This window comes from Biomphalaria glabrata, chromosome 13, assembly GCF_947242115.1.
Source record: "Biomphalaria glabrata chromosome 13, xgBioGlab47.1, whole genome shotgun sequence".
NCBI lineage: Eukaryota > Metazoa > Mollusca > Gastropoda > Planorbidae > Biomphalaria > Biomphalaria glabrata.
Genome location: NC_074723.1, coordinates 10705843 through 10974989, shown reverse-complemented (window position 1 = coordinate 10974989; position 269147 = coordinate 10705843). Strand labels below are relative to the sequence as shown.

General features: G+C 33.1%; 12 protein-coding genes and 1 long non-coding RNA gene across 27 annotated transcripts; 6 read left to right on the top strand and 7 right to left on the bottom strand.

The window, feature by feature from the left end:
• Positions 1–1559: 1559 nt before the first annotated feature.
• On the bottom strand, positions 1560–7550 carry LOC106067589 (uncharacterized). The gene is made up of 4 exons (XM_013226783.2): positions 7183–7550; positions 4788–4905; positions 4301–4375; positions 1560–3972 (listed from the first exon to the last, which is right to left on the bottom strand). Exons 1-4 carry the CDS (start codon positions 7299–7301, stop codon positions 3907–3909), a joined length of 378 nt encoding a protein of 125 aa, XP_013082237.1. The 5' UTR covers positions 7302–7550; the 3' UTR covers positions 1560–3906.
• A 135-nt stretch (positions 7551–7685) lies between these two features.
• Positions 7686–12261, top strand: LOC106067591 (uncharacterized). The gene is made up of 6 exons (XR_001217748.2): positions 7686–8430; positions 8529–8591; positions 8701–8760; positions 8867–9101; positions 9198–9338; positions 9714–12261. It is a non-coding gene; the product is annotated as an uncharacterized LOC106067591 (long non-coding RNA).
• A 3496-nt stretch (positions 12262–15757) lies between these two features.
• Positions 15758–34079, top strand: LOC106067588 (protein odd-skipped-like). The gene is made up of 9 exons (XM_056008748.1): positions 15758–15875; positions 19744–20003; positions 20090–20217; positions 23170–23253; positions 23691–23813; positions 24383–24579; positions 25229–25361; positions 25699–26361; positions 26603–34079. The coding sequence occupies exons 2-9, from the start codon at positions 19769–19771 to the stop codon at positions 26885–26887; spliced, it is 1848 nt and encodes a 615-aa protein (XP_055864723.1). The 5' UTR covers positions 15758–15875; positions 19744–19768; the 3' UTR covers positions 26888–34079.
• Positions 34080–44221: 10142 nt separating this feature from the next.
• LOC106067592 (7SK snRNA methylphosphate capping enzyme-like) lies at positions 44222–52950 on the bottom strand. Its single transcript, XM_013226785.2, has 4 exons — positions 51394–52950; positions 51061–51279; positions 50313–50433; positions 44222–49242 (listed from the first exon to the last, which is right to left on the bottom strand). Exons 1-4 carry the CDS (start codon positions 52948–52950, stop codon positions 48182–48184), a joined length of 2958 nt encoding a protein of 985 aa, XP_013082239.2. The 3' UTR covers positions 44222–48181.
• Positions 52951–53354: 404 nt separating this feature from the next.
• On the top strand, positions 53355–83355 carry LOC106067594 (putative autophagy-related protein 11). 5 transcript variants are annotated; one of them, XM_056009228.1, is made up of 17 exons: positions 53355–53503; positions 55318–55429; positions 58566–58651; positions 59026–59128; positions 59455–59601; positions 70154–70304; positions 70682–70824; positions 73303–73386; positions 73570–73707; positions 74906–75013; positions 75137–75251; positions 75361–75436; positions 75973–76071; positions 76374–76448; positions 79355–79418; positions 80853–80999; positions 81103–83355. In XM_056009228.1, exons 2-17 carry the CDS (start codon positions 55378–55380, stop codon positions 82452–82454), a joined length of 2940 nt encoding a protein of 979 aa, XP_055865203.1. In that variant the 5' UTR covers positions 53355–53503; positions 55318–55377; the 3' UTR covers positions 82455–83355. The 5 variants fall into 5 exon arrangements, with proteins under 5 accessions (XP_055865203.1, XP_055865201.1, XP_055865206.1 ...); XM_056009226.1 differs by having other exon boundaries at positions 59026–59143; XM_056009227.1 differs by lacking the exon at positions 53355–53503 and adding an exon at positions 53517–53661 and having other exon boundaries at positions 59026–59143.
• Positions 83356–84251: 896 nt separating this feature from the next.
• On the bottom strand, positions 84252–94457 carry LOC106067595 (peroxisomal membrane protein PEX14-like). 2 transcript variants are annotated; one of them, XM_013226792.2, is made up of 9 exons: positions 94374–94457; positions 92527–92643; positions 92309–92393; positions 91335–91472; positions 88068–88162; positions 87307–87471; positions 86708–86790; positions 85601–85796; positions 84252–84522 (listed from the first exon to the last, which is right to left on the bottom strand). In XM_013226792.2, the coding sequence occupies exons 2-9, from the start codon at positions 92611–92613 to the stop codon at positions 84436–84438; spliced, it is 936 nt and encodes a 311-aa protein (XP_013082246.2). In that variant the 5' UTR covers positions 92614–92643; positions 94374–94457; the 3' UTR covers positions 84252–84435. The 2 variants fall into 2 exon arrangements, with proteins under 2 accessions (XP_013082246.2, XP_055865207.1); XM_056009232.1 differs by lacking the exon at positions 94374–94457 and adding an exon at positions 94203–94357 and having other exon boundaries at positions 92527–92646.
• Positions 94458–94495: 38 nt separating this feature from the next.
• On the top strand, positions 94496–146751 carry LOC106067596 (uncharacterized). Its single transcript, XM_013226794.2, has 61 exons — positions 94496–94646; positions 96714–96799; positions 97564–97669; positions 97883–97965; positions 98315–98671; positions 99318–99516; positions 100509–100724; positions 101246–101450; positions 102389–102570; positions 104963–105088; positions 105351–105484; positions 105676–105793; positions 105890–106126; positions 106673–106882; positions 108221–108319; positions 108617–108818; positions 109358–109540; positions 110615–110715; positions 112566–112771; positions 112925–113143; positions 113635–113716; positions 113901–113985; positions 114663–114767; positions 116582–116653; positions 117677–117756; positions 117958–118084; positions 118252–118387; positions 118718–118785; positions 120804–120985; positions 121212–121289; positions 121383–121568; positions 122248–122371; positions 122629–122732; positions 123283–123594; positions 123743–123872; positions 124025–124207; positions 125199–125364; positions 126559–126757; positions 127357–127503; positions 127623–127712; positions 127850–127956; positions 128040–128121; positions 128365–128511; positions 128708–128872; positions 129147–129245; positions 129352–129446; positions 131120–131267; positions 131580–131691; positions 133011–133212; positions 134107–134173; positions 135184–135345; positions 136253–136342; positions 138862–139038; positions 139127–139198; positions 139303–139413; positions 139836–140015; positions 140289–140774; positions 141062–141162; positions 141285–141436; positions 142370–142468; positions 143315–146751. Exons 2-61 carry the CDS (start codon positions 96747–96749, stop codon positions 143461–143463), a joined length of 8895 nt encoding a protein of 2964 aa, XP_013082248.2. The 5' UTR covers positions 94496–94646; positions 96714–96746; the 3' UTR covers positions 143464–146751.
• A 2290-nt stretch (positions 146752–149041) lies between these two features.
• Positions 149042–171177, bottom strand: LOC106067603 (procollagen-lysine,2-oxoglutarate 5-dioxygenase 1-like). 5 transcript variants are annotated; one of them, XM_056008495.1, is made up of 21 exons: positions 171157–171177; positions 158251–158361; positions 158038–158126; positions 157765–157898; positions 157329–157443; positions 156877–156928; positions 156601–156713; positions 156060–156123; positions 155828–155925; positions 155623–155724; positions 155385–155516; positions 154525–154646; positions 153877–153978; positions 153586–153711; positions 153122–153257; positions 152715–152828; positions 152544–152612; positions 152184–152288; positions 151411–151557; positions 151106–151234; positions 149042–150675 (listed from the first exon to the last, which is right to left on the bottom strand). In XM_056008495.1, exons 2-21 carry the CDS (start codon positions 158336–158338, stop codon positions 150520–150522), a joined length of 2193 nt encoding a protein of 730 aa, XP_055864470.1. In that variant the 5' UTR covers positions 158339–158361; positions 171157–171177; the 3' UTR covers positions 149042–150519. The 5 variants fall into 5 exon arrangements, with proteins under 5 accessions (XP_055864470.1, XP_055864466.1, XP_055864467.1 ...); XM_056008491.1 differs by lacking the exon at positions 171157–171177 and adding an exon at positions 160351–160501; XM_056008492.1 differs by lacking the exon at positions 171157–171177 and adding an exon at positions 159701–159805.
• Positions 171178–183536: 12359 nt separating this feature from the next.
• LOC106067597 (phosphatidylinositol 4,5-bisphosphate 3-kinase catalytic subunit alpha isoform-like) lies at positions 183537–204800 on the bottom strand. Of its 3 annotated transcripts, none has more exons than XM_013226795.2 (23): positions 204647–204800; positions 202849–203035; positions 202327–202525; positions 201924–202006; positions 201567–201687; positions 200811–201085; positions 199925–200042; positions 198676–198794; positions 197839–198024; positions 197452–197587; positions 197025–197161; positions 196830–196936; positions 196158–196239; positions 195096–195260; positions 194552–194655; positions 193994–194153; positions 193518–193627; positions 191707–191828; positions 190916–190994; positions 189223–189390; positions 188394–188511; positions 187253–187404; positions 183537–186900 (listed from the first exon to the last, which is right to left on the bottom strand). In XM_013226795.2, the coding sequence occupies exons 2-23, from the start codon at positions 202993–202995 to the stop codon at positions 186633–186635; spliced, it is 3156 nt and encodes a 1051-aa protein (XP_013082249.1). In that variant the 5' UTR covers positions 202996–203035; positions 204647–204800; the 3' UTR covers positions 183537–186632. The 3 variants fall into 3 exon arrangements, with proteins under 3 accessions (XP_013082249.1, XP_013082251.1, XP_013082250.1); XM_013226797.2 differs by having other exon boundaries at positions 200811–201061; XM_013226796.2 differs by having other exon boundaries at positions 202849–203031; positions 204647–204786.
• A 1059-nt stretch (positions 204801–205859) lies between these two features.
• LOC106067598 (CTD nuclear envelope phosphatase 1-like) lies at positions 205860–215978 on the top strand. Its single transcript, XM_013226798.2, has 7 exons — positions 205860–206059; positions 208309–208375; positions 209227–209342; positions 209511–209582; positions 210863–210979; positions 212395–212506; positions 213298–215978. The coding sequence occupies exons 1-7, from the start codon at positions 205961–205963 to the stop codon at positions 213441–213443; spliced, it is 729 nt and encodes a 242-aa protein (XP_013082252.1). The 5' UTR covers positions 205860–205960; the 3' UTR covers positions 213444–215978.
• Positions 215979–218482: 2504 nt separating this feature from the next.
• On the bottom strand, positions 218483–235635 carry LOC106067604 (uncharacterized). The gene is made up of 5 exons (XM_056009268.1): positions 235314–235635; positions 227097–227339; positions 226510–226764; positions 221002–221226; positions 218483–220267 (listed from the first exon to the last, which is right to left on the bottom strand). The coding sequence occupies exons 1-5, from the start codon at positions 235384–235386 to the stop codon at positions 220146–220148; spliced, it is 918 nt and encodes a 305-aa protein (XP_055865243.1). The 5' UTR covers positions 235387–235635; the 3' UTR covers positions 218483–220145.
• Positions 235636–239717: 4082 nt separating this feature from the next.
• LOC129922585 (uncharacterized) lies at positions 239718–247432 on the bottom strand. Its single transcript, XM_056009269.1, has 5 exons — positions 247298–247432; positions 244935–245171; positions 243540–243800; positions 242282–242422; positions 239718–241183 (listed from the first exon to the last, which is right to left on the bottom strand). Exons 1-5 carry the CDS (start codon positions 247380–247382, stop codon positions 241089–241091), a joined length of 819 nt encoding a protein of 272 aa, XP_055865244.1. The 5' UTR covers positions 247383–247432; the 3' UTR covers positions 239718–241088.
• Positions 247433–247460: 28 nt separating this feature from the next.
• On the top strand, positions 247461–265596 carry LOC106066837 (fumarate hydratase class I, aerobic-like). Of its 4 annotated transcripts, none has more exons than XM_056009264.1 (14): positions 247461–247601; positions 255507–255693; positions 255862–255989; positions 256168–256306; positions 257257–257357; positions 257560–257671; positions 259172–259266; positions 259757–259883; positions 261436–261626; positions 261996–262106; positions 262888–263094; positions 263838–263957; positions 264122–264239; positions 264941–265596. In XM_056009264.1, the coding sequence occupies exons 1-14, from the start codon at positions 247536–247538 to the stop codon at positions 265039–265041; spliced, it is 1803 nt and encodes a 600-aa protein (XP_055865239.1). In that variant the 5' UTR covers positions 247461–247535; the 3' UTR covers positions 265042–265596. The 4 variants fall into 4 exon arrangements, with proteins under 4 accessions (XP_055865239.1, XP_055865240.1, XP_055865242.1 ...); XM_056009265.1 differs by lacking the exon at positions 247461–247601 and adding an exon at positions 253024–253133; XM_056009267.1 differs by lacking the exon at positions 247461–247601 and adding an exon at positions 253245–253266.
• The last annotated feature ends 3551 nt before the right edge of the window (positions 265597–269147 follow it).

The window sequence follows — 269147 nt, the reverse complement described above, 5'->3', positions numbered from 1 at the left end:
TCTTTCCTAATGGGTGCCAACATGGTAGAGTTGTCAATTTTTTAATGGCCCAAACTGAGAACCAAGGGCCCATTTTAAGGCATTGGTTTATATATATATATATATATATATATATATATACATATATATATATACATATATATATATATATATATATATATATATATACAGATGTAATAAAACGTGACCTCAAATCAGTGAACATCAACACTGATAATTGGGAAGACATAGCTCTAGACCGCAACAGATGGAGAGAGACAGTGACCAAGAAAGCCATGGACAGTGAAAGTACATGGGTCTCAGCTCAGGAAGAAAAACGCACAATCCGAAAAATGGCCAGCTCCTCTACCACCAAAGCAAAAGCCACCTTAACCTGCGCTATCTGTGGACGGGAGTGTCTCTCCAAAATAGGGCTCCACAGCCACATGAGGAAGTGTGCTCTGAGATGAACCATAGTCGTTCTACGACTGAAGGAGGCCAATGATATATATATCAGGGCCGGTCCTACAGATTGTGGGGCCCTGTCTGGGTAGGGATAAGGATAATAAGTGAAAAAATAAGATTTTGTAATAGAATAAGTACAAAATCACTGTCAAATTTACTTAACGAGCCAATTACAATAGATGGTAGTTTTCCAACAAAAAGCTGATGCCTTTTAGATTTAGACTATCGCCTAGCAAAATCAAGATAGATTGAGATCTATATTTACATGTCAGTGACTTATAAAGGATATTAAGTATTTGAACTTCTTGTTTTGGTTAAAATTCACCTTATTATTACTGTTTTATTAAATGAAAGATGATAATGTCAATTTTTTTTAATTCACAAGTAGGATTGGCGCTTCCATATTGAATAACACCCCAAAAAGACAATTGTGTCTTTTTTTTTTCAGGAGATTTGCATGAGTTTTCAGAAGATTTAAATAATTTTTCAGATTTTCATGATTTTTTCGTAGAATTTGCAATCTCAGGAGAATTTCAGGAACCCTTTAATAATAAGTTAAAATGGTTTAATTTAATAATTTACACCTAGAATTGGCAGGGCCTATGATTATATATATTATAATCCAATAAATTGCTTGATGTCAAGTATGGTAATCTTCAGAATCGAAGACATTGGCAATATTATTTTGCCACACATCCAATGCAGACAAAATTAATCTGCAGGAGGACAATTTAAGTTATATTTTTGCCATATACTCCTATCTTCACTTCAAAAGTGGCTATTTAAATCAATTCTTAAGGGCACCTCTGTTATGCTTGCAAAAAAGAGGCCTTTGGCATAAGGTCATGCTCTGTAAGTATCCTGACCAGCACAGCTGTTGAACAGTAATTAGTGCCTCTTTACTACACCAGCATTCACCAGAAAATCCCTCTTAGCCTAGCCATTTTATGCCTCTGATCAAGTACATGTTCCTTAGGTGAAAGCATTATTGTTCTCCCCTTATATCTTCCACAACCCTAACAATTGAAACTTACTATTTGCTGGAAACTGGAAATATAGCCAACTCTAATTAAAAGTAATTGACTAATAATGATTATAAAAAAATATAGGCATAAAATGGTGTGTATACAATTTTTATTTTCCATAAAATGATTTTAAAAATAAAAATTAACAACCAAGCCATACAATTTGTCTGGTTGTTAACATTGCAGATTCCAAATATAGCTGTTAATGGAGAGGCTGTTAATTGAGAAAATTCCATTAAAAAAAATATTAAAAAAGTAATTATATTACTTAATAAAATGAAATATGTATCACAAATAATAATGTTCTAGCCAATGAAGCAGAACATTAATCATGGTAGGGATAAATGGATGCAAAAAGCAGCATTAGCTAAAAAGAAGAATAGAAATCTTAAGAACTGCTTCTGATTAGTTCTGAGGCTATCATATTTATGATGAGAAGTAGAAAGTACTAGCTCAGAAACGTGGAGACAATGAAATGGTGCATAAAAAATATGTTCATCCCACCCCCAAAAAAAAAAAGGAATCCAGCAGACAAAGGCTGCATTTGCACTAGTCGTTACAATATGTTGCCTGGTAGTGCTGTATGAGCGGTGGACTGTCGTTCAGTGTTATGACATGATTAGGATTTAGTTATTTGTTTCGGGAATAGGGAGAAAGTTTTACTTATTGACGATGACGTAAAGTTTGTTAAAAAGCAAGAACGCTCTATTCAAGACTATCAACAAGACGCTTTTCATTAGGGCAGTGAAAATAAGAAGTTATATCCAGACGGCTAGTAACAGAGGACATTAGACGGGTCCCTTCTTGAGGATTAAAAGTGTTTCCTATTTTATTACTAGTGTCAACTACCTATCTTGATTGCTTTGGCATTTCGCCGGTGTTTGTAGGTTACCTCCTGTTTATTTCATTGTTTGAATTTGACACGGCAGAAGAGCCACAACATCAGTCATCTCTATAGCAATGGTTCATACCCCGCTCACTGTCATCCCCCATTGTCTTGCAGGAGGTTCGACAAGGAATTAGATTATCTTCAGCTCTGAAGGAACATCCGAAACATGTAAAACAATTTGCAAACATTTTTACATTTACTGTTAGTTTTAAAAACAAAAGCTGCAATCATATAACATGATTTTTTATAGTGATACTGATACTTCAGTAATTTTCAAGTATTATATAAAAGGAACACCTCTTATTCCATATGGTAGTAAAAATTTGCAAATACTCCTTCTTACCTAGTGCATGAAATGTGTTGAATGAGTTGCCTAGGAGTCAGCTATGAAAACCTATGACAACAGAATGTATTAACATGCATGACTAGATTAACAAAATTATACATAAAACATAATTATCGTTTTTGAATGAAAGTCAGTAATTTATAAGATATAAGAAAGATTATACAAATTATATTTAGTTAAATCTTCAAACAAATGTTTGATGGATATTGTTTAATGTTGAAATGAAAATAATAAATGAATTATAAAAACGATTCTATAATAATTTTGAAAATTTAAAGAATAGAGGACTCTTTACAATATAAAATGAAATGAGTTTCACTTAAGAATAAATGTGTGACAAGTTACAGCACAACTGAATTAGAGTAAAAAGAACCAACCACTCTAAACTATATTATAGTTATTTTAAAAAGTTGAGTATTAAGAAAAAAAATCACAGATCAAACTACATTTAATTTTGAACAATTTTTTAACAAGAGTAAAATTATTATTTAAAAAGTCAAAATTACAATATAATGTATGCATATGAATATTTATAATACCAGTAAATCTAACATTGATATTTAAATTTTTAACAGATTCACATTGGACACAAGTTTTCATTTACATTTTTTATCTTTTCAAATTTCCATTAAAATTAGAAAAAAAAACAGTAAAAATTATAAGTTATACAATAAATAAATCTTGAATGAATGAAACTTGAGTTTATGAATTGTCATGATAATCCTCTCTCTAATTTGGTTAAAAATATAAGATGATTAGCTCTTTAATTTTTACTAAGTTGATTACTTTAAAAGAAGAAAGATATACTGGTGCAATACAAAATTTATTGAATACTGGTACCTTTAATTTATGATAGTATCTAACTTCTAATGACCACAAGTACTATTAGTTTGGGTTATATTTGGGTTATATTGACAGACTCTACTGAAGACTGGGAATCTGAAAGTGGGCTAGCCAAAGCCAATCAAGTTTTAATAGTATCAAACATAGGTTTGGGAGTGAAATAGCAGGTAATCCTCGTACTGCCTGATCATGTTGTATGCGCTATGGACTGGCATTTGATGATCGAAATGGTGCCATGCCCAAACTAAAAATACAAGAATGTTGTAATGTAACAAATAATCTAGGATTAATTTATCTTTGAACAATCATGTTTTATACACATTTCTTTGGGCTAGTGTTAACTTGATTGAAGAAACTCACTATAATTCTTCCAAGGATTTCTTCCAAATAGGAAACATATTTCTAACCATGGACCAATAGTTAGTCTGAAAAATATTTTCAAAAATATGGAAATAGTGTAAAAATTTTAATACAGTAAAATGATTTTATTTTTAAATTAAAGCTTCAACACTGCTGACTGGATAATAATCTACTCTGTATGACAAAAGTTCTAAGCTTAGATACCAAATTCCATTTGAGCATTTTCAATGAGCAGCAAAAAATAAAAAATGAAGCCTATTATCAAATCTAGTTAATTTTTTGAAAATCTTTTTGCTTATTCTAAGAAATCCTTGTGAAATGAATTTTTAAGAAGTTTTAGTGTGTTTGAACATATTTTATTCAAACATACATTTTCTATTTTAAATTACTTACTTGTAAATAGGAAAACCTTGGACTTTGTTGTTCACTGAGACTTTCATCTATTTTGGCATCTAAGTCATTAATATGCTATATTAATAAGAAAAAAAGTAATTAAAAACTACAACACAAAACTAGTTTATAAATAAAATAAAATCACAACAATCATATATTTATTATTATAAAATAATCTTTTCAAATAGTATTAAACGCCTGAGTCTCAAAAAATAAAATTTATTTATAAATTGGTGATGGCAATAATTTTCAGTCCAATCAGTCCATGTATTTTTTTGTTGGCAAATATGCATCTAATTTTAATTAAATTAAATTATGTTTAGAACATTTGAAAAAAATACCTAGTTCTAATTTTACATTTTGAAATTTTAATTAATTTTCTTTCATCTATGAAATAAAATGGTGAGTTTTGTTAGATCTAAGAAACTGTCAAACAATGACTATGATAATTAAAATGTGCATGAGTAATTAAAATATTTAGACATACCTGTTTCAATGCTGTATTTCGTAAAGAAGCTTCTGAATCACTGACTGGAAGATCATCAATAGAAACTCTTTGCAAGAAGTTTTTTGATGTTCTTAGTAGTGTTTCACGTTTGTTAAGGCTGAGAAAAAAAATTTTCAAAGTTAACATCTTATCTCAGAAAGGGTAAAATATATATTACAAAAATTTAAAAAATATTTCACATAGTTCACATTCTTTCATCTTCTAAGTAGAACCTTTAAAAATGTATACAGTTCTCATGAGAGATGACAAAAACATTATGAACTCATTATGAATACTTTTTTAAATTTAAAAACATAATTCTTCTCAACTTTCTTATGGAAGAACAGTCAATTTGTTCCTTTGAAATTCGTACATCGATTTGAAGGTGTCTCCACCATGCTATTTTTCTTGACTTTCATTTGTCAGAATGGTTGCATTTCTCCTGAATGTTGTACCGGTACATCATTATGTTCATGACTTTTAAGTAGCAATAAAAAATATGCGGCAAGATGTCTTACTCAATTTAGGGCAATAATGCCCATTACAGACATAAGTGTGCTATATTTATCTTGAATATCCATTAATGGTCCACTGCATCAGTGGATTAAAGACTTTCTGATAGGGAGAGAACAAACTGTAATAATAAATGGCTCTAAATCAACACCGATAACAGTAAACTCAGGTGTACCTCAAGGAACAGTCTTGGGTCCACTACTATTTTTAATTTACATAAATGATTTACCAAATTGCATTACTTCAGGAACAAAAGTCAGATTATTTGCAGACGATTGCATAATATATAGAACAATAAAAACAACACAAGACACAGATATTTTACAAAGAGAATTAGATGAATTACAGAAATGGGAATCAAATTGGAGCATGTCTTTCCACCCAGAAAAATGTCAGTTGTTAAGAGTAACAAAAAAACTAAAACAAATTAATTCCACTTATCTTATTCATGGCAAACCAGTAACACAGACTAAAAACGCAAAATACCTAGGTGTTATAATAAATGAAAAACTGTCATGGAATCCACATATTGATGAAACTACAAAAAAATCAAACAAAGCATTAGGATTTATTAAAAGAAATTTCTATAAATCAAATAAGAACATAAAACTAAAATGTTATTTAACCTTGGTTAGGCCAATAATAGAATATGCATCCACTGTTTGGGACCCCTCAACTCAAGAAAACATTAAGAAACTAGAACAGACACAAAATAGAGCAGTGCGATTCATAACAAACGAATATTCACATTTGACTAGAGTAACACCTTTAGTAAAATCACTAAATTTAGAAAGCCTTCAGGACAGAAGGCTCAAAAGTAAAGTAGCAATAATACATAAAACACTGAACCATAATCTTCAAATACAAAAACAAAATTTAATAAGATACTCTGAAAGACACAAAGATAAAGGCACATTCCTCGTCCCATATGCTAGGACAAATTTGTACAAATACTCCTTCTTCCCTAGTGCTATTAGAGCATGGAATGGGTTGCCTGAGCTAGCCAGGAAAACCAGTGACTTGGCAGAATTTAAGTCATTGGTTAATATGCATGACTAAATGCATGACGCGTAGGACGTAATCATCTTCTTTTTTGAAGTAACGTCTGTATTATATAAGATAAGATAAGATATCCCTCCCATAATAGTTTAAATCAGTGCTGCTTCCTTCTTTATTAGACTTAATTTGACATGTGTATTAGCCCATCTCAACCATTTTTAATAAGACATTTTTTGATGCCAGGAGAATGAATTTCTGAAGCTAAGAACACATAAAATTGCATGGCTCCTGGGCTGTATTATAGCAATGTAAGCTACCCCAGTCTGCTTGCTGGATGGAGGAAGAAACTGACGCCTATATATCAATTTAAATACTATCTCCAGAAATTTTTTTCTAGTATACAAAACACTTAAGCTTAAAAAATAGATAGGAAAAACTGGAAAATTGTTACAATTATATGTTTGTAAGATTCTTTACTTTTTATTACATCCTTAAAACCTTCCAGACCCCACTGTGGGAGCTTACAGCTTAGGCTAAGAGGGGCACAATTGAATTTGTAAATTTCTGTAAAAATTGATTAAAAAAAAAAAAACACTGATGCAGAGTAAGGAGTAAAGAATAATCATGTCAATCATGTCATGAAATCCTCTTCAACCTCTATTCCTTTTTTTTGAAATAACGTCTGTGTATTATAAGATAAGATACTAGAATCTATATATAGATTCTATTACTATAAGATTCAGACCAATTCAGTAGATCTAGCTTTCTATGACTAAAAAATATTAGCTTATTTTAACTTATTAGTTAAATCTAGACTAGACTGACTAGACTCTATCTAGTCAATCTAGATCTACATGTTATTGTTAGTAACAGTTAGTTTTACATTTCTTCCTGCAGATTCTTCAGCTGTATTTCTTTTGAAGCCCAAACTTGAGTTTTTTCTTTGAAAGAATTTAAAGATAAACCACCATCATTTAGATCTACTACTGCCATTTCGGTCATTGTACACTCCCTGGCAGTTGCAGCTAAGTCACACTAAGTGAGCTAGCTCTTTTTCACGAGTATGAATTTGACTCTAAAATTTCAACTATATTGATCACAAAGCACATCATATAGATATACCCATATTATGGCATGTTTCATATATAGTATAGACTACTAGACAGTACTAGGCTCTATATTAGTATAGTTCCATGGTATATCCAGATCTAGACAATGATCTATAATATTCTATCCTAATAATCTAGATCTAGTCTATGATCTATATCTAAAGATCTAGGAATACCGGAAACGTTGCTATCCGACGCTGTTTTTAAAACTTAACTGTTTTCCTTTCATAGTTACATTTTTTGTATTATACATATATACATAGATCTAGATCTATAATCATCTTCTTTTTTGAAGTAACGTCGAATCTGTTTTTATAAGATAATTTTAAGGTTGATGAGAGGCAAAGTTCTAAAGCGTGTTTTAACTGTTTTTGATCTTCGTGATCCATGAAACATTTTTTTTTATTTTTAAAATCATAAAGCAAAATTAGAGTTAATTAGACTAATTATATATATAGATATAGAGTTGAAAGCACTTAGTTAAAGCGATGAAAATGAACCACGACCACGGGAAATAGTCGAACTTGGTTAACATCTTTCTTTGTCATCGTCAAGGAATTAAATTCATCACTTCAAGGATAAAAAAATAGCTAGATTTGCCTGAAAAGATCCAATCCTTCACAATAAAACTATAGTTAACTATAGCTATCGGTGGCGTGGCCAGCACAACTACCAACCGCCTTTACTTTTCCCCAACTAATGACTACATAATATATGCCAGGAACCCATTAAATTAGAGCTAGTGGACTCAGAGGCGCCCTAAAGATCCCTAAAGTAAAAATCCCAGTCTTCATCAGAATTCGAGACTGGGAGCCCTGGTTGGGAAGCCAATTATTTTTGCTTTAAATAAATGGTTACTTATAATTTAAAGATAAAATAAAGGGAGGATATAATAGAATATACTTAATATTTTATGTTATTGTTTTTTTGTATTTTTTTAGATTCCCCCAAAAAAGCAAAAATGTCCACCCCCATGACAGTCTCCCCTGTATATATAGCTATGAATGTATTGGAAAACACAGGTAATATTTTGACTCTAGTGTTTAATATGTTATTATAGCACATTGAACCTTTTTTTTTTAAACAGCGCTTAATAAATAAAATTATTATTTTATTTCAGATTATCAAAACCAAAATGGGATTGCATCACCATTTGCTGGATCTGGTTTGAACCAGATTACAGGTATTTGAATTGAATTATAATGATATAATTATTAATTTATATAATGTTAAACATATTTTAAGCTCAATAAATTGTAAATTATTACTATATTTTTTATTTTGTCCTATAGTTCAAGGTGGACCTTCTTTGAAAACTCTGTCAGGCAAGAACTCTATTGATGATCAAACTGGTAATATTTTTACAAATATTTTTAGCTTAAAAATGCGTACAAATCTAGTGATTCATATTTCTATTGTTTATATAATGTTTTTGTTATTTGTATTTTTTGTCTGCAGAACGTGTTCTAGACAGAATGGAAAAAAAGATTGATAAACTTTTCTTTCTATTGGAAACCGTCAGGGAGGATTTGTCTGCAGTGCAGGCGCAACTACAAATGAAAGACATATGGAAGAGATGCAAAGTAATTCTATCAAAATTAAATATGCAGCACTTTTTCCAGTGGCTGATAATACAAAATCACTTCTAGAGATAGAAGTGAAGCTTAAAGATGAAGAGTTTAGAAATTTTTTGGTAAGGCGCACTCAATTTATATAGTTGGATTTAGGATAAAAAAAATTCCATTATGTACAAAGTGATTAAATGTTTTCTTTATCTATGTGTTTGCAGAATCAGACTTTTTTCCACTTGGGTGGTCTATCTGGTGAGGATAGCATCAGAAGAATGCTTAAATATTTAATGACGGATACCCTGGCCATGGAGTATAATCTGACTGGATATGGCTCAAAACAATTAAGGAAACTATGCTAGGTATGAGTCTTTGATTTCCATATTTTTAACTAACATTTTTTATTCATTTTTATGCTTGCTGTTCCTTTTCTTTGTCTCATTTCTTAATTAAATTATAATATCAACCTAATTTGAGCCTCATACATTTGTGTATTTGTCTGTATTATTAATTTAAGATCAACGCATTACAATTTTTTAAATTTCTTTTTGAGCAGATTATATTTCTTTTATACATTGTTTTATACATTGTTTGCATCACAAGTCTATACTATTCCTCATACTATGCTAACCCATCATTGCTGAAAAAAATATCTTAAGAGATCTCACATTGATATATAATGAAATATGTTAGTCTTAAAGAAGGCATAGTTACACAATTTTTTTATGCTCCTTTAGACTCTATCCAATTTAAGTGAGTTACCCAACTCTGTCAAAAAAAGAAGCGGAGAAGGTAATTGGAACTTGGCTGTTAAATGCCCATGACCGTAATGGAGGTCGCGAAAAAAGAAGGATATAACAAGTATTTCAATGAGTTCAACAATGTTAGACAAAGACGAACAATGTTAATAGGCTAGAGCAGCTAATTGAAAAAAATAAATTTTGTGGGGGGGTTATTATTTTTTTTTTAATTTACATTACTTCTGCAATTAACTGTATATCTGGTGTTGGCCATACAGAGTTTTTTTTGGTTCTCCATAAAATCTAAGCTTGTTAGCCGTTACTTTCTTTTAAAAAGGTATATATATATATTTATTTATTATGGCTTAATAAGTATTTGCTTTATTATATTTTGCAATGCTAGTGTTGGTATTTTTCTTAAGTTATGTTTCTCACTTTGTAAATTCAATGTTTTAATGTATGGTTTTAGAATTTAGGAATGTATATGGCTGACATTCCATAAACTTAATACTGGTACCGTACCTCGTTTTATTATTTATTTTGGTAATTTCTGTGTATAGCATATTCTAAGATTCTCAAATTTTTAAAAATTATTTAATGATTGTCAGAACTCGTTTGCTTTTAAATTTATGACATCTATCAGGCCAGATTGGTGGGGATTATTCTTAACTTCATGAATATCATCTCATATGCTTCTCTGTTGGCTATACAAGCTTCTTGGTACATTAAAAAATCTAAAATTATTACTCATTTTATTTAGAATATATTACGATTGTATTTATATATATTTTTTTTTTAATTTGTATATGTAAGCACTGGTATTTAGGAAAAATTTTTGTTTCTAATCTATTTCATTTTAAGAGAGTTTTTTGTTATTACAATTAATACATAAATATTAATGGGTTTACTTACTTAAGTGTACATATTGATACATTCCACAAACTCTTTTGTCCTGTTTTTGTGTAAACAAATATGAAATCAATCTTTTTAAAAAATGTATATATATTTTGTATGGTGTAATAAGAACTCTCTTTTTTTTTAAACCATTGGTACTTTTATAAAATTATGTTATGTCATTTATTTTATTTTATGCAATTAATTTATTTGAACAATGAATGTTGAAATGTATGGTTTCAAAATTTTAGTTTATATTGCTTATATTCCATATACTTAATGCTGGTATCTATGGTGCCATACAGGATGAAACAGGGTGGAGGACACGCACTAACCATGAGTTATATCAATTATATGAAGACCCACCAATAGTGAACGAAATAAAAAAGAACAGACTACGTTGGGCAGGTCACCTTGAAAGAATGTCAGACAACAGAGGGGCGAAAATCGTATACAGGCAAAAACCAAAAGGCAGGCGACCCAAAGGCAGACCCCGAATGCGATGGATAGATGACGTGGAAGCAGATCTGAAGCAGCTTGGGGTTAGGGCGTGGAGACGAAAGGCCCAGGAGAGATCTGAATGGAAGGATGTGTTAAAGCAGGCCAGAGCCCTCCATGGGCTGTAGCGCCACTGGGATGGATGGATGAATGCTGGTAACTTGTTTAGATTTGATTAATAATCTTAGATGGACAATTTTTTATTCAAATAATTTCCATGATTGTCAGAACAGTTTGCTTTTCAACTTAATTTACATACAGTAGGCTTATACTTTGTTTAGACAATTCTCAGTTGCAATATAATTGCATAGGTTTCTATGTAAGCTCTTCAAGCTTTTGTACAAGCTTTTGTACATAATACAATTAAATAAGGGTGGTATATTTTATGATACAATAAATACTTACTTTATAAATAAAAGCACCCATATTTCTAACTTATTTCATTTTAAGCTATTTGTTATTACAACTTATATCCAAGTGTATAAATTTTCATATTTCACTGTACATATTGTTTAACATTCCATCTACTCAATATTTTTTTTTGTTACTTTAATTTTCTTTGTACATACGTACAAAGCTAAGGTAGTCTTTTTTTGCTTTTGTTTTCATGATTTTCAGAACTGTTTGCTTTGAAATGTAATTACATACAGCAGACTTATACTTTGTGTAGATAATTCTGAAAAATGTTCTGTAAACATTTTAATGTTATCATTCACAACTACTCTTTTTTATAGACAATGTATTTTCCATAATATACTATATTTCCATAATATTGTTGAACCGAGACCGATAGTTACAGAAGGCCTGAACACTTACTTGCGACATTGCAACCCATAGGTAGTTTAGACCAATAGCTCATTACCATGTTACAGGTTGTGACGTCAGACCTGTGATGTGGCAGCATGTTATTAGACTGGACTGCCCACAGGTAGTGACATCACTAGTCAGTGTTGATGCCTTCTCTTGGTTGAATCCATTATAACCGATAAAATTTTGCTATTGGTTTTACCTTTTCATAAATCTTTTCTTTTTAGTGTACCATTAAAGGTACCGGTAGATAATTTCTTCTGGTATTTTTATTTGTTATATTTAATAGGTTCTGACATTAATATTTTATGATGCAATAAACGATGAATTTCAACTAGTAAATTTAGTATTGTTTCATGTAATTATTCATATCATCTTAAGTAATTTCAGGGATTCATCAAGGCTTTATCTGGGCCCCCTAACTGAGCCCAGACTCAGCCCTAAGGGTGCCCTTTTGGGCCAGTGTTCATCCCCCAAATAGGGCCCATGTGTTTAGCCCTTTCAGACCCCTCAATGTTTGCCCCATACTGGAACCATGAGGGTTCCATCAGGGCTTCATCTGGCCACCCTTACTGAGCCCAGACTCAGCCCTAAGGGCCCCATTTGGGCCAATGTTCATCCCCCAAATGCGGCCCATGTGTTTAGTCCCTCCAGGCCCCTCAATGTTTGCCCCATGAGGGTTCCATCAGGGCTTCAACTGGGCCCCCTTACTAAGCCCAGACTCAGCCCTAAGGGTCCCCATTTGGGCCAACATTGATCCCCCAAATTGGGCCCATGTGTTTAGCCCTTTCTGGCCCCTCTATGTTTGCCCCATACTGGCCCCATGAGGGTTCCATCAGGGCATCATCTGGGCCCCCTAATTGAGTCCAGACAAAGCCCTAAGGGCCAACGTTCATCCCCCAAATTGGGCCCATGTGTTTAGCCCTTTCTGGCTTCTCAATGTTTGCCCCATACTGACCCCATGAGGGTTCCATCAGGGCTTCATCTGGGCCCCCTAACTGAGCCCAGATTCAGCCCTTAGGGCCCCCGTTTGGGCCAACGTTCATCCCCCAAATTGGGCCCATGTGTTTAGCCCTTTCTGACCCCTCAATGTTTGCCCTATACTGGCCCCATGAGGGTTCCATCAGGGCTTCATCTGGGCCCCCTAACTGAGCCCAGACTCAGCCCTAATGTCCCCTGTTTGGGCCAACGTTCATCCCCCAAATGGGACCCATGTGTTTAGCCCTTTCTGGCCCCTCAATGTTTGGCCCATACCGGCCCATGAGGGATCCGTCAGGGTTTCAAGGGTTTAACACTGGGATTTGCTGGGCCCCCTGACTAAGCCCAGTCGACTCAGCCCTAATGGCACCCGTTTGGGCCAATGTTCATCCCCCACTTGGGGCCCATATGTTTAGCATGGGCTAGCCCAGTTGGGGCCCTTACTGGGCCCAAAATCTTTGCTATCACTCAGCCACCGCGCCTCTGTGAGGGGATTGCTATACTGGATTTTAGACCTTGGCCAAACAGAAAAAAAAAGGGGGAGGGGGACTTTCATGCATCTTTTATACGTATTTAAAGGATTTTGGAATGTGAGTGGAAGCAGAAGGGCCTACACCTATGTAGGTGTCTGTAGTCCATATATTTTTGGCGGCGGATCTGTAGCTTTTGGAAAAAAAATCGAAGGAAAATTAAATGTAGCTAGGCTACATGTTGCTGATCGTATCTACTTTCTTTGACAAACAATTTAGGCCTACAATGCAATAGTAATTTATGTGAAAGAACATTTGCGCATGCTTCAGGAAGACATTTTACCGTACACTATCCCAATCTACAATTCACGTTTGTAGCCTACTTGCCAGAAGCTTATTCACAGTCAGAATGGAAGATGCTCCAAAGTCATCCAGAAAAAGTTTTATTTATTTAACTCATTATTAGCGGTGCAGCGATAAATGATTTCTCTTCAACTTAATAATAATAAGGCTTGTCTTCGAGTCCGAAGATTAGTGAGGAATGCAGTATATCCCGTTGCTGTGGAGCCCCAGCTGCGACCTACATATTTTTCCACATCCAGGGCTAGCATAACCATTGTCCGCAGGTGGTCAATTTAGATTTTCTTTTCGCCATCTGCGTCTGTCCTCGGCAGCGGATTTTCTTTAAGTCTCAAATGTGTATCCCTCGGTCTTTAAATTGTGAGTGACCTCCAGCTGTCTCGTTCTGAGGCCGCATGCAACTAGGTGTTCTCTTTTATGTCAGCTAAGGCAAGTTGGCGCCTAAGCTGATGGTCTTTGAAGCGTTTCTGTGGGGCACCTCTGTTACGTCGACCACCTTTAAGCTGACCAAAAAAGACTGCCTTTGGCATACGTTCGTCTCCCATACGGGATACGTACCCTGCCCAGCGTAACTGTCGGAACCTTAGAAGTCCCTCTTCAATGTAGGCCAAGCTAAACAACTGTGGATAAAGTATAATATTTGCTATCATATCCCGCGCGTTGTATCTGAGATTGTGTTTTGTCTTCTTTCCAACAACATATCTTTGCGAAACTGAATTTTCCAGCCTGTCAGTTATCGACTAAAGTACACTATATATAGGCTTGACGCAGAAGATGACATTAGTTGAGTTCTTGCAAAGACGTCCCCGAGAATTTAAACAATTTAAGTTCAACCTTCACACTGACGTTGCATGGTTTGTTTGGATATGCTGTCTTAACAATTTTTTTTTAAAACTGTAGCCTAAGACAAGTAGTGTATAGGTGATGTAATTAGGCTTTTTATGCAACATGAGTGTGGTAAATATGTAATAGAAAAGTACTTTTGTACACAATCTGCGTGTAATTTTTATTTTTTTTAAATTTAAAAAAAAAAATACGACCCGTCCAATCGGGGGGGGGGGGGGGGGGCGGTAGAGTGTGAGGGGGGTGTCTCTCCCTCCCCTGTATTCGATAGTGCTGGCTGCCTAGTCGTGTGGTGGGCCTAAATTATGCGCTCCCGGATTCGAACCCTCTCTGCCGCCATAGCCATAACAGCAGGAGGATATTATAGCGCTAGAATATTCAGTTGTGAAGGAACGTATGAAATTTGGAACTACAACTCAAAATGCTAGCTCAACTTTAGACTACTTCTTTTGATTTGCTTTTCTATATTCCGTTTTGTTAGATAGTTAAATTTTCATAATTGGGGATAACATGTGCAATCCTTTAATTAACTTCTAAGGTGGCCATAGCAGTGAGCGAGGCCTGGGCGAGTGTCATATATATCAGATCACGGATTCGGGGATAGGCCTAGGCTATTTGTACGATGGGCTGACGCGGTGACAACAGATTCTCTCTATCGCGGGGCCCCTCTAAAGCAAGGGGCTGGGCTTTTAGTGTTTGCACTGTTTATGCCCTGATTAAATTTAAAGGTTAAATATTGGAGTTTCACAAGCAGATGTAGGTGTGTTCACGCTTTCGGCGAGTAGACCTATGTGTAGGCCTACTTTTAAAAATAATGTTTATGTGATACTTCGATGGTTTGGCTAGCCTCGTGTACGATTGTGAACGTGTGTATTCCAACCAATCGAGATATCTACACTTTCAACTCTGAACTATTCAGACTCTACGCCCCCTCCCCCCAAAATAAATAAACCGATCCGCCAGTAAAGATCTTAACTGTATATATTAATGAACTGATAAGCCGAAAGAAAGTATTGTCTTGTTTGTTTTGGTGTTGTTTTTTTTTTGGTCGGGAAAACAGCCAAGTTACGTTATAGATATTTGTCTCCCCTCGAATCTTCCCTGCTCCTCAATGCAGCCTCACTTTCAGATCGGTAGGAGGAGCACAATACAAATAAAATTGAATATATTAAATGTTCATAGTCGGCGTTTTTTATATTTCCACTCATTGGCTGCATTTCATACACTGATTGCGCTACAATCGAATGTGTTACGTCCGTATCCGGTTCAAAATGGCTGACACATAGCGTAGTAACTAGAGTCAGAATGAGTATGTAATGACACATTTTGAAGGTTTTGTTTATAATAGTTTAATGCTTTGGGCAATTTAGATATAAATGTACGCTAAATTGTACACTATAGATCTATTCTGTACTGAGTCTTAATAGAGACCTAGATTCTTAGATAAGATCTAGGATAGTATAAATAATATAATATAATAACAAGTCTTTCTTACTCTTACTTACTTAACTTACTAAGTTACTTTACTAGATCTAGATCTAGTACTACACTCTTACTTCTCATGTCACAATGATAGAGATTGAATGAGTGACAATGCCACTTGTCACTCTTGAACTCAACTAACTACTGAACTACTTCTCTAACTGGCTCACTACTCATTCAACATTGAACCAAAATTAATTAGATCTAGATCTAGTAGATTCTAGGTCTACATGATCTAGACTGAGATCTAGATCTATGATATACTCTACTATTATATTTATTATATAAGTAGATTCTTATATTAGGCACACCGTATTTGGGAACTAGGTCAAATTTTTATTTTATTTTTTTATTTGGTGACGGTTTAACGTACAAAAAAACTGAAAGCAGATTCTTATTCTGCAACTAAAGGACTATAAAAATAGCTGTGTTTCTTTGAATTACCACTCATAGTCAAGATTTTATTTTAAAATAAATCAGGTCACTTCATGCTCCTATAATAAACGCAGTTTTTGTGCTTTCTCCTTTAGCGCACATCGAGCACCGTTAAGAAACACCACTATGTTATTGCTAATAAATTATATCTGTGTTAATTAAAAATTATTTAGATTGTATTAAAAGGAGTAGATTCACTTCTGCAATATGTATTTATAGTATATATTGCCTCTCTCTCTCTCTCTCTCTAGATATATATATATACATATATGCCTACCTATATAATCTATGTGTAGAAACAGACAGAAATAAATCTATAGGCCTATAATTATAGATCTATAAATTAATTATTATAATTTAATAAACATGATATTTTCAACTAGGCTACATGTATTCTCTGTCTCTTTCTTTAAATTCCCATCCAAGGACCCTCTTGTTTTCATAATTTGGATGTTCGTTTTGTTACACCTTAACATCCCCTCCCTCCCATAGATGCTTATAATTCTTTTCATGACTCTCTCCCCCTTCCCTCCACTGCCTGTATGATAGGTTGTGACACTACACGCTTAGTGTAGGCCTATACCTCTCCTCACCATTAGCACTCGCCTGGCGTGATCACCTGCAGTGGGCATGGTCTCTGGCTTCAAATTAGCAGCCCGCACTTTTTCTTTCATTCATAAATTATATATTCTAGATATCTCGATCTAGGTCACATTTATTTATTTAAAAAAATCATAGATTTATTAATCCCAATAATATTTCTTATTACGATTTTGCCTTGTGCACTATAGGAGAATGTGTTTAATTCATTATTATTCATTGAAACACCTCCTTTTTTAATTTATTTAACAGCTAACAGTATGAATGTGATTGGAATGTCTTTCTAAAGATGTTTGGAAGCTTATTTTGATATATCCACCAGCCTACGATCAAACAGGCTAATAATATAGCCTTCATCCCTTATATGGGTTAATGAATTGCCGGGGGAGGTTAAAACAATAGCTTTACATACTTTGGTTACCGAGAATCTAAAAAACTGCCATCTGCTTTGGAAAAGCGGAACAAAAATTCAGGAACTTAACTAAAATTGGACATGCACTGTCCCGAAACGTCGTTTTTAGCTCCAAACATAAAAACAAATTAATTATAAACAAAAAAAGCGACGTGTTTCTTAAAGGAGAATTTGATGAGCTGTGCCTAATATAAGAAGCTACTATATATCTAGATTCTAGATTTCTAGACAATCTAGTGTATCATGATGGTCTCTAGAGGTCTAGAGAATAGACTAGATTATTCTAGTCTAGGTCACTCTAGCCCTAGACTAGGTCTAGATGATAGATCTCATCTCTTTCTAGAATCTGATCTAGAAAATCTAGATCTAGCTAGTTTACTAACAATTTAGACTTTTAGTCATTTTAATTTTAGATCCAGAATCAGTAGAATGTAGATCTAGAGTTTAGATCTAAAATCTCTGTTTAGATTTTTAAAAAGTAGATCCAGAAAAAAGATCTAGACCTAGATCTAGTTACAGTACTCTATAAACTATTATAATATAATTATACTAATTATAATAATTTAAAAATAATAATTAATATTTTTATATTAAATAATAATTAAATTTTACTTTAATTAGATCTAGATATATATTCTCTGAAGATGTTTCAAGATATTATAATTTTATAGGGGACTCTAGGACTAGATTACTAGATTGACTCTAGTGACTAGTCACTAGTCTAGTGACTAGATTTAGATTATCTACTGTCTACTCGATCTAGTTAAATCTAGTTTTACTAAGACTGTCTAGAATTAAGACTTGTACAAGTTAAGATGATGATTTATTATAAATTTATCTAGAATAGACATACGTCACAAAACTCACATAGTTATGATAGTATAGATCTAGATACTAGAATTCTAGATTTATAAATATATATATTTATATACACATTATATAGATCTAGCCAATCTAACCCTACCTGATTCTTAGGACACTTAACAATGAACCTAAATTTACAAAAAAAAAAAACAACTAACACAATCTAATAAAATTTCAGGAGAGACGTGATAAAGATAGATGTAAATTTTATATATAATGCTGGGACAGATTCTTAAATGCTCTTCCTTTCTTAGTTTTATTAGAGCAATGAATACGTTAACCTAACTAAGCCAGGAAAATCAATCACTTCTTGTTGAGTTTAAGTCTCTTATTAAAATGCAGGACTAGATTAACACAGGATGCCTGGTTGGTGATCGGTAAAGCACTTAGTTTTGCTTCCATGGGTTCAAAACCTTGTGAAGACTGGGGATTTTTAATTTTGGGATCTTTGGGCACCAATGAGTCCACCCAACTCTAATGTTTACCTGACATTAGTTGGGGAAAAGTAAAGGTGGTTGGTCGTTGTGCTGGCCACATGACACCCACTTTAACTTCGGACCAAAGAAACAGATGACATTTACATCATCTGCCCTATAGATCGCAAGGTCTGAAAGGGGAACTTACTGTAGATTAACACATGATAGATAAGCATATATGTATGCTATAATTATCTGCCTTGATGAAATGTCTGTAATTTATAAGATTTCAGATAATGTTAATAAGACTGGGCTACAATTTACTCACTGTTGTAATTACCCCAAGATCTTGTCTCATTACCTAGACCTGTATCTCAAATGAAAGAAATAGTACCAGGTAGAACAGGTCAGACAACATATGTGCCATTTTAGAACAGTTTAGAATAACAGCATTTTTTTTACTGGCATTGTGTATAAATAACCTACTGCTCAGCAATAAAAAGCTAGCCAGAAAAGCAAAAAAAAAAAAATGAATATATTTAATTTGTCAATATTATGTAAATATAAAGTAAAGTAAAGTTCCCCTTTCAGACCTTGTGGTCTATAGGGCAGATGATGTAAAGGTCATCTGTTTCTGTGGTGTACGGTTAACGAGGGTGTCATGTGGCCAGCACAACGAACAACCGCCTTTACTTTTCCCCAACTAAGGTTAGGTACCCATTAGAGCTGGGTAGACTCAGAGGGGCCTGAAGATCCTGAAGTTAAAAATCCCAGGATTCGGACCCCGGTTCAGTAGCCAAGCATTTTATCGATCAGCCACCGCGCCTCATATTATGTTAATATTATGTTAATATAATTCTTGAAAAATAATCAGAGTAGTCTATTAAATGAAACAAAATTTTATTTTCTACATAAATCCATTTCATGGATAGGGAAAAAAAAATTAGCTTCTAGTTTTCCCATTTCAGGGTGCATTGAACCTTGAACTCCAGTATGGATTCCTATCCTGTAAATGATCATGGAATGCCAGGAACAGGACAACCAGGTCAAAGCCAGAGTCCGGACATCTTGCAGGACCAGCATCTACAGCAATTACATCAGTCCATACAGCAGCAACAACAACAGCTACACCAGCAGCTAACATCTGGCAGCAGCAGCATCAGTGAACTCATAGGAATGCTCCCACAAACTGCATCTCTGAGCAGTGGTAGCTCCATGGCATCTCCAGGTCAGAGTTTTAGCTCATTGAGTCATAAATAATTATAAACTTGTTTTAAAGTAAGACACATTTTATAAATTTCCCTTTCCTACCAGACTATAGATCTAGCAGCCATCTTCCCTTGTCAACATCACCAATGTACTCCAGACACTCTAATAGTTCCAGTCATGGATCATCTCAGTCAACACCTGGACCTTCACATTCTCACCAAAGCTCTTCAGACGTAAGCCTTCTCTCCAGTGTTTATTTTGTAGTTGAAAACTTATTTTCTTTGATCTCTTATTTACTTTTATTAAAAAAGGAAAGGGAGTCTCTAGTTGCTTCTGAAATAACCCTTATTTTACATAAAATTAATTAAAAAGGAATTTATTGAATCCAAAAAAGGTATAAGACTTAAGAAGTAAAGAACAGATGATGTAAAGGTATCTGTTTCTGTGGCCCATAGTTATCAGGGTGGCCACATTAGAGCTGGGTGGACTCAGAGGCGCCTTAAAAATCTTGAAATAAAAAATCCCAGTCTTCACCTGGATTCAAACCCAGGACCCCCTAACCCAAGGGCTTTACCACTAGACCACAACACTTCCTGTTTAAGACTTTATTTGTATTTTGAAAAAAATAAAATAAAGGAAAGTACTCCTTTCAAACCTTGTGCCCTATTAAGGCAGATGTTTCTATGGCTGACGGTCAATGAGGGTGTCATGTGGCTAGCACAACGATCAACCACCTTATATTTCCATATTTCAACATTGATCAAGTAGAAAGGACATTATTACTGATGTTTAAAAATGTAATTCTATCAGGAGACATTCTAATGTGTCTATGCCAACTTGTCTTTTTCATATTAAAACACTTAAATCTCTCATAACCACTGTATCATCATTCTGATGAGGTCTTTTTTTATTTTAAACAAACACAAAGGGTTGGTTTATTTTTACACAATGATGATCTTACGGTAGTCAAATCTTCTTCTTCTTCTAGCCAGCTTTATTGCTGCTGAGCTGAAAGCTCTTTTGCAGACTGTGCCAAGGAAAAAAGTGTGCTGTTTTCTTCAGTTGTTCAGCACTACCGTACAGGGTGTTGGTTATGTTGGGCTGTAGTGGAAGTAGGGTCTGCTTAAGGTGGATTAGGGAGGGGCATTTAAAGAGGATATGGTTTACGGTTTCAAAGGGGTGGGCGCTGTGTCTGCAAAGGGGTAGTTGTGTGGAGTTTATTTTGTTCAGGTGGTAATTTAATAGTGGTGTGTGTCCTGTTCTTAGTTGGAAGATTGTAGATTGTTCTTTACGGGGGAGGAAGTTAATACCGTCCAGTTTGTTAGGCGTAGTCATTTCTCTGTACATGGCTCTGCCTGTGTTTCCTGATGCCCATTGGTTGAGCCACTCCTCTTTGTGATTGTTGACTAACATTGACCTTAGGGTGAGGTAGTTAACAGGTCTATCTGGTTGTTCCTTAGATGAACCTGCCTTTGATAGCTTATCTGCCTTTTCATTTCCCATGATGCCAATGTGTCCAGGGATCCACTGTAGTGTGATATTGATATTTAATTTTGATATCATCTGATGGATTATCACAATGAGTGTTGTCAACTCTCTTGGGCTGTTTGAGGTGCTGCTGTTAAGTGCTTGCAGAGTAGATTGGGAGTCTGTAAAGACAACAATATCTGATGGTGGTTGCACTCCTTCATATAATTTGTTTTCCACTATCTGTAGTGCTATGGTAATTGGCTCAATTTCGGCTTGGAAGCAGTAATCGCCACAGGGTGCGCTTATCTCAAAGTGTTTATTTTTAGGGAAGACCAGGAATGCACCAAGACCAGCATTGGTAGCTTTGAAAGCCTATCCGTCTGTATAAATATGGATAGCTGTTTTTTGATAGCTTTCAATTGTTTCAAGCGTGCCTACTTTGAGCTCCATTGGATTTGATTCTTTTGTTAAGGTGTTATTTAATAAATGTGTTTTGATGGTTGGTTGTTTGTAGTTTAGTCCGGGTGTAATGTTTGAAAACCTGGTAATTTTTTCTCTGTTATTGGGTAGGTGGTGTTTTAGGGCTAGTTCGTAAGTTGGATCAGAGTCCTTTGCTTTTTTTCGGTTGTTTTTCCTATTTCTCTGTGTTAGTAATTTATTTGGATGATCGTCCTCCAACCTTCTGTATCTCTCAATAGCTTCTAATGCTGCTCTGTTGCGCCTTAACTTAAGAGGTTCAATATTGGAGTCTATTTCACAGGCTGCTGTGGGAGTAGTTCTCATACCTCCACTAATTAGCCGCAAGGCTTGGTTTTGGATTGTATCTAATGATGATTGATAGGTTTTGTTGGCAGCTACTTGTATGGAGAGACAGTTATCCATTACAGATCTGACATATCCAGTGTATAACTGTCTTAAGGTTTTCTTTTCAGCTCCCCAGGATGTTCCTGCTAGGTGTTTTATTATGTTTAATCTTTGTGATGCCTTTTCTTTTAAATCTGCCATAAAGTGTTTTAGAGACAGTCTTTGGTCTAGTTTTACACCAAGATATGTTGGATTTTCTTCTTTATTTATTGGCTGAGAGTCTATTTTTAGGATGTAGTTTCTTTTTGCTGTTTTGTTGCTGTGGCTAAAGATTGAATAAACTGACTTTTCTTTGTTTATTTCCACTTTCCATAATTTTGAATATGTGGAGATAGTTGTGAGGGCTCTATTTAGTTTGGATCTAGTCAGCACTGGATATTTCTCTGTAGTCCAAATTAAAAGGTCGTCTGCATAAAGTGCCTTATTGACCGAAATGAGGTCCGGGAGGTCATTCGTGAAGATTAGAAAGAGAGTGCAGCTAAGGGCGGTAGTCAAATACATTATGTGCCAGGAATGTCTCTCACATTTCAGTATCTGGCTTTCCCTTGTTTATTGAACCTGTTTTTTTTTTTTGTTTTTTTTTATTTTTTACTATGTTAATGAGTGCACTGTAGAATACATTTCTGCAGACCAGAATACAGGAAATTTGTTTGCCATGGCTGGCTGAGAAAGTACAAACATGCCTTTTTATAATGGATTGGAGGGGGGGGGCATCACAAGCTAAAGGTTGAGAAACGCTGAAATGATCTTCACTATTTATTCAATTTCACATTAGTGAATTAGAAAAAAATTAGCACATATTTTATAAATTGTACAATATATATCTTATAACATATTTTTGTCTTCAATAGCACCATGATCGCAGCGAGCCCAGCATCTCATCCATTGCTTATACAAGACAAGGGGATAGCTTTGTGTGTTCTCTGTGTGGCAAAGTATGTTTCAGTTAAGAGAAAAACATTTTTAAGACATTTTTAATAAATTTTACATTAATGACGGCTAGCTGGGTGTGCTGAGTTCAAATATTGGTTGGATCTTGATTGTCAGCTTTAAAAGTTTTTCAATATTTGTATGATTTATTATATGTGCTTTTTTTGTGACAGAACGCACTGGTACATCGTACCGGCACCTTTTTGAATGTTGGGAACATTATTACTTTTGTATTTTAATGTTTATTATTAGTTTATTAGTAGTTAAAAGTTAGCCAATCCATCACTGAGTACCAGCACCTAATCATTGAGTATTTATTTTTTTTTTACAAAAAAAGCACTATATGTGTATATATATATATATATATATATATATATATATTGTTTGATAAAATCTTAGAACTCTTATTCAAATTATATTACTAATTAATCATTATTTTAAGGTTGTAGTTTCTAAAGCAGCCATAACAAGACATATACAGTTGACCCATGAAAAGAAAAAACCTTTCGAATGTAATATTTGTCACAGACGCTTTGGTTACAAGAACATTTTGATGGAACATCAGGTGTGCTGTTTGATTAATATAAATATATTACAGTTATTGGCTCTATTACATTGAACGTCTTCCATTATTTCACAAAGAAAAGTCATGTCTTAACTAATACTTGTATGTCACTAAATGTAAACAATGTCCTTGTTAATATTACTTTGAAACTTTTGGGTGACCAAAAATAAAACCTGTGAGCTTTAGATAATATTATCTATATTATGACTTACTGTCTCAGGAGCAACTTTATGACTCTACTCTTGCTTTAAAATATATTTGAAGAACCCTTACTTTGGTTCTGAAAAATGACTAATCTATAAGTTAAAAAAAAAAAATTGAAATTGAAAAAAAAAATAATGTTAAGTTATTTATTTACTTTTATCTTTGGTTAATGATTTTAGACAAGAAGAGAAAAATGACATTTAATTGAATCTAGAATATCTTGTTTTAAACTTGTTAAACTGCATGCATATGTATGACTTCTGAGCTTTGTTGTTATTGAAATCAATACATGTCTTACATTCCTATAAATTTTTTAATTTTTTTTTTTCTAAGAACAATATGGATACCTTTTTCATTGTTTTTAGAACATTCATTTCGGAATTAAACCTTATGCCTGCACCTTGTGTGACAAAAGATTTGCTGCCAGATCCAATCTTTTTCAACATCGCTTGCTTCATATGAAGCCTTTTTGCTGTTACATTTGCAACAAACGTTTTGACAGAGATGAGCAGTTACAGAGACATCTGAAACTTCACCCAACTGCAAATGTTTTGTCTTGCAGGTATGTTGCTTTTTCCTAAATAATATGTTATTTTATTCTTAGGTTTTTAATTTAAAGTTTTTATAGCTGCCAAATTTACTGTGATTACAATTAGAAATCTAATCTTAAATGTCAATTTATAAATAGAAATCTGAAATAAATCGGCAGAAATTAGGAAAATGTTAAGATGGTATCTTTACTTATACATTATTAGCTTAAATATATATATATATATATTAGTTAAGCATAATATTGAAAAAAGGTACTATCATAAATAAATCTTTGAAGCTAAAGGATATTGTTATTTCATTCGTTCTTTAATAAAATATCTAAAGGCGTAAATCTGAATTTGTGAGTTAACAAACTTGGGCTTACTGTTGTCTGATAACACTTTCAGTGCCAGAAGAAGTGGAAGTCAACAATAACTTCAATTGATTGGTCTGTGGTGAAAGCCTACATCTATTTTTAGGCAAAGCTTTTGAGATGAGACTTTTGATAACCTGAAAAAATTAGAAATGTTTATTGTTTACGGTTTAACGTCTTCTTGTCAGTGTAGTGCCTTGGGGATAAAAATTTAAACTGAAATTAAACTGAAAGTGCAAGGATTAAGGTGTCAAAAAAAAATTCATTTATTCATTCATTTGCTAAATATCTAAAATCCTTTTCTCAGTCAGTGCCCATTCACTGCTACAAATGTTGAGGCATTAAATCAGCATCTTCAAGAAAGTCACAAACTGTTAACATATGACACACGCAGGCATTCATCCAGCTTTGACAGTGATAGCGGTGACCCACCATCTCAGGTTGTTTTTTTTTTAAATATCTTTTCTTATAAATTACAGGCATTCCATCATTATGCGTGTATGTATGCATTATTCATTGTTTCAGCACTTAGCTTTACATTTGTAGTTATAATTCAGCATTATTGCTACCTACTTACTGAAGGTTCTATATATAGTGTATTTATGTTGTCATATTGAGAGACGTACATGTATATTTTGTAATTTTTTTCAAGTCTTTTTTTTATTTAATCATTTGTCAACATTTTTCACAAGTTGAAAGTCAGATTTAGGTTTTCTTAAGTTGTACAATTAAACAATTAGGAATTTAATGTGCTAATTCATGTCATACTCTTTTAAGGTTGTCATGTCCTTACCAAGCCCAACATTGACATCGCCAGACAAATCTCCTGGACATATGTCTTTGACAATGGATTCTGAAGCTATGAGACGTATTGATACAATTTGCTCACAGCTAGCTAGCAGAGGACAGAATCACCACAGTGAAAATTCTCAAGTGAAGCAGGAGCCACTCTCACCAGGAGGAGTCCGATTTCCATCAGATAATCATTTCCCATCAGCTTCCCCATCATCTAGAGATCATCACCATTTCAGTCACGGATCTCCAACCTCATCACTAACCTCTGGTGGTTCCCGCAGCCAAACTCGACTGCCACCATTTTCAGCAAACTTAGCCAGATCCTACTCCAACCCATCAGATCCAGAGCAAGGAAGTCCCCTTTCGATGACTACAGGCCGTAAAGATGCATCTCCTATTCCAGGTCTAGATGTTCTTGCCAGCAAGTTTTACAATAGTCCACGATTTCTACCTCCTAATCGCAGAACGAACTCGATGAATTCTATGAATCCAATGAATTCATTGAGACATGGTCAAAGTGCAGAGCATGTTAGGTCTATTGCTGACTCCACAAGCAACCTGTCAGAGTTCTTCTCTACATTACAAGGCCTTGTGCAGAGATCTCAGGAGATTCCAGAGCTTCATGTGAACATTTCAAAACCAAAGGTAATAAACAAACATTTACATTATTTGGAACATACATTTGGGGGGAGGGGTTAAGTTATTGCTCTTGCATCTTACAAACAAATATTGATGGTCAAGTCATTGTTCTTGTAATGAAATTATATAAACCTTAAGGTCTTGTGTAAATCAATTATAGCTTTTAATCTTTCTGCTTTAGTATTTTTTTCTTCTTTATTTTTTAACTATTTACTTTACATGTAGAGTACTATCGTTTTCTTCTCAGATAACAAGAGAAATAGGTACCCAATACAATAACACCAGTATGCCAGGAGAACTTCCCTCTTTGGAGGACCTACTCATCTATTATGAATCTCAAGGACGACTGTATCGCTGCCAGCACTGCCGCATCAGTTTTGAAGAGCGAGGATTGTACTTTCTGCACAAGTCCCTGCATGGTGAGATGAGCCCATGGCAGTGCAGCATCTGTCACAAGATCTGTGCAGATCGCAATGATTTCCACCTTCATTTTGTCAACCAACAACATAGGCCTGACCAAATGATGCATTAAATTCTATGTTTCAGGCTGTGAGACACACAAAAATATGGTTTGCAGTAGTTATTTTAACTAAAGATTTAATTAATATAACTTTGGTTTCATGTATTGATAGAAAAATGTTTTGGAATCTTGAGGACTTTTTTTTTTCTTTTATATAACTATTCCTAGTACAACCATTAAATAAACCATTACTGTGAAGTTATTGGAAGCTTAAATTGATATTTAATAATGGGGTTTCTATTTCCTGTGATTGCTCAAATATGAAGAAGCCATATCAATGGTATAATGGCAACAAATAAAAATGATGATTCTTTAGGCAAATGTATTTTAAGTTCAGAAAATAAGAGATAAAGGAACAATCTATTTTTTCTTGTTTATGTGAAAATTCATTGCGTCTGGTACTTTGATAAACTTTTCAAAATGAAGTAAAAAGATACTGTGAATCGGAGTTATTATTGTGTTGTAGTTGTTCAATGGAGTCTGGTAAAGTGGAGTATCTCAGTTTAAATGGTATTGCTTAGCATTTAACAGTTGTTCTGTGCAGTCATAAACAATTTTTAATGCATATACTCAGACAGCTTTAAAGAATTTATGTTGGAGTTTCTTTTTTTTTTTTTTTTTTTTTTTTTTTTTTGGTTCGTTTTCTGTATTACATGAATTTTCATATTGGTTGTAATTATACATTTCTACCTCAATCGTACATGCTGAATCGTATATAGTAAGACTACTATTTACTGTGTGCTAGGCAACTTTGCATTGATATATAGACATGTTGTTTGTTGTTGTAAACCAGTTCAGTGATGAATTCCTAAAGAACAATCATGAGTTATCTAGCAAGTATATTTCAGCTGGTTTATTAGCTGGCTAGAGTGTGGTTTGATGGAAAGCATGTTGTCAGTTTTAATAGAAAATAATTAATATTACAGACGCAGCTAATATTTCAGAGTTATATTTTTCCCATGTACTGTTTAATCCTATACTTTTGATCATTTCACTCAAGTCACATTTGATGGTTACCCACAGTTTTATTATCGTTCTTTGTATCTTTTTAACATTGCATAATATTTATCTGTTCTTATTTGTGTAGTAATGTAACCTGTAGAATCGTAACTCTGTTTCTAAGCATTCTTTTCATAAATAAGATAAGCTAAAACTTTTTAAAAAATCGATTAGAATGAGTTCTCTCTGTTCTAACACAATGAAATTTTATCTTTTAATTTAATTTTGTTTAAAATCGTACTAAGGGATATTCTAGTTTAAACATTGATACAAACATCATGTGTATTTCCTTTTGGGATGTTTTTATGTATTGCTTACAGTCTTGAGCTGTCATAAAGGTACTCTGAGTCTCACAGTGAATAACTAGATTCATAAACTTTTTTTTTTCATTATTCAGCCCAGTTAAAATGATTGTATTGTGCAGATTTATTCAGGGATTCAGCCTTCCATATAAAGGCAGCAGGAAACTTTTTTCAACTTTTTTTTTCTTGTGTTGTATGAGTTGATTGTATTAATATTGGGAATCATTGTCATGATTTGTAGTTTGTTGTTCACTAACTCATGATATACCTCACTCCAGTTTTGACTACATTTGCAATCCAGGGGTATCTTGTCATCATTAACTACATAGAATAGGAACTGCCCTTAGATAACATGGTACTGGTTACGTTGTTTTATGTTTCCTCCTTATTATTTATATTTTTTTTTTTACTTTCTATTAAAATAGAATTGAGTGTAGAATGTTGACATTGAGCTGTTATACTTTAAGTATAAAAACTTTATCAAATTTTTAATTAATCATTTTTGTATCATTATTATGTTTAGGTGGATCATTAATTTACTTAAACGCTAAGTATCATAGATGCTAATTTATTATGCACCATTATCCTAATAATGTTACTAGTAAAGGTCTGCATTTTTGTATTACTATTGACTACCTCTCATTTTGTGTGTGCCCCGTCCCATTAATACATCTTTTTTTGGTTGTTAAAATAATGAAAAGTCACTCCTTTATATACACCTACATCTCAATACAATATTAAGACAATTGTTGGTGTGTGATTTCTGTAAAGTAAAAGTAGGTTTGAAAAATGAGATGCTACCCATTCTACATTCTGTCAATATTTTACAAGAAATGTTTCTTATTTTACATATTCTGCTTATTTTGTTTGGTTATATCTTGATGACTTTCATAAAGGTTTGAAGGCATCATATATGTAAATCTACCTCATACAAATTATATTATATTCAGGTCTGTGAGTCAGAAGTTTTGGATCCTGTATTAGCATTCTTTGAAATATAAAAACGTGTAATGTCAAAATCCTTTTTTTTTTAAATCATTGTTTTCCAATTGTAGCTTAGTCTGTTTTCAGAAAATTTTGACTTCCTAATTATTATTTTTTAAAAATTGTATCTATGTATATTACTAGATATTATTTGTGTGAATATTGATTTGTTTTTGTAATATATCAAATTTCATTCTCTTATCTTGAAAGGCATTATTTAAGTTTAAGGTATAGGTTTACACGTAACAATGAAATGAATATTCTACATAAAACATGGGGAATCTAGTGTAGGAAGGTCTGTACATTTAACAACATAATTTTAATAATCCTAACTTCAGCATTGTTTTTACCTAGAATTAGAATTATTTATTAAGAATCATTTGAGTCATTTTTTCATGTTTCAAATAATGTTTTTTGTAAATAGATAATTACAAATGAAATAGATTTGTTTACTATTTAAATCATTTACTGTAGGAATTTGATTAGCTAAAATATAAACAAATATATTTACATGGTTCAATACTTAAAAGTAAGTGTTCTTCAAAAATAATTTTTAAGTTTAAATCTTTTTGTAACTGAAGTTTTTTTTTTTTTAGTTAAATATTTTTATCTTTAAAGCACTTTGTTCATCATTGAACAGTTTAGCATATTTTCATAATATAAATATTGTTCACAACAAGATACAGACTTGTGACAGTAATTCTCTGTTAGACCAAAATTTCAATTACTCTATGTAATATCACATGAACTTAAAGGTATGACTCAGGGAAGTTGTTAGCATAGGTTTGTACAATTTATTTAATAATTATTCAGCCTAATCACTAGTGTTCAATCATATTTATAGACTTCTTTGACAGACTAGACTTGCTAATATAACTCATATAGGAAGATTGGGGAGTTCTTGTATTGTCTTGAGTGGACTACTATAGCTAATAATTATTTTTTTTTAATTTAAACTAAGCTTATTATTTTTAAAACACCCCTGACTGATTGTTTGATGTATTATGACTTTATATATATATATATATATATATATATATGTATAATTACTTTAATAGTTTTATTTCAAAAAATTTTCTTTACTTACTGGTACCTGATAAAAGACTTAATACATTATTTCTGTCTGTATCATTGAGTCTCCTAATCATTTACAATAGAAAAATATTGTTAAAAATTGAAATTATACCCTGCCTTGAATTCCAAGAACCTTTTTAAATTCATGATTTGGTCTTTAAAATTTTTAATTTTAGATTTAGGCTTCAAGCAGTCTGTCTATATATATATATATTACTCCCATTTTTTTACTAGACTGTAGATTTTATAAATATAAGTATATAATATGCTTAATTCACTTTTTCATTAGGATACACACAGTTCTTTGTTGATCAACTTTTAATCCACCTTTATTTACACCCCAAGATTGACTGACACATGTAGAAATAATAAATATTGAGTACTATTGTCAAGCTGAAATCTCTGGAAACAAAAGAGTGTTTGTGTACAAATATACCAAACAAGAAATATTTGAAGAAAGGGGGATAGGGCTAAAAAAGAATTGTTTTACTATTGCAAGTAATGATTGAACTGATGACTTTTTTTTGTTCTCTCAATAATCATTTGTTTTCTGTTTTGCCAGTGATATTCATTGTACCCAAGTGTTATTGTTCAAAGAAATGTCAATTATTTCACATATATATTGATGTAATATATATATATTTGTGTTTTGTGATGCACATGTTTTTTTTTTTTTCTGTTTTTTTTTTTAAATTAATTCCTTTATTTTAACAGCAAACTAGAAATCTTGCAGCATAATGATAAAACTCATTGAAACAACAGTAATAAGTTTAAATGTTGCCTCATTCCAGTATATTGACTCATGGATTATATAAAACAAATATGGACCTCATTGAAAACAAGCCCTAATGCTTATCTCAGTTTGACATGACTTTAGCAATATTGTTTGAGTTTATTTGTTTCATCTCTTTCGTGTTGAATTTATAGACACTATTTGATTGTTGCACTGCATTCATATAAAGAACTTTTTTTTGTACCAGTCAATTTTGTGCACTTATTTTAACATTCAGGTTTTGCTGTAAATCTTAGAACTATGCACCTTGCAGTGCAACTATTTTAAATTGAATTTTTAATGTTTGTATAAACAGTGTGAACCACAGATTGGATACAGGGCACATTATGCAATAGTATTTGTCTTAGTAGTATCCTTGTAACTGGCAGCTATAAGAAGTTCAGTTTCATTTCTCACTATATACAAAACAATACCAATAAATGTATTTATAAAATAGTGTAGCAAAATATATTTGAAGATCATGGTGCTGAAAATGACAAAATGCTTAAAAAAACATTCTGTTGCTAAGTTTCTTTATGGCTATACTTTTAACATGAATGCTTAGATACAAATTTTGGCTTTTTTTTTTCAGGTACTATTGACAGTAATAATTAATACTAATGGTAAAATGTTAAAGTGTAGCTCTAATGATTCAGCATCTTGTTTATAATATTTGCACAAATGCCTGCAATGTTCTCAATTTTAATGCAATCAATGGCAAAAAAACAACTGAAATTGCACATTTTGGTCTATATCTTTTCTGTGGTGTCAACATTTGTATTATTTCTGAACAAATAATATCTTTTAACAAAACACAATGACAACATTATTTCTATTTGCCTCTCCTTTTTTATGGAGCTCCAGATAGCAGGGATAATCTTATTACCTCAAACCTCCTACCTTCATTCTGTGGAATGGAGTGCATTTTTTTAAAAACTTTTTATATTCAATACTTGCAGCAGACTCATCAATGTGTCAATATCATATATTTATTCATGTCTAACTAATATGCAGTCAGCCTCCATTAGCCAGCATTTTTTGTTCACCATTTTTGCAGTTTATAACTGTATGAAATCCTATATCAAGACTTAAAGGAAATTTTGCATAATTTCAGAGCAGCTAAGCTATATATATATATATATATATATTTAAATAGCAGGTGCAATAGATTGTTTCTTATGGAGGAATTTTCATTGCAGAAATAACATTTTTATTTTTTAGAAATAATACATTGATAATATTATACATATATATATATATTAACATTTTATATATAGATGTTTTTTGTGTGTGTTATATATAAATATATATAAATATGTGTATCTATATACTATCTGTGTGTCTTGTGTATTAATTTTTTTTTCTCTTATGATATCACTCTTGTTTCTCTTTTTTTTTTTTTATTTGTAAACATTTAAAAATAATTGAATTTATTATTTTATTGTAGCGTGCCTATGACCCAATCATTCATAAACGCTAATAAGATTGTTTAAATTTCATTGTAGGGAAAAATAATTTTGTATTAATTGTAGTTATCAATTTTTACTAAATAAATTTCCAATAATGTATTTTCGGCCTAATTGATTTTTTAAAAAATTTCCTATATTTAAATATGTTAAAAGGCAATCAGGTATTCGTTTAAAAAGCATTAGTTTTCTAAGATTAATGTCAAAGTGAAAATATTTGCTCAACTTTCAATTTTTACTCTGCCTAAGTAAATTGTAATTGGTATATTTTAGTCCTTGGATGTGTATTATTTCAAATAGTCTTGAAATTACCAATTATGAATGCCATTTAAACCTGTGTTTTAACTCAAATTATTGTCATAATGTTTTTTTTGTATTTTTAATTTCCTTAAACTTATGACCCTTTACTAACTGCTTTAATGTTCATTACATTAACAAACTAGAAATAGTTTTCTTTTGGATAATCATTACTTTAACATTTGTTGATCTACAAGTCATTCATACAATGTAATTGATAACTTCCTAAAGGATTTTTTTTTCTTCTGAGCATACTGATATTGCAATATCTCTGTGTGCTGTTGTTTTTTAAACGGGTTTTTGCCTCAAACAATGTAAATCACTTCCCACTGGTGCTCTGGATAGCAGTACCAAGGTTTTATTTTCTTTCTTTCTCAGGAATACAAGTTTACAAAATCGATTCCAGTTTGTAGACTTGCTGTTTAGCTAAATTAGAGCAATAATGACTTAAGTTGTTTTGGGTTTTAATTTCTCAGCATATTTATTTATAAAATACGTGTGATTCGACTGTTTCTTTTGTGTAGGACTAGAAATAGATTTCCTATCTTATTCCATTACTGCATGTAAGATTTGAATGTTGTATTATTTACCCTACTTTTCCTAATATCTTCTATATTTTTAACTTGGTTCTAATTGTTATAAAGTTATTAAAGAAACATTTGTTATTTTACTGTAATATACTTTTTTTTTTTTTGTTCTTCATGTGATTCATTTTAGATGACTGTGTACTTCTATGTTTATAAGTGATGACATCACTCTAATGTTGACAAGCCTGTCAATTTAACAGTTTTCTTTTGCTTAAGATTTTGTTTTTAAAAGATAGAATTGTTTCAGCCATTGCAGCAACTAATTCTTATTTTTTAACTTCTGACATTGTATTCACTGACCAATTTTTAATTCAGATATATGAAAGAAGCTATTCTCCACTAGTGATTCTTACTAGACTGGGCTATGTAACTATGATTAATTTTTACTTTGGAAAAGGAACATTTTATAAATTATTAATTGGTGTTATTTGTTTTAGCAACTGACATGCATTAGAGACACTACTAAGAAAGAAATGTAGTTCTTATAGACGAAGGCAAGGCTGTGAAGCAATATCTCAAAATTGTTACATTTATTAGGCATTTGTTAATAATTGGTGTTTTTTTTTTCCCCTCTTATAGCTGGTGTTGTTTCTTGAGAGCATTATAGCTGCTGTCCTAAATAAATGTCTCCATAATCAAAAAGTAAATGAAGTGTGCTGTATTTCAATGACATTTTTGTTTGTTACTTGGGTAGTCGGAACAATTTAAAACAATGAAACATGGTTTTTACTTTGAATTAATTTGTATGTGAAAAAGTCTTTACTAAATATTATATTCAGTGTCTTTCTCCGTAAATAGTTGATTACAAAAGTGATTGAATCATCATCAAATAAAAATCTCTGTCCTCTGAGCACAACTTTCAGTTTATGCCTACTATTTGGATGGCTTGGAAAGGTTTCAGTTTAGGAAATAATCTATGCAGGCCTTTTATTTGGATCACTTGAGAAGGTGGGAGTATAGAGACATACACATCTAATTGGAAGAAAGAAAAAAACAACACATTTCATGACTAGGTTTTAAACGTTTCAGGCGACTGGTGTATTACAAGAAAAAATGATGGCTGCCTGGTCGAGCGGTTTGGGCGCTGGACTGTCTTTCTGACTTATCAATGGTCCCGGGTTCAAACCATGCCCTCTCCCACCCCTCGTCGTCCTTCGGGAGGTTTGGACTAGGAAGTAAATTATCTTCAATGCTGAAGGAACATCCGAAACATGTCAAACATTTTACAAACATCTAAAGATAAATGTAACATCTATATAAAAAAAAAATTATGCACTAAAGTTGACTAAACAAAAGATAAACATAAAAAGCCCATTCAGTACGACACCTGGAATGAATCATGCTTTGCACCAGAACACATATTATAGACAACAACGATGCATCATGACAGCTTCAAAGCCCTTTCTAAATGGAGTTTACTGATTCCAAATTTTAAGTCTATGAAGACACATTTAAAAAAAAGATCCCCAACAATTTATAGATTCTTTTAGGTGACGAGTAATAAAGAGCATTTCTTTCGAAGTAAGATCTAGCGCAGGCATGTCAAACTCGTTAAGGTGTACCTATGAGCCGCATAAAAACTTACTATGACCTGTAGGGCCGCAGCCAAAAATCAGCTGGAAAACATAGCCTACTAGTGGTATGTAAATTAGAAACAATACAATAGAATATAATAATTAATGGTATACCTGTCCCATGGTTATTATTATTATTTTATTAGAAAGTACTATGATTACGCTTTATTTTCGTTGTCATGGTGCTTGACATCTTTTTTGTCAGGTTGAAGTTTGTTTGTCACTGACACTTTCCTCACTGATAGCAATTTTTGATCAGATAATCTCGAACATTGAGGTTCATCATGGAAAAGAACTGCTCACAGCGAAAGTAGCAAACATAGCAAGAATTCTGTCTGCAAATTTCCGAAATTCAACGTACCGTTCAGATAAATAACTAAATAACACAGCCACTTCTATATACTTCGTTTTCAACTAAGAATCTGACTGCAATTCTATCAGCTCTAGTTGCACATTATCAGTCGCCATTTTCATGAGCAAATGAAAATGGAGTTACAAACAAGGAAAATTCTTGCTCGTATGAAACGAAGTCACGAAAACCGTCATTGAAAGCATCTAATAACGATTTCAGGTGTAAGACATTTTTACCGAATGTTGCAGCCCTATTTAATCTTTTTAGTTACTATCACGTTGAGAAGTGAACAATATTTTCTCTTAATATTTGGTTTATCCACAGTCGTAACTTTGCTTGAAAGCACTTCACATCATCATACGCAGTTGTGACAATTTTGTCTTTACCTTAAAGTTTCAAACTCAAGTCTCACAGGTGACCAATGAGGTCAACTGCCTTCAATGTTCAGAAACAATACAATTTCCTCAATCAGTGCAAAAAATCTCTTCAATACTTTATGATATGAGAGCCAGCGGACTTCTGTGTAGTAGGGAATACAATCAAATTCGTGTCCAATGTCATTCAGAAAAATTGTACTGTAATATCACCTCCTATATTTTCTCAAAAACATCCTCGCTTGTTGTGGTGTTATGCATAGAAAAGGGCTCAAGTAGTTCCTCGTGTATCTCAAAATTCCTGTCACCGGCCCTTATGAACATAGCCAACTGTGCTGCACCCGTTACATCAGTTGACTCATCAAGAGCCAATGAAAAGAATAAAAAATCAGAATTTTTTGTTCTTTAATTGTTTACGCAAGCTAACTGACATGTCATTTATTTTATCTCCCAGAAAGTTCCTAGTTAATGTTATTTCTTTGAATGCTTTCACCTTTTCTAGACAAATTACTTCGGCAGCTTTAACGACACACACTTCTTAATAAAATCACCTTCACTAAATTATGTGTGACAAATGTAAGTCTAACATATTGGCTTATTTGTAATGTGATTATTAACAATTAATAATAATTAAAAAGTGAACAAATCAACACTAAACTTAAAAGATAACTTGAAAGATAATTCGAAGTTAATAAATAAACGAAATTTTCGAGAACTTACTTGCTTTAAAAAATCTGATCATAGTTCATAAGTTCAACGAAGTTGGTTGTTACGTTTTTTTGTTTTTTTAAGCAAATATTTTACCCCAAAAGTAGTGGTGACTGTTAAACGCTTTATAATTTAACATTGTTTTGATAATTATTGAGGTGGCCAAGCGAGCCACGTGCAAAATGATCGGGGGCCGCATGCGGCCCGCGAATTTGACATGCATAGCGTTTGATGAATTTCTTTAATTAATAACAAAAAGTTAAAACTGCTTACATCGTCCCAGAACGGAGGTCATGGACATGTTGGACTATTCTCCATAATTATAGACATAACTCAAGACATAATTAGATTAGATTATCAACATTTTCTGATATTGTTTTGTATTGATTTCCATTGACGGAATACACACAAAAATTACTATGAAGCAGTAATTTCTGGGATTTCATGTCTAAAAGAAGGTCTGGCTGGCTTGGTTAAACAAATACACCTAGCAATAAAAAATCATAAAGAAAAAAAATGCAAGCCCCTACCTGTGATGTTGCCTTTGGCATTAGTGGATAGAGTGATGGCCTTCTGACTTCTGGGTAACCAAAGCAGATGCTTGAGCTATAGGCCTATGTGCAAACCACGACTTAAAATTGCCGTCAACGAGTTCGGCAATTTGCAGATTTCTATAACTTGGTGCAAAATGTGTAGATATATGTGTTTTTAGCTCACAGTGGCCTATATCCGGCTGGGTAGGCCCTACTGCTGCAAAACAAAAGGGCGACTAGGCGAGTATAGTTTATAGGACACTATAAATAATGTGTCCTACAATGTGGTCGTCAAGGGATGGTGTTCTAGCCATGAGTGTTATACATATTTTAATGTGCGTAAGTTGTCAACACAAATTACTCTGAGCTCTCTAAATTGAAAAGAACGCCAAAAAGATTCAATCGTTGGGGGGCGGGGGGAATTGAAATATTCAGCTTATTGTTAGGCCCTATGTCGAAAAGTAAGGTTTATGAAACACTGTAAGGCATCGAGACTGCGCTTGCTTTTTTTTTTTAGTGTAATGTGGATTGCGTAGACCAAAACCTCTCTATAGGCCAAATGTCGACCCAAGTGGCTCACAATCATTGACATTGCAAATATGTGAAAAAGACTTTTGAAAAAGTGAAAATTGAGGCTACAGAAGTAACTCGATCACGAGATGTTTATAGTGTTAGGTTTATATTCTTCACCAATATCTTGCCTGGGTTAGGGCTTACCAAAATCAGTTATTAGGCCTATATGGAAACAGATAACAAGGTCGTCCACGTCTAACAATTTTTTTTTAATTTGAGGCAATTAATGTTACCATTTGATTGATTCTAACTTTGTCAGTGACTGTTAGTTCAGTAAACATAGAATTGAAGCTAGGTGCTGAAACAAATGTGATACATGCATATTAGACATAAATGAATAGCAGTACCAGGGACAAAGTTTTTAAGAGAGAAGGTAGTGAATTAAAATGCTATGAAAATAAGGGAATGCGCCGACCAAGGCTCGAACCTGTGACTCTGGATTCGACACCACCGTTCAGTAAAGCGGGCATTTTTTTCTAGCGGCCCCCGAAAACGGAAAAGACGCTATTAGTTTTGTGTGGCCTGTCAGTCCGTCTGTCCATCCGTCCCGTTTAGATCTCAGAAGAGAAAATGAAAATCGGACATCATTATATTTTAGAGCATTCAAAGTTCTGAAGCAACGGCGCCTTTTTTCTTTTCTGAAAGCGAAAAATCTAATTTTTTAAATGAATTATGCAAGCAGTTTTTTTTTTAAATAAAATTACACCATTTTTACAACTATTCATTATTAATTGTAACAAACACTGGATGCTTTTTTTTTTAGGAAGGGAGATGGCTATTTGCCTTTTTTAAACTCATTTATGCAAATGGTCTTAGAGTTTTTATAAAAAAAAAATTATTTTTTACAATTGTATTGCTAAATTATGTAAGTTTGTCATACTAACTATTACATTTAACTTCTTTTTTAAAAAGAAAAAAAATCTATTTACTATGCAAATTAGTTAAACAAAATTTAAAACAATAATTAATAAGTAGTTTTTCATATTATCGCGTGAATGATGTGCACTGATTTCTACATGGAACACAAAACGATAAAACTAAAGAATTATTTTTTTAACGGAAATGTTTTTTTCTTGAGGTTTTGAATATGAGATTGACCATTTACAAAACAATTAGATCCTCATTATAAGACATCTAACTTTACATTCACCTATCTCTTGGTCTGCTGAACCTTTGGATATGTCAACCTTTTTTTCTCCATTCTTCTCTGTCTTTTGCCTTTGTTAGAATTTCATTATGATATCCATCCATCCATCCCAGTGGCGCTACAGCCCATTGAGGGCTCTGGCCTGCTTTAACACATCCTTCCATTCAGATCTCTCCTGGGCCTTTCGTCTCCACGCCCTAACCCCAAGCTGCTTCAGATCTGCTTCCACGTCATCTATCCATCGCATTCGGGGTCTGCCTTTGGGTCGCCTGCCTTTTGGTTTTTGCCTGTATACGATTTTCGCCCCTCTGTTGTCTGACATTCTTTCAAGGTGACCTGCCCAACGTAGTCTGTTCTTTTTTATTTCGTTCACTATTGGTGGGTCTTCATATAATTGATATAACTCATGGTTAGTGCGTGTCCTCCACCCTGTTTCATCCTGTATGGCACCATAGATTTTCCTAAGAATTTTTCTTTCCCAAGTGTTAAGTAAATTTTCAGATGTCTTTGTCAGTGTCCAGGTCTCACTTCCATACATTGCTGCTGGTCTTATTATAGTTTTGTATATTATTTCCTTGGTTTTCCTTGAAATCGTTTTGCTCTTAAGTAAATGGTGGGTGCTATAAAATGCCCTGTTGCCTGCTGCTATTCTTTCCTTTATTTCTGTTAGTAGGTCATTTTTGAAATTAATAGTACTTCCTAGATATTTGAAAGTTTGGACGTTTTCAAATTCGTGGTCTTTGATTTTGATATTTTGTCCCTCTGTTTGATTGTCTCTTGTCATTGTGATGTACTTGGTTTTACTGTCATTGACCTCAAGTCCTGCTGGTCGAGATGCTTCTTCTAGTTGTATGAAGGCTCTAGCGATGTCAGAGGTTTCTTTACCCAATAAGGCAATGTCATCGGCATAAGCAAGGTATTGTAGAGGTTGGCTGTATATCGTCCCTGTTGGTTGTGGACCCATGTTTTCTCTCCTGAAGTAGTTAGTAATCGTTCCCCTTGTGTTTATGTGTATATTTCTTATAACTCTCTCCAGTGTTAAATTGAAAAGCATGCAGGAAAGTGCGTCTCCTTGTCTTAATCCTCGTTTAATCCTAAATTCCCGTGAGTGTTCTCCTTGTATTATGACTTTGCTTTTTGAGTTGTTTAATGTCATATGTATAAGTCTTGTCAGCTTGTTGGGTATTCCAAAATCCTGTAGAGTGTCATATAGGTATTTCCTTCTGATACTGTCATAAGCCATTTTATAGTCTATAAAGAGTTGGTGGATTGGTATGTTGTATTCATGGCATTTTTCTAGTATACATCTTAGTGTGAAGATGTGGTCGGTTGTGGATTTGTTGGGTCTGAAACCACATTGGTAGTCACCTAAGATTTCTTCTGAATATTTTCCAAGTCTCTTAGTTATAAGCCTAGACAGTATCTTATAAGTCACATTTAGTAGAGAGATTCCTCTGTAATTACAGCAATTCATTATGATATTCTTTCTGAAAATATTGAAACCTGCCTGGGTGGACCACTTCTGATAGAATTTAATACAGATATTCTGAAAATATTGAAACTTGCCTTTTTTCATGCCTGGATTAGGGCTTACCAAAATCAGTTAATAGGCTTATATGGAAACAGAAAACAAGGTCGTCCACGTCTAACAAGGCGTGGCATCTTCTTCCATCCATCCATCCCAGTGGCGCTACAGCCCATGGAGGGCTCTGGCCTGCTTTAACACATCCTTCCATTCAGATCTCTCCTGGGCCTTTCGTCTCCACGCCCTAACCCCTAGCTGCTTCAGATCTGCTTCCACGTCATCTATCCATCGCATTCGGGGTCTGCCTTTGGGTCGCCTGCCTTTTGGTTTTTGCCTGTATACGATTTTCGCCCCTCTGTTGTCTGACATTCTTTCAAGGTGACCTGCCCAACGTAGTCTGTTCTTTTTTATTTCGTTCACTATTGGTGGGTCTTCATATAATTGATATAACTCATGGTTAGTGCGTGTCCTCCACCCTGTTTCATCCTGTATGGCACCATAGATTTTCCTAAGAATTTTTCTTTCCCAAGTGTTAAGTAAATTTTCAGATGTCTTTGTCAGTGTCCAGGTCTCACTTCCATACATTGCTGCTGGTCTTATTATAGTTTTGTATATTATTTTCTTGGTTTTACTTGAAATCATTTTGCTCTTAAGTAAATGGTGGGTGCTATAAAATGCCCTGTTGCCTGCTGCTATTCTTTCCTTTATTTCTGTTAGTAGGTCATTTTTGAAATTAATAGTACTTCCTAGATATTTGAAAGTTTGGACGTTTTCAAATTCATGGTCTTTGATTTTGATATTTTGTCCCTCTGTTTGATTGTCTCTTGTCATTGTGATGTACTTGGTTTTACTGTCATTGATCTCAAGTCCTGCTGGTCGAGATGCTTCTTCTAGTTGTATGAAGGCTCTAGCGATGTCAGAGGTTTCTTTACCCAATAAGGCAATGTCATCGGCATAAGCAAGGTATTGTAGAGGTTGGCTGTATATCGTCCCTGTTGGTTGTGGACCCATGTTTTCTCTCCTGAAGTAGTTAGTAATAGTTCCCCTTGTGTTTATGTGTATATTTCTTATAACTCTCTCCAGTGTTAAATTGAAAAGCATGCAGGAAAGTGCGTCTCCTTGTCTTAATCCTCGTTTAATCCTAAATTCCCGTGAGTGTTCTCCTTGTATTATGACTTTGCTTTTTGAGTTGTTTAATGTCATATGTATAAGTCTTGTCAGCTTGTTGGGTATTCCAAAATCCTGTAGTGTGTCATATAGGTATTTCCTTCTGATACTGTCATAAGCCATTTTATAGTCTATAAAGAGTTGGTGGATTGGTATGTTGTATTCATGGCATTTTTCTAGTATACATCTTAGTGTGAAGATGTGGTCGGTTGTGGATTTGTTGGGTCTGAAACCACATTGGTAGTCACCTAAGATTTCTTCTGAATATTTTCCAAGTCTCTTAGTTATAAGCCTAGACAGTATCTTATAAGTCACATTTAGTAGAGAGATTCCTCTGTAATTACAGCACTTTAACTTGGATCCTTTTTTGTGTATTGGGGTTATAAGAGCCGTTTCCCATTCTGTTGGTATTACTTCTTCTTCCCAAATTCTTGATATTAGTCTGTGTATTTGGGAATGTAAGTCTTTCCCTCCATATTTAATTAGTTCTGCTGTGATTTGGTCCTCTCCTGGTGCTTTGTGATTCTTCATGGTCCTAATTATTTCTGATGTTTCAATGAGTGTTGGAGGGTTCACTAAGGGATCTGGTCCCCCATGCGGCAGTTCATATTCTCCATTGTCCCCATCTTCAGTGGTATTTAGGATTTCCTCAAAGTATTCAGCCCATCTCTCAATGACCCTGCTGTTTTCTGTAATAAGCTGACCATCTTTGTTCTCACACATGTGTGATCTAGCTTGAAATCCGTTCTTTTCATCTTTAATTTTCATATACATTCCTCTCATGTCTCCCTCCTTTGCTAGTTCCTCAATTTGAGTAATCTTGGACTTTTCCCATTCCCGTTTTTTCTTTCTTAAAACTTTTGTGGCCCTTCTTCTTGCTTCATTGTATTGCTGTCTAGTGTTCCTGGTTTCTCTCTGTAGCATTATCATTCGGGCATTGTTCTTCTCTTCTATAGTTTGTCTGCATTCATCATCATACCACCCTATTTTCTCGTTCTTTTGTTTAAATCCAACTACCTCTTCTGCTGTTCTTTTGGTAGCATGCTTTATTATTTCCCAATGCTCATTTATGTTATTTTCGCAGTCCTTTTCTAATGTTGTCAGTTGTGTTTGGAGTGCCATTCTATAAGTTTCTGCAACAAGTGGATCCTTTGTGAGTTTTTGACTATCATATTGCTGTGCTCTCTTTCTTTGGTAATTGTGTATGGTACTTATTCTTTGTCTAAATTTAGCTTTTACTAGTAGGTGGTCTGAGTCAGCATTAGCTCCTCTGAAACTTCTTACATCTAGTATGTCTGATCCATGTCTCTTATCTATGAGTATATGATCTATTTGATTCTGGGTGTTGCCATCAGGTGAGATCCAGGTTACCTTGTGAATATTCTTATGTTGGAATTTTGTGCTGCTGATAGACATTCCTTTTCCTGATGCAAAATCCACTAATCTTATGCCATTATTGTTGGTCTCTTCATGTAAACTTTCTTTGCCAATTATTGGTCTGAATGCTGGTTCCTTTCCAATTTTTGCATTGAAATCTCCTAGGACTATTTTGATGTCATGCTTTGGCGCTTCATCATAAATTCTTTCCAGTCCATCATAGAAGGCTTCTTTTGTGTTATCATCTGCATCTTCAGTAGGGGCATGAACATTGATAAATGATATGTTGAAGAATTTTCCTTTCAAACGTAGTGAGCAGAGTCTATCACTTACAGGTTTAAATCCAATGACATTACCTACCATTTCCTTTTTAACAGCAAAACCTGTACCTAAGTTGTTAGTGCTTCCACCACTATAAAATATAGTATACTCCTTGGTTCTGAGAATGTCCGAGTCTTTCCACCTGATTTCCTGTAGGGCTACAAGGGGTATCCTATATTTCTTTAACACTTCAGTAAGTTGGGCTAGCGCACCTGCTCTATAAAGGCTTAGCACGTTCCATGTCGCAAAACAAAAATCATGTCCTTTTCCAGGCCTAGGTCGTTTTCCGTTGAGATCTGTCCGGGTTTTCTTGTGTGTATTAGCTTTCGTAACAGTATTTTTTATATGACAGAGTTGTTAGCCCTGTGCATAACCATCTGGGGGGCTGCCCCTTTCAGCTCTCTGGATAGCTGCCTTTATTTTCGGGTAAGGTGCCCTAGCCTTTGTGGATCCCTCCACTTCCTGCAAGGCAGCAGGTTTGATTTTGGTCCACCCCGGGTATTTTATTTCCCCGGTACCCACCATATCTGGAGGGCATTCCCCTATCCGCCACCTGGGGAGGCGCTCGATGGGAGATCAAAAACTCCACACGAGCGTGGCATCTTCTTAGCAGACCTAAAATCCGTGGGTAGTGGGTACCAGTATGTAAGAGGCTATGGAAGTCGCCTATGGCCGATACCTGTAAAGCTTGCCGCCCTATGTGCCAAACGGCACAGAGTAACATGTCAGGAGGTTTTAGTATGTTTTGAGTTTGCTCAACTGTATTTAGTCGTTAACTATTGAATAATTTTAAACAGAACAAATTATACTTCTACAGTTACCATATGTAAGTCAGTTTTCTTAGCAAATAGTTTTTGAAAATGTCATGGTATAAAAAATTATCGAAAGGTCAAGAAATCTTTTTTTTTTTATCTTTAACCTTTAAAAAAAAACAGCAGTAGTTCCGCATCATGTTTTCATATTTGTTCACCACTATATTAAATTTTTAAAAAATTCTGGAACGTCCCTTGAATTATGTGCGAAATGTGGACCATATTATTTGTGTGCTCCTCTTTTTGTACAAGGATGATTTACATTACTAGCACAATGCTGACAGGCCTAATTGGCTAACAACTGAAACGTCCCAGTTATTAAGGAGACATTTGACTATGGTACTCCACACCCTGAAATTACATTAAATAAGTACCGGCAAATAATTGTAACATGAAAACAAATTTATTTCAAACATGTTTATTTAACAACATTAATCCAAATGTTATTTCATGTTTTGACAAATGTACAAATATATACAAAACAAAGAGGTCATTGCCCTGAAACACAGAACTAACTTAGCAAACATCCACAGTGAGTGCAGTGCTTGATAAACTGAAGATTGTTACGCTATCTACAATTGTACGGTCAGGAGGGGTGTCAGTCCCCACTGGATAGAATGTGCAGGACAAAGTTGTAACAGATAGATAGGAACCAGTTTACAATGATATTTTTTTTTAAATTATGAAACAGACCTTTCTTAATTCTGTGGCATATCATTACTATTTTTGGTTAACTTAAGTTACTATTTAAAAAAATGATTGCAATGTTTTTCATTATACATTTTTTTTAATCTACCGGTACTGAAGATTATTTTCTGCCAAAAATACCATTTCTATGAAAATACCACCATGAAAACTTGGTTCAATGCTATACACACATAAACATAGATGAATGACATGTAAGGTAGAGAACTAATGCATACCAATATATTGAACAACAGATTATAGGACAATAACATATTATAATATAAAACATTTTATATTGAACTGAACAGATGGCTATAAACTAATGCTATTTATTCATTTGAAAAGTGAAATATATCCCATATTTTTTTTCTCTCAAACTTTTAGAACCAATACATTTTAGATTAGATACAATCACAAATAAATCTAATGGGCTCTGAAAATAATTTTACTTGAGCCTAAAGGTACATAATTTACTCATCAAATAATTTTTAAAAAGGCAGACAGCCAATTGATAAATCCTTAATTAAAGGTTTTAACTCATGTGCACAAACAATTCTCACCACTAATGCCTGATGAACAGTTTAGCATAGGACATTGCAAACATTTAACTAAACACATTAAGTCAACAATTTTATGTCATTAAACTCTCAATAGGTAATAGTTTGTATGACTTCTTCACTCTACCATCTCCCCTCTACTTCATAAGACCACTGAATAACTTGGAATCAACAAAGATGCACACAAGAAGTTTTAAGAATAGGAAGAGAGAATTCTAATAGTTAAAAAAGGTTAAATGGAAACATTTCTTTTAGAAAAAAAAATATTTGCAATGAGTAAGAAAAAAAAAACCAACAAAAAAAATGTGTTCAAAGGTTATATAATAGGTATGGTCCTACTATCTGACTATAAGGAACTGCCCATCTACGCATCACATTCTAATTTCTTTTCTGCTTTCAAATTGTAATTATTCGTGATAATTTGAAAGTAGGATACTATTTAGATGCTAAATCAAGGTTCTCAAGAATTTAAAACTTAGCTCTTGAAACATGACTTTTGTTGGGATAGTTCACATACAATTTGTCATTTGCCAAAGGAATTTTCTCTGTCCATAAAAATAAAAGAATATAGTGAGATGTATTTTAAAGATAAAGAAATTAAATAATTATATTCAAATATTTGATTTTACACAACAGGCATATGAGCCATTTTTATATTTGAAATAAGCTATTCTGAGGTCACATGGTCTGACAGGGGAACTTTACTTACTTGCATGTGAGATATCTCCCTTTTTTTTCTTCAAACTTTTAGAAACAATTTTAAATTTAATACAAGCACAAAGAAATCTAAAGGGCTCCAAAAATAATTTTACTTAAGTCTAAAGGTAAACAATTTACTCTTTCAACAATTTTAAAAGGTTGAGAATCACTGTTTTATAGAACTAAAAAAAAACACACCTTTAAACTTATTTTAAATAAATCAATGTAGCATACAAATGACTGATTCTTATTCATTATTTCTAGATCAAAACTTCAACAAGCATTCATTCAAGATCATTTTATTGCACATATTTATTAGAATGTCCCAGTGAGACTTGAAAAGTAAAATGATGTGCCTCATTCATTAGAAAAAAGAAAAAGCTTAAATTCAAAGTTAACATGAATGACAATACAAACACAATGAACCACAACCAGCAGAAACAAAAAAAATTGCCAGCATCATCCAAGAAGTGCTTTAATGCCCACCAATGTTTATTTGCGTTGCAAGAGCTGCCTTAACACACATCATCACTTTATTCAAACAAGAGTTTTTTAAAATTTATTTTAAGGTGCACACAGACAAAATGGGATGATTTTACATGTAGAGGACTCTTTTGGGATGAAATAAAATGTGCTCATTGGACAGGAACATACATTTTGAGTACAAGCACCCAGTCGTTTCATATAAGCTATCCTTTTTAATAATATTAGCATATGAAATGAACGTAAGTATTTAAATGAAACTTATACATTGTTTTCAACATTAATTTAAATAGTTTTATTTACTTTCAGTCATTTCTGTTTAAATAAAATATTTGACTAATCCTTGAAAATATTTTTTTTTGTTCTCAAGATCTAGAGTAGAAATCTTTCTGTTCTTGATCTCTGGGGGATCAGAAAATAAGACAGATTTGTACTAACTGAAAATGGTTGACATAAAGAAAATGGAAAATGGTTTACATTTAGTCAACAATTCTGTTAAACCACAAACTTATTTTTCAAGACTTGAAAACAAGAACTATTTCACATGAATAATAAACACTAAAAACTGTAATCTCTAAAATTCTATTGTAAGTGAAAGCATTTAATTATTTAACACACTAAAAAATGCTTCATCAAACAAATCACAAACTAAATGAAAAATTAACTGTATTTTCTTTTAGGATTTGTGTGTGTGTTTACATTAACAAGGTCAATACAATAAACATGTTTTTCATGTTCTTAGGTAAGTACTGGTTAGCCACACATTATACCATCAAAGATTTGATGGATACACACAATTTATGCAATTAGCTAATGTCTCAAAACAATGGATAAATCATTCTAAAAGAAAAGACAATGCAACTCTTCAATTAAACTGCAATGTAACTATTACTATTACAGCAGCTACAAATACTCTCACAATGTGCTGATACAACTGGATACACACAGTAGACAATAGGCTATGGCTACATTAAACTGTTATGGTGTCATCATATCACTGTACATCTATATCACAGTGTAGAAAACATTCATTGTAGAAATTATACACAGCAAAAAGTTTGAATACAACACCAGTGAAAAAAAAAACTATTACAAAAAAGTCCATAGCCTATTTAGTTCAATAGAAAACAAATGCATACAAAACTTTTGAAGAGGCAAAACTATTGAAGTTTGATAGTGGAATTGGTTTCTATTGAGACAATAAATGCTTAAAAAGAAGAAAATTGTATGAACATATTGGAAGATACTATCTTTTGATGGCACAACATTAAAAATACTAAATGCATTTAAACATCATAAGGAACCAATGGAGACTTGTGAATTAATAATAGAAAATTGCATAAATTGTATCTTATTAAGAACTTTAATGATGGGGTTCTTAAAATATACTTACGCATGCATATTGAATAAAGCTTGCTACTTTTGTACATGATCAACTTAAATAATCTTGTGATAAAGAAAATCACTTCTATTCATTTTCTCTAATAAATAAAGAACATAATAACTAAATCAATTAGTAATAGCTTCTAAACCAATTTGGTATTTTACTGCTTGATAAAATATAAATAAAGTGAATGTTTATTTCTAGTAGTACCACAAAGCAGGTGAAGTCTAGTTCACATTGTGTGGTAAGGAGATCAGTTGCCATGTGGGATGCATACATTCCTTAATTAAAAAAATACCTTTCTTATAAAAAAAAAAAGCCAGACTCCACTGAGATTCAAGCAATTAAACCTCAGCACAGTAGCCCCCTCATTTCAAATTCAACTGATGCTATTGTTTAGTTTTTTTTTCATTTTTAAAATAAAAAAAAATGTGCAAAAGTTTAATTCCAAGACAGAGATTTCAAAGTAATAAAATATGTACAGAATAATAATGGCAGTAAGGTTCAATGAACAAATTTGTTGAAACAAATCATAGCTTGCTACTTTCCAGTCTAACCATGAGAATTACCATTACCAAGAGGAGCATCTATATTGGCATCTTGATTGTCATGATCCCAATGCTGTACAACATTGTCAGTACCATTAACTTCATATACATTAGGGGAGCGTTCAGCTTGTCCCATGTCATTGTTCTCGGCATCTTCTTCCAAAGGCACCTCAGCCATTTCCTCGCTGGCTGCAGCTGCTCCAGATGCATCATTATTAACATCAACCCAATCTTCAGGACCCGCGTCACCATGAGGTGAATTGAACTGTGGGCTATAGCTATCTGAATTATTGTTCAATATTGGAGGATCTGAATGCTCTCCATTAGCCCAGTTAGCCATGATGTGACCACCTCCAGCAATAGCTCCATTAGGCTCATGAAAACTAGGACTGGGAATAGCAATGTCACCATTGGCCCCATGAAAGATAGGACTGGAAACTGCAATGTCATTGTTAGGTCCAGGACTGGGCACAGCTATGGCACCATTCAGTGCAGGGCTATACTCAACGTCACTGGCATTAATGCCATTGGGGCCACTAGGCTCAGGGCTGTAGTATGAACTACTGGAACTGGATCCTGAGGAACTTGAACCACTAGTGCTAGAGCTTGAACAGCTGATTTCACTTCCACTGATATCTGACCGACTGCTTGAGCTGAACTTACAGTCTAACTCTGAGCTTCTCACCCTTTTCCAAGAGTCACTAGTAAAATTGCTCACACTAAACTCATTGGTATCGTCCATGGACTCACTCCTATCAGCACTTGGAACATTGGAGCCTCTTTCATCTATGTTGTTGTATGTAAAACTAGCACTGGTGCAAGTTCTCTGAAGGGTGAAATAAGGAGAGTCTGACGATGCATTAGTAGGATAGTTAATGTGGTCATACATATGGCTTGCATAAGGACCTCTGCGCATGCCTGTGAATTGAGGATGATCACACTCTGCTTTATTGGTGCTGCCACACTCTTGACAAACATCTCTATAATCAATCTCTTCTGTAGTTGAAACACTGGGAGTTTGTCTGTTATCAGGCTTGGTGAATAGAATAAGAGGTCGCCTAAAGCCTAATTGAAAAGAAAAAAATAAATTTTACTCTTTGGTTTATCAAAATAAGAAGATATTTTTTTTGTGAAATAATATTTAAAATGCTTATTTACTACAAACTAATTCAATATATCTTTTAATTATTTTTTTAAAATTCCAAACATTTTGCTTTATCTTACTGTTAAGGGATAAAATGTACAATTAAACCCTTACCAGTCATTTTTATTTTTTGAGGAGTTTGCAGCCAGGTCTGAATTAAATTCTAGCTGATTCAGAGTATTTTACAAGAAATTAGAAAAATAAAATAAAACAGACATCCAGTTGTTGTTTTTTTTTATATTTTATTTATAACAACGAAAAATGTTCCAAACATGATGTCTGAATGTTTAGTTTTGAAAATTTATTTGTGGATGGTACTTTTTGAAGCACTCCCGAGGGTGCACTCCAGGGTGACGTAACTGACCAACTGAGAGTAAGTTTCACACTAGAATACTGTCTTACACCCACTGCCTGGTGTTTTTCTGTTACTGCAAACAATGCAGTCTTTAGTCTTTCTGTTTGGAAAGTTAGCTATGAAATATTGGAATTTTTTTTAGTCTCTGGCCACCCCCCCCCCCCCCCGCACCTCCTTTGATGCTGTGAAAAACGATCTTGGTCAAGCTATTTTATTTATTTTTTAGAATAATTTCACGATAATCATTTACTTTCTGCTTTATAAAATAGTAATTTAAAATTTAGGAATCAGGAAGTGGAACAAAAAGTTTGATATTTAACTTAAATTCGAGCCAAATTATTATGGCCCACTGGGTGGGACATTCGACCAGAACAGAAAAAAAAAAATGTCCCACCCAGTGGGACATTTGACCAAAATGTCCCACCCAGTGGGACATTTGACCGGACAGGGTTAAGAAAGTGCTCTCTCTATATATATTATATGTGAGAAAAACAAGATATAAAAATTACTGTGTTCCAAATCACTGCCTACATAAATAAGATTACTGGACACAGACCACTTCACTATAACTACCTTATTTTTATTGTGCTTAGAGTCGATAATTGCCTCTAACACACTGAAATAATGAATTTCTACCTTTTGCTTTAGTAATAGGAACTCCAATGACTTCACACTTGACAAATCCAATTGAAAGAAGATAATGTTTGAAGGCTTCAGGTTTAAGTTTAATGGATTGGTATGTCGCAAACATCTCAGGCTGAAGAAAAAAAAAACAACTATTAAGATGTATTAACACTATTCAATTATAGTTCAATATTTATTTTTCTTTAAATTATTTATGAAAAAATCTTTGGTAAGAAAAGTAAAAAATGTGTGTATATCATTTTTTCAGTAAATTTTTACTTAAAATAAGCAGTGTGTGATTGTGTATGTAAATATATATATATATATATATATATATATATACACACGTTCAAGGTCCTGCAATAGTTTGTGATTTATTGAACTTTCATTTGATGAAGTCCCTACCTCAGACTTTGCCTTACCTTATTCCTGGCCTTTCTGCATAAATATATATATATATATATGGAGGCACGGTGGCTGAGCGGTAAAGCGCTTGGCTTCTGAACTGGGGGTCCTGGGTTTGAATCCAGGTGAAGGCTGGGATTTTTAATTTCGGGATATTTGGGCACTTCTGAGTTCACCCAGCTCTTATGGGTACCTGACATTAGTTGGGGAAAAGTAAATGCAGTTGGTCGTTGTGCTGGCCACAAGACACCCTCGTTAACCGTAGGCCACAGAAACAGATGAAACATGATATACATACATATGTGGCACTCATTTTTCATAAAAGACAAAGCTTTAACTTTCACAATTTACTTACAGAAAGCTTAGCTCTTTTTCTATAAGTTGACCAAGGCTGAGGCTCCAGAATAAGTCTTCCGCCAGGACGCAGCTGTCTGAATACTTTTTGAAAGAAAAGCTTTAGCCCTGCATCTCCATTGTTCAGATGAATCCATTTTGTGATGGATAATGCTAAAATAGTATCGTATTCTTCCTTCTGAAGTTTGAGGATTTCTTCACTTCCTGGGACATAATTACCCTGAAGAATAACAATTTTAAAAATATGTTTAATAATAATATTAATTGGAAGCAATGTGTATTAATTAGTCCTTAAAACTACAAACCTAATTTAAAAAAGCAAAAAGGATTTTACCTGCAGAAAAAGTATGTTATTGGGAAACTGATCAGATGAGCCCATTAAAGGGTGAGCTTCAAGAGGGCCTTTAGTCATTTCAAAAACTCTGGGGTATTTGGAGGAATCCTTTCTTCTTAAACTTAACATGTGCCTAATATTTTGTCGAGCAGCTTGAATAAGTTTGCCGTCAATGTCCATGCCAAGGATTTTATGAGGATAAAACTGTTCAGCTAGTGCTAGGGTGATGTGACCAACATTACAACCAATGTCTAGAACATCTTTATCCTTAAACCAAGTCGGATTAAAATACTGTAGTCGTGGGTCAGGCTCTTGGTCTCTGTTTCTGTAGCCATAATACCTGTTATAGTTTCCTAAAGTAAACATTGGTTTCTTGGGAAACTTTGTTGGCTCATTGGCAGTGGCCTTTCCTTTTCCACCACTGATCTGACGCTTAAACTTTCTATCTGGACTCATGCTTATCGACCTAGAGCGAGAGCGCCCTTTGCTTGATGCGCTAGATTTTGTACTAAGAGTAGGGGTTGGGATTTCGTCCGGCTTTGACTTCTTTGGTGTGAGTTCCTCTACTGGTTGAGGGGTTTGTTTAGGAGAAACTGTATCATCATGAGCATTAATGTCAGATTCAGCATCACAGACAGTTTCTGATAGTTCTGTATCTGTGGCATTAGTGATTGAAATATTAGCTTGCTGAGTGTCATCATGTTTCTTTTTCTTTGACCTATGCCGTTTTTTAATTGTTGCATTTAAAAGCATGTCAATTACTTTCTGATCATGTTTGCCTTCTAAATTTAATGGATCTTCTATATTTGGGGGGACTTTTACATATACAATCTTTCTGAAATCAGGAGTAGGCAGTGGTGAACTTTCTGGAGTTTTTAAATTGAGCAGTCTTCCTTCTTCACTATGAGCTAATCCATTAAGATTTAATGGATCACGGGCATCACCACCCATTAGTTCCCATTTAGGCATATGATCTTTCTTAGGTCTTTGATCCATAGAAGCTAATCTTTTTCTTTTGAAAGGAACATCTTTGTCATGTGGCCTGCCCATGTTAGAACTCAAAGAAAGTCTTCTTTTGCGAAACTTGGGTGGATCTGGCAGGCCTTCTATTTTCAAATTTTTTTCTAACTGAGCATGTTTTCTTGAAAGCTCTCTCATTTCTTTTGATGTTGAGCGAGGTCTAGGGTAGATGGTTTTTCCTTGTTTACCTTGAAACCCTTTACTTTTAAATTTTCTTTGTGCTTCAGAATTTACCAATGAAGCAGGTTCAGACTCATACTCCTTATCATCTTTGTCTTTATTTTCAGCATCACTATTACTGCTGCTGCACTGTTTGTTATCAACTACAATTTGGCTATCTTCTTTCATGTCATGATAGGGGGAATAGGGTTTGGTAAAGATGTTAACATCACTAAGTTTTTCTTCATGATTGTCAAATACAACTCCATTATTATTACCGGTATTATAAGAATCTGCGTCTGTTTTTTTCTCCTCGTCAGCGAATATCGCAGTTATGACTTCACTTGTATTTGAAGATTCTGCAACAACAACGTCCATTTTGTGACCTTTTAATACGTGCGCTATACTTTACAATTTTGACTAAGTCTAGAATCAGATCTAGGTCTCTAGATCTAGACCCCTCTGACCAATAGAGATGAGGTCTCGCAAATGTAAACAGATTCAGAAGACAGATCGTGAATTGAACGACAGAAGGTCGAGGAAGTAAACAGCTGACAGCGCCACCTTCTGGCGTATTTCTTTAATAAACTAATATAAATGTAAACAACCAAGATAAAAATATTTCTTGATCAAAAGCTGAATTTTAAACGTCAGTGCATAAAACAGAAATTATTTAAGCACAACACTAGGCAATATAAAAATATTAGCACACATTAAGAACTTAGTTTAACACTGCGACACTTAATTCTGGACTAGACAAGTTTATCCAACCCGTCGATGGTAGCCATCAACTACCGTATGAACTACGCATGCTTAAAAAAGCAAGAATTGTGGGATGTCAAGTTCCGGATTTGTCGTCTGCTAGCATCCAGCTTGGCATCCTTAGAAACAAACTTTTCTGCATCACTTTTTTAGAGTTTGTCTCAAATAGGTATGGTTACATCTAAATCTAGATTTATAATTGTCTGAGTCAAAATTAAAATCGTCTTACACTAGATTCGTAGACAATAGTCAATAGTATACAATACACCCAGAGTAACTCACTCAATCACTGGAAACTGTAACAATTAAGTTATGAACTGAAGAAGTGTAAGTTCAATTAAGTTGAGTGTAACAGTGTAAGTGTAACACTTCTGACTTCACTTTAGACTTTAGAGTCTTAGACTACTTAGAGACAGCTATTAGTAGTATTAGAGTAGTTTAAAAAAATTATGCTATTCGGACACCTATAGGCCCAAATTTGAAAGTTTGACTTTGACAGCGCATTATTTGACATGGTTCGACATAGTCATCATAGAAAAGAAAATGAAGCATCGAAATCTTCTTTAGTTTAACTTACGGAGAATAATAACTTAAATAAGGATGACTACTTATATTTGTACCCCTAACCGGGCTAACCTATATTTATTATTATATTTAAGGTCAAAGAGGCAGTGTCAGTGTGTGTTTTCATTTAATTCGGAAAAATTTGACCCACATTATTTGATTTCGTACACAATAATTTATTTCAGACAGTCTCTATATTTAGGCATCAATAAACTCAGATTTTAATTCTATATTAACATTAGCTAAATTTTAAGATCCCCAGGCATACCCCATCACATGAAATCATTGATTGATTAAGACATTAAGATGTTTTCAAATTATGCATAAATACGTACGAACACAAAAAATAAAAATATGAACATGTGTACACTTATTCTGCCTAAATTAGGTCATTAGGATTTCTATAGTCTAGATTATTGATTATTCTAGATCATTGATGTAGTCTGGACATCTATAGACTCTACATGACCACATATAATAAAGTATATTCAAATAATATTGCTATCCTTATTATGCCTTACATATATATTTAAATTATGTTCATATGATGCCTTAATCTAGATCTATAATAGAGTATAGAGACTGCATGTGACCTACATATTTTGCCACAACTATCCCAGGCATAACCATATTGTCTGCTGGTGGTCAATTTAGATTTTCTTTTTTATTTGCCATCTTTGTCTGCGTCCTAAGCATCGGATTCCCTTTTGGTCTCAAATGTGTATCCCGTGCCCTTTAGAAGCGACCTCCAGCTGTCTCATTCTAAAGCTGCATGCAGCCTGGTGCTCTCTACTATGTCAGTTAAAGCAAGTAAGGGGCTAAGCTAGTCTGTAAAGCTAGTCCATTGGGCACCTCTGTTACGTTGACCACCTTTCAGCTCACCAAAAAAAGACTGCTTTTGGCATATATTTGTCCCCCATTTGGGATATGTGCCTTGCCCAACGTATCTATCAGACCATAAGAAGTCCCTCTCTACTGTCCATAGATCTATATATTCACACTGAAGCTGTATGCTGATTTATCGGCTTATGTGTTTAACTTTAAGATATAAATCTAGATCTAGAGCCTAGTATAGATCTAAAGATCTAGAATCTATTATTTATGGACCCTTATAAGAATAGGTATTCTTTCTATTTGCAAATCTTTCAATTTGATTAGTATTAAACCAGCTTTTTTTTTTTGTTTTATGAAGAGAATTTAATTTATTTAGATTCAGTTGGTATTAAGTTTTTCAAATTTTTTAAAGATGCTTATATTATAATTATATTTTAATGCTATTTCAGAGACCATTGATTGGTTGGTTAATGTCATTTTGCTATCTCTAATTAAATTAGTAGATCTAGATCCAATTTTTACTATAAACAATGACTTTTAACTATAATTATATTAAAACTTGATATTACATTTTTAACATAACAGGATATCAATTTTTGAAAAAAAAAAATCTACAACTAGATCTACAACCTGATCAGCTTAAATATGGAGTGTGAATCAAAAATATCAAGCAAAAATGTTAAAAAGAGTTTTTCAGGTATATTTATATCTAGATTAAATTTGTTTTATGGATTAGCTTAAGAAATTATTTTGTTTCAGGTGTTCTTTCATAATGGAAGATTATTACATCCTAGCCAAAACTCCAGAAGGTTGTCAAGGGAGAGTCTACTAATTTAATACTTAATTGAAAGAGTCATACAAATAAATAAGTGATTAAAAAACACTTATTATGCTCACTTTTCCATTACCTGAAATTTTAAATTCTGGTCATTTATTTTATTTTAAATGAACTAGATGACTACTCTACTAATTATCACCATTATCAATCTTCAGTGATCTAGATCTCTCAAAAGATATATAATCAGTTAATCATGAGTACTCCTATTTTATTGTTTTTTTTTAACAAGTGACTATCATTTAGTAGATTCTATCTGTATGTTTCCAACATTGTAGTTTAATTAAATTATTTTTTTTTTTATACTTGTATAGAGAGCTTCAATAAAGGTGTTCACACATATTTATAACAAAGATATTGATAGTTTCATTGGCGTCACTAGGGACTGCAGACAGCATCAGGTGACACCCATCAAGGGATGATACCAAAATGGGAAAAAAATATTTTGTGTGTGTGTGTTGATTGTGAAGAACTGTTGGTAGCTAGATTTTCCCAGATACTTTTATGTGTGAGATTCCAGCTAGATGTCCAGACCATCACATTTTATGTTCTTAATATCACCTGCTAAATGTTAAAATAGTACTTTCACCTATGTACCAGAGACATGTTTTTATAAGCTGCTTTAAAGCATATAACTTTTGAGTTTGAAGCTTTTGTAATGTATGCTAGGCCAAATAAATTTGAGTGATAGAAGTTTAAGTGAGGAGAAATTTAAAGAGCACTTATCAAGTTTTGAAAAGTGGAAAATATAGGCAACTGAGATGAACTCCAATTGGTGACAAGGCAGGGAGACCTAGGTCTCCCGTAGTGCCCTGGTAAGGAACTCTGCTGTTTGGCGTAGTGCCTCGTAGCTTCCATACAAATTTAGTAAACCACTAGATACGTCCTCCCGCAGCTCGCGGAGCTGCGGACACTCTTGCAAGACGTGCGCCACCGTCTCTTCTGATTCCCCGCAGTGTCGGCAACGGGCATCAAAATTTGGCCGGAACCGGGCGAAATACGCACCTATGGGGCAGTGTCCCGTACGCCACTGCGCTATTGTTGTTTGTTCCGACCTTTTTAGCCTCCACCACGGGTCCTCTCGATTTGGGCGGCGCATGTGCTGCCAGACTCCCCTGGCAGTATTGGAGTCGCTTGGTTAATCAATTTGACCAATAGAAATACAACTTAACATACAATAGCTAACATTTCTGACTAATCACATTCACTCCAAAAAGAAGGTTGCTGCATACTTGGTTTTCCCCGAGCCAGCTGAAATCTTGCCAACAAACCTTGAGCCATATATAGACAAAGCGTACGTGACAGATATCACAGTTTCTAGAATAGTGAAATTAGTCATATCATTGCAACATTGAAGATGATTATTCATATTAATATAGTTGCTTTCTATGAGATGGTGGAGGTTTTCCAAATGTGACTAAATAATAAAAGAACAAATTGTTTTAGGACTTTTCTGTTTAAAAGTGGAAGACAGCTGAGGCCCGAAAATCTGGTGTATTTGATTTGTAGTTGTAAATCCTTAATTGAATATTGATCAACTAAGAATAAATTATTAACAAACAAAAAAAAAAATTAAATTAATACAAGAAGATTTATTAAGTATTTCTCTATCCATATCATGTCAGAACAACCTCTCTCTCTCCTGTTTCACCATCATTCAGTTGATGTTTTATGTATCAACAAAACAGGCCCATAACATAGTCTTGCTGAACAGCATTACTATTATTAAGCCCATTACAGGTAACTCAATGACTTTTTTGTACTTGGAAAATTATTACACAGTAGATACAAGGGGGGTGCATTTCTGAAGCTCAGATTGCGACAAAACATTTGATGTCAGTGTCCTTACAGAGGCCATGCCTAGCTATAATGTGGGGAGCACAATACTCAATTTTTAAATTTTTTTTTTGTTGAGGAAAGTGTTACAAGTAAAAGGTTGAGAAACACTGTCTATGTGTTGTAGAAGTTCTTTATGACTGTTCTGAAAATGTACACTCCAGAGGCCTATCATAAAGACTATTTCCAGCTGTCTGTGGTTTTGTCTTTTATTGGGCAGATCTTGTTTAGATTTAATTAACTTTTGGTGAAGTAATTACCAATATTGAAGCACATGCAACTTATCTAATCTATACAAAAGCTTGGCATGTTTTGCTCAAAATGGTATTTAAAAGGTTTTTGTTTTTATTTTCAAATCAAAACAATTTTTAGGACTTTAATAATTTACATTTTAATAATTACTATTAATAAAATGTCATAAACAAGGAAAATTAGTTTGTATAAAACATTAAATGCAGACCATATTTCCTACCTGTATTATGTTATGAAAAGTAGCTCTTCTATGTCAAATATTGTAGTTTCATATGTCTAGACTACTGTCTCCCCCATATCATCCAAGTCCTGCTGTAACTTGATTAAATCTATATAAAGCACCAATGAACTATTTCCCTACGAACACACAATTTTATTATATCTTCCTTTACATTACACCCTGTCAACTCTAAAAAATAGTACACACTTCTATCATTCATTCCATTTAAGCTATATAAGTAAAATTTTATTATACACACACACATTTGTCTATAACATTATTGAACTTTTGTGTATGCATGTGTGTATTTGTCCATTATGTTGGTTGTGGTTTGGGTATGAAGTGACACAAAACCCAGTGGTGCTGCTGGTTATCATTATATAACTTTCTTATTTTCTTGTGATAGGTTCCTATAATATATAATATAGTGGCTGATATATATATATATATATTTATATATTTACAGTCACAAAGATTTATTATTCTTAGTCTAGATCTATTACAAATTTCGTTACTAGATGGATCCAAACTAATTGATACAATTGCACTTAAATAAGCTTTGTTTTGCTGTCACACAAAAATTTTTTTTTCTTGTTTTATAAATTAGTTTGCTGAAATAAGTGTCTGTGTTACCATTTTTATAGATAGACATTTTATTATTTTCTAAATTATGAATAATCTTGTTCACAGCGCCTATTAAAAAAACAACAAATACGCTTGAAGAATGCAGTAAAGGGCTATTCAAAAGTGACAATGTAAAAGTTAAAAAGTCAAAGGTACAATTTAAAGTTTTGCTTTAAGTCAAATAATTTTCAAAAGATTTTAAAATTTATTATTACCAAAGATTGTGAAATAGGCTATAATTTTTTGTGGTGGATTATTTTATTTGATTATCATGGGAATTATAAACAATTATAAGAAATCTTTCTATAAATATATGAATTTATTTTAGGATAGAGTTTTGGTGTTGTAAAGTGCATATTATTACCTTATGCTGACTTGATGCATTCAAGGCAAATATATCCCATGCTTTTAAAAAAATTTTCAATAAAAAAAAATTACCTCCAAAGTTTCAAGAAATAAAAGTGGGTTTCCATATGATTATAATTTATTAATAAAAAATTATAATTATGCATTTTTTTCTTTCCAGTGTTTGAAGAAAGATGAGAATGTTTTAGAGTTAAATAAAGAAAATATTGAAAAACCTTCAGATAAAAGTGTGTCAATTAAACACTCTAAACAAATATTTACTTGTGAGGATGTGAAAGGTTTTTCTTTTATTGTTTCTTTTTTTTTTTATTTAGATAGCATACTTTGACTAATTCATTAACTTTTTATCTTTTAATTAAATTGGCAACTCAAAATCTAAGATATATTTTTAAAATCCAGTTCTTATAATTAATTTTTTATTATTTTCATAGAAGTATTTAGTAATAATTCTATTTATTTATCATTTTATCTACCTTTCTTTATTGTCACACACATCTTTCAGCTGTTAGATATCCCATTGGGTCAATCTATGACTTATACCTTCATTAAACACCTTAAACACCTATTTATATTGTTATTTTGTCTACAGTTAAAAAACAAAAAGGAAATATTGTTAAAACACCAAAACAACTTAGTGATTCTGATTATGAGGAGATATTCAGTAATGTCATAAATGATACAGGTAGCAGCATTGAAAAAGTAACCACAAAGAATGATTCCCCTTTGAAGAATAAAAGTAAGCTATATTCATTTATTGTTATACAAAAAAATAATAATTGAGAAATATGCTTGTAATAAAAGCATTCAAAAACTGTCATACTTTTAAAATACAAATAAGATGCCCTTTGGCTGCCTTTACCATCACCTATCCCTTAGTCTGTTGGGGCACCATACAACATTTGTTGCAAGTCTTTCTCCATTCCTTTTTTTTGCTTTGAATAGAATCTTTTTCAATGTTCTTTTATGTTGTCTTATCTTCTTATCTTATATAATACAGACGTTACTTCAAAAAAGAAGATGATTACGGCATACGCGTCATGCATATTAACCAATGACAAATTCTGCCAAGTCACTGGTTTTCCTGGCTAGCTCAAGCAACCCATTCCATGCTCTAATAGCACTAGGGAAGAAGGAGTATTTGTACAAATTTCTCCTAGCAAATGGGACGAGGAATGTGCCTCCTTTATCTTTGTGTCTTCCGGAGTATTTTATTAAATTTTGTTTTTGTATTTGAAGATTATGGTTCAGTGTTTTATGTATAATTGCTACTTTACTTTTGAGTCTTCTGTCCTGAAGGCTTTCTAAATTTAGTGATTTTACTTAAGGTGTTACTCTGGTTAAATGTGAATATTGGTTTGTTATGAATCTAACTGCTCTATTTTGTGTCTGTTCCAGTTTCTTTATGTTTTCTTGAGTTGAGGGGTCCCAAACGGAGGATACATATTCTATTATTGGCCTAACCAAGGTTAAATAACATTTTAGTTTTATGTTCTTATTTGGTTTATAGAAATTTCTTTTAATAAACCCTAATGCTTTGATTTTTTTATAGTTTTATCAATATGTGGATTCCATGACAGATTTTCATTTATTAAAACACCTAGGTATTTTGCGTTTTTAGTCTGTGTTACTGGTTTGCCATGAATAAGATAAGTGGAATTAATTTGTTTTAGTTTTTTTGTTACTCTTAACAACTGACATTTTTCTGGGTGGAAAGACATGCTCCAATTTGATTCCCATTTCTGTAATTCATCTAATTCTCTTTGTAAAATATATGTGTCTTGTGTTGTTTTTATTGTTCTATATATTATGCAATCGTCTGCAAATAATCTGACTTTTATTCCTGAGGCAATGCAATTTGGTAAATCATTTATGTAAATTAAAAATAGTTGTGGACCTAAGACTGTTCTTTGAAGTACACCTGAGTTTACTGTTATTGGTGTTGATTTAGAGCCATTTATTATACATTTTGTTCTCTCCCTATCAGAAAATCTTTAATCCACTGATGCAATGGACCATTAATGCCAAAATATTTTATTTTTTTAAGCAAACTATGGTGGTGAACTTTGTCAAAAGCCTTGGAAAAATCTAGTAAGATAGCATCTATTTGTTCACTATTATCTAAACCTTAACAAACTCACAAGTAAACTCTGCACTCTATCCAGAAGAAATGAAGAAATTAATTGTAGATAAAATAAATGAGAAATGGACGAGCTCCCATCCAAATCACAAGAAAGATGACGCTTACTATAAGCTATCCCGACAAGACCAACGACTAATCTTTCGACTCAGGACCGGACACAACAGAATGCGACAACACATGTTCCGGAAGCTCAAAATTGGAACCAGTGAAATCTGCCCATGTGGAGTATCACCAGAAAATGCCGACCACGTCCTCCAAAACTGCTCTCTCTACCAAGAGGCCCGTATAAGACATTGGCCCCAAATCACCTCAATAGAAAAAAAACTATATGGAGAGCTCCCTGATTTGGAAACCACTGCGCAGTTCATCTCATGTATTGGTCTAGTCATATGAACACTCCAACATAACAATGAGAACGATGAAGAAGAAGAAGAATCTAAACCTTTTGAAAAGTCATCAATTAGTCCTATTAGTTGTGTTTCACATGATCTATATTTCCTAAAGCCATGTTGGTATGGGGTGAGGACATTATGTTTGTCTAAGTGGTTTATGATGTTGCTACATATTATGTGTTCTAGGATTTTACATGTGATGCTGGTAAGTGATACTGGTCTGTAGTTTCCTGGGTCAGATTTTTCTCCTTTTTTAAATAGGGGGGTGACATTAGCTTCTTTCCAGTCCTTTGGTACTCTGCCCTGGTTAAGCGATGCCTGAAAGAGTATTTTGAACACTGGGGCTAGCCATTCCTTTCTGTGTCTGCCTCTTTTTTACAGGTACTTTTCCCTGAAGGAAGGTCCTATGATATGGCAATGAAGTTTAAGTTTGCATTTTTTACTCAATTGATTTTGTGATCTTGTTTCTAATGTCCTCATTTGTGATGCAGTATTTGTAGGATCCTTCTATTGCATTGCTAGTATCCTAATCTCTAGTTCTGCAGTTAGCATCTGTCAGGGTTATGTTAAGGCCTTAGCTCGTTTGCCCGGGCCCCTGACATTCAACCAGGCACCTTCGTGCTTACAATAAATAAATGACTCACTGGTAACAATGTAAATATTTAATGATATAAATATAAGTATGATGACAAACTAATGGAGTAATGACATTGAATTTGGAACATTTTAATACTGTGAATTTATTAATTAAATAATAATTATACCCCTTGCTGTCCCACACGTACACATTAATGTTCGAAAACACAACACACTGCTGTCTTTAGTCACCAGCGTAGACTTCCAATTCCAAGCTAACTCCCTGTAAAGACAAAGTAAAGACAAACTAAAAAGGTCTAGTAGACTATCACTATGGCATCGAAACAACTGCGAAACGCAGTTATGCCTTAGATACTCACCCTAAACAGGGGAACACAGAAGAATCTCAACAAACGTTACACCAGCAGAACAAAAACTCTCCATCAACTTACAAGCAAGGCAACAAAAAGAAAGTGCGTTCAAAAATAGTGCACTTAATACACATTGGTGCTAGAATGCCATAATCTACGCACCGACATTCCCCCTCTCCCCCCAAACTGGTTCTTACAAAGTATGGACCAGTTTCCGTACCTCAAACTGAAAGAAAAGTAAGAAGATATCATTGCAACTACAAGGTAAGCACATCCATCTAGGAAAATTCATCCGCATTAACATCACTCTTCCAAACATAACAACTTAGAAGAAAAATTACCAATGACACTTTTTACCGAAGTATCCACATCACACTATGAACCATTCACAAAATCACAATCTACCAATCAATCAAATTTTAAATGCATAATCAGCAAATTAATGTCAATAATACTAAATGCAACATAATATCATCTAACATAAAGTGCAAACATTTTCAAACAACAATGTATACATTGGAACCATAAAATGCATAAGACATGTATTAAAACAATACATAAGTATGTAGCTCATGTAGCTGCATATTGGAAAGTCTATAGCAATCTTGAACACAGATCAGCAAGCAGATTGTCCTCCCCTTTGACATGAACAACATCAAAAGAATAATCCTGCAACATCAGCGCCCATCTTGTAATACGTGCATTGGTAAAGTTAGTGCTCCTAAGGTAAGATAAAGCCTTGTGGTCAGTCTGGAGATGAAATTTTTTTCCGGCCAGATACCTGTCCAATTTTTTTTATTGCATATACAATGGCCAATCCTTCCCGTTCAATGATAGAATACTTCTGCTCCCGAGGCAACAACTTACGGCTCACAAATTTTATAGGATGCAACATACCATTCACACACTGGCTAAGAATGCCAGAGATCCCTTTGTCTGAGGCATCAGTCTGGAGATAGAACGGTAGAGAAAAATCAGGCAAACGAAGAATAGGATACTTACATAGACAGGCCTGTACTCTCTTCAATGCCTCCGCACACTCACAGCTCCAGTCGACTCTCATGGATTTTCCACGACGTAATAATTCCGTAAAAGGAAAAACTAAATCCGCGTGTTTTGGTATAAACCTACTGTATTAGTTAATTAACCCAATCAAACCACGAAGTTCCTTTTTTGTACTTGGAGTCTTAAATTCCAAAATCTTTTTCACATTACTATGATCAGGTTTGACAACTCCCTGTCCGACACTATGACCTAGAAATTTTACATTAGTAAAGCCCACCTCCAATTTGGCGGGTTTTAATGTAAATCCATTCTTTCTTAAAGCACTAAATACATTACGAACACTTTCAATGTGCCTGTCCCAGTCCTCACTGAAAATACAAATGTCATCGAAATAAAAAAATACATTTTCTAAACCTCTTAACATGCGCTTAACAATCTTGTTAAAGTGATTAGGAGCACCGCTTAATCCAAAGGGTAAATAATGGAACATATAATGTTCTCCCAAAACTCTAAATGCTGTAAATGGTTTGCTTGTTTCACAAATTGGAATTTGCCAGTAACCTTTAGTCAGATCCAGTAACGTAAAGTACTTAGCTTTATATAGCATGTTGAACAAATCTTCTTGTTCGGGAATTACCTCAGCGGGTATTTCAGTAACATTATTTAATTTTCTAAAATCAATACAAGGTCGCAAAGTTCCGTCTTTCTTTTTTATTATAACAACGGGCGCTGCATAGGAAGAGTCTGTTGGCCCTATAATTCCCAAATCCAACATGCTGTCAATCTCTTGCTTAACTTTATCTCTTAAGTGGATAGGTACCGCATATGGTTTTAAAGTCACAGGTTTCGTATCAACCAATTTAATTTTAAACTCTTCGACCTTGGCTCTACCAGGAATATCAGATATTATGTCTTTAAATTCACTCAAAATGTCATCAACTTGCTTCTTTTGTATAGCATTCAAATCGGGATTAATTTTGACCTGCGTCAACACATTCCCGCCACTCATCTCTTCCGACCTAATCTCTAGCGTTGGGATGTTAGCCATTACATCTTCATTCTCCCCATCCTGCTCATCAACTTCTTCTTCCCCCACAACTGATACCATGTTAGTTGATAAAAGTTCATTTGTATCCTCAGTTTCAACGTTTGAATTGCTTACTTCCTTTACCCTACAGTGATATTTCATGAGTCTGTTTATGTGATACACCTTTATCTTATTTTCTTTCTCAACCACGTAATTGAACTTTGATATTTTATTCACAACCTTATACGGGCCTTGCCAAAACACGGACAGCTTATTGTCTCTGTGTGGCTTGAGGACTAAAACACAGTCACCCTCATTAATGTCTCGTCTAGACGAATATTTATCATATTGCATCTTGTACTTCTTTTTGTTTGCATCGCTGTTAGATTTAGCAATAGTAGTCACCTCTGATAATCTATTTTTTAAATCCACTAAATAATTGAACACATTCTTATATTCAGTTTCTTCTTCAGCATTTACAAATACTTGCTTCAAAATAGCCAGTGGGCCTCTCATTTGTCTCCCATAGACAAGCTCAAATGGCGACAACCCCGTTGTCTCATTAGGTGCCTCTCGGTAGGCGAACAATGCTGCACTAACTTTCCGGTCCCAATCATGAGGGCTATCCTGACATACTTTCCTTAAAAAGGATTTTAAAGTAGAATTGAGCCTTTCTATCATACCATTAGAGCTGGGGTGGTATATAGTGGAGTGCACGGGTTTAACTGAGAAAAATTCGCACACCTGTTTGTACAATTCGGAAGTAAACTGGGGGCCTTGATCACTTAATATTTCTATAGGTAGCCCTATTCTACAAAAAATATTAATTAGTGCCTCAATAACTGTTTCTGTATTTATATTCCTCAGAGGTATCGCTTCTGGCCATCTGGTAGCGACATCTACCACTGTCAAAATATACCTATTCTTATTGTCAGTTATCTCCAATGGCCCAATAATATCTGTAGCAACTTTGTAAAACGGAGTGGTAACAACATTCATTTGGCCTAGCTCCACTCTGTCACAACGACGTGGCATCCTAGCTTTCTGACAAATATCACACGACCTCACAAACTCTTTTATATCTTTATCTAAACCTTGCCACCAGAAAAAATATTTGTAGATTTTACTTTTAGTCTTTCTTAATGACAAATGCCCTGCTAACATACTCTCATGAGCAGTTTTCAACACAATTTCTCTCTTATCTGAAGGTACAACTAACTGTCTTTCTTCCTCACCAAACTCTCCCCTAAACACTCTGTACAATAGTCTATCAAACACTTTATATTCCACACTTCCATTCTTTTTATTATCTACACAATTGTCCACATGTCGCTCCCATAGATCTTTCAAAGACGGATCACTCAATTGTTCACGTAAAAAATCATCACTCGTACCTAAAACATCACGAAAATCTTCCAATATTCCACACTCATTTACAGGGCCACTATCATTCTCTCTATCTTTCGCTGACCTAGTTACTGCTGCGCAATCAAACTCCTGACTCACATTAATATCAACATTCCCAAGAATCAAATCTGCAACAGGATCTTTAAAACAAGCAACCACATATTTCCCAACAATGTAATCCGACTCAATACTTACACACGCCAATGGATAATTCCTCACTGTCCCATCAACAAGCTTTAATTTATAAGTACCAGGAATCATATCTTTCTCACCAACTAATGAACTTCTAATTCCTATAACACTCGAACCAGAATCTTTCAAAACAGACACACTTATCCCATTTACTCTTCCCTTTTCAAACTTCAGCTTACCCACAGACTTATCACGTAATGACTTATCAACATATGAAAAAGTTTTTTTCTTACATGGGGAAAAATACTCATCTCCTTTCCCTAAAGTACAATTTCCACAATTTTGAACATTACGAGGACTACTCAGTCACCTATACCTTACTGGTGGACCTTGATCTCTATTTGTGAAACTGGTTCTATTTTGGTACACCCCATTGCCCCCAGTTCTATTGCTCCTGTAATTAGGTGTAACATAACTTTGTCTCACAAAACTGTTACCTCGGATTCTACGACCACTACCATCAAACTGTCTCTGATAACGCCCTGTTGAAACATTTCTACTGGGTCCTTGCTGATTAGAAAACATCGCAGATGATGTCCTAGATCTATCATCAACATCAGGAACAGAATTAATCATGGAAGAACGCTGAGGACATTCTGCCGATTTGTGGCCACTCCTATTACAATTAAAGCAAATAACCACGTTTCTTTCAGCAACTGGATTTGTATTCATCCCAGGCTCATCACACGCTGCCGCAACATACACTCTGTCTTCCTTCGCAAGCGACACACACCCACTAGCGACCTTAAACCCTTCAATAACATCAATCATATCATCAACTGTGCCTTTCTTACTTATTATCAGTTGCTTGTACACATCTCCTGACACATTTTCAAGTATCCTATCTTTTACCAGCAACTCTTTCACTTCTTCCACAGTCTTGCCTACTTCAGCCATTTTCAACCAATTGTCCAACGCGTTTCGCAGCTCGGTGACAAAACCCCTAAAATCGTTCTGTCGTGGTTTCACCCGGTGGAACCTCTTGCGGCAGGTTTCCGCGTTTATATCCGCATGTCGCAGTAATACAGCCCTCACTTCCTCATAATTTTCATTCAAAAACAGACTGTCCCGCAGCATACAGTTTCTTAGAAAGGTAGTTAGTTTATATGACAAGAGCAATGATCATTCCTTTCTATCGATCTTGCATCTTGTTGCGACGGCCTCAAAGTGTGTTAAATATGCCATCAGGTCATCGTCTTCCTTCATTCCCTGGAAGCTCTTGTCAAGTTTATCTAAAACATTTCTAGGCCGCACCTCTGCCTGTGTTGCCATCCCAGCCGCTGTTGCTGACTTTTCCTTCATTTTTTCTAGTTCCATCTCCTCTTTCCTCTTGAGTTCCTCCCTGGCATCTCTTTCTTTCCACCTTTCGTGTTCCTCACGCTTGGCCTTATCCTCACGTTCAAATCTGGCTTTCTCCTCTGCCTTCGCCTCTGCTTTCAATCTTTCCTCTCTCTCAAATCTAGCCTTTTCTCGTTCAAACTCCTCTTTCTTAGATTTTTCATAGTCTTCTTTCTGCTCAGCCACATACCTCTCTAACCTTTCACCTTCGTACCCCAGAGAACGACCATCACTTATAAACTGGGCAGTAATTGTCAACCTAGTTTCCATGATAAATACAATGTACACTACTTGGCTGTATTATATTTAAATTATATACAATATGGGAACCAAAAAATTTCTACTAATTGTACAAGAGATCAACTAAAACCTAGAGCCTGCGGTTAAATGGCAAAGAAAGAAACCTATCTGTGCAGTATCCCACGTCGGAGGAAAGTGCCTCACTCAGGCCACAGCGTCGAAATATAGTTGCCACAGGACAATCCACCACAATACTAGTAGCCTCAGACTTCAGTAGTTACCAACAGCCACTTTACACTCACGTTCGATTGTTGCCGGGAGCGAGAAGACACTCGTTCGAAGGTGAAGCACAATATAGAAAACAAGAAAATACAAATGCGTTTCAATCTTGCAATACAATAGTTATATAGTATATAGTACAGAATAGTTATAGTGTTATATCACTTATATCAGAAAGGATGTATTTATTTGCTACTTTCGATATACATCGTTGTCAATGGTACACAATTCAATATTAGTACAGTAGATTGTGATGCAATACTATGTAAACAATTATTAGATTGTAGACACTGCTGCTACATAATCAAGTAACTAAAACTTATATAATGATTGAAATTATAGTTCTGTGACTGGTAGTCACAGCCGGACTCGAGCCCCCAACTGTCAGGGTTATGTTAAGGCCTTAGCTCGTTTGCCCGGGCCCCTGACATTCAACCAGGCACCTTCGTGCTTACAATAAATAAATGACTCACTGGTAACAATGTAAATATTTAATGATATAAATATAAGTATGATGACAAACTAATGGAGTAATGACATTGAATTTGGAACATTTTAATACTGTGAATTTATTAATTAAATAATAATTATACCCCTTGCTGTCCCACACGTACACATTAATGTTCGAAAACACAACACACTGCTGTCTTTAGTCACCAGCGTAGACTTCCAATTCCAAGCTAACTCCCTGTAAAGACAAAGTAAAGACAAACTAAAAAGGTCTAGTAGACTATCACTATGGCATCGAAACAACTGCGAAACGCAGTTATGCCTTAGATACTCACCCTAAACAGGGGAACACAGAAGAATCTCAACAAACGTTACACCAGCAGAACAAAAACACTCCATCAACTTACAAGCAAGGCAACAAAAAGAAAGTGCGTTCAAAAATAGTGCACTTAATACACATTGGTGCTAGAATGCCATAATCTACGCACCGACAGCATCCAAGATGCGCAAGTATACAAGTATGTGGCCATGACCAAGGAGCGCATCACACAGGTTATATTGTCAAGGGCTATGACTTTGTCTTTCCAAATTGTTTTGAGTTTTGCAAGTGCTATTGTGGACTGTGCAATTCTGGCTAGTAGTTCTTGTTTGGTTCCTTCATCCTAAACAATTGCTCCAAGATATTTAAAACTATTGACACTTGCCAGCTTACCCTTAAACACTGATGTTGATTTTAAAGACTTGTTGGCCATTGGTCATAATTTTGTGTCTTTTTGGCATTGATTTGGATACCTTATGCTGCTGAAGTCTTGTCTATTCACATCACCTAGTCAACTAACTCTTCTTCTGTCCCTGTAAGAACATCCATGTCATCCTCAAAGTTAGTAATTCTTCTTCTGCTAATGCTCACAGAACCTTTGTAACTTTCAAGAACATCCTCCATTATTCTTTCTAGGAAGATATTGAAAAGAGTTGGTGAAAGTTGGCAGCCTTATCTGATTTTAAACCAGTCCCCTATGTTATTGTTGAAGTACAATGCACTAGCGGCCTGCTTATAAAGGTTCTGGATGATTGTTTTTATTTATATTGTACTTTTCCATTGTTGCCATGAGTGCCCCATGCCAGATTCTGTTGAAATCTTTCTTTAAATCAGCAAAGACATGAAAAAGATTCTGTTGGTGTAGAAGGTATTTCTTGTAGAGGTTAAGGATTTGTTCTGTTATGCTGCAGCCCTGTATAAAACCCACTTGCACTTCTGATATAATTTTGTATGCAATCGGTTTTAGACAGTTTAGTATAATTTTTAACAGGAAATTGCTGGGGTGGCTTGTTAGGCTGATGCTGTGGTATTTTTGACAGAGTTGCAAATCACCTTACTTTAACTTTAAGAAAAAGATAATTAATTTCTAATAGGAAACATTAAGCTCTTAGACTTTTTTTTTAAATACCCAGATAATTAGTTTAAATTCTGAACTAAACATATATTCTCATTTTGTTAGTGTTCTGTGGTTCAACTCTGCCATATTTAAAAAAATAGTTTTTATATAGATACATGGCTTATTATTTTACATATTATAATATATAAATAGTAATTTTAAGAAACTAGAAATCATAAAAACTAATGTGAAATAATTAATAAATGTATATGTCCTAATATTTTTTCTATTTTCCTTATGCTCTCTTATGTCTGTCATTAGATTACCTGTATAAGAAAAAAATTTTGTAACTTCATTCTGACTAAACATTTCTTGCCGGATCATTATGAAATCTAATGTAAAAAAAAAGCATAAAAGCACTATATTAATAATTTTATCTGAAAATAATTAGCCAAAAACATTTCTTTTAAAATAAGCTGTTTTTTTTTTTTTCAGGTGATCATGATGACACATTAGTAAATAAAAATAATGACAGTAGTAATCAAATAAGTACAAGCAATATTGATGAGAATATAACTGACAAGAATGATTCTAATGATGATCAAGATTCAATTGTCAGTGATGACATTGATAAATGGGAAAATTTGTAAGTATTTTGTAAAGTATTATATTATTATTAAGATTGTTTCTTGGGAGCTTTTAATTTTATTTTTTTTTCCTGTAATTTGCACAAGAGTTATGTATATTTTATTTCTCCATGTAGCATTTAAGAAACATTAAAAGTGTATAGTTCTATTATCTAAAATTATTTTTTTATACAAAACAACAACAACAAAACAGCTAATTCTTTTCCAAAACATGCTTCAAAAGTTTATATAGTGTTATAGTATATATACATAGCCTGTTTATGCTTCAAATTTTTTTTATTGTGATTGCTAAGTTATTCAGTGAAATAAAAAAAAAATTTTAGACAAAAAATGTGGGGCTGCTATTATTATGAGCAGCATTTCATATTATCTGCAGATCAATATGTCATCAGGAAGAAAATGAAACAACACCAAGCAATCATTTGAAACCTTTTAAAGATCTAACTGTTGCTAAGAGTGGACAAAAACTGGACAAACAAAATAAGTTATCACCTAAACAAATAATATTCACAAACCCAGGTGAGTATTTTATTAAAATTCATCTACATTCAGGCAGTTCTGCTTAATCTTGCCTTATAAGGATGTGATTAATAGTAGGAGTAGATTACACAAACATGCCCAATGTTATAAGACTGGACATTCAATGCATATCATCATGATATCAGCTCTTGTTAGGTTGTTTTCTAGGACTGATTTTTTTTTGACTATTAAATTACTACTTTATATTGCTCCTTCATTGTCCAAGATGATTACCCGGCAGATTTCGGCTGATCTCCTTGCCTCCTATCTTGAAACTCTGACACTCATGGTGCCATGAGGAGCAATTGAGAGCTAGCTTTTCCTAGCCGTGAATGTCAATCTCACACTTTTTTGAGCTCTTAAGTGTGTCGTTGTAACACTTGTGTTGACCCTCCTGAGAGCACTTACCTGCACACAGCTCTTCATTTGGAGAGACAATTTTCAGGCAAATGGACTACATGCTCTGTTCCACCCATCCTAATTGGAACCTTTTTGTTGTGGTGTGGATACTGTTCATCTGTGACAGCTGTAAGATTTAAACTTCTGTCAATTGGTCAGTTTTATAGATACACTGAGCTGTCTCCATAACTATACTTGTTCTTGAAGTATGCCAAAGGCAATAGTAGCACGTGCCACATGTAAATCTACCTCATCATCTAGGTTGGCATTTACTTACATGGTATTTCCCTAATAGACAAACTTTTTTACATTTGCTAATTTTTGGTAATCTATGAGAATGTCTGGTTCTGTGACTTTTTACTTGGAGGAGGTTGGTACAGCATTTATGTTTTTTTATATATTGATGGTGAGGTCAACATTTTTGCAAGCCTCGGCAAAGACAAACAAGCTCTTTTGATGATCCTCTTCATTTGAGGCATTTAGGGCACAGCCATCTGACAATGGTGGAGAGTGTTTAAGCTCTTGGCTTTGAAACCTGGGGTCCTGCGTGAAGACTCAGATTTTGAATTTCTGGATTTTTAGTCCACCCAACTCTAATGGGTACCTGACTTAAGTTAGGGAAAGTAAAAGCAGTTAGTCATTGTCTGTGCATAGATTATATTATTCTAGCACCAATTCTTGTTAGGTGCACAATTTTTTAACACACCTTCTTTGTTGCATTGCTGTTAAGCTTATGGAGTTTTATTGTTATTATACTGATGTTACATTTCTTTGAGGTTCGTCTGTGTACCCTGTTTAGGATGAGTATCTAAGGCATTACTGCATCTTGCAGTTGTTTCGCTGCCATACTGTATTAGATTAGACCTTTCAATTTGTCTTTCGTACTTCTCTTCAGGGAGTTAGTGATGGGATTGTAAACATAGTCTACACTAGAGTCAGCAGTGAGCCATTGTTGTGCGTTTGTTGTGTAGATGCCAAATACGTACTAATATGTTGTTTTAGTATTATGGAACCGCAATGTGCAAACAAAATTTCTACCATACGGAACTCCTGCCTAAAGCCACATTGACTCGCCATAATTAGGCCAGCTTCTAGTTAATGTTGTAGTCTATTTAGTAGCACCTAGCCAGATCACTTTGGGGGTGATTCTTGATGGGTAGTTAAGTGTTCAGCTCAGTGAACAAGTATTTCCTCCTTTTCTAAAAGAAGTTTGTTTCCATCTGCACTGAATATAGGAGATAGCCCATTGGGTTGTGTACCATACACTACTTTGATTAACTTAAAGAGCATTTTTTAGTTGTTTGTGTCTGCATATGTCTGGATTTCCTCCACTTTTTTGCTGAACTATGACTCTTTCATGAGTCTAAGATTTCACTGAACCTCTCTTTAGGTATGATTGTAGAGATCTATGTAAAAAGTGTAGGCTTTTATTTCAGTATTTAATTTGTTGATAAGCTCTTGCTACATGTCTGGGTTTTTAAGCTTACCACATCTAGGCATTTTGCATGTTTGCTTTCCTAGGGCTGCCTAGGTGGTAATATGCACATTTTCAGCTTAGATAATATTAGATGATGATCAGTCCAGCAGTCTGCTGTGCATACAGCTTTTGTGGCTTTGAACATCCTGCCTGCCTGTCTGTCTGAGACCAAATGCTTAGAAATAGTGATACAAGCTATTGGTCACTGATATGACATCTTGTCAGACGTTGTCTTTAGATCTAACTTCTCTGGCTTTTGACTATTTCATCAAACTATTGCTTCAAGTGATTATGTTAAACAACCTTGCAGAGTAAGAGGATCATGCTTGTTGATTGCACCAAAGCAAATATTATGCTTATGTAATAGTATTGTGTTTTGGATTGGTTCCATACAAATCTGATTAATCTGTGTTTCAAATAAGTGGATTCAAGTATACTTGAGATAGTTTAAATATTGCCTATAGAAAAATTAGTTTAATGGGTCTATACAGTTTATGACCGTCTTGTAAAATAATAATAATAATTCATTTTTATAAGAAATAAATACTTGCTTTTTTTCATAAATGTTAAACAATATATTTCCAAAATGAAAAAAATTTCAGAATTTTCCACAAAAGAGATGAGCAGTACTGAGTTGGAAACAGATGTTAAAAATTCAAATTTTAGCAATAAAAAAGTGATTTCAGGTATCAATGTAATATTTTTATAAAATTTAAAAAATTTAAATTTATAAAATATAAAATTTAAAAAAAAAAGTCAATATTTAGGCTCTTTTTTTGTTTACAGAAATTCAAATCATAATTTAGAGTTCAAGGTGTATATTTTCTATGTCTTTTAGCTTGATACATTGAATTAACTGTTTTATACAGATCCACGTAAATTAAAAAGGGAAGCAAAGAAAAGGAAAAGTAATTATAAAGCTACAAAAGTGAATAAAAGTTGTGTACAGGGACTTGATTCATCTTCAGATTCAGAAAATGGCAACTGCAGTGAACCAGAGGAAAAAGGTTTTTTTTACACTTTCAGAACATTTATATTTTTCTGCTGATTCGATTTTGTTTTCTTTCAAACTAATCATTTTTTAAATTTTAATATATGAAACTGACAAAACATTAAGACAATTTAATGATTAATGGATTTCAATGCATCTCTATATATTATTAAAACTTTTATTACTTTTAAAATTCTATTTAAAGGTAGAAACATCTTTTTAATATCATTTAATTCCATTGAGGTTGTGCACACTATTAGATATGTAGATCTATTTTCAATTGGTTTATTTGAAATCTCTATTAATGATCATTTATAATTAATTTTATTTAACAGTGATGGGAATTTTCCGAAAATTTCTTCTGATCCGATTTTCTAGAAAAAAATTCAAAATTTTCCCGACATTTTTTTTATGAAAAAAAAATCTGATTTTATTATTTTTCCATTTTCGGAAGAATACGAAATAAGATTTTTTATTTGTTTTGAACATGCGCACATTTGGTCTTTTGACACAGTTATAAGTTCTATTTTTTTTTTAAATCTCGTGTTACCATATTGTCTTATAAGTTTAGATCTCGGTCTAGACTAGAGTGGTTTCAATCAGTCTAGATAGATATATTCTAGATAAGATATCTAGTTTCTTTAATTTGAATACTGATGATGTAGAGCTTTTGAAAAGTTCAGAAAAGTATTAGTATCAGAGTCTCAGTAAAGTCAGTAAATCAGTCTCAGAGTATCATGATGCCCGGCCGCTATGCGCTATTAAATTTTACTCTCTTGATACGATGTGTGCAGTAAAGCAGTGCAGTGTAATTATTATATAATAGTAAGTAAAGTAAAGTTTCCCTTTCAGACCTTGTGGTCTATACGACATTACTTAAAGAAAATATTAAATAAAATGATTCTACATAATTAAAAAAGATTCAGCAACATCTTTTGCACCTAATAATTTTATTTTTCAACCCATAATGTAAACTGTTATAGTGATAAAGTCATTTTTGTAAACATTTAATGAATGTAGATGTCTAAATGTCATGGAATGGGAGTGCAAATATTTTTAAAAATTATTTTAATGTTATGTTGTGTTTTATTGTTATTATTGGTGAAAAAAAGTCTCAAACATTGTTTTCATTTATTAAAGTATCTAAATTTGGCAGCAGGGTTCTAGGTACTTTTCAGTTGGCTTTATTAATTCAAATATTTTCTTCCCTCTAGGAACATGGGTGCAGTGCAGTAACAGTGAATGTCACAAGTGGAGATATTTACAGGATATTGAAGATCCATTGCATGTGCCAGAGAAATGGGAATGCAAGATGAATTCTGGTATTCATTTTTGCTAAATATTATGCTCTAATATTTGATCAATTCATTTTATTATTATTTATTTTATTATGGTTTCTAATTTTATTATGCTTTTGTATTATCCATTATTTAAATTTTAAATAGATATAGAGCACAACGCCTGTGATTTGCCAGAAGTTCATTATGATGAAAGTGAGCATATCTTTACTAAATATACCCTTGGATCAATTGTTTGGGTCAAAATGGATGGCTATCCATGGTATGCATTTTGTTACTATGAAGTTACATGTATTTGAAAAACATTATTTACTTTGGAATTTTCATTTAATATAAGAAAATGTCAAAATATTATCTACAAATAATCATAGGTGGCCAGCAATGATAGACAATGATCCTGATTATCAAGTATACTTTGAAATACCAACAGAAGACAGTATGATTCCTGTAAGTATATCAAAATAATTTTCTTTTTAAAATCCTTATGATTAAATAAAAATTAATTGATTTTACATACATTTTTTTTCATAATTTCTACAAAAGCAATAACTAATGTTTGCTAACTTTCAGATCAGCAGTGTAATACTAATAAATTTAGGGTTAAATTAAGCTATATGGTTAAATAAAACCTTCTGTTTAATTATTTGAAAAAAAAATAGAACAAATGATAGGTATAGTTTCACAATTTGACTTAACATATGAGTTGACTTATTGTATTTCTGTGCTTGCCTATGCTAAATATGTTAGTCAATGTTTTTTTTTTTACATGTATAACTACATACTCATCAGAAAATGTTATTATCAGAGTACCAGTATTACAAAACAAACAAAATTTGCTTTCAACAAATATATTATTAGATTTTTATTTCAACTGTATTAGAAATGTTCAGTAATCACATATATATTTTTGTTTACTTCTGTCATATTTAAGTTTTATAGAGTTAAAAAATCACTAATTCATAATAAATTTCTTTCTTTAATAGAGTAATTTTCATGTTACTTTTTTTGGTAATTCTGCAACAAGAGCATGGATTAAACCTGCTTGCATTACCCCATATTTTATTAATGAACCTAAATTAAAGGTAATTTATCTCTAATCTTCTCAAAGAGTGTCTTTTCTTTCATTTGATTATGCTAGAAATAGTTGCTCTATAGTTTATTTTAACTTTCATTGTTTATTTATCCTAGAATTTTTTGCTCTATTAGATAGTAGAATTCTATGTGTATTGATGTGTTAACATGAAAAATAAAAATTTTAATTATAAGGACTTTATTTCCTGAGGAACCAATTAGAAATTTGTAATGTCATTCTCCATACAATCAAAACGTTTGAAGAGTTAGATAAATTTAAAACGTATAAACAGTTGTTTGTTTTCCATTTTAGCCTTCAGTTCGACATAAAAAAGAAGTTATTGCTGCAATAAGATTAGCAGATTGTGCTCTAGATATGACTCTTAAGGTACATAATTTGATAAATTGTAGTTCAATAAACGTTCGTATAAGTAAAAAAAATCTTCGTATAAGTAAAAAAAAATCTAACAAACATTACATTTCTTTCAATAAACACTTTAAAAATTTTTTAATGTATTTTTATCTATAGTAGTTTAATTAATCCGGACATTACATGAATTCGGACACTCGCTGTTTTTGTGGTCATTAAATCTTTATTTTAATATTTAGTATGAAACAAGCGCGCTGTATAATGTGCTTGTTCATTCTCCAATGATTCTAACCTAATTTCCTTCCATTTAGCTGTCTTTTTATGTAAGAAAAACGAATTTCAAATGTGTAAGTCAGGTTTTTTTTTTTTCCTATGTTATCAGGATGACTTTACCTCTTCCTATATTTTTTTTGTTTGGCTATGTCTATGTTAATGAGCCATACAATATTTATTCTGTTTTTGGAGCTGATTTATTTGATTCATAAGCCAAGTTGTTTGATTCCATACAAAAAAAAATTAATAGGGTGTTTGAATTAAATTACGATTTTCTTACCAAAATTTATTTCAGACAGACAGTTTTGGACATCATTATATTTGTTTGTTTGTTGTTGTTTTTTTTATAGAGAATAAATGAACAAATGTTTGGATTGAGCTTGATACATTGAATGAAGTTAAATGCCTGGATCTAGACCTACTAGATAGATCTAGATTTAGAGAGAGAATATAGAGGATTCAGCTATTTAGGCAAGAATGGCTATCCTAACCTGTACTATACTACAAAAGATCATCTGTATTAGAAGTTTATTAAATTGATAAACAAAAAACACAAACATTCAACACACATCTAATCATGCAAACATAAAATTAGTCTAAAAGTCTGTGTAGAAGTCACTATCCCAGTGACCTAATTTTGGTAGAATAAGTGAGTTCATATTTTTATTTTTTGTGTTCGTATTTATGCATAATTTAAAACATCTTAATGATTTCATGTGAGGGGCTATGCCTGGGGATCTTAAAATTTAGTTAATGTTAATATAGAATTAAAATCTTGAGTTTATTGATGCCTAAATATAGAGACTCTGAAATAAATTATGGTGTCCAGAATCAAATAATGTGGGTCGAATTTGTCTGAATTAAATGAAAACACATGGCCTCTTTGACCTTAAATATAATAACAAATATAGGTTAGGGGTACAAATATAAGTATTCAGGCTTATTCTCCTTAAACTAAAGATTTTGATACTTCATTTTCTTTTCTATGTTGAACCATTGTCAAATAATTCGCTGTCAAAGTCAAACTTTGAAATTTTGGCCTATAGGTGTCAGAATACTACTCTATGTCTCAAGATAATTAACAAAGAAAATGACTTGCACACTTTTTTTAAAAACCATCCCCTTTTCCATTGGATCAAAACTAAGAGATGCATTTTACACACTAAATGACTTGAGATTTTGATTAAAGGGAAGAGGATTTAGGCAACAAGTCAACCTTGCTCTCTCACCCTAAAGCCCATCCTTTTCTGCAAGCAAGATTTTGTCAAGACGATTTTGAGTGCTGTGGATGCCATGTACTTCCTATGTGTCTTTTCCTGCTCTTAAACACTCCACAGTGATGTGCTAGTGATTGCCTTTTTGTTTTTTTAGTTATGCCAGGATGACATATCGAACAGTCTGTCAAGTCCAGACTTGACATGCTAGGTTTGACAAAACCATAATGTCTACTGCTTGGTACTTCCACCTTGTTTAGCTGGCCTGTCAAAACTGTATGTGAGTGTGGCCGCTGTGCATGTTAAAGCCACTTGTAAATGTTTCATTTACATATTGAAGAATGTGACTGATATAATGAATATTATTACATTCATTTTGTAGGACGCTTGTAGGCATATCATTAGTATACAGCATTACAGTCTGGAGACTAGACTAACAACAATTACAGGAACTATTTTATATTTGTTTACATAAAATAAATCCAACTTCCATGAAGATTATAGATGAATATAATTTATACAGATCACTTTTATTTACAAATATATATATTTATATACTTTGTTAACTTTCTAACTTCACTTGTAATATGGTCATATCACTAAGTTCACTACTTGACTTCACATCTTTTATTAACTCATTAAAGACTAACATATTTGTTACATGACTTCCACTTGTCCAGAAAACGAACTCACTTCAACTGACTAGAAAATTACTTTAATTCATGTCATTTCACTAACTGACTAAAATCTCAATCTCTCATAAGACCTTACTTCCGATCATACCTAACTCATGTTCACTTTTTACACTTTCACGCCCTGTATTCACAAAATTTAGCAAGGTACAATAGAGTACAATTTAGCCTGTGACACTACTGAGAATGACAGGTGTGAGTTATATGCCCAATCAAGATACCCCCTGGAGAGGATATGAATGCCTGACCACTAGAGGAGCTATACCTCCAAGATATTTCATAATTTAAAAAAAAAAGTAAACTTCAGCTGTTATTTCCTCCGTATTAGAGTTTTTGATGTACTAGTAGTTGCAAAGTTAGTTTGGTTGTTTTTTTTTTCTTTGCTAAGGTATTGATATAATATCTCGTCCGGATGTGGCAGGTTCATTCATCAATGTGTTTTTTTTTAACTCTGAGATGGTTGTTGAAGCTTTGTTGATGACATTTTCTCTTTCGAGCAAGTTATTGTATATTTATATAAGTTTTGTATTGTTATTGTGTAAGAGTATACTATTCTTACGGATTCCATGTTTTTTTGGCTTTCTTCGATAGAGCTTCAAGGTCTTAACAATGAAAATTAACCATTAATAGTAATTAACATATTAGGTCTTATGAAAACACTTGATTACAATAATTTATATTACCTGCATTTTTTTTACTTTAAAAACATAGCAAAAAAGTTCTTTCTTTTTTTTTTTTATTTCAGGAACGTTTAGATAAATACGGATTTGTTTCAAACTTTACTAAGAAATCCAAAATTCTTAAAAATTGTGTGTAATTGTATTTATGCTGCTTTGCATTCCTTTCACTTATAATTATGTTTAATTTCTTTTTCTTTTTATACTTTAATACTGTTGTTCTGTTTTTTTTTTCATATTTTATAACTGTTCCCCAATCAGAATAAAATCAGGCGAATTAAAGACTTAAAAGAAATTAGAACTGTGATTTAAATCTAATAAAATCTGGTGATAAAATAAAAGACTTTAATAAAATAATTAGGAGCATTAGCTGTGATGTTTTCATCTGCTGTCACTTAAAATATAAATTGTTTTTATTGCAGTAATTTTTTTTTAAAGTTCCTTTTTCAAAATCTAATTGATTTTTTTATTTCTTTTTTTTAAAGTTTTAAAAAATCTATATATAGTTTGTCCATCATGGTTCGATGACTTACTTAACTTAATTCTGCGTACTCTCAGGGGAGCATAGGGCCATAACCACACCTCTTCACTGAACTTGGTTCCGAGCAGCTTTCTTCATTTGCTCCCATGTCTTGGTTCGATGATGACCATTTTTGTCACCAGGAGGCTCAGGGCTTTGCACTGGGGTTTTGTGCCTCCTCATATGGCTGGTGAGACCTATGTGAGCCTGAAATGTTTAGCTGCTTTTTTTCTCTAATGCATTTCATGCCAGTGCTATTTTCTTGTCCTCTGTGCACCAATTTTCATAGTGCGACACCATTATGCTCTATCATGTGCTTCCATCTGGCAGGTGGCAGGGTCAATGCTGAAGGCTTTCAGAGAAGCTTTGAGGGTGTCCCTGAAGCGTTTTCTTTGTCCACCTTGTGAGTGCTTCCCTCCCCTTAATTGGCCATACAGGAGTCATTTAGGGATGCAGAAGTCTTCCATTCTGCAGATGTGGCCTGCCATTCACAGCTGGGACTGCATCAGGATTGTGTCGATGCTTTGCATGCCTGCTTTTCAAAGGACTTCAGTATTGGATATTTTTATTGCCATTTAACATTCAGTATTTTTCTGAGACAGATCATGTAGAAGTGTTTTTCTTTGTACTCACTCTAGATTCTATCTGTCTGTCTGTCGGGTACAAATTTTGAACATGTTATTTCTCGGATCAAGTTGAAACTTTACACAAAACATGAATGAAAAAAAAATTCACAAATTATTCAATTAATTATTAATTAATTATGTTGTTTGATATAAAAAAAAGGAAGTAAATTTAACATCATAGAGAGATATAGTTGTAAATGTGGAGTTCTTTCTTGTAGATAACCTTTGTTGTTGTTTTTTTAAAGTATTTTTATATTTCGCATGTTGTTATTATGTTGAAAAAAAGTATTTGTCATTTTTGTTAAGGAAAAATGTTTATAACTAAACACTATAATAATGTGTTTTTTAAATTGGTATGATTTTTTAATTCCTGAAGAAAAAAAAAACTTAACCACTATTTCTTTCTTTCCCTTATTAAAGCTTTATCTAATTCAATGCTGAAGTGTTCCAAAGTTAATAAGAAGATAAAAGATAACAACACTACACTGCCTACTTGCCAGACTGAAAATCTTAATATGAAGAATAAAGATATTACTAACTTAAACTTAACTGATAAATCAATGAAAGGTAAGTTAAATTTTAAAATTAAAGATGTAATTGTGTTAAAAAATATAAATCAGTTTTAATTGCTAACTGAATTAATTTGGAATATTAACTGAATTTTTTCCAGTTGTTTCCGAAGACAAAAACTCTAGTAAGGCTGTCAAACTTGAGGAGAAAGCTGGAGTGCAATCAACTATCAGTAACATATCTCAGCAAGAGGAAATTCATCCCAAAGAATCTAAAATGCAAGATATTGTTAAACTTCAGCCTGTAGCAAAAGATGAAAAAAAAGATTCAAGTAGTGATAATTCAAATAGTAAAATATTAAATATTTCTGTTCAAAATGAATCAAACACAAGTAAAAAGGATTCCAAGAAAAACAATATTCCGACATTGCAAATAGAAGCTAAAATGAGTAAATTTACACAGGAATTTCTCCCAGTAAAAGAATTCAATGAAAAAATACAACTTACAGCTAGTCAAAAAAGTACAAAGAAAAAAAGTAAATTAATGACAACTAATAATCATAGCCAACAAAGCTTAACTGATGCTAAAAAAGAATTGAAAAAAACAAAGAACAAAAATAATCTGTCTTCACTAAAACCTGTGAAAATGTTACAAAGTACAGCTGCAAATTTAGAAAACTATTCTGATGACAAAGATAAAGAACATATATGCTCACATAAAAAAGAAGACATTTCAGATCATTATTTGAACAACTCTGAACAAGATCAGCATATTGAAGATCAAGAAATCAACAAAATGAAAAGTGGCAAACCAAAAAAGTTTAAGTCAAAAAATGGTAATCATTGTAAATCTGCTGAGAAAATAAAACAAGAAACAATAAGTAATAACATGATTTCAACAGAACAAGCTTCAGTAGCTGCTACTAAAACTAATATAAAACATAAAAATAATGCTGCTATTAAAGCTGTGGTTACCAAGAAACTGAAAAAGACAAATGAAAAGAGTAACACTGATTTAAGTTTATCTAAACCTATTTGTGAAATTAAGCCCAAGAAGAAGAAAAATTCATTTTCTGTTCCTGTTCCAAAAAATAATGTATTAGTAGAGAAATCTTTGTTAGTTGAAATCCCTTCTACTAATGATATTAGGTCAGTAACAAAGTTTGAGGATGATTCTCATATGGTGCCAGACGTAAACATGTCACTTGTTGGTAATGATTTAACCAATGAAGATGAACTGGATCTCAAAATTGATTTGGAAGAAACTTTTGTAAAAACTACAGAGAAAAATGAGAATAAAATTTTGGGAAATAATGATCTATTAAATTTAAACTGCCTGCCTCTTGATAACAAAAAGATTTTAAGTGACGATGAAAGCAGTGATTTTATGTTAGATATAGAAACTGAAAATACAGCTTTTTCTGGAGCATTAGATGAAGTACATGGAAAATTTGGTGGTCGATGTTTTGAGCATGGATCAGATTCAGATCCTTTAGAATTGATTGAAGATTGATAGTAGTATAAGGATTCTTTAAATTTTTGCTTTCTTAAAGTCATTTAATTTTATCTTTTTTTTTTATAATTTCCTCAATTTAGAATGTTAACTGTTTAATTTTCTCCATTTAGAATGTTAATTGTGTAAGTAAGGGTACTTAGTTCACTATTGTAAATGTTAAGAGGACACACATGATTACAGTAGATTTTCCTTTGCAACATCTTGTCATAACATAACCTTACCTTTAAAAACTCTGAATTTAAACCTTCTTCATTTATTATTACAGTTAATTTATTGGTCTAGTTATTGTAAGTGTGTGCAATGTAAAAAAAAATAATTTATTTGCAAAAATCATGTAAATAATTAAATGTATTGATTAATAGTGAATAATGTAATGTTCTTTTTGTCATGTTAATGTTATAGAATAAATTATATTGTATTCAGCAATATAAAATACAATGTGCTAGTACAGAGGCATCAGATCTAGTGTAACCTTTAAAAAAAATCCAGAATGCTAATGCACTAAAAGAATTCAAAATATTTTGCTGATTAATAATTTTTATTTTATTTTAACAGCACCAATGAAGTAACATTGTTACCCAAATTATGATTTTTACCAATAAAATCTTATACACATTACTTTGTTTCACTTGCTTACATGTCTTTATGCAGCTAACTTTAAACCTGCATTTCACAAAGTCACTGCTACTGTTTATTTATAAAATGTATAAGGTTCAAAGCAACAGATGTGAAATAATTAATTAAATATTTTTGTTGCCTCCATTAAGTGAAAAGCTGCCTTTAGTTTTGTGTTGTCTTGTCAGTCTTAATTGCCTGTATTCAGACTGAATGTAATTACAGGCAAATCATGTTTTAAATGTACATTTTATATGAATAAAAAATCTGTGGTTAAGGAGAATTAATAGTTCATTGGTTTATTTTTTACATTAAGAATTACTACTACTAATGCTTAATTATACTACAATATAATGGATCACTTGTAAACAAATTCATGTCAAAAATTAATAGCTCTGTTGTAATTTTCTCTGCATGTTTATCATGCTAAAAAATATCAATTTACCAAAAAACATCCAAAAGGGCCACTCAGTGTTTGTGTCAAAGCAAACACCTTTTTGCTATATTGTTTTATATTACATAAGATATAGGATTCAACCGTAATTGTCAACCAAAATTTGAGATTAGAACCATGCATTCTCAAAAAAAAATTGCATAATTTATTATCATTTTATTGCATATAGAACCATAAGAGATGACTGAAAATTTGTTAGTGGTCTACTACATCTACATTTAATAATAATAAGTGTTATATCTCTTATATTTCTTTAGAAATTGTTATTGACAACACTTCAATTGGGTTGCCAATATTCCTGTCCAACAATATCAATGAGCACATATTGATTGTGCACCTCTTACAAGTTGCTTTCTCAGTAATAAGGGTAACCAATCTCCTTTAGGCTTTTTTTTTAAATACAGCTAAAGCCAGAATACCTTGAATTTGCAAACTACCTGCATTCCAGAACATGCACTATTTATTATTCTCATTTATTTCATTAGATAAGCCATAAGTTTGCATTAATTTTAATTTGTCATATCATATCTAATGCCAAATTTGAATTGAAGGTTCTATAAAAGTATATTATACTGGTACGTTAATTTTTACAGATAGAAATATTTATCTTTGTAAAGGTCTTAGGAAAATATTGTGAAAAAATCCTTTTCTAAATAATAATGATCTTAATGTGTTAAAAGACTTAAATTAAAAAAAACAACATTGAATTAAAACAAATATAAATAAATCATGCAAATATATTTTATTTTTTACAGGACTCGTATAACAATTACTTTTAATGTATTTGCAATCTCTTTACATCTAAGCACATAAACAAGCATATATCCATGTTGCAAGCCTTAGTCTTAACGATAACATCATAAACTGCAGATAATAGATATTAAATTAGGTAAACAAAAATTACTGTCATCAAGAATTTTCTTGAACAGTTTCAACTGCATCTTCATCTGCATGTAAAGAAACTGTTTGATCTTCTTCACCATTGTAATGTGCCTCCTTTTAATAAAAAAAGAAATAAGAATTACCATTGAACAAAAAAATTAAAGTATCTTATTTCAGCTCATTAAAAAAAAAAAAAAAAAGCAAATGAATTTCAAAATGGGTAAAAAAAATAATAGAAAAATTCTGAGAGGAAAAAAAAAAAAGGTACACAACACTGTCGCGTAGTTTAGACAAGTGTCTTTTGCTTTGTCCCAACTCTGTTTTTTTTCTTCTCTACTTGTATTACTTGAACAGGGCGAGAGTGCCTAGTATTTTTGTTTTGAATTGTTTTTGCTAGGTCCGATGACATTTATTGGTCATTCGTTGTCCTGAGACAGTTCACCATCTGAATTTGGTTGAAACAGACGGTGTGTTAGTCCGTAAAAGATTATTAGTCTGTACTAGTTTCTTGGACTTATATTATTCAGTAGGATTTTTGGACCCCTGTTAAGGGTGAGTTACTTCGTTGTGATATCTCTTATTGTATGTTATATGAGGTTGTCACTGTTTCTTGTTTTGGAATAGAGGTTGAATTTTGTGTTATTTCGTTATAGGGTGCCAGTGTTGGAGTTGATGTACTGAGCTCGAGTCTATGCCAGTGTGGGCGTCGCTTGTCGTCTCAGAAATATATATACATTACAGTCTTCAGTGTCATTGTCAGATTGGTGATCATCAACGGCGTTGAGTGTCAGAGCAGTTACACATCAGTTGGTATCAGCTGAGGTCTAACTTTATTATTGCAGAGGTTGGCAGTTTTTGTGATGCCAGTCAGTCAGCGTCTGGTGGACTATGAAACCAGTGTGACAAGTTGATAGCAGTAGCAAGGTGCTTATGTGAATTATTGAATAATATCTATTTATATATGTTATATATATATATATTATCAACTCATCATTCTATCATTCTCATTGTACATATACATCTATCTACAATTAAATTATTTTTTTTTGTTATTTAAACCATTCACATAGTTGGTTACTCTATGTACGACTTGTGTTTGTCAGGTTGAACCTCGGGACCTTAATAGTGTACAGCTATTTAACAACACAAATGATTCCTGAACCTGACAAACACTAGTGTTACCTATACTTACTTGACTGATATTTGATGCTGAAGGACGTGATTCACCAGTATCACATGTTGATGAAGATAACTTGACAGCTTCAGAATATGATTTCAAATTTGTGGAGCCTGACTCGGTCTGAGATTGAATTGGTGGGACTTGTGATTGCACTCTTTGCCATGAGGGGAGAATGGGAGATGTTGATGGTGCAGGTGGAAATTGGTTTCTGAAAATCAAACCATGCATAAAAATTGTATGGTGAAACAAGATCTATATAATAAAAAAACTATTGGGTGGATACCTCAAACTGATTCTTAACAAGAATGTACAAGCAATACAACTTTAAATCTTAAAAAAAGTGCTAAGTTAATACAACTTCCATAACATTTGTGTGGAAACACAAACTCAAAATCGGCCCCCGAAGTGGTCCACCCAGGTAGGCTTCAATATTTTCAGAAAGAACATCCGAATGAAATTATATCAAAGACAAATGAGAGAGAAGAATGGACAAAGAAGGTTGACAGATCTTTTGTAGTGCCCCAACGGTCCAGCAGATCAAAGGATAGTTGCAAATGAATGCTAAGTTAAATGTGAACCTGGCCTAACTAGTTCCCCTTTCAGACCTTGTTGTCTATAGAGCAGTTGATGTAAAGATATCTATTTTTGTGGCCTATGGTTAACGAGGGTGTCATGTAGCCAGCACAACGACCAACCGCCTTTACTTTTCCCCAACTAATGTCAGGTACCAATTAAAGCTGGGTGGACTCAGAGGCTCCCAAAGATTCCGACATGGCCTAACTTAAGTGTTATAATTAATGTAATTGTTTTGAAAAGGCTCAATCTCTTATTCAAATCCTCAAAAAAAAAAAAAAAAAAAAAAAAAATTTCCACTTAATAAATAATCGTTCAATTAAATGCAGTTTACAAGATTACTATTCGTTTTAAATTAGGTCTAGTTATAATGCATACGAAATAGCATTTTTAAACAATACAAATTTAAAGCTAAAGGAATTGGCGGATTAGGTTACAAAAACTTCTCATTGCCAAAAATCTAGGCCTTCATTGAAACTATTCAAGTAATGCAAAAGTTAAATTTAAAATCAAATGAATTTGCTGAGTCTGAAAAATTAAATATACCTGTTTAATAGTAGTCCCTTAAGAGATGCAATGTCTGACTTTAATTCTGAGATACCTTTTTGTTCTCCATAAGTCACTTGAGACTGAAAAATATAATTTTGTACACAATCAGAAAAATATAAATGCCATTTACATCAGGAATCATATAATAAAAATAATAATAATATTTTTTTTATCCCTAAGGAAATTTGTCTAACAATTTGTGCATACACGAAACAAAACATTATAACTATAAAAAAACAAAATGTACATTCACACCAGATTCACTCATCATTTGTAACTAATGAAAATTTAAAAGATTTGGATGTACATTTTTTTTCAAGATTAAAATTTGTTTATCATACAACATTTCTTCATTTTATATAAACCCCACATTCAACATTTTGGTAATTTTTTCTTTTTATTAGATTCTTTTTATTTTTATTAAATTCTTTTTATTCCCCTAAATTATACAATATTTTAGACCTTATTCTAGATTATTTATTTTATTTAAAATCTCAATATCTTTTTTTTTTTTTTTTTTTTTTTTTGTAAAAAAAAAAATGAATGTCATAGGAAATTATATTTTTTCAAATAGTTAAGAATATAAGAATTCTAACCTGTTTCTGCTGTGTATTCAAAGAGGCCTGGATAGTTAACAATGTTTTATTTACTTCAGCCAAGGATTCTGCAACACATTTGTGATTTTCTAAAATGCGACTTTCTAACCTTTCCAGTCTCTTTTCTTGGATAGATTTACCCAGCAACCAAGGACGTAAATACTTCTGTCAATGTAAAAAAATAAAAATCTAAATAATATTGATTATTTGGATAATATTGATTATGCAGTGAAAAAATATTGGAATGCAGCTCTAAATTATTCTAAAAAATCTAAGAAAGGCAACTCAACAAGGTGTGTTTATTTACAGGACATCACTAACACACAATAAGAATATCTGCATTCTTCAGATACTATACTTAGGCTGAACTCCCTTGTCTTTCTACTAAAAATACATTCATCTCAACAGTACACAAATTATAGCACATTCTGCACTAACTTGGATGGCAGTGTGCTAGGAAGGATTATAACACTATTTTTAAGCTTGAAATAAAATTTAACTTAAATTAAAAAATTGTGATTCTATTTTAAGGGTTTGGATTTTATACATGTGAATAAAGTTTGTTGAAAAATATTTGGTTTAAGTGGAAGAATTGTATGGGTCTAAATGAACAATTTTGTACAGCAGGACTATGCACAGCATTAAGTTCATTTTTATTTATTACCAATGTTGGTATAGCTTGCTTAATAATTCTCAGCTGAATTGGAATAAACACTTTGAACATATTGTACACTTGTAATTAAAAAATATAATTAACTCACATGAAATAACTGATAGACTGCATAAGAAATACTAGCAACAACCACAGTGGTCAAAGTAAGATCTCGAGCTTTGACCCATGCAGACTGAGGTGGAACTACAAAAAAAAAATGAATTAAAAATCGAAATGAAAAAAAAATCTTTGATTAGCCTAAAATTATTAACCGATATTTCCTAATAAATGAATAAAATATTTTACATATAGAATGTCATCACATTTTTCTCCTACTATATTAGTACATCATCTTTAGCTAGGATAGTTTTTTTTGTTGATAAAATGTAATGTATCTATATAGTTACAGATGTTTTGCTTGTTTACTGATTACTTGATTCACAAACTATCAAAAAATGATTGTGTGTAGAAGTGTGGGTGTATTCTTGTGCTATACAATGAGTCCAACATAAACATAGATAAATACAAAGTTATATTAAAATGACCCGCAATACAATGAGTCCAACATCAACATAGTTCAATACAAAGTTATATTAAAATGACCAAGTCCACATGGATAAACAGTTGCAAGAAACTTTTAACACAGAACGGGAACAGTCTAGTCTCTGTTACTTCAAAAAAGAAAATGAATACGTCTTTCGCCCCATGCATTTAGACATGCATATTAACCAATGACCTAAATTCTGCTAAGTCACTGGTTTTCCTGGCTAGCTCAGACAACCCATTCCATGCTCTAATAGCACTAGGGAAGAAGGAGCATTTGTACAAATTTGTCCTAGCCTATGGAACGAGGAATGTGCCTTTATCTTTGTGTCTTTCTGAGTATACGATAAGTAATAAGATGTTTTTTTGCTGTGAAAGCCCTACACTAACTGTCTACTGTAACCAAATATCAATTAAAATTTCAATATCTTTAATGTTATGTTCAAAGACCATCTTTTATGGTGCCCTAATAAAAATAATAAAAATGTTTTTTGTACAGAGTGCAAAACTAAAAAACAAATGTAGCACAGAGCCTATATACTTGTAAACAATTTAGTAATGTGTAAGACAATATGAAAATGGAATAATTAGCACAAATGAAAAACTGAATAAGATTAAAAATAACTTAAATCCTGCTATTATAGTTGAAGAAGGTGATTAGCTCATGTAAATGCCATTTTTATTAATCACAAAATTCATCTTTAAATAGGTGTATAATGACAAGGCCTAAAGCTATGAATGAGCTATGTTTATTATAAGCTAATGGTTAATTTTAATGTAAAATAATAAAACATTAATTGGTAGTGATTCAGCATTTCATAGTGTAGCTAGTGCTTACTCTTATGTATAGTTCTTTGAGACATTGGTAAGCATTATGAGTTATTAGATTATGATTAAAGCTCATCATAGTTGAAAAAAAAAATTAAAACTCTGTTTTTTTTCCAAGGAGCTATTTAGGATCACCACTGAAATGGTAGGTAGAGCGAATTAAGAATCTCTGAGCTTTCTAACTCTTTTAATAATTTCTTCATTAGCAAAATTGAGCAGATAAGAAATGACTTGCCACCCTTAAGGCTTTTCATTCCAGCTTAACCCCTCTCCAATCTTTAAAAATTCTCCTTTTTGCAAGTTTAAGTGTGTCTCTGAAGAATATGTCAAAAGATGGTAAATAAGTCACGTGAACTTGAGTCCATTTCAACTTCCTTGCTTCTTGAATGTTAAGATAAGCTTATACCCACAATTACTAAGATTATGAAATCTTCACTGACTTCAAGCATTGTACCACAGAAACTAAAGCATGCACTTGTCAGGCCTTTACTAAAAGCTTCTGGGAAGCATTGTGTTTTATTTAAATTCCTTTCCATCTGGAATGGCCCTGTCTCTGGAAAAATTTCAACCTGAATACAATAAGTGTGGAGACAACAGTGGTCAGTTTACTAAATGACCTACTTGGCAACTCTGATTTAGGCAACATATCAATCCTTGCCATGCTGGACTTGTCTGCAGCTTTTGATATACTAGAACAACAATTTATGATGGCCAGATTCTCTGTTACTTTTGATTTAGATCCTATCTGACTGAACTCACCTAAAGTGTTGTGGTTAATGGTAGAGTATCAAAAAGCATACTCTTAAAGTAAAGAGTGCTGCATGGATCAGTTCTAGGCCCAGTACTGTTTACAATATATACATACTCACTAAGGGTTGTCATACAGCCTACCTACATTATATACCACTTTTTTGCAGATGACTCACAATGGTACTATTCCTCTGTTCCATCAGATCCTTGCAGCATCTGGCAACAAAAATCATTGGAACCGTAGCAAGGATGAGCAACTGAGCTCAAGATGAATGAAGATAAGATAGAAGCAATTAAGATAGGCACTTGAAACAACATGACAAAAGTAGAGAATACAGATTTCCGATTCATCAAAAACTGCCAGTTTCCTTTTGTCCACATAGTTCGCAATCTTGGAGTTTTCATTGACTGTCTATCTGTAGCTGAGCAGATTAGGCCAGAACTGACCATATTTGACAACAGAGTTAACAACAAAACAAGCAGGCATTCATACTCTCCCGCCTTGACTACTACAATGCTGTGCTAGCAGGTATACACCCTTTGACAAAATCGCTAAGTTGCAGCTAATTCAAAACAATGCTGGGTGAATAGTCCTAATAAAAAAACAAGATGTGATTCTGCTACTGCTCTCTTGCGTACACTCCAGTGACTGCAAGAATCAACTACAAGGTGGCCACACTTTGTCATCAGTGCATCTACAACAAAGAAATGCCCTTGTACCTTATAGAACTGATCACTTCATATGTCCTTCAGAGAGCTTTGCATTTTGTGGACTCAATGCTTTTAGTCGAGCCACGTTTGTCCCTCAAAAGTTACTGTTTGCAGTCTTTTTCAATGTATGGACCAAAGGTTTGGAACTCGCTCTGCATTGTTCCTAGAGAAACAACATACTTCACTACATTCAAGAAGACCTATCTGTTCAAATTTTTTTTAGATTAGTATGTCATTTTAACTCTTGTGTTTGTTTATGTCTGTTATGTTACTAGAGCACCTTGAGTCTATATTATGTTTGTTTTTATAAGCAATTATAAATTAAATTATTATTATTACTAAGAGGATGTTTTGGATGTAGGAGTAAGGACTAGTCTAATAATTTGTTAATACTAGGTTATGGTTTTTGTGGAGAATTGAATTTGAAGATGTTTTAAATGATCTAATGAACCCCTGATTTCAGTTGTCTCCAAGGTGAGCTTTGCATTATCAATCCAATATTCTCTCTCTAAGACCAACTTAACTCTTTTGGTCAATAACTTACTAGAAACAATCATTTTTGGAGGTTCAGTATTCACAGACTGATAGCCTGGAGGCCCAACACCTGTAGATGCTACCATGTTTTCTGTTTCTACAACTCCTGACTTCTGAACAGCTATGTTTATTTCATCTGGTGTTAGTCCTAAAATAAAAATATAAAAATCTATTACATAATGAATAGCATAACAAAAGTCAAAATTTAACTACATTAGTTTATCTAATGTAAACAGTTTGCATGTTTAAATTTCTTACCAAACAAATAAGTACTTGGTATGAGCAATATTTGATACAAATATTGTTCTGTTTTATTTCCCCAGTGTTTCATGTTTGTTGATAAAAATTTTAAGATGATATTTACATTCTATTTTACATTTCATTTTAAATTATTTTAAAAGTTACATAATATTTAATAACTAGGTCAGTAACCAGCTTTAAATCTGACTGAACTAGTCAGAACAAAGTCTATATCAAAAAAGTGTTTTCTAATAATCCCAGCTTTCACTGGTTGAAAATATCTTGTCCACTTGCCATTTTCATACTAGCATAACAAACATGGACAAGCTTTTGATTTTATTTTCCTAATATTGAAGACTCAAGTTTTCTATTGAATTTTCTCTCAAGGCATGATTTTTTTCCCCCACAGCATTTCACTGTTTTTGAGTACAACAACTTTAATTTCAGTTAGAGAATGATGAAATTCTTAATGTCATTACCCAGTAAAACTTTTGTCTTCCTTCCCAAAAGCATATTCAAGTTTTAAAATAATTTTTTTCATGTCTTTTAGTAGAAGTATGATACAAATAAATATCTTTAGCTACTCATTCACATTATCACTCTTAGAAAAAAGTAAACTTTACTTCAGCTCCAATGAACTAGAAAGTTTGCTTAACTAACTTAGAAAAAAATTTTTTTTTTTTTCATTCATTTAATTCTCCATTAGTATTATTACACTCTTCATCAATAAAAAAAAAAGTGAACCTTTTTTTTCCAGAAATGCCTTTTTCTGGTAAAGTGGACTAGACATAACTTTAGGGTTCTGAAGGAACTTTACAGCTGTGTTAATCTGAAACAGGAGTACACATAATTATTTTCAAAAAAACAACATTAGCCCAATTGATCATTCCCAAAACCATATTATTATTAGTACAAAAAAAATATTGTATAACTCTCATTTTAAATAAACTTATAATACGTACAAGATTTTCTCTAGGCCCTTCAGCAGGGGCAAGTATTTGCTTGTCACTGTCACCATTTAAAGGATTGTTGTCAGAATCTTGATCCATTTGACTAAGTTTATGGTACTTAGTAGATCACTAAAAAAAAATATAAAAAAGTGTATTAACAAATGGGGTTGTTCCAGATTTCTGACCTACTTTAACCTAAGTCATGTGGTGGTTGAACAACGAAGAGGAGAATGGCCATATCTTCCTATATTTCCATTGCTGTTGCTCTTCTATTTTTAAAAGATTTTACATTCACAAACAGTTTAAAATATACAGAGTACATCAACGAAGTTCATGAATGTTCAAATAACTATACAAATGTTTTAATAAAGGGCCAAGAACTGTTTAAGGGTGGGTTTATCAGTGATATTTCTTTTGTAGTCCATGACAAGCGTCAACACATTGCAGATGATACATTGACATACAGAAGTTGTTCTTTACAAACATTCTTGCAAGATTTAAAAAAAAGGCTTGGTTTAAACTACACAAACATATATATATATATATATGCATATTAGATGAAACATTTTTATACGGTTATTTTCATAAACTTTAGCTATTTTTTAAAGTTATGTATTTCATATACTGGTAGTTCCTGATACATTATGCACATTGATGACAGTAAGAATTATTAAAATGTGTGTTTGATACATCATGTATTATTAAGTTCTTAAAGTTCTTGCATTTTAAAGAAATTCAATGAGTTACTTTATACCAAATGTTATAGTAAAGTTTAAAAAATGCTTAGACAAAATAGATCCATTTTACTTAGTAACCAACAATGAAAAGGCGGGATAAGACACATTTGGCCTGTGTAAGGTTAGATCTAGATTTATCCTTGACTATAAGATGTGTTATTTGTTCGCTAGACAACTCAAGCCTATTATGCACAGGGAAAAACACATGGCAGTCTTTTCATCTTTTATAGCAACTAGTCGACATATCAACTACATACTATCTGTTTTAGTTAAAACTATTAAAAAAATGGATCTCAAGTTTCTCCTGTTATTAACAAATAATAGTTTGGCGCTAATGAATAAATTAAAACCATTATATTGACTTAAAACGCTTCAGATTCCCACTATAAACTAACTGAAACTAAGCACGGCGTGCGATGTAAGCACAACCACCATGTGACTCTGAAGAAATCCGGAACAACCCCATTGTTGACTGTTCTCATGTTAAATGAACTGATAAAGTGTGTTTATGAATGACTGTGTATCTGCAGTGTGGGAGCTAGTTAGTTGACAGTAGAGTGCTGATATATATATCTACAGGGAATGGTTTAAACAACATAGGTCTAGTTTTAAGACTAAGTAGTTATAACTTTGTAGTTAAACAGATAATCTGTGAAATTCTTCATTAGCCTCTGTTTAAAAATAAAGTTATTTTACCCAACATGTGTTATCTAAATTGACAAGTGATTATTTATCTATATCAAGTATATCTAGATAATTAGATTAATTATTATTTTATTATAATTAAAATATCTTGAATCTTGATAATTGATTATCTTGTCAAATCTTGATACTAGAACTAGAGAGTAGAGTGAGAGTCAGTTGACAGAGTTGTGAGTTCTACTCTAGTCACTCTAGAGTGTAGACCTACTTAGCTACTACTACTAGTCTAGTACTACTACTACTACTCTAGGCTAGAGTCGGCTAGAGTCACAAGTCACAGACTAGAGTGACTTGAGGACGATCTAGATTAGGATCTAAAAATTTTAATGTAAAGTTGGTGGGACTTCGAATTAGATCCTCGATCTAGATTAATTTGTAGAACTAGAATCTAGATACAGACAAATAATCTACTGTAGAGACCTTTGGACAGATTTGGAGTCAATATAATTTTTTACGCTTTATTAACTGCTCTTCTGAAGGGGCGGTAATTATAAAAAATAAAACTCAAGTGGTAAAGGTTACTTCCTTTTAATCCCCAACAACGCTGTAAACATTCCGGTGTTGTTCTCGTTCTTCGCTACTTTACAAAGATCAAGATGAGTAGTTTTTTTTGTTTGTTTTTTTTAATGGTCACCACCTTTGTATGAATTCAGTCATACGGAGTATCTCACCGATTTTCAAATTTATTTAGAGGTAGATAAATAGACCTGGAGCTTTTTTTTTTTAATTGACAGATCTAATCTATATATATTATTATTATTATTATTATTATACATATATATATAGTAATATAGTATGGCTGTATAGTATATAGAAATTAATAGAATATAGTAATAATATAGACTTGTTGACTATAGATTTACTGATTTAGTAATTTAGGTTATAAAGATTAAAATTTAAATCATTTATCATTTAGATCTAGAATCTATATTAGATAGTTACAAAGTATTAAAATGAAAATTATTTTAATTATAGATCTACTTATTTTTAAATCTAGATTTTTATTTCTAGATCAAAGAATTTTTTTTTTGCTGCTATGATTATGACTTGACTTTTAAAACCAATCAATCAAATTAAGTAATAATAGACCCCTCAACTCAAGAAAACATTAAGAAACTAGAACAGACACAAAATAGAGCAGTGAGATTCATAACAAACGAATATTCACATTTGACTAGAGTAACACCTTTAGTAAAATCACTAAATTTAGAAAGCCTTCAGGATAGAAGACTTAAAAGTAAATAGCAATTATAGGCTACATAAAACACTGAACCAAATACAAAAACAAAATTTAATAAAATACTCAGAAAGAAACAAAGATAAAGGCACATATTCCTCATTCCATATACTAGGACAAATTTATACAAATGCTCTTTCTTCCCTAGCGCTATTAGAGCATGGAATGGGTTGCCTGAGCTAGCCAGGAAAACCATGCAGTGACTTAAATTGGCAGAATTTATGTCATTGGTTAATATGCATAAATAAATATGCATGAATATATGCATTACGCGTATGACGTAATCATCTTCTTTTTTTAAGTTACGTCTGTATCATATAAGATAAGAGTAACAAAAAGAGATGATCATAATTATTAATTACAATAACATCATGATAATCATGAACAAATCATGATTGGCATGATCATGATGAGCTTGCAGGTCATGCCAGATGATCCAGATCTCTTTTTAACTAACAGATTATCCCTGGACTATGAATAGTATGATAGGCCTACTATCTGAATGCAATACATTAAATAGTCTAATAAAAGCAGTTATCAATATAAAACCAAAAAATAATAATTAATATGGAGTAAAGGAAACTATATAACTCAATTACACCAAGCTGCATTATCATTAAACTTTCAACAATCATTTCAAGCAGAAAAAGACATTAATCAAGCATCTGATGAGCTCTGGAATTGCATTAAAATCATAAAAGCCATCTTAAATACATTATAGCAAATTTAATACCAAGTAAATACTCATCAAACAAAGTAAATAAATACTCTTTTAATTACAAATAAAGAAACTTTGCAAACAGAAAGAAAAGCTAGACATTAAATCTATAAAGTAAAAATTAAGTAAAGTTCCCCTTTCAGACCTTGTGGTCTATAAATCTATGGTCATACATTAAATCTGAGAAAATGGAAACAACCAAAGTAAAAAGTGAAGATAATTTAACACATAATGACAATAAAACTAAATTTTAAAGCTAAAATTCTAAATAAATACTTTGCATCAGCATTAATTCTCAGTCACAGGAGACAAAGACATATCGCTTAATTTAAATTGCTCCAAACAGGAGATATAAATGTACAAAAAAAAAGGCATCCAAAAACTATTACATGTTAACAATTTAGTCTAGTAAAGAAGGAGGCATCACTGGCCAATACTATTAGGCCTGTGTGACAACATTTGAATTATATATAGCGAACAAATATGTCTGTAATGGGCATGATCATCGTAAGATCATCTTCATGTTAAGTAAGACGTTTTACCACAGACCTTTTTATACATTTTTTTTTGTCATACAAAAGTTGTAAACATAATGATTTGCAACAGGAGAATTTTGAGCACTCTAACCTAAGAAAGGCAAAAAGAATCATGTTAGTGAAGACGTTTTTAAATGAGTTCTTCAAAAAGTTTTGAGTTTGAAATGGGGACTTTTACATATCTACCTGTTTCCTACTCTACAATGCATACATCAATCTTTTTATTATTTATTATAATTTTGAATAGCTTTTCTATTTCTGTTGGTCAGGCTTCCTATGCTATTCTACCAAACTCAATCAAAATGCCACCTAAAGGTAAAAAAGGTGGACCTGAAAAGCAATATGAAGATGACTAGTAAGTAGCACACTTTTTTTTCATTGTACTGTTATTTTAATTTTTTATTTCCTCTTATCATTTAATATGTGGTGAATTCTTTTACATTTATATTTTGATAAATAAATTATGACTTTTATATAGCACTACTTTCATGCTTATAGCATGCTCAGAGCGCTTTGGTCCAATCTCATTTGTGGACCAGTGGGGGGAGGGGGTATCTAGGAGAAGGTTTTTCCATGCTGCCTTTAGGTGCTCAGTAAAAACAACTCTGCCTGAGTCTGGTGTCGAACCTCAAGCCCCCTTCATAGGTAGCCAAGCCAAGTTCAAGCGCACTTAGCCTCTCGACCACGCTTCCCACTAAGTATAGTAAAATTTTCTAGTTTCTTCCACCCAAAAAGAGAATAATGCCAATGCTGTGATGTGATTAGGAGCAATCATAACCTTTTGAAATGTATTTTTGTCGAATTTATTTTGGGTTCTTAAAATCACCTTTCCCTCCCCAAATGAACGTTTTGAAAATATATTTTACGATTTGTTTTAAAAAATAAACACCCTAAAATTATTTCTTATTTGCTCTCAGATTACTTTATCATGTCTAGTTAATGATACTGCCACATCCACAAGTTTTTACAATCATAGCTGTCTATCTAACAGAGGTTTTATTTTTACCTGCAAACATTTCTTTGCCTAGTGCATATTATTATAGACATCTTTTAATAGTATTTGTTTGTTCAACATGCAATTCAATGGAAAGCTTAATATAATTGTATCACAACTTACAGCATGAAGAGTGGTGATGTTAAAAAAGCTATTTCCAAGACACCAGTACCTCCTAGTGATCCACCTCCGCCTGTCACTTCCAAAGGAAAAGGGAGAGTTATTAAAAAGGTTTGTCTAAATTTTTGTTCCAGTCTTTAATGTCTTAAGGTAGACAATTTTGTATTAAACATATTATACATTGCTCAGTCATAAGTATAAGATAAGTAATAAAATATTAAGTAAAGGTCTTACTTGAGATATTGATTGCTTGAAATTACTATAACTTAAACTATATTGTTGTCTGGAATTCTAAATAGATGTTTTAATTTTGTTACATTTCAGCACATTAATGAAATACATACAGAAAAAGCCATTAATGTGCCCAAAAAGAAAAATGTATTGCAGGATAATGTGACACAGAAAAGGTTGCTAAATTAGAAAAGAATAGATGTTAGCCTATCAAATTTGTAATAAATTTTGTGAAAAGAAAAGAAATGGTAATAAAAGGGCATGGATTCAGAGCCATCAAAAAATATTATTTTTTAAGAATAATCATTCACTTTAGTAGTATTTAAATTATCAAAATGTAATGGTCTTTCTGAAAATTACAAAGCTCATTTTTTAAAATCTCTTTTTACCAAGTTTTTGTCAGACAGTTGAAAGCACTTTAAAGATTAATTAATCCAGAGACTGTTACATTATACTGTTAACACTGTTGTCAATGTAAACATAGTATTATGTTCATTGAAAATTTTGATTTTGACTTCATTGCAGGCCAGTTCAGCAACTTAAATCCCAAAAAAAAAACTTTATGCAAAAAACATTTGAAGCTGCCCAAAAAACAACAGAAGCATTAGCTACAGAATATGCAGAAGATCAAGAAAGTGAGGAAGAGTCAAAACCAGACCTTGAAGAGCTAGAAGAGTCTGAAAGAAACTCTGTAGTTGAAGAACAAGAAAGAGAACAAGAAGCGTCTGACTCAGAGGATGAGCAAGAAAAGTATATGCATGAGGAAGTGATGGAAAGAGAGCAAGAGGCATCTGACTCAGAGGATGAGCAAGAAAAGTATATGCATGAGGAAGTGATGCAAAGAGAGCAAGAGGCGTCTGACACAGAAGAGGAATTCAAGGGGTATGATACAGCTATTGATGGCTTAAATTATCATTTGATTTTTACTTAAACTCTTAATTCATTTTTAGATTTTGTTTTTTGGTTTATTTTTCATAATTATTTTGATTTCTATTTGATCCAAAATTTTATATACATATAAACATAAAACCCCACCTGACTGACTGATTCCTTACTCTCCCACTTGCGTTGTAAAATAATTTAACCTGCTATTACTTACTGTGTAAATAGAACATCTAAGCCATTTTCATGATTGAAACTGCAGTGGTAAAATTTCTGAATAATGATTTTTTTTATTCACAGTTTCATCACAACATTTTTATTTTCATCAAAGATAATTTTTTTCTTTATCAACATTTACATTGCTACAACTTTCAGTATTCTTATTTTTCAGGAAAACCAGTCTTATGAAAGAAATAAAAAACTTTCCAAAGTTAAAACTGCGTTGTAAAATAATTTAACCTGCTATTACTTATTGTGTAAATAGAACATCTAAGCCATTTTTATGATTGAAACTGCAGTGGTAAAATTTCTGAATAATGATTTTTTTATTCACAGTCTTATCACAACGTTTTTATTTTCATCAAAGATAATTTTTTTCTTTATCAACATTTACATTGCTACAACTTCCAGTATTCTTAATTTTCAGGAAAAGTAGTCTTATGATAGAAATAAAAAACTTTCCAAAGTCAAAACTGAAAAAGTTTGGAAAACGTTATGATCCTGTGGATGATATAGAAGTAGAAAATGAAAGTATTAATAAGTCACTTGAGCCAAAAACACTCAATCAAAAGCTACTATGCTATGATTTTTGGAATAGTGACTGCTATCCAGTGCACAAATTAAAAGTAAGTCTAAATAAAAACAAATTAATAAAATTACATTAAAATAATATTTAGTGCATCTACAACCTAATTTATGGAGGCGCGGTGGCTGAGCAGTAAAGCGCTTGGCTTCCAAACCGGGGACCGGGGTTTGAATCCTGGTGAAGACTGGGATTTTTAATTTCGGGACCTTCGAGTGCCTCTGAGTCCACCCAGCTCTAATGGGTACCTGACATTAGTTAGGGAAAAGGCGGTTGGTCGTTGTGCTGGCCACATGACACCCTTGTTAACCATAGGCCACAGAAACAGATGACCTTTACATCATCTACCCTATAGACCACAAGGTCTGAAAGGGGAACTTTACTTTTTTTACAACCTAATTTGAGAATGCATTTGGAGGCTAATTTAGGAGGATTGCTGCTCCTGCCCCTTCAGCAAGGCCCCTCTGTAGAAAGCAGATAAGCTAAGAGCAAGAGTGAACATGGCCTCCTGGCCATGGCATAAAAGCCTTTCCGGGGTCAAAAGGAAATTTTCACAACTCTGACACTTCATCGAGGAGGCTGATTGAGCTGTATATAAATTATTGATCTCAGGAACAACTGAATTTATTTACAGTTTTAAGTAAAAAACAAAACAAACTGTATGATTGTAAAGTTATGTCAGTATTAAAGAGTTTTAGAATACAAATAACAATTAAATACATAAAAAAAACTTTGAAATATGTTTATGATATGCATTTAAATATTGAAAAAACAAATTTTCAAGCATAAAATAAGTATAGAGAACCAAATAACAATCAGATTTAATAATGAGATATAAATCTTGCTTGACACTCACCCTTCATTACTTAAAAGACTTATTTAGGACATCTTCAACTGTTTTCCCTGATTTTCTATTTAATATTGTTTCAGATTTTGTAATGCCCTATTATATTTTTATCTGTTTTTTTTGTTATACTATTTCATTAGCTGTAATATATTTCTAACCAATATCTTAATATGAAATTAATATTTCAGTATATTGTATTGCAAATACCAGCCAGAGCCTGGGTCACCTTAAATTTCTCAGGACTGTCTCAGTTAACTGATATGACCTTTGCAATTTTAAACAATCTCAAAACGTCAGAAGAAGTTCGGTTTAATTCTGTCAGGGGCATTATATTGGATGGCTGCTTTTTGCTAACTAACTCAGGTCTTGAATGGATGGCTGATACATTTCCAAATCTGTCTTTGGTAAGAGCATAACCTTAAGTTACTTTTTGGCTTAATTCCATGTTAAAAAAAAAAATATATTTTACCTTTGGAAAAATTGTATATTATAATATTCAAGACACTTCATACTCCAGTGATCATATGTTTGTCAGTTTAGGACCAATGATTAATTATTGAATCTTCCACAGTAACATCTAGATATATTACTTTGGAAAAATAGAAACAAAGAGTGTTCTTACAATGACCACAATGTCTTAAATAAAATCTTGCCATTGAAATAGAAAAGTCTTTGTTGCAACAGGGCTGCTTAGTTTTGGGTACGACATAACATAAATTTGGCTGATGTGCCAAAAACCCAAATATCTAACAGCTGCTTAGCTTAGTAGCAGCCAAGCTTTTTAACACTAAAGCTGCCACATGTAAACTACAGTGTATAACAATAACTGTCTTTGCATCTAGAAAATGATCAAATATGACCCATGACTGTTCCATGCTTCAGATTCTAATTTTGCATTCAATTTTTGTGTTTTTTATTTCAACAGCTTAGTTTAGTTGGCTGCAACAAGGTGACGACAGCAGGTTTATTAGCACTGAGTAAGAAATGTCCCAATTTAAGTTCGATGGACTTCAGTGGAACAAGCATCAATTATCTTCCAAAACGTTGGATCAAAGGAGAGGGTATCAAAATGACAGGTTGCTCGGTTATATTCCCAGTGACTCCAAGTGATGTGACAATTAGAAAGGAAGGTATGCATGCATATAAAGAAGAAAACTAAAATTATGTTTTTGATCACTATACCTTGTACATAAAAATATTAGCAAACAAATATAGTAATTATGGATATAAAATAAAGTTGTATGCATAACATTATTACTTTAAAAATCTGGTTGTTGAAATGCTTTTTTTTTTAGCAAATTTAGCAAGAAAAAGCTTTTGAATATTAAAACCAAAACCTTATGAAATTTTTTTGGCATGATAAATAAAAATTTGCAATACCTTTGAGTATAGAGTCTATATATATTCAAAATGTTTTGGTAAATTAAAAAAAAATTATCCAAGATTTGACTCACCAACAAGCCTTAGTGGAAAAAAAATTAAATTAAATCTTTATATTGTACGGTCAAAGTAAAAATTAGAAAGTAAAAAAACCCCATGTTCTCATGATAATCTAGACGAATTCAAGAACACAAACTCTCTTTTTCATTTCACTTTGTTTAAAAACAATAACTTCATCGTGCTTGAATATTAAAAACAATAGAACACATTTCTGGTAGAACACAAGTAGCCATTTCATCTATTTTGAAACTGGAGATGATTGTAATATATAATACAAAAGATGCTGTATTGTCTACATAAGACTTGTTCTGCCTTCCTCATTTTGTTTTAAAAAGGGTTATTATTTATGTGCATAATATATTTAACTTAAAAAGCATAAAGTTTATATTAAGAAGAACAAAAGTAGTTTTTCTATATTTATTTTATTAGTCTCTTTATTTTAAATCAACATTTTATGAATTTGTACTTATACTCAATTTGATACTTAATGCACTAAAAAGTAAGCATTGCCATAAAGTGATTCATAAAAAGATCTTTTCTTTAATTTTTGCTTTTCTTCCTACACCCTAATTACTTAGATTTTAGCATTTAAAAAATTAAACTAAGTTAAACATTGATATGATTTCAGATACATTTAAAGATGATTCGAAAAACTTATATAAAATTTGTATTATAAGAAGAGAAAAGGTACAAGCTAGTCTACTATCAGCAATGAATGGCGAGAGTCAGAAATCATTACCAGACTTTGTGCAGTATAGGCCAGAAATAGCAGATGGAGAATTGGCTGCATCAGTAATAGAAATACATGAGGTACAAACAACACTCTGGTTGTTTTTTTTTTAATTATCAATCTTTTAATTAGAGAATATTTTATTAATTGCATAAATAGGACCAGTGAATGCTTTTTTCTTTTGGACTTATGAATCCGTTTGTCTTATATTTTATGGAAGTTCCTTCCTTTTTCCTATACAAACTCAATAGCTTTAGACTAAATAAGAAGATCCTAGATAATTTTTACGGCGTGACTATGCAAAATCTGCTAACATATTGTTGGCATGGCAATGCTTCATCTAAACAGTTGCACTGCCTAGTAAACATTATAAAAAGGGCATCAAAATCACATGCACAACATTACCATATTAAAATGAACTTTTTGAACAAAAATGTCTAAGAAAAATGGGAAAAATCTTGGAAGACAACAGCCACCCACTCCACCATAACTACCTCAAGTTTTCAAGAAGTTGGCAACTACTGTCAATCAAGAAAAGAACAGAGGGGTAAAAAAAACTAGTTCGTACCTTACTTAGTCAGACTATATCAACGCCACTCGTTGATCAGGAAACATGAAATTGACCAAGATGCCTGTGTGTAGTCTCTGAATGAAATCTTTATGTTGTGTCTGTTCTATTTATGTGAATGTTTCTGTTGTGTTGTCTTTATATGAGAAAAGAGTCCTTGTAATCACAACAAATTTCCATAAGGATCAATAAAGCAGTCTAAGTCTATGTCTTAATAGAAAGACGATTATTATATCATACATATTACCAAGTTCTATTTTATTTGTTAGTTCTAAGAATTTTTTTTTTAAAGTCAGGCAACCTGTTACATGCTCTTTGTGTTTTTTAGCATTTTATTAGTGTCCTCCCCCGCCCCTTAAGAGAAAAGCTGCTATTGTTTTTGTGTTCTCTGACTGTCAGGCATGTTTAGTAGATAGGAAAATCTTGTTTCAAAATTTTTTATATTATTATTTATATATAGTTAACACACACAGGCATGTGTATGTATGTGGAGAAAACTGTAGGTATACTTTAATTTAAAAAAAAGGGTTCACTAAACAACACCTATTTTGAGCATACTGCAGATAAAATTGGACTTTCAAAAGCACTTTTAGTTACTTTGACAGATAAATAGACAAAACAGAACTAAATAAATATTGGATTTTGCTTCAAGTAACCCTAAAATCACACAGTAATAATAGATATTTTAGAAAATAGTTGGCCAGAATAGGGATACAAAAATAAGGGAGACAATTACATAACACAAAAATAAAGCTTACTTCATTGTTAATAGGTAAATAAAGAAAAAGAAACAAAAAAACACGTTATCAGTGGTGAAAAAGCTTGTTTCCCTCTTTCCAGAATCAGATTTCATTGTTAAGTACTCATAATCTATTCATTATTTCTTGTATGTTTTTAAACATTGTAAACATTCTTTACCCTCACCTTCACTTGTCCCTCGGTCTCTTGGACTGTTAGGGCAGTCATGATGAGAGTCTCTTTCATTCTTAGACATTGTCTTCCCTCCTTCTTTTCCCTGGTACAATGCCCTGTCGGTCTTAGTGAGCCCTATAGATCTTAAAATATGGCTGTACAATCTTAGCTCTCATTTTTTGACAATGGTCAGAAGATCACCAAGTAGCTTGATTGCCATTGTTATCCTGTTTTGGATTTCCTCATTTGTGATCTATGTAGGTGATATCTGAACTTAGTTGTCAGAGGCTATCTGAGGCGCATGCCTTTAGGAGAATTTTATAGACAATGGGAGCTTATCCCCATTGACACCCTTTGGCCATGACAACCTTTGAAACTGGCCAATATCTTTGCTCTTCTGACACAGAGAAGACTACGCTGGCTGTCACCCGCATGCCAGATGGAAGAATCCCTAAAGACGTCCTATACACTGAGCTTGCAGAGAGAGTCAGACCCAAGGACCACCCAAGACTAACCTATAGAGATGTCTGCAAACAAGACATGAGAACCACAGCATCAATGAAAGTATGTGGAAGGAGATAACCCAAAAATGGAAAGCATGGAGACAGACTGTGCGTGCTAGTATGAACTTCACTGAGAGTAAAAGAAACAAAGTTGCATTAGTCAAGAGAATGAAAAAGAAAGCTGCCCTATCAGCTAACACTATGACAGATGCATATTCATGCATAAACTGTTCCAAACTCTGCCGCTCCAGAATTGGCTGTCACTCCAGATTCTGCCCCAAACCAAAGCCAGTGATTCTGCATCCATTGTCTTCCGAGACAGAAGGAGCGATATATATATATATATATATATAGGTGATACCTAGAATTCTTCTGTAGCATCTCGATTCCACTGCTAAGATCTTCCCCTCAGTTCATGATCTACTTATGTATAAGAAAACATAAGCATTTTAAAACCTTTTTAAACCTGTTTTTTTTTTCTTATTTTAGACTTTGTCATCATTGATGATAACAGACCAGTCTCTGGTAGTAATCACTTCACAGTTAGAAGACAAAACAAAACTTCAAGAAGAGGTCTCTTCAATAAGCGCTCACATCTTGGACATTCTTGGAAAAGTAATGACTTTATGCATCATTATCTAGTTTTATTTTAAGGAATAGTTTTATTGAAAAATATTTCTTGAAGTTTTTTTCTACTCAAACGACTATGTAATATTTTAAAAAACATTTAAGAATATCATTGTGCTTTTGCAATTATTATTTAAATTTTAAGAATTAAAATAAACAAACTCATACAGAACTTGAACCATTTACAAATGTTTTGCATGTAATGTTAATAGGTCCTTGTATAATAAACCAACTTTTTCTTTTATTTCAGAATGCACTTGTACATTTTCTTCTAGTTGGCTTCAGCCACAAGGCAAATGTTTCTGTCAGTCAAATCAAAGAAGAAGTGGAGAAATATTTGCACAAAGTTGGTGGTGTCATTAAGGACAATAATTTCTCTCTTTTGTAAGTTTATGTTATGATTAATCAAAAATTCTGGTTGGCCAAACAAGTTTATTAACTCTAGAACTTACAAAAGCTAAACCAACTAAATACTTCCTTTCACTTGCATAATGCTGTTTTTTTTATTTATAAATTAAAAGACAATTTTTTTGTAAGATTCGAAATTTATCAGTATAATTATTGTTATTCTAAAGAAATGCTGAAACTAATTTGGCTGTCAACATACAATTAGAGTATGCTGCTGCCAGAAGATTGCAAGAAAATATTAGCAAAATGACTCTTAACTGCACAGAAATAAACTTGGAGAAAACGGTAAGTATATTGTTTCAATTGGACAATATTTTTTTACACTTAAAACATAAAAACTCTATAGAATGTTTAAAAAGTCATTTGTTTGTAATATTTTAGGATGGACAACAAATGATAAAAAATCTGTGCCAGCATGCAAAACATCTGTACACATCAGAAGATTTGACATACAGTAAGGACATCTATGACTGGGCCAAAACTTTTCACTCAAACTGTCCTCAAGAGCTACAGTCTGGTATACACTCCTTGAGTAAAGCAGCTGACCTCATTGGCACCAGTTCTGGTTTCACTGATAGACTTAGACCTTTTGGTGCTGTACATTTTCTGACTAGCTTGGTAGGTGCTAATTGTTTTGATTTCTGTAGACTTTTGAGTACCACACATGATCTGTTTACCATCTTTCTTCATTTGTGTTTTGCCAGGATTCCCTACTCTCTTCCATCGCCAGAAAAGCTCTTGCAAGCCTTGAGGATCTCATTGAATAGTGCTTGATTTTTTATTTTTTTTTCAAATTTGCAGCCTTAGCATCATATTTGGATCTTTAAAATGAGGTCTTAATGCCATTGAGGAAAAGGGGACAGTTATAAACTCTTGTACATTCTAGCTACTTTTGTTCCTGAAAATATGGAAAAACACATAAGATGAACAATCTAGTAAAATCTAGTAAAATAGTTTGACACTGGTTGTTTTCAAAACTAGCAATTTGTTTAGGATTTTTACAATAAAACATGATTACTTCCAATTTTATATATTACCTCCCTTAGACCCTGTACTTAAATTATTATATTTTAACCATATAAACCATAATTTTTTTTTTTAAAAAAGATTCTTTAAAATTACTCAAGTTTTCATTTTACTTCAGTTGTATTTTGTCTTTTTCAGGGCAAAATCTGCATGTTTACTAATCTGCATGGAGATACCATGGTTTGTAATACTAGATGGCTCTGTGATTGCCTCAATCTTCTTCTCTCTCCCAGTTCATTAACTGTGGCTAATAATGGATTGGATCATACCATATCAGATGATGCCTTAGTCTGGCCTATGGAAATCTTAGAAAATGAAACTAAAAAGAAAAATTTAAGTTGGGATAAGGTAAAAAAAAAGTTGAATAGAATTTATTTGTTTTAAAGAGTATCATTTATCTACACATCCAAACAAATGATAAATAATGTTTTCTGCTTATATTGGAAATAAATCAGGCTATGTTTGAAGCAAAACTGTGTCAATAGTAATGTAAAAAAAAAAGTAAAGTTCCCCTTCCAGATCTTGTGGTCTATAGGGCAGATGATGTAAAGGTTATTGTAGGGGAATGTATGGCGAGAGTGAATGTTAGTTTGATATTTTGGTATGATAGTTATATCCCCTTGTATATGTATTCCCAGGTTGTGAATATGAACAGTCTTGCACGTGTTGTGAACTGAATTGTTAAGTCTTCGTTGAATGTAAGAGAGAGTGTGTTAAGTTAGTGAGGTCTTGCTCCCGGTCCAGGAAGGTTGGAAAGTCACTTCCTGGACTGGTGTTTATGTATTATTTACTGACAGTTAAGTATTAAAGTATAATCATTATTCATTGAAAGCTGGAGTTAGAGTTAAAGTATATTAAGTATTAAGTGTTCTTATTTGTATAGCAAGTATTAATGAATTGGAATAGAGTAATCAAGCAACCCCCTAGCGAGCTACAGGAATCAAGTCATGTCAAAGCATACAAATGAACCTCTGACAGTTATCTGTTTCTGTGGCCTATGGTTAACAACGGTGTCATGTGGCCAGCATCATGACCAACTGCCTTTACTTTTCCCCAACTAATGTCAGGTACCCATTAGAGCTGGGTGGACTCAGAGGTGCCCAAACATCCTGAAATTAAAAATCTCAGTCTTCACTAGGATTCGAACCACGGACCCCAGTTTGGAAGCAAAACACTTTACCGCCCAGCAATGAGGAATGGAGTATTTTTATGTTGTGATCATGAACATTATAAGAAAAAGACATTAATAATTCAAAATATTTTTAATACATTCATGCATTGTTTTTAAATTTGTTAGGATATTTATTAATTTACTTTGATTATTTATGATATGCTCATGTTACGTATACTTAGACTAAGGAAGTCTAAATTTAGTGATATGTGTCCACACACAGATAAATTACATGACATATAGAATAGTGGTGGCATGGAGAGTAGGGGAGAAGAAGTCAATATTCACTAGAATGCATTAGTGCTCACACCAACAAACCACAGAAGCTAATACCTTTCCTGCTATAATAAATGTTGTTAAAACTTATCTACATATTTTATGACATATTTTATGATCTTTGTGTGGAGCATATCCAAAGTTAGTGTTATAGTGTGTATAAGTTAGTGTTATACTGTGTACTCGAGTCCAACAAATCTCTTTTAAATTGCACATGTTTTTCATTTATTTTTCTTCAGATTGAGCAAGTCTTGATAGAGTTTCCTTATCCTTGGTTCAAAACACCTTCCTCCTTGACATCACTCTTTAGTTTACCTGAGAATCCCACCATGTCAACAGTAAGATATTCTAATTGTTTGATATAATAAAAACAAAAAATAGAGAGAGCGTAAACATAATATTATTAGAAAAATAAAATAAACTTAGAAGAAAACAAAATCCAGCTGGATCAAAACAAAGTTAATAGAAAGAGTATTTGGGTCCCTGAGGTCTTTTTTAGATAAAACAAACAACAAAAGAAATGTTTATTGTATTTCTCTAGGCTCTTAATAACTTAAACAGTTCTATACCTGGATATATTTTATCTGTACTTTTCAGAGTAGAAACTATGTAACATTTTATTTTCTTCTGCTCAGAAAATATTTACAGACTTTCAAAAGAAAACTGATGAAGGAGGCATCCACCTTGTGTACAGTTTTGTATTGAACCAAATCATTACACCTGCACTAAGTCAAGAAATCATCATGAGGACAGTCAAGTTGCACATTCCTGTCCATGTCTGGAAAACTGGAGTGGTGGTATATGACAGCATTGTTGCACTAATGATTGGATATACTGGTATTCTTCTATGGATTGTTGTTCTTTGTTTGCTAGGAAATTACATTTTATTGTTTTATCTCCCCCCCTTCCCCCAAATAAATAAATAAAACCACATTAAATAACATAGACAGAGAAATCAGTCAAGCTGATATAGTTTGCTCTTTGCATCACTTTAATCTGATGTGCCGATCCTGTTTTCATTATGTATTTGCAATATCCTGAAGAAGTCTTTTGATTTTACACAGGCGATGTTTGTAAAAAAATTTTTTACCGAGATCTATCTGCAATTTGGCTGACTTTCATTGTAAATCTGACTGTTTTTAACAAATGCATATATATTTAAATTCTCAAGTTTTTTTTAGGCATTAACCACTTAAATATTTCAATGAAGTTCATTTTGATGCCCTCTTTCTTGAATTATAATTTTTACCAACATTCTTTATTTAAAATGTTTACACGTCAAATACATTATTTGAAAACTTAAAAAAAAAAAACATAAACTCTGTTCTGTAAATTGAATCTAAAAAAAGACTGTTCACAAAATGTTTTTTTTTCAGGCGTGAGCAAAGTTTTAAATCTCTGTGCTTACATGATGTCATCTGATGAGAAGGACAGTTCCATTCAGTTGATTTACAACACAGCAGAAAAATATAAAACTGTTGTAGAGTATGTTCTCAGGTCTGCAGGGTTCTCATGGGAGCTGCTTCGAAATGTTTCTGAATCCATTGCAACTCCTCCAGGTAATCTTTTGTTGTTAAGGTTTAAAAACAGCATATATGTCTTTGGTGGCCAGGAAGTTGTGCAGTTAAACCTATAGGTTCCCATTAAGAAAGTGTTGATGGAGGCAGTGATATTTTTGTTTTGAGCTGAGTTGTGCAGAAGTAAAACCTCTCAAGAGTTCATGAATGCTAAGTAGGTCAGAGTTCACAAATGATAAGTAGATCAAAGTTCATGAATGCTAAGTAGACCAGAGTTCAATTGAATTTGCTAAATAGATGATATCATGAGATTTGCTAAAGAACTGATCATCATCTTTAGGGCAAACATGAACATGTAATATTTAATGATTTATTACCCAAATGAGCAAGGTTTTTAGCAGTGTTTTATGTTTGTTTTACAAAGCTTATATAAACTCACTCTGTCTTTATCAAAAGTGTGTACACATTATTTCTCCCACCACATCCATTCTTGGATCAAGTTGAAACTTTGCACAATTATTCATTGGTGTAGATAAGACATGAATCAATAAAAAAATCAACCAATTAGTCAATTAATTACTAATAATTAATTATTTTGTTCGATACCAACAAGGGAAATTAATCTTTAAATATTCACAGATATGGCTAAATATGTGGGGTTTTTGCCCTTAAATAATAATTTTTTTTCTCTGACACACAGTCTCTGATCAGATTGCTACTTTAAACAATGAGGGAAACAAAACAAACAATTGTTCAATTAATTATTGGTAATTAATTATTTTTTGTAATGTTGAATAAGGGAAATAACTTCTATTTTATTGATAAATATAGTTGTAAGGGCAGAAAAGTTCTTCCCCTTAGATAAGCTTTGTTTTTTTTTTTTAAAAGGATTTTACAAATATTGTGCTTAAGTTTGAGACATACCTTCATAAATGAAGATTATTATGTCTTAGTCTATGTCTTAGTCCAAACATCCTGCAAGATGGCTGAAGATGGACACAGGCAGGGTTCTAGCTAAGGACAATTATAAATTTAGTGGGACAACAAATTATGTTACATGTTATCAACCCTGGCAAATGTATAACTAAAAGGCTAACAAATAACTTTTGATGGCAGAGAATATATGTGGTGTGATACATGGTCATGTACTGAAAGCTTCAGAGCCAGACACATGCAAACAGTGTGGTATAAATCCAGTGCAGGCATCACTTCTGACAGTAAGTAGTGTTTTGGTCTAAACTATTTAGGCATAATGACATTGAACAATTGTATATTAAGTGCAATTATTATCATTTTGTACAGCATATCTCCATACTATGATAGCATACTTAGGGCAATTAGCTCCAATCAAGTTTGACAAAGTAGAATATCAAAGTAATGATCCATTATGGCTGGGCCACCCTTGGATAACTGGAGGCCCCAAAATAAAATAGAAGAATAAAAAATTAACATAAAAAAAACCCACAATTAATTTAATATGTAGTGTAATCCAACTAGTTATTTTGCATTTTCTTATTTCTTTATTTCTTCTCTAACAAAATTGTTTTGAGTCCTTTTTGAGTTCCCAACCAATCAGAGATCCTAGTTTGTATATTCGTAAGGCCGGTTCTGATTATAGATTTTCCTTTTTATAGCACATAATAGTACTTTAAAGCCCTTAAATAATTAAAATATTCCTGCAGTCTAGAGATGAAAAGTGTATTCATATAGGACAAACTTTTAGGCATATTCTTCTTCTCATCTTTATCTTTTTATCTATTAGCTGTGGTTCTATTAGGGGCTGGATCCTGTTATCTCAATAGCTCCAAATATCTGCAGGGCCCATGCTTGATTAAATTGTGAAAAAATTCACTGCCCCTGATTTCTTTATATATGAGAGACAACATATCATAATAGTAGTACTAAGATACCAAGGTTATTGAGAGAAGAAATTGTAGAAAATGTTAAAAATAGATAAGCTGGATGGTCTAAGTGGATGTTAGACTGGTACCTAGATGCTGCTAGTTGATGGGGATGGTTGGGGGTCCATGGTTTGAGCCCTCTGTGTAGCTTATCTATATTTTGCCATATTTTCTTCATCTTTTTCTCATAATAACCTTGGTACCTTTGTGCTGCTATTATTATGTATGTCATGTTTATTCCTAATTTGTTTCAGAACTAAAAGCTTCAAATTCCATTTATGCTTGATTTGTTTAGCAGGAATGTGTGTGTTTCTTTCTCTTTCACAAGAGTTATTTCTGTTTAAAAAAAAACTTTTTGGCTTATGTTAGTGTCTAGAACACACAGAGGTCTTGCCTTTCAGCCCTCACTCAATGCACTCAATGCAGTTTGATGATGGGTGTCAATGAAGAGGGTTTGGAGCTATTTCTTCCCAATTATCACTTTTCTTTTAACAATTTGCAGACAAATATTTGTATTTAAATACTTCTTTTTTTGTTGAGAATCTGATGTTATTTCTTAAAACGTTTCAGTCACTTTTTTTTACCATTCAGTGTTCTCTTTGTGTCATTCTTGTTATAAAAAGATTAAATCAAAGAGCTGAGTGCTAGATGAAGTTTATGTTGATAAGTTTTGGAGGAACTTTGGTTATTCTCCAGAACACTCAAATTTCAAAGTTGTCAAGTGCATTTAAAAAGCAGATTGTAACTCTCCAATTTGCAAGCATGACTAGATTAACATATGGATGCACCTTATACATTATCAGCTTCTCTTTTGAAGTACTATTTGTAAATTATAAGATAGGTGACTAGTGTTACACCTTTAAAAATCACTAAATTTAGAGACACTTCAGGACAAAAACTTAAAAATAAAGTAGCAATAATTAAATACAATACAAAAACACTAAAAATATATCTAAAGCATTTTTTTCTAAATGTGCAATACTAACTATGTTTAAAGCTTTGCTTTCTATTTCAAATTTTAGTTGAAACCTTGCCATATGTATCTCTGCTCATTCTATCCTCATTTCAGACTTTTTCATGTCTTAGAATGTTAGGCTTTTAAAAGTATTTATTTTGTAATTGAAAATAGTTTTTTTGATTTACATTTCAAATTGCTTTGTATTCAGGCAATGGAGCTAAGCATAAAACCAAGTTTTCTGAGTCAGAATTTAGTCAAAAGTGCAGACTTAAAAGGTAAAATGGAAGGCTCTGCTATAGAATTTACTGGACCTAGTAACATAAAGATAGCAGCAGTCATTGACCCATTCGGTTGCCACCAGTGTTGTGTCCTCCTGATGCAAGGCATTGTTAAACTTTTGAAGATTTCCATCATGTAAGATTAATATGAATATTATTATTATTATTATTATTAATTAGCTGTTGACAGAATACAAATTAAAATGTAAAATGTTTGATAATTTAGGTAATAAAATGTTAATGAAATATTTTACAGAATCTCATGTATACTTACTTTCTTCCTGATCAGATCATCAAATCTGGACCAAATATGTGTTGACCTTGGCCAGATGAAGATTTTGGTCAAGATTAAAGAAAATGAAGAAGTAATAGATGTTAGTAATTTCTTAGATAACACATTGTTGCAAGGGGAGACTATAACTTTCAAACTAAAGCAGCACATACCTTTTGTAATTGAAGTTTACTTAGGACCTAGATTGCTGTCCAGTATACCAATGCCATACCATAGGTTTGTTGGTGTTTTTTAATATTTTTTTCTTGAGATAAGTTACGACATGACACTTTCAATCTTGCTTCAAACAAATGGATTATATTTTTTTTGAGACTATTCATTAAGATAGGCTGACTGCCTGGTTGGGTGGTATGCGCTGGAACTGTCATCTCAAAAATCAAAAGATCAAATTGTCTATTTAAAATAGATTGCTTAACTATGCAACCTAAGCAGTGTAAATGTGCATATAATATAATTCTGAAAAAATATTATTAATAGAAATGATCTTACTTGAATTGGAAATATAAAAAATGTTCTGTAAATAATAATATTCTTGCAGATGATCCTACTTGAAGAAGAAATGCAAAAAATAATTCTATAAATATCAATTATTCTGTAGATGATCATACTTGATCTAGATTACTTATACACAAATATCTCGCTTGTATACTTGTAAAATGAGTATATTATTCTCTTTTAAAATGTTTCAAATATTTAAAATCCACTAGATATGAACTAAGAGTCTCCTCATCAGCATTTCAAGAAGATATTAACACAGCAATGGTAACTGTTAAAGAAAATAACTTTAAGGTAACAAACATTTTTTTTAAATAATAACCAAAAAACAATTGTCATTAAATCATTTAATATTTCATTCTTCAAAATCTTTTATATACAAATCAATTAATGGTAGTGATAACTGTTAATTAGAGAATAATTTAATGAAGTAACAACTTTCTGATTTGTTTTATTTCTTTTCCATTCCTTAAATAAGTCTTCTACTAGTGCAATTCAGATAGGAATGAGGCTGGAGGCTGTGGATCACAAGAATCCTCATCTAATATGTGTTGCTAGCATTAGTAAGAATCTGTTGTTGATTTTAATTATTGAATTACATTAAAGTTCTTTTGTTCATATTTAATTAAAAATATCATATTTTTGTACTGATGATTTATTTAAATAGAAGAAAAAAAATAAGTTTAAATATGTTGCCAGTACAAAGAAAAACTGGATTGAAATATCTTAGTCATGTCACATGATCATTTAATCTAATCTATTCTGTGGGGTCATGGCTCCTTGAGTCACCGCCTCTTTCCCTTTGCTGTGTTGAGGCTGTTTTCCTCCATTGTACCACCAAATTTCATGGGGGGGGGGGGGGGGCCTCCACCACCTTTGTGAGAAACAGTGAGTAGATGGGATGTGGATTTACAAGGCTTTCTTTTGTCCTCATCCCATGCATTGTACATGGGTAATGGTAGCTGAAAGAAGGCAATGGTTTCTTTACTTGTTAGCCTATTTATATCCTTTTATTGAAATTACCTCAAAGGTCTCATGCTAGGGCCAGGCTAATATCGCCCTTGTAACTAGATAACCAGCCAAGTTCTTAAACTATTTATTAACTATTAACTATAAAATAGCTTTTATTTGTGCTTTTAAAATGTTTTGGTTCAAACTGGTTGCCTATTTGTCCCTAGCTTTAAAAAAATAAAATAAAACAACATAAAATAAAACTGTATATAAACTTTATTTCTTGCAGCTGACATAAACCAAGAGAATGGCCAGGTACTCATTCACTTTGATGGTTGGAGTGATGGCTATGACTACTGGGCTGACGTTGATAGTGAATATCTTCACCCAGTAGGTGAGTGTCATGTGGTTGTGTCACTAAAAAGCAAAAGTTTTAATCTTTCTTAGGATTCTAATATTTAGAAAAAAAAAGAAAACATTTGACAAAATATTTTTAGTGAAAACATTTACAATGAGATTGAAAAGATAAAACCATTTTTTTAAATTTGCTTTCTATTTGATTTTAACTATATCAAAGGCATCATTTCTTTGAGGCTCACATTTTGACTGTAAGCTGATAAGTGATAGCACAGTGGAAATACTTGAAAGTCTAATAAAGAATAAAAATAAATTATTGAATAGGCTTTCCTTTGAGAACAATTAAGTTAAAAGAGCATATGAAAGTGTTCATTATTTTTTAAAATCTTTTGTTTACTTAGGTATTCCTAAGGAATAGCAGCAGTCAAAAATACAAAGCTGGAGCATTAGGAAAAAAAGGCTCACTTGATACCCTTCAATTTTGTTGACAATTCAACCAGTACATCTACATGATTCATTTAGCTCAAATTTATCTTGCTTGCTGATATTTTTTATAGTTTTCTTTCAATTAATCAGAGAAAGGGAGAACAAAGAAGAGCACTCAGACAGAAAGCCCTGAGAAAGAGAAAATTAGCCAGAGTTGACAACATTTCTGGTGAACTTCTACATATTATATTAAACTCTGGGAGACAGTGGAAAAGTACAATGTTAATAAAAACATAATAAAAGTAATCATCTACAAGCAGGCCACTAGTGCAGTGTACTTCAACAACAACCTTTGGGGCAGGTTTAAAACCACAGTTGAAGTGAGACAAGGCTGCCAACTTTCAACAACTTTTTTCAATATCTTCCTTGAAAGAATAATTGAAGATGCTTCAGGGCTACAAAATCACTGTAAGAATTACAGGAAGAAGAATTACTAACTTGCGCTGTGGATAACATAGACGATCTGGCAGGGTCAGAAGAAGTACTAGCTGTCTTGGTGATGCACATAGACAAGACTTCCACTGCATTACTTAATTACTTAGACTTAGATCCTCCCACACCAATCACTTTGGGCACCTATCTCCACAAAGATCTGTCATTGGCAATCTCTAAAGCCTCTTCCCACCTGGTGTCCACTGCTCTGAGGTCCTCCATGAAAGTGTGACACCAAGTTATATGAGGACATTCCTATTTGCATTTTCCTCATATTAGCCTCCATGGTATGCGTAATTCATCTTGTCAGAAGACATGTCCTGCAAATGTCATGGGACTCAAATCATTGCAAAAACAAAACAAAAAAAAAAAAGACAAATTATCACGAATAACAAACAGGGCTTTAAAAGGGACAACAGTATTGGAGGTGAAAAGCTGACAAGAGTCAGTAGTTTTATATACCTCAGAGCTATGATCACTGGTGAAGGAACCAAGTTGAAATGCTACAGAAGAATCTTAGATTTCACATAAAAAGACCACATCACAAACATTTAGAAACAGGATATATACAGTGATAAGAAAGCACAATAACCTGCTAACAACTGTAAAAAAAACACATACTAAAACTCAAATCACAAGGTCCTCTGGGCTCTCAAAGACCTTCCTTCAGGGAGCAGCACCAGGAAAAAGAGGAAGAGACAGAGAAAGTGATGGAAAGACAACATAAAAGACTGGCCTGTCAATTAAAGATTCTATCCAAGGCTAAAGATAAAGGAATAGAGAAAGAAGGTCAAAAGATCTTGTGAGGTGCTCCAACTGTTCTGTTCAACAGACTAAAGGATAGGTGTAGGTGTCTTGATTATATCAATCAATTTTTTATTTCATTTTTAAAAATAGTTTTAGACATCTTTGTGTTTTCATTTTTTTTTGCAGGTTTTATGGCATGCAGGGGAGATGATCTCTCTCAAAAAATACATTTAAGACCTGAACTGCAACCACCTTCAAGTAGGCTAAATTTTTTTACAAATTTTGATCTTTATCTCTTCATTTCAGAAATAATACATTTTTTGTATTGCTTTATATTATATATACTGTTACTTATGTAAGACCTTTTTAAGAAAGGCTCAAAAATTGTTAAATAAAAAAACTACTGATTTCTAGTACATTTAAACCTAGATTATCATATACTTTTTAAAATTTAATGCTGCAAACTTTATTCTAATTTTCAAACATTTATATAATATTACATGTAAGCTAGTTGACAACTCAATAATGTGGAGTTAACAAAGATGAAGATGTTGTTCTATAGTTTTGGCATTTTCTTGTTTCCTTTTTTGGGCAGTGGAATAATTATTGGTTGGGTTCATTTTTTTCCCTTTTTTTTTCATTCCATATTTTCTGGCATCCTAAAATTTCTGATGGCATATTATCAATTCTAGGCGACTTGTCATGTTTAAGTGAATTTCTTGCTTCCTCTACTTCTGACTCTAGAATCAGAACCTCCCAAAGTTCTCTGATATCCCAAGGTGTTTTGTTGATTAGGCTGTAGTTGGGATTATCTCGGAATGATAGCTTTTCTTGTGTTGGTCAAAGCTTTTAATGTTTCATATGCTTCCTTGCTACTGCCAACTTTCAAACTACTATTGATTATGGTGCACTGGTCACTGATCCATTTTTATTTTGCCGAAATCATTTTCATGCATATTTGTTGGTTATGCTGTATTTTTCTTCCAGCAAGGGATTCACTTTCTCTTTCTTTTTTAGTTCTCTTCTTGCATCACATAAATGAAGGATGTCATTAGTGACACATGGCTTAATTTTCCTTCACTTTTTCCCTACAACCTCAGTGGCAGACTCGTGTAATACTGTTCTTATAAGTCCTGTCTAATATGATAGTGCACACCTATTTCACTATCTGAGTGGTGCTGCACAGGGCAGGGTTACAACAATATAAATTCAAGTTCTATCTAATTTTCCTTAATTTTTAAAAATATTTGTTATCTGTTTATCTGTTTAATTCTGTTGTAGGATATCAAAAAGAATTTAAATGGCTAACTTATTTAAAAGAAGTTGATGCAGAACCAGTACCCTATGAATGTTTTACTGAGGTAACATCTTACAACTGACATTATGGAAATAAATCCATATCAATTTACTAGCAATAGCTAAAGAAATCTACTAACAAAGGCTTTATGAAATTTAAATAAAAACTTATGAAAAGGATTTTAGAACATATATTAATTCCACCTCCTTTGCATATACATATATGTTTCATATAAACTAAACAAGATTAACTGCTTTCTTTGTAGCAACAAATTGACAGTACACCTCCAGATCTTATCAATCAAATACAAAGTGAAATTGGTTTCAACAGCTTTTTCATGTCCAAAAACTCAGTGAACCAAGCTTGCCCATACAACCCCATGACTTCCCAATGTAAGCAGAGCTTTCATTTTGCATATTAACTTTTTGTTTGCTTCTAACAATGTATACAGAATAGATGTTCAAATTATCATTGATATTGTTGATATTTCATAATACATTGATCCACTATCAAAGGATCACAATTCTTTAAAGAGATTTATATTTTAAAATTCCTCCAGCTTTAGAAAATCAGTCTAAACTCCACGCATCCAAATTGGAAGAAAAAATACAGGCGGGTGAGATGGATCAAATTTTAGAGACTCAGAAAGATTTTTTCTGTTTTTTGCCTGTGTCACTTTCCTTGCAATCTTTAAGGTGATATTTAAATTTCAAAGCACTCAAAAATTCTTAGATGTATTTATTGTGACTGAGATTTTTTAATGTTATTTTTATATTATTAAAGAAATAATGTTTTAATTTAATTATTATCTTAAGTATTTCTACCATTTTCATGATACATTGCTTGTTAGCTCATCAAGAAATCAAGCAACTTCCATATTTGTTTTTTTTACTAATTGTGACTATTTAGTCATTGAAGTGAAATAATGAAGCAAAAAAAAAAGTTGATTAATAATTTTACTTTGGCTGTAGTAAATAATTATTTCCTTAAGCTTTAAGTTTGTGTATTTTACAATTTTGGTCTAGGTTTCCAGAACTATCAAACGTGTTCTCTAACAAGGAACAGAAACTTCACTTCTTATGTCCTGGACAAAGTAAGTGATTCATTACTTTATATGTTCACACAACATTGTTTATGATTCTTTACTTTATGTGTTCACAGTGGAATCTCTAGGGTCAGTGTCACCCGGTGTAGATAGCTCAGGTGTCACCCTCACCCACCAAACAACTTTCTCCGAACATTTCCCAATAAACACCATTGTTAGTTTGTTCTTTTTGTTAAACCAATACAGTGAGCTGATAAATTAATTTTATTGATTTTTACACAAATGTTAAGTCCCATTATTTATACATTTATTCAAATGTTGCATATTTTACAATGCAAGTTTATAAACATTGGAAACAGACTCAACATCACTTGAACATGTTTCCTTTGAGTTTTAGACAGAAACAGTAGAAGATTATGCAGTGTTATTTAAATGAACTATCGTCTGGACCAGAAAATGTACGTTTGACACACCTTAGTCAGCAATTGGTCTGGTGGAAAGTTTAAAGGTCTCACAGTGGAGTCCAGGGTGTGCCAAGGACGTTTGAGCATTTTTGAGCTTCAGAAATTGATTCTCCTTAAGTTAGCATGAAGTAAGAAGATTACAGGTCACATAAAATTAAATTAAGAAAAGGTGGGTCTGGCCGTATTGGAAATGTGAGAGACATCTAATTTCTTCCTAACCTAATGAGCAGTATTTCTTAAACTTTTATCGTCCTACCTTGTATGCTATTAAAATGAATGGAAACTGGCTTAGTTTCATGATTTCAAATGTCTTTAAGGTGTTCTTGGAGTCAAGTTTTAAGGCCCTACTGTGTTTCCAATGTAAATTATGTGGCATCTTGTGCTTATTATCACATGTTTTACCCCTCCACTATAACAGTTAAATTTACCATAAATCTCAAGGGTCATTTTATGACAAGTAATGGTTAGTGTGTCAAGCATGTTTGCAGATCTGACAGTTATGTCGCTCACATGGCCAAGTGCCAGGTTCCTTCAAAATTTTATCAAGTTTAGTGTATCATAATATATTTTGTAAGTTTTGGTCTTGCCTGAATACCACAAGAGGTGGGTATGAAAAGACATCATGAGTATGTACATCAGCTAGGGGAACAATTAAGTTTTTTATGACAAAAAATTTTCTTTTTTTTTGTTTGTGGCTGATGAAGGCCTTGTGGCCCATATGTCCTTTGTTTTACTTTGAAATGTTTATTGTTTTTTCTATACAGTTGTCCTCCCCCCCCCCCCCCCAGCAAATCTTGTTATTATTTAGTCTTTGCCATGTTTCTAACTAAAATGTTTTAATCTGTAACTAAAACAAACTAATGAGCTTATACTACATTGGGAAACAATTGTTGTACTGTTAAAAATTCGAGCTTTAAAAAATGTCCATTACATCATTACATTTCTCTATTACTTAAGTACTTAAATATTTCATAAGTAAAGAATCCTTTATAGACCTGGTTGTTGAGTCTAATGCAGAGATATTTCACAAAGTTTAGGCCCATGTACTCTTTAGGCTTTAATGCCCTCACCTAAATTTCATTTATACTGATCTGTATTCACCCCCATCTCTCAAACTTTGATTTGATTCCCCCCTTATCTTCCACCTTGTTCTTTTCCCTAATATTTTTTTTCTGTTTGTCTTGGTTTTGTGGCCCCTGTTTCTTTTTCCTTCTCATTGCTCTTTTCTCCCTGAGCTGTCAATTGTGAGCAAGAATGAACTGGAAAAAGAAACTAGACATTAACATTGTTTTCCTTTGCTTGTAAATTGTTTCACCAATGGAAATGTCTAGTCTATAAGCTTCAGAATGAGTGATGTGTACTGTTATCTTTATGCCTGTTAAATAAGATCTTGCCACTTCAACAATAAGAGGCTACCAAAAAAAAATCAAGATAAATACTACTACTTAAGAATCGCCAGACATCAAATGTGCAGCTCAACTGTTCTGTTTATATTAAAGATATTTTCTTAAAGTTTCATGCATTATCTAATACATGCAAAAATTGTCTCAATAAATGTGTATTAATTGTCTGTGAGCTAATTCACAATTTTATTTTGTTTAGATCTTGATGTTCATTTAGTCAATCATCCTGGACTACAACTTGCAACTGAACAATATGGTCATCTGAAAAATTGGTCCAACTCATTAAAGATGTCAATTGGTTTAATGTTGTTACAGAAGTGTATTTTACCAAGTGATACATCCTCAATAATAGTAGAAACTAAAATATTACCAATGAACAAGGTAACAAACTGTGTTATTATCATGTAAACTTTTATTAATTTGCTGAATAGTAACAAATAATAGTGACTATGACTAATATAAAATATTTATTGAGTATGTTCCCTGCAAAATGTATGTTAATTCTTTCATTATCTGTATGCAAGTAATTAATGTGATTCAATTTCTTTTTCTACATAATGTTAGTGAAATTCTTTACAATCTTTGCTTTTAAATATTTTTTATTCAGAGATCTCAACTGGAAGTGGCTTTTAAACGTCTATTGAGACTCTATCTCATGCACTGCCTCTTTTTTAGAGTAACAGAGGTATTTTTTAAGGACTTAATATATTAATATTTATTTGATTCCTAGTTTTGTTTCAAGAATTAAATTTTATTAATTTTGTGTTTTACATTAAAGGATCTATCAGCTGAACAATTAAGTTCTATTCAGAAAATTTTGGAGACTGCAGAAAAATCTGATGAGAAAGGATTTTCCAAAATATTTAGCAAAGCTCATACTCAAGGGAGTTTACTCTGCAATGCGCATAAGTTAGCTAGCTCTCCATCATCAGGAATTTTTTCTTTCCCATTACATACTTTTCAGGTTCGTTGCTTTATTATTAAATAACATTCTTTGCAGTAGACTTTACACTTTGCATTGTGTTTTTTTTTGTAACTACTTACAATTTAAAAGCACACAGTTTTGTTGTTATTTTTTTTTCTTAAAAAAATCTTATGTAAAAAGTCTTGTATGTTGTGTTTATAGAATTAAATTTATAATTGTCTTATATTGGAGTTTCAACACAAGTGTTTTTTTTAACATCTTTTATATGGTTCTTCTTCTTCATCGTTCTCATTGTTATGTTGGAGTGTTCATATGACTAGACCAATACATGAGATGAACTGCGCAGTGGTTTCCAAATCAGGGAGCTCTCCATATAGTTTTCTTTCTATTGGGGTGATTTGGGGCCAATGTCTTATACGGGCCTCTTGGTAGAGAGAGCAGTTTTGGAGGACGTGGTCGGCATTTTCTGGTGATACTCCACATGGGCAGATTTCACTGGTTCCAATTTTGAGCTTCCGGAACATGTGTTGTCGCATTCTGTTGTGTCCGGTCCTGAGTCGAAAGATTAGACGTTGGTCTTGTCGGGATAGCTTATAGTAAGCATCATCTTTCTTGTGATTTGGATGGGAGCTCGTCCATTTCTCATTTATTTTATCTACAATTAATTTCTTCATTTCTTCTTTTATATGGTTGATTGAATTTTCTTTTTGTATTTTAGAATGTGGGTTCCAACATTTCAATCATACATCTTGAGAACAATCCGTTAGAAACTCTTCCAGAAGAGTTTTTTTCTATTTTTCCAAACTTGACTCAGCTCTGGCTGGATGGCTGCAAACTCAGTGGTAAGACCATTGTATAAAAATATGTATAAAAAATGCTTATTATTTTATTAATAGAAAATAAAGAATAATGGTTCATTATATTATTTGAAAAAAAATTTTTATTGCCCAGTTATTCCCACAAAATTGAGTCTACTTTTATCAAATTATCTTATTTCAAGCCCTCTTTTAATTTTTAATCCTAGTTTAAAGCATCTTAAGCTTAATGTATTTACTCAAGTGTATTTCTTTTCATTTTTGTTTTGTCATCCTTTCTTTAGAATTGCCTTCATTTAAAGAAAACAAAAGCTTAGAAGAACTTCATATAAAGGGAAACTGTTTGTTAAGTTTGCCAGATAATACATCCCACTGCACTTCTCTGAAGGTAATAACAAATCTTTACACAAACTGGCATGAATCAATAATCACTTGTTGCCTTAAACAAACTGTATTGCTGAGTTGATCTAGTTTTTTATATTTTATTGTTTCAAATAAATGATAAATAAAAGTAAGTAAAGTTCCCCTTTCAGACCTTGCGATCTATAGGGAAGATGATGTAAATGTCATCTGTTTCTGTGGCCCACAGTTAACAAGGGTATCATGTGGCCAACACAATGACCAACAACCTTTATTTTTCCCCAATTAATATCAGGTACCAATTAGAATTGGGTGGACTCAGAGGCGTCATAAAGATCCTGAAATTCAAAATCCGAGTCTTTACCACTCAAACCCAACACTTGTCTGGGACATATTTAAAAAAATAATAATTTGTACTTAATTTGTACTTAAAATTTTTCAATTTGAATTGTAATAGTCTTTATGGCATATCATTTGTTTAAAATAATTATTTTTTTTTAAATTATAAAATTCATTTTCTCAAATAATAAATTAAAAAAAAAAAAGACTTGTTCAAATATTTCTTATTTTGGTTTCAGATTTTAGATGTCTCCAACAATCCACTTGAAATACTGCCACAAGTCGTGTCTGCTCTTGTATCTCTCACTGAGCTCTATGCCGACAACATTGGCACTGTTGACCTAGAAATTATTTCCCCTTTGAAACATTTAAGAAAATTGTCTTTAGCTTATAACTATATAGATTTCATTCCAGATGCCTTTTCATTGCTTCCCCTGACATACTTAGACATGTCTGGCTTGCCTTTCATAGAGAAAAGGATGTCACTTGCTGCTCCTTTACTCAATTCATTTCTAGACAAGTACACAGTTTATCATAGACTAACAGCTAAGGTAACATTCTTAATTGCATCATTAACATTGATAGCAGTATTGATAATATCCTTGACTAATTTGTATTTATTTGCATCTGTTCTGATATTTAAATGACATGAATTGAATCTTTAGAACTTAAAATTTTTTGATGTTGTTTTTTTTTTAGGAAAGAACAGAAATGATTGAGAAGATTGAAAACACAAGTGAAAAACTGAGCAATGCTGCCAAAGTGACAGAGATGAATAAAATTCTTTTCCAAAAATATCCACGACTGGGGAAAATGAGTGAACAGCAAGGTTTGAGAAATAACAAACAAATATTGCCAACTCTATTGTACTCTGCTTAGTTTTTAAATTTCTCAACAATTCGTCATCCCATTATATTACAAAATTTCAATACTATTAATATAAAATGTATATATTTATTCTGTTGTTTTGTGCATCGACAGATCTGAGTATACCTGATTCCATTTTGAAAATAACAACACTAGAAACTTTGATATTACCATTCCATGCCTTTGTGTCTGTGCCAGACAGCATTAGTAATATGACTTCTCTGGAAACATTAATTGTTGAAAGCAATCCAAATCTTGAATCTGTCAGTCCTGAAATTGCCAAGTTGCCCATAAAAAGTAAGATTTTATCTGTTCTAGACTGGAAAAAAAGTATTGTATTGTAATGACACAATAGAAAGACGCATAGAAGTTGGGGATTAATTGTTTTTTTCCATAGTGACGTGATGGATCATTAAAAAGTAAGAGCGGAAATAAAGAATCAACGGACAGGACGACGACCAGAGAGACCGGATTATTGATTAGAATTGACGCAGACAGTGCCCTTATTATTTAATAAATATTAATTATCTACTTTACTTGGTTCTGTTGGATGTGTCGAGTCTGAACTCGCTAATAACATTGATCTACACACAACTACAATCTTGATCTACCAACATCATCAACACATCAACAGTATAAATTTCTGAAGGGGGGGGGGGAAGGGTCTGAGTGGTAAAGCGCTTGGCTTCCAAACCAAGGGATCCCAAGTTTAAATCATGATGAAGATTTTGAACAGGAGTTTTTAGGACATCTTGAGTGAACTGTCATTGATGCATGGCAATTGCTTGGGAAGTAAAGATAGTAGTTCATTGTGCTGGCTTCATGTGACCCTTGTTAATATCAGCCATAAAATAAATAAAATAATATATGTGAATAATTGTCAAAAGATGTAAAAGGCATTAGCTTTGAGTCTGAAGATTAAGGAAGAGTACAGTATTTTATGTGGCGGTATATTTTTTCTGGGTGGTGGCTGAGTGGTAAAGTGCTTGGCTTCTGAACCAAGAGAGTCTTGGGTTAAAGACAGGAATTTTGAACTGATTTTTAGTCCACACTTCTCTATTGGGTGCCTAACATAAGCTGGGGAGATGAAAGATGGTTGATCATTGGGATGGCCACATGACACCTTCATTAACTGTGAGCTATAGAAACAGAAGATGTTTACATTATCTGCCCTATAATGTGTAAGGGGAACTTTACTTTTACTTATAAATGCTGTGAAAACAAATTATGCCTCTTTATTGCAAAGCATCTCAAACATTTAAAATAAAACACTTTCTATTCTTTGTAGAGCTGCACCTCAGAGAGTGCATACATCTAAAAACACCCCCAAAAGAAGTTGTTCGCAGAGGATTCTCTGCTGTGTTTGGATACCTGAAGCGTCTTCTACAAGGCTATGTATCATGTAAGAGAACCAAGCTTATGACAGTTGGGCTAGGTGGAGCAGGGAAAACAAGGTAAAGCATCCAACTTTTTCTCTCTTAAGTTTTCATTGGTGTGCAATACATATGCCCTTGACTTATTCATTCTTATAGGATTTGTTGCATGCTGCGTCATCACATCCTAGAAGACAAGACTTTACTTGACAGCCTTGTCATCAACAGGAACAATCATCTGCACATTCCTTTCTGCATTGACATTTATTCTTTCCATTTTAGTGTTTTTTTGAGTCAATGACACACCAAATCTAAGTCATTTTATCTATTCAATGTTTTAAGAGAAACCAGTTTATTATATGAAGCTCCTCTTTCTTGTTAAAAGAATTAGTATACTCAAATGAATATGTAAATGAAGATTAAATATGGTGTTCACATTAAAAAGCTAGTTCAGATAATTGGCTTGACCTGATTCAGCTTGATTGGCATTAGATTTGAGTCTTTTTGCTATGTTATCTTCTATTCTCTTAGCTTATTAGTCAGATACTACCACACTCACTGTTTCACATCAAGAATATTGATTTTGAGATTTTTTTTCCACACCAAGAGTGGCACCCGAACATGTATAACATTTTAATAACATTTTAGAGTTAATTCCACATCTTTTAAGTGAATGTTACAAGATTTTAGGAAAGCATTGTGATTAAATAGACTGGTACATAGCTTAATGTAGAATTTCTGTAATGATGCGACGAAGGATAGACAACATAACTTAAATTAAGTAGGAGACGAAATCGATGGACAAGCAATACACTTATTATTTGATAGAGTAAAGACATGTTTTTATGATGAATTGGTGACATGGGACTGTTTCCTTCATTGAAATTAAATATGAACATCATCACCTTACTCTATTATATAAATTATGTTGTGGTATTGATAATTATACAAAGTTGAATTTATAGTAATATCAACCAAGATCAAGATAGAATAATGTTTCAAACTAAGTTTCACCCAGATCGACCCACAACAGCATTAATATTAAGCTTTTGTGCATATTGACATCTGCAGTTTGTAAAGCTAGGGATATTATGTTAGTAGCCCTACTGGTCCATTAAATAAAAACTTCTTCATTGCCATGACAAAGTTTTTTTTATTAACTTCTTTGTAGATTTGTTTCTTTTGTGGTATCTTTGTGTTAAAAAATAAATGATAAAATATATTTTTAAAATCCCTGACCTACTGATCATATATTGCACTTTCTGTTTTTTTCAGCCTTGTGAGAGCTCTGACTAACATACAACATACTTTCAATTTTGATTATGCAGAGAGAATCACAGATGGTATTGACATCACAGAATGGCTAGTGGATGTCAGTAACATAGCTATAGAGAATGAAGTTGAGAACACTCAGCCTTTACATTTTAGTGTGTGGGACTTTGCTGGTCAGACAGTCTACTATAACACTCATCAAGTCAGTTTCTTACATTTTGTTTATAGTTCTAAAGTTTTATTTCTGTCTTTTTTCAAGGCTATTGAAAGAATGGATTTGAGAATGATGATTGAGATATACATATTTTTTAAGAAACATGAATATTATTATTTTTTAAAAAATCTTATAATAATTTAATGTGTTAGAAAATTTTAAATTTTAATTTTGAAATGAATTTTGACTAGTCACTAGATATTCTTTTTTTTTTTTATTGTTAACATTTAAACAGGAATGTTACTTTCTACATGTTGTAGAACCTCACACAAAGTTTTCAACTTCTTAAATTATTAGAAGCTTAGAACTAATCATAGGCTACTGGCTTTTGGGTTGTTCAGAAATAATCTATTTTCCTGGCCAAACGAGTTTACCAATGCTACATTGTCTCATATTCAATAAAAATGTTGAGTTAAGTTTTGGTTTCTAAAAATCTTGGATACCATTCTTTGGTTCTGTTTAATTTGCAAAAAATCATGAATAAAAACATTCACAGAAATAGCTCTTCCATTTTAAAAATTTTTTCAGATATATTTTAAATTATTGTTTAAAAAAATATTGTTTTCTTTTTGTTGTTCTTGAAATAGTTTTTCTTATCAAATCGAGCTGTCTATTTACTGCTATGGAACATAAGACTTGGATTTGAGCATGCTGGACTGGATTTTTGGTTGAGTTCTATTGCCTGCCATGCACCAAAAGCACCAATTTTAGTAGTTGGCACTCACTGTGATAAAGTAAGAATTGCTTAGATGATTGTTTTTTAAGTAACAGCTTTTTATTCCATGTTTATAATATAGGTTGTGACCTAAAACAAAACAAAGTATTTATGTTTGATAAATTCATTATTCATTAGGTGAAAAAAGGGAAGCTACCTATTGAAGAGCTCAGACGCAGATTTCCACAGATTGTTGGTTTTCATTTTGTCAGCTCATATTCTGGAGAGGTACTATATTAGTATATGGATAAAACTATGTATGGACCTGGTTATATAAACAGTTTTGTAGTGGTTGAATATTTTCTATTTTTCTTTTGTATTTGCTAAAAAAATTTGTTCAAATTACAATTAATCTTTGTATTCAGGGTATCAGTGAGCTTCAAGACAACATCATTAAATCTGCTCTAGCACAGACCTATATGGGTGAGAAAATTCCAGAAGCTTGGCTTACTCTGGAGAGACAGATTGACAAGTAAGTGTTGTTGTTAAAATGATGTCTTTTTGTAAAAAAACAAAACATAACAACTAACAACTTTTTGACTTTTCATCAACCAGATTGCGAGAGAACAAAGCCCTTTTAAAATTCCATGAAGTTGAAGATGTTGGAAATACTGTTGGGATATTGGACAATGTTGAGGTCTGTATTGTATACCACCTTTCACTTGAAAAAAAAATCTGAAAGCTAAGTTTTTAATATTATGTATAGTTTCTTGTTGATCATTCAATTTGTTTATCTTTAATTTAAGTTTCATTATTTCTCAATAAAAGTATGTATTTTTTAGAAACCATTTTATTGTAAAAGTCTTTAGCTTATATTTTTTTAACACTACTCTTTGTTTACATGTATAGTTCATTTAACAATTTGTATTTTACTCTGCAGCTTGTTCAGGCAGTCCAATTTCTCCATGATTTAGGATCTGTACAATTCTTCAACACTCCCTTTCTTAAGTCCCATGTTGTTATTGTTTCACAGTGGATTGTGGATGTCATGGCTTGTATTGTCACAGTTCATGAAGGACCAATTAAAGTAATAAAATTATCTTTTTTTCATTAGTACTATTTCATGCACATCTTCTACAATCAACAAAGTCACACAGCACAGTCTTGATTTAGCTTCTAGTAAGAAAATAATTTCTAATTGATATTTGTTTTGTTTTTTTCTAAGTAATCTAGACAAAAGATATCTTAAATTAGAAAAATGACATAGATTTTTGAATTCGTAGGAAGGAAAATTTTATTATACTGATATGCCAACTGTATGGGCCAGATATCCAGAAGAGCTTCACCCTTGGCTGTTGAGACTAACTGAAGAATTTGATTTGACATTTCCACTCTCTAATGAAGAAGCAAACATTGTTCCTTGCTTATTACCAAATGCAGAACCTCAGGTAGTTTTTTTTTTCTATTTTGAGTTCCCCAAACAAGTTTTCAAAACATTGCATCAATGGATTAATCTCATATACATCTAACTTTTTATTTATTTTTTTTTACTTATGAACCTCCCTTATGATATTTTTTGTTCTTACTACTTTGAAAAATTAAAACTGAGCTAAACATCCCTTCTAAGCTAATCAAATAGGTGTTTAATGATATTGTGTGCCTTCTTAAACCTAACTCTAACCCTAATATTTTCTTTGCTTTTCTGGCCATGTGTTGTTTCAGTATGATTTCGCTCCTGTTAACAAAGATAACAATGAAAGAGAGACAAAGATGATTTACAATTTTGACTATTTACCAGCTGGCTTGTTTAACAGAGTTCAGGTATTTTATTGGCTTATTAGTAAAGTTGAATATGAGAACTAGTTCCAAATTCAAAGGTATAATTTGTTTCTTTAACTGAACTTTATTTTTCTTTTCTATTCATTAGGTTCGTTTACACCAGTTCAGTGATAGTTCAGTCATGTGGAAAACTGGATTCATGCTCAAGAAAAATAACCACAGAGCTCTATTACATCAGACAAGGTTCAACTTTATTTATAACTTTATAAAATCTCAAAAGTTGGCATTAAATACATGGACAATAAAAACAATAAAGAATTATTGCTTATCACCATTTAATAAAAACTATGTCATTATGTATACGACTGAGATAAAATAATCTAATAATTAAGCATCTAGTTCACTAGCCAAATCAGTTTTACTTAACATTTGAAATTGTATATATTTTAGTTTAGTAAGTAAGTAAAGTACCCTTTTCAGACCTTGCGATCTAAAGGGTAGATGATATAAAGGTCATCTATTTCTATGGGTGTCATGTTGCCATCACAATGACAAACCATCTTTTTCTCCAACTAAAAGCAGGTACACATTAGAGTTGGGTGGACTCAGGGGCACCCTAAAAATCTTGAAATTAAAAATCCCAGTCTTCACTGAGATTCAAACCCAAGAAGTTTGGAAGCAAAGCACTTTACTACTCAGCCACCAGGTCCCCTCATATTTTATTTAAATAGATTTAAAAATCTACACAACCTATCACATGACTGCTACCTTTGTGCACCAAACCTCTCATTTTATTCAAGTGTACTAGTCAGTACAAGTAGAATAATGATAACCTGGCATTATTATTTAATTAATTAGGAAAAAAACAACTATGAATAGAAATTAACACATTTAAATCTAAATTATTAATAAGAATGTTGTTATTGAAGTTGTAGAGAAAAGTATGAACAAATTAATTTAGATTTATGACAGAGCTACTTACCTTAATTGTTTCTACTGGAAGTATTTACTCCTCTAAAGTCTGTTTAGCATTATATGAATATGAGACTTATGTCAGGTTGTATTTAAGTCTTTGCTCATTTGCTAAGATCCCTGACAAACTAGAGAAAGTAAAATAGCTACATCTGAGGAAACAAATGAAAGGTTTAGTAAATGACCAATGCAGTAATAAACTTGCAACTTGTTTAATGAGTATGTAATTGTGATGAATGATAAGAAAAATTCTAATTAGTAATTTAACAATATGCAATGTCTTCGATTCTGAAGATAAAGGATGAATGCAGTATCTCACATGACTACACAAACCCATTTGCAGCCTGCATGTTTTCCTGTATCATGTGCAGACAAAGCTGTTGTCCACTGGCGGTCTATTTAAGTTTTCTTGCCATCTTCTGTGCTTGTCTTCAATAATGGCTTTTCTTTGAGCCTCAAATGTTTGTACTGCAGTCTTTGTGAGAGCTCTCCAACTGTCTCTTTCAGAAACCATCTGCTGCCAGCTACTTTCCTCAATTCCAGTTAGGGCAAAATGGCACCTGAGTTGATCTTTATAGCGCTTACAGCTTTATTATGTCTACGTCTGTCATACATATAATTACATGACTGATCCAAACTAATTGATACAATTAATATAAGCTTTATTTTTTTTTTTAAGTTTTCTTTTCTGTTTTTCTTTTGCAAGCTGCAGACATCCCATCATTTAACTAATGACAAACATTGTAAATTGAACATGTTTATTTAATTTTAAGGATTTTAGATATAGTTCTATTAAAGTCAATACAGCAAAACTAGGTCTAAATTTTGTTTTAGCAAATGAAAAGCAGAGCTTATATAGAGACTAATAAGTGATTTGGAAGAGTTTTTAATTTTTTTAAATCACTATTAATACAAATATTTGTTACTTTGTATTTCCACATCAGCAACACCCAAGTGTTAGTCATTGCCAGAGGCTGCAGGCCTGAAAATACTTTGTTTCTGGTCCATGAAGTTTTTGAGTGTCTTATCACAGACTCTTACAGTGGTGTTTCCTATGACTTCTCCATTCCTTGTGCTGAATGCTTAGAGGAGGTAAGTTTTTATGTCCCTTGGTCAAAATTTTGTTTGCTGAGGAAATAAAATGTTCATTAAAATGATGTAGTCAATTGGAATCTCTGTAAGGTGAATGTTTAAAGCATGTTAGCTAAGTAGTTACAAATTTGGCTTTTAAACCAAGGGATTTAAGTTTGAATCTTAGCAAAACTGGGGTTTAGAAATTGGTTATTCTCAGTACATTCAAAAGCCAGCCAGCTAAATTGGGTACACTTGTTTGGGAATGTAAAGAAATGCTTGGAGAGTCTTAAGCATCATTAAGCTAAATCACTCTTGAAAAACTTGTTTCAGATTGATCCTTGCATGTTTCCTGCCTCCAAGATTAAGAGAGCATTTGAGCTTAAAGTCCCATTTCTGCAGTGTGACAAAAACTTCCATATTATTTCAATCCCTGAAATAATGTGTAAGTAAAATCAATTCTTTTATATAAACACATTTTTAACACATTTTTATTTCATTTACCTATGAATTTGACTGTAACTTTGCTTAGAAATTGTCATCTAAGAGCTGTTGAAAGAGTCCACAAAATTTCTATGAATAGCTGATATAATTTTTGAAAAAAATATCTATTTGATGGCTTTTTATTCTCTACAAATTATATATATATATATATATATATAATTCGTCCATCGTGACCACTTTGTCATCCAGGGGTTTTATGCCTCCTCATGTGGCTGGTGAGACCTATGTGAGCCCGGAATGTTCGGCCACACACTGGGCAGGTTATTCCAGCTGGAGCTAGTGTCGTTTGCCTTGCTTTTCTTCTCTGGCAAAAAACGCCAACAAATTATATTGAGCTATTAGATGAGTGATCTAAAAATTTTAAGTTTGTCATCAAAAAGAGAATATTATGTTTTTCTCTGATCTGAAAGTTTGTACTTTGAGTTCACCCAAATTGACTGGATACTTGGTCTCAGCTGGGAAAGTTGTCTGGTCATTGTACTGGCTGCTAATGTTGTTAGAAATCATTGACCATAAAAATTGAGTACATCTCTCATGTCTTCTCATCTGTCCCTTGACTTTCATCATAGGGATGCTGTGACAGTTTGAATAACCTAATCCCTCCACTTTTCCAAGTTAGCAGGACATCAAAAGAGAGGCCAGTCCATTCTATTAAGTTATCTTGCCTACTTTTCTTTGGATGACCCTTTCTTCATGCTCCCTCCACTGTACCTTGAAGAATGACTTTTGATAGTGAGTCATGTCTTACAATATGACTGAACCAGCTCAGCTTTTATCTCTTCACAGTATTAAGAAGTTCTTCCTTTTTGCCAGCCAGAGTGTTGTCATGTAAAATTACATCTACAGTACTTGATTTTTAAATGAATTTCATTACTAGAGTTTCAGATGTTTCTTTAGAAATTAAGATTTTTTCATCCTAACCTAAACCTCTTGCAGAGGTGACAGCAAGCAGGTTTCAAACTCAGATCATCTTACTAACAGTCTCAAGTGCATACCACACAGCCAGGATGCCATCCTTACTTTGGCCTTAACTATTGTAGATTATAAATTCATTCACAGATTCACTTCTAATTAAAGTTTGATTTTGAGATTTTCATGATAACCTAACCAATGTATGTATATTATATACATACCTTTAAAAAAAACATCTTTCATTTTGTACACTGGACATATCAAAAAGCTATTTATAGTTTATAGTATGAAAGTCTCCTATAGTTTCCCTCAACAGTTCCTTGATATTTAATGTTCCTCTTTCAACAGCTACACTACCACCAGATCCCAATGCAGACTTTGACGATCACTTAGGTCGAAGCATCAGAGAGCTGCAGGAACTGGATGAAACAGTAGCTGTCAGAGTGTTTTTTATTTACTCGAAACGCAACATTCCTGATCTGGCATTGGCGGATAAAGTTACCAGTCCCACGCGAATACTTGAGGACATGCGTGCTGCTGGATACAATGTGTAAGAAAATCTTTCCCTAAAAAATGGAACAGATATATTTAATTGCTCCTGATGTGATATTAAGCCATCTGAAAAAAAAGTTTAATTGAATAAAATAGTAAAATGATAGAATGTGTAAGCCTTCTTTGCCAGATATAAAACATCTTGTGCGCATCAATCGCAGTAGATGCAGGGGCACATCAGCTAAGGTTTTTTTCACCCTCCATGTCATTACAAACACAACTGCTGCTGGCTTGCATTACACTTAAGTAAAAATTGTTTTTTGTTAGCTTTCCAAGAGTGGACCATTGCATCTATATTAACAATATTGTTACGTGCTCATAGTAGTGTAAATGTGGAATGGTGCGAATGTGTGTTGAAAGGAGAGGAGAAAAATGGAGGAGTAGAAACAAAATAGTGTTTACAGTGTTAATTTAGATTAAATTACTTATAAACTATGATTTTGTCATTTTGTGTTGGTGTAGCGCTAAAAAAGTCTCATCACATAAAAAGACGTAACAAATATGTTCAGACATGAATGGTTTTACTTGGTGTAGATTTTAGAAAGGATGCATGGAATGAGCTCAGTAGTTGTCAAAACAACAAAACTTCCTTGTCTCTTTATGTTACCATAAAATCTTTTAAACACACTGTTTCACATTGTATGAAATAATGTGAATATTATTTTTGGTTTAAATTAAGCCTTACATTAATTTTGCATCATAAGGTGCATCATAGCTATTTGCTTTTGATACTTAAAAATGATGTTTTACTTTACCTTCAATGTTAGCTCAGATTATCACATTAATTCTATCATTTACATTTTGCTGCTTTAGGTAGAAAGTCTAAGAATTCATGTCAATTTAGTTAAAATTGAAAGATGATTAAATAATGAATACATTATTTTTTTTCAAGCTCTTACTGTGATGATGTAGAAAAATCTAACATGGAGTCCTTGACTTTGGCCATTAAGTCTGCTCAGGTAGTGCTTTTTTAAATTAATTTCCTATATATAACATATTATATACATGATATAATAACATAATATATATGGGGATGTGAAGTTTTAGCAATTGGCGCTGGCAATTTGGTGCAATCCATTTTTGCACAAACAGTTTGGGCATGACATTCCATAAAACATTTTTTTATTATAAACATTTTCCCTATGATATACTATAGTATTAGTATACTCCCTCCCCGAGGAAAAAAGGTTTAATAATTTTGATGATATGGGCCTGGTCATGTGGTATGTGCTTGAGACTTTCAGCTTGATGATCCAGAGTTTGAACTCTGCCCAACGCCTTCCCTGTCATCATGTAGAAGGTTTGGGCTAGGATGTAATAATCTTCAATTCCAAAGAAACCTGTAAAAAATAAACTATGAAAGGTAAGGTTCCTACCTGAGACTATGCTTTTGACATGCTCCCCAATAAATTAAAGGCGAGATGTGCAAAATGAAGAGGATGTCATTCATCAGTTCTCTCTCTTTTTAGTTTTGCACCAAATGTCCCCTGCAAAAATGACCACTGTGCCAAAACAATCTTGCCAAAATGGCAGAGTCAAAATGTCCTTTTTCAACTATAAACAATAAGCCAAATTTTTATTGTGAGCCGGAACAAGAGATTACCATTATGTTAAATTTTATTTTTAACCTATATTATATTATCTTAGTTCTCTGAAAATGTTTAATATTTTCAAACTTTTCTTTTTAATACTTTAAAGCTATAGTGTGTGTAGTCGTTGAATGAACTCTTAATGTTGTGTCTGTCCTATTTATGTCTGTTTCTATTGTGTTGTCTGTATATGAGAAAAGAGTCCTTGTAATCACAGCAAATTTCCATAAGGATCAATAAAGCAGTCTTAGTCTTGTCTTAGCATGCATGTTTGACAATGTGTATTTGGTTCTTAGAATTGTTCCCCTTTAGTAATCTGCAATTGAACCATAATAACTCATGAGCATTAAAAATTATGAAACATTAATTTTATTCCACAGGTTGTTGTGGTAGGTATATCTGATGAGTTTATTGAATCAGCCAAGTGCAGGGACCTCATCATCTACATCAAACAAACGCTTCACAAAACTATGATACTGGCAGCCATTGGCACAACGTTGGCTTGGCAAAAAACAGATATAAATTTGATTTTAGCTGATGAGGTAAGTCTACATCAGTGCTTTCCCTTTTTTTGTTTCATCCAAATATTTGTTTAAAGATTACTAGGAAAAAATTATTTTTTTCCATGCTGAAATGTTTACAGCAGAAAAATGAAAACTGTGTTGCATTTATAACCTTTGAGTAAAACAATTACTTGTCAAACAAAAGTATTAATATTCTTATTCATTTGTGTGATAACATTTTTCACAGATCTTATTAAATTTCTTTCAAAATAAACTTTGAAATAAATATTGAAAACACAAATGTAAATCACAGGCTAAATAGCTGGTTGTTACAATGTATAATAAATATCACAAGCATCATGATTCTGACAACAAATATTTGAATGAGTTTGCATAAATATTTATGTGAATCATTATCACTGCATGTCATCAAATTTAGCTATCATCTAAAAAGCCCTAGGTCCAAACCCTTATGGCCACCTTACAAAGCTTACCTTGGGATGTTTGGGCAAGATTGTAAAATCTTCCAATCTGAAGGAACATCCAAAATAAAGACCTTGCAATTTATAAGGCAGATGATGTTAAGGTCATCTGTTTCTTTGGCTAATGGTTAACAAGCAGGGTGTCATGAGGCCAGCACAATTGACCAACCGTCTTGACTTTCCCCCAATTAAATTCAAGTATCCCATTAGAGTTGGGTGGACTCAGGGATGCCTTAAAAATCCAGAAGTTCAAAATCCCAGTCTTCACCAAGATTTGAACCCAGGACCCCAGGTTTGGAAGCCAAGCACTTAACCGCTCAGCCACCACACCCCCCTCTTGACAACATACTTAAAGTAAAATTGTATAATACATTCACAGGCCCTTTTTACCCATGATGCAAGTCTATGAAGTACTATGTTTGAAATTTTGTAAGTTATAAATGTGTGTTTTTTTATATGGTCAGGTGTTTATTAAAATGACTCAAGTAGAAAGATATGACAGTAAAATACAAGAACTAGTGGAAGCTGTGAAATCCAGGAGACACAAGAAGAAAGTAAGAATTGTTTTCATTTTTTTAGTAATTCAGTGCAAACTCAAACATATCTATGTGAATTACTGAAATTAAATGTGCCATTTTATACATATTATAATTGTAATTTTTTATTTAAATCCTTATCTTCTTATCTTATATAATACAGACGTTACTTCAAAAAAGAAGATGATTACGTCCTACGCGTCATGCATTTAGTCATGCATATTAACCAATGACTTAAATTCTGCCAAGTCACTGGTTTTCCTGGCTAGCTCAGGCAACCCATTCCATGCTCTAATAGCACTAGGGAAGAACGAGTATTTGTACAAATTTGTCCTAGCATATGGGACGAGGAATGTGCCTTTATCTTTGTGTCTTTCAGAGTATTTTATTAAATTTTGTTTTTGTATTTGAAGATTATGGTTCAGTGTTTTATGTATTATTGCTACTTTACTTTTGAGCCTTCTGTCCTGAAGGCTTTCTAAATTTAGTGATTTTACTAAAGGTGTTACTCTAGTCAAATGTGAATATTCATTTGTTATGAATCGCACTGCGCTATTTTGTGTCTGTTCTATTTTCTTAATGTTTTCTTGAGTTGAGGGGTCCCAAACAGAGGATGCATATTCTATTATTGGCCTAACCAAGGTTAAATAACATTTTAGTTTTATGTTCTTATTAGATTTATAGAAATTTCTTTTAATAAATCCTAATGCTTTGTTTGATTTTTTTGTAGTTTCATCAATATGTGGATTCCATGACAGTTTTTCATTTATTATAACACCTAGGTATTTTGCGTTTTTAGTCTGTGTTACTGGTTTGCCATGAATAAGATAAGTGGAATTAATTTGTTTTAGTTTTTTTGTTACTCTTAACAACTGACATTTTTCTGGGTGGAAAGACATGCTCCAATTTGATTCCCATTTCTGTAATTCATCTAATTCTCTTTGTAAAATATCTGTGTCTTGTGTTGTTTTTATTGTTCTATATATTATGCAATCGTCTGCAAATAATCTGACTTTTGTTCCTGAAGTAATGCAATTTGGTAAATCATTTATGTAAATTAAAAATAGTAGTGGACCCAAGACTGTTCCTTGAGGTACACCTGAGTTTACTGTTATCGGTGTTGATTTAGAGCCATTTATTATTACAGTTTGTTCTCTCCCTATCAGAAAGTCTTTAATCCACTGATGCAGTGGACCATTAATGCCGAAATATTTTAATTTTTTAAGCAAACTATGGTGGTGAACTTTGTCAAAAGCCTTAGAAAAATCTAGTAAGATAGCATCTATTTGTTCACTATTATCTAAACCTTTTGAAAAATCATCAATTAGTCCTATTAGTTGTGTTTCACATGATCTATATTTCCTAAAGCCATGTTGGTATGGTGTGAGGACATTATGTTTGTCTAAGTGGTTTATGATGTTGCTACATATTATGTGTTCTAGGATTTTACATGTGATGCTGGTAAGTGATACTGGTCTGTAGTTTCCTGGGTCAGATTTTTCTCCTTTTTTAAATAGGGGGGTGACATTAGCTTCTTTCCAGTCCTTTGGTACTCTGCCCTGGTTAAGTGAAGCCTGAAAGAGTATTTTGAATACTGGGGCTAGCTCATTACTTAGTTCTTTGAGTAATCTAGCTGGAATACCATCAGGTCCAGAAGCTTTATTTGGTTTGGTGTTGGCTAATAGTTTTTGAATTCCATTTTCTTGTACTACTATATCTTCTATGTTGTCTACTTGGTTCAAATTCAGTAATATGTCTTTGTCTCCTGGGGCTGAGAATGCTGATGCAAAGTATTTGTTTAGAATGTTTGCTTTAGTTTCATTATCATTATGTATTATGTTATGTTCATCTTTTAATGGCGCTATGCCTGTTGTTTCCATTTTCTTAGACTTAATGTATGACCATAGGTTTTTGTTGTTGTCTTTAGATATTACATTGTTTATGTATTCACTCTGCAGCTGTCTGCTTACTTTTTGGGTTAAGTGTTTAATTTTTATATACTTTTTGTAAACTCTTTCTGCATTAGTTTCTTTAAATTTTCTATATAGGTTTTCCTTCTGTTTACAAAGCTTCTTTAGTCTATTATTAAACCAGCATTTATTTATTTTGTTTGATGTGTATTTAGTTGGTATTTGATTTTCTATAATGCTTTTAAGATGGTTTTTAATGAAATTCCAGAGGTCATCGACTGGTTGGTTAATGTCTTTTTCTAATAAGAATGTTTGTTGAAAGTTTAATGCAGCTTGGTGTAGTTGTGTTAGGTTACACCAGTCCTTCTGGACTGTAGGAACACCATCAAATACAATGCAGTCAAGGAATAATTTTTTGTATTGTTCTTTTAGCCCCTCTCTACTGCTTACTTATATCCTATATTGAAACTCTTGACTATATTTCACTATATAAAAGTATGTAGATCTAACAGAAACTAAAAATTATACATTAAAATGCTTAATTTTAAAAATTTATTATTCTATCTTTAATGAAGTGTATTCTTTCAACTGTTTAAAACATTATTGCCTTAAAACTTCTCTTTGCAGCAGGTAACTTACCCTGAATGTTTCATCAGCTACTGCTGGGCTAATTCTAAAATGGCTGTTGACCTAGGCTCAGCTACTAAAGAGGGTGCTCTTGGATGGGGAGATCCTCGCAAGATAAAGGAGTTTCTGCAGTCAAAGGGTGTCAGCTGTTGGCTTGATATTGAACAGATGGGACAGGTATAAAAAGACTATTTTACGATTTAAAAAAAAAATATTACATTAAATTTTTTTTTTAAATTGGTACATTTATATTTCTTTTATATAGGAAGGATTTTTTGAAGATATAGCAGATGGCTTAAGGAAAGCAAAAGTCATGGTGGCTTGTGTATCAGATGAAGTAAGTGTTAAAAATACTAAACAATTTATTTGTTCAATATCACGTTGTTTTTTTTCCCTTAATATTCCTATTAGCTGACATTGCTTTGAATAATTTTTCTACAGTATGCAGCATCTAAGAACTGTAAAATGGAATTTCGTTTTGCTGTATCCACTTTAAAAATACCATCCATTCTGGCAGTTGTTGGAACTGGCTACAGCTGGGAGAGAAGTGAGGTGAGTATACCAGAAGGAATGTGTCATAAAGTTGATGAAAGTAGTAGTATATTTTTATAGATCAACATGGCTGCTTGGTCATGAAACAAGTAATTCAAACAAGCAAACATTTTTTTAGGTTTTTAGTTAGCGTTAGCAAAAATGAAGTTTAAAATTAATAAACAAAACTACCTGCTTAAAATGTCTGGTTAATATAGCATGAATAAAGTAATGCTTTATATTGTCTATTCTATATAATACTTTGATTTCTCTTAAATATATATGTTTATAAATGTTTTTATAAGTATTGTGTGTATATTTGTTTGGTTTTTAATTACAAAATTATTTTACAAGAATGTTCCATGAACTAAAATGTATGAGCAAAATGTGAACAAAATGTTTTGTTAATAGTAATCATTTGCAATCCTTTTTTTTAAATAAAGATTGGCTTGCTTACTGTTGGTCACAGCCAGTATTGCCCTAAAATAAATTTGCAGTATGATAATCCTACTGGACTTCTAGAGCTATATGCAGAAGTACAAAAATATCTTCCACAAAGCTCTACAACTACGATAACAGATTCTGACAGAAGTCACTCTCCACATAATGCTATTGCTTTCCAGGTGAGTTGTCTTTAAATGTACAAGCTAATATTTTATATCTGTTCTAATTATTTGAAGTGTGAGTGACATAAATTTCATGGCTACCTTCTACCTGTCATCTGGGCTCGAGGTTGAATCTCCACTTGAGCCTATGTCATAAAAGATGTGCTATGCAATATCTGTTTAAAAAAAACAACAAAAACTTCTTACTGTATCATATATAAATATTTTGATTTCTTTAAGTTTTTTAACATTATATTTTCTTTAATAATTATAGTTTTTATACTTTTACAGGAAGTTCTAGAACTCACTCAAAGAAAACTTCTGCGTCAAATCTCTCTTTACTCTAGCACTATGGATATGGAAATATATCCTAGAATCATTGTTATTGATTTGAAAAATAAAGATGAAGAAACAAAATCTGATGTTACACAAAACATTTCGTCTCCTGAGAGTCCAGCTGACCACACATGCTCTCCTCCTGAGGTTGAGCCCAAAAAGGAATCAGGAGTAGAATTGCAAGAAACAAATGCATCTATTGATGATGAAAGCAGAAAAAGCAAGTACTGTTTTAAAGTTTTATGTGAGCATGAGATGGGCTGGCATGAGATGTCAACTGAGATCAAGTTTCCAGAGAAGGAAGGCTTAGATCTGGAGGAGTATCTCAAAAGTGTGGCTCCATACATGGCTAGGATATTGGCTGTGTTAAAATACTCCACAGTCAACTTGCCGATCGTCACAACACCTCAAGGAGAACATATGCGTAAAAAATTTGAAGAGGTAAGTCATCTATGAACTGTAGATAAATTTAGCCTTTTGAGACCTTTTTAGAATGACTTGCTTTGAATCATGTCATCTCTCTGCAGCAGTGAATGGAAATACCAATAATTGTTGGGTTTTCAAACCCAATATTAAAAATATTTTTTTACTTTGAATAAAAGACATTATATACTTAAGATAAATACCTTAGAAAATAATATGCTAATATCTACTTTCTAATATATTTTTTAAAAAGTATTTAGTGTATAACAAACATAAGGTTTAATGAATTGAAACAATATATTTAGTGGTCAACAAGATCTACTTCAGAGTTTCAATCAGAATATAGCATCATACTACAAAGTGTGATTGAGGAAGATGAACAGAGAACTTATGGAGGCCTTAAAAGGTAATATGTTGAAAAGTTTACTATATAATTTTTTTCTAAACTAAAGTAACATTACTTTATTATCTGATTATTTTATTTACATCTGTATGATTTGATTTGATCTCAAAATATTCAAACTACAGATGCCATATGCCCAACGGGAAAATCCTCTGGCTGTGCAGCAAACATGAAAAGTCATCTTTCACTCTGACGGAAGAAAAATACAAACACCATCTTACAGGAGACAATGATCGTGCCACTAAATTCGATGATGAAATGGAAGATGAAGAGAGTGGTAAGACCCATTTGGTAATTAATGTCTTGACATGCAGATTAACTGTTACTCGTTATATTAAACAAATTAGATGTAAAATAATTTGTAAAAATGAAAACTGCAATGTGGTTCTACAATTGAATGACATCACACCTTCACCAGCCCAAAGTCTGTTGTTCTGTTGAAACACCACATGGTGTGCTTATCATTCCCTCACAATTTCATCTTAGTGCCTCATTCCTTGCAAGGCTCATCCATTCCATGATGACTTACCAGGATGGCTGCCAACTTCTCACCTAATTGTTAAATAATGATCTTGTCATTGTATGTCTGTATCCCATTTGACAAAAATCTCCAGTTTACTTTACTCCTCAGACTGATTCACAACAATGACTAATTTTCATAAATATAAATATAAACATTTAGACAAGATAACTATTTCTTATATCATATGATACTGATATTTTTACAGGCCATACTATCCATGACCTTACAAAATAGTGACCAACAAAATACACCCATGACAAAATAAATACATATTATCTTATTTTTATGTTTATCTTTTTTTTAATTCATTTTTTAGTAATTACTTCAGGTATTGTAAAAATATAAATACACAAACATAATAGTAGTGGGAAGCATGGTCAAGAGGCTAAGTACGCTTGAACTTAGCTTGGCTACCTATGCAGGGGACTCAGGGTTCAACACCTGACTCGAGCAGAGTTGTATTTATTGAGCGCCTAAAGGCAGCAAGAAAAAAAACAACACTGGTCCGCAAATGAGATTGGACCATAGCGCTCTGAGCATGCTATAATCTTGAAAGCACTATATAACAGCTATAATTTAATTTTTTAATAAATAAATTCTTTATTATCCAATAAAAGTTTATCAGATTTGTAATTTCAATGAAATAGATTTGATGCTTATCAATATTGTCAAAAATGTTTTGTTTAGAAAGCAGACCAAACTCTGTGATGAAGACAGAGACTGTTCCAAAACAGGAGAATACTCAAGTCACCAAAAGTGTTGGTGAAACAAAGAGTCAGCTTGAAGGTTAGTTACATGAAATCAGTATTTTAATTAATTTTTTTTAGGCTTGGGTATTAAATTACTTCTATTTCTAGCATTAAGCATTAAATTTCAAAGGTTCTTCTAAATGAGTGGACATGTTTCACTCAAGTCAGCCAGGAAAATCAATGACTTTGCAGAATTTAAGTCATTGATTAAAATGCATGACTAGATTGACCTAGGGAAATGCATAGGATGTAATAATCTTTTTTGAAGTAACGTCTGTATTTTATAAGATAAGATAATATAAATCCTTAGGCATATGAGACTTACATGTTTCTCCATAGTTCATTTATCTCACAATTATCAATCTCTGTTACCAAAAAAAAATGACAGTTTTCCATTGAAACTGGCAAGATTCATGAATGCCCTTAAATTTTAACTTAAAACCTCCATATCTTTATCACAATTCAAGCTTAATATTCTCAGTTAATTATCTTTTTCTTTGAGAGAGTCTCAGTAATATTTAAGAAGATAAGCACTTTACTTCTTGGCAACCATATTTTTTGTTTACGTAAAACATCAATGTTAGGTTATTTATAGATTCATTTATTTGTTAAAGTATCACATTTAAATTTTAAATTCATACTTTTCACAATATTCTACTCTTTAATAAACAAAATAAATGTAAAATTGTACTGTTCAAAGTTTTACACTGTGTCTCATTACACATTGTCACACCAATTGTGTTAATGAAACGACACATTATTTGTTAATGTTTCAACATTTCATTGAAACTATATTAAATGTTGGTAATCATTTTCTATGCGATTTGTTTTAATTCAATAAAAGAAATGTACAATTTGTAACAGAGTCATTTCTCTTTGACAGTAACCCCTAATGAAGAAAAAGAAGAAGAACAAAAAGCAGTTAAAGTTGTGTCCCCTGTTGGAGGTCATGTGCTACCAAGGAGACCCAAACTTGTGAAGAGAAGTACAGGCAGTAAGAAAACAACTAGTCAAGCCTGTAGTTTAATGTAACTTGATGGACATTTTAGAACATGTTCTATGTGTAGCCTGTTTTGTGTAACATGCACATTCAAGTGGACACTTATAATCATGTTATTCTTTTAATGTAATAATAATAACTATAGTACTTCACTATTCATAACATTGTTATTGAATCCACTGTGAGCTCAAATTGTTGTTTATGTTTGAATAGCCTTGAAACTATTATTTTAATTTATTCTAACCTGCTACTAGCTCATTACTTGATAAACCTATCTAACTTACAGTGTGGTGGTTGAGTGGTAAAGCACTTGGCTTCTGGACCAAGTGGTCTTGGGTTTGAATTCCTTTGAAGACTGGGATTTTGAATTTCATAATTTTCAGTGAACACTGAATCCACCCAACTCTAATGGCTACCCCAAATTAGTTGGGGAATAGTAAAGGCAGTCAATGTGCTAGCCACATGACACCTTTGTTGGTCACAGAATCTGATGACCTCTACATCATCTGCCCATAGATTGTAAGATCTGTAAGAGGTACTTTACATTTTACTTTTTTTTTTTATTTCTAAAAGAATTTAGTTTTGAATAGCTCAGTCATTGTCTTAAAACTACATCTAACTGAATTATTTTTTTAAAATGAAACCTATTACAATCACAAACCCATTAAGTGAAATGTGTCTTTTTGTAGAAAACAATAGTGATTATTAATTTTTCTTTTGTGATAATTACAATTATTTCTGAAATGTGAACACAGAAATAAACACATATTATTTTTTAATGCATTTCCTACTTATCATATTGGTTCATTTTTCTGAACAAATGTTGAACAGTAACATATTGGTATTATTTATCTAATTTTTCTGAGCAAATATTAAACAGTAATACTTGGCAGTACATTTCCATATAACCTTCTCTTTATTTGGCCAATGCTTTTGAATAATATATCTTAGCCTCCTCATACTAGTGTACAACTTGTATGTAATCATTGGTTGTAAAATGTTGCAAAGTACTTCAAACTTATAATGGCATCTTTACTGCCATCTGTTTCTTGAGTTTTTATTTAAATATATTCAACAATGTTGTATTCTCCTTTCTAATAAGTAGTAATTAGAAAGAAACATGCTCCCTACTTGCAAGAAATAACTTCCATTATAAACGTGCTATATTAATGGTAGGCTGTGTCCTCAATAGTAAATATGTTGTGTGCATTGTTTTTCTGGGGCATTTTACATCTCAAGAGATTATCTTTTCCCTTTGCAACTTCTCATGTGACTGAAAAGGTCAATCCTTGATATGCAGACTATTTCCTGCTTGTGTCATCCAGTTTCAGGGTTTATTTATAGGAGTATTATTAAGAATTTACTGAATTCAGTAGTTGCTCAATAAATAGAATGGTCATATTTTAGGAGGGTAAATACATTTCATTCTTTGTGATATTAACATGTTATTATTTTATGTAAAAGTCAAGAATGTTGATCTGCCATATTGTTTTTTTTTTGTTTTTCTATGCAATCTTGGTTCACATTTTGTTTTGTTGAAGTGTTAAAAGAACTAGTTGACAAAATATTTGTTTTTAATTTACTTCTTGTGTTTTATTTTTATATATATTTAATTTTTTTTACAATTTCTCTTTTGTTAGTTAACTTTTTAAAATTTTGTTGATTACACATTTTACATTGTATTTATATTTATTCTATACTACCTGTGATATTTTTTTGTAATGTTTTTGGTATAATTTTTTTTTACAATTTTGTTGATAAACAGAATGATATTTTTATTGTTGTTGGTATTCCACTTAATGATTACTTAATTAATAAAAGCAACTGTTGGTATCATATTTTGGGGTTGTTTCAATATATTTGACTAATTTTCTTCAAATTTGTTAATAAAACAGAAAGATATTTTTTAAATTGTTGTGGGTATTCCACTTAATCATTATTAATAAAGCTGTTATTGCTTTGGGATTGAGTTGTTTCAATATAATTGACTATTTTTTTAAAACTATAAATGTTATTGTCAAGTAATGTACATGAAAATGTCTCAGGAGAAGTGTAAACATTAAGTTTATTTGTACATTGGCTTCTAGAAGAATCAAAATTTTATGCATAAAAGTTTAAACATGTGAAGGGAGATAATCAGTTTCCTGTACAGGAAGGTTGTAGAATGTTTCTATTTCTAAATCAAGCTTGAGAACAAAGAAAAAGGGTATACAAGCTGATAGTGAGGTCCATCAATCAATAAGCTTCATTTTATATTCTTTTGTGAATTTAAAAAAAACAACTTTTAATCTTAAATTAGAATTCATGAAAAGATTGAACATACACTATTGACACACAATAGAGCAAATTCCTATGGAGGACTTCTTTTTACACCTAAATATGTTGCCACAAATGGAACAGCTATCAATATCAATTCCGCAGTTCATAAGTCGTATTAACCATATAGTTTCATTGTTTTCTTACCTTTTGTTTAATGACATTGAAGCACATTGCTATTTATAATTCTTATATATTTTTTTTTGTATAACACTTTTATATTCTTTACATTATATGTTGACTGGCTGTTAAACTTAGTTTCTATGCTACTACTAAAAATTTGTTAGTAAGTATCACTTTTGTTTTGTTCTGATTGTTTAAGATCAATGGAATCATGTAGCAACTAAATGATTTAAAAATAAGACATTTGAGATTCACCATATTAAAATTAAGCAATAAATGTGTTACTCTGACAATTTTTTTTCAGAATTCTTATTACTGATAATCATCTTTATGATCTCTGTTTTGTATTATAATGAGCACCTAAAATATTTAGTAGATTAACAAAAGGTTAGAAATTCATTGTGTTTGACATTTTTTTTTTAGTTTACTTTAGATTTACAACCATTATTTCATAAAATATAGTTGTTTACTTGAAAAACCCAGGCCATTGCATCTGTTTGTGATTTACACCATTATTTCATACAATATAGTTGTTTACTAGAAAAACCCAGGGCTTTGGATCTATTTGCTCCAACAATAACAATACCTCATGTGTTTATTTTTTCCTCTTGCAGTGTGAGCACATTTAAAAAGTTGTATTAAAGTAGAGTATTTTAAAATATGGGTTGATTTATTTGATGTTTTTATGTTATTTGTTTTATGTTTTCTTATGAAGGAGATAGAAATGTGAGAGGCTCAACAAATGGTCTGAAGGCTATTGTTAGGACATGAGACTCATAAATACTACATAGAATTTTAAAGTAATTAAACAACTATTGATTTGTCTTGAACTACTTGAAAGGTATTGAACTAAAACAAATAAAACGCCAATGTTCACAATATTTCCCATCTACTTTTTACTTCTTTTTTAAATATATTTCATTCAAGATGCATTCCCACCATTCCACATTCACACCATGCTGCTCTGTGAGCATGACAGCATTGTTTTAATTTAGGAATTTAAGAGATCACCGAGCTCTAATGAACACCTGATATTTTTAAATGGTTAAATTATAGACAGTTCTGCTGGTTGTGTAAAGCAGATTGACTTCTGAGATAGGTGAACTATTGTTTCTATGCAAAGGGAACTGAGTATTATTTTACCCTAGGACCTCTTGAACTAAAGAAAACTGATCAAGTATTTAGTTGAACTATTGTTTCTATGCAAAGGGAACTGAGTATTATTTTACCTTAGGACCTCTTGAACTAAAGAAAACTGATCAAGTATTTAGGTGAACTATTGTTTCTATGCAAAGGGAACTGAGTATTATTTTACCCAAGGACCTCTTGAACTAAAGAAAACTGATCAAGGAACTCTTTAACTTAAGAAAACTTCCTTCACCCACTTCTCTGTTTCAAAGGGAAAATTCACAATAATGTTGTTTTTTTTAATCAAATATTTGCATGCCACTTACTTTTAATTAAATAATTTCTTCATTTCAATGATAAGTTCATCTTGAAATCAAAAGGATTTGCTGAGATGATAGTGCAGGTTAAATTTCATTAAAAAAATGCTAATGCCTGATGACACAAAGCTTTATTTTTAGTCATTAATTTTCTTGCAAATATTTTGACAAGTCATAATCCTTGAACTTATGTTTGTCCATGAACTTTGATGACCTGTTGTTAGTTTTTAAATTTAAAAAGGGGAGAGAATAGCTGTAATTTTAATTATAAATTTAAGCCTGGATTCAACTTATATAATATTCATTCATCTGATCTTTTGGTGGAGATTGAAAAAAAAAAAAGACGCATTATTGTAATAAAGTAAATTTCACCAGGTGAATGAGTCATGATAAGCTGATGACATATTTTATAAAATCACAATTTCACCTGTCTTTTTTTAACAACTGTAATGGTTTAAATTAAATTTAGATGTTAGTTTTTAGATCTACTAAAGATATCTGCCTGCATGTTTTATGTTCCTAGCAAAGTTCAGACTTTGACTGTGTTGTCCCTTGATCACTGGTATCAATTCTATTGTTGATTAGAAATTTAGATTATTTCACCATTGATATGAATGTATATTTTTACAAAACTCTCTCTGTCTGTCTGGTAAAAAGTTTGTACATGTTATTTCTCCCACAGGCAATCTCTGATCAAGTTGATATTTTGTAAAATTATCTTTTGTACATGACAAAACAAGAATGAATAATAAAAAAAATTAATTATTGTAATTAATTTTTGTGTTATGGTATTGAATAAGGGAAAGAAATTGTACTTGACAGATGTGGTGGTATAAGTTGAATTAGTCCTCTCTAGGGGGCTTGAGCCCTGAGAGAACAAGTTTTTTTTTAATGCATAATAAAAGCAATCAAGGTAACATTCACATAGATACCTCCTTCCTCCTCTTCTACCCACCTCAACTGGTCCCAACTGGTCCAGACAGGTGATAGGATCAAAGTGTATTGAGAAAGCTAAAAGCATAAAATTGCGCTTAATAAAAACAATTGGTAAAAGGCTTTCTAATTGCACAGATTTATTACTGTTAGTCTAGATCTATTACAAATTGTATCACCTGACTGATCTAAAGTGATTCAATTACACTTAATTTAAGCTTTATTTTTTATGTTTTTTCTTATTTATGCTTATTTCCTCCTTTCTCGTTTCAACTTAATGTTCTCAAGTCCTAGTCATCTAACTTGAAGTGACTTTACTGTAAGTGACTTTTGTAATATTTCCATCTAAATCTTGTTTGGAAATTAAATACAAATTTTTTATTGTTTAAGTTCAGCTTTAGCTGCTATTCCTTAGTTTGTTAGATCATTAGGGCACTGCATGTGATCTGTTGACTGTCTTTCTCCATTCCTGTATTTTCCTCGATTAGAATCTCTTTCAATGACAGGCCTGTCCATTCTTTGATGTCTTTCCATTGTCTTCTTTGCCTCTTCTCCTGGTACTTCCCTGGTACTTTCCCTGCAGGAAGTTCTTTAAAAGCTCCGACGACCAAGCAATATGGCCATACAGTTTGAGTATGCATTTTTGTTTTTACAAGGGTTAACAGGACATTGAGGGATCCAAATGTTATTTTGAATGTCCTCATTTAAGTTGCATAACTCTAACATGTATATAATTAATATGGTATAAATGAAAGTTAAAAAAAAAAAAAAAAAAAAAAAAAGCAACAAGAAAAACTCTTTAACTGTTTTATTTTAGCAAATTTATAGAGATATAATTTTGTAAAATTAACTTCTAAATTTCTGTTTATAAAGGTGTAAAAAGATCAGATAAAAGTATGGCCAGTTTAATTAACATCAAATGTACCAATAAACAAACATAAAAATTTTAGAATTTGTATACATTGGACAAGTTTAACAATCTTTTCATGCCTAATTTTAAAATGGCGAAAGTTGTACTTTCACATCAATTATTTATCTGTTGATCTAGCATATCCAAATGTTAAAACCTGATTCAAATAACAAGGTCATTAAAACCCATGCACTTTAAAAAAATATATTAACTTCATGATATGATAGATGAGCTCATGATAAAGAATTCAAAGAATATTAAATCTTTCAAAAGTTCACAGACACACTCACACACAAAACATGCAGTGATTAGCATGTTGGAGAGAGCATCTCTCTAGCACCAAATAGTGTATAAAATATTTGTATAGATAGGTTCAACATTTGTGTTCATCATCAGCTTTATATAGTGATTATAATAATTATGTAATCATTGTTTTTATTTTATGTATACACAAAGTTATATATAATAAAAAAAAAATTACAACCAATTTTGATGAGTCCAAACATTGGAAGTGCACAGACAAAACCTCAAAAGAGGAGCACAGAGACACAATCTATACAAGAGAACAAGATGTTCAACTAAAAGTTTATTAAGATCACAATGATAATACTAACTCAATGGTTCCATCAAATTGCATCCAAAGAAATCATTCGATGCCTAAATACATGAGAATTGAGAACAAGAAAAAGGCAAAAACATTTTTTCAGAACATCATGGAGAGAGCTTGAATCAATGGCCTTAAGTTCAAGACAACATTTAGACATCTCATTAATCACACTCTAGCTAGAGTAAACATTACTATTGTCATCAGAATAATGCTGTTAAAAAATATGCATTAAAAAGGATTAATATTGTAGATACAGATCTAGAGGCAAAAATCCAAAAGCATAGTGTTTTGGTTCCTTATCTACTATTGTAAAAAAAAAATTATAAAAAAATTGAAAGCAGTTTTGAAGTAGTAACACTTTTACATTCCTTTGGCAAGCTGCATAATGCGATGTGGTGTCTACTGACACTAATAACATTCAACACAATGCAAATTTGTTATGGTATTTTGATCTTTTATTGAACAAGATTCATAGTGACTAGAGTAATCAGTAGTTAAGAAAGTGTACCACTACAAACAGTTTAATTCTGTAGTAGAAACATTAAAAAAGAATTCAAATCTTGTATGAACATTACAAAGAATGTTGTGGTTAGTCAAAACTTGTTTTCAATTAGAAAAACAAAAAAAAAACATTATTTCATTTCACCTTTACTTACAACCTTAAAAAAATGTTTATTAGAATTAAGTTATTAGCAAAGCAAAGAAAAAATGTATTTAGTAAAGTTTTGAACTTGTACATTAAATAATGATATCACTATGGATCTATGAAGGAAACCATAATATATCTGGTCCCTTTAGTCACTCTCAAACCTTCATGGAAGTGAGTCAGTCGGCCAGGGTGCATGAACATCCATCCTTTTCTTGGGGAAGTAATGCTGCAATTGTAACGAAGAAAACGGCAACCTCCACCCTATAAAGAATTTTAAATACATTTTAATTGGCCACATTTTTACTTGACTAAATATTTTGTAAAAAGATATGGATTTACTATATGAAGTGGAATGTAGATAATAGGCTCAACCTTTATGCCAACCATTTAAGGCTGTGTTACCAAAGTGTCAGTCCTAAACTTTCCATCCATGTGGGCAATAATGGATTATCTTTGCTTACGTCACATGTATAACTTTATTAGTTTGAGGTTTAAGCAGGAGTAATAATTGTCTGAGCTAAAACTTCTATACATGTTGACATTAATGGATTGTCTGTGGTAAAACTCAAGTATCTTATCAGAAGTAGGAAAATCTTAAACAAAGGATTTTTTTCCAAGCGCACAGAGGTGGAGTATGTATTACCTATTCAAAGAACAAAGCTAAAAACAAAGAACAAAGCTAAAAACAAACCTCAAAATCAACCATTGGTGTGTTTAAAGCAATGTTGATGGTATAAGTTGAGGCATCATGATGTGGCCTCAACAGAGGCTGCTCATCAGGCTTATAGCGAACAATAAAGTTCAAAAGTGCATGCGGTGGCTGAAAAACAAATAATAAATCTTAGCAAATGATTATTTGTTTACTTTTTGTTTTGTCAATAAAACCGAAAGTCTGGAATATTTTCATTATAAATACTTATGTAAAAATTACAAGAGCATGAAGAGGAATTGATCTTTAAATGTTGACTTAAGAAGAATCCATAACCAAACACTTACATCATGAAAATATCCAGTGAATACTTTTTCTTGCAGGGGACGCACAAACTCCCTAAGGAAGTGAAGCCAATGTCTCTCATAACCAACTTGGTTCATGTGGATGTCTACAGTGGGCACATTCTCATAACCACCTGCCAGTCTGGGGTCCTTAACAATTAATACGAAAATGTTATGTTATGCCAATAGAAAAAACATTAGAACTGAAATCAGTAATGAAGAGAAATGAAAGCTATCTTGAGATTCCAGAATTATTTCACACACCTTAAACTATTGTTCTAATCTCTAGGGTAAGCAATAGATTCCTCAGATATATTCAGATAATACAAAGATATGACTTAAGACTCTTCAAAATAAATAGACACTCTCAGGTTCTATTTTATAAACACTTTAATAATTTATAAAGAGTGTTATCATAATATTAGCATGTTCATGTCCATATTTTCATTTTTCCTAATTTTTAACCTCCCTTCTATTCAATACCCACATTAACACCATGCTGTGTTATGACCGTATCAATGACTTAGAAATTATAGAATATATGAAAATGACAGCCTTTAAACACAAGATGTTACAATTGAAACCCACATGAAAATAAAATCTTTATTCATATCCCTCTGTCATGCCATCATGACTAAAATAAAATAAAAAGACAATATAGAATTTTTTTTCAGTTAAAATCAGAAGAAAGAATTTTAAAAAAAATCATAATGGATATTATCGACAAAAGATTAGTACATGTAAATAAGTTCCAATTAATTCCTCTCTTCACTTACTTCATTTTTCCCATTAGACCATTTCCCAAAGTTTTCCATCTCAGCCACAAACTCATCACAGAAAGTCTCAGTAACAATAGGGAACCAATAAACATCTGGACAGGGCTGAAATCAAACCATAGTGAACAATAGTTTAACAATACCACATTTTAAATATTCGCTTTAAAATTAAATGAAACTTTTCCACAACATCCAAAATCAATGTCATTTATAGATGTCTTTCTTAAACTAAGTTTTCTTCATAAAAGGGCTTCCACATCTAAATTATTCAAGTTTATCAATTAATTTTAAAACATGATCTAAATTTTCTTAATGGTTAAATAAGAATTAAATTATCTCAAAACAAAAAATTAGAATTACCATTTCAATGATTGCATCAGGTTCCAAAGCCTTTGAATAATTCTTGTGAATGTATCTCCTCTCCCAGTCCTGTGAATGAATGATGCAATAAAAATATGCATTTACTTCTAACTTGACTACTGTTCTAGAAAAAAAAAGTCTCATACACAAGAAGCTATGATATTTAATTACCAATCTGTTATTAAAAATTTCGAAGAGCTCATTATTTAAATGATTTGTTTCGAATTCATCTGCGTAGATCAGATGGCCCCAGTAGTCTCTGTTAGTCAGGTAGATAAAGATATTCTGAATAGAGAAAGAAAAACAATTTAAAATATTATATGACCAAATTTTTTTCAATAAATATTTTTTTAGGAAGAAAAATTTTCTTAGTAATTATTAAAGTACTACTATGGCTTTAAAAAAAAAATGAATCTCAACATACAGGATACAGGAGATAAGTAATAAAAGGAGACTTAGTTAAAATAATTTAAAGCTCTACTTTGATATGACAAAGTTTGTTTTTGTAGATTTAAAAAAAATAAAAAAAACGTCAACAAATTATAATCATTTTTTTTAATTAACAGAATTTTTCAAACCTGGCTTCTAGCTTTTTGACTAAAAGACATGTCCGGATCATAAGCCCTATTGAAAGTGAAGGCATCTTTCAGTAATGTCAGACGATGACCATGGATCAGCAATAGATTAGTCGCATGTGGAACATTCCACAGCCCGCTGAAAATACAGTGGGATATTATTGTCTCAAATTAAAATATCATTATGTTTGGAAGATTTCAACCAATTTACTACCTGAAATTAATGTTGAACTAAAACATAGTTTAATGAAGAGAAAAAATTAGGTCAATGATAATGAACTCTTTATATTTCAAACAGGTCTCCAATATTTTAGTAAAAGAAATGAAGATATCTTGCAAGAGCATAAGATGTTTTAGCTTAGCAGATAAATGCTTAGTTTTTGTTTCATGAAATTAAGAAATATTTTAAACTGTATTAAAACAGCATTTGATATTGTTGGTATAATAAATTAACTTAGGAAACTCACACTCTGTTATAGTTGATGATGTCCATGTAATCTTCAGATCTGGCATAATAACCTGTATCACCCAGAGCACCCCAGAAGTTGGACCATAATTTTCCTGGTCTTTTCAGCAATGGCGCAATGATTGATCTTCATAAAAATAAACATTTCTTTTATATCAGCCATCAAAGACACAAAATAGAAAATCATATAACATAAAGATTGTTTTTTAAGAATGATTTAGAAAATGAAAATTAAGGTATATAATTTAGAAAAAAAAAAGGCTTATGTAAAGTGTACATTTACACAGCTCACCTATTTTGTTCTATCAAATCCACCAACAGTTCTGGTTTGGTAATCTGCACTACTGAGTCAATAGTCATTAAGTACTTGCAATTCTTTTGGATACACTCATCACTAACAAAAGAAATAAAAAACATAATAGGCATTGACGTTAAGAAAATTAATAGGCTGTCAAAGCTTTATAGGTGAAAATGTTATGATCTAGAACTGTGGGGCTAAAAACTGCAAATGGTGTCTTCTGTGGCTTATGTAAAAATCCAAAATGAATGCATTTGGGGTAATGTTCACTTAAAAATGTAATTTTAAATTCTAAAGAATTGAAATATTCTAGAATCTAGATAATAAGTTGTTTGTTTTTTTCAGTTTAAAATCCTATATGGTCTAGACTAGTTATTGTTTTAGATCATTAGAAATTAACATAATGTCAGTTTATAAATATACAGTCATCAAAATAAAAAAAAACTATTTGTGTGAATCACATCTGGTTGTAAGTGTGGAAAGTGCTTTCAATTGTACACAATTTTCAGGAAGAAAATGAACATGGTAAAAGATTTGATAAGTAACACAAGGAACAGTTCTCTGGTAAGTGGAATGGCTTCCAATATATTTAAATATTCATTAAAAACATAACAATCTGAGAGGAAAAGTAACACAACTTACATGGCCCAGTTTCTTGCAATACCCTCATTGACATTGTCTGCTGAAGATATGTATCTTGTACTTTTATACAAGTCTTTGGTGTCTTCAAGAAATTTAGCAACATCCTTCTCATGCAATAGTACCTAAAAATATCCAATTAAAAGACAAAATATGTAATCTTCTAGCAATTTAGAATAATATCAATTTTACAATTAGGACAGGACTAAATGAAGTAATGTACTAATGGTTTACAATATAACCAGTGCAACATCTGATTAATAATACTTTCCCCTAAGATGAGTTTTCATTTGAGGGCTGTTTTTTTTTTTTCTATAAGATTCTGATGTTTCACTAGACATGAAGATTATTACATCATAGCCCAAACTTTCTGCAGGATGACAGGGGATGATGGCAGGAGGGATTTAAACTCAGGACCACTGTGACAACAGTCTGTGGTGCATAAAGGCACATTTCTCATTCCAAATGATGCTAGAACAAATTTGTACAAATGCTCCTTCTTCCCTAGCGCTATTAGAGCATAGAATGGGTTTGCTGAGCTAGCCAGGAAAACCAGTAACTTGACAGAATTTAGGTCATTGTTTAAAATAATGCATGACGGGTTGGACGTAATCATCTTCTTTTTTTGAAGTAACATCTGTATTATATAAGATAAGATAAGATACCACATAACCAGGCTGCAAGTATTGTCCCTATCAAAAAGCCCCAAATCCAAGATGCTTGTTGACACTTAACCAACTCATTTCCAAAGAAAGTTTAAGGAATTCAAGCATTAAAAAAAAAATATACTCATTGCAACATAAAAGCAAACATCAAACTGGTATTTAATTTTAGTATTTCAATGTTTGTTTACTAAGGCATACCCGATTATGAATGTAGATGTCAATTTTGTCTTTTGGATATTTCAGTGCTGCCACTTGTTCAAAGAACTCTCTGATAAATGGAGTTGCATACTCAATGAAAATGGAAACTAATACGGCAGGATAGTCAACCTCCTGAAATGGACAAACAAGTATACCAATAAGTCAGATTATACACTAGGATATTAGTCTTTGTCTTAGAAGATCTTAAAAAAAGTAATTAAAAAAAAAAGTTTTTAACCTTCAATTTACCGAGATCCACCAGATCTTCTTTACATGAGAGACATCCAGTAGTGTCTGTCCAGCCATCAGCAAGATAGTTAGACAGGCGGTAGAACTCGGGCTACAAGGAAACACAAATAAATAGTCTACATTAAACATTACACATTATACTAGCATTACAAACATTACCAAAGAAGGTTTTAACTCAACCGGATGATACTAACCTTGATAGGGCCATTACCATGAATCACAACTGGGGTTGTCTCTGTCTCTATATTGTATAAATAACTGTGTCCATTCTTATATTTGATGACTATCTCCCCTGAATAAAAATTATGAAGGAGAAATAGATGTTCTTCTAAAAAGCGTTTTTTTTTCGTAACTTACTCAAGTATTAAAAAATTGTAGTTGGCGTATAAATATCTTCATAACATATAATATACAAAGAGAATTTACCAAGAGCCCAATTCAAATTCTGAAATATTTCTGCCTTTGTATCAAGTTTCATATTCCACTCATGCTGAAAGAGAAAAATGCAAAGATCTATAAGACAAAATATATATCTTTTTTTTTGAAAATTAATTGTTAATTAACTGATAAGAGTCTTATAGAAAAAAGCTGTCACAACACCATAAATAGTCTAGCTTTTTTGAGCTTATTAGGGTTTGCGTAAAAGATTATGGTTAAGACAGTCTATGTTAAACTCTACATATCTTTTGCCTAAAGGCATGAATGACAATAATTATATAGGTTCCAGCATGCTATTTGCAATTAACTCAAATTGTGACAGAAAAAAGAAAAGAAATAACATGAGCAATCAACTGAAATGTCTACTTCATGATAATATATATATATATATATATATATATATATAAAATTTTAAAAAAAGATCCTACCAGACACAAAAGAATTATTGTAAAATTAAAAAAAATAAATAAATAATAAAACCACTTAAGTAAAAATATTTTGTTTATTAGCTCTATTATTCTTCCCTTACCCTTAGAGCTCTGTTGATATATATTTTGGTGTAGTAAAGTTGATCATCCTCATCATCAGCAATAGTTTGATGACTGACTATTTCATAAATTTCCTTAGCATAACCCAAGAATCCTAATGCATACAAAATATATATTTATGTTAATTGAATATGTACCAAAAAAATTAGGTGGTAATAAAGATGCACCATAAATGAGGTTTATTGCATTAGAAGGAAATTCCATTTTCTCTTTTTCAGTGAAAACGAAACTAAAAAAAAAAATGTAAAAAATCTCACCTCCTGAGTTCAAATATTTCTTTTTGGAATCCTTGACTATGGGATATTTTTCCTACATTAAAAAAATAAATATAAATAAAGCCAGGTCAAGACTATGATCAAGAGATGGGAATGAAATTCAGAAACAAACTATGATATTTTTCATAAATAAGTAAAACAATAAATAACGCAAGTTTAAGACTCTTTATGATCAAAAAATGGCAATAAACTTCAGACAGAAACACAATGAAATTACTTTGAATATTTTCTACTTAAAATAAATACGGCCCAACTGCTAAATATGCAATAACTTACAGACTTTAAAAAAAAATATTTATCAATAATTTTGTTAATGTGGCAAAATATGTAGGTCATAGTTGGGTCAGCAGATGTAAAACTGCCTAAATCTTTGGAGAAATTTAAAAAAAATATTATTATAATTTTATTTTTCACTCTCATGACACCTTACTTACAGCCAATGTTTTATCTGGCCAACAAGCTTCTTCAGCTGAAAAGATGACCCTTGAGTTAAATTTTGAAAACTTGTCCAGTATTGCATCTTTGCCATCAGTGAAGACTACATCATAGCTACCAAAGACAAGAAAGACATTCATACAGTGATGTCCATCTTTTAACTTGCATAAATCAAATGTATATAGATAACTGTCAACTTTTTACTAATAGTATTTTTTTATAAGTGCGCTAAGTATGGATATCCAAACCAGGGTACCTTTACCTAATATGTAAACTGGAGACCCAAAACATACACACACAAAAACTAATACTGCTAAGGAAAGTGATATGAAATGAGAGTGAAATTTTCTAGCATTTGTTGTTTTGTTTGACAGTTCTATCTTTCATTCTTTATTCATAAGCTTTTATTTTATAAAATGCATCTTAACTCTCTACCTGTCAACAAACATAATGATGAGGTTTTCTACATTCTTGAAAGGTTTTAAACCTTCTCTTAAAATATTGATCTTGTGGCCTCCTCCGGTCGATTGCATTGTACCACCTCTCCAAGTTGTTCCAAGACCTAAGACCTAGGATCAGGAAGTTGTCACAAGTTATCTAATTAATATCATGATCAAAAAGTTGTTACAAGTTGGTAGTTGTTACAATTAATATCATGAGGTAAGCTTCTAAGTAGTATGAAATACTAAGAGCATCAAAACATTTTACCTTAACATTTAAACCATACAGTTTAGCTGAACGGAGAAACTGACGAAATCCATCATTCTCCTCTGTTGCTATGGTCACCACAAGTAAATCTTCATAAAGAAAATTTAAGATATAAATCATTATTTTTCTTAATTCTGGTTAATCTTCTATTACTAAACAGAAAATCTCTTAAAATTGTATAATTCAAGTTTGTTTGACCAAAATGTAACGTACCAGGTTTCTCTTTAGAAAACATATCTGTTGCCATGCAACAGATAATAACTAAAGAAATGATCACTTCAAAGAGAAGAACAAGCTTCATTTTCAAAGCTGTTGCTTGTCAACCTAAAATTAAAATATCAATAATGTTAATATACTTAAAGACAATGAATTTCAACTGTGAAGTGCATAAAGTCTACTCCTGGTTATCATGATCACACTTTAGTTCTAGGCACTGATGTTTGCTTTATGACAGGATTTAGTAATTGTCACAAATGTTCAATGTTAATTATACACATTCTGATAACAAGTTTTCAACTGAACAAATAATGCGTTATTTTCACAAGTATTGTCTTTTTGGCATTCTTATCTTAAAAAAACAGACGTTCTTTCAAAAAAAAAAAAGAACATTATTACATATAATATATATATATGTGTGTTCAACTAGTTGTGCATGTTAAGTAGAGACTTAGGTTAGCCGTCATTGTTTTTCCTGGCTGATTCAGGCAACCGTCCTATACTCTAATGGTACTAGGGAAGATGAAGCACTTGTATGGGTATAGAATATAAGAAATGGGTATTTTATTAGATTATTTTTGTACTTGTAAATTATATTCTGTGTTTTATTATTGTTACTTTACTTTTTTAGTCTTCTGAAGTATGTAATACCTAAGCTCAGGGATTTTACAAATGGTAATGTCCGATAGTAGGACTACATATAAAATATAATAATAATAATAATGGCAATGTCTTTGATTATAATGAAAATTAAGGATGAGTGAAGTCACCAGTGAATTGTTTCACACAACTATGCAAACCCAGTTGCAACCTGCATATTTTTCGTTTCTTGAGCAGACTAACTTGACTATAGAAGCTATTGTCTGCAGGAAATATATTAAAACACACAATACCATAGATTCCAGTATCATAGATCTAGATCTATATATAATTAATATATATATATATATACTATATATTATAGAACTATCGCTATCGTGCAGATCTAGATCTATTAGTAATAATAATATAGATCTATTCTAGAACTAGTAGGCCTACCTAGATTTGAGACTAGATAATATTAATAGTAGATTATCATAAAGTAGATTGAGTCTGATAGACTATCAGTATCACTACTAGATCTATAATCTGTATAATACTAACTAATTATGTCTAATAATCTAATACTAGTAATACTATCAACTATCACTATCAGATAATCAATCATAATCATAATCAGTTACAATCACAAAGTGACAATCAGTATTCAGTGATTCACATTCAGTATTCAGTCTCACTCAGTGAATAAGGACTATCAGCATCACTAGTGACCTAGAATCTAGATCTAGCGTAGAAATTTTAGACCCTAATCCAGTTACTAAGTTAGATCTAGATCTAGTCTAAGTTTATTCCTTTTAATCTAAGCATAAACTGTCGTAAAAAAAACATGCCACATCACACAGATTACAGCTTCGTTTCTCTTAGAGCAGTCAGTGCTCACTCTTTGATTCCAGTCTTCCACTACTTCCAGGATATATTGTAAGTCTATATTTTTATAGGTTAGGGAACCCACTAACCATACGTAACAATAACAACTTATGAGGACTCTATTCTTACACAAATCTACAAATGTAGTCGAGTCTATTTTTAAACTGCTGATTCCGAGTTTCTCTTTCAATCATTAGATTTTAGATTCTAGGGCTAGGCTTATTATATAGATCTATGAGCTCTTAAATCTTTACAGAGTCTCTATTTCTACTTACCTTGACTTAGAAGTTAGATCCTCACGAGCAGAAATACAATAATTCTATATCTAAATTATTTTCTATCTTTTATCTATTTTTAAATTGATTTTAACTGCGCATACTTTTAAAGACCTTTTAAATTAACACTATAATAATCTTAATTATTAGTCGAGTACTCCAGTTACTGAGTTAGTGAGTTACCGTTTCCAAATCTAGAATCTCTAGTCCTAGATATTAATACTTACAATTTAATATAGATCTAAATCTAAGGAACTAAAAAAAATACAGAGGTATATTTATCAGAAATATTGTTTAGATTCTACTCTACATATTTTAGATCTCTACAAAGACTCAAATTTTAAGTTTTGCTTACTCTGTTTAGATCTTGACTCTGGATCCACCCAGTTAGGCCCCTTACAGTGTACACTTGACGTGAGAAAGTTACCGACGCGAGAGAAACAGGCGTAAGACGCGAGCCTTCAGCGGCCAGCCTACGTGACTTCGCTAGTGTAGGCGTGATTGTTACTTATTGTCTTAGCCCAGGATTGGTGAACATGGGATGAAGTAGGCCCGCTGAGCGACTCGGGAGTGAGTAGGGGGTAGGCGTACTCACTAATTGAGTTTTAAGTAGGGTCATGGGTGTAGTGTCCAACTGCAATTTAGAATTTGAAACAAAATGTCATATTGTAGGCCTAACCGTATGTGAACATTGTTTCAGAAATTCAGTTCTAGTCCGAAATTCCTGATCTTATATAATACAGACGTTACTTCAAAAAAAAAAAAAAAAAAAAAAAAAAAAAAAAAGGTTACGTCCTACGCGTCATGCATCTAGTCATGCATGTTAACCAATGACTTAAATCCTGCCAAGTCACCGGTTTTCTTGGCTAGCTCAGGCAACCCATTCCATGCTCTAAATAGCGCTAGGGAAGAAAGAGCATTTGTACAAATTTGTCCTAGCATATGGGACGAGGAATGTACCTTTAACTTAGTGTCTTTCTGAATATCTTATTAGATTTTGTTTTTTTTTTATTTGAAGATTATGGTTCAGCGTTTTATATATAATTGCTACTTTACTTTTAAGTCTTCTATCCAGGAGGCTTTCTAAATTTAGTGATTTTACTAAATGTGTTACTCTAGTCAAATGTGAATATTCGTTTTTTATGAAACTCACTGCTCTATTTTGAGTCTGTTCCAGTTTCTTAATGTTTTCTTGAGTTGAGGGGTCCCAAACATAGACGTTACTTCAAAAAAGAGGATAATTATGTTCTACGCTTTTCATGTGTCAATCTAGTCATGCATGTTAATCAATGACTTAAACTCTGCTAATTCATTGGTTTTCCTGGCTGATTCAGGCAACCCATCCCATTCTCTAACGGCACCAGGGAAGAAGGAGCACTTGTACGAATTTGTTCTAGCATATTGGAATAAGAAATGAAAGCGAGCTGGGTTCAAACTCGGGGCCATCGATGGTCACGACAATCCGAAGCGCATAGATGTACCACACGACCGCTACGATAGTCGATAGATCAATTCTAGATGAGTTATTTAACTGTTTAGGATTGCTTAGTTTCGGTTATTATGTTGTTGTTTTTTACCGACTCCCGAAAGGAAAACCGTTTAGTTTTTGATATGTCTGCCCATCACATTTAACCTAAAGCTCAATAACTATAATTCTTTTCCGATGTCAGCATTGCCTTTAGCGTGACTCGATTTACATGCAGCGGCTTCTTTTGGCCTGCCAAATGAGTACTCTTTTGTTTGACAAACAGTAGGATGGTTAGGGGCTATAATATATTCTATTCAAGGCAAAAGACAGCGAAATGGACAAAGACAGTCAACGGATCTTGTGTGATGCACCCAAAATTATGGGATAGGTGAAGGTGATAAAATATAAGATAAGATAATCTTTAGTGGTCCAATCAAATGGAAATTCAGTTTGACTACAATTGACAACCTCAGCGTAACTACTGTGCAATCGTCAGAATATAGATGAAAAATTCGAACAACATTCACACACGATCTAGGTTTATATAAAACTCTTTTTAAAAAAAGGGTGAACATCAAAAGTAACGTCGTACATCTCTTTTTCAAACACTAGAAAAGGTCAGTCTGTGTTATTCAATGCCTGTTTAAGATCTACTCTACATTTATGACAACTTCAACAAGATCACATTCCAAAGAAATCTAAAAGCAAGTAGGCTACAAGATACATTCATTTTCTTCTCAAAATGTAATGGTAAATGCTGACGTCTTGTTCAGGTGGAAGATTATCAAAATTAATATCCATATGATTGTATACTAACTCATAACCTATTTTCTAAATGTGGACAGGGGCGGACTGGGAGTCAAAATCGGCCCGGGTATTTCTGTACAATCCGGCCCACAAGTTGTATGACATATGATGAGCGTCCAATCACACCTGACCTCAAAATCATAGTGTAAATTTTAATAATATATCGAAAGTAGTTAGTATATGAATAATTTATTAGATGATTTTGAAACTATCTGATAAGCGCTTTTACTAAATGAATAAAGTATAACACATGGAATGGGGAATCTCTGATTGTGAAAAGCTCTTGCTACCATAGACATTAGCATTCACATTCAAGACTAGGATTTTGAATTTCGGGATTTTTAGGGCTCCCCTGGGTCCACATAACTTTAACGGGTACCTGACTTTAGTTGAGAAAGTAAAGGCTGTTGGTCATTGTGCTGGCCACATGACACCCTGCTCGTTAGCCATTGGCAAAGAAACATGATCTTAACATCTGATATATAGATCGCAAAATCCGAAAGAAAACTTTACTCTCATTTACTGCTTTCTCAATAACGTGGAAACCTAGTTTGATTGCATCTTAAAGCTGGCTACATAGATACACAACAGAAAATATCCACTTGTTTATAATATCCTTACGTTCAGTAAACAAATGCTGTCAAGATAATCTCATGTTCTAGCAAAGCCTCTTTGTATTTCGACATATGTCAATAACTTCTTATGTTTCTTATGGCGTTAAGCCTGTTCATTCGTAAATGTTGTCATCATAAAGTTTGTGAATGACAACAATCTAAATTAGACTAAATAGAGGCCAGACGTAGATCTAGATTTAAATGTATTAAACAATTGAACAAAATCTATAAATTATTAAGATATAGCTTATCTTCTTACTGCTTAGAGGGTGCAGATTTATTTATTATGTAAACATTAAGAAGTGAATCTGATGCGAAAATCATATTAGTAGAGTAAATAAAGCTCCACTTTCAGACCTTATGGTCTATATGGCAGATGATGTAAAGGTCATATGTTTCTGTGGCCTACGGTTTGCGAGGGTGTAATGTGGTCAGCACAACGACCAACCGCTTTTCCCCAACTAATGTCAGGTACCCATTAGAGCTGGGTGGACTCAGAGGCGCCCGAAGATCCCGAAATTAAAAAAAAAAAGTTATTAGGTGATCAATTAACGTTACTCTACAGTCTGTACTTATTCTAGAAGTGTTAGAAGAGTCTTATCAAAGACGACGTGTCATCCTGTTTGCTTTTATGTGAAAAATAACGCCAAATGATTTAAAAATTTTTATTACTTTAAACGATCAAAACAAGACTATGGCTGGCTTATTCTTGGTCCATTGGTGAATTCGATGGGAGCAGCCTCTGAGTTTGTGTGATAACAAAACTCTCTTTGTAATATTGTTTTGCACAGCATTCCAGCAATAGTTAATATTATTATTTATTTTCTGCTCCTTTTCCCTTCTTTTTTAGAATCTTTTGCATTTTGATTCCAATCAACACATTTCAACACTGTTCATGATAATAATTGTGATTTGTGAAGGACTTCGTAGCGGGTCAACTCCATCAAACAGAAAAAAAGAATTCGTATGTGACTGGACATGTCCTCTATAGGACTTGGAACGTTGTTGTTGATCCCTTTATAGATTCACACTAACGTCGATCTCTATAAGAAATAAATGCCTTAATTTTCTTGTTTGTCGTTTAGTGACGTCTACTATAAGCATTATATACGGATGAAGGATATTTACGACCATGCTTTAGATCAGCGATGCCCACACTACGGCCCGCGGGCCAGATCCGGCCCGCGACGTGCTTCTATCCGGCCCGCCAACGCATGGGAACAAAATGTAAAAAAAAAACAATTAAAAATTTAAAAAATGTTAACAAAAAAAAAATAAAACTTTTTTTTTTTAATTAAAAAATTAGAATGTTGAAAAAATATTCTCTTTAAGTTAGGATTCTCACTCATTCTTTGATGAATTCCATCTTTAGGTTTGGTATTCTAATATTCATAGTAAATATATTTTTGTATTGTAAGAACACAAGTGTTGTTTTTTTTTTGTTTTTTCAATGGCGATAAAACTAGACAGCTATTTTTAATTCTTGGAAAATTTCGCTACTGTCTTGAGCTAGCCGTGTCCTTGACACCTTGTGTGTGCAACACAGATCATCATTGATGCATCGTTTTGGGTCGTGTTCTTTTGATGTCAAAGCGATTGGTACCGCAGTGTTTAATGTTTGTGATTTAATGAAATGGGAGAGCCTAAGAAACGAAAAGTGAACTCTGAATGTAGAAACTTTCAAGAAAAGTGGACAGATCTTTACTTTTTTGTGGAATAGGATAGTAAGCCAACATGTTTGTTTTGTAAAGAAAGTATGGCTGTTTTTAAAGAACATGAAGCCAAACACATATACACATATAGTGGCATCCTTGGTTTCAGCCGCGAAGACAAGATTGTCAAATTACGACTAGAGATTGGGGGATTGACAAGAATATTTCACAAAAAGAGAGAAGAAAATGAGTCGGCGATAAGGGCCAGCTACAGAGTTGCTCACATCTTAAGTAGAGCAATGAAGCCTTTTTCAGATGGCGAATGTGTAAAAAAGTGCTTGCTAGCAGTGATGGAAGAAATGTGTCCTGAAAAGAAGAATGCAGTAGAAGCTGTCGGCCTTTCTCGCATGACAATTACAAGGCGAGTGGAAGATATGGGGGTAAATCTTCATTTATAATTAAAAGACAGAGCAGCAGAATTCGAAATGTTTTCTATTCCTGCTGAAGAGTCCACTGACATAACTGATAGTGCGCAACTCTTGGTATTTATTCGCGGTACAAAGAGCAACTTTGATATAACAGAGGAGTTAGCAGCTATGAGGAGCATGCATGGGACAACAACTGGAGAAGACCTGTTCAAAGAAGTGTCAACTATCATGGAGGACCTTTCTCTTCCTTGGAATAAATTAGTTGGAATGACTACTGATGGCGCTAGAAATATGGTTGGACTGACAGCAAGAGTTATTAAAAAAGTTGTTGAGTCAAATGGAACTTAACCGCTGCGGCTTCACTGCATCATTCACCAACAAAATCTCTGTGGAAAGGTTTTGAATCTGGACCATGTGATGATGATTGTGCTCAACACTGTACATTTCATCAAATCACAGAACGTTGAATCACAGAACTTTCAAAGATTTTCTGACAGAAATAGAGTCCGAATATGAAGACGTTCTATTTCACAGTGAAGTGCCGCGTTGGCTAAGCCGAGGAAAGTTGTTAAAACGTTGTTTTTTTTTTTTAAATCAAAACAAGTGCCACAACTGAACGACCTTTCATGGTTGTGGGATTTAGCTATTTTATTCGACATCACATCTAAATGAACTTAACACCAAACTACAAGGGAAAGACAAATTGATTTCGCATATGTATGCAGACATATGTGCTTTCCAAACAAATTGCAACTCTTCATTCAACAGGCGGAAAGGGTGCATCTTGACCACTTTCCAACCTGTACCACTGTACAAAATGATAAGCAGCTAAATATGTCTCTCCCAAAAGAAAGAATGATCCAACTTCTGAGGCTCTTGATGGATAATTTCAGTGAAAGATTTGTGGATTTTCAGAATTTAAAAAATGAAATCCGTCTTTTTGAAAATCCGTTAGCTGCCGATGTATCAAGTGCCCCGACAGATCTACAACTGGAACTGATTGACTTACAAAGCCAGATATCCCTGCTTGACAAATTTCAAGTGATGCAGACCATTGACTTCTACTCCATGTTACCTGCAGAAGCGTTTCCAAATCTTCGAAAACAAGCGCTAAGGATGATCACAATGTTTTCAAGCACTTATTTGTGTGAACAAACTTTTTCAATGATGAAATGGGCGATAACCATGTTACGAAATCGCCTCACGAATGAATATCTAGATTCAGTGCTCCGAGTTGGTGTTTCATCTATGCAGCCAGATACTCAGAAGATGGTTTTGGATAAACTTCATGCATCACATTAATTTATGTAAGTAGGTCCACAAATAAAACTATTAAAAATAGCTTATTGTATTTTTTTTTCTTTTTGGTGTTATGGCCCGCGACACGAATGCCTAAAATTAAAATGGCCCGCAGACCGAATAAGGTTGGGCATCACTGCTTTAGATGAGTATTAGACTAGAAAAGTGCAAAAAGTATTTTTATTTAATCATGACGCTCAAAGTGTTGCCTTTTAAGAGAATAATATAAATCTCGAAACAATTTACTGGCATTCATGCTGCCCTTTCGGTGGCTCTGCCGGCCCACTTGGGTAACGGCCCACAGGGCATTTGCCCGAATGCCCATATAGCCAGTCCGGCCCTGAATGTGGATGATACACTTATAGATTTGTAATCAAATTCTTATTCAGAAATGAAGATTATTACATCCTAACAGATACGGGGGGAGGGGGGGGGGAGATAATTACGGACGAGGTTTGAACTTGGTAGCCTACCGTCGTGACTACAGTCCGAAGTGCATACCACGTGGTCAAATAGACTAGTCATTGCCTTTAGCCTATTTTTTTTTTCATTCTATTTGTGTTTGTTTGTTTGCGCTAAATCTAAATGTACAAAGCGTTTACAACACAATCAAGTTCCATTGTCTAGCACTCCGCATGCTGTTGGCCTTTTCCCACAATGCTTTGATTCAAACAAGAACTAAAAATAATTATTGTAAACAATTGTGATGGCGCTATGTTTCGTACGACAAAAGCTGTGGCGCGATCAAGATTGCCTAGTCAATGCAAAGTGTTTGTTTTTTTCATCTTGTATAAAAAAAATAAAATACATTTGTTAGTTGAATTATAAAAAAAAAAAGACTTTGATTATAAAATACTAGATGAATTGATTTATTTTTTAAATTATCATCTTTTTGTTCACGTCATTATTGATTATTCAAACGGAATAAATGCATGCTATTGGTAGAAAGAAAAACCCGAGCAAAGCCGGATAAAATTAAAGCTAGTTTTTATTTAAATTAAAAGATTACAAATTGTTACGTTAAGACTGGACATAAAACATCCAATAGATCTAGGATACGGTAGCGGTGCGAGTTAATGTATAAGGCAAAATCGTCTAACAAAAAAAAAACAACAACAAACAAACAAACAACAAACAAACAAAAAAAAAAGCAAAATACGAAAAAAAAATAAAAAAAAGAGAGAGAGGAGCAAGCCTATATAAGGGAAAGAACAGCACAATTACTGCTATTGATTTCTTCGTTCTCATTTTACATGTCGGAGGGTTCAGATCAGTAATCCCATGTCTGAGATGAACCGCGAAGTGGTTTCCAGATCAAGCAGTTCAGATCAGTCATCCTAGATCTGAAATGAACCGCGCAGTGGTTTCCAGATCAGGCAGTTCTCCGATAGTTTTTCTTCTATAGGATAATTTTTTGGCCAGAGTCTTGTTCGGGCCTCTTGATATAGTATGCAGCTTTGAAGGACAGGGTCAGCATTTTATAGTGATGCTCCACAAGGATAAGTTTCATTAGTCCCGACTTTTAGCTTCAGGAACATATGTTGTCTCCTTCTGTCCAGAGTCGAAAAATTATGCGTTCGTCATGTCAAGATAGCTTTTAATAATAAGCTTGTCATCGAGTCCGAAGAGTAATGAGGAATGCAGTATTTCCCGTGGCTACTCAGCCTCAGATGTGACCCACATATTTTGCCACATCCAGGGCAAGCATAATCGCATTGTCCGCCAGAGGTCGATTTAGATTTTCTTTTCTACATCTGTCCTGCGGCCTTTGTGAGTGACCTCCAGCTGTCTTGTTCTGAAGCCGCATGCAACCGAACCAGGTGCTCTCTTCTATGTCAGCTAAGGCAAGTTTGCGCATAAGCTGGTCTTTAAAGAGGGCGCGGTGGCTGAATGGTTAAGTGCTCGGCTTCCGAACCTGAGGTCCTGGGTTCAAATCTTGGGGATTCTAAATTACGGTATGCTTAGGGCTTCCCTGAGTCCACCTAATGTTTACCTGACTTTAGTTGGGGAAGAAAAAGGCGGTTGGTCTTTGTGCTGGCCACATGACACCCTGCTCGTAACCGTCCGCCACAAAAATAGATTACCTTAACATCATCTGTCCCATAGATCGCAAGGTCAGAAAGGGGAAACTACTTATTTTTTTTTACCTCTGTGACATCGGCCACCTTTTAGTTCACCAAAAAAAAAGGACTGCTTTTGTCATACTTTCGTCCCCCATACGGGGGACCAGCGTTACCAGCGTAACTGTCAGACCATAAGAAGTCCCTCTATACTTTCCATACCGGCGTTCGCAAGGATATCGCTGTTTGTAGTGCGCTCTTGCCACCGTATGTACAAGACGCAAGCATCTTTGCTGAAAGCGTTGAGTAGTCTTAGTTACTTTCTGTATAATACTCATGTCACAGATCCATGTAGTAGGGTTGAGAGAAACACTGCTTGCTTATAATAGACACTGCCATATATCAGTACGGCACGGTTTATCTCCCTTTTTCTATATACAACAAATCCTCCCAGAACAGACAAACAGACAGCCTAACGGTGAGTAATATAAGTTTTTCTCTTCATAAAGACCAATAAGCAGTCTTAGTCTTAATGATTTCGCACACATTAAATTCGAAAGAGTATTTTGTTTTAGTATTTTTGAAGGCTGTTTACCGTATATAAATTATCAAAATTCACTTTCAAACTTGTATCTGAAACACGATGGTAGAAGTGAAAGACGTAATATAATCTATAAATACCGAAGCAGTTGCTCGGGGCCTGTCCTAAGCCACTGCAACCTATGCGGCTGCAGTGGGCCCCGCACCGTGATGTAAATTATTAAATTAAACCATTATAACTTATATGGGTTCCCGCGGCCTCCTGATTTTCCAGGAGTTCCTGAAAATCTCCCGAAATAGCAAAATATATGAAAAATTACTGTAATCTCCTGAAAACTAGTAAAAATTGGCATTTTGGGGTGTTACTCAATACGGCAAACGCCGATCTACGCAGTGTCAGCTTGCATTTGTTATTGAACAAGTGAAAGAAATAGTGCTGCAGACGAGATCTGAACATCTGAAGTCATACCACAATCTATTTGGCTTTCTTGTAAGCGTCAAGAGCTTTCAGCGTGATAACATACAAAAATTTACAGCGAACCTCAAGCAAGCATTGACGTCAACTTATAAACAAATATAATAATAATAATAAGGACTGTCTTCGAGTCCGAAGATTAGTGAGGAATGCAGTATTTCCCGTGGCTGCGCAGCCCCAGCAGTGACCTACATATAGGCCTATGTGGGCGAGAATTAGCAGATGAAACGGAATCTTTAAGATATAGGTCTATTCTTCCAACTACCACCAAAACCCCGGTAGAAATTTGAGCTGTCTGTCCAACAATGAAAGAGACACTACTTTGCCAAACTACTTTGTTGCACTCAGAATATTTTAACACTACCCAAAACTGTAGCATCTACCCAGACTGTGCCCCGCGCAATCCGTTTCGCATAGGGCCCGCAAATGTTAGGGCAGGCCATGCTGGTGGTAATGTCTCTCTCCGGAGGATTTCCAGCTACCCGTCGCCTCAGCGTGGCCCTCCGGTGGAAACATCCAGAGGTGGATCTGGACAGGCTAAGAACGAGTAGCGAACCAGGCCTTCTAGCAGGTCTCCCTGGGTGAGCTTTTGTTTTTTTTATCTCACTCGGGGTGGGGATGGAACAAGTAACCTGCAACCCAGTCCAAAAAGTCCGCCACGCCGTTCCACAAAGGGGGTCGTCATCAGTACCAGGAGCCTGGAGTGGCGACCCTCGCACGGAACTGTGGCGGTTACAGTATAGGAATATGAGACAAGCTCCCCGCTGTTAGCGCTGTTCTCGACCACTTATAGCGAGTGGGCGGAGAGCGAGGACGGTGCGCTGTGTACACGGCACGGCCCGGTTTTACCAGTCAGTCAACCGATATGGCCGCCTACCGTTGGGTGCCCTCAGAGAGGACAGGGGTGAAGAACCCCATGTCCAGGCCTGGTGGTTGGATAAAAGCCTTTCTAACCATCAACGGGATAATGGCGCCTTTGGCGCCGATTCCCTACTGGACTTCATCGAAGGTGGTAATGTCTCGATACCAAATAAAGGTATTTTGAAATTCATTTTTGTCTGTTATTTTATGGCATATGAATCTTTACATTTTAGATAAAGATATTCTAGATAAAGATATTCCAATGAGTGTAGGCCTTTTAAGTAATACTATTATTACATTCAATACTTTAAAGTTATCTTACACCTGGGCTGGCCTTAGATAATTGGAGACCTTATGCAAAGTGAATTTAGTGGACCCCAAATGGAATAGAAAAAAAAACTGTGAAAAAAAAAACGCTTTTTATTAAAACTCCAGGGTTCTCCAACAAGAACATTGAGGACAAGTTTCGCTATTTCTTCTCTAAACAAAAATTGGCCTGTGCGAGGCCAATCGGAGGCCCTAGGCGGCTGCCTAGTTTGCCTATGCCTAAGACCGGCCCTGCTTACACGTACTGGTGTCGGGACACCCAATTCCTCTCAAAAGTTAAAAAGGAAAATCTTTCAATGGCCTCTGTGGACCCCAAGCGATCATGGGCTCGGGCACATTGAGCCCCTACGTGATATGGTTGCTACGCCACTGATTGGGCATTTGTAATATTTGGTAATAATTGGATCCCTAAAAAAATAATTTTAAAAGTCACTCTACAATTACAGCTTTATTGGAGGTTAAAGACATTATAGTGATTGCAAAGGTGTATCTTATCTTAAAAAATACAGACGTTACTTCAAGAAAAGAAAAAAAAAGATTACGTCCAACGCATAATTAATACCAATGATAGGCCATGTTAAGGATTAAACAAAAACGATTGTAAAATAATTAGTATGAATGAAAACTTACACATAAAGATGATCCAACAACAAACAATTCTAACTTGTAATTGATTTCTTCACCAATTTATAATCATACTAGATCTTTGTCTTTTATTTATGTGACACTTTGGCTATATTGCGCCTACAGCAAGGGATACAAATTGCCTTTTATGTGTGTGTGTGTGTGATTCTGGGTTGACATTAGCACAATAAACCCATCACAAGCTGGCGCCAAATTAAGATTAGACTAAAAATAAATATAAAATTAGTTATTTACGCTGAAGCGACGAGAATATATAATCTATATTAAGCAGAAATAGAGGCTACGGTTATTGTATAAGAGTGGTATACAGAGGCGACCACCCAAGATCCCTCGTTTCACTGGGGCCTAGCGCTGACTAAAATAGGTAGGGCTATATTTTAAAAAGTATATTGTGACTGCTTAACAAAAAAAAATATTAATAATAATAATTTAAAAGAAAAAAAAAACGCGCCATTTTCATCAAGGCTTCGCATACATCAGCCAAGCTTCTTTTTTTTTTTTTTTAAGATGTGTTGTACGCAGCAGAAGTATTTTCATTGTTTACTTTTTTGCGCACTTCTCGGCACATATAGCAACAGGAAGTCTTATTGTACCGGTATGTGTTGTTTGTTGCCAATGACTCAGCGCCCTTGGTTACCGCTGGTTGTTTGGTACTGTCTTGCGGATGTATTGCGGCGTTGTGCCGCATTGCCCCCTTTATGGGAAGCTAGAACTGAGTTAGAGCTAAAGTTAGAGTTTTGGAGCTAAGACTAGACGTTTAGTGTTCGAAACGAGCTGGTTCCCTGTTAAAAAATGTTTGCCGGAATGGTGGAGCCCTGCAAGACGTCTGGGCTAGAACGTAATAATTTTCATTTTTGAAGGAACGTCTGTAAACCTGTAAAACACACACACACACACAGACAGAAAAACACACTTCTGGATTCCTTACACTTGGTACCCTAAGCTTCGGGGATACATAATATGTATGGGTTAAGTAGATCTTCATCACACTGTCGACCGTTTTTCTCAATTCTCTTGAATAGAATCTTTTTCAATGACGGGCCCGTCCATTCTATAATGTTGTCCTCCCATCGCTTTCTCCCTCTTTTTCCTGGTACTGTTGAAGGAAGGTCTTTGCGAACCCCGAGGATTTTTGTGATTTTGCGTTTTTTGACAGTAGTCCAGCATGGAGCTTCAGATCATCGTGGGGCTCGGTTACCACTGTGATCCTGTTTCTTTTGTCATCGTAAGTGATACCTAAGATAGAGTAGGCCCCTATCTTTCTGTAGCATCTCAATTCCATTGCTAGGATCCTCATCTCTAGTTCACAAGCATACAAGAATGTGACCAAGATCAAGGAGTGCATCAGTCTAATTTTAATGACGAGGGCTATGCCTTTGTCTTTCCAGATTGTTTTGAATTTTGCAAGTGCTGCTATGGACTGTACGATTATGTGCAGTAGTTTAGGTTTGGTTCCTTCGCCTAAAACGATAGCTCCGAGGTATTTAAAACTTGTGACACTCGCCAGCTTTTCATCTCCAATTCAGATGTCTATTTCAAAGCCCAGTTGTCTAATGATGATAATGTCTATTCTGGCATTGATTTGCAGACCATTTGCTAGGATGTCTTGTCTATGCACATCAGGTCAAGCTAGCTCTTCCTCTGACCCTGCAAGATTATTTATATTAGAGGTTCTAAAATTTTTTTTGCCTACATTTAATGTAGTCAGAACGTGCACACGGACCCCTTTATTGAAAAAAGCTACAGATGACAGATGATAAATGCATATTATATAAGTAATAAATATTGTTGAAGATTATAACTTTCGTTTCAAATAAAATTTAAAAAAAGACTTATATGAGGTTGTTGATATTAATGACTTGGATGAGGTTGTTGATATTAATGAGTGTATTTATTCCCGATTCAACGTGTACACATTTTGATTTGGTTTCTTTTATTTGTGATGAGGTTCACTACGACAGGGAATCCACGGTATACCAAATAAGAAGACGGGAAAGCAGACAACTTCTTACAATGACCCATAATGCAGGATATAAATTTCGAATATATTTTTGTAGCCAGAATTTGTGGTGTCCCTTGTTTAAACATTGGTTTATTGTTTAAGTTCCTCGTTTGTGAATATTTTATTAAGCTGCTCCGGCATTAGTATGCAATCATCTGAGGTTGGGATTTAAGCTTGTTCACGCGCAAAAGGTTCAATAGTTCAGTATCCAGTCGAGAATACCCAAGTGAAGAGTGTTTTCAAACCTTTGGATTACGTCATCATAGAATAGTACATAATAGACATATTAAACAGTAGTGAGGGACGAGCTGATTATTATTTAAATTATCCGATCGGATAAACTGGAAGAAGTTATTTTAATTTTATGTCATTTTCATCACTCTGCGGACCTTCTTTGGTCGCCTTGCGGACCCCAGGGATCCGCATACCACAATTTGAGAACCACTGATCTATATCATCCGTAAAACGCGAGTTAGTTATTCTTGTATATTATATATTATGTACCTGTTATCATAATACAACTTAAATAGATCGCCAGTGGACAAGGCTTTGTCTGCACGGGATGCGGAAAAATATACAGGTCGCAACTGGGCTTGCGTAGTCGTGTGAAACACTGCACACATCTTTGATCTTCGAAATGGAAAACATTGCCATAATACATATGACACAATGATAGGATGTATTCTATAAAAATGAAATAAACTGAACCTTACAACTTCTTATTCAAAACGTTTAAAAATGGAAGAATTATAAGGTTCATGTGCTGGGTGAACCCGAATGGTAAGTCATTTTCTACAATTCAGAGATAGAATCCAAACGTCCCTCCAGAACGTGAACCTCGACTTTTGAATTAACCTAACCACTCGACCAAAATCGATAAAGAAATAATGAAGTATTTTTTGTAAACACATTAAATATGCTCATATTGCTTTACTCCTTCAGAACCCCGCTCTTCTATTATTTAATATGTCTTCACGCTTATGGAAAGGTTACCACATATTATTCTATAATTCGCTTTGAGGAGAATATATTGTTACTTTGAGTGATAAAAGGAAGTAGCAGATGTCATCTTAAGAGTATAAATTAGTAGTCACTTAAGAGTAACTGTCTCATTAATTAGGATACGCTTGAATGGTTTGAAGTCACAATGCGTTCATATAAATCTAGTTACTCAGCAGACAATAGCGATCTATTTAGGCGCAGGAAACTGAGGCATAGCTTTTATTTATGTGGGTTTGAAAGCAAATTATTGATTTCATTATTTAGTATGTGTATCTTTTACGATATAGGGCCTATGCAAAGTCTCAGCAGTCTATATAATCTAGGCTTCAAAAAAAAAAAAAAAACTACAACTATTAGCCTATATGCAACAAAGAGAAAGAGAAAGTCGATCAACAACAACATAACCAACACTTGCATTAGTTACATCGACCGTTCAGCCCACGGGCGTAGCCAGGATTTTTTTTCCGGGGGTCGGGGGGGGGGGGGGCTTGGGGGGATTTTTCTTCTCCCCCCCCAAAAAAAATCATGTGTGTCTGCGTGCGTGTGTATGTGTGTGTACATAATTTATCCCTTCATTCTTTCGAAAGAAGTTTATTGTACCTTAGACTAGGTTCTTCCTGGAGTTAGTGGAAAAATTGTAGACTCCCCGCCATTGCCAGCAAGGGGGTCAACGCGGAGCGAAGCCCCGCCACCAAGTACTATTTCCGATATTAAAAGCCAACAAAATGCATATTCTGAGATATCTACAATGCATTATCCTGCTATTAAAAAGTATTATTTCAAAAACCTTATGTGCTATTCTTACTGACTTAGATCCTCCCGCGTCGTTCGGCGCATTGGGCGGCAAGCTGCTTCCACAAAATCTGTCACTGGCAATGTCTGAAGCCTTTTCTCACCTGCTCTGTACTAGAATGTCCCTGTTTGCACTTTCCTCGTAATTGCCTCCATGTCATCGCAATGCGTAATGCGTAATTCATTTTGTCGCAAACCTCATGCGACGCTCAGTCACAACCTTACTAAGGGGTCGACTCCCAGTTCGGCATAGGTCCTTGATTGAGACCCGATCTCTATTATTGACTCCTAAAATCCGGCTTAGCCTTTTTTTAAGAGAAAAAATCTATTTACTATTCATATAAGTGGAACATAATTTAAAACAACAATTAATTTGTAGTTTTTCATATTATCGCGCGAACTGTAGGGCAACTATTATGGAACACCCAACTAAAGAATTTCTTTTTCTAGAGGCTTTGAATAAGAGATTGACCCTTTACAAGATAATTAGATCAATTTGATAATCATTATAAGACAACAGTTAGGCCAGGTTCGCATTTAACTTCACATTCACCTATCCTTTGGTCTGCTGGACTGTTGGGGCACCACACAGGATCTGTCAACCTTCTTTCTCCATTCTTCTCTGTCATTTGCCTTTGATAGAATTTCCTGCTGATATTCTTTCTGAAAATATTGAAGCCTGCCTTTTTACCTGCGTGGGTGGACCACTTCAGGGGCCGATTTTGTGTTTGTGTTTCCACACAAACTGTCTTTGTAACCTTGTTTAAAGTATTTTTATATTTTGCTTGTTTTTCAAATACATTAAATAACCGCTGACTTGTGATTCTTGTTCCATACGTTGACATTACCGTGAAGACTTGGTGCGAATGTACGCAGCACGAGGGTTAAAAAAAAAGAGATCATGTCAAACTAACCTGCGTTGTGGTTATGCGCTTTTAGCTGGCTGGTCGTGCGGTTTGCGCGCTGGACTGTCGTTCGGACTTGTCGATGGTCCCGGGTTCAAACCCTGCCGGCTCCATCCTCCGTCGTCCTACGAAACGTTTGGACTAGGAAGCAAAATTATCTTCAACTCTGAAGGAACATCTGAAACATGTAAAACATTTTGCAAAAACATTTCATTCAATGACTTAACGAAGTATGTGCTTTGTTTGTTCGTTTGCGTCTGTGTTGGGTCAGCTGTTTTATTGGAAGATACAAGGCCCAGATTATTTGTGCTGTCGGGGGAGACAAAATAGTGTGTGTATTGTGTGTGTGTGCCTGTGTGTGAGGGGGGGGGGCTTTTTAATGCGGGCAGACGAGAAGGCTACAACTGATGGACCTAAGAAGTGTTTGTGTATACTCTATATTAGGAGGTTTCAGCCGTTGCAGCGCGAGTAAGTTCTCATAATAATATAAGCTCGCAACAATGGAATGAAAACCTTATTTACAATGTGGCCTAGTGTTACCGATGGAAGAAATTAGTGCTTTGCATTAAAAAAAACAACAACTCTGATTTTCCTTTACAAACTATATTCTACATAAAATATATTGACAATTGATATTTTTAGTGCTAATAATGATATGGCTTGTCTTAGAGTCGGAAGATTAAGGAGGAGTGCTGCATGTCACGTGGCTACGTAGTTCTAGCTGGAGTTGTAATCTAAAATTTTGCCACATCCAGCGACGACATAGGCTACCCGTGGTCTTACCGCCGTTTACGTCTGTCCCACCTGTGACGTAGCTAAGAATTTGCCATCATATGGCAATACATGTATATAGAAAGCAACTGAGACTTTTTGAACGCTTTCACCAAAGATGTCTGTGGTCCATCGTGAGCATAGGGTGGCAAGACGTCACCCATATACAGAACAATACATCCAGAGCATTTCATCATCGCAGCCGAAGTCCCAAAATCTTTTGCTATTTTTTTATCTATTATTTTTATTAATAAATGTTGCCAGTGTGCAAGTTTGCCTAAGGGTTTAATTTTGTCTATCTGATAGAATTATCACTAAGATCTACACTGTCAAAATATAATGGACAGCACCTGAAGTTCAAAATTAAATTAATACAAAAAAAAAAACAAAAAACAACGTATTATCAGATTTGATGACTGGTATGTCTATATGATTGAAATAGAAGCTAAGTTTCAACATCGATTGGAAAGTGACAAGATCAGAATTAACAATGCAACGTTCAATCAATAATAGTAAAGCTTGTCCTCGAGTTCGAAAATTAAGTAAAGCAGTGGCGTCACTAGGATTGGTGTCACCCCTTCCCAAAATTTAATTTTTCCCAAAATAAAATTATTTTTGTTATGAAAGGTGCAGAAAATTGTTTTAATATTTAGCTTATGTGCCTTTGCCCAAAAAAAAAAGCTTTTATTCTACTTTGGTATTATTTCTTGAACGAAGTCAGTTGTTCGCACACTCGCAACGCAGACCCAGTTTTGACCTACATATTTGCCTACAGACAACTCGAACAAAAGCTTTGTATACTAGGGGGCTATTGGAGCTTTTTTTTGTCGTCGTCCTCGTTTTTTTTAGGCGCTGGTTTTCCTTTTTGGTCTCAAATGTGTGCCTTCCCTTAGCCTTTCCTCCAGCTGGGTCTCTTTCGGAATCAGGAAGTTATAATCTTTAGATTTATACAAAAGTACAACGCTCTTTTCCCATCTATTTCTAGCTAACACTTCTTGTGAAGATTTCAAGTTTTCAAACTATATGCCTATTCTGCGAAACAAATATACCTATTATTTTGGAAGCTTTTTGAAAGATAATTAGCTATGTAATTAAATACACTAAGATATCGATACAATCTATATGCTGTTTGACATGTCTGGACAAAACGAATTTATCATAAGGAACATTTTTAAAAGGTACAACGTCAGGTCTCTCTATCTTGCTGTTACTTTAGCACAATCGCCGTTTGATTGTGTAATGCCTGCAAGCTAAGATATTATTATTTTTCCAATGTACCTGTTCACTCAGCGATCTGACGGGTGCAAAGCTTTCTCCTTGGGACAAACCAATTTCGAATTTCACGCTTGGTGAGGCATAGCTCTAAGCTATAGCTTGGAAAACTAGAGAGCAGTGATTCCCAAAATGTTTACATATGTGTACCCCTTCGATGATTTTCGTACCACTAAATAGCTGTCGTTTATAATAATAAAAAAAAAAATTATAACGATCAAAATATTTTTTTTGTTACTTATTCAACACAAAATAATTATACAGTGAACGTCAATGACAATAAAATCCAAATAAAATGTATTTATGATACAATTTTAATGTATATTTTAATAGGACGTCTATGATTATTTTGTGATGGTGCGCCCTCTCCTAGATTGAGAGGGGAAACCAAAAGGTATGTCATTGCAGTTACTACTATTTGCATGTACACTCACATCAGTACCGACTTCTTACAATTAACACGACACTCAATGCGTGGAAGACTTCTTGAAAGAAAGAAATGATTATAATAAATAATAATAAATGATTATAAATACAAGTGATAACTGATTATAAAGTATCCGTGTGAAGAAAGTTTTATTAGGTCTTTTCTTATTAATCCCATTTTTTAAATACTTGAAATATGAGAACTGTTGAACATCAACACAATACAGTTCTGTGTTTCATTATTTATCAGAAGATATCACATTTCTATTTTATAAGTGTGTGTGTGTGTGGGGGGGGGGTTTCCTGCGTTCTCAATTTTCACAGTTAAAAATTCATTCCTAAAATTACTTTTATTTCGTCTTAGATTATTTATTATTAGCTTATTTGCCTTTTCGTTTAATGTCTCTATGCCAGAAATATAATTGAATAACGACGCTAAGTACAATTATTTAAGAAACATTGAATTTCTTACAGTCTTCACATTTTTTTTTCGTTTTTGTTTTATAAATGTTCCTGTTGTGGGCCTCCCCCCTCGCCCCATGGTTGCATCCCCACTAATTTAATCTATGACCTCGGGGGAAATCTGTTACTCAATGTTATCGTTTCTATCTTGGAAAAGCTTAGATCTGACTGATGCGCAGAGGCGTAGCTAGGGTGGGGGAGTGAGGTGGAGAATATAAAAATCTCCCCTGCCCCAACTTGAGGGGTCCCCCCAAATGAGTGTTTTTTACATTAAATATTACGCAAAATGCAGGGGCCCCCAAAGTGGTCAAGCCCCCGGGCCCCTAAATGATGACAAATTCATAGCTACGCCACTGCTGATGCGGTTACATGTTTATCACTAACTCGATCAAGGATACAATTTTCTGTTTCTGTACGGCCCAAAAACGTTGTTTTTTTTCCCTTTGTACTTCTAATGTAGAGATTGCCAGTTTTACTTTTTCTTTCTTTCAATTGTTTGTTTTTATGTATGCATGTGTGTCGAATGTTTCCTTGATTTTGTCAGAAGTTTTTAAATGGTCTCAGTCCGCGCTGTCATTCAAAGTAGACGTCATGAAAGCTTTCTACACTAATTTTTTTATACTTAAAAAGTTGTATCTTTGTTTTAATTATTTTTTTAATTAAATAATTGATTGTATTTCATTAGGCTAACAAACTCCAAAATCATAGTTTTATAAATAATTTAATCTAAATTTAATAACTAACACTGTAAACATTATTTTGTTTCTAGAATTCCCGTATCTCCCCTTAAGTCAAAGAGTTATACCGTGTTAAAGGTTTTCCCGGTGAGTGGAAAATGTCTTGTCATTCGGTCGGTGGTAGCAGCACCCGTTCCTGAAACGTTTGTGACTGATGTGTGGCGAAGGCAGACCCAAGACCCTAGGTGGAGGCAGCATCCTAAAAGAGATTTACCTGTGAATGTCAGTAAAGGTACCTGACTTCAGTATGACATCTTTGTGACACTGGCGACACCTGGAAACAAGGTTGCCTTTAATCGCGTGCCTAAGTTTGCAACAATATATAGATCTATTTGTTTTACATGCTTCGGGCCTTCCTTCCGAAATGAAGATTATTACGTCCTGGCCGTCACCTCCATCAGTTAAATAAACATAGATCATCATGTTTGAAATACCTAGAGTGGGCAGGTAGTAGCTCAAGTAAACGTGCATGTTTTACCATCGATTCAGATTATCATCTTTGGGGAAAACTTTGTCCTGCATTCTGAAAACTACCAAAAAAAAAAAAAAAAAAGGGGGGGGGGGTGTAAAGGGGCTTTGGTTAATTTAGTTTTAACGTTTTGAGGTCACTTCATTTCAATTTTTTCCCCCACTAACATGAGGCGCGGTGGCTAAGTCGTTAAGCGCTTGGGTGTCTGATACTCAACATTTTTCTGTAGCATTTACTCTCAAAGACTGGAATTCTTCTGTCAGCCTCAGCGTTCAGTACATAACTTAATAAATAACAAGCAAAATAAAAAGAAAATCTTTTTTTAAAAAAAAAGCTTTTCTAAAGGAGAAGAACTCCGCCCTTAAAACTATATCAATCGATAATGTTCACGTTATTTCCCTTATTTGATATCAAAATAATAAATTACCCATGATTAATTAACTAATTGAGAATTTTTTAAAAAATTGATTCATGTTTTGTTAGCTACAACAATAATGGTTTAAAGTATCAACTTGATCAGAGAATGCGTGGGGGAGAAATAGCGTTAAAACTTATTTAAGGGGACTAAACCCAACAAACTTAGCCATATCTGTGAATACTGAAGGATCGATGGTATCAAACAGAATAATAACTTAATTACCAGTTACCAATTAATTGACTAATTGGTTACTTTTTTTTTTATTGTTTCGTGTCTTGTATATGCCAATGAATAATTGTGTGGAGTTTCAACTTGATCTGAGACAGATAGACAGACAGACAGAGTGAGTAAAAAGCATAGGCCTATATAGACCCGTTTATTTTCTATACAGTTATTATTTACATATCCAATAAGTAACATGAACGCCATGGGCGAGTTGGACGTAGATTTACGTGTTACAAATATTGCATTCTATTAAATTGAACAAAAAGAAATATAGAGCGACAATAGAGTAAGATCACATCAGACTTATCAAGAGACAAGGTGTTCACTTTTCTGTACATACACCCCAATCATATCCCTCAACCCTCCATTTTTTTGTTTAGTAAAAATCAGTCTGCGCCATCTACCTTTGTAGTGTGCTAGCCACAACTCATAATTTAAAATGCTAAAGGTCAATGTCAACAGACTTCAGTACAAGATCTCAAAGGAATGTAAATTACAACCTTTTCTGGTAAATAAGGACCTTTTTTTAAAAAACTATTACCTATTTCTTACCCTTGTTGAGAATCCTGTTTTGGAAATAGGGCCTACACATTAATATATTGTGTGGGCATTATACAACAAATGTAATTAAAAATTTTGGCTCTGAAAATAATATTTCCGATTCTAGATTATGAGCTCAAATATTTAAATAAATAAAAATATAGGCCTAATCAAAACAAAAAAAAAAAAAAACTAAAAAAAAAAACACATCAAAACATGATTTTGACCATTTTTTTTAGTCATCGTGATAAAGGCTAATAAATTAATTTTTCTACAATATAATTAATAGATCTTAAAACAAGTAATCATTATTTTTCTCTGATAATGGTGTAAAATAGAGGCCTACTCAGAATATATTTCAGAAGTAGGCCTACACCCTGTATCAAACGACAAGGGTCTTATTAGTATTATTATTTATAACTTTTTCTATTCTTGCATACTCACTGCACACCTCTCCAATCTTTTCTTTTTAAGACATTAACTCACCAAGCACAACTCAGCTCGAGTTAAAATCTACAATTTAAAGATTAGAGGATTCGCACTCGAGCCTCTTGAATAAGGTATCCAAGCGATTAATGTCACTCGGTCAAACATAGGCCGCCCCACCATCACCATCTTTAATTTTCATAATGTCTTGACTTTGAAGATAATCTTATAGTTTTAATTATTTTGCACTTGCTAACCTGTTTTCCCTTTTCTATGTAGAACAAATATACAATACGATGGCAATGTCTTCGATTCCGAAGATTAAGGATGAGTGCAGTGTTTCGCATAACTATGCAACCCAGGCACTTGTCACCTGCCATAAACCAGGCTTGACAAACTGGGTGTTAGCGTGTGGGGAGGGGTAGCATTGACTATGGGCTATAAACATCAGCAATAAATTTACAGACACAATCGTTCCAGCACTTTGTTGATAGATATTGTTTCCCAAAGTTGGTTTTATTGAAGATGTTAACAGACACAACGGAAGAGCCCCCCCCCCCAAATTAGTTTACCTTTAATACATTACTCCTTCCGGTTCCCAACAACGACAGGAGAGGTAGGGAAAATTCAGATGGACCCCCCCCTTCCCATTTATCTAATAAATTACAGACGTCACTTCAAAGGCGGTGATAATTACATCGTACGTGTATCCATAGATAATTTAGCCATGCGTGTTCATTGGATTTCCCGGCTGATTCAGCAACCCATTCTATTCTCTAATGGCACTAGCGAAGAAGGAGCCCTTGTTCGACTTTGTCCTAGCATATGGAATAAGAAATGTGCCTTTGGTCCATATTACATTTAAAAAACGGTTTCTATATTTGCTGTAGGCCTACACCCGAGTTGACTAAGGCCCCTACTAGTGAATGTAGTTTGGTTTAATTAGGGCGACATATTCATAACGATTTCAAGTGCCAATAAATAGTTCATCCACTCCTGTCATCCAGGATCTGAGTGCTTGACTCTGCATTCTTCGCCTCCCGTGATGCTGGTGAGGCCTGTCTGAGCTACATACTGGGCATGCTATTGTAGCTGGAGCCCGTGTGGACTTTCTACCTTTTCTTTTGGCATGCGGGAGTAATTCTCCACTATGTCCATAGGCGGAAAACGGCCATATGGAGAGGAGATCTCGTTTACTGTCCCCCCCCCCCCCCACTCTCCGATCGACCATGGATGAATCTGGTGAATTACACGTTATTTGACATCTACAAGGATGTAGGCTACATATGAGTACGACGAAAATCTCCTCGATCTATTTTTATTTTAAGGGATAGTTTCTCTCCCCACCACCCACCTTCCATACCACTTTTTTATTTTTTTTTTTTAAAGTAAAGTTTCTCTTTCAGATATTGCGATCTATAGGGCATATGATGTAGAGTTCATCTGTTTCTGTGGCCCACAGTTTACGAGGGTGTCATGTGGCCAGCACAACAACAACCGACTTAATTTTTCCCAACTAGTGTCAGGTACCCATTAAAGCTGGGTGGACTCATAGCATAGGCGCCCAAAGATACCGAAATTAAATATCCCAGTCTTTACCAGGATTTGAACCTGGAACCACTAGGTTCATAATCCAAGCACTATACCACCGCCCTCCCTTTGTGTGAAGTCCTATAGAATTCATGTCAATGTGAACATAGTAAGCAGATCATAATTAAAATAAACCAAAACTTAATAAATTTTCACCTTCACATACTGGAAGTACATATATGATTATATTTTATGGGCCTAATAGTGTGGTTATGCCAGGCCCGAATCGACATCCAGTCCGCCCCTGCCTTAACTACACTCAAGTACTAGCTATGTCTTTAGCAGAATTGAAATATTTACAGAGGGAAAAAAAAAAGCAAATCAAAAGTTTCATGACATCATGATCTTTAATAACAGAGATGCTATGATCTTTAATAACAGAGATGCTATGATCTTTAATAACAAATGTTATGATCTTTAATAACGGATGCTCTGATCAATGATGACAGATATTATGATCCTTAATTAATAAAAGATATTATGAGCATTTATTTCATCAAAAGAAAGCAAAATAGTTCTGATATACAAGGAAACTGGGCCTACACAGACGAGTCAAGACTAGTACTAGAAAAAAAACCAGAACACAAAAATTCACTATTGTATGTAAACCTAACTCCATTTCCTCTATGGTCCTGGCTATGAGAGTAAGTTACAAAGTTCTATAGAAATATAATTTAGTATCTCCAAGATGTTTTTTTTTTAATTCAAAAGCTAAATATCAAAGAATATGAATTGATATCTTGTTTCTTCTACCAAAAAAAAGTATAATCACATGCAACTATTAACAGATTAAAGATGTTTCCTTAAGAAAGTATTAGGATACATCTATAAATTATTATGTAGAAAGTTGCACTAGACATTCTTTTTCGTCTTTCTATAAGCTTGATTGAGGCCCTATGTTCCTTGAGGAACGCAAAGAAAAGATGATGATAAGCTGATGTTTACTTCTTAAAGATCAATCAACTATCAGACACTAAAGACAGACAAATTAGTTGAAAAATTCCTATAATTTGGATGTCTGTTCCACCCCACCCTCTTTTCTTTACACTTCTGTATTATGTATATCAAATTCCAATAGATTATTTATTCGATATATACACATAACATAGTACATACAAAATTCTGTACAGTTGCACATTTTCAAGCGAGAAATCTAAATTTTAAAGGGACTTAAAAAAAAAGTTTAATCAAGGCTTATGTTTTCAGTGAATCTAATTAAGTCTGATTGATTCAGGCAAAATGACATTTGTCATTTGATTGTGAGATCAACTTTTATTTTATTATTACAACTATATATATTAGAGTGACCACCAGCTGACACACATAAGAACGATAAAAAAAAAAGATGCAGACTAAATCTTACCAACTGGAAGATCAACTAACATGACTTACAATGTACAGCACACAAATTGTGCTAGACATTTCTGGTCATATGGAACTCATGTGGAAATGAACATAAATGGCAATAATGTCACAAAATCAGAGTCAAAACATTTTTTTTTCTTTCTAGACTCGTCCCCTAGACTATTCTATCTGAAAAAGTCAATCCCCTGAGCAAACAATGTGCCATCAAAACATGATTAAAAGGCTTTTATTTTTTGTTGGACATTATTTCCATAAGCTTCACCAGAGCAATTATAAATTTAGTGATTTGTTGTTATATTGGGCCACATATATTAATTAAATCACCATTCAAGTGTTTTTGATTGTTGTTCACATAAGCAATGCCTTTGTTAAGAAAACATCAAACTCTTATTTCAGCATGAACTTGAGAAGCCCAGATCCTCCCTTTTAAATGGCTTGGATAAAAGCACAATGATTCGATCATAAACCTGGTTCTCCTGATCTGCAAGTCTGGAACAGTTTCAAAGGATAGGATACAGTTTTCTTCTCCTCCACCCTAGTGGAGGCATTGCTGATCAGTTTGGCCTGAGCTAACAAGACAATGAAGGTCTTATATGCACACAGTCTTAATTATATGGAATAGAAAATTATTTATTGTTTAAAACAACAAATCTATTCTGTTTTTTAAATTCTAGATTTAATTTTTCTGCCTTTTTTTTTTTAAAACAATTTTACCCAGACAATTTTTTAAAACCAATTTAATACAAATTTTAACTTTCTATTCACATAAAATAAACTTTTTTTTTTAAAAACAAATTTAATTCAAATTTTAGCCTACTAATCATATGGACTATAACATTTTCAGTTCTCTTATGTCTGATAACCATTATGCCAATTTTTATTTTTTAAATTCAGGAAAAACTAAAGAAATGATTAAGTACAATATTTAGCCGTTAGCATTGAAATGCACTGTAAAAAAATGTGTACATATTGAATTCATAAAACATTTCCAAGTCATGAACATTTAATAAAACAAAAAAAGACAATGTCTACTAAAAAAATAAAAGCCGCTCATAACTCAATACAAACTTTAAAACAACTAACAGGAAAGTAAAGTGTTCTAAAATTAAAATGAAAACAAAGACTTTTTAAAAATTGTTAAACTTAAAGTACTTTACACAAAGACATTTTTATCTAGAAAAAAAAAATATTCTGAAGCAATCTATTTATAGTTAACTTCAGCTAAAATACTGGTACAATTCCCAAGAAATATGTTTTCCTGATGAAGCTACACCTTCATAAACTGTGAACTATGTGCAAAGATGAGCATATTTTCTATGTACTAGAAGAGGACTGAATTCAATCTTTGTTTTGAAAAAGTTAATTACATTCTGGGCATGAGGAAATTTGACATAAATTAGCTTGATTCCTGATAGCTCTTTATACATTGTTATCCATTCCTTTCTATTCTTTGATAGCCTAAAATTCTCTTAGCGCTCAAAGTTGAATGCCAAAAAAAAAAATGTTTAGAAACAAAATATTTGAAGACTATTGTTTGTTGTTTTATTATGCTGGCCAAAATAAAGGACAATAATGACCCTTAGAATAGAAATTATGATTTACATTAGGATGGGTATAAAGTAGTTTGAGCCCTAAATACAAACAAAAGATCTATGTTTTAATAATGCCAAGGAAAGAAAGTTAGCAAATATACATTGTAATGAACTGTAGAAAAAAGGTTTCAATCAATGAATAAAACAAATTTTTGTTTCAAAACATCTGCAAACAAAAAAATAACAGAGAAAAGACAATAGTTGGGACAAATCAATAATATCATTTAGGCTTAATTACCAAAAAACTGAATGACATAAAACAAATACCCTATGAATCATACAATGAGATGTAAACACTTGTACATCAAAAGAACACACACACATGCACTCTGAAGATATTCAACAATTGATTTAATCACAACACAGATTATTCTGAGTTGACCTGAATTAAAGTCCAAAAGTCTGGTCTATAGTTTAATCACACAGTTGTGGTAATCCAATGTTGCCATGAGATAATTCAATGTTGCCTAAGTTTTTGAATGTATAAAGTTGTGGAAAAACCAGTCTACTTTAGTGGTCCATGAGTCACCATATGCACTGTGGAATTGTTGCTGAAAATATTCAAGGGCTTTCTCTTCAGTTTTTTCCACTGCTAAAGTCTTGCGTATGTAACCAATGTCATCTAAAGATTGCAGCTCTGGAATACCACACTGAAGCATCATGGTGAACAGAGTGATGAACAAATTGGCATGCTTGCGTAAAATGAGGTAGGCATTACCACACAATTCTTGGAACCTGGAATTATAAATAGTCATATAAAATTATAAGTCTCTATCTTGTGAAACTGTCAACTACAAAATATCGCAAAAGTTTTATTTTTACTGTGATGTGGCATTTAGACAACAGGCTGACAAATTATTAAACTCCAATAAAGTTTCAATACTAATTGACACTGAGTATTTTTCAGACATGCCCTAGTGCAAGATCTTCATATTAGTTAAAAAAAAAAAAAAAAGCTTAAATGTGGTTGGCTGTGGTGCTTGTCCCATACTAGCTATAACAACTGTTAAACTTTGCATCCCTTGCAACAAAGGCTTCTAGATTTCAAAGGAAACAAAAACTTTTAAATTATATATTTATATCTTACTGTTTAAACCCTGGATGCTTTGATGTTTTATCTGCTCCCTCAGCAATCACTTTGAGAAAATCTTCTGTCAAGACAAATGGCACTCTCTCACGGTTGATACCAAATTTCTTCTTTTTGTGGTCCAAAAAATGACCAAAATCAATGTGAAATACCTACAAACAAAAGTGTGAGAGCTGAAACACTTCAAAATAAAACTTGCAAACAGTTTTTTTGAAACTAGTGGCATTTTTTTTAGACAAAGTACAAGAGCAAAGCAACTAAATGATTTTTTAAAAAGTTAAGAATAAAAATAGAATCATACAGCAAATAATCATGCCGTAAAGATGATTTATAGCCAATATGTCCATAATATGTAATTTTATAAACAAGGTAAAGAGTAAAGCTCCCTTTTCAGACCTTGCTATCTATGGGGCAAATGACATAAAGGTCATCTGTTTTTGTGATCCACATGTCATGTCTTAAATTATTTCTAGTTCAGCTGTTATGAGGAAACAATTTGCACTACCACAAAGCACATTAACATCTTTGTGTTCATGGCTATTCTTCTTTTCTAATCTGATTTTTACTGCTGAGATGTAAGCTCTTTTGTAGTTGATGATATGAAAACATAGAAAGCTGTTCTTCTAAGCTGCTCCACACTGATTACCCTGGGTTGTTAAGGTTGTCTGAGGTGGGACAAGTTGGGACATTCTTAAAGGATATGACTGACAGTTTAGTGAGAGACTGCAGTGACCTTGGGTGTATGGGTCTTTTTCTATTCAGATGAAGTTTAAGTGTTCTGAAAGACTGTAGTCTACTCTCTGTGATGGAGAAGTTGATACTGTCTCATTTATTTAGAAAGGTCATTACTCTAAAGACATTGCTTTCTAATGCCCATTAGTTAGACTGCTCTTATCTATCATTTCTCATTGACAGTTTATAAGTTTTTTTTTATTTGTTCCATTGTGGATCCTGATTTTGACAATCAGCCTTTTCATTTCCATTGTTGCTCTGTGTCCCAAGATCCATTAGATTTTGACTGATATTAAAATGTTGAGGACTATTTTTTTTTGTACATGTCATTATGTGCGTACCAATGGGATGGTATTATGCAAAGCAACTGCCAATGAAAAGTTGAAAAATATATAACTGATTCACATACCTGACCTTCTGAGGTAACCATGATGTTTTCTGGATGTCGGTCACCGATACCAAGTATGAAGGTAGCAACACAATACCCTGCACACGATCTTTTAAACAACTCTATAGCATGTTCATACCTGTTACAATTAACAAAGTGAACTAGGATGGTTAACAATAATTTAAAAATCAATGTGTATATCAAGATCTAATGTATCAAAAGTCAAACTAGCATCAAAATAAGTGATTGGTACCAGCTGATCAAATTAGGAAAGGCATAAAGCAAATAAAACATAACTTCCCTTTGTCTTAAAAGATAAGCGGTATAGTAGGAATAGTAGTCTACCTCCCTTGTTTTGCAGACCTAAATATTTCAAGTATAGACTTAACTGTTTACTTCAAGACCTAGCTGACTAGAAGGGAGTAAAAATGTATAACATTTTGTGAAGCAAATGGTTGATTAATGTGATCAACTGTTTTTGATTTTCCCCAACTAAAGCCTTAGCGTTACAGCACTCAAGTTTCCAAACTACGGTTCGCAAAACCACTGTTATAAACGACAAATTTATCTTTTCTGTAGAACCCAAAATCTCAAAAAATTAAATAAAAAATGTACACTTTAAAAGTAGAGCTGGAGATGCTTATTGTTGAAAATCTTGAACTGAACAATACTCAGGACAACTCTGTTTGAAAGCTCAATTGTAAACCATTGAACTAATTCTAAAATGACAAAATCTATTATCAAAGCACTAAATATGCACACACACACACAAAATATATGTAGATAAGCCTGATTATAAAAGTCTCCACGAATAAATATAGCAAGACACTGATAGTTAAGTCAATTTAACCTGTCAGGATTTTGGTCCTTGATCCACTTATGAAGCTGAGATGAGTCAATTTGTATGGATGACAGAGTCCCTCCTCTGGACTGTATAGCTGTTATGGTCTTTGCATTTTTCACTATCTCAATCACGCCCACTTCTTTGCCAGTGGATAGGCAGCCATAAGGAATCAGTCTTAAGAATGAAATTTTAGAGCTTACATCAATTTAAAAGCTTTAACAAAATTACTGCCAAAATTAACAGCTGAATACAAGAGGTAATATTCATAAAATAAAAAAAAAATACAGATAATTCTCATTAATGACCTAAAGCCACTCATGAAATTAAATATGTATATGAATATACAACATGCTTAACTTTTGATTTTTAAGTAAAGAAAGATTATTAGAATTTCAGTTTGATTAGAGTGGGTAATGAACTTTTCTATAGTGAACAACTTATGTTGCTTGCTACAACAAGCTGTAAATACAATGATGTTGAACTGAAACACTTTGTAAACTAAAACTGAACCGACAATAAAAACCTCTTTTGTTCTAGAGATATACAAAAAAACACAGAACCATAACTTACAAATACAAGAAACACCTCCTAATAAAAAACTGAAGACTCAAAGATAAAGGCACATTTGTATGTGCTATGACAAATCCTTACAAGAGTTCCTCATTTTCTATTGCCATTAGAACATGGAACATGTAGCCGGAATCAGCCAGAAAAACCAATGACTTAGCAGTCTCTAATTAACATGCTCGCCTAAATTAACAAAGATACATGTAGCACGTGATTTCCGTTTTGAGGGAATATATCTGTAATTTACAAGATAAGATAAGATAACTAGAAAATAAGTTTATCTTATCTTACAGATGTTACTTAAAAAGATGATAATTACATCCTATGCATTGCATGTGTCAATCTAGTCATGCATGTTAATCAATGACTTATAATCTGCAGAGTTATTGGTTTTCCTGGATGATTAAGGCAACCCATTCCATTCTTTAATGGCACTAGGGAAGAATGAGAACTTGTATGAATTTGTTCCAGCATATAGAATAAGAAATGTGCCTATATCTTTGTCATCATCATCATCAAACTCCATTTGAGTGAGGGCTTGAGAGGCTCAAATCCTCTCTTGCAAAAGCCCTGGACAGAAACCCTGCTGTCTTGCGAAGTGCATAAATGTCTCTAAACATGTCAAGAATTTTTGGTTTCCCAGACCTGTCGAGACGGAGATCAGCAAGTCTGGGGTAGTCAAACAGAATATGAGGCACCGTTTCCTCTTCTTCCCCGCAGCGGGGACACCGTGAATTGAAATTTGGCCATAGCCATGAGAAATATGAGCCGGTCCTGCACTGTGCTATAATAGCTTGCTCAGGCCTGGACAGCCTCCACCACCTCCTCATGCGCTCCCAGACTCCACAGGCTTTTTGGGAATTGTCCCAGCACTCAAACCACTTTTCCATTTCTGTTTTTTGAATTATAGCCAGAGCATGATGAGCCTATATCTTTGTATCTTTCTAAGTATTTCATTAGGTTATGTTTTTCTATTTGTAAATAATGGTTCAGTGTTTTATGTATTATAGCAACTTTACTTTTTATTGTTCACAATAAAACAATCTCTTGCCAAGAAACTATTTTTATTCTTCTATGCTGAAATGTCTCTAAGTATAGTGGTGAGAAACTTATAAATTGTCTATTAAAATACCTGAGATCTAATCCTTCATTTTTCCAGATCGAGTCCATGATCCTGATAACTTGTAATGTTAACATGTCTTGTCGCAAGTCTAGAGCAAAACAATATCAAAGAATATTTTAAACAGCCCCAAAGAACTAACATTAAAAAAAAATAAAAAAATATGTATTATCAACCTCTTGATGTATTTTAAATAATAGTTCATCAAGATAGCTCCTAAAATGTTCCATCTAGCAATAAGCTATATCCTATAGTAAATAATTAGGTAAAAGTGAAGTTTCTCTTTCAGGCGGATCATGTAAAGATCATCTGTTTCTGTGGCCCACAATTAATGAGGGTGTCATGTGGCCAGTACAACAAATAACCGCCTTTACTTTTCCCAACTAATATCAGGTACCCTTTAGAGCTAGGTGGACTCAGAGGTGCCATAAAGATCCCAAAATTAAAAATCCCAGTCTTCACCAGGATTCAAACCAGAGACCCGCCGGTTTGGAAGCCAAGCGCTTTACAACTCAGCCACCGCATCTCTGTAAAACAATAACTTAAATTTAAACTTAATTAGTCATTATGTATTTTGGCTGTTAGAATTATGAACATAATTGAAATCTTTTCATGATGCCACACTAATTATCATATTTTCCTGACTTAAGTATGATTACATGGGTCTTTGTCACAAAACAAAACTATGAAATCAGTACTATTATGCATTCAAAAATTTCTTTATATTTAAAAAAACAATGACTTCTCATATCTAATTACAAGGATATGGCTACAAGAAAATGACAAGTAACATCCTAACATACCATCTCCGTTCTTGAACATTATTCTATAGTGCATGTCCCCCATGTCAGCCATGGCATCTGGGTTAGACCAAACTAGCCATAAGGGAAGTTTTTTGCTTGTTTTGACACAACATTCTTCAAGGCTGAAACAAGGACACAACATAAAGAGTTTCTCAGGCAACAAAAAGGTTTTTAATAACATCTTGTCATTTTGTCTCTTTAATAATACATTTCTAACACTTCTTGCTAACTATTTACTAATCTTTAGTAAAATTTGGATGTCTTCTATACATACGTTTGGGGGGGTGGGCGAGGGGGGGGGTGTGTGTGTTTTTTTTTAGTATTTTTTAATGTTTTTCTTGTTTTTTCTACCTTTTCATTTTACTGATGTGTGAAACTTATTATGACAAGATTTCTGTAAAGTTTTGAAAGTCAGATTTTTAAAAATAAATATGTATTATAATGTTACCATGAATCCTAATATTTTACTTTCTTATTTAATGTAGAACATGTTTTGACTGAATATCTTATAAGCTCTGATTCACTTGTTACAGTTCTAGGTGATTTTTTTAGCTGAAATAGCACAGTGATTTCTAAAAGTTATTATCAGACACTTTGCAAGAGGTCGTGTCCGGAAAATTAAATCCAAGCACCGAAACTATTTCCTCCCACAAGATGAAACCAATTTCTTGTTTTTAACAAGGACTTGTTTTCGTTTCATTCTACGCAATCTAACTTTTTTATAAATCAGCAGACGACTTATACACTACACTCTTCGCTTTCAAGAAAACATAAATGATTTAAAAAAAAAAAAACAAGACGAAACCCCCACCTAAAAAAAATGTTTCAAAAATAAAATATATCAATTTTGAAAGAAAAAGCGGTAATTAGCATTTGACGCCTGTGCCGCGAGCTGAGAAAATCGGGTCATGTTTCGACTTTGCGCGTATCGAGGCTCTGTCGTACTTGTAATCGGCTACTTTCAAAAAAAAAAGGGTAATCGAAATCTCCCCAGTGAAACAGCAGTGAGATTGTATTGCTCTTTGACTACAAAAAACAAGAAAGACGCATTTAAAAGCGTTTTCATATACTTTAGTGAGGTGTTAATTAGTGACTGGATGACCTAGTTTTGTTGGCAAGTGTGTTTAGGAAATTTCCATAAGTATTAATAGACCTGTAAGAATAATTTGAAGATGTTTCAAACTTCTGTTGCGACTTTCTCTCTCTCTATATATATATAATTCTTTTCGTAGCCCAACTATGTGAGACACAAAAAAATCGTATACAAAGTGAAATTGTATCAATTAGTTTGGATTAGTCATATAATTTAAATTTAAAATAGATCTAGAACAACAACAATAAATCTGAGCAATTAATGATATTTTTACAAATCGTTTTTGTATTGCACTATGTCATGCTTTTAGCTTTCTCAATACGCTATGATCCTATCACTTTTCTGGGAAAATGGGAGGAGTGGGGGAGAAAGAAAGGGATATCTGGGTAGATTTTACAGTAATTGTTTTTTTAAAAGCATTTAGATCAGTGACTTATGAAGGGAAATAATTTAGCTTATACCATTACTTCCATCAATTACATTTATTTCCCTTGTTCGAGATAAAAACAAAATAATAACCAATAGTAAATTAAATTAGTTAATTTTTTAAAATTGATTCTTGTGTTGTCAGGTAAAAGAAATAATTGTGCAAAATTTCAGCTTGATCTGAGATTGAGTGTTTGAGAAATAACGAGTACAAACTTTTTACCAGACAGAGTTGACATAAGCTTTGTAAAAATAGATGTAATCTAGAAGATATAAATTTCCTTTGTCTTACTTGATTTCCCCAAGAATGTGTGATGTGTTGAGGGGACTGTGTAAGTTCTGTAAGGCTTCCTTGTAGTCAGGCTGCTGGAGTTGGGTGTGGAGATATTTCATGTGCTCATCCTGTACAGGGTTCAAGAGAAATACTTTTAGCAACATGTGTAACAGACATACACAGTTTTACTTACAACATTTATTTCTTAAAACAGAGTTCATTAAAAAAAAATACATTCTAAATTTGAATTTGTTGATTTCAATAATAAAGGTAAAAAGAAAATGCCAAGATTTTGATTACTTTCTAAAATAAAAAGAAAACATATTTACTTTCATAAAATTGGCTAACATATTAGTCAGAAGTCATCCTCAATTATACAAACAAATGACTGATATGAAACATTCACATTCGGTTAGATTGTAATAAAATTGAGATCCATCAACATGAAATGATCAAGATATGTAACTCTAATAATGGAAAAATAAACTATTTACCGCAGCGATTTCATGCTTGAGCATGTCTGAAAGCTTGGTAAGTTTATCAAGGGCTTCTACTTGTTGAGCCAGGTTCTTGATATAAGGGCCACAGCCTCGGCAATATGCTTCTAGTATGAGACCGAACCTGAGTCGAGTTGATGTTTGGTGCATCTCTGACCTAGTTTAAAAAAAAAAAAAAGAACAATAAGTTATTACAGATAATTTGGAATTGTATTATAAATTGGAATAAGTTATAATGGTTGTATCAAATATACTTAGTGGCATCTGTGAGGTCCTTACACATTATCCTGTTTTGTAAGCATAGGCTTTCTAATTATAATTAGGTAATTTTAAGTGCTTTCATGTTCACTTTTATATTTTCTGAAAGCTCATTTAATTAATTTTATTTTAAATATTATTTAGTCTCATAGGTTTTGCATAAATTGCAGTGTAATTTCTGTATTGTAAATATACCTTTAAAAGTGTTGATCATGTATATGTATTACAAAGTAAATAAATGGAAAACAAATCTACTACACATCTGCAAATATTCAGTAAAGTAAGCAAAAAACTCACTTAAGATGCCAGAAAAATGCATTGCCGATTCTTTGACTAAATAAACTTCGTTTCAGCAGGAACGTTGTCAATGGACTTTCCAAATAAGGTTCATATTTGATAGCCTGTTGAAGAACATTTAAAACGCTTAAACAAAGACTTCAAAAGAAAAATTAACAAAATTAACACTCCTTTAAAAAAGACAAGGGTCTCTACAAATATTTAGGCACAAGAAAAACTAAAAGCAAAAACATTTTTGCTTAGTCTTTAATAGATATCTATAAAACAAAATCCATATAGATAGTTCAGCTATTTTTTTTTTTTTATGGCATGGTTAGCAATCAAAATACCCCTCCAACCTAATTTCCTTTTTTTTTTTTTTTAGAATGTTCTGCACAGCTAGCAGACAATCATTCTAATTCTAGGGATAAATGAAGCAATAACAAGCTTTGGTTTTCATCCAAAAGATTTGCTTATACAAACTATAACATGCAGAGAAGTTGTTGTTTTTTATTGCAGATAACTATTGAGAGTTATTAACCATTTGTGCTTAGAAGGCACTTACCTGAACTAATTGTAACAAATACTGGGCTAGTTTATCATCTTTGAGTCTCTGGTCTAGACATTTTACAGCATACTCCCTGACCACAAGATCAGTGTAGGAACAATCTAATAGTTCTAAAGCAACCTCACAAGGAATGATTGGCCACCTCCTGAGAAGTTCATACAGCTGGAAGCAATACATGTCATTTTATGTCAATGTTTGTTTTAAGTGTATGTTTGTTCATTATGAAGCCTCTACTTTCTTCAATTAGAGAAAATAAGAGGCTCATCACTTGTTGATTCTAATGATAAGATTTAGATATTAAAACCATTACATTTTTAGGTTCTCAACTTGATGGTAGTTGGGGCATTAAGAAGGTGGAGGTTTCACTTTGTTCAAGAAACAAATATCAGTTATATTTGCATAATAGCTAAAAATCCACTTCTATTAATATCTTTTGGCGACCAAACTTGACCCTGCACAAGACATGCTGCTTAGCATGAAGATGATCTTAGGATGATCACACCAAAAGGAGACTTTCTTGTGCCTCAAGTGACACCTCAGACTTTAAAGAAAATAGCACTGAGTATGCATTTCTTAAGCTCAGACTTCAAGAAAACATTTGATCCCAAATGGGAAGCTTGGAGTGTATACCTATACTCCATAGCTAAGGGGTGGGTAGATGTGCATCACAAGAAAAAGTTAAACACTGAAGTAGATCCAACTTTTGGTTATAAGATTCACAATTGGAAATTATGCGAATGGAAATCACTCCTACCAAACAAAATTCAATGTATCTTTTTGCCCTTTTTTTTCTCAATAAAGCTAAATTCAAAATGAAATAATAATATAAAAATACCACTGTCTCTTGGAGAATAATATCTGATGGCTGGCTAATATAATTAGAAAAGGAGAAACTTTATTTAATAAAAGTTTGTTAATAAACAAAATAAAAGGTTTTTATATTACTATAGTAGTGTAATATGTACACATCCAAAATTGGTTAAAGAGATATAAATGACTATTGTGTTATACTATACGTAAAATAGCTCAAATAAATATTACTCTTTAAATTGCACTCACCAATGCAACACTCTCTCTATCACTCCATTTGACTGCAGACAGAAGTTTCGGCAAAGCTTTGGGACGAGTCAAACAAATTTCTCTGAAAATAATTTGATCTAGTTAGAAATTGCCTATATTTAAAAGATTACATTACTGAATATGAAATGAAAAATGTGTTGTAGCTTCCTGGTTTTTCTTGCATATGTAGGCTGAGAAACATGAGTCTAGAATCTGAATCCTGATAAGGTAGACTAAACTGCAAGATTAATAGAATTAAACACTTTTTTAAACACTGAGTTGACAATATTTCAGTGAGACTTGATGTTACATTACAGACTCTTTTCATCTTATACATTGATGCTGTATTTGCAGGCACTAAATTTAACAAAGTAACAATAGCTTCATAAAAAAAATTAATATCACAAATACAAAATTTATAATTTAAATGACGTCAATTGTAACAGATGACCTTAGCATCATATACCGTATAGATCGCAAGGCCTGAAAAGGGAGCTTTTATTTCTTTTCTTTTTAATTGTAACTTGTAAATCATTTAAGTACAAATAATACAGGAAGAAACTTATTCCAATTGGCAACTATAGATTCACATAACAAATCTAGATTGTTTTCTTTTGTACTTTTAGTATCACACACAAAAGGTTGCACTGAAAGATTAACAATTTGACCAACCTTAACTTCCATAATAATGCTTTGTCTTGTTCTGATATATCTGACAGAGGGTCTTTTTCAATAATCTCATCTAGACACCTCAATTCATTCTCTGTTGGTTTGGCAGGCTAAAGCAGACACAAAAAAAAAAAAAAGAGATAGTTGAGGTGTGCACAGACAATTTCAGTCTTAAACTAATTCATTAAAGCTTCTTACATGTCCCTGTTGAGCCTCTTTAATCATAACAACATTTGCTAGCTGCTCAAAATAGCTGTCTGGAGGATAAGAGAGAGGGTGCAAAAAACGATCAAACTCTATTTCTAAACAAGGACAATCTTTCTGAGGATTGGAACCTGAGAGAGAAAAGAAAATATTATAGGAGTTACACATAACATTTTGTAAACGTTTAAAAAAAAATTAAATTAAATTTGAAAAATCATGTTAGTTTGAGTGAAGAAAAAAAACAAACATTTTGTTTATCTTAAGTCTACACATGAAGACATTTAAATCTTAAAAGCAATAATTTAGAAATGAGCTTCGAATTATATATGAATATTAGTTATCTTTTTAAAAAACTAAAAAAAAAAAAAAAAAAAAAAAAAAACCTTAAATGTGGTTGGATGGTGAAAAGTTTAATTCATACCTGGTATACCAATAGGATTTAACAAATCATCCATGCCTTGAGGCATTGACCACATATACAGGCTATATTTCCCAGTGAGATGGCGCTTATTGAAATCAAAGAGCTGAAGATTGCCCCAAGCCAGAGCAAATTGAACCTACAACAGTTGGAAACAAAACAAACACCGATTTGAATCAACACCTTCTTTGATTATTGGTTAAAATTTTTTCTTCTTCAGAGGTGTATTGTAAGAAAGAAGAATATTTAGAATTTAAGTATAAGATATATTAAGAAAAAGCAAAAATATTTCTATTATCAATAAATGACAAGCTCACATTTTAATTGTTAATCCTGATTTAAAAAACAAAATAAAGACTAAAAGAACTTATCAAAACTAAAAAGACTTACCTTTCTGTTTCTTCTTTTGGACTCTGAACATATTGAGAGACACAGTCTGGCTGATCTGGGAAGGTCAGGTAACATAAGAAACTCTAACCACTGATCCCATCTAGGGCTGGAGGAGTCTGCCATGTTAGTGTTGATGGCTTCACATAGTGCTTCAGTACCATGATATATACAAGCACGTATGTAGATCTAGATGGAGTTTTATTTAAATTAGCTAATAAATACATTTTTTTTAGTCAAATAAACAGACTCATGATGATACAAGGAATAACAACCAGACTGCCCCCCCCTTCTCAGAATGAGACTAGAAAGTTTGGATTAAAGAAATAAATTAACTATGTGACAAAGGAAGAACACCCAAATAACAGCCCTTTTATAAACATATTTAGTTTCTTGAAATGTTCACCAATTATATATTTTTTTAAAGATTTCTAGCAAACCAAGAATCGAAATTGAAAAAAACTTAATGTAAACCCAGCTAATCAATTTTTAAAAAAAATCAAGGTATGATTTTAGGTAGCATTTAATACTTTTATGCCTTTAATATTTTTTAATTACTTTTACACATACTTAGTTTGCGGTATGAGGTTACTTAGTGCATAACGAAATTTCTCATTGCAATTGAGTATGGAATCTAACTGCATGCACTTCAAAATGGTGAACATTTTGTCCACAGAAAATAAACTAATTTATTTTCATCTCAGTTATAAAAATTCTGCTAAGAGGAAAGCTAATTTAAACCTAACAGACTATTTTTCGTTAAAAATAAATAATTAAAAACAAAACAACTTATACAGTTCAGAGTCATAATATTAAATATGCAGTACCAACTTTGCCTACCTTGCCTAACTCTTTGACATTGACATAAGTTGCACAATTTATTTTGACTCGAAGTTTAGCTTGTACTTCCCAGATGAAGAGAGTTTGTGTTTGGTTGATTTCTGCAAGAGCCTGAATGCCTGTGATGGTGACAACAAACAATTGTGACATTTATACTAATTGTATTTGAAGTTTCATAAAATTTGTCATTAAAGGCAAGTTTTATAGAAGGAACTTTAACTCTTTCTGTGCGAATTATTTTGATAGAAAAAAAAACAGAGTTTTCCGGATGAATAAAAATCTGTAAGGGGGGGAAGAGTTACTAAAACTAACGTAACTTTTAAAAATTTAATTATACAATCTAACATATTTGATTTTATTTTAAAGGAAAATGAGTTGGCTACAAAAGTGTAATAAATAAAATAAACTATTCAAGAAAATATTTTTTTATTAAGGTTAAAATAAGCACGGAAAAAAGAAATATATAAAAAATCATTAAAACCATTTTAATTATACATTTAATCCATACATATTGAAGAATCATACAACTAAATACATTCTAGTACCTCAATTTCATAAAAGATGAACAAATGCACTATGAAATTGTATTATTTACAATTTATTGGGTCCCTCAAAATAAACTAAAAAAGAGGAACAGCTAACACAATGTTGTCTTTTTTTAAAAAAGGTGTTTTTTCTTCATCTAATTTAATAATAATAAGGCTTGTCTCCAAGTCTGAAGATTAATGAGGAATGCAGTATTTTCCGAAGCTACGCAGCCCCAGCTACCTAGCTATTTTGCCACATCTTGTGCATTTAATTAACCACCAAAGAACAATCACTCTCACATACAGAAAAAATATAAAAAAAAGGGAAATCAAAAGTTTGACATTAAAAAGATAGAGAAATAAATATTATATACCAAGTTATTCGCTGAGAGTAACTTTGTGCTAACCAGACCTATAAAGCTGCACTGAAAGATATCAGTTCATCAGGCAAACCTTTATTGAAAGTACTGCTAGGCTGTACAATATTCAGCCTGACCTACTTTTACTTTTCTTAATTGATGTAAAGAAATAAAAGTACAAATTTATAAATGGGTGTGCACTGACACTTCAGAGTAAACTATGAGCCTGGGTCATCAATATTGGTCAATAGCCCCAGCCCTGTACTAAAAACACTATAATCTAATTGGTATAGAAAGATGTTGAAGAAATAAAAATATATACCACATGCAACTCTATTAACTTATCGTCAATAAAAAAGTTACCTCTTTGCACATAAGATGGCCAAGAAAAATTGGTTTCAGGAAGAGTAGCATAAACACTTTCTTTGGTATGAAGCATAAGCTGTGCAATGCTTTCTTTGATAAGACTTTCTCTTATACACTTTAGGGAAAAATGTTTTTAAAATAGAATAATAATGACAATATAATTTAAATTTGAAGCCCAAAATTGTAATGGCATACTTTGGTCATTAATAACATATTCTTAATGAAAAGACAGACACCATTTCTTTGCCTGGTGTACCAATAAGTCTGGGCAAACTACAGGTATTGATTGCTCACAAAAATTTACATAATAGCAGGAAACACTTATAAAAGAAAAAATACTTTCAGAATGAGTGTATATATTAGTGCAGAAAAGATGAAGGACGCATTTATAAGTTTACAAGAAAATCTGAAGGGATATTTGACATACAAAATGTTGCAAATATTAGCTTACACCATATAACAAAGTCTACAAACTTAAAATTTTGTTCTAGAAATTATTAGATGCAATCAATTTAAGGTAAATTTAAGGTAGTTGTCCTGTAGGTCTATTGCTGAAAATACAGTTTTTTTTAGCGTCACTATTAAAATTTAAAAGTAATTTGTTTTATATTTTCAAATAATAATTATGATTCTTTGCAAATGACTTAGTGGATGTTTGTTGACAAGATGAACAAACAAAATAATTTATAAGCACATAAAAAAAAGTTATGTAAGTTTTAGGCATGCAGATGACTAATAGGATGTTTGTTGACAAGATCAACAAACAAAATAATTTATAAGCACATTTTTAGAAAAAGTTATTTAAGTTTTTGGCATGCAGATTTAAAGTATAAAAACCATAATCCCCAATAAAACAATGAAAGTCAAAACAAAGATTGCTTACTTTATATTGACTAATTGGGCATTCTGCTAGCAAGAACTGATCACAGCCACATACTTTAAGGACATAGAGATGCCGGTACTCTTCGATGCATCTCTCTGCATGTTCTTTGGTCATGTTCATAAAACGAGACCTGCGCCTAATGGTCTCTGCAATAACATCACTAGGGAATGCAGTCAAGGGCACTTTGACTGTGTACTTCATTCTGTTATTGTCATCTGACACCACCCATACACAAATGAACACTGAGTTTTCTGCAAAGAGAAACACTGGGTTTTCTGAAGAGAGACACAAAATTATGGGTCATCTCAATAAAATTACAGTCAGTCAGATCTTGCTACAACCAAGTTCCTTTATAATATCAATCACCTAGTAATTTTAAAAAAAAAGCTGGCTGGTTTCAAAATACAAATATAAAAAACAAACTATCTTAGAGTGTGAGAAACCCTGATGGACCAAAATAGAAACTAAATGTTGGCGCTATTTCAAAGCACAAACAGCTTTTTTAAAAGACTCTCTTCATAGTATTTGCATGTTACTTCAATGTATCTAATCTGGTAACAAGTAAATTTGTTATGCTCAAATGGGCTAAATGCATGTTAAACTCAAATGGTTTAGAACTACTTTAAAGCAATTCATTTAGGCTAAGCTAGTTATAACAAGATCTCACCACAAGTTCTATAATTTGTAAGAAGCATTTAAACATACTTATTTAATGAGTTATAAAAGAAGTGTATTACAATAATCTTTCTTTTTAACCTTTTAATTTATCCATCAAATGTTTAGGCATTTCTGATGAATCTATGTCAGGAGGATATGCATAAAGAGCTCTTGTATGGTCTCCCTGCTGATCTCGGTTATCAACTACATCTTTACAGGCCTAAAAAAATAGAAACACATCAGATGTTAATCAATAATAATAACTTACAAAATGAAATGTTAGATCACACAGATAAGGCTTATACATTTGCATAATGAGAGTTGAACAAAGTTCTATAAAAATGTTATCTTCCATTTGATTAAAAAGTAAAAGAGAGACAGCAATGAACATTGTGTACTGTGTTGCTAATAATAAAAAATTAATTTTGCAATTATTAAATTAAAAAAAAACATTACCTTCAAAATATTCCTGCGAAAAGTAATAACCTCTAAATCTTTGTTTTCATTGAACTCATTCACAGGAACTCCAATAAGCATGCCTAAATACAATTATCATAACAAACAGTATAAGATCAATTGAAGTGCAATGACTAAATTAGTCTAAAATTTAAACAAAATATGAATATAAAAACAAATATTTGAGGGAGATCTGTCAATTATATATATATATATATATATATAAGAAACACTATGGAACTTCTCATATCAAATATAGCTTATTTTTTGTAATTTTAACTTTTAAATTTTGAAATATATATATATAAATAAAATCCTCATTTTTAAATCCTATTGTCAAAGATTATGATTCAAAAATTATGTTGAACAAATCATAAAAATGAGGGATTATTTGAGAGCCAACCTATTTCATAGTTCAGCATTTTTTCTTGTCTGTTTCCTTTAGGTTCCATAACTTTCAGAATAGGCTGAAATAATCGTAGATCACACAGTCGCCGAGTCTCATCGTAGAACTCTTCCTTCATTGCATCTTGTGTTATACCCAGGAATATATAAGATTCGGATTCCATGAGTTTGTGAAAAAGAGGATATTTTCTGGCCTCCTAAAAAAAACAAAACAATATAGATAATTAATTACATGTATATATTTATTTACATAATTTAAAAATCAATAATAAAACTTTTTATTTATAAAGATGCAATTTCCAGAATTCTGTGAACTGGTTTCTAGTTAAAAGAAGAGTTTGAAAGTTAATCCTATATATTTTTTAAAGCTTTTCAAAATGTAGTGCAGACTAAAGACCATATGATATGGACTATTATAAGCAATTAATAATTTTTGTTTCACTATCACTGCTTTCAAAAACTTATGTTGAGAACAAAGAATAGGTTCGATTAGCCTGTGCTACTACCAGATTAAACTTACCAGCCATAAGTCTTTTTTGATGGTTTCTAGGGTTGAGTCACGTGAGCACAGCAATGGAACAATGACCCCTGTAGGGAGAAGACAATCCACATCCACCTGCTGGGGCATCAAGTGATGCTCCCACAATTCACCTGAAGTTGGTGGCATTTTTCTTTTTAGCTTCACAAAAAATTACTTTGAGAACTGACTGAGTAAAAAATACAAAAAAAAAACTTGTGAAAATTTATATAATATAATATACCTTGAAATAAAAATATACCTGTATATTTCTTACAAAAATAAAATAAAAATATAAATAACACACTGTGACAATTATTAAAACGAATGGAGGGGAAAACAATGAGCGACTCCTTTTTTTTTGTTTTGTTTTTTGACAAATTCATTTAAAAACAATATATGTGGCAATCGAAATACATTAAATTAATCATTGTAAACATCTAATAGATACTTTACCAATTAGGGTAATAATATCATTACATAAACATAAAAAACACAAACATTCAACACACATCTAATCATACAAACATAAAATAAGTCTAAAAGTCAGTATAGAAGTCAGTATCCCAGTGACCTAATTAAGGTAGAATAAGTGTGTTCATATTTTTATTGTTTGTGTTCGTATTTATGCATAATTTCAAAACATTTTAATGATTTAATGTGAAGGGCTATGCCTGAGGATCTTAAAATTTAGTTAATGTTAATATAGTTCTAGAATTAATATCTGAGTTTATTGATGCCTAAATATAGACACTGTCGAAATAAATTATGGTGTCCGGAATCAAATAATGTGGGTCAAATTGGTCCGAATTAAATGAAAACACACTGTCTCTTTTAACTTAAATATAAAAACCCATATAGGTTAGGGGTACAAATATAAGTAGTCATCCTTATTCTCCTTAAATAAGCTTAAATTAACATTAAAGAAGATTTTGATACTTCATTTTCTTTTCTATGTCGAACCATTGTCAAATAATGTAAACATCTACAATATAATGTCAAAGTCAAACTTTCAAATTTGGGCCTATAGGCTATAGGTGTCCGAATAGCATTTAATAAACTACTCTAGATCTAGTTTTAAGAAGAGGTAAAGTCATCCTGGTATAACATAAATATGATAGGAAAAAAAACAACACCCTGACTTACAAATTTGAAATTCTTTTTTCTTGTACATAAAAAGACAGCTAGAGTCTAAATGGAGGGAAATTGGGTCAGAACTATTGTGGAAAATGGACATGCACATTATAGTCAATTATTATATTTAATGACCACAAAGTCAAAAACTTAGAAAAACAGCGAGTTGTACAGATTCATCATTTCATGTAGAATGTAGAGATCTAAATTGACTAAATCTAATGAGACTAATCAGTCACTAATCACTATTGACTAGTATTTAGAGTAATGTCCAGAATAAATAAACTACTCTAATAACTAATTATTCATCAATGAATTTTGAATTAAGACTATGAATAATGAGTAGATCAACAAAAAAGTTTAAAAACAGAACAAAAACATGATGATCATCAAAAACTGAAAAAGTCATCATAATCATGTCATAATCATGATATTAATGATAATGTCATTAATTAGATCTATGATTATCATTATTTAATGATAAAATTTTTTTTAAATGAATTGAAATATTTTGAAATGATGATCCATTTGATTGACTATGAATATGAAAATAGAAATAGATCTTAGTATGAATTATGTCTGTGAATTGACATTGAATATGATTGATTGAGTTAATTGACTATTCATAGACTCCATCTGAATCAAAAAATCTCGCTTGACATTTTACCTCTTTATTTCAGATTAAAAAGACATTTCGTTGGACTAGACTAATTTTATTCTAGATCTATACAGAGATCTAGGAAATAGATCTAAACTAGATTCTAGATCTAGTTACTAGAGATTATCCATCCGCCATATTTCTAGATCTAATAACTAAAGTCGTGTTGCCAACTCTTCTATTTGGAAGCAGTGATCTGCGTTATGTAGGGCTAATTATCAAACAACAGACTTAAGCATAGGAGCCTAAATGGTCCTTTAGTTTATATATTATACCTAGTGTACTCTATAATGTTTATAGGTTGACTATAGATAATAGATCTACATGTAAATCTTGTCTAAATATAAACTACTATATTATATTTCTTTTTGCTTTGTAAATATGTAAATATAGCTAGTCTAACTGTTCTGTTTTTTTTAGAAAATAAATATACTGATATATTCTGATAAGCACAAATGTGACAATCTTAGAATCTACCAACTTTCAAATTTATTCACAACTGGCAATGATTTTTTTTCCCAAGCTCTGGAACATTCATTAGTGTTACTTATACGCTCCTCGATCCCCACATCCCCGCCCACAACAAAAAAATTAGTCCTACATATTCAATCTCAGTGGCGTAGTTAGGGATTTGGCGGCCCGGGGGTATTGACCTCTTGCATCTTTTAATTATAAAGCAAGCAATGTGCCGTATTTGACACTGCAAACATCTCTTTATTAGGCTATCAAGCATTTAGAGGGTGAAAATGCATTTTACGAAATACGTGTACTCCATTGACCTAAAAACATGCCGCCATGCATAGGACATGGTCATCTTCTTATTTTAAATTTTTAAAAAATTGTAGCTCAAATCTCTGCTATTTAGTTGGCAAAAGTGAAGTTTAATTTAGCGTCCTTGACATTTTCTTAGTTTATCGTGAAAATATCAAGTCGCCCTCCCGTATATATATATCTATAGGTAATTTAAATTAAAACAATTTCAGACGTTCCTTGAGAGAAGATAAAAACGTCCTGTTATTGTTTTTTTTTGTTGTCATTTATAGTTATCACACTTGTTATCTTTTTGTTTCTGACATCACAGAACGTTATTAAGAACTATATAGATACTAGATCTAAGTCTAAATGTGTTTGTTTATACAAACTTGATTGGGGGGGGGGGGGGGGGGAATCACGGGCATAGCTTATGGGCTACACCGGAAATTTTTTTTAGAAAAGTTTTGAGGTTTGTGGGATGTAAATGGCGGCGTAAATGATCTTACGCTGCTGGTTAAACTATAAAATTCCCCTAAATTGAGAATTTTGCTTTAATAGGTTTTAAATAACATGATAAAGTATATTGTTATGGGATTGCGCGGCTTTTTTGTACTAGCAGCCAAAATATGGAGCTTTATCTGTTACATCTTTAAAAGACAAGTGCGAGCAGTAAGTGAACTTACTCATGATCATCAGATCATCATGTCAATCATGATCATCTAAATTCTAGAATCTAGATCTAGCTTAGAGTAGCTTAGGTAGCTAGACTAGAGGGAGTAGAGCTAAGAGTAAGAGTAAAACTAAAATGCTAAGACACTAAGTCTTAGTGACTAAGAGTAGTTTAAATTTAATCCGGACATTACATGAGTTCGGACACTCGCCGTTTTTGTGGTCATTAAATCTTTATTTTGATATATTTAATATGAATTCAATATGAAACTAGTTACTAGCGTCCTGTATAAATTAATAATAAATAAAATATAATCAAAATTTTATAATCATTATAATCATATTTAATTTATCTTAATGTGCTTTCCATTTTCCAATGATTCTGACCCAATTTCCTTCCAGTTAGTGATTTAGCTGTCTTTTTATGAATTTTATGTAAGAAAAAAAGAATTTCAAATGTGTAACTGTAAGTAGTGTAAGTCAGGTTATTGTTTTTTCCTATTAGATTAGATGTTACTTGGAGTGGATGAATTTACCTCTTCCTAGGGTTAAGTGTTAATAATACTGTTAAGACTTGATTGACTAGATATATCTATATTTTTTGGTTGCCTAATTCTATGTCTATGCAGACTATGCTTATGAGCCCGGCAACATTTATTCTGTTTTTGGAGCTGTTTTATTTGATTCATAAGCCAAGTTGTTTGATTCCATCTGACCATAGTAGTCCATAAAAAAAAATATTAATAGGGCAGGGTGTTAGAATTAAAAAGTCTGTGTAGAAGTCACTATCCCAGTGACCTAATTTTGGTAGAATAAGTGTGTTCATATTTTTATTTTTATTGTTCATATTTATGCATAATTTTAAAGCATCTTTAATGATTTCATGTGAGGCCGAGAGGCTATGCCTGGGGATCTTAAAATTTAGTTAATGCTAATATTGATATAGAATTAAAATCTGAGTTTATTGATGCCTAAATATAGAGACTGTCTGAAATAAATTATGGTGCCTGAAATCAAATAAAGTGGGTCAAATTTGTCTGAATTAAATGAAAACACATGGCCTCTTTGACCTTAAATACATAATAAAAACAAATATAGGTTAGGGATACAAATATAAGTAGTCATCCTTATTCTCCTTAAACTAAAGAAGATTTTGATAACTTCATTTTCTTTTCTATTTCAAACCATTGTCAAATAATGCACTGTCAAAGTCAAACTTTTGAAAGTTAATATAAATTTAATTTAGACTTAAGATCTAGATTCTAATTTTTATTAAAACTCTCGAAGTAGAGAATATATCTAGATCTAGTATAGATATCTTACTACTTAATTTACTGACTCAGTCAGTAGATCTAACTATTATAACTCACACTAATATTAATAAGAAGTTAAATTTTAAAGTGACAGTGACACTGACTTCCTTGACTCACTGACAGTGACACTACGTCTATGTTGAGTACGTGACTATGCCTATGGCACTATGTAGTATCATGACTAATGACTATGCCCATGGTGACTACATTCACACTGTCTACACTGACTACATTGATTTACAATTACATCACACAACACAGTGACTACTGACTAATCTTCTAGATCTTGATTGTTGATCTACTTTAGATATTTATATAAGTATATTTATCTATGATAACTATAGACAATATTATATTATAAAGTTAAAATGTTTTGATTTACAAAAAATGAATTTATTATAATAATTAAATTCTTTTTATTTTATTTTTAATAATAAGTTAGGAATTGATGTTTTTTGTCATAATTTTTCTGCATACATACAAAGCGCTCAGACGAATGGTCAAACCTTTGAAGTGGCACCACGCTATTGGTCTCCATGTCACAGGTCTATATTCAGGCCTACTATTAAGAATGGTCTTGATCCAACACACTTTAACTCTTTATGTGCTGTTATATATATATATATATAGGATAGGGTCCATCAAGTTCTTCTTGAAGAATCTCAGAAAACAGCAGCCCTTTCTTCCTGATCCCATGACCAGGGTGATACTTTGAGAGTTCATACCAGTCTGTTCCTGTAGGTTTGTTCCTTGTCCTTTCACACATTTGGTCCTCACAGCAGTACATGAAGCATGCCTTATTCATCTGATCACATACACACTGCTACCCCAACCCTTGTCACCACAATATTTTGTTTTTAAAATGAAACTTTTTTATGTCTTAGAAGTTAAATTGAGATGACCATCTAAATGAAATTATTTGAAAATCCTTTTTAGGTAATACAACATCAGACTGTCAAATATGATGTGGTTGCTCTGTCCCCACTTTCTAAACACAGGCTTAGTAAGTATTCAGCATAATTTCTTTTAAAAGTTTGTATTTCATTATTTCATGATGTAAGGAGTATAATTAGACTTGTGAGGAGAATAATTTCCACTATAGTCATTCTAAGCCAGTGATGCCCAAACAATGGCTAATGGGCCACATCCGGCATGCCAAATGTTGTCACAAAGTGTAGAAAATCGCTCATCAAAAAAAAAAAAGTTGAAAAATTTTATCGTTACCTATGTTAGGGCCTTCACTTTTCTCTGAAGGATTGGTACCATGTGTTTATGAAATGGGACTCTGAATCTAACAAGAAATGTGAATGGATTTTTAATTTTTTGAGGAACGTGATAATAAACCAATATGTTTGTTTGTGAAGCTAGCTACAGTGTTGCTCACATTTTACGTAGAAGAGAAATTAAGCCATGCGTGTAAAAAAAATATACTTCAAATAGCTCATGAATTAATGTTATAAGTCCTAGATCCAAGGGTTTCTTCAAAGTTTCTTGTAGGCCTAGTCTCAGATGAATTTCATTTCGTTGTTATCTTTTCGGTCATGTGGCCCGCGACATGAGTGTCACAAATGAAAATGGCCTGCTGGTCGAATTAGGTTGGGCATCACTGTTCTAAGCCTAAGTATCCAGTAATGTATTAGTAACTACTAGGTCTGAGGTAACCTTGCATGAACCATGGATCTTTATGTCCTGAAGTGAAATAACTTTTTATTATTGTTGCTTTTGTATAGCACATCTTCTATACTCCTATAGAAGGTTCAGTGTGCTCTTGTCCATTCTCTTGTTTAGAGAAATAACTAAGGAGGCTTTACTGAACATTCACCTGTAACCTATTGAATTCTCCTGTCATTATAGGTATGATGAAAAGAAAAGTTTTAGTTCTAGACTTAGATGAAACATTAATTCATTCACATCATGATGGGGTCTTGCGGCAGGTCAAACCAGGAACTCCACCAGATTTTGTTTTAAAAGTAAGAAGCTTTTTTTTTTTTTGTTTTAATTTGCTTACTTTGCTTACTCTGAAAAAAAAAATAGATATAATGTTTATAAAATTAATTCTAAGAGAGGCTGTCTTCTTTATTTTTAATATAAAACATTTATTCGATATCAGTTATCAAATGCCTTTTTTTCCCCTCCAGGTTACTATAGACAGACATCCAGTCAGATTTTTTGTACATAAGCGGCCTCATGTGGATTTTTTTCTAGAAGTAGTAAGTAATGAAGTTCCAGTTTTTAATTTTTTTCACCAGTACTCCAACATGTGAACTTGACAGTGTAATCTCAGGGTTTATTCTATATACATTATATATATATATATATATCAATGATGCCGGAGATACTACTTAAAACTATGAACTCACAAAAAATAAATATTTTCGAAATATATATATATATATAAGCTGTAATGAATAATAAAAAATATCTAGTTTAAAAATTAAAATAACAAAAATAAGTGAAATTTAAAAATTTACATTTAACACTTTCTTTAAATTAGAGCTTGTTTTATACTTTAGATAATGGTGTAAAATTACTGTTTGTAATATGTTGCTGGTGTAAGATTAGTTATTTGAAGAATCATCATATTAAGAGTATATCTGTGATGTAGCATTATGGTGTAGACACACTTGAATTTGTACCAGGAGACATGCACTAAATACCAATGGACCAACATAAGAGTGATGTCTGTTTCTATATATATTTGATTTAAATGTTCCAATTTCGTATAGTTCTTTCATTAAAACAGTTTCTGAACACTCAAACAATATCATGATGCCGGAGATACTACTTAAAACTATAAACTCAAAAAAATAAATATTTTCGAAATAGATACAAAATATCTATTCTAGAACTTGGAATCACTATGATGATATACATACTTCATAAATGTGCAGTACTATTTAATTTTAATAAATTTACTACAGTAGCTGAGGTCCGCCGAAGCTGAATATTAGGTCTTTATATACCCAATTACGCCTTAGTTTTAAATAAACTTGTCAACAACATAGAGCCATGACCTAGCAGTGCAAATATTCTGTCCTAAAATCAATCTAAAAATAAACCAGTGAATGAATAAATAACTAGTTATTCATAAATGACCTTGAACACTTCCATGTGTTACATAGCCCACTCTTTCCTTTTTTTTTTTTTTTTTTTTTTTTGTGCTAGACTGATTAATATTGTATATAATATATAAGAATGTACGTTGTTTCATTGTTTGGTTAATGACATCATTTCTTTGTTTGGTAACTTAAAGTATAGCACATATCATGTTTCTTACTATCAAAGAATACATGAATCATCCCCACTCCTCTGTAAATAAATCTGTATCATTGAAATGTCCATAACACACTTACACAAGGATTTTAATGAATGTGAAAGCAAATAAACTCATCAGTTCATAAAATCAAAGCTTAAAGGTCAATGCATTGATGAGTGCTTATTTATTCACTTTTGCAGGACCTATTGCATGAACTGTCTTGTATTTCAATAGGTCAGTCAGTGGTATGAACTTGTTGTCTTTACGGCTAGCATGGAAATCTATGGGGCTGCTGTTGCTGACAAACTAGATGGAGGAAAGAATGTACTAAAGAGGAGGTACTATAGGCAGGTTAGTACAGTATTATTATTTTGTTACTAAGTTGGTTATGGTGAAGTATTAAGTTTAAGTTGAAAATGTAAATTACTTGCGATTTGTAGGACAGATGATGTAAAGGTTATCTTTCCCCAAAAAATGTCTGGTACCCATTAGAGTAAGATGAGCTCAAAGGCATCCTAAAAATTCAAAATTCCAGTCTTCACAGAGATTCTAACCTGAGAACCCTGGGTTCAGAAGCCAAGTGCTTTACCACTCAGCCACCATTCCCCCAAAATACATATTACTTGAAGCAAAAAAAACATTTTAGTTATTAGTTTCTGTAGAACATTTCACAAAAAAACTTTTTCTTTTATTTCAAATGAAAAAAAAAGAAATTTAAAATCTATCTTTAAGACTTTATGACCTTGCTAATGCACTTCCAATTACTATCTGCTGATGCTAAAGATTTACGTCTAATTTGGTAATATGTTACACATTTTCGATCAGACGTTGTTTTTCAAATGAAAATTTTTATAGAAAACTTTACTCTAGTAGTAATTTCATCAGTCTAAAGAAAGTCAACTCCCTTTCACTTTTTTTTTCTGAAATTTTCTCTTTCAAATAAGAAAAATATATAGTTAGGTCTTAGCATTGTGTGTACTGCTTATTATAGCTTCTGCAGGCCAAGGATAACACACACAGATCCTAGAATAATGGAAATGTCTGGTTTGCCTAGACTGTAAATCTGCATTGTAAGATTGGAACAAAAAAAAAAGTGGACATTCCCATTTGTGTCCATAAATTTTATCTCTAGGATTAATTTTTTAAAAGTATACTACACTCACACATTGTTATGGCATTAACTGTAACACTCATCTATGATTTTAAATTATTTCATGTCAATATAGGTATCAGGTAAATTGGAACAATATAGCCTAAATTGTGTCATAGAAATGATTATCTATATCTACAAAAGCTAAAGCCCTGACATGACAAAGAAGTCTGGTTTTTTAGTTTAACAGGGAGGCTAAGGAAAAAGGCAAATTAAAGGTGTTTCAGCCTTAACCCTACCAGCCCTGAGGCTGAACAATTAAAGAGAAACACCAACAGCATGCATGATATTGAAAAATGTTAAGTTACATGCAAACAAGTGGTTAGCATAAAATTAAATGGAACTAGTTAGGCATTGCCTAGACCTAAACATTACTAACTTGTTCTTGTGCTGGCTTAATAAGCTTTACGTTGCAATTTTGTAGAAATGTTTATGTCAAGCCACGCAAACTCAATTCAAACACATGGGAGTAGCATTTGCTATGACTAATCATAAGGTTTGACTATAATTGGTTGGATATTCTTTGTTTATGGAGCTCCAGAAGTTTAAATATTTAATCTTTTCAGGTTAGAGAATCTCTATTGTATTTAATGTTTTTTTATTTTTTTTATTTCAGCATTGTAATCTTGATATGGGAAGTTATACAAAGGATTTATCAGCCATCAATCCAGATCTTTCCAGTATATTTATATTAGACAATTCTCCTGTAGCTTACAGAATGTTCCCAGGTAAATAATAACTGATTCAGATAATTCTCATTTATTGTATGTTTATTATATGTATTGTATAACTTTTTTTTTTTACTTTATTAGCTATAGTTTCTTTTATTAAAACCTGTTCTTGGTTTAAAATGTTCTTGTTATTACCAAGTTTATTGCTAGATCCCTTTCTTACCCGAGTATTGAACTCTAAAGTGAAAATATTTATCTAAGAAAAAACTATTAGAAATCTATTATGAATTAAGTATAGAAAACAAAGATGTAATATGTAGTTTGCCAAGTGAGGTTTGGGATCCTTTCACTATAATTTAGGCAATCAAAACTCATCTTACAATGTCATCTGAGATATAGGAGTTCAGTTTATTAAAATAAATCCCTTCTGTGTATTTATATTCTGTTCATATTGAAATGAACTTCACACAAAAAAAATTCATGTAGTTGTTTCTTTTTCATGAAGAATATTTAGACAATGATTCTTTACCTTTTTAAAATCACTATCCTGTTATATGAGAGAAAAACTATCTGTGACAATCTACCCAAAAATTTTAATGGGCAAAAAAAAAAAAAAGGAAAGCTATAAAACAAAAAAGAATTTTAAAACACATTTATTTAAATTGGCTAAGTTGAGTGCCTGGCAGGAGGAAGGGTTTGTGTTTAACACATAGCAGTCACAAAACATTTGTAGAAAATTTGTCTTGGTGACCATACTCAAGGTGTTTAAAATTTTGTCTGTATATATGTATGCTAATTAAAAATGCAACTTAATGTTATTATTTCAATGTGTGTTAACTTTATTACAGATAATGCCATCCCAATCAAATCCTGGTTCAGTGATGCCAGAGATACTGCACTACTATGTCTTCTACCCATGTTAGACGCCCTTCGCTTTTGCAATGATGTCAGATCTGTTCTAGGAAGAAATCTACATTTATCAAGGAACTGGTAGTTCATATTTAACAAACAAAAAAGTGTATATGTTTAATAATCTGAGGAGGAAATATTTACTGACTGGTCACAAATGCGCAACAATATTTTTCATTCCCATTATTAACACAAGGGACTGTTAAGACCACATTCATGTATAGCTCATTGTTGTCTGAATATATTTCTTCAATTGCTTATTGATGTTTAGCCACAAAGCTGTTTTGTAGACATACCATGATTCTAGGCTCTTAGAAAAAAATATCACCACCAATAATTGACATGTGACTGTGTGATAGATTAGTCATTTATTATTCTAATGGGGTCAAGTTTGTGACTATATATACATCAAGTATCTAGATTCTTTAAGAATATGCCTGTATAATGACATACCTGCTTGTGTTAGTAAAGCAATAAGCTGGTGATATCAGTTTGAAAAAAAAAAACATTATCAAAGTCAATCTTGTGCTGTGATTCTGAACACTTAAAGTCCTGTGAACTTTGAGTTGTAATCCATGTATAACATTTCTTGTTGCTTTCTCTCTGTGTTTTTTTTTTATATATTTTTTTTATTTTATCTCTCAATAATGTTGTACAGCTAATACGATTTCTTGTATGTAAATCAAGGGGAGGGGAGATAACATTTGTACATTTGTAACAAACTTTGTGACTTCTGCTAAATATGTTAGTAAGAACTATGTTTTTTTTTTTTAATTATAGTTGGATTATTTTTTTTTTAAATATTGTTTTATCCTGTATAGACTTTTTTTTTCTGGATGGTGAAACTTGTATCATAATATTTTGTTACACTTATTGAACATTTTGTAATAATTTAGAAATTATTACATAATACAAAACAACTGCTATATTGGAACTAGCAACATTCAATACCTATCATATGAAAATTCACTTCTGCATGGCCTGAACCAAAATTTACTTATGTCAACTAAAGAAGATTATACCAAATATTCAAAAGTTTTGACTGGCAACACTTAAAACAGAAATTGTGTCACTTGGTCTATGTGTATCTGCTAATACTTGACTGATGACAATGTTTAGTTTGAAGTGTTGGTATTGGCGCTATAATTGTTTTGGTCCATGTGTGTGTATGTATTTAACTCTTGCCATCCAGGGAAAAACTCCCTGTGATGCAAGATGCTATCGTTGTTGTACTTCACATGCACATGTTTCGTTTCACGGAGGCAGCTTTAACTTGATGATTGTTTTAAAACATTTTTATTATCAGTTAATAATCTTTTTTTTTTTTTTAAATTAATAAAGTAATTGTAGGCATTTTATGGTCTCTTCATTTTACTTTTCAAGCAGAAAAGTTCAATCGGATGTTTCAGTAAGTTGAGAATATTTTCTACATGTAATGAGATTTGGTTACTTCTTGACACTTTTTTAGTATTCTCTTTTATACTTGTGCATTTTTGTATGTATTGAAAAGAATACTTCTGGTTTACGTAAGCATATCTTTCTGTATTAAATATAGATTGATAATTGTGCTTAGCATAGAGAAAAATTAGATGAATGTTATATGTGGACATTTTTCAGACCTGTATTTAAATCGCATCTTATACACTTTTTTTTCCTCTCATAGTCATAGTTTTAATTTCCTATTTCTAAACATTAGGGTACTGTGGGCAATTAGTAAGCTTGTTTTGTTTTTTTTGTGTATGTTTAGCACTATGAATAATCATTTGTACTTTTCCTGATCTATTAGCAGCTATTCTTTTGAGCATATAATGTTCTCAATTGCACACTGAAGACCAGCAAGACCAGGGTTGTCAGCAGCGCTATCACTCAGCCACAAAATCCTAGGTTTAAGATTGAGTGTATTAATTATATGGTATATTTTTTTTCCTGAATTATTGTAAATAGTTTTAAATCATTTTGTTTTGAAACATATCTCAGGCCTGCCATTTCTGTTGTGCTTTTAGTATCGGGTGGTCTATAGGAACATTTTATCATGGAGCGTCATTGAATACATACATAACGCCATTGTATGTTTCTGACTAGTTCTTTATATAGAACGTCTGATAGAAACCATCATGTATCACTCTGTATTTCAATCTAAGTGCTTTCTATAGAGCTAGAGCTGAATGTATTTTTTTTTTTCATAACTATTATTTCTGTTTGCGTTCAAATGGCAAATGCATTAAGCTGATGTCAACTGACTAATTACAATATTTGTGTGTGTTCTATAACATTGTACTAGAATATATTTATTTAGTTTGTAGATAATGTATGTCTAGTATATTTTATTTATAATGAAATCTTCACAAGATTTGCATATTAGATTCCAGCTGATCAGATCACTTGTTGTCATTACCAAAGTGTCAGTTATCAGTTATCTCTTCATATGTTTTAAACAGAATGTCCATAGATGGGAGTGCAGATGTCATTGTTGGACTTGTATTTGAACTGTCTCTGGTGTATGTACAGCTCATGTGAATGTTGTTTTACATTGTGAGTTTTTGAAGTGTTTTGAATTTTATTAGTGTAAATTGATCATGTAACAATATTGAAATGCCAATAAATAATTATATAGAATGAAGCAATGTTTTAGTTTGTATCTCTTGATGTGGTCTATTCTGAGGCCTAGGCCACCAATCAGCTTTTTCCAGGTATCTCAGTTCTGGGTGGATATCTCCAACTGTCCCTGCAGCTTGCCCATCTGACTGATAGTGGTGATGGTTCTGGTAGAGACAATGGGCAGCTTCCAGATCACTGACCAGTTTAGCTTGCATATTTGTTTTTTATTTACACATCTTACTTGATATCTATCACCACTTTTGAGAAAGACTTGTTACAATATAAAATGTTCACAACTGACTATACAGTATGAAGATTAAACAAATATATGACTATAACTAATCTGTCTCAGCTGACATCTTGCTTTGTCTTAATTATTAAGGCAAGGCAAGGGTAATTACTTTAAAAAGATTTTTAAAATGAAAATGATGAAAGTTAACTAAAGTAACTTTCTTTCCCTTTAAAATGCATAAATGAAAATATTTTTTTAAAAGTTAAGAGGAGGCATTGTATACATATATAATAAGAATAATAATCTTTACTGTCCATAAGGAAATTTGTCTTACAGTTTATACATTACACCAAACAAAACAAAACAATTTTAAAAATATAAAAATGTAGGGCCTACATTCACACAAGACTCATGAAAAGTTTATATCAGAAAGTTGAATTGTATTTAATTATTTGATTGCCAGGGGAACAAAAGAGCATTGGTGTCTGTTTGTCTTTACTATCTGTGTCTTGTATCTCTTTTGTGATGGTAAAATCACAAAATCCTGACCCAAAGGGTGATTTTTTTTTTTTCTAGAATCTTTTTAGCTTTTTATGGATTATCAAAAAAAAATTAAAAAGGCATTTGGGGAATTATTCTGTTTGATGCCATTAGTGAATATAATTAGCTAAAATGCTTAGCTTTTTTTTTTTTTTATATCCTCTAGTACACTTTGAATAATCTGCTTGATTATTGAGATCCTGTTTTCCATTTGATGTACATTTAGAGATATAAATTTTAAAAAGTATGAAAAGAATCAATGAACATTACTTGTTTATTTATTAATTTAATCCTATTTCATTTAACAATTTAGGAAATATAACTAACTTAATCCCCTACTTTTCCCACCTTTTTGTAATTAAAAGTTGTTTTTTAGTTTAAATATATACATATTAAATACTGAAATACTTAATTTTGTTTTAGACAGTTAATATTTAATATGTAGTTCTATCTTCATTGGCCAATTACAGGGTTTCGTATATGTTTGCTTGATGCTTTCTCTAAACTAAGGGTATGAAACTCAACAATATTTTGAACATGGAGTATGTGACGCCCAGCATGCCAGCTAAAAAAAATACAATATATACCATAGTCTAGTTAGTTAACTGTACAAAAAAAAAAGGTTTTATGTTTTATAAATTTTGTCAGAACCTCTGCACTAAAAGGCTGCTCCAAAATGTTGCATGCCCAGATTTGGACCCTCTGGTTGATAGAATATATTAGCTTCATTGATTTGTATTTACTGACTCTTATATAATATATTAGATGTACTCATTGAGCTAAACATGACCATATCAGTAAATATGGTAGACTTCTGTGTGGCAGGTGCAAGTGCTGCCTTAAGTTTGAGTTGAAGAACAAGTATGATCATGGAGAGGACTCAGCACTTCAAGGAAACTGAAACTGCTGTAGTCCTTTCCTCACTTTTATTTGCTTATATTCCCACCACATTAACAAGCCAAATCCTACCTCCATTAAGGACAATTCACTGGGTGAATTGGTTTGGCCACATACCAGATTTTTAGATCTTACAGCTGTCACAAGTGAACAGTATGCAAGCCACAGTTAAAACGTTCCAACTATGAAGGGAAGGGCTGGACATGTAGTCTGTATGCCTGAAAATTGCCTCCCCAAATGACTTTTTTATGGGGAGCTGTGTGCTAGAAAGCACCCTCTCAAAAGCCCCTCAAAGAATGTGAAATTCACATCCACCAGTGGGAAGCAGTAGCTCTTGGTCACCCCTCTTGGCATCAAGCTGTGAATGTTAATATTTCAAGTTACAAAACAAGGAGATCAGATATCAGCAAAAAAAAGCAGATAACCAAAAAGGGAAAAAAAAAAGCAGGCTACTCTGCAACAGACCCTACCTATCGCTGCCTTGTGTGCGGCAAATATTGGACTCGAAAGCCATCACTGATTTGTAGGAAAAAAGATTGTGCCAACCTTTAACCAATAAGGAGGATATATTATTTTTTTTGTAAAAATGGACATGTCTTACTTACCCATGTGGGTAGCACATCATATGAACTTGATAATTTAATATTAAATTATGCTAATTAGCATGCCCAATAAAATTACTAACAAGAATTTGGTTACATGTGGAAGGCACAAAACTGCAATGCAAGCATGAAAGCTTTCTAGATGACAAAAGTGATCATCATTATTTTACAAATACCTTAATTTTCATAGTAAGTGAGCTTTTCTAGATATTTATCTTTCTTTTAGGCTTTAAAAAAAAATTATAACAAATCACATGTGTTTTTATAAAGAATTATTATTTATTTAGTATAAAAATATTTAGTGTACATTCCATATTTTATATGACATGATGAGATAATTCAAATTTGTTTTACACTTTAAAGTATAACTTTTAATCTTTGTACTGGTCTTCAGCAAAAGGTTATGACTTGCTGATCAATAAAGTTTAAACACAAAGAATCTGAATGCACTTAATTATGATTAAATGATGAGAATGTCTAAACTATATTACTGTAAAAAACGAAAGGATGTTCGCCTCAAACTAATAGGCAGCTAAAGGTTGCAAACAAGTCATGATCACTTATTATCACACATACACAAAGTAAAAGCTTTTGAAGTAACTTCAAATTAAGAAACGAGACCCTTTTAGAAATATACACATTGTGGATAATCTAGATGATACACAGTAATTTTTTTAATCCTGTTTTTTTGTATGGTTTTATGTATGTACATAAAATATGCATACTTTATTTTAAAAGTAAATGGTTCACTCATACTCACACATTACATTACAGATTTACTCTTCTCTTGATTTTATGTAGGTTGTGATTAACACAAACTGCATATTGAAGCTTGTCTAAAAATATGTTCGTAAAATGTAAAAGCATACAATGTATATATATATATATATATATATATATATATATACCTAATTATAACACAATATCCAATTAGGATCAATAAAGCTGTCTTAGTCTTATGCAGGGCCAGTCCTACAGATTGCGGGGCCCTATGCGAAATGGATTGCGCAGGGCTTAGTCTGGCCCTCTGGGTAGGGATAAGGATAATAAGTGAAAATTTTAAGATTTTTTGTTACAAAATAAATACTTAGCATTTTATTCATATTTTACTAAGTACAAAATCACGGTCAAATTAACTTTACGAGCCATCTACATTAGAAGGTAGTTTTCCAACAAAAAAAACTGATAAATATTCAGATCTGCCTATTAGTTTACTATATCGACTAGCAAAATATTGCTTTTGATTTTTTTTAAGAAATCGAGATAGATTTAAATCTATATATTTATATGCCAGTGACTATTAAAGTAAATAATGAAGTATTGGAACTTCCTGTTTTGGTTAAAATTCACCTTATTATCATTTTTTTAATGAAAGCTGACAATGCCTTTTTTAATTGCGAGTAGGATTGGCGTTTTCTATATTGAATGACACCCCAAAATGACAATTTTGTCTATTTTTCAGGACATCTTTATGAGTTTTCAGGATATTTTAGCAATTTGATATTTTCATGACTTTTTTCGAATACTAAGCAATTTCAAGAGATTTCCTGAGGCTCCTGGAAAATCAGGAGGCCGCAAAAACCCTGTTAAGTTTAATTTAATAATTTACAACTAGAGTTAGCGCAGGGCCTATGAAAGTGCAGGGCTCACTGCGCCGCATAGGCTGCAGTGGCCTAATGCCGGTCCTGGTCTTATGCACCAATGGGCATTTAGAGATCATGATATTAAGAAATGACATTTAGAACACATTCAGTTAAATTTTGAAAGAAAAGACTAAACAATTACAAAAAAACAACAAAAGCAACATTTCCAGTAACATTATGCATTTTTTAAAACCAATTTTAGATAAGTAAATATAATAAACTATATTGTTAGTGTTTTTGCTTTCTAGAATATACATTATTTAATAATACCATGTTTATATGTTTGTAAATGATGTCTCTGTGGGCTTACTATTTTGTCTTAATAAGACACTACTTCCAGTGGAGTGTTGAAGCTTTTTGAGGCTAATTTCTTTGTCCAATTTAACATCTTCAGATACTATTGGAAAAATGAAATCATTGATAGTTTTGATGATTATTGGTGTTGATATAAATGATAGTTAAAATAAGATTTTTTTAAGGAATGGATTATAACAATATTTTGTTTGTTAAGAAAAGAAAAATCCATATGGTTGAGAAATGATGTCTTAGGATGATAAGCTAATTTTAAAAAAAGCAAAATATAAATAAAAAATCCTTTTTTTAAAATAACAAAGCAAATTTGAGGGAAATATCTGCACTTTTACAGCAATATCTCACAATAGTGTAGGATTTATTTCCCTTTTCTATATTAACATAATTGATTAATTATCAATAATAAATAAATTAATTGGTTAATTTTTGGATGATTCATGTTTTATTAGGGATAATAAATAATTGTGTAAAGTTTCAACTTGATTTGAGAATGGGAAGTGGGAGAAATAGCATGTACAAAATTTGTACCAGACAGATGAAGTAAGTTGATATAAACTTTAAAAAAAATAAAATCAGAGAAAAAAATAATTGAAACAAAATGTAATATTTTTACACCTTATTTCTGACACCAATACCCATTTTGTCAAAAACCTTGATATCCTGTTCTCCATTTTTTTTGTATATACAATCTCACATCACTCTTAAAAACATTATTTAAAGTGATAAAAGAAGTTAGGAGTCAACGTTATAAATGCTATTGTTGAAAATGACTAATAATGATATAAGCAAATAAGAAAAAAACAAATTTAAAATATGTACCTGGATCTAAGGGCACTGAGAGAAAACTGCTTCCAGAGTGCTTTGGCTCAGAATTCACCACAATTTTTCTTTTGGGGTAATTCTTTCCTCTGCCATGTGGTCTGTTTCTATTGTACACACTTTGTAGTTTCTTAAGAATGATTGACCTCCATATAATGAATGGTACTATTACTAAAATAGCTATGACAATAATAAGAGTTATCAGCAAACCAATGTTTATTGTCTCTGGAAAAAAATAAAACAATCGCCTAATAAGCTAATATAAATAAGATTAAGAAATAATTGGTATAAAAAATTTAGCAAATAAAAAAAAATTCATACAAAAATAATTTCTCAATATACATAGACTTTTGGGCCATAATTTTAATTTTCTTTGTTTCAGATTGGTTATTTTTAATCAAATTATTAGTCAAAGTTCGATACCTAATGGTTCAACAACAATTTGTTCAGGACTATTAGTTTACCACAAATCATTCAACAACAATTAGTCATAAAGGGTAGAATAATTTATTATTGTCTAGATTTCTCAGAAAGTCAGTAGCAGTGACCAGGTAACATTTACTTAGACCAGTGCTTCTCATACTTTTTGTCTGCCGGCACAGTAAAAAAGCTACAAAAATTTCGTGGCGCACCAGGAAGAGAAACTGATGTTTTATAATAAAATGAAAAATTATTTGACCCGTTTTTAAGTTTTACATTCAATTTGATGGGTGTGCCTGTTTTTGAGAGCAAATGCGATCTAATCGAGGCTCCAATGTCGACAAACAAACTCGCATTTCATAGTCTATTGTAAGAAACTCTCTTTTCTTAGACTTGATTTCAGTCAGTACTGAAAATCCAAGCTCACAAAACCATGAAGATGCAAATGGAAGAATTATTTTGATTGCTTTTAAACTGATTGCAGGATATAACTTGTTGATTGAAATGCAAAACACATCCAGGCTTTTCTCGTCAAAACTTGACTTAAGAACTGCATCGTTTTTTAAATCAATGATCTGCTCTTCTCCTTCAGTTGTAAGATTTGTAGCTTCATTGTTTCCAAATGGATAGCTGACCCATCCATATTCATGACTTCAAACTGTTGGAAAGTAATGCTGCAATGCTGACTGCTGGTGTGTCAAAGTGTCCAGAATTTCGGAGGTGATTTCTTTATTTGAAGAACATTCATTGTAAGTAGGAAAGCAGTCGAAGACTCCTTTCGAGATCTTACTTTGCCACAAAGACAATTTTCACCAAATGACTTCAGTTTTGAGGATGCAGTGATGATGGTTTCCGATGATCCATGAAGACTTAAATTCAATGAATTTAATTTGTGAAATAAATCAGAGAGAAATGTCACCTTAACCCACCAGATCTCGTCATGAATAGAAAATCCAAAGTCTTTTTTTTTCAGCCACCTAGAATGAAATCAGCACAGCCTTGAGTTGGATGACACGCTTTAACACTTTCCCCTGGAGAGCCAACAAACGTTGGTATTATACAGGAGACATTTTTAGTCTGAATCCATTGCTTCACAGAGCTGATAGAAAAGTCGGGATGCAAGCGGTCGAGATTTAATGAAGTTTACAACTTCAATCACTTGATCCAGAACAGACATCAACTCTTTCGGCTAATATTTGAAGGCAAGAGCTTCTCTGTGGATCATGCAGTGAACAACTAATACTTTGGATTTCCTTGACGCATAAGAGTGACGAATCCCTTTCTATTTCCCTACATGGAAGCACAGCCATCAGTGCAAACGCTGACACAGTTTTTCCACTTTAGTTTGAAGAGCAAAATGTTTTCGTTCACCACATTGAAAATATCTTCGCCTTTGGTTGTAGTCTGTAAGTCTTTGCACAATAAGTATTCGTTGACACATTTTTCATCCTTTATGAACCGAATAAAAGCTAGCAGCTGGGCTTTGCCGCTAACGTCAGTGGACTCATCAACTTGAAGAAACCTCAGAGGAGACACTTCATCGTCACTCACGTCAAAGTGTTCGCAGATTTGATCTTGTAAATCTGACGATAATTCTTCAATTCTGCGAGAGATAGTATCATTTGACAAAGGAACGTTCTTAACTTTTTCGGCGGCATCGGGTCCTAAGAATGTTTCATCAACTCTTGCTAAAGCTGGTGCAATGACTGATTCAGTCTCTGTGTGTGCTTTCTTGCGTTTTGCTAATAACTGACCAACCTTATAACTTGCAATCAATCCCTTTTCAGGCAGCTTTAGGTAGTTGGTAAGTTTCTTAGCTTGTTTATTTTGTTGAGCCCTGATGTTTTCGAAGTATTCCTTCGGTTGCGCTTTTACAGATAGCAGTTTTGTTTCCAAGTGTCTCTTCAATTTGCTTGGAACAAGCGCCCCATTCGATAGAGTTGCAGAATGGCAATGGAGCATCTTCAGGTCCAGAAGATATAAAATCTTTTTTGAACCTTCATTTGGTTCCTTGCTTTTCATTTAACACAGGCATGTCAAGCTCATTAAGGTGTATGGGCCACATAACAAACTTACTATGACCTGAGGGGCTGCAGCCAGAAAATCAATTGCAAAACAGCCTACTAGTTTTATGTAAATTAGAAACAATACAATAGAATACAATAATTAATGGCATACCTGTCCCTTACTTAGCTAAATTTGTAGTACTATTTGCTAATTTTAAATTCCTATTATTACACATTATCTTTGTCCTGGTGCTTGACATTCTTTCTGGGATACACGTTTATTAATGTCCGGTTGAAGCTTGTTTGCCACTGACACTTTCATCACTGATGACAAATTTTGATCAGATAATCTCGAACGGCGAGGTGTTTTTGCAGCTTTCATTATGGAAAAGACCTGCTCATGGAGATCAGTACTTGCAAGCAAGACTTCTGGCTTCAAATTTCCGCAATTCAACGTACCGTTCAGGTAAATAACTGTAAAATTTCGGCACAGCCGAATGTACTTCGCTTTCAGCAAAGAATCTGACTGCTATTCTATCAGCTCTAGTTGCACATTACCAGCAGCATTTTCAGAAGCAAATGAAAATGGAGATAAAAACAGGAAAATTCTTGCTCGTATGAAAAGAAGTCACGAAAACGGTAACTGAAAGCATATACTAACGATTCCAGGCATATTTACCAAATGTTGCAGCCGTATTTAATCTTTGTAGTTCCAGGCACGTTGAGAAGTGAACAAGATTTTCTCTTCATATTTAGTTTGTCCACTGTCGTAATTTTGCTTGAAAGCACTTCACATGCTTACACGCAGTTGTGACAATGTTGTCTTTACTTTGAAGCTTCAAATTTAAGTATTGCAGGTGACAAATGAGATCAATTGCAAATGCAAAATCCTGAACCCATTCGTTACTTTGGAAATGTTCAACAGGTTCATCTTTCATGTTCAGAAACAAAAACAATACGATTTCCTCACTCAGTGCAAAAAATCTCTTTAATATTTTATGACAGGAGAGCCATCAGACTTCTGTGTAGTAGGGAACACAATCAAATTCGTGTCCAGTGTCATCCAGAAACATTGAAAATTGGCGATGATTTAAACTACGGGCACGAATAAAATTGAAAGCGACTGAAACCGGTCTTATGACATGTTAGAACTGTAATTGCTGTGCACAGAATGCTTCTTGGTGATGCACTGAAAATGAGCAAATTTAAAATTAGCAGCAGTCTCTCTTATTTTTGTAAGCAGCTTTGCATCAAAACCATTTTTTTTTTTTATGGTTGGTGCGCCATCCGTTGTTAGACTAGCTAGCTTTACCAAAGGTAAATTGTACTGCAATATCCCCTTCTATAATTTCTCAAAAACATCCTCGCTGATCTCCATGAGCAGGTCTTTTCCATAATGAAAGCTGCAAAAACACCTCGCCGTTCGAGATTATCTGATTAAAATTTGTCATCAGTGATGAAAGTGTCAGTGGCAAACAAACTTCAACCGGACATTAATAAACGTGTATCCCAGAAAGAATGTCAAGCACCAGGACAAAGATAATGTGTAATAATAGGAATTTAAAATTAGCAAATAGTACTACAAATTTAGCTAAGTAAGGGACAGGTATGCCATTAATTATTGTATTCTATTGTATTGTTTCTAATTTACATAAAACTAGTAGGCTGTTAAGCATAGAACAGAGCTCAAGTAGCTCCTCATGTATCACCACATTCCTGTCACAGGTCCTTATGAATATAGCCAACTGTGCTACACCCATTACATCAGTAGACTCATGGAGAGCCAATGAAAATAATTCAAAACCAACTATTTTGTTCTTTAATTGTTAACGCAAGCTGACTGACATGTCATTTATTCTATCTACCACAGAGTTCCTAGTTAGAGTTATTTCTTTGAATGCTTTCACATTTTGTTGACAAAATTAATTCGGCAGTTTTAACAACACATCCCTTCAAAAAATCACATTCACTAAATGATTTGCTATGGCTTGCAAATAAGTTTGACAAAATGTAGCTGGCTTTCACTGCAGACTCACTCTCGTTGTTCAATTTAACAAATACTTTTTTTCAATTCAAGTAGCTTGTCATCTCTTATTTTCAAGCGTATTAGTCTAACATTATTTTGATAATTTTTGAGGTGGCCAAGCGGGCCACATGCAAAGTGGTCGAGGGCCGCATGTGCCCCCCAAACGCCCTGTTTCACATGCCTGATTTAACGCTTTCGCAGTTTCATTCTTGCTAACATATTTCTCCATGAATAACAATAATTGACGCTTATTGATAATTTTTTATTATTAGCATACACCTAAAAAAAATTACATGAAACACATCGCTTATTGAGGTGGCTGAGCGGTAAAGCTCTTAGCTTCCATACCGAAGGTCCCGGCTTCGAATCCTTCTGAAGACTGGGATTTTGAATTTCGGGACTTTGGGCGCCTTTGAGTCCACCCAGCTCTAATGGGTACCTGAAAAGTAAAGGCGGTTGGTCGTTGTACTGGCCACATGACACCCTCAGGTTAACCGTAGGCCACAGAATCAGATGACCTTTACATCATCTGCCCTATAGAGCTCAAGTTCTGAAAGGGGAACTTTACTTTTTTTTTTACATCGCTTATTATTATCGTTACCAATTCAAAAACTTCTGTGCGTCTGCTAAGGCGGCCTACATTTTAGTCATTATAATATGTATAGTGCAAAATTCCATAACCTTAAAAGCTTACACCCCTTTCCATCAAAATAAAGCCATCCGATCTTTGGTCGTTACAAGTGGGGATTTCATCGCAACGTAAAATACAAATTTAATAGTAGACAGACCTGTGTAACGCTACACGTGTGGCGTTCTGATAACCTGCATAAGTTTCAAAAATTTGTAGAAATTCCCGCGGCACACCTGCAAATCTTCCATGGCACAGCACACAGTTTAAGAAATACTGACTTAGACCTTCCAGCTCTCAAAACAAGAGCTTTCAAGTAAGTATTGTTATTTGGCCTCCAAATCACTACCCAGGCTTGAAAAAGCCTACTTTATATTTCATTTCTTTTCATAATTTTTATTTGAAACACCTTAAGAGAATCATTTTACCTTTATCTGGTGCCAGATCTGCAATGCTGAATAATGTCTGACATGCAAGTTGACAAGAGTTGTGGTTCATAAAAGTCACATTTTGTAGACCTTTAGTTTTACACCAGTCCAGCAAATTAGTTTTGGCATCTTCAGGAAAACAGGAATGGACTTTGCCAGATTGGCAGTATTGTAAGCTGTTGTAGCATTCACCAGCAGGTGGACATTTGTGTGGACTACTGTCAGAGCAGACGTTGTTTAGTAAATTGTATGAATCTATAGAAAATATCAAGATGAACTGTATGAGCTGCAACATTCATAAAAAAAGATAATTTTTATTTAAATCATTAAAAATGATGATTTTTATATAGATCTATAAGATACATCAAAGCATGCTCACTGTAACAACAAACTTTAAAAAAAATGTTAATGTTTTAAAATGGTTAGAATCACAATGGAATGGTGTTTCCAATTTCTGTTTTTGTCTAGATTCTAGATCTATAGTGACTATAGGCCTATTCTAGATCAAGATCCTATAAAAGTTTTTATAGGCAGTAATAGTATAGCATATTTTAGCTGGTTCAAATTAGTTTCATTATTTTACTCACCTTGTAAAAATATTAAGGAACAGGCTGTCAAACATGTTTGGTCTCTCATGAATGTTACATTGTGGCCAAACTCTCTACACCAAATCTCCTTTTCTGACATGTCTGGTGGGAAGCATGATTTGACTGTACCAGATTTCGAGTCACAATATGACTCCACTCCATAACATTTACCGTATGGTAAACATTTATAGGGCTTATCAGGGGGACATATTTTATTTGTGATAGCATCAAGAGTTGGGGGTCCTGAAATGGAATTGACTTACAATTAATGTTTTCATTATTACATGAAAGAAACGTTTAAAACATAAAGAAAAATAGTTTTTAAAAGCTTAAAAGTTTATTTATCATGCAAAATTTTATTAATACCCCATCAAACAATCAATGTTGCACATCGGGTAGGGAAAAAAAAAAGAAAATTTAGACTTTTACTTAGTCTCATCGGTCTCACCTTACCCTATACTCATACTGGAATTCGAAACCTTAAAATTATTAATAATTAGATTCGACATTTTATATACCAGTTATAAAGATATAGATTCTAGATTATATGTACATCGAATCTACATTGTCACTTGTGGAAGTGGATTTTGGATTGCAAAAATGAAATCCAGATTTTGCGCATAATCATTCTATTAATATTTCAAATTTAGGCCTATCTCTTTTGAAATAAGAACGAGAGGCTTAATTCTACTTTCGAATCTTAAGCCAACATTTTTTTTTCTGTTTTGCATGTACCATTATTATTTTTTTAAACAAGTTTCTAAGCTATACCTTTAAGTTTGTGGATGCTCCCCTTAAGAATAAGAGTAGGGTTTCCACACTATCAGATCAGACGGCAAGATAGACATTGGAATTGTTAAGAACTGAGTCCAATGGCGAAGTACTGTTGCGTCCCTTTGCTCTACTGGGAGTAAAAAGTATTTAGCCAAGCAAGTTAAGTAAGTATTGATACACGCAAAGACCCCCCCCCCCCCCCCAAAAAAAAAAAAAAGAAACTAAGAACTAAATTTACAATTAATGAAATATATCTATAAATCAATTGCTTAGAAATTCTAATAATTGTGCTCAAAGTATCAAATTTCGTAACACGAAGTGACATTTATATTTCATATTGTAGGTTACATTGTGAGAAAAAAGGTTAAGCTCCCCCGACGCCAAAAAGCGTTTTCTTACATTCTTTACAGCAGAAACGCATTCTCCTGACATCTACAGCTCATTATTCATCCTATTCAAAAAGGACCTTTTGAAAATGTTTTTCTTGAAAAACATTCTAATATGAATTTACAGGACCTTTCAACATTACAAAAACAATCGATTTGTTCCATGAAAAGATATGATACCCCACAGATTTAGATTAAGACTTTGAGAATCGCCGCCGAAAAAAAAAAAATCGAAAAATAATTAAAAAAAAACAACACAAAAAAAGGCCATGTTGAGGCCTTTCTCTTGACAGCTAGACGATCTGGGGGAGCGCAGCTAACTCCCACAGTGGGGTTCGCCAAAATCGTTTTCTTGCATTCTTCAATGCAGAAACGCATTCTCCTGACATCTACAGCTCATTATTCATCATATTTAAAAATGACCTTTTGAATAATGTTTTACTTGAAAAATATTCTAATATGAATTTACTGGTCCTTACTACATTGCAAATACAACCGATTTGTTCCTTGAAAAGATAAGATACCCCACATATTTAGGATAAGACTTTGAGGATCGCCGCCGAAAAAAAAATATTCGAAAAATAATATTTTTAAAAAAAGCTCATTTGTAAGTGATACATTTTTGTCCAATAGGCATATTTGTAACTTTGTTTTGTTACAGAACTTTAACTCAAAGCTCTAAACAAAAAATTTCGGAAGTGGGAGGAGAAATTAAGTGGGCCAATTAAATTCTACTATATTTTTTTTTGCATTTTTAGGATTCAATACAATAGAAAAAGGTTGGAAAAAGGTGACTAGAAAAATAATATTTGAGTTCAGAACTCGTCTCAATTGTTACTCTTATAATGAAAAAGTTCGTATGAATTCTAAAATTTCCAAAACAAAGTCTTTCTTAAAATAATTAAGACAAATTGGTGTGCAATTACATAAACTCTGTCGCCATATTTGACTATTCTGTTTTAAAACGTCATGTTTTTTTTTTGAAAAGGGAGAGGGCGGTAGAGTGAAAACGTGAATCCTCGCTCCTTTTTATCATTTCTGCAAATGCTTGCATTTGCCATTAAAGAATAGGGGATGAGGCGACTCGACATAATAATTTAATTTAAGGCATATATAAATTATATTAGTGACATTTTAATTTTTTTTTTTTTAATTTCTTAACTAAAAATACAAAAAGAAAAAAGTATTGGTTTGTCCGAAGGGTGGAAGGCGATTGCATGTATCGCTCCTCCCACCTGGTACAACCCTTTTTCATTTTATATTTACTAATGATAAAATTTGAGATCAGAGTGTGTGTGCGACATAATATTAAAATAGGTTAAAACATCAACATATACATTATATTATATAGATATTCAACTAATTATGTTCACAAACTAGGATTTCTCCATAAAAATAGGACCGCTCCCCTCCACTCACAAAGCTAGAGTGGGGAGGGCAGTAGAAGCAATCGCGCCTCCCTCTCCAAATCGGCTAACATACCAGAAGTGTAGCGATATAATATAAAACTTTGGAGTAATCCAACTAATTTTGTTCACAAACTATGATTTCTAAATAAAAGTAGGACCGCCACCCCACTCAAAGGGTTTAGGTGGGAAAGGCAGTAGATGTATCGCCCCCCCCCCCCCCAATCGGCTAACAGGAGAACGACATAATATAAAGATCTGTTAAATTATCACTAGTGATTTCTACAAATAAAATTGGACCGCCCCCGATCGCCCCTACCGCCCCCCCCCCCCCCGGATCCGCCAGTGTTTCTGATGGACATAAACAGCTTTGATGCCTATACCTATACTGCGATACCCATTTTTGATGCTCTCCAAACTTTATCCAGTGCGGCGAGTCGGCGTCAAGCGTTTCCTGCATTCTGAGCTATATGAAAGCAATACTGGCATCTACAGCGCCCAGTTCACTATAGAAACGGTGGCACGGGTTAATATCTGTGCGAGGAACATTCGAATCACATGTCTTCTGTAATCAGCTTTTTTCCCCGTACCAATCAAAGTGGATCTGTTTTTTTCACGCAAAAGACATCAACAGAACATTTGAAATAGTTCTGACAAGAAATGACGATTAGAGTCGCGTTGGTAAATAAAATGTCTGCTCTAATTTTACTTGATAAGTAGGCACCTATTGAGATAGATCGAAATAAGATTTTCACCCTCCTGAATAAAAAAAAACCCGGCAAACTTGACACATAAAGAAGGAATAAAAAGAAATACGGTTTGTTTTGATGAGAGATTCCCATTAGTGTATTCCATTTGAGAGAAATGTGTATAATTGGTGCATTCAGTTTGAAAGAAAGGTGTGTAATTGGTGCATTCAGTTTGAGAGAAATGTGTGTAATTGGTGCATTCAGTTTGAGAGAAAGGTGTGTAATTGGTCATTCAGTTTGAGAGAAAGGTGTGTAATTGGTGCATTCAGTTTGAGAGAAATGTGTGTAATTGGTGCATTCAGTTTGAGAGAAAAGTGTGATATTGGTGCATTCAATTTGAGAGAAATGTGTGTAATTGGTGCATTCAGTTTGAGAGAAAGGTGTGTAATTGGTCATTCAGATTCAATTTGAGAGAAATGTGTGCAATTGGTGCATTCAGTTTGAGAGAAATGTGTGTAATTGGTGCTTTCAGTTTGAGAGAAATGTGTGTAATTGTGCATTCAGTTTGAGAGAAAGGTGTGTAATTGGTGCATTCAGTTTGAGAGAAAGGTGTGTAATTGCTGCATTCAGCTTGAGAGAAAGGTGTGTAATTGGTCATTCAGATTCAATTTGAGAGAAAGGTGTGTAATTGGTGCATTCAGCTTGAGAGAAATGTGTGTAATTGGTGCATTCAGTTTGAGAGAAAGGTGTGTAATTGGTCATTCAGATTCAATTTGAGAGAAAGGTGTGTAATTGGTGCATTCAGCTTGAGAGAAATGTCTGTAATTGGTGCATTCAGTTTGAGAGAAATGTGTGTAATTGGTGCATTCAGTTTGAGAGAAAAGTGTGATATTGGTGCATTCAGTTTGAGAGAAAGGTGTGTAATTGGTTATTCAGATTCAATTTGAGAGAAAGGTGTGTAATTGGTCCATGATTGGTCATTCAGTTTGAGAGAATTACACACCTTTCTCTCAAACTGAGTTTTGTATTTGTGGTGACACGTATGCCTACATGTAATCGGCATGATACCAGCGTTGGTTCCAGGACTATTTTCTCTCACGACATGATCCTACCTGGATAGTAATTTCACCAACTTCATAAAAGTTTCTTGATTTTGTCTTTCGAAATCTTTTTCAACTTTATTGTGATGCCCAAATACATTGCTTTAAAAGGGTTAGGGTTAGGACCAATAATTCAGGTAGATACACACTGGGGGAAAGTTTGATGCCCATCACCACCTGATGCCATTGGAGCGACCGCACCACCCACCCATTGCCAGGCACTTCTCTGGACTGAAATATATTGGAAGCGCGGTCAATAGGCTAAGTACGCCTGAACTTGGCTTGGCTACCTTTGAAGGGGGCTTGAGGTTCGACACCGGAGTTGTGTTTACTGAGCACCTAAAGACAATACGGTAAACATTCTCCCAGATACCCCTTTCCTCCCCCCACTGGTCCACAAATGAGACTGGACCAGAGCGCTCTGAGCATGCTATAAGCCTGAAAGTAGCGCAATATAATTTCTCTTTCTTTCTCTCTCTCTGTGGCATTTTAAGTTTCGAGAGACGATCTTTTCACTTTGCAACTTCTTGTGTGACTAAAGAGGCCAATCCTTGACGCACAGCTGCGGTCACAGGTTGGGCGTATGTAATCACCAGGCGCCATTGCATTTTCACCCTTCTTTCTGCTTCTGTTGAGTATGGCATCTACTATCCGTGACCCTTCCTTTGTGCTCGCTCTCCATGTAGATCTATGCAAGGCCAATTTTTCCCAGCTGCTAGTTTCGATTTTGAAGAGCTTCATGTCGCTTTTGCATACATCCGTATACCGTCAAAGTGGGCGACCAGTGGCTCTCCTGCCTTCTGTTAGATCACCATACAGAATGTCTTGTGGAAGTACCTTCTGGAATTCTATAAACGTGGCCAAGCCAGCTAAGGCTATATAAAAGCTCTAATTAAAAGCTCCGTCCATGAACCAGGTGGTCAAAAACATGGCGTCTTTTTGCCTTTTCACACAGCAGTATTGGTCAAACAAATAACATCATTTACTTCGATAGCTCATTCTTTAAAGAAGGCTTTCTGTACACATAAATTTAGAAAGCCTTCAGGACAGAAGACTCATAAGTAAAGTAGCAATTATACATAAAACACTGAACCATAATCTTCAAATACAAAAACAAAATTTAATAAAATACTCTGAAAGACACAAAGATAAAGGCACATTCCTCATCCCATATGCTAGGACAAATTTGTACAAATACTCCTTCTTCCCTAGTGCTATTGGAGCATGGAATGGGTTGCCTGGGCTAGCCAGGAAAACCAGTGACTTGGCAGAATTTAAGTCATTAGTTAATATGCATGACTAAATGTAATCATCTTCTTTTTTGAAGTAACGTCTGTATTATATAAGATAAGATAAGACATAACAGATCATTTAGCTGCTTAATCTACATTGCCGTAAATTCGGCCCTGCTGTTTCTCTGGAAATTCATCTTGGCCACAGATGTACTAGCTTAGCCCTACATGATAATGATTATATTTCATTTCAAACAAGCATTGTTGATTTCTTTCATTTTAATTACAATTTTATAGATTTGATAAGGCGATCATCATAGGGCATAAAAAAGTAAGTTAAGTTCCTCTTCCAGACTTTTAGAGCTCTACGGCAGGTCATCAGTTTTTGTGGCCCTCTGTTAACGAGGGTATCATGTGGCCAGCACAACGACCAATCGCCTTTACTTTCACCCAACTAGTCTTCACCAATATAGCTTAACCTAAATGAAATGTAAAATACAATTATTTTCTCGTTCTGTTAAATATTGTAACGTTTCTCACTATCCAGGCTCTCTGCAAACTGCACAACACAACACAGCGAACTTAAAGAACCTCACAAGTCAGGGCTCCAAAGTAACAGTAACAGTTTAATTTCAAATACATCACAAATACTGTACAGTTGGCAACAACATTACACTTACTGTCCAAAAACCTAGCCTCTGCTTCGGACTGACTTCGCCCCGTATTGGTCTCATTGCAAGGTAACGTGAAGTGTCTTGACTGACCAATGTGTGCATTGCATGCAGGCGGCCGAATGTAAGGGGCGGCCAAATCATTTCCAAGAATCATTTTTCTTTAAATTTTTGGTTTAATAATTAAAAAAAAAAATTTTAATCAAAATTCTACTGATTCCATTATCCTATGAAAACTGGGGGGGGAGGGGTGGGGGAAGAGACGATATTTGTACAATAAGAAGTGATTTTGAAACTTAAGAAGAAAAACATAGCGGCACGCGAGGGTTTTTCCATAAGCGCCGACTCTTTCCTGACCTTGAATTTTCTCGGGTTGTTTGTAATATTTGTTTCGAGTCGAATCTAAGTAGATCTAGTAATTAGAATGTCAATTTTAAAACATTGTATCTCGAATTGGGAGGGGGCGCAACTTCTTGACAAAAAGAGGTGTTATAGAGTGTGTGTGTGTTTCCTAGGCGGCGTTAAGAAGAGGTTAAGCGATTGATTGGTGGTTATGCATTTAAGAGGATGAAATTAACATAATGCAAATGTAAAACGTCAGACAATCTTGAGACATGAAAGAGTATAGACGTTATTTTGTGGTGAGCTAGATTTCGTTTAATTATCAGTAAATTTCATTATTTTAGATCTCTATCTCAAATTAAATCTGTGAAAATTGTAATAACAATTATATTGTTTTTTTGTTCACATAAGAAGTTTGTTCAAGTAAAGCTTATTTAGTAAAGATATAAAACGCCATCATTGGTTCAGTTGTACTAGCTGTTTGTAGCGACAAGTCAACGACCATCTAACAACAAGGAGAGGGGGCGTCGAAAACATGTTTTATTATCAGTGTAATTTATTTGAATATTAGTAAAATTACATGTTCACAAATTAAAATCTCTTAAGTAGGAGACGGCGTTTTATCTTCTAAATGTAGACCGCTTTTTGCGAGGCGCTTGTGCAACAATATGGGTCAAAACGTTTTCAAGAAAACATTTTAAAACGTCTCCACTAGTGCGATTCTTCTGGATTTTTTTTTTTGTCTCAGAATAGTCGAATTTCTTCCGCCTATTGCACTTTATAATAGTGACGACTTTTGTGTGACAAAAACCTCCGCGACAGAGACGTCTTACTTAACACGAAGAATATTGTTAAAAAGGTCACGCCCATTACAGACGTACGTACGCAATATGTAGGCCTACCTAGAATCTCCCTCGCATAATACTATTGAGCGAAAACCTGCCGCATCTTCGATTCTATCTCCATGAAGAAACTTTTACAACGCTTACAATTTATATAGGTAACACTATTTCGGGAAAAAAAAACTGATCATAGACATATTATATATAGGTTTGTGAAACTGACTCATTTTAAGTGAAATTTCATTACCTAAATTTAAATTCTATACATAGTGTTAAAATTATATATGAAAAATAAAACCTAAAAAGTGTGTTATAATTAAAAAATAGTTTCCTTTCTTTTTCATTACATTCTTTAAAAAAAAATGCTAAGTTAAAATTAGAGGGGGGGGGGGCGGCATTTTTTAACTTCGCACGCAGGCGGCCACAACCCTCGCGGCGGCCCTGCTTGACTCTAACACACTCGCTCTTATATAGGGTCCCTACAGGCCTTCTAGAATCGCATTAAACGTCGCTTGACCACTGGTTGATCACATTCGCCGTGACTTGAGTGCGTAATAATTACAACACGGGTCTTGCTTAACTGGGGTGTACTGTCACTCGTCACGGTTGACTGCTCTTCTAGCGGTGGCCTGGGGCGATTTGCGTGGTCTAAAACACACACAGCACTACCCCCATTTGTGTCACTGTCACCACCAGGTTTATAATAATATTAAGGATATATAGATAGAGAGAGACTATATAAAATCTAGTAAGCTAAACTATAGGTTGAACCTACCTGCATGACACAATAAAATAAATGAAACAAATAATATAGATACACAATCAGCAGCTGTGAGGAATAATCTCATTTGTCAACTATAAAAGGCCCTGCAGTAGGCCTATATATAACCTATATTTAAAAAACTATTGGTAGATCCAGATTAAGGAATTAATATCAAGGTTAAGAAAACTAGTGCAAATATTTATTAGAAATCTCATGGACTTGTCATTGGCTAACAAGAACACACTAAGGAAGCCCAATGAAGAGACTTACATTTGGATCTAGATCTAATTGTAACAACGGGAATTCCATTAGGGCCTATCTGTCTATCACTATGCCTACTGTTAGGAAAAACCCATAATGTCACCTACTCCCAAAGTTTGTTTACAATAATAAAGAACAAATAACCGGAAAAGAAAAGAAAATAGGTTGCTTCCCTTGTAGTAATCCGTTATTGGTATAGAAAATGTATTCCTTTGCTTTTTCTTCGAAACAATATTTGGGAGCCCCCTCGCAGGAGAGGCCCTAAAGCTATCATTTTTATACCGCGACAATAAAAAAAAAGGCTATTCTGATTCATTTGTCTTCAATATCTATCCTCGAATAACAATAATAGTAAAAAGAAAGTAGTAACTGTAAATGGAAAAACATAGTATAATGGTGAACACAGAGGGCCGTATGGTGACCGTCGAGTTCAGTGTCAAGACAATCGTCTATTTCAAAATGTCACAACTTTTTACCATCTCGGTCTAACGTTTAAACTCCCATTCGCTTCTTCGCATCTTCAGAAGTACATTATTTTTTATGATGCAGTCGAAATCGTGAAGCGTACAAGCGACTGTAACTCGGTATTCAGCAATCACAGATATGGTTTGGCCTAAATATGTCAGTTTTTGTCCCCTTTGATAATTGCACACGTTATTTCTAGCACGCCCATTTTAGGATCAAGTTGAAACTTTAAACAATTATTTATTGTACCTGGAAAAATATAAATCAATAATATAAAAGAAAAACAAATAATATTAAATATAAATAAATTTAGATCTCTTTTCATCGGATTGGGATAACTTATTCTTTTTTTTTTTTCAAGGAATTCACTTGGAAAGCAATTATTATATCCCAAAAAATACAATCATATAACAGAATAATGTCTTCATGAAATGCATTTATATATAACGGTTTTAGTTTGCCTTCGTAATAGAGTTTAGACTAGGTGTTGTTTTTTGTGTTTATTCCAAAGCTTATATTAGCTCACTTTGTCTGTCTGTCTGGTAACAATTTTGAACACGTTATTTCTCCCCCACACTCATTCTCGGATCAAGTTAAAACTTTAAACAATTATTTATTGACTTGACAAAACACCTTCAATTTACAATTTAACCAATTATTCAATTGATTAAAGTAAAAAATAGTTCCTATTTCATACCTTGTGGTCTATAGGGCAGATGATGTAAAGGTCATCTGTTTCTGTGGCCTACGGTTAACGAGGGTGTCATATGGCCAGCACAACGACCAACCGCCTTTACTTTTCCCCAACTAATATCAGGTACCCATTAGAGCTGGGTGGACTCAGAGGTGCCCGAAGATCCCGAAATTAAAAATCCCAGTCTTCACCAGGATTCATTTCTACAGATATTTCACTCATTTTTTGTAACGACTGCTGTAAAATGTTTGTCTCCTTGTAAGTTTTTGAACGTGCTTCTGTGTACGGCCAATAATGTTGTCAGTAAGGTCTTGACTTTGTGTTATTGAACTCCGATCTAATGGAACCGTGTCATCGACTCTGTTCACCTTTGTGACATCGAGGTGGCCGAGGTGGCATGAGCTGAAGATCACAAGGGATAGAAAAGTACATCCATGGATTGAAAGACGAAAGTGCGGCAAGGTCAAACTTAATTATTTCTTTGTCTTATTATCTGAGGGGGCGCGGTGGATGATTGGTAAAACGCCTGGCTTCCAAACTAGCGGGTATCGGAATCAAATCTTGGTGAAGACTGAGATTTTAAATTTCGGGGTTTTTATGACGCCCTTAAGTCCACCCTACTCTAATGGGTACCTGGCATTAGTTGGAGAAAGTAAAGGCGGTTGGACCTTGTGCTGGCCACATGACAGCCTTTAACCTTCTGCCATTGAAACAGATGAGCTCTACATTATCTGCCCTATAGATGGCAACGTCTGAAAAGAGTTACCACTTTACTACATATTGTCCTAGTTGCTGTGACTAAGTCCCATTGGAAAGTGACAGTTAATCGCGTTTTATTACATTGACTGATTTGCACATAGCCTACTCTCTATACATATCTTCTACAATTTCTTTCTTTTCATTACATTGTAAACGAGAGTAAACATTACGGGAGTCACTGGAGCACTAATGTTGAATCTTTCAAATCTTTGCGCCATGTCTCGACCCTCTGGTGTTTTTATCCAATGTGTATCCTTGGCATCATTCAGTCCCCCCCCCCCATCTCTTTTGGTTATATCTTGTTGTCACTAGTAAAATAGGTAATTTATTCATAGAATTTCGTTATATTTAAGCTGAATTTGGTGAATATAGAGCGTGAAAGTATGAACATGTGAATACGAGTTATGAATGACCGGATGTTCCGATGTACTAGAGAACGCGATTTTAGTCAGTCAATCGAGTAGCCAGTCAACTTAAGATAGAAGTTACGATGTAGTCGATCTGAAAGTAAGAGTAGAGAAGTCATTTTTGAAGTCACGTGAGAAATATTTATAGACATTGAGATCTAAAATTATGAAGTTGATGTGCTCACTGTGTATTTCAAGACAGTGTGAATTTTATTCAACTACTGTATCACTCTCATAGTGATTCGATTTATCTTTCATCACTGATACTATTTCATTGTATGTTTATCGTGTAAAAAAAAACGTTGTATTCAACATTGATGAATTATCTTGTGTGTGAAGAGACATCTGCAAGTAGTTACTGTGGAAGTGAGGTTGTAGTTAAGTATCTAGACAACACGCTGCACACATGCTATGATGTTAACAATGCCTAAACCACATCCTGCAAATAATCTCATGCCAATATATATATATATATATATATATATATATATATATATATATATATATATATATATATCAATATCATTGACTACTGTTTACCCAACGTTAGCTTCCTCCTCCTAGTGCTGTGCCATGTAGGATTACTTTTGAAAGGCTGCTTGATCTTGTAATGCGTCTATGCCATTTAATTTAATAATGGGGTTCGTGTATACATTTGTTTTCACATTTGTAAAAAGTTTACTATGTGTACTTCTATACAAGAAAATGAACATGGCTATCTGAGTGATAAAGTTTAGGTTCTGCCAAAAGGAGACTGTACTACGGAATTTGATGGTGAATACATTGTGGTATTATCACAAGTTAAATCTGATGACCCAATGTCCTATGTATGCCGGAGATCCTTGTTCCTCTTTACGAAATAAATCAATTTATATTCTCCAAGTAAAAATCTTGAAAAGATTGAACACACTTTATTAAAACACAGTGTAACTTAATTTCAATAATAGGTTTACCAAAGTAGACTTAACACGAAGCTTGAAACTTTTTGACTGCTCACACTTATTTTCTTCCCTTGCATTTATGTCCTCTATGAAATTAGCTTCTTCAAAAGACAGGAAAGAACCTGAATCTTGTATTGGAAAGGTCCCTGCTTATTCTAACACCCTTATCTATTTTTAGTTATATTGGAAAATTACTGCTGTTTCTCGAAATGTTAACATGTTATTTAACGCCGCTATTTGCCGGAAGTTTTCATATAGGCAGCGTAGTCTGAGAAGTATCAGTGGATGCACATCATATGGCAAAGGCACGCCATTTGTGGGCCGCGTTTTATGATAGTGCCAGGGCCGATATTTGACACGCAGTCCGCCCCTAGTCACGTTTTACACTTTAGAGTAGTCAAAAACCAATCCCGATGGTCTTATACTAACCCTGACAAATCGTCATTCAATCTCCACACGGGATCGCGAACCCCATCCCCCTAACCGCTGATGTGTCATGTAGGAGAATGCTAGATGCATTTTTGATTCTAAATTACATTTTTATTTTGTTTATAGACAATTATAGTTTTTGTCTATCACTTTCAGTTCTATTAAAAAATTTAAGACCTATATAATGTTTTATGTTCATATGTTGTTGTTTTGTTTCTTCTTTCAAGGACTAGTTATCATGAATCAATGTATACAACTAAAAGTGATTGAACGATACTGTTTTAATGTAAAAAAAATCACGAAAAATCAAATAGCTTAAGAAGAATTAAGCCTTGTGAGTGCAGCGAATCGTCCCAGGTCTACTTGTCAAGTCTCAGTTTAGAGTAGTCTAGTGTAGTTCTAGCTTTACATAAACACTTTACAGTTTACATATACAAAATTCACACTGATGAATAATAACAATGATAATGTTAATTTTTAATGCCTGAAAGGATGTTTTTTATTTACAATTGTGCATTTTATTTTACATTAGGCTACTATTTTTATAACATTCAACTAACGAAATGGCATATATTAGGCTTACATTAATTATAATGTAAATTCTGATCTACATTAATTCAACAATCTTAGGCATTTTAAAATGGAGACTAGTTTGAATTCCTAGCATACGGTATTTGAAACAAGGAATACGATCAATGGATACTCTGCAGTTGTAGTAAACAGCAGAGAAAAAGCCGGACATTTTCACACTTTCAATGCCTACCGGACAGAGGACACAACCCCCAAAATGAATGTCCTCCTTTCACCACACGTCTAGTAAATCTAGACTTATAAATCTCTTTTACTGTTTTAGTATTAGTTTGGAAAATGTATTAAAACTACAATTAAAGTTGAGTTTCAAAATATAAAGTATACAAGCAGGACCGGCCCTACCATTTGTTGAGCCCTATGCCAAATGGATTGCGCGGTGCCCAGTCTGGTTAGGGAAAAGGATAATAAGTGAAAATCAAGATTTTGTATTCGAAAATAAATTTAGTCTTTGCATTAAATTTTATTAAATGAAAGCTGACAATGTCGTTTTTTTTTTAAATCGCGGGTAGTATTGCAGTTCTCTATATTGAACGACACCCCAAAACGACAATTTTGACTATTTTTTTTTTATTTTTATGAGCTTTCAGGAGATTTTAATAATTTCGGCAGATCTCCAGGACATTTCGTATATTTAGAAATTTCATGAGATTTCCAAGATCTCCTAGAAAATCAGGAGGCGGGACCTATGAAAGTGCGGGGCCCACTGCGGCCGCATAGGTAGCAGTGGTTTAAGGCCGGCCCTGTTTACAAGTATAAAATTAAATTTTAAATATTTTTCACCAGCAGGATTTTCAACATTCTACAATCTTATTTAGCAGAACATTGTACAATCTTATTTAGCAGAACATTGTACAATCTTATTTAGCAGAACATTGTACAATCTTATTTAGCAGAACTTTCTCATACAATTTTTTTTTTCTTCTTATGGTTGTTTCTTATTTAAAAAAATAAACTGTCATTGAATTAAAAAAAAAAACCCACAAAGGTACAATAGACAGAACAATTAAAACTGTCTTTAACTCTTTCTCTCCATAATTATTTACCTCATTCTGGTGGAATCAACTTTGGTATCGTCAGTTAGGAGAGAAAGAGTTAAATAATTAGAAGCATTACTAATGTTTGTAATAATACAAACACAGTTTCACTAACCTATATCTTATCATAACAATTTTTTTCATAGTAAATCCTAAAAAAGGTGTATTACAGCCATAGATAGTTCCTTCAAGCTTAGAGGAAGGACTTATTTTAATGATGACGAGTCGCTTGACCTACTGTTTTGTCTTTGAATCAATTCACCTGATCTGGATGGTTTTATGCATTTCTTTTCCTCTGGCTCTATTATAATATAGACAGAATAAGACGTTTCAAAATTAATTCAGAAGGGCTAATTCAATTTATAATATCATATTTATAATATCACACAAAAAAATGATGTGCTTTGTGGCACTAAAAAGCAGGCAATCAACATATTTAACAAGAAAAACAAAGATTATATGAAAAAACAAAAAACAAACAAGGCTTATATCAAGTGTAGTTTATCAATAAGTTCGGATCAGTCACGTAATTAAATTTGTAATAGATCTAGACTAACAACAATAAATCTGTGCGATTCTAAATATTTTTAGCAATTGTTTTTGTTTATCGCAATTTCAAGCTTTTAGCTTTCTCTTTGCGCTCTGATTTTATCCCTTATTTGGACCAGTTGGGAAAAGGAAGGGAGAGGGAGAAAGAGCGGGGCATCTGGTTCAATGTTACTGTGATGGCTTTTTAAATCCATTAAAAAAAAAAAAGATGTAGGCCTACGACGAGACCATTCGTTATCGATTGGTCTCGCATGAATTCGAACTCAGGACTTAAGCTTCCTCAAGGGGACTAATTCAACCACTTCTGTACAAGTACAGGTTCTCTCCCTTGTTCGATACCAAATAAAATAACTAATTACCAATAGTTTATTAACTAATTGGTTTATTTTTAAATATTTTATTGATTCTTGTTTTGTCAGGTACAAGAAATACTTGTGCAAAGTTTAAACTTGATCTGAGATTGGGTGTGGGAGAAATAATGTGTACAAACCTTTACCAGAAAGACAGACAGACAGACAGAGTGAGTTGATATAAGCTTTGTAAAAAAACAACAACAACATGAAAAGGGGACGGAAATATCTAGATTTATACATACATGCCCCCCCACCCCTCACCCACTCGACACCCTGTCAGTTAGCGGAGAATGACGGGACTCCAGCCCTAAATTCTATGACAAAACGTTAAAGTGGCCGAAGTGCGTGCCGCACTGCCAGCTAGTTTCTTTAGGGTAGACTCCTACACGTGCGGAAGATCATTCAAAACTTTTAAAATTTTATCATCTAAAAGATGCTATTTTACGATTTTATGAGTCAAAACGCTTTTTAAGTACCATAATGATAATTTAAGTTACCTGCTCTGGGCTGATTAAATGTAACGGAGTGTTTCTTTTTGGGGAAAAATAGTTGTATTTTTGACTTTCCTAGAAACACTGCACCGGTGAATATCACAACAAGTGCAACAATCAACAGTACCAGTAAAACAGTGTTCTTGTCTGAAAAATAAAATCGGTAGTATTTGGTAGTTTAAAAAAAAACCCAGTAAGAATGAATCAAAATCAATTATAGTGCTTTTATTCATTGGATAAATATCAAACTATATCATCTCAAATAATTTAGATTTATAATAGATGAACCAAACGCTATTAAAGTATGTTTTATTTTACATGTTTCGGATGTTCCTTCAAGGTTGAGGATAATATACCTTATAGTGGTTTATAGTCCAAACTTCCCACAGGATGACGAGGTATGGCAATGGGTAGGGTATGAACCCTGGATTATCTATTCTAGACGACCAAACGACAGTCCGACCACTGGTTTAACAGAACATTTTAGTGTTTGTAGCTATACAAATAACGCAACCGCGTACAACGTATGCTGTGGAAAATGAGACCATATGTGCGGTCCATTAGATATTTTTATGATTATCTAACCAATGTCAAAGTTCTAAATTGAACGTGACTGTTGCCAACTAAATAGAAAAGAACTGAGCAATCATTTTAACAACATCAACATTCATTGGCAGTTGATCCTCTTATAAAATCTTCTTTATTACACCAAGTTAGACACACACTGAAAGTCTAATGTTTCCTCCATAGTGAAATTAGTTTGTGCTATAAACGAAAGAGCTGAAGAAAATTTAATTCTGCAGTGCTAAAAAATGCACAAAATTTATCAAATGCCTTTTAAAACACATAGGTTATCAAAACTTCATTTATTTGGTACACAGGGTAAAAAAAAAAAATAAAAAAAAATTAGCTATTTATAGTTTTTCTTTCACATAATGAAAATCTCTAACATTTAATTCATTACCAATCTGATTTCTGGAAGTAGATGTAGTGGGCCAACTTGCGTTTAGATTATTATAGATTAACATTTTAATTAAACCATGATTAAACCACAGATACCATTTAAACGAAAACACTTGGCCTATATTTTTTTTAAAAAGGCCAAGGGCTTATTTAATTAAACAAATTCCCAAATCTAATTCTTTTACTTTTTTTTTTAAAGCGAAATCGCATACTTTCTACCTCCCCCTCCCTTTCCTAACCCAAATTTGTTTTCTATAATCGTATTTTAGAGCATCAACCATTTCACACTCCCACTGCTTACCATGCCTTTGATCTGGTGCCAGATCTGCAATGCTGAACAGTGTCTGACATGCAAGTCGACAAGAGTTGTGGTTCATGAAAGCTTCACTTTGTAGACCTTTAGTTTTGCACCAGCTTAGCAAATCTGTCCTGGCGTCTTCTGGAAAACAGGACTGGACTTTGCCAGATTGGCAGTATTGTGAGCTGTTGTAGCATTCTCCTGTAGGTGGGCATTTGTGTGGGCTATTGTCAGGGCACGCGTTGTGTAGTAGATTGAACGAATCTATAAAATATATTAGAGAACATGAATATTTAGAAGATTTACTTTTCTATGTTTGAATTTCAGTAGACAGTTACCTTATAATTTCTTATATCAGTATCAATGTTCCCGTTTTATTACATCAACACAATGGAGGTGGGGGCGACCAGTTTTTCTTGAGCCAGACGCAAGTTGCCCGAAGAGAATGCTTTTCGGGATGCTATGGTCCTCCATCCGGCGGACATGTCCCAGCCAGCGCAGGCGGCGTTGCCTGAGGACTGTAAAGATGCTTGGAAGGCCCGTTCGCGCGAGGATCTTAGTATTGCACACTCTTTCTTGCCATGTGATTTTCAAGATCCTTCGGGGGCAGCGCAAGTGGAGTGAGTTTAGTTTTCTCTCTTGAACAGTAAACATTGATACTGACCATTGGGAAGACATAGCCCTAGACCGCACTAGTTGGAGAGAAACGGTTACCAAGTGTCACGTAGTTTGGACAATTGTCTTTTGCTTTCTCCCAACTCTGTTAAGTTGTTTTTTTATCCACTCGTAATTCTTGAACGGGGGAGAGCGCATTGTATTTTTGTTCCGCATTGTTTGCTATGTCACAAAGTCCGGTGACATTAATTGGTCATTCTTTGTCTTGAGGCAGTTCACCCTCTGAAGTTGGTTGTAACGGACGGTGTGTTGGTCCGTAAAAGATTATTGGTCTGTGTAAACAAGTACTAGTTCCTTGGAATTATAATTCTTTAGGATTTTTGGACCCCTGTTTAGGGTCGGTAACTTTGTTTGTGATATCTCTTATAGTATGTTGTATGAAGTTGTCACTATTTCTAGTTTTAGAGTAGAAGTTGAGTTTGTGTTTATTTCGTTTATAGGGTGCTAGTGTTGGAGTTGTATGTACTGAACTCGATTCTTTGCCAGTGGTGGCGTCGCTTATCTTCAAAGAAGTATATATTACAGTCTTGAGTGTCATTGTCAGATTGGCGATTATTGACGGCGTTGAGTGGCAGTGGCCGTTACACAAAAGTTAGGTGCCAGTTGGGGATCAGTCGAGATCTTACTTTATCATTGATATAGAAAAGAATTATTTACTTCAAATATTACTAAGTGGCTAGACTATATTTATATATCAATTTATCATACATAAAATTTCTTTACCTTCCAATAACGTTGAGGAACAGGCCATTGCACATGTTTTGTCATTCATAAATGTTGCATTGTAACCATGCTCTCGACACCATGACTTCTTATCCGTTACGTGTTGCGGGAAACAGGATTCTAAAGAACTCGAGTAGCAATAGGACTCTACCCCATAGCATTGGCCATACGGTAAACATTTATAAGGCTTTTCAGGAGGACATAACTTGCTGGTGACATCTTCGAGAGTTGGCGGTCCTGAATTATTTAAAGAGAAAAATTAAACTTTTTAAAACTTTTTCTCTTTTTCATGAGAGTTCATGATTACATTTTAAACAAGGTTACAAAGACAGTTTGTGTGGAAACAAACTAAAAATCGGCCCCCGAAGTGGTCTTCAATAGGATTCGAACACTGGACTTCCGGTTCCTAGTGCTTTACCCCTCAGACACAGCATCTCCATATATTTATTTAGCGTACTCTTATATTTTTTAAAATAATAATTATTAACCTTATCCATGCATTCAAAATTAATAACATGTTACATGTAATAAAGAGAAACTAAAAAAAGATTTATTTTTCTAACAAAATTAGATAAATTGGCAACACGAAAAAAAAACATTCTTGACCTACTTTAAGCTACAACAAGACATTCCCCTCGCAAATAAAAATTAATATCTCCATTGTCATTTGTCATACAAACTAGACATAGATCTCGCTAAATCTAGACCTAGTTTTAGATCTAAATATAGATTCAAGATCTAAGTATAGGTCTAGAACTAGATCTAAGTCTTCAATTTATTTGCAAGGGACAAAAAATAAGGGGTTGTATTTGTAGTGTAGTTATACATTCATGTTTGAATATTAACCAAGTTTTAGCGATTATGGCCAATTTTGAAAAAAAAAAAAAATAATTTAAATAAAAAGGACATTGGTTCTTCTTCTAACTGTTAAAAGAGAGAGACAGAAAAAGAGAGAGGTCGCTATCATTCTTAGACCTACTTGACAATTATCCATGGTCTGTCTCATGGGCGTAACCAGGATTTTTTTCGGGGGTGGGGGGGTTGGGGGAATTTTTTCTCCCTAAACCTAAAAACCCCTTTGGCTATATGCTCATAGCATTTTGAGTGCGTAATTTGCTTTTTTTTATATTGAAGAGGTATTTTTAGATTCAAACCCATTTGAAGAGGGGTTTAAACTCAAAACCCCTTTGGCTACGCTCATACAATTTTGAGTGTGTAATTTGCTTTTTTTATATTAAAGAGGGGTTTATCGTAAATTTTGGAGAGGGGTTTAAAATCAAAATCTTCAATAGATGTGCTCTTGGAATTTTGGGATTGTCGTTTGCATTTTCTTTTTGTTTTATAGAAGAGGGGGATTTAAATGCAAAACACCTGGTAGGGGGTTTTAAACTCAAAACCCCTGGTAGGGGTTTTAAACCCAAAACCCCCTGGTATGGAGTTCCAAACTCAAAACCCCTTGGTAGGGGGTTTAAAATCAAAACCCCCTTGGCTGTGCTAGGGCAAGTGATGGTTTAATATTAAAATTTCACCTAAAATAAGCAAAATTAAAGCAAAAAATCCGTCAATAAACTCCGACCCCCCCTGCGGGGGGATTTCATTTCGGGGGGCCACCCCCCCCCCTGGCTACGCCCATGGTCTGTCTATCTATTTATACATGCAATAACAGAAGCCATCGGTGACCAAATCGATCTACATAATAAACATCTAAATTTTAGCTTTAAATTATAAAATAAAAAAAAACACAAAATATTTAATCCAGATCTATGCCATGGCCTAGTAACTTATATAGTTAAAGAAAACAAAATGTGTCACTCTTGCATTACAAAACTCCACAATACAAAAACAACAAAAGAGTAAACATCATAACACGTAGTAGAAAACATGTTTCTAAGTACAAAATAATCAGTTCTGAAGCATTATCAATAAGTAGTTACTAAGTAAAGTGTCCCCTTTCAGACCTTGCGATCTATAGGACAGGTGATGTTAAAGTCATCTATTTCTATGGCCAACGGTTAACGAGAAGGGGCGTTATCCTTAATAACAAAAGCAACAGAATGGGGCCAGCACAACGACCAACTGCCTTTACTTTTTCCAAACTAAAGTCAGGTACCCATAAGAGTTGGGTGGACTCAGGGGGCCCCCTGAAAATCCCGAAATTCAAAATTCCAGTCTTCATCGAGATTCGAACACATGACCCCAGGTTCAGAAGCCAAGCGCCTAACCACTGAGCCCCCGCGCCCCAATAAGTGGTCGAGGTAGGTCAATCTCCATTGAACTTTTGCTGAAACGGTAAAGCAAAAGTCAAGTCAAACTGAGGCTACTTACCTGTCTCTTCTGTTTACACAATTTTCACAGTGGCCTACCTGAACAGCACAATTGGCACACGAAAAGTGCCAGTAAGGATTCAAGGACAAGAAATCGTAAATTTTCCGTCCATTTTGGGAGCATCTTTAGGATAAGCAAAGATGATTCCAAAAGTGTAGGCCAGACTGATTTAGTCTACTTAATATTCCCGCATGTACACCTATGTAACAAAGAATACACATGAATTGTTTGTCTTGTTGAAGCCAGTGTCTTCTGTGTAATGGCATGTAATGTGTAATGGCATTCACAACTATAAATAAGATATTTACGGTACATCAAGGTAAAGTGAAAGGACATGTACAGGTAAATAGAATGTCATAACGGGAAATCCCTTAGAGTTGAGACACGACATAGGTTGTTTTTTTTAAATCTTTCATATAGTTTCCCTAAATAGCCAAGATTGGACAGATTTTCATTCATGGCGGAAAAACTAAAAATAGTTCGCATTTTGGTGTATCCAGATTCCAGAGTACTAAATAAAGGAAAGAAAGGAATCTTGTAGGCTCTACCTAAGTCACCTACGGATCCAGGGAGGGGGAGGGAGGGGCGATCGTCTACCCCCCCCCCACACACACACACTCGGCTGACGAATTTTAGTAAAGAAATCACACAATTTGTATACGAATTTATTAGTTATGTTGATAATATATACTAATTATTTATATTTCAACCTATTTTTAGATCATTTCGCCCCCCCTCTTCTAGTAGGCCCCTATGTTGGCCGATTTGGTGGGATGGCATCAATCCCGCCCCCCCCCCCAACCATAAACTTTCGAGTGGAGGGGCGTCCAATTTATTTGTAGAAATCACGACAGCTTGTTAACGGAATCAATTGAATATTTATATAATTAAAACTTGTTATTGATATTTTAACCGATCTCTTTATTATGTCGTTCCCCTGTTAGCCGATGGGGGGGGGGGGGCGAATACATCTACTGCCCTTCCAACCTACACCCTTTGAGGGTGGGGGGGGGACGGTCCAACTTTTAATTAGAAATCATATAGTTTGTGAACAAAATTAGTTGAATTACTTTATAATTTTTTTTCTCGCTACACTTCTAGTATCTTAGCCGATTCGGTGAGGTGGGGGGGGGGGGTCGATTGCTTCTACTGCCCTCTCCACTCTAGCCCTCTGAGGGGGGGGGGTCCTATTTTTATGGGAGAAATCATAGTTTGTAAACAAAATTAGTAGAATATCTATATAATATAAACTACATATGGATGTTTTAAGACATTAGTATATTATGTCGCACACACACTCTGATCTCAAATTTTATCATTAGTAGGCCTAAATATAAAATGAAAAAGGGTTGTACCAGGTTGGAGGGGCGATTGCCTTCCGCACACGGGACAAACCAATACCTTTTTCTTTTTGTATTTTAGTTAAGAAATTACAAAATTAAAAAAAAAATGTCACTAAAATAGTTTATATATGCTATAAATTAAATTCTTATATCGAGTCACCCCACCCCCTATTCTATAATGCCAAAATGCAATCATTTGCAGAAACCATAAAAAAGGAACGAGGATTAACGTTTTCACTCTACCGCCCCCTCCCCTATCCAGACGAAAAGATACAGTTGTAAAACAGAAAAGTCAAATACGACGACAGAGATTATGTAATTGCACACGAATTTATCTTAGTTAGTTATTTTAAGAAAGACTTTGTTTTAGAAAACGTAGAATTCATACGAAATTTTTCATTATAAGAGTAGGTAACAATTGAGATGAGTTCTGAACCCAAATATCCCAATCGATGATAGTTTCTTTGTTGTTTTTTTTTTACATTTAATTATTAAAAAAATATCTTTACAGTATTTTTCAATGTGTTCTATTTCTCTGAAATACTCATTTACGTCTGAGCTCTCTGAGAGCAGGGCGAGAAGAGCCGCATCATCAGCGAATTTTGTGAAGGAGCAGAAAGGACTATCGGATTGAAAATCACTGGTGTACAAAATGAACCACAATGGCGATGTCCCAGCCCCCTGTGTTAACCATGAGTGCATTTAGAATTACGTTGTTTACCCTAACCCTCTGAGGTCTCAAGGTCAGAAATTCATTAGCCCATAGTATTATATATAGACTAATCTTCAACGCCTTCATCTTTTCAATAAGTAAATGAAGTTGTATGGTATTAAAAGCTGATGAGAAATCAATAAAGAACAATCTTGCATAAGTCTTCGGTAAGTCCAGATGTTTGTAGACACAATTTAAAATATTTAGGATGGCATCGTCTACACCTTTACCCTTTTGGTAAGCAAATTGTAAAGGGTCCAACTTACTACAAAGATCATTCAGAAGAAACATTTGAACCAGTTTTTCTAAACATTTAGACACAATGGAAGTGAAACAGATCTAAAGTCATTCATTTCCTTTGGTTTGGAAACCTTTTTGGCACAGGTACAATTATGGACGACTTCCACACAGGTGGTATCTCGTTGTTTAGTAATAAAGTGGAAAAAATCTCTAGGAGAGGTTCAGCTAGTTCAGCACATTCTTTTAAGATTGGCCCTTTTATTTCACCAGGCCCACCAGCTTTCATTGGGTTGACGTTTTTGAAAATGTTGCAGACTTGCTCTTTAGTAATCGCTAATTCTAAACAGTTGTTAACGTTGACATCTTCAAGGGCTTTGAGTCTTAGATAATTAAAATCGTTAGTGTCGAAACGACAATAGAAATCATTTAACTCATTCGATAATGTGTTGTCGTCTCTTGTAGCAAGATATACTAATAGAATAATTAAACCTGAATGCAGATATTTCTTTGCTAACGGTCTTCTTTCTTGTCATAACGGTCAAATGTTCCCCTCGTGTTGTTATCATCGTTCTGTTGACGTGTTTTGCTTAACCAAATCATGCCCACCACAAGGCGCACTTGATTAGCTTGAAAAAGGTTATAAATATTCATTATCTATAACATCTATCTACGAATGTAGGCCCTAACTTCCAATGATCCTCATATACATATGAGAATGTGGGAGATGAGAATGTGGGAGAAGAGATGAGAATGTGGGAGATGAGAATGTGGCTTGCGCGATGAAAATTTATTAAAGTGAGGGAGATTTGCGCTGCATCAGCCTCACTCTCTCGCCCCTTGCCATCTGGATCCAGTGGCAGAACAGAGTCCAGACAACTGGAGCTGGTTTGGGGTGCTAGGTGACGCCTGATGGCCCTTGAGCGTCATGCAGCCCGCAACTAGACTTCACATGCTGGTGGTGGACAGACACCATTCTTTCACCAGATACTAGCTCTGGCTAACCCTCATACATCATTATTGGCCGTTACCGCCTTGTTTCTGTGTTGAATTTTGCGCTGTATCCACTTTGATATTGTACCCCCTTTATAATGCATTCCTGCAGCTCTGAATACAGGCAGTGGCATCACTAGGGTGGGTGTCACCCGGTGCGGTAAGTTCAGTGTGTAACCACCTTCCCCCACCCCCTTGCCTTCAGCTTCCCCTCAAGTCTTTCAATAAAAACTTATCGTTGTTTAGTTCTTTGGTTTCTTCGTTGATAGTTGTTACTGAACATTAAAATGAGCGTCGAATTTATTTTCAAAATTTCATTGTTTCTGACACTTTATCATTAGTTATTACATAGAGTGAAATGTGAGATTTAAAAACTAGAAACAGATTTTAACATTAACTAAGCATGCATTCCTTAGTAGACTTTAAAAATCTCATAACATAAACAATTTAACATTATAGTGCAAGTTTTGTACCGACGACGAATATATTAATGGGTATTATTATTATTATTATTATTATTATTATTAAGCTTAACATTTAAAAGTGTAAAAGAACTTTTCAGGATTTCAAACTTGAAAACTTATAAATAACTTTAAAGTCAATATAATGTGGGGTTTTCTTTTCCATGGAGAGAAATGTCTCATTTTAAACTCGTGTCTCAATAGTTCTAATTAACTTCAGTTTTGAAAATTCTTCTTCTTTCACATGAAGCCACGTACGAGACATGCATTTGGAAAGAAACTGTTAAAGGCTTAATTAATAGCTGGTAGAGGTTCCTTAATTCCCATCGCTATGGCATTTGAATTAGTCAGTTTTAGCTTCTTTAAGATAAACTCTTGTTGCCTTCAGATGTATTATAGTTTTTGGTAATTCTGTTATAAAATCGTGTCGTCTGGCTCAGTATAAAAGGGAATCAATGCACTCCAGCATTAACCTCTTGTTCCCTACTTGAATGGTGAGTCCGGCATCTTGAGATTACACTCCTGACATTTTCATATTGTTTAAACTTATTTTTATTTTGCAATAAAATCTTGGTTTGATTTGACTAGAGTTATCTTAATATCACTTATAGATAATGTGTCGTAGAGAACATGATATAGTTCTATAGCTTAACCACCGATGTCAATATGTAATCCTTTAATTTGAAGTTACTCTTCCGTAGACCTACTGTGGACTTTTTTCTAAGAAGGCTACATTTGCCCAAAAGTAAAACAGTGATATAATACATGTATTCACTGAAAGCTGGCAATGGTCTTTGAGCTGTCTGTATTTTCTGAGAGGTGCCAAAGAGCTTCAATCGCTGTCACATACTCATCAAATAGTTCTTTCACGAGTCTAGCATCGAATGGTGAAAAGAAAGAGAAACAAATTTTAGAGTACCAAAAAGTTATGCTGGAAGCATTTTCTGATAAAGAATTTAACCATATGGCTCTCATGTAAACGCGGTACACATACATTATAATTGATTTTCTGTTGTTTATTGCCTGCTCTTCTCATGAATTTCATACATTTTAGCTGCATCATCATTTCCCCTATGAGCTCAACACATCAATAAGTCAAGCATATTCCTTGCCAGGCATTTTAAGAGTTCAGAACTGTTACCTTCAGTTTTGTTGGACCTCTTTGAAGAGAAAAATCGTAAAAGTCTTCTGTCCACTGAACTTTACCACTGCTGCTTTCGGTAGGCATATATGCTGTCATACAAGATACCAAGTTTTTATTTTTTACGTTAAACGTTAATCGTAGCAATGACCTCATTATATATATATATATATATATATATATATATATATATATATATATATATATATATATATATATATATATATATATATATATTAAAATTATGCCTAATGAAGAAAAATTCAGTAGCAAGTATATATATACTTTTGAATCTTTTTACTAATTTGTATAAGTTGTCTTTTTTTTTTTTTTTTTCAAAAATGGGTGTCACCCAGTACGGCCCGCATCCCCCGCACCCCGAATGACGCCACTGAATACAAGTAAACGTTTGTCACCCCCGTTGCCGATTCTTTGTGTTTTATTTGACCTCTTAATTAGCTTATTGGAAATTATTTTGTAGGAGGGTGTCACAAGTAACGTCTGTCTGTGGGAAGCGTGGTCGAGAGGCTAAGTGCGCTTGAACTTGGCTTGGCTTGGCTACCTATGAAGGCAGCACGCAAAAAACTTCTCCTAGATACCCCCTCCCCCCCACCGGTCCACAACTGAGATTGGACCAAAGCGCTCTGAGCATGCTATAAGCATAAAAGTAGGCTATATAAGCGCTATATAAAAGCCATACTTTTTTATTTCTTATGCATTTTATTATTATTTATTTGATTTTTTTCTGTTTGGAGAGCATAAAAATGAGCTGTGCACTAGACCTCAGACCTCATATACCATACGTACGCCACTAAAATAACGTATAATATAACTGTTGAACTGTTGACTAATCTTGACGTTTTATGAAATTCAATAATAATAATAATAACATAACAATTAAAATTCCGAACCGAATTTGTAGCCTGCAAATTTCAAATACCTTGAACTTCACCTTTGACCTTCGTAGAATACATACTAGCAAACAAGGTCGGTTTGTTGTTTATTATGATTATGATTATCTTTTGACTTTACTGCTTAAAAAATATTTTGAAATTGATCATTGGTGTAGACCAGATCTAGATCTATATATCTAGATCTAGCTTTAATATTCCTAAAAACTGTTGAGTCTTAGATCTAGATTCTAGACAGTCACAATCTTAGAATCTAGTAACTAGTTAAACTAGATTAACGATTAACTAGATAAAGTTAAAGTAAAAGTAGAATCTAGATTCTAGACTAGATCTAGATCTAGAATCTAGATCTAGACTAGACTCTATATAGTACTGTACTATTTACAATATTTACATTATTATTTATAGTGATTATAGTGACTATACTAGACTAATAGAGACTACTAAAGTTACAGTAGACAGTAGAGATTGAATAGTAGGCATAAAACTTAAATTTTAATCGTCTAATGATGAGAATGTTTGTGACATGTCCTAAAAAATAATTAACAGTGAACATTGGATTGATTATCAGACCATTCAGTGATTCAGACCATTGGAAATACATAGCCCTAGACCCCACTAGTGGCACTAGTTGGATAGAGATGGTCACCACGAAAGCTATGGACAGTGAAAAAAAACAGGGATCTCAGCTCTGGAAGAAAAGCATGCCTTACAAAAAATGGCTGGCTCCTGTACCACCAAAGCAAAAGCCCCCTTAACCTGCAATATATGTGGACAGGGGTGTCTCTCCAAAATAGGGCTCCACAGTCACATGAAAAAGTGTTCGAGATGAACAAATACTTACCATAGTCGTTCTATGACTGAAGGAGCCCAATTAATTAGATATAATAATTGACTAATTTTATATTATTATTATGTACTATAGATATCTAGATCTAATATTTATATTATAATTAATTTTAATTAAATTATTATTAAATATTATTATTATACTATTAAGTTTTATAAAAAATCTAAATAGGCGGAGGTGGAAGTATTATACCTGGCACTAGCCTATAAAAGTAATATCCAAAAAATACATTTGGGAACCGAACTCAGTATTACAATTTCATGGATATAGGTCATAAAACCACGAGACAAGATCGAAAGGTCTGCGTGCGCATAGTTGTATTCTCCCAAAGGCTTGATCTACTCATCGCAAAGATAGTTTTTAACTTCAACACATGAACATACAAAATGTAGTCCATTCATTAAATTATTTTATCAAATTAACCTTCAAATTTGTGTTTCAAAAGTATTTTTCATAAATTTGTTCCTTAATGCTGTGACTTTATACATCTTGACATACATTCTTGCATTAGATACTACAGAAAGGTCATACATGTGCAGGAAATGCACAAATTGTAAGACAAATTTCCTTACGGATAATAAAGATTATTATTATTATTATTATTATTATTATTATTATTATAAAGAATATCTGGCCAAGGCTAAATGTGGACAAGGCTCTATATGGGGGATATTAAATATACTAACATAAAATAATAAATAAGCTTATTGAGCCTTGAATTCACTCTTAATCTGATAGATCAAGATGGTCTCAGGTAGGAATATGAAATAAAACCTTTATCAAAAAACATTTCGGTGTATTAGGGTTGAATTCATACTATCATCCTCTTCATCATCTTTCCTTTGCGTTCCTCATAGTACATAGGGCCTCATTAACAACACCCCATTCTCAACGGTGTCTTGCTAGTTTTTTTAATGTCTTCCCAGCTCTTTCCTGTCATCTCGGCTTCATCTATAATTATAATGTGTTGCCACGTTCTCTTTGGTCTTCCTCTACATCTTGTTCCCTGGGGGTTCCACTCTAAGGCCTGTCTAGCTCTGTTGCTGATATCTTTTCTAAGTGTGTGAGTATAGTAGAATTCATGTTAAACATACAATAATGTAGTTTAGTGAAATAATTATTATTAATTATAGTCAGAATATCTCACGTCAAAACATACTGTGTGCCAAAACATCTTGCGCAAAAATAGCTGTGCCAAAACGTCACTTTGTAAATGTAATATAAAGCATAACTATAACTATATTTACAATTACAACTATACTTTCTATAGTCCTTAAAGCCTTTTTCTAGGTATCTGTTGATTCTTTTGTTTTTTAAAAATAGTTGTCTTTGCCATAGAATAGCCTTCTAGTTCATCTGGACAATTAGTTTTAAAAAAATTATATATGCATTATAGTCACTGTGTGTTATTGAAAATACTGTCAATAAATTCTACATCATAAATAATTACTCATCATTGTCATAGTTATAGTGTTTCTGATTTTAAGATTAAATTTAGAGAATGTTTTCTGTACAAAATTGGCCAAATAAATAGTCTAGTAATTGATTTAAACAAAAATGCAACCTTTTATTGTGGTCATTTAAACTCTTTCTTTTAAGATGGCTGGCTTGGGCAAAGGAAGAGCCTGGCTAGCAGGTGCTGCTAATTTATTAAATGGTCACTTGCGGCACAAGTTTATTGCAAAAGCTTGCCTGGCAACTTCTGCTTCTGATGTGAAACCTTTCTACTTCCAAGATATTTTGGAACTCCAAAGCAAGCATGATGCACCTTATAGAAAATTAACAAGTAAGTTGTTTAAAACTCAGCTCTATTTTATTGGTTTTCAGTAAATGTTTCATTGGCCTAGCTTAATGAAGCTTTTTTTGACTTTCACCTTAAATAACTTTTGCATCCTTTAAAAAAAACATTGTGCTTACATCAAATTGAGTATAATGTTAATACTTCTTGCTACAGGTGACTATGTATCAACATTTGATGTGAAGGGCAAGAAAGTTTTGTCAGTGCAGCCTGAAGCTTTGACATTATTAGCCGAAAATGCCATGATAGATATTGCTCACTTATTGAGACCTGCCCACTTACAAGTAAGCATTCATATTTTCTTTGTCTGTCTATAGACTAATTAATATAGTTACTTTCTCAGGTTTTTACCTGCTTTAGTCATTAATGAGTAGATCCATTTGTTTTTTATTTCCTTTCTAGATCTTTTTCTTAATTATAATGGCTGCATACTTGTTTAAATGCCTGCACATTTTTTTTTAGCAATTGGCAAAGATTTTGAAAGATCCAGAAGCATCTTCCAATGATCGTTTTGTTGCCCTGGAATTGCTCAAAAATGCAAATGTTGCAGCTGGTATGGTTCTTCCTGGATGTCAAGATACTGGCACAGCCATCTGTATGGGTAAGTTTGTAGAATGTTTTATATAGGGTGTTGTAACTGTTGACACCTTTTGTTTTGGAGAGTAGTGTTGTCTCTCAAATTACATGACATATGAGTTCCTAGATGCCTCCTTGCAATTGAAGAAACTCATGAGTTCAATATCTTCAAACTCCATTCAATACAAGTAATCCAGCGAGGAACAAATTCATATAAAACATAAATCACTTGTACACCTGTACTTGTACTTGACTGAGTATAATATTATTGTTAAATAAAAGAAGCACATTGAAAATACTGATGATCAGTAACTAGAGATCATAGAATAGTGACCACTGAACAATGACCTCAATAGATGATTTTCTTCCTTATTGTTGTTGGCCTCCTTCCGTTTTATAGGTAATGATGGACTTAAAACCATTACCACTTCCAGCATACGAAACCTCTTCATTATATAATCTTCTTAAAAAGAATTTTCTGTATTTCCATTTGATTGGATCAATAAAATTATCTTATCTTATCTTATTACACAATTATTGACACTTTATGTGAACCTTCTTTCTAAGTCTTTATTAATCCAGCCTTCTTGTTTACATAAATATCTTTTCAAGAATTTCAGAAAAATCTGGTCTAACATAAACTCCAAATATTTACCACAATTAAAAAAATTTTTTTTACACATATACAATTTGACTTAATAATCTGGTCATTGTCAAGAGTTCCCAGTCAGCAGCTGCTGTTAGCAGGATATCAAAAGATAGGCCGGTTCATTCTTTTAATGTTATCTAACCAGCTTTTCTTATTCTAAGATGTTTTAGAAATTAGTTTTTTTCTCTGTTTAATAAAATGATTATTATAAAGTTTCAATAATTTTTCATGTGTTCCATCACCAGATATAAAATAAAGAAACATTTTATTTTGCTTATAAATGTTTGAATTAATCTTACAACTGTCTTTATTTAAATCTTTATTAGGTAAAAAAGGCCAGTATGTCTGGACCAATGGTAATGATATGGAAGCTATTGCTAGGGGAATTTATAATACTTATACAAAAAAGAATCTCCGTTACTCTCAGGTGAGGGAAAATATTTTTTCATCAGTATCAAAAAAAAAAGAACAATAGTATTCATAAGGTTTACAATTTTAACTATTATTTGTGAAAGAATAACATAATTTACTATAACTAAATTATGAAAAGAACTTTTTAATTATAGTTCATCACCTTACGACACAGATTTTGTTTTGTATATTTCTTTTTTTTTTCTGTATATTTGTAGGTTGCACCTCTAGACATGTACAATGAAGTCAACACAAGAACCAACCTTCCTGCTCAAATAGAGATCTATTCCACAGACTCAAATCAGTATGATTTTCTTTTTATAGCTAAAGGTATGTTCAACTTTTGAATTAGCTGATAGCAGGGATGCATAAAGTATGGTTCATGGGCCAGATCTAGTCTGCCAAAACATCAGCACAAAGTGTTGAAAATTAGATAACAAAAAGAGGAAAAATCTGTCGAGGGCCTCACTAGTTGGAATATTCTTTCTTTTGGGAGAGGCCTATTTTGCTACTAATCATTATATTAAACAGCACAGGTAGGAAAGTAGATATGGTGCAACATTTCTGCCTGGAGAATAAAAAGTAGTTTTTTCGTTTGCAAGGCACTTATGTCCACATGCACATCAACTTGTCTTTTCCTTGTATGTTGAGGTCATTCAAATGTGACTAGATGTGGCATAAAACAGCCAAATCCCACAACCACCATGATTTGCTCTGAATGCACCTGTTTTTAATTTTCCATCATAAATATTTTGCTCCACCTTTTCCTTTGTTAGGGGATATCAATCTTTGATAGATTTTAGTCTATGGTATTAAATATTCATATTAGTTTTTTAACACAATATTTATGGTTTAGGCAACATTAGTTGACTATTATTTTTAATTTTTGAAATTTGCTAACTTCTAAAGCTGGCTGTGTCCTTGAAATCAATGTGAGTGTGACAAAGGGCATCACATTTCTCCCCGCAGAAGCTTTTCCAAATATCCAAAAATAAATGACCCCCAATGATTAAGAGCACTTATTTGTATGAAGACACTTTTTTCATTTTTAAATGTAGTTGATTTTGGATAAACTACAAACATACCCTTAATTAATGGTAGTAATAAATCCACTTGTTTATTATAAAAATGATTTCAAATCAATTTTATTTTTTTTTAAAATCTTTTCGTTGATGTGGCTCATGACACAAGTGTAGAAAATAAAATTGTCCAGTGACAAAATAATTTTGTGCATCACTATTCTACTGTATCCATGTTCCTACCTACAAAGCTTTAATAAGTAACATAAAAAATAAAAAAAAACCAACAACAAACAATAAATACCATTTTATGAAGATAGAATGCACACAAAACTCCTCATTCTATTTATTTCTAATTTGCTTCACTATTGAAAGGAATCTCTCCAGTGAGCTTTGAACAATGCCTTGATACATGATGCTTCGTTCTTTTTTTTTTTTTCTTTATCAGACAGCTGGTTGCACATCCATTTTCAGTAACAATGTTTTAGAAATAGAAAATATACACATCGCACTAGAGTAAGCCTGGAAATAAACCTGACTACTATTTGTCAATTTAAACTTTCCTCTCTTTCTTCACAAGACTTCTACACTGTTTTGTCGACAGAGTTTGATTTTCTTATACAAGAATTACACAATCTGATAACATGAAGTCACTTCTCATCTTCTCATTGTAACATTTCCAGTTTGCAGCTTTGAATCAAAGGCTAAACAGTAGCCTCAGAACCTCATAGTATTCATCTTCTCTGTATTTTTTTTATATATGTAGACCCCCAAAACCTATCTAACCTTGTATAATTTTGAACTATTTCAGGAGGTGGTTCAGCCAACAAAACTTACCTCTATCAGCAGACTAAAGCTCTTCTAAATCCAGAAAAGCTTCTGGCCTTTGTGAATGAAAAAATCAAGGTAATATTATTTTACTGTATTTCTGATTTCAGTTTTAAACATTAGAGCATTTCAACTTGTGACATAATGGCTGAAAGTATTACATTGAAATGAGAGTTTTTTTAAATTTTGTAACTTAAAAGCAGACAGTGTAAGTATGCCTCTATGTCCGTTTGAGTTTAGTTGAACCTTCAACGTAATTTTAGCATGACAATATCCACCAAATAGTGATCCAAAATCTTAAGGTTTTCACCTTCAAATTTTCCCTCTTTGATAGAACATTTGCTTTTAGAAATGGACTTTGTCCTGTGATCCTGATCAAACCAACCTGTTGATATTGTATTGTATATTGTCTTCAGCATTTTAATTAACAGGTTATGGTTTTATTAATTAGTATCGAATGTTTCATAATGTTGATGTATATTGAAGTTACTAGAAGCTTTCATCACTAGAGTGTATATTTTTTTTTGGTTTCATTTATAAAATAAACTTTATTTAAAATCTTTCTAAGACACTAGGGACTGCTGCTTGTCCCCCTTACCATCTTGCATTAGTTATTGGTGGCACATCTGCAGAATTGACCCTCAAGACAGTGAAACTGGCTTCTACTAAATATTTGGATCATTTAGCAGCATCAGGTAATTTGTTCAACCTGCTCCACTTGCAGTGTTTTTACTTGTGATGCTAGTGTTTTATTTATACTGCTTTTGTTCTTGGCTAGTCAAATTGTTTCACTTCTCTCAATATTGTAGGTCACTGTATATTTCAGTGTTAATATGAAATAAAAAATATTTAAATAACAAAAAAAACAGCAACTTTATATTAGATAATCCATGATCATCAAATACAACTCATTAGTTCTTACATCAAATTCTGCTTTGAAGAGTTAATCTGGATAGAACTTTCCAACTTCATATATATATTTAAGTGCAAGCCTGTTGCTTAGTTTTATCCCCAATGTCACTTTTAATGTCTCTATCAATGTTTTTTTTTTATTTGTCAGTGTAATAATTGACTTGAATGTATGTGTAAAATATATGCCCAAGACTGAGCTTCACTTTAGTCTAGTATATATTATAGAAATTGTGAAAGTCTGTATTGATTTTAAACACTAATTTTATTGTGAATACAAATCATCTTTGAACTTTCAACTATTTAAAAAACTTTCCCTTTAAAGCTTAGTGATATATAGGGTGTATAATGGAAAGCTCACCTGTTTCTGTGTCCAGTGGTTATCAAGGGTGCCATGTGACAACACTCCATCAGCTACTTTTACACACTCACTCTAATGTTACAAAAGTTCTTACTTGGTCCTAAAATACTGAAATTGAAGTTCCAGTTTTTACTAGTGGTACAGTAGTGGTTGGCTTTCCTGCTCGGCCATAAAAACAGAATGGTTCCTGTTAAATATATTACTGAGATGAATTATTTTATTATGAATGAACCTATATTGAGTGATTTAATGCTAAAAAGAATGATGAAATTGATAATGGATTTGACTAAAGTTGACCAATATATGTAGTGCAAGCATTTTTTTTCTTTTGGAATTAATATATGAGGGTGTATTCATTGTGAACTAGTTCATCAGTTCCTTAGATATGTTAGAGATAGTGAACTTGTGATTCATACTTTCAAAGCTGATGTTTTAATATTCACTTTAAATTTTAAAGGGACCTAAGCAATTATCTTCTACAACTCTTATTTTACATTATAAACAATAAAACCAAAAAATGACAGTATATCTTATGCCTCATGTATTCTATTTTGATTGGCTGCATTCTAACCTTTCACTTTTTTCACATCATTGATCTCTTGAACTTTGTGGTAATTGTCTGTCTGGTCGTGCGGTTTGCGCGCTGGACTGTCGTTTGGATTTATCAATGGTCCCGGGTTCAAACCCTGCCCGCTCCCATCCCCCATTGTCCTGGGGGAGGTTTGGACTAGGAAGTAAACTATCTTCAACTCTGAAGGAACATCTGAAACATGTAAAAGCAAACATTTTTTTGTCTGTATTTGTGTGGAGGTGCTGTGACAACCAAGGTGTTCACTCATGAAGAAGTGACATGGACTTGAATTTTCATCTATTTTTTTTTTCTTTTATTTTGACTAAGAGCTTCAGCATTTAATTTACTTATTGATATGATGACTGCCAACAAACAAAATAAAAAATTATTATTTTTTTCTTTCTAGGTAATGAACATGGAAGAGCTTTCCGTGATCTTGATTTAGAAAACAAAATATTTGAACTCACCCAGAAAATTGGTATTGGAGCTCAGTTCGGTGGAAAATATTTTTGTCATGATGTCAGAGTAGTTCGACTTCCCAGGCATGGTGCTTCCTGTCCTGTTGGCCTTGGTGTGTCTTGTTCAGCTGATAGGCAGGTCATTGTACACCCCTTTCTTTGTACTTTTTCTTAATTAAAGTCTGATATGGCTTTACCTAATGTGTACATTTTTAATCCTCAATACATAACTAATTTATTTAGGATAATTAATTCATCTTTAACTTACTGCTAAAGCCAAAAAACGTATACATAGTGATTGTAAAAAGCTCAGGTTATTTTTTTTTTACTGTGTATGTATCTCACAATGTAAAATAAGCTTTTTTTATAATTTCAAACTGTAACTCTATATTTCAGATGGCATTTAATTTTTTAAAGAAGGAATTACATTTTTATTGTATTTATTTATATTTGTTGAGATAAACTAAATATATTGCATTAACGATTACTATTTTTTTTTCTTCCTCAGATCTTGGGTAAGATCACATCAGAAGGAGTATTTTTAGAACAGTTGGAGACTAATCCTGGACAATATCTTCCTGAAGTTGAAAGTAAAGACTTGGGTGGGGAAGTGGTGGAGGTGAGTGTGCTAACCTTATACAGAACACTCAGAAAACATGTCTCTTTCATTGGCTTTATTACTCAAGAATGACAATCCCCAGTTCATAACAACACAGTCCACACAACAAGAAACATAAATACACAACAATGAGTCTCTTGGTATTAAATGTTTACAATGTCATTGTCATGGGTTGCTGTCCAGCTGTGTGGGTTGCTGTCTGGTTGTGTGTGTTGCTGTCTGGTTGTGTGGGTTGCGCTTTTGGACTGTGGTCCTGAGTTTGAACCCAGCCCTGTTGTTCTGCATCATGTTTAGGCTAGAACTTAGTAATCTTAATCTTTCTGAAGGAAACTTTAAATATTGGTAAACAAAACAGGCAATCCTTGTAAATAATATTAGATGATACTGAAACACATTTTAGGTACTAGGAGAAACTTTCCATTTTTTCTCTTTTCCACACTAGAGAAGCAATCTAGTCACATTAGAATCTTATACATTAAGATAAGATACCTATGTTGGCAGAATGAATCATATGTATTGTATTTTGGGTTGTTTGTCATAAATATTATAATATATTATAATATAAATTATTATAATTTTCTTAATTTTTTCACCTACATTTTAGAACTTTCTTTAGAGTTACTAGAAATCTAATTGCTGTTACATATAAAATTTCTTTAAAGATTTTTTAAAATTGTAATTGAAATATATAGTTTCTATATCATTAAATGATATATTATTAGCTACTTTCACTTTCAAGTAGTGATGTATTTTTGTACTGACATTTTCATTTATAAATTAGGTGAACATAAATAAAGGCATGAAGACAGTACTCAATCAACTGAGCCAGTACCCCGTACGGACAAGGCTGAGTCTAACTGGCACTTTGATTGTTGCCAGGGACATTGCCCATGCCAAGTTAAAAGAAAGATTAGACAAAGGGGAAGGACTCCCACAGTATTTCAAAGACCACCCTGTCTATTATGCTGGACCAGCCAAACAACCAGCTGTGAGTTTTCAATTAAAATATTCTAGCTTTTAAACACCAGCTTTTGCTTTGTATCTCAATCTCAATCTATCATCCTATGTTGGGACACACAAAGTATCTTCTAGTGAGTTAAAATTATTTATTTATTAAAACATCAAGAAAAATAAACATTGTATTAATGTTGAAGGATTACTTCTGTCTTATCAGTTAAAGTGGCCTCACCAAGGGTCTCCTACTTTGCACTTTGCTTTCCATTGTAGAGAAAATAGCTCTAATTCTAATTCTGAATAAAAAAAATAGTGTTAATGTGACTACATTTCTTAATGCTTTCTTATCTCATTGATAGTGCTATTGTTGGCCTAAATATACTGTGCAAAAGTAAAAAAAATTAAATTTTTTGTAGTTTGCAATATGATCTTTTTTCTACTAAAATGGGTATACCAGTATATTATTACTTAAAAGATTTGCTAGTTTCTGGTAATATTTATGTCTCTGGATAATAATTAATACTTAACAGAGAATGATTGTGTGTGTGAGATGCATAATTTTGCCTTTGAAATCACCAGACTAAGAAAAGAACGTTCTTAAAAGTTGTTTGGATGGTTGATATTTGATTGAATTTATTTGAAACTTGCACAGTTTAGGCATTACATTTCAAATTTTTTTTTTTCTCCCAGACAATATGTTCTTTGTATGTTAAAAAATTATAGATAGTTGCATTTGTGGACAAATAATGGGAATAAATTTCTTTATATTACTGCCAGGGCTATTCCAGTGGTTCTTTTGGTCCAACAACTGCAGGGCGAATGGATTCATATGTTGCTGAGTTTCAAAAAGCTGGTGGCAGTATGGTGATGTTGGCCAAAGGCAACAGGAGCAAACAGGTGAAACAATGATTTGTCTCTTCTAATGTGATGTATTAGAATTATTTTTTCTATTGCTGTTGGTCAGCAAAGTAGCTGGACCTTTTCTTATATATATGTATATACATATATGTATATACAAATTATTGTAACATTTTATTAATGACAAGTTTGATGTTTGATAGGTGACAGAAGCCTGTAAGAAATATGGAGGTTTCTACCTAGGCTCAATAGGAGGACCAGCAGCCATATTAGCCCAGAACTGTATTAAAAAAGTGGAGCTGCTAGAATACCCTGAACTTGGTATGATTAGAATCTGCAGTGCTTTTGTTATATATAGAACATTTTCTCTCATTACACATCACAATTTTTAGTCTTCAATTCAACATATACACTCCACAATACTGTCATGGTGACCTCAGCTCTATTGGCTTATTAAAATATCTCTAAGAAGATTAGCTGATTATATTTGTAATCCTATGTTAAATCTGACAAATCTTTTATTTTTATTGAAAAGAAATAGCCACTACGTGCAATAATGGCCCTCAGAAACCTGCACTCAGGAAATAATATTAAACACTGCATATTATCTTTGCAAATAATTAAGAGTTTGGAATGAAGGTTTAAGTGCTGTATTTGTTTATTATTTCTAAAAATATGAATTTAAATGTTTTACTCTTTTTCTTTTATGGCATTTAAAATAAAAATTATATTCTTATAATATAAGAAACTTATATTAATACTGGGTATATTGTAAATGGTTGACGATGGTCTGAAAGTCCTTGAAAATTTTGTTATTGAAATAAAATATATCAATTAAATTACAAATATCCAGGCAAATCAAATATCTGACCATCTATTCTGTTCTCAAGCTACATCATTTGTAGGTTTTATTTAAATTCTCTGAGCTAGTCCTTTGTTAGCAAAGACTTATAATAATTAGAGATAGTTTAATGAATATACATTTCATAATTAAATTACATACTTGTATATTTTATTTTAAGGAATGGAAGCCATCTGGAAAGTAGAAGTTGAAAATTTCCCAGCATTCATCATAGTTGATGACAAAGGAAATGACTTCTTTGAAAAGTGGCAAGTGGACTAGTTAGCAAGACTTCAATCATTAAATAACCAATGTATTATTTAGGCTGGTCTGTCAAAGTTGTCAAGTGTGTGTGAGGAAACAAAATATTGTCTATTCTGCTGTGCAGTTTATGTCTTAGAAATGTTATAAATGTTCTGGTAAATGTTTTGTTTTTAAAAATAATTATTCGTAAACTCTTTTTTTTTCTCTTATTGGTTTCATCAAAAAATTATGAAGTTCAAATTACTTTTGAGTTTTTAGTTAAGATCTGATTTTGTTTCTGACCATGCATAAATCTACCAGTTGGCTTTGTGTTATATTTGTATATATTTACTTCTATGCCAGTTGTAGAAAATGTTTGAGCTTCTGTGAACATATCTTGTGAAAGTCTAAATGAATCTGGTTTAGGGCTGTGAAATCAATATGTTTAAACACTTATGTATTGTGAAACTTTTGAATGTCATGAATGGAATATTCATTTATAATTAGAGCGAATCATTCTGCGCAGTGTTTCTATCCTTCATTGTGCTGTCTGTATTATGCTCTAGAAATAAAGTAGTACAATAGAAAAATGTATTTGATCGTTTTTTTTTAAAATTTTTCATTCAATATCCTAACCCTACTATCACTGATAGGAGGTGTGGCGGCTGAGCGGTAAAGCGCTTGGCTTCCAAACCAGGGGTCCCAGGTTCAAATCCTGGTGAAGACTCTGACTTTTAATTTTGGGATCTTTGGGCGCCTCTGAGTCCACCCAGCTCAAATGGGTACCTGACATTACTTGGGTAAAAGTAAAGGCGGTTGGTTGTTGTGCTGGCCAAATGTTGGGTAAAAAGTAAAGGCGGTTGGTCATTGTGCTGGTCTGAAAGGGAGACTTTTCTACTTTACCATGACTATTGCTCTCTACGTTACCATCACTATTGCTCTCTGCTTACCATCTGATCATCCACCCCATTCTCTGTTTATGTGTTAAATTTAAATGGAATATCTGACCATCCAAATAATAACAATTACTTTTTTTGAGTCAGATTAAGGAGTGCAATATTTATCATGGTTATGAAGTCCTAGCTGTGATCTAAATATTTTGCCACATCCCGTGCAGACATAACCATTGCCTGCCAGCGGTCTATGTATTCATTTATCTCTGCAATAAATTTCCTGTTTCAAAATTGTATTTCGAGGTCTTTATAAGAGATCTCCAGCTGTATTGTTCTCTTCTATGTCTTCTATGTGCCCTCTTCAATGTCAGTTTAAGAAAGCTGGAATCTGAGCTGGTTTTTAAAGCCTTTTCTGGGAAGGGGCACCTCTGTTATGCTGACCACCCTTCAGCTGGTCATCCAAACATTATTTCTTAATTGACTGAACAAACATTACTTCTTAATTGACTGAACAATCTAGTGGTTTTTCTGCTAATCTGATGTTCTTGACATGGTATAGACATAATTCCACCTGTTACTGTTTACATCGCATCTGAGTTGGAGACTGTTATCTATCTGGGTGCACTGATGGCTTGAAGTCTGAAGTTGTAAAGAATAGCTTCAATTTCATACTGGTGTGGATGTATTACTGACCTTTTACAAAAATGGGATCAGCATTTTTGTTACCAGATTTGGGAAGTACAATGCTGCATTTGTAGCAAGTATCACACTAGGTACAAACTGTCAGCCACAAACATGATGTGGTGTGAATTGTTATTCTAATCCATGTGTGGACTTTCAGTGTTTTGTCTATATCAAATAAGGAAAGAAACTTAAAAGATAAACGACTTGTTTGTTCTTTGTGGAAATGGTTGTCTGGTCGTGTGGTACATGCTCTGGACTCCTGCTGCTGTCCTGTCGAAGGTTTGCTCTAGGATGTAAAATTCTTCAATTGTGAAGGAACAAGTCAAACAATATTTATTTAAAAAAAAAAAAAAAAGACAATTAAAGGTAGACAATCACATGCTAAGTCGTTTCCTTTTTGGAAGAAAATTACTTCCCTTCATGAAAAAAAAGATTAACAAAACTAAGATATGTGAATAACTTGATTTTAAATCTAGTTAAATTAATCACAAGTCTTATGGCCTTCGTTGAACACTGATGTGAAGCTACATACACAATTCTTTCACTGTTTGTAAAATAAAAAGTAAACTTTCGTGTTTTGATAAAACTTTCATTTGAATAAAAGCAGTTCATTTTTTGTACAGGAGAGGGAGAGAATTAGATTTAGATCCACATAGTAAAAAACTCTCCAGTGGTCAAGTCGTTATTTAAAGTAAGAAAGCTTAAAGTTTCACTTTTGTTCTGTCAGAGAGAGAGGGGAGGTCATCGCCTATGCGATAATTGCAAAAGTGGCTGAGTCCAAGACTGAATTCACCAAAGTCTCGCCTCGGAAAGGGTGTAAGTCTAACCATGGAACTAATGGTCTAACTACAGCCACCAGGAGTGCTCCACTCACAACACGCGATTCTGAAACAGTGGCTAGCGCAAATTTCACCAACCTTTCTTTTGGTTTTAGATTTACTTGTAAGCTCTATGTAAAAACAAGCCAAATAAAAAAAAAAAAAAACATACAAAAACAAACAAACAAAAAAAAATCTTTTATTTAATGTATCCGTTGAGATCAGTCCTGTCATTAAATATGTAATCCATCTAGACTAACATAATAGATCTGTGCTATAAGAAATATTTTTACCTATTGTTTTTGTTCAGTGCTATTTCGTACTCTTAGCTTTCTCAATACGCTATGATCCTATCACTTATCTGAACCAGTTGGAAAGGGGTGGTGGAAGAACGAACGGAATATCTGGGAGATCGCTTTTTAAATGTATTTATAAAAAAGGTTAACGGACTGAATTTGAACTCGTGGGCTAAAGCCTTGTTAGGCTTTTTAAGCCAACATGTTAACCATTCTGCTAGAAAAGAGCTTATGAACATGGAAGATTGTATAGTTATCTATTGTTTCTATTTCATGTTTTGTGTTCACTAAGCCTCAGACGACAACCTATAAATGGGACTAATTCGACTTATACCATAACTTCAGTCAGGTTTTAAGGTTGTATGAAGAGATTATATATGGCTCCTTTTGGTCTCGGAACGCAATGGATGCGCCCAGATAAGTCACTGGTTTTGGTTTGGTCTTGAGACGGGGAAGAATCTGGTTGACTAATTAAGCCAATTCTAGAGCGTCAGACTTTGCCACAATTCGTGCATGTGGATGCATGTTTCAGGGCTAGCTGACAGGGCAGCTTTCTTTTTTTTCCCCCTCTTGATTAAGGCCGCTTCGTTTCTTTCTGTTAAATTGAAGCAAGCAAAATATACAAATACTTTATGAAAAAAAAAAAGAGAGAAAGGCTTATCGAAGGGGAAGAACTACGCATTTACAAATATTTAGATGAGGGAGACATTTATCTAAGGTTGACAAATTTAACAATAACTGTGAATACTGAAGGATTAATTTCCCTTGTTGGTATCAAACATAAAAAAAAAGTAATTTATTGACTTATTGTTTATTTCTTTTTATTGATTCGTGTATTATCATTGCCAATGATTAATTATGCAAATGTTCAAATTGGGCTGAGAATCGATGTGAGAGAAATAACATGCGAATGTTTTTTACTAGCTTATTAAAAATACAAGGTAACCAAGCTTATACATCAGACTTAGAGATCAAATGTTTTAGTCTAGAATTAGTGTTGCTTCTGTTTCTTTCCATCGAACTGCAACAAACGAGAGATGAACAGCAGGATAGTCAAGCCACTGGTTAACATTGTTTTCAGTTCTCTTCTTATTGAAACTAAATATAGATCTAGGTTCATTTGAATGGTTCACACACCCAAAAGGACCCATACAAGTAAATGTGACATAAATGGGCTTTTACAATTTTTTTAACCTGCTTAGGCTAATTAAGGAATCTCACTTTGTGCATGTATGTGTGTGTGTACGTGCGTGGGGGGTGTACATTTTCAATGCTTTAAGCTGAATTTTTAAAAACTGAATTAAGTCTTTAAAGTCGTATTCTGCCTCACACTTTGTTAAACTAATTATATATCTCCCAATTTAATTATATTCTATCTCCAATATAAAAGAGCCTTGAATACTTTATTTGATCATCTGTTTCTGTGGCCCACGGTTAACGAGGGTGTCAGGTGG

Bases quoted from the DNA above. Each gene is read 5' to 3' on its own strand.
- LOC106067603 (XM_056008495.1), bottom strand. From the start codon at position 158,338: ATGAAGCTTGTTCTTCTCTTTGAAGTGATCATTTCTTTAGTTATTATC. The intron at 152,613-152,714 runs GTAATTAAATAT...ATTCATTCACAG, and splicing joins AAATTTTTAATAACAGATTG to GACTGGGAGAGGAGATACAT. The intron at 150,676-151,105 runs GTTTGTTTTTAG...AATTCTTTATAG, and splicing joins CACCAATGGTTGATTTTGAG to GGTGGAGGTTGCCGTTTTCT.
- LOC106067596 (XM_013226794.2), top strand. From the start codon at position 96,747: ATGCCACCTAAAGGTAAAAAAGGTGGACCTGAAAAGCAATATGAAGAT. The intron at 106,883-108,220 runs GTAAAAAAAAAG...ATTTTTCTTCAG, and splicing joins AAAATTTAAGTTGGGATAAG to ATTGAGCAAGTCTTGATAGA. The intron at 108,320-108,616 runs GTAAGATATTCT...TCTTCTGCTCAG, and splicing joins AGAATCCCACCATGTCAACA to AAAATATTTACAGACTTTCA.
- LOC106067594 (XM_056009226.1), top strand. From the start codon at position 55,378: ATGGAGTGTGAATCAAAAATATCAAGCAAAAATGTTAAAAAGAGTTTT. The intron at 70,305-70,681 runs GTAAGTATTTTG...TATTATCTGCAG, and splicing joins ATTGATAAATGGGAAAATTT to ATCAATATGTCATCAGGAAG. The intron at 70,825-73,302 runs GTGAGTATTTTA...AAAAAATTTCAG, and splicing joins AATAATATTCACAAACCCAG to AATTTTCCACAAAAGAGATG.
- LOC106067592 (XM_013226785.2), bottom strand. From the start codon at position 52,950: ATGGACGTTGTTGTTGCAGAATCTTCAAATACAAGTGAAGTCATAACT. The intron at 51,280-51,393 runs GTAAAATCCTTT...GTTATTCTTCAG, and splicing joins ATAACATACTTTTTCTGCAG to GGTAATTATGTCCCAGGAAG. The intron at 49,243-50,312 runs GTAGAAATTCAT...CTTTTCAATTAG, and splicing joins TCCTATTACTAAAGCAAAAG to GCTTTAGGCGACCTCTTATT.
- LOC106067597 (XM_013226795.2), bottom strand. From the start codon at position 202,995: ATGCCACCAACTTCAGGTGAATTGTGGGAGCATCACTTGATGCCCCAG. The intron at 198,795-199,924 runs GTAACTTTTTTA...TCACCATCACAG, and splicing joins GCCATCTTATGTGCAAAGAG to GCATTCAGGCTCTTGCAGAA. The intron at 186,901-187,252 runs GTAAGATATAAA...TTATAATTCCAG, and splicing joins AAGCATCCAGGGTTTAAACA to GTTCCAAGAATTGTGTGGTA.
- LOC106067589 (XM_013226783.2), bottom strand. From the start codon at position 7,301: ATGACCGAAATGGCAGTAGTAGATCTAAATGATGGTGGTTTATCTTTA. The intron at 4,376-4,787 runs GTATGTCTAAAT...TTATTAATATAG, and splicing joins GAAATACAGCATTGAAACAG to CATATTAATGACTTAGATGC. The intron at 3,973-4,300 runs GTAAGTAATTTA...AATATTTTTCAG, and splicing joins CAAGGTTTTCCTATTTACAA to ACTAACTATTGGTCCATGGT.
- LOC106067595 (XM_013226792.2), bottom strand. From the start codon at position 92,613: ATGGATCAAGATTCTGACAACAATCCTTTAAATGGTGACAGTGACAAG. The intron at 91,473-92,308 runs GTTCACTTTTTT...TTTTTATTTTAG, and splicing joins GGCATTTCTGGAAAAAAAAG to GACTAACACCAGATGAAATA. The intron at 86,791-87,306 runs GTTAGAATTCTT...TATATTTTTCAG, and splicing joins TGAATACACAGCAGAAACAG to TCTCAAGTGACTTATGGAGA.
- LOC106066837 (XM_056009264.1), top strand. From the start codon at position 247,536: ATGGCATTCACAACTATAAATAAGATATTTACGGTACATCAAGGTAAA. The intron at 255,990-256,167 runs GTAAGCATTCAT...ATTTTTTTTTAG, and splicing joins TGAGACCTGCCCACTTACAA to CAATTGGCAAAGATTTTGAA. The intron at 257,358-257,559 runs GTGAGGGAAAAT...GTATATTTGTAG, and splicing joins AGAATCTCCGTTACTCTCAG to GTTGCACCTCTAGACATGTA.
- LOC106067588 (XM_056008748.1), top strand. From the start codon at position 19,769: ATGGATTCCTATCCTGTAAATGATCATGGAATGCCAGGAACAGGACAA. The intron at 20,004-20,089 runs GTCAGAGTTTTA...CTTTCCTACCAG, and splicing joins TAGCTCCATGGCATCTCCAG to ACTATAGATCTAGCAGCCAT. The intron at 20,218-23,169 runs GTAAGCCTTCTC...TGTCTTCAATAG, and splicing joins CTCACCAAAGCTCTTCAGAC to CACCATGATCGCAGCGAGCC.
- LOC106067598 (XM_013226798.2), top strand. From the start codon at position 205,961: ATGATAAAGTATATTGTTATGGGATTGCGCGGCTTTTTTGTACTAGCA. The intron at 208,376-209,226 runs GTAAGTATTCAG...CTGTCATTATAG, and splicing joins ACTTTCTAAACACAGGCTTA to GTATGATGAAAAGAAAAGTT. The intron at 209,343-209,510 runs GTAAGAAGCTTT...TTTCCCCTCCAG, and splicing joins CACCAGATTTTGTTTTAAAA to GTTACTATAGACAGACATCC.
- LOC106067604 (XM_056009268.1), bottom strand. From the start codon at position 235,386: ATGAGATTATTCCTCACAGCTGCTGATTGTGTATCTATATTATTTGTT. The intron at 227,340-235,313 runs GTAGGTTCAACC...ATTCCATTTCAG, and splicing joins TATTTTATTGTGTCATGCAG to GACCCCCAACTCTTGATGCT. The intron at 220,268-221,001 runs GTACATATTTTA...TTTTTCCAATAG, and splicing joins CTCAGTGCCCTTAGATCCAG to TATCTGAAGATGTTAAATTG.
- LOC129922585 (XM_056009269.1), bottom strand. From the start codon at position 247,382: ATGCTCCCAAAATGGACGGAAAATTTACGATTTCTTGTCCTTGAATCC. The intron at 243,801-244,934 runs GTAAAGAAATTT...TATATTTTATAG, and splicing joins TTCCTCAACGTTATTGGAAG to ATTCGTTCAATCTACTACAC. The intron at 241,184-242,281 runs GTAACTTAAATT...ATATTATAATAG, and splicing joins ATTTAATCAGCCCAGAGCAG to AGCCAGAGGAAAAGAAATGC.